The 277,168-nt window shown below is 41.8% G+C and overlaps 1 protein-coding gene and 1 long non-coding RNA gene across 7 annotated transcripts; one reads left to right on the forward strand and one right to left on the reverse strand.

The window, feature by feature from the left end:
- Positions 1-15,881: 15,881 nt before the first annotated feature.
- On the reverse strand, positions 15,882-225,355 carry OLA1 (Obg like ATPase 1). 6 transcript variants are annotated; one of them, XM_043525485.1, is made up of 12 exons: positions 224,998-225,051; positions 224,036-224,173; positions 223,791-223,894; positions 218,593-218,736; positions 192,117-192,244; positions 114,754-114,929; positions 96,706-96,786; positions 96,322-96,419; positions 23,726-23,866; positions 22,938-23,034; positions 20,707-20,829; positions 15,882-16,419 (listed from the first exon to the last, which is right to left on the reverse strand). In XM_043525485.1, the coding sequence occupies exons 2-12, from the start codon at positions 224,048-224,050 to the stop codon at positions 16,318-16,320; spliced, it is 1,209 nt and encodes a 402-aa protein (XP_043381420.1). In that variant the 5' UTR covers positions 224,051-224,173; positions 224,998-225,051; the 3' UTR covers positions 15,882-16,317. The 6 variants fall into 6 exon arrangements, with proteins under 6 accessions (XP_043381420.1, XP_037767814.1, XP_037767812.1 ...); XM_037911886.2 differs by lacking the exon at positions 224,036-224,173 and having other exon boundaries at positions 224,998-225,355; XM_037911884.2 differs by lacking the exons at positions 224,036-224,173; positions 224,998-225,051 and adding an exon at positions 224,656-224,997.
- An 8,513-nt stretch (positions 225,356-233,868) lies between these two features.
- Positions 233,869-259,720, forward strand: LOC122462412. The gene is made up of 2 exons (XR_006284940.1): positions 233,869-233,963; positions 259,307-259,720. It is a non-coding gene; the product is annotated as an uncharacterized LOC122462412 (long non-coding RNA).
- The last annotated feature ends 17,448 nt before the right edge of the window (positions 259,721-277,168 follow it).

Consider the following 277,168-nt stretch of genomic DNA (forward strand, 5'->3'; position numbering starts at 1 on the left):
TATATATGTAATGTGGAGGTTTGTTGAGAAACTACTAGGTAACCAAGATACATAAATTGCCTCTGATTTTTTACCATGAAAAACTCTGCAGTTCCCTATCTGACAGTGATAATCGTATTCTAACTTGACCCAGACTTCATTTATAATGATGTATTTTCATTTAGGCAAAGATATAGGCACATGCTTAACTTTGAGCACATGAGTAGTTTCATTAAATTCACTGGGATTAATCAGATGATTAGAAGGTAAGTACATAGCAAGTTTTTGCAGGATCAACTGAGTTAGTTTTGTTAGACCTGAAGAGTTAATGCCCTTCTGTTGGCATGACAGACTTATGCCACCCTATCATTATATTTCAGTCTCCTTGGTGCTCATCTTTGCAGACTTGCTCATTATTATAAAGAGGCAACTTTGTCAAACCGTAGTTATATTTCTTTGTCTCAGGGGGGACATTTCAAAACAAACGTATTTGATAATATTTTTTTCTTACTAACGATGAATGGATATGGACACTTACACCTCATGACTCGGAATAGCTTTTCAGATGCCACTCTTTATGTTCACAGGGCAGTTAATGGTGCGAGAGAATGCTTTGCTATTAGTATGTCATCTTTATTATATTAACATATTGCAACAAATGGAAATGAAGGACATTTTCCAAATCTGGGTGCTTAAAGTTAGGCACCTGTCAAGGTTCCTTCCCCACTCTGAACTCTAGGGTACAGATGTGGGGACCTGCATGAAAAACCCCCTAAGCTTATTTTTACCAGCTTAGGTTAAAACTTCCCCAAGGTACAAACTATTTTACCTTTTGTCCCTGGACCTTATTGCTGCCACCACCAAGCGTCTAACAAAAATAACAGGGAAAGAACCCACTTGGAAACGTCTTTCTCCCCAAAATCCCCCCAAGCCCTACACCCCTTTTCCTGGGGAAGGCTTGATAAAAATCCTCACCAATTTGCATAGGTGAACACAGAGCCAAACCCTTGGATCTTAAGAACAATGAAAAAGCAATCAGGATCTTAAAAGAAGAATTTTAATGAAAGAAAAAGTAAAAGAATCACCTCTGTAAAATCAGGATGGTAAATACCTTACAGGGTAATCAGATTCAAAACATAGAGAATCCCTCTAAGCAAAACCTTAAGTTACAAAAAGATACAAAAACAGGAATATACATTCCATTCAGCACAACTTATTGTATCAGCCTTTTAAACAAAACAGAATCTAATGCATATCTAACTAGATTGCTTATTAACTCTTTACAGGAGTTCTGACCTGCATTCCTGCTCTGGTCCTGGCAAAAGCAACACACAGATAGAGAGAACCCTTTGTTTTTCCTCCCCTCCAGCTTTGAAAGTATCTTGTGTCCTCATTGGTCATTTTGGTCAGGTGCCAGCAGGGTTACCTTAGCTTCTTAACCCTTTACAGGTGAAAGGGTTTTTCCTCTGGCCAGGAGGGATTTAAAGGTGTTTACCCTTCCCTTTATATTTATGACAGCACCTAAAAAGCAATTTGATTTTCCGCAGTGCTCAACAGTTGCAGCTCTCATCGACTTCCATGAAAGCATTGGTTACTTAGTGCCTCTGAAAAACCAGACCACTTCCTGAGGTGCCTGAATTTAGGTGTAGGTGTGTAACTCTAGGTATCCAGTTTTGAGGATACTGGCTGAAATGGCTCCCCTGTCCCACAGGGATGCTGTGAGGATGAATTCATGATATTTATAAAGTGAGTTTTCAGATTAAGAGGAGCTATAGAAGAATTAGGTACCTCTTTTAAATAAAACATCTGATCTGGATGATAGCTAAAAAGTAAGTAAAAATGCTTTTAAAATGCAGCTAGCCACACAATTAACATGTGACAATTTTACAAAGAGATCATTCTACTCTTTAAAAATAGACCCAACAATTTGGGGGCAAGTGTTTCAAGCTTAAATTGCATAATACACATCCAACCTTTTAAAGTGGTTTTCTATATCGATAAACAATCATTTGCTTAATAAGAATGCCTTACACAGTACACTGAAGCATCATTCGTGCAGGAGGCACGTAAAGCACTTTGCAGAACTACAATAAGCATCACCAAGGAGTGTCATTTTCCTGTAGGAAATATACATGATCCTGTAGTAACATAGTCTGGGACCTGGAGTAACTGTGAGGCAGTATCAGTTAGCTTGTTCAGGATTTACTGCCTTATTACAGACATGCCAGTCAGGTCCTACAGGATACCTTCAGCTCTGCTACATACAGACTGATACAGTAAGTAGCAGTACCACATACAGTTACCTTGGTGACTCATTGTCCCAGAAGTTAGACACCCCTTGTCAAGATACCCATATGCTGCCTCCTAACAGCTGCAGATGAGATTATAGAATTTACTCCTAAGCATTTACCACATCCCCCTTCTAGGAACAAACTGTTTTTGTGTACACAATACTCTAGCCAAATATTGTTATCTAAACAAACATACCCACCCAACTTATATTCACTCTGCTTCTGTAGCTAATACCCATTTTAGCTGTTAAAAGCTAGAGGCCTGATTTTTCATGTGAAGTCCTTATTTCATATCCCACCCTCACTGGTGTAGGATCATGGAGGAAATTAACAGAGAATCAACAGGATTGCTGGCTGCTTTGTTAGATGCCCAGATTCGCTGGTCTGGATAAAACCCTAAGTTTCTGGTTAAACAGCCTTTTGCAAGACATATTTTCTCACAATCTGGTAGTGGTGAACACAGGTTTGAGGAGTGAATTTATATATTTCTTAGGGACCTACTTCTGGGACAGCTAAGCATGGATCAGCAAAGTATTGCAACAATTCTTTAACAATCTGGTCTTTTCTTTCATCTTCCCATTTCTTGTGGGCATTTTTGATGGCTGGTGTGATGCTCAAACCTATTCAGTAGTGAAGATAGGAGAAGAACATGATAGCACATCATCAGTCACAAATAGCTCTGATGGTCCATGACATGCAGAAATAGATTTAAAGATAGCTATACTTCTAAGGGACAAAACAGAGACGAGTGTCACCATTCCAGTGAAGTAGGTGTTATAGTCCATCACAATGAAACCGACTATAATCGGCGACCCTCTGACCCATTTCTGGGTCTCTCATATATGAGGTTGCAGCATCCCATGGCTCTCTCGTTATACTCCACTGAGCTATTAGCTCTTTAGGATGATACAAGGTCTGATTCTCATGAATATTAAGATGTTAGTGGGTTTGTTTCATCCACCAAAGTCAAGATACTGGATCATCTAAGACTTTCAAAATAATCAGTCTTCTGACTTTTGAAAGTTAAAAAGCTCTGGAAGGCACAGGTGACACGTTAGAAGAGGGGACTGGCCGGATACTCAGTTTTTCAGATGGATGTCATCTTTGGAGCTGAGTTTGAGCTGGTGGTAGCAGTTCTTTTTCAAGTGAGTTATGACAAAATGGTCAATGGGATACTGAGATTCTTGGGACCTCTGCTTTAGCAACATAGGCATCCAATTACTTTTCCCCTCATGCCTTGGATGGACATTTTAACTGATCATATGGCCACCCGCGTGGCAGTTTTTTATTCTCACTGAGAATCCAGGGTATTTCATGGAGATGGAACAGAATTTAAGAGTTGCTGCTTTGCAATTTAGGGCTTCTTGATACACAAGTACCCAGGGGCCCTGCATATATGTACTAAGGCTGTTCAAAGAAAGTCTATGCTTGAGTTTAGAACAACACTTAAAATTCTAATGGTAGGTACATTGCACAGTTCAAAATTTTGCAGCAAGTGGTGTGATGGGTTGGACCCCCTGGGATGTCACCTGGTGTGCTGGGACACTGAGTCAGACTATTCTGCCAGCCTGGGTTCCCTTTACCTAGTCTTGCTGGGTTAGGCTCCCCAGTCTTTTCCAGCCAAGCACACAGGCAGGGCTACACCCAGCTGCAGAGAGAGAGAGAGAGAGAGAGATCTGCTCTGGGAAGGCTCAGCTTAAGGGGCTTGCCACAGAACCCAGATGTCCACCCCTGCCCATCTTGGAGTACAAACCCAACATTGTATGAAATTCACCTCTTCCCTCAATATGGAGGAGAGTGTACACAACTTCTTGCCCCCCAGTTAAAAATCACATAAACTGGGTTATACTGTAAACCAGAAATAAATGTATTAACTAACTGGTGTATTTTAAGTAGTTAAGGAGGTAGGAGATAGAAAAAGGCAGATTATTAAGAAAATAAAATGAAGCACGCAAACTAAGCTTAATACACTAAAGAAACAGGTTACATGCAAGTTCTCACCCTAAATATGGTTCTAATAATCTTCTTCACAGGCCAGATACATCTTCCAGCCTGGGTTCAGTTCTTTCCCACAGTTCAGTCTTAGTTGTTTCCAGCAGTCATCTTAGGTGGGGTACCAGCGGAGAACTGACGACCAGGATTGCCTCACTCCCCACCCTTAAATAGGATTTGCATAAGGCAGGAGTCCTTTGTTTCCTAGTTTGACCCCCATTCCCTTCCAGTGGAAAGTTACAAGAAGTCCCAGGTTATGTTTTATCATCAGGTGACAAGATCACTTGACTCTGTAGGGCCCTTCTCGCCATTCTTCACAGGCTGACCCACACGTTCACAGGAAGACTAAGCTCTTTTACAGTCCATTTGGCTCTTGCTGATGGGCCATCAGCACTGTCAGGCTTTTTCAATGTCGTACCTGAAGTGTTAGCAGGGGGCGTCACCCAAAATAACAGTTGGAATATAGATACATAGTCAATATTCCTAATTTCAGAGACAGAAATGATACAGGCATACAAATTGAATAATCACATTCAGTAAATCATAACCTTTCCAATGATATCTCACATGAGCCATCTTGCATAAAGTATATCTCAGTTATGTCATATTCATATCATAAGCGTATTTTTCATAAAGAATAGGGAATTACACATCACAAGTGGCATCAGGAGTATTTTATTCTGGGGGGAAATGTTAGGCCAAGAACATTCCCCAGGCTGAAAATCTGCATCTCCTGCTACACTTTGATCATGACAATTAGGCCATCAAGAAGGGGGACCCAAACGAAGTTATGCAGCCAGCCCTGAGAGATTTCCCGTGTGGACTTTATAAATGCAAAAATTCACCGTTAAGCAGTGGCCTTTCTAGGGTTTCTTTGATTTTTGCCATAAAGATGAAAGGGAGATTTTTCGCAAACATAGAAGAGCAGATCAAGAACAGGCCTGCCAAACATTCAGGGCAATTTTTGTAAGGGAGAGCGGAAGTCCTAGTCCCACTCTAGCTACCTATAAGAACCCTGACTAGTTAGCCTGCATCTGGTTTTGGCTTATTAATATCTAATTCCTATATATTAATTTTTCTTCATTAGATGGGAGAACAGAGTATACTTAACATGCTGTGTGATGGATCTATTTTTATCATCAAGGTCAAATTGAAAAGAAAGAGCTATTACCCTTCCCCACAGTCATAACCAGCCTGTGTTCTCTTTAAACACAAGCTCTTTATTAGTAATGGGCTTTTTTGTTTTGTTGTAATATCTCCATTCTCTGCAGAACGTGTAATGTTTTATGCCACTCTTGTGGTGCGCTGTGGTTCGCCTGAGGGGTATTGTGGCAACACATGACAGACGAGCTTGACAGACTGCATTAGAACCAGGTGATTGAACATTAGCTTGACTATATGTGCAGGCATAAGTAAATCTCATTCTTAATCTAAATTGTTTTTGATAAGAACAAAAGCCATGTGCAAATGAATATTTCCATCTTATTTCAAATTCTAGGTTTCGACTACAGTATTAAAGCTATTCCCCAGTGTAATTTACTTGTAATAATATGTCATTATTGCCATTTTACAGTTTTCTCTTAAAGTAGTATAGAAAATGTTTTAAAAAGCACAAATACCAGCGGCACCAATCTCCATTCAGCCTAAGCATCAGTGCTCTCCTTTCAGACAGGCACATCACTGAAAATAATAACAACCCCAATGTGCTAAATGCTCCAGTCGTTAAAGCATTTTGATGCGGGAATAAAGGAGCATACTTGTAGCTTTTTTGTTTGAGACAATAAATATTTTTCCTCTATTCCCAAAGTGGCATCTGCTGGAGAAGCCATGGCTGACCGCAGCTTGTCAAACGCCTACCTAAAAATCAGTAAGCCATTTTTAGACTTGAACCTGTCCAATACAGAGACTTTGCCTGAAACACAGCCTGTATGAGTCTACGTTTAACAACAGAATTCTCTTTCCCTTGTAATGTCTTTGTACACCAGCCAAAGTGACTGCACTTCTACAGCACTGCTAGTGTTGGCAAGAAAACCCTGGACAAGGGCCTTCAATAGCAAGGAGGTAGGGAAGAGGAGATAGGCATCAGGGTACAACAGTTGTAATTAGATAAAGGTAATTTAAAAACAGAATTTTACCCCCAATGATGTTTCTGCCTCTCAGATACGTCAGGCTGGAATTAATGTTAAATATGTCAGCTCACGCGGTTCAGTGAGGAGGGATAGTCATGTGCTTAAAGCTCTGGCCTGGAACTTAGGAGATCAGAACCCATATCCCAGCTGTATCACCAACTGTCTGGCTGAGCTTAGGCAAATCACTTAATTGATGTTTGTGAGATGCTCAGTATTATGGTGATAGAAGCCATACAAGTAGCTGGGACCCTGGGCACTCCCATGTCCACACCCTACATGCTGCTGCAGTGATATTTGGACAGAATGCGCCTTGGGAGGTATCATCTGAAAACTACCACCGCACAGTCACTAATACCATTGTGAAATGTATGTGACAATGCTGTGTGAGGATTCTGAATACTCACGGATATTATGCTTTCAAGTCTGTGACTAAAAGGTGTTGAAACCAGGCATGTCAGGGGCAGCTGATAAAACAGGTTTTCTCAAAACAAAGGAAAGACACCAACTAGGTGTGACCAAATTCAGTGGGCTATGCATTTGTATTGGAGTTGTAGGAGAAGAACATTTACATTGTACAATTGCATCACATTAGAACACACCAGACACACCTTAATCAAGACGGAGTTGGCCCCCTGGGAGGATACAGAAGACTGAACCCCAGGGGATTAATTTGACCTTTGAAATAAAGGCAGACTTTGAGATATAAGGACACACAGAAAGCCTTTGGCTTACCCTTCGCCACAGGAGAAAAAGGACTACCAGCACCTTGGACTTGGGGGTGGGGTCCTGGCTAAGAGCTAGCCAGCTATTAATGAGACAGGAAGGTTAGTGACGAAAGTACCTTGAACAAAGACTCTAGCTTGTTGAATTAGGTTTTAGCCATTCAAAAGCGTATTTTTACTTTTTTTTGTAACCATTTCTATCATTATTCCTTCTACTTGGTATCACTTAACCCATGTCCTTTATTGTCAATAAACTTGTTTTAGTTTTAGTACAAGCCAACACAGTGCTGTGTTTGAAGGGATGAGGCTGTTTATGGCTTATTAACTGGGGTAATGGACTAACTCTTTAAAAGAGCAGCAAACTTAGTATCTTCTGTGAATGTATAGTCATAGGGGCTGTGCATTGCAGAGAAACATATCTGAGGAGCTCAGGGGTTAGCGATCACTTATTGTAAGCTGCTAGGCAAAGTTTGGGCAGGGAGAGCCTTGAGGAGTTTGCAGGTGAGGAAGACAGACTGATGTGGCAGGGAGTTGACACAGTCTAATCACCAGCAAAGCTCACTCTTGCTGAGGCAGAGTTACAGCAGCTCACTGCTTTGGGTGTCCGCAGCAGGATGTTACAGTAGCTAAACAAGCAGACTGACGTGTGAGTTGCAGGCAGAAGCAATGAAGACAGTAGTAGGGAGATCTGCTGGGATCTCTCTGGCAGTCTCATACAGGGAAATGAGGCAGTGGGAATAGGGTTACCATCTCTGAGGTACAAAAAACTGGGACATGTGGGATGATCCTGAGCTCATAAAACTAGGCAGCTGGCAGCGTGTACTGAGCACTGTGACATTTTTCCCAGGACAGCTACCTCAAAAAAGGGATGATCCTGGGAAAACCTGGGCAGGTGGCAACCCTAAAATGGGAATGAGAAGGAACTTTCCATTTTTTAAAACCACCTCTCTAGCCACAGAAACGCCTGTTCCTACTACTCTAGGATTCTGTCTACACATGGAGCTGGAAGGGTGATTCCCAGCTAGAGGAGACAGGCGTGTGCTATTGTCAGGCTAGTGCATTACAGATAAGAATGTAGCTGGAGTGGGAAGGGCTAGCCCACCCACACTGTATGTCTGTCTAAGACCCCAGGCACACTTAGGGGCAACTAACTCCTTCAGCTGGTTGCGCTGGTAAGGCTACATTCTATTTTTAGTGCACTAGCTCAACACGAGACAGCGACAGTATTGCTCCCAGCTCCAAGTGTAGTCATACCCCCTGGGGGAAAGCCAGGTTTGCTGTGGCATAGGTATCAATCCAGTAAAGACTGAGGCCTTGTGCACATTCCACCAAGGCTTCCCCTCTCTCTTACTATCCAGGAAGCATCTGCAGAATGAACAGAATGGACTTTGGCATTCAGAAGATGTAGGAGACCTCTTCTTCCTGTAGTCACTGAAATGGCACTGCAGTGATCTTGGTTAGCACTGCAGTGGTATTTCTTCCCCCTCCATACAGTTGGAGAGAGGTGGGAAGAAAGTTGATTTTTGGACGCCAGGAAGCAGGTGAGGCCTTGGCAGTGGGGAAGGCATATGTCTTTTCTTTCCTTCCCACGTGCAGGCAGGAGTGGAGGTGAATTATTTTTGGAGGGATAAAGAGTGGGGAATTTTTTTCTCCTCGTTCCCTGCAGTACTGATTGTCTTAACTAGGGATGGGCCAAACCCTAGATACAAAGACCCTGACCTTGAAAGAAATTTGGAGCTGTACCTGATCTTGTGTCTCAGCACTTCCTTGGGGTAAATCAATCTGTAATTTAAACATCTTATTTGTGCATCATCCAACTTGTGATTAAACCTGACCAAAACTGCCAGCTCCTCTTGGGCCTTTGGGAAAGGTATTCAGGCTCTATCTGGTTCGTTAGGAATATTTTTCTAACTCCTTTGGCTGCAGCTCCGTTGCTCAGAGTGACAGCACTGGTTTCAGCCATCTGAATGTCACAGCATGCTTCACTACCAAGTGTCCCTCAAAACTCGAAAGCATCCTTTTAGCCAGCGTATGACACAGTGGACAGTTCACCTTTGCTTTTAATTATCACAGTCAAGTTTTCCTTCCTACAGTGAAAGAATTTCCACCTCCTTTCCAGCCACACAGACATCTAGAAACATGGGGGGAGGGTGGGAAGGAATATTATTCCAGGTCTAACAGGCAGAAACAGCAATCATTGGAACGATTCTAGAATGCACTAGGTTCTCTCTCTAGGTGTGCAGCTTTACACTGGGCAACCACTGTCTGATAATAAATGTGATTTCCATCACTTGTCCAACAGTGGTATTTCATCTCTTAACGTGATCATCTCTGACTCAGTATTGCAGAGTAACCCTTAAACAGGCATGTTGGTCATAATAAATGGCTGGCAGAGCATTAGGAAATACATGGAGATCAAAATGGTGGCTTAAGATGCTTCCTCTTCTTGTAATGGGGGAGAACAGAACATCTTGCATAAACAGAAGATTGTATTAGTGCCCTTTGTCCCTAGGACATCCCTGTTTAGAGAGGCTCCCCAGGGCTTATGAGAAAAGTCATACATGACGATTTAATTGTGCTGGGGAGAGATTGTGCTACGTGTTGAGCTCCCTCTGCCTCCAGCAGCATTTGGGAGAGTTAGGTCTCCACTTTGCTGCTCTTCGACATGAGTTAAAATCCAGTTTCAAAAACTGTACCTCAATTAAACTATTCCCGAGACGACAAATGAGGCTTTTTTATTGTTATTAAGGTTAGACTCCTGTAGCCAGTTATTGCACTTTCCCCTTAATTTTCCAGGCATATGTGCTTATGATTGCAGTTCTTGGAGCTGAAATTGTATAATTACTGAAGAGAAAATTATTTTTGCTTGAGAGTATAAGGACACCTATGGGTCCATGAATGACTCACCCTCAGGCACTCAGGTTTAATTTATGAGCTATTTATCTCCTTGTACACACCCCAGCAGAAACAATTATACTTAGTAATTTGTTGATCTTATCAAGGCTGTTTGATGTTACTATTGCTACCTCCAATAATACTGTGCTTTGAAACAAATAGAATTTATACCCAAAGCCTAATAGTTTGCACATAATTATTATGTTAGGGAAATTTAACTCTTATAGCTAGTAGTTTTCTCCTGCAGTTTTTAAAGGAGAGCAAATGCAGTTTCCTTTACTGCCTGTTTTGGCTGATGGGTCTTTTCAGCAACAGAACACAGAAAACACCAAAGCAGGTTTTAAGCACATTTACAGCGCTCTTATCTCGGTTTCACATGTTGCAAGAGAGAGCTTTTCCTTTTACTGGAATGCAAGAATCTGGCAAGTCCAGGAAGGATTAACAGGAAGGTAAGGAATTGGGTCCAGTATAGAAGGTAGCTTTGGGCTGAAACTGTACCTGTGATTGCCTCTTCACTAGCCCATTAGTGCAGTGGATTCTCCCAGTGCTCTGATGCACTCTTATTACACTACGGCTGTAATCATGCTACCACGTGATTGTCTAGCATGGTGAGGGGCAGCCATGCTCTAACACTTTTTGTGTGTAATGCAGGCAGAACACTGTTCCAAGTACCCTTTTAGGTGCTGATCAGCTGTTTCATCAACCCAACACTTCTAGAGGGCCTCTTTAAATGGATGAAGTCTCTCAGTATGAATGAAAACCAAACTGATTTATACTAAATTAATAACATTAATTGTTAAAAATTTGTGATAAATTAAACCCTGGCTGTTTGAAGAGGCTCCCCATTCACTCTTCTCAGGAACCAGCGTCACGCTGATCTCTGTTTGGAAGGCAACACCAAAGTCCCTGCTATAGGCCCATCATTTCTCTTGGCTTCCTGGGCTGAAGGAGTTTGACCCAGTCTCCCTTCTCAGCTGTCACAGACCCTCTCCCCTAACTCCCCCCAAGTTTCCCCCTAAATGGCCTCACCAACTCCATGAAAGTTAGCTAGTCCCCAGGTTTCTGCCACCTGGGAACTGGCCAGTTACCTAAGGGTTTAGAGGTTAAGTGATTTAACTCACCAGATTGAAGCCTGGGTCAAATTAGACTTGGATCACAACTGACAATTTTTTGGTGGTCTCAGTTGGATGGAGAAATGTTCCAAAGTCACATCAGAATCTGCAATAATTGTCACTCTCTGCTCAGGGCTGGAACAGTGCAGCTGTTGCAAGTCAGGAATGAGCAGCACCCAGGAGCTCCCCATGCTACCCCTGGTCCCAGTTGGCGCGAACATTCCCACTCTTTTAGGAACACTTCATCAAAATGTAGTCAATACAGCATTGTGATTCTTGCATCAGTTCTACTCACCGAAACAACCCACACCATACTGCATACCCCTGATTGCACATATTCAGCTATATACAGCCTTGGCTCTTTAAAATTCCTTTTGTTGTGCAGATGTCCGGCCTTGCAGGTGGAATTCCACTGAATAACAGAGTTCCTGTAATAAAGGTACTTCCTTTCTACAGGATAGCTGGAACGTTAAAGGGCCAGGGAGGACTACATGTGCTTCTATTCATCCATCCTAAATCTTTAGACTCAATTCCATTCTCATGCCGGGAAAAATCTATTTTGTGGCTAATTTGCTACTTCACATGCATTTGCAAAAGCAGTAGCTGATTTTGCTATGTGGTTTATAAAGTGCTTGTGCACTGAGCAGAATCAAATGTTGTGTGTATTGAAAATAAAAGCCTAGGGGATTCTGTCCATGTAGAGAACTATTCGGATCTCTGATGTACAGACATATTGACTCAGCTCTTTTATGAGAGCAATTTTACGAGAGCAATTTTACAAGCTACAATGTGCTGCAATATGTACCTGCTCTCAAAGATCAGAAATGGACCCTACCTGTAGATAGAAGCCAAGTAACAACCGCTTCTAAGAGAGCCTAAAACCAAAGAATTTACATTAAAACTTTAAAAGCTAAAACAACACTGCTATTTCAAACCCTTGCAACACAGTGATGAATGCCACCACTTTTATTTTTTTTCCAAAGCATCCAGTGGTTTTTTCCAAAGCATCCAGCTTAAGTGAAGTGAAATGATAGAATTAGCGTAATCAAACACATGTAATTAGTAGTTTCCAAAGAGTCAAAATGAAAATGGACAATTCAGTTTTAAACAATTACTAATGTTCTGAAAGGTGATCTCACTTAATCTAGTGTGTGTGGGGGAAGGGAAGGCGAGCCCGGGAGGTCATCAGAGGAGGGGAGAAGAGAGAATATGCTTGTTTTTAAATTTTACAAATTGCACTTAGTTATATTCTTATGCTTCTGTTTTACAACAGGATTTTATAGCCTGAGCTTACATGTGGGTTGAGTAATGCTCACTATTTAACCACATCTGATAAAGAGGGCAATATATCACCATGGCTGACTTCTTTTTTACATAAAATTCTGCAGACAACATTTTTAAAAAGCAGGCCTAAGAACGTAACAAAACGTGACATTGGAAAAGCACTGCTACAATCTGATGGCGTAGCTTCCTGTGGCACATGCTACCACACAGCCCACCCATCTGAATTCCAAACTGGAAGCTCTTACTGCCTGAGCCAGCAGGGCTGGAGAGTACTTTACAGGAGGCTCTCAGCAGGTGAGGCTTTTGCCCATAGCAGAAACAGTTGGGCAATCATGACCAGAATTAATATAGTTCTGAAAAGAGCTCAGTTAAGCCATCCCAGCCCCACTATAGTCATTGGGACAAGATTTCTGTGTACCATGAGAGGAGAGGTATGTAAGGAACAAAAAGGCGGCTTTCACCCACCTACTTTTAACCCAGACTCCCTGATATATAAGCTCATTGATTAACTAAATTCTTCTGTCTGGGAAGAGCTCAGACTGTGTACGGGTGGTGAGAGGAGGGAGGCGGATGGGAAGTTGTAGCAAACAGGGCCCCAGTCAAGCTGTACACAATTGAGGAAATGTAATGCTGGAATAGCGAGGGACCATAAAACAGACACACAGCGAAAGAGCAAATAAAGGTGAAACTGAGCAAATAAAGTGAAACGTTTAATAAAATGTGCAAATAAACACAGCAAAGAAAAATATTATGCAACGTTTGGGTGTTTTCAGGGTGACCTTTGAGGAAAGGTGAATTGGGTGGTTGCCTTAGGCAGCAGAATGCAGGGAGACTGAATATACTAAATTTATATTCTACAACTACAAAAGTGCTGAAACCCTGCATTCCAAATAAAATATTCTGGGCCCATATGGATGCTGATCAACTAAACATACATTGCTGAGGGTAATCTGCACTCTAACTGCTGGTCAACTACTTTTCCAAAGCAAACATTTAGGCTTCTCAAGAGGAGCTCAGATGCACCTGAATTTGACTTTTTTACGATCACTACATTTATTAGTTTCATATTTTCCACAATGGTGTTTCATTGGACTAACGTACTCTGGAAACAACCACTTTACGTTTTGCTATACACTCTGGACCAGATCCTGGGCCTCATCTCTGTCCCCTTTGTGCTGCTCTTGGGGACCTGAAAGCTAATCTGAAAGGGCCAGTGGGGATCCCCCAACATTAGGGGAACCCGCAGGTGGCATCAAGCCAGCCTAGCTGACTCTACCACATGCTCCCCCTCACTCTTAGGCATAGACAGCCTGGGAGGAAGGGGCTGTGGCCAGAGCACTGCAATTTGGTGATCCCTGGCTGGTGAAACCTTCCCTGTAGGACTGATTTAAGCCAATCAAACCCAAGATCAAGGGAGCAGAAAGGTGGCTTAAATCATGTTCCCCTGACAATCTAGGTCCTGCATCAAGGTCAATCAGATACTGGGAATTGGCCTTCTATACTTTTAATGAATCCATTGAGTCAGTAGTCTGAAGCCTTAAGTTTTAGTGATGTATTTTATGCTTTATCGAGCTTTGAAACATCACATTTTTGGCGTGCCTCAGAAACAAAGTGTCACGCTGGAGCCTACTGATTGCTCAGAGTTGGTGCTGTCCAGAAAAGGCAATACCAGGCCCCTTTCTGCTCTGCCTACGCTGTTGCCAAACTCCAGGCTCCCTCCCCTATGTTTGGTTACTGGGGGCAGGTAACAATTTTCTTGTTCTGTCAGTGCTTGTGTTGTACTTTATCCATCAAAGGGTGTCACATTTACAGTAACTCAGGTGTTGAAGTAAAGGGAGCACAGTTTCACCTCTTCTGCCAACTGTAAAGGGAGCGCTTCCTTCCTTTCTCCGAGGTGGGGAACAGTGCCCCCACAACAGCTCCTCATCTGGCTGGTGTAGCAAGAGCTTTCCCTCCACTTCATTCTATTCTAACCACTGTAGTGACCAGTTTGTGTGGGTCTCCTGCACTAGTGATGGGGCAAATCTGTATGGACTTTAACGCATTTGTACAGACATGTGTGGGGCATGGCCATATATGGGTCTTGAAGCAATTGAGCAGGTTGGTATGCAGGGGTGGTTGGTTGGTCTTAAGTGAAGTTTCCTACCACGCAGATTGTGTGGGACTGAATCAAATTTGTGCATAAAATTGTAAGTGTTCACAGGCATTACAAGAACAGTTAGATTTTATGAGTTTACATTTTAGAGCCCTGCAGACTCACAGTCCTGCTGGAGAAAATGAGGACTGTCTGTGCCCAGATATTTATTGTGGTAGCTGCCAGGCAGCACTGGAGATTGGAGAGTACTGATCACAGGCAAAGCTGTCAGATTATGCTTTTTTTAGACAACACTTTTAAAAGATCAATTAAAATTATTAGGTGAACCAGACAAATTATTCAGCGAGAGATGACTTACTTTTCAGTCCAGTTAATAAGTCTAGTTCAGGCCAGTTTCTGTGATGAAATTTAAAATTTGGGGAGATACTGGAAATGCTATAATATACAGCTAACAAAATTACTGTCAAGTTATGAAGAAATTAAAATGCAATTAAGAAATCCAGTCAGATGAAGTCTCCAAATTCTGAAGTTCTGGTTTCTAGCATAATTTCTTCATTTATATGAAGTGATTAAAGGACATAAGAACATTATTCACCTTTGGACTCCACTCTAATGATCATTCTCTTCCCTAACACTGCCCATTGGTGCCCCTGCGGCGTGTAAAACCGAACTGAGTTAGGGTTCATTTTAGAAAACAAACAAGATATCTTAAATTAATTGAATGCATTTTAAGAGCTATTCAAAGTATTGAAGTGAGTTAATATTTTTAGTTGTATCCCCATTTTAATTTATCCTTCCACAATATCCAGAGAAATCTGCTCTTGTTCATGGTTGAAGGGGTAAGCCAGTAGCTATAGTCCATATCAGTGGAACTGTCTGACTGACAGAACAGCATGACCTCTTTCTTCAAGACTATTACATACTCCTCCATTGCCCTAAAACCTTGAACAAGAGGACATCTTACATAGGGCACCACTGGGCCAGCCTCTGCAATTTTACAATTTCAAAGCAGGAATTAAATATTCTTTTCAGAATGATTTTAACAAAAATGCTTTAGCTTCAAAGACAATATGATTTTTCTACATATATTTTGCTCTCTCTGGTCAAAATCACTTATGCTATATCCTTTTTATTATCCTTACTATCATCTTTCAGTGAATGTCCATCTACAAATTCATTAACTTTGAGACAAATCATTGGCATCCTAATCTTCTGAGTCCCATGAAAGACTCACTTTTAAGATACAATTGCAGCTGCCCCACGCTGCCGGTTACTGTATCATACACATGTCTTTAAATTCTGTAATCAGCATCCACCAGGTGCCGTATCGCATTCAGCACACCACAGTCAGTCAATACAGACATCCCCAAACACACCAAGGCTGGTTTTGTCAAATGTTTTATTGAGTGTAGACATCTGGAGTACTGTAAAACATGCATTATCTGTAGATTCAAAAAGGAGCAAGCCACATTGTCCTCACTGTCAAACGTGTCAGGCTTGGCATACATGATGGAGATTAATGAAGTATCATGAGAGTAATATGGTTCCTGAAAAGCTTCTACAATTTGGAGTAGGGTCTTAATCATTTGAAATGCAAAGCTGTTCACATTTAGTGAACTTGTGTGTTCACTGGGGGTGCCATATTTTAATTAAGAGCAAACGAGTAATTTCATGGGGCGGGGGGGGGGGGGGGGGGGGGGATTTTCCCCCTAGGTATACATTGTATGCTTTCTGGTTTTAGATATTCTGTCTAAATAAAAATTCATATGCTTTTTGAAGTAGCATAGTTTATTGTGAACAATGAGCAACATCTAATATTCATTTCTTCTTGGATTGCTGAGGTGTATTAAATTTAAAGAAGATAATATCTCCATCCTCAACTATGTAATTTCTGCCTTGTCGTCTGTATTTCCCAGCACTCTGTAAATGGAAAAGACAGGAGAAAAACAGGTTATTACTTTAAAATTAATTTTTTATAAAAAAACCCAGATTTAAAAATATTATATATTTTATTTAAAATAAAACAGTACCATTATCTCAAATTCAGAGTTTGATTCTTGTAATGACTTCTTGATTTGGGCAGAACTGGATTTTACATACATAGATAACCATAATTTCCTCTTCACTAAACTATGGTACATAAATATGATTAGAACAGTATCATGAAGCTTTATTACATGATGTTAATGGTACATTTCTGATGTGTCCGTAAACACCAGCAACTCATTAGAACAAAATGGATAAAACACCATTTTCTTTTAGTTCTTAGGCTTTTTATTCCCATCTCCAAAATGTCCTCAAGTGTAAATACTAATGATAGCAATCTAAGACTTTACTGCTAGAAAGACAATAAAAAATGGTTTGTATCCTAACTACACGGCTCTCATACTAGTCTGTTGACCACTTCTAGGTGATCTACTGAGCTGCTGCTATCAATGAAGAAGCATGCATGGTCAAAACAAAGATCATCACACCATGTAAGAAAGTTAAAATTGGGCATGCAGTACTCTTCAAGCAGAGCTTCCTTCTATGCTTCTGCACAGGACAGGAAGGGCTGAGAAACACAAAATAAAGTCTCAGTCTTTTTGCTACTTATTTGTTTGGAGTAAATTTAACTAATCAAATTTACCGGTGCCACAGAAGTTAGAAGGACAGCAAGCCCACAAAAGGACAGAAGTGACCTTCAAGGTGGGCTGCTGAGTTTTGTACAGGGCTGAAAGAGCAGGCTGGAGGCAATGACAGGATATTTGGAACTCAAATGTAAAATCCTACACTTTGGGAGAAAAAAGAGAGTAGATACAAAATAGATGTGGATGCTACTACACGCTGGTACCTCACTGCACTGAAGTGTGTGATAATTTTCTTCTCTCTTCAATGTTGTCCTAGGTTGGTTGGTTTTTATTAAGACAAGTATTATAAGGGCTACAGGGAAGGTGTGGGATCAACACTGTGAGGCAGGGCGTTAAGGAGGTCTACATGAACATTTACTTTTAAGATGTGATCTATAACATGGAAAAGGTGAGACCCACTCCTGTAGTTCAATACTCTTTGTGTTTTGAAGAGTTCTCCTGCAAGGGAAACAGCTTCCATGCAAGATTTTGCTGTGCCAATATTCTCAATGACCTACCACAGTGGTGGCATGCTAAGATACCACTGTAAAAAAGCTGTTAACTAATTACCTTAGTTACAACAAAACAGGTCAGATTAATGGTACATAATTACTTTAGGTACTTTTCTGCCACAAAACCCTCCCTTGCAAAACACCACATTTCCCATGTTGGTGTGTAGAAATCTAGAAGCTCAATGATCTTGTAGCTGTCATTCCCAATTTAAATGGGAGGACCAGTGACTTTACTCTTCAGTAAATCTCTCAGATGCAAGAGCCTATACAACAAACACTTAATGCTATAGTAATTGACCCTATCCCATACGACATGTCTATTACTACCGAAATAAGAGCTTAAAAACATTGACTTCTTTTTCTGGAAATTTACTTAGAATATACAAGATTCGCTCTCAAGTAATATTAGTAGATCTTCCCTTTGAAGATACTAATAATGCTCTAAGTCAAGAGTAATTAGACTAATTGGCAGCATAAACACTAATAAAACAGTCTGCTGCAAAAAATTATCAGCAAGCATAATCTGCATGCACAGGTATGTAGACTTTTTACAGATAAATACATACACTTTTCCACTGGAGAAAGGAGAGATTCATTAGTCACAAATATTTACAGAATAACCTAGTTTACAAAAAGCAGCACCAGTTCAGGGTTTCTAGGACACCACTACATTCTGTCATAAAGTGGTATAGTCTTCTTTCATTAAATTCATTTTGACATACTAATATACATTTATGTATTTCTGTTGCTAGTTTACAATTAACAGTGACAGTGTTCCTTTAAATTCTCTAGAGTCCATTTAATCCATTTCCATTGCTACCAGAAACACTGGTTGAAAAAATCAATACCCATTTGTGAATCTTGAGTATGTATTAAACAAGACACGTCTAACCAGTTCATTTGCACTTGAAAGCAGCCATCTGTAGAAGCCAGCTTTGCCTAAGCAGATATGATTGCTAATAATGTGATATCCCTGTAGACTACAAAGCCCACACAGAGCTATTCAGTATATAGTTCACAGCACTGGCATTAAATTAGTTATGCTGTACTGGTGTTACACACACACAAAATCAAACTTAAAAATCGATCAACTTGATAACAGACAAAGCAAGCAACTCCAAATACCACTGTTATTTTAACTGAATCCAAAAGCTCCCAAGTTTAATTTTGAAATCTAACAGCAATATAAGTTAATTAATATGGTCTATAGCCTGAGACAGCATTTTTCAAATTATATTTAAAAAGCCTATGTAATATCATACATTTTTCTAAAAGCAAGGATTTCCTTTTACTTGGCTTTTAAAAAGTTTGTATAAGCAAATGTAATTATCTGTGCTCTATAGACATCTTCAAATTTGTTCATAACAAAATCTATTTAATTACGATTTTCAGTTGGAGCACAGAAAAAGTCCTAATTTCTGGATTCATACATTGGGAGAAAACATCTAAATCAAAAAACTTACCAGAAAAATACTTACTGAAGATCACAATATCTACTAAGGTGACATAGCTCTTATGCAGGATACTCATATTTGAATTTCAGCAACTACTGTTGGTATAATTTGAGTCCCAGCTACATAAACAAGTTTTCTGACTAAGGAATATTTGATTTATTTATACTGTGGTTTAGCTGTACTTCCCTTTTCACAAGATAGTTCACATGCCGCAATGAACCAATTATACTGGGATTTCCCCCTCGCCCCCCCACTTCCTGGGGTTCAAACAGACCTATAAAAGCCTTGCTGCTCAGTATCATCTTCCTTAGTGATACTACTGAGAATAAGAGGAATCTGAAACCAATTTTGCATAGTTTTCAAACTATCAAATAGCAAAAATGAGGCAGAGCCTTTTAAATTCTTTAACTCATTATAGTAGGAGCCTTCAAGTACTGTGGTGGGTTAAATCTAACTAACCTTTTTAAAATCTCAATGTTATAAAATACACATCTTCAGTTTAGAAATGCAACACTGACCAAGTCTATGTGAAATAAAGGGAAATTCTACTTCCTTATAATAAAAACAAAAACTGCAAAGACTGAAACAGCATTACAAAGATATACAGCTCTTCTTACTGCATTTATTTGCCATGTATAATTTTACTCTGTGTTTAATAACTGCAAATCAGATTTAATTTATCAGAAGTAATAAGGGCCCAACTATGGGCACCCAATCAGTCTCTGCCCTCTAGTGTTGAGAATGCAGATAAAATGCCTCATTCTTTATGAACGTGTACAGCACAAGAAAAAAAATTACGAAGTGTCACTACAAGAAAAAAGTTTTTCATTTATTAGCTTATAACCTATTCCGTAAATAATAGCCAGGAAACTATCTATTGTACAGTATAGGCTACATACAATTACTCGGGGCACTATAAAATCTTGATGTCTACTGCATCACAGCATTGATTTTATGCATGGCATCTGCAGTTCGTCCTATACTTAAGATGAGGAAGCTTGCACATTTTTTCATAAAATTAACTGCTGAACATGGCAAACGTTAACATTTTAATTGTGCCTACTATGATAGGGTACTACTAACAAAACCATTATTATATTTCAGTCATAAAATATTTCCTTAAATGTTTGCATTAGAAATTTGACACACAGTTGTAATGTAATGCCTTCACTGCTGACTTCAAAACAAACTTACTTCATATTAATAGAAATAGAGTGTGTGTGTGTGTGTGTGTAGGTGTGTGTAGGGGGGTGGGGGAGGAATAGTCAATTTTCTAAAGAGTCAAAATATTTTTAAATGTTACCAAAATATCACAATGGTCTAAAATATTAAGATTAGATGGTTAATATTATAAACCTATGTGAAACTTTATCAGAACTCTTGCTCGTAATGTTGACATTTGGTCTGTTAGCTGTCATATTTCAGTTACTAAAATTGTCACATCTCTGTTAGTTAAACTACTGTATTTTAATTCTTTTCCAAGTATAAAATGACAGTTCATCTGTGGTCTATTATTAGAGGTAACTGTCAGATTCACTTACCACCAGAGATTTCTTCCCAATGAAAGAAAAGTCTTGAAATGCGAAAATGGTGTGTATGGGGGAGGGGCACAGGAAAAGATGGGGAGCTCACCTTGACAGCTGTTTCCGAACCTTCTTCTTTAAAGTCTTCATATTTCATTACTTCAGCCATAATGAATCCCTTTTCAAAATCTGTGTGAATCTTTCCTGCTGCCTGAGGAGCCTTCGTCCCTTTCTGTCAAAGAAAAGACCAGAAGAAAATTAATTGCATTTAAGAAGATTGATTGCAGGAGAGAGGTTTCTCCTTTCTCATATGCTTTCAGGCTCTACTGAAACTTTGTTTCATATCAGTTAAAATGTTAGGCATACAACTTGCAAATTCTCAATGTTAGGACATATAGATAGATGCCCTTAGCACAGATAAACCAACTGATATTAAAGAAGGGCAGCTTTGTTTTTTCCTAATGGGTATCAACAGCAGTATTGATTTTATAAGCTGTGGTTGTGTTTTGTTGTGAGATTCACTTTGATCTACAGTTCTTTCCAGAGAAAGTGAGGAAACTAAAGATTTTAAAGTAACTTCTAAAGCTGAATTATCAAAGACTTCAGTTGAGTCCAAATAAATGTTCACCGTCTTTCAATTAGACTACTTCATCTACTCAAAAAGTATATTAGGAACCATGAATACATTTTTAAAAATCTCAAACCTGAATAATATATTACATCTTATTCCACAATTTTAATAAGTGTAAATATGGAACAAATATTTTTTTAAAAATTGCCATCCAATGACATTCTAATCATAAATACATAATGAAAATATAAAACTACATATATTCATGCAACCTTCATAAAAGAGAATTTAAATTTATGTAGAACAATGCATGCTGCCAGTCTTGAATTACAAGGGCATACATTCTGTGCACACACAACCATGGAAAGAAATTTGAGAAATAATGGTGACCTAAAGGCTGCTTAATAAAGCATGTTAAAGTGCTAAGGAGTCTGACACTGTAAAGCACAGTTTTTACAATAAAAGATGTATTGGGTTAATATGGCTACTCACTGATGCTTACCTGACTAAATATCTTAGCACATTAAATCAAGGATACTTACAATCAGTCTTAAGATAAACCAGCTTTCAAATTTTCTAGGAAAGGGCAAACATCTTTCCTACTGGAAATGCTGGAGTTTTGAAGGTTGTTTTTCAAACAATGGCAAATAATGCAGAGTAGCAATACATCAATGATTTAATGTTATTTTGTGAACCTATATAACGGACCTTGGCTAGGAGTCATCACTTCAAGGGGGATGGAGTGGAGAAAACTTAAAATTAAATTCCCATGAAAAACATATTTAACATCGAAGTTGAAATGCCTAAACATCTTTAGTAATATTAAATCAAAATAAAAATTTAATGGAAAAAATTACAGTGGTTATTGAAAACAGAAATTATTTTCTTTGAAATGAAATCAAAGCAGCACTGAAATTCATTACATAGCACTAAAATAAATGGAAGCAGCAGATTAAAACTCAATGACACATTCACTACCTCCGAAAGTTGATATTTTTATAATCTGTAAAATGAAATTTGTAAGTATATGCATTTCAAAATATTTTTTTAGTACTAATCTCTATATTATATGTATTTACATTCAAAACCAAACCATTACAGCTCAGCTCTTATTGTCCTCAGGGAATAAATTAGTCTATCTCTATGGTTGTAATCAGTCTACATGGATATTTAAACACATATAATATAATTTTTAGACATATGTAACTGGACAGAACATATTAAACTATCAAAATAAACTACTTCTAAATATTCAAATCAGTAAAAGACCTTAATTATTACACTGATTTTAGGTTTTTGAGCCCAACTGTGTATCCATGAGGAATATAATGATGTTATATTGCTTTTATTGCTGAAAATGTAATCCGAGCAAAGCAAAGGAGGAAAGAACCACCCGCAACCCAAACAAACTTCGCGAATACAAAATGAAAAGCAACATCAATTTCACTGCAGACAAACCCGGTCACACAGATTAAGCAAGCACAATACTGGTACGTCTTATCTCTGACCACAGGAGGAGGGTAGACAGATTCTACAGGATGAAGAAATTCAGACTATGTAATAGGCAGAATCAATTGTTACCTGCCTCAATCAATGCAGCTCCACTTTCACTGTTCAGCAGCTCACAAATAATTAAAGTTATCCTGGACAAAAACCTCATCTGTAATGACTAGCTAACCGCCACCATGACAAACTTCAAAGTCAGTGATATCAATCTGAATTCAATAGTGTGGAACTGGATGTAGCTGATGAATAAGTATGAATCTTACCCTGATGGTCCATGCACGCACTTCATCTGGGCCTGCAGTGAAAAAGTATTCTAGTTGGAGTGCTGCATACCCAGCCTTAATGATCTTTGGTAAAGCACTGAAATAAAATCAAACCAATTCATTTAACATATAGGCAAGAAACAGCTAAATGCCTCAAGTAACCAATTTACAAGGAAAAGCAACACACATTTGGAAGACACTGGATCTTTTTTCTTATTACTTTTAAACGTGTTGGTAAGCCGAATAGTTGTTTTTAAAAAAATCCCTGTAGGAGAATTACTTTTTACTACGCCAACAGAGACAGTATTTTGGTTTGTTTGTTCTGCAAAATGCAGAAAGACAGGAGAAATTTAAATCATCCTATCACACAGTACTTTTGGTCTCATGCAAATTATTTCCAGGACCTTAGCTAATGAAAGAACAATTGTCTGACTGAAATTCAATATTCAAACAATTTATTACAGTTATTCAGAAAAATTATGGCAAATTTTTCTCACCATCCTAATTCCCCATAGATGACGAAAGAGTTTTGGTGATCATTCCTTCTCAAAAATATACATAACTAATACCTATGTTATAATTAAAACACTGTAGAGAGATGACAGATGACAGTTAAAAACTTAATTTAAAATAAATCTTTTCACTCTGTCTCATGGTAAAGAAAGGAGAAGATTCCCTCTTTATAATGGTAATTACTCTGTCATTTATTATTCTATCAGCACAAGCAATTAAATTACTGCAAGGAAATAGTTGATAATAAAGTGTAGGGAAAATGAATGCTAATTAACCTTTGTGTCATGTTCTCTTCCAGATACTTCTGTTTCTCCTCAGCACTCATTTCTTGCAACTTGAGTTCCAAGGCCCCACTAAAAGGAATGACCAAGGCACCTGGGTCATGCTTGTCCACCCACTTTATAATTTTTATCAACCTGTAGACAAAAAAGGGCACAACATTATCTTGTAGTGCATGCATGACTGTATCACATTCATTATTATCAAGTAGCACATACATATTCATAAGAATTGCACGGTTTTATGATGCCATCTTTTTGTGTATTGCTTTCCAAGGTCAAGGCATTAACAGGCAGCAATTGCTTCAGGTGTACAACATTAATATTTTACTGTTATCTGGTTTTACTTCAGTATATACTGTATAAGAAACAAGAATAGATTTTAGAAAATAACTAAATCTTTGGCTGTGTAAGTTAAAGCTGCCTGATTCAGTCAAACTTTAAGGTTCCATGGACATATTTTTTTCTTAGACTTCCAAAAGTGATACAGTACTTTCTTCCATATGGTAAGGCAAAAATAGGATCTTCCGTTTTAATTCATCTATCTCCTTTTATGAGCATGTCCTAGAGGCTACAGCAGCTGATATCGGCAGGTGGAAAGAACACAGGGCTCTAGAGGCTCCTATATAGCAAGCAGCACCCCGGTTCTGTTGGCTATTGATTGCGGACTGTATAATAGCTAATGAATACAAGATCACATGTTTCTTCTAGTTCCTCCCACCTTCCATTACTTCTACGGGATAAAGCCTCAGAACAGTAGGAATAGTTTTATTTTTTGAATGAAGAGTCACAAAAATGTGCTACTATTTCTCTTCACTACCAATAACTCTAGCAATACCAGTAATATGTTGCTATTTATAATTCCACCCAATCCAATTTTCAGATAAGCAGAACTGATTACACAGATTTGTAGAACTATCTTATTAAGGGTTTCCCATCCTATCACCAAACAGTTATGTTTTTGTAAAAACTAGTGCATAGGTTCATAAATTACTAGTACATTTAAATCATCATTAAAATAATTTAACAAACTAAAAGATCATTAAAATAATTTAAACTACAAGTGTAAGCATATCTGTGATTACAAATACTATATATTAGCAGATTCAGTGAAGACATTCACAAATTACTTGAAAAGGACTATGTCTTTGTAATGTTATTTACATGGGAATATTTTAGACTAGGCTGTTATTTTTTCCATTAACTCCTGACATGCTCAGAAAGTAAATTTTACAGGTATGGTGTCTAGGAAATATTCTTGAGATCCAAGGTATAGAATTCAATATAGCAGTATGGATGCTATGGATGGCTCATACCTAAAGTACCCACGTAACATATGGTTTTTATGCTTGCCGAGTTCTTACTCTTAGTCCCACTAATCTCTCAGATTTAGACTAAGGTTTTAACAGCTATTATGGTAAAGCGCTTTGAAAGTGTGGCCTGCAATCCTTTAAATAATCAATGCAAATGTCACCTCAGGGAAAAAAAAAAAAAGAACTAAACCACAAGTTCATCAACACACATTTGTCAGAGAAAATAGCAGGGGATCAGAGCTATTATGAGATTAAGTATATGGCCCACTGAGTAGGGTTTTAGATGGGACAAAGAATATAAAAGTTCACTCAACAGTTTTCACATGTTTGTTATATAAGGCTGCTCTTCTATAATTTACTTATGTAAATACCCCACCAGTAGTTTTCAGTGCTCATTATAAAAATCTTTTTTCTTTCAGTTATCGAGTGAAAATAGTGCGGTAGCGAAGACTGATATTGGGACAGTGTTGACTTCCTAAGTATCTAATCCAAAAATAACACCAACTGGTTCACATTTCTGAAACCTCGTGGGACATTTAACCCCAGAATAGCAGCATTTCTCAAACTGACATTTTAGGTAATGCAAATTATTGAACTATTCATATATCAAAAGTTACAATTTACCATTACTGGCCTTTTACTCAAAAGAATACCTAGAAATCCTGCTATTCACAGCTGTACTTCAAAGGGTGTACATTTATTTTGTTTAAAAAGTAAACACTTATTTTTCTGGCTTTTATATTAATTAGATAATGTACTATGTGACCAAGTGAAAGAAAAGCATGAACTATACAAACAAAAGGAAGTGAAATCTGTGTAAAAATAATGTCTAAAATCAGATACAAATTTTGTTTGGTAAATAATGGTCATCATAACTCAAACTAAGAACTGTTGTGGAACAACAAGATAAGAAATAATTACTTTGGATAAAACATCAATTCAGAATAATAATAGTCCTACACTGTCATTTTAACAGCTTTTCTATTGAGTCCTTAGAGGGATTATTTGCATTCCTCAGGTATTCTATTGTACAATTCAGATGAATAAAGACTTACAAATCATTTTTCTACCGCCAGTGAGAGACTTTGATCCAGTGAATACACCATTGTACCTTAACTATAATTGGCAAAAATCCTGACAGTGTAGAGCATCACAAGCTTAATAACAAAGGGGAATATCTCAAAGTGTTGACAGATGATCTTCATAATGCAGAAGCAGAGCTGGTACGTTTTAGCAATAAATGAGCACTGAGGTCTAAAGGTCTCTGAAGTGACTGACATCAGACCTGCCACAGCCTCACTAAAAGAATAAGGTACTGCATCACACTCTGTAGAGGCAGTCAGGTTCTCTGTCTGTGTGTTTCACTTTTGTGACTTTCAATGTCACAGGAAATACAAAAAAAAACCCCAAAAAACCACCACTGAGGAATTTCCCTAACACTGACCAAAACAGACTACCAAAATAAAGAGTACCAGAAGCATAAAGCCTGGTGGAACAAAACTCTGAACTCTTTCAAACCGTATATTGGTGACTGATAACTTAATGAATGCAAGAATCAAAATATTAAACTTGGTTTCCTATGCAAAGTACCAAAGTTGCCAAAAAAGAACAAACTTCCTTTAAAAAACTGTTGTGGTAGTAACAATTAATGCCAACTTCTACATTTCTTTGCGTGCATTATTATTACTGGAACATGCTGGAAATGTCTATAAAAAGATGCGGAGATATTACACTTATTTGGAATTGTGCTAAGGTAAGCAAATCCTAGAGAATTTTTCCAACCAGTTAATGTTATACTTGACAGAAAGGAAGAACAATTTTCTTCATAGTTTGTTTAGTTTACAGAAACACTGTCAACTGAAAAATTGCAATTGTCTGAATTTTTAAAAAACTACTATAACAGCACCTGAAATAACTGTAAGCAAAAGGAACGAGAAGAAAAAACTTATTTCCTCCAACTTTGCTTACTTTGTGCATTTGCCAGCACTTAGACGGGGGGGGGTGGGGGTGTGAGAGGAGGAGGAAGAGACGGAGGGACGAACTAGACTAGACGCGATAAATCAACCCCCGCTGGATCGATCACGGCCCATCGATCCTGCAGATAATGTGGACAAGCCCTTAGTGGAAACTAATTATGCGGTTTCCCCTGAACAGTCAGTCTGTTTCTCTATGGCTGTGTGGATCTCTCAAGTAACTGGGGAGATAAATATATTTTAAAATAGGAAAATATAATGGTAAAACCACCACTGTTAGCAGGAAGATTCAGGGGTAGATGTAGTACCTAAAACTAATTTTAAGTAATTTTTAAAAACGTATTTTCAAGTTGACAATGTCCCTTTAAACACAGTAACTGAAAACTATTTTATACTGAATATAGTATTTAACTATTCCATATATTTTTCACATGTGCCAAATGCTATATTATATACAAAATGAAGCTCTCAAAGGCATCATCTTTGCTGGAATGTGAAAGTGGCATATTTTAAAAACAAGTGAAAATTGTTTATACTGCTAGAAATAATGAGAGGAGTACGGAGGAGCTGAAACTGTGGAAAGACCTAGTGTGTAGAACCTAGTGTAACTAAATACTTTCTGCTCTCCTTTGTACATTATAACCAGAGTAAGAGTGTATGTAATAATATCATGGGACAAAATCTTAATTAAAATATTTTTTCCTCAAAAAAATGGGAAAAAAGGAAATTTTTAGTACTACTTGTACATTGCACTTCTTTTAAGTGTGCCAAAAATAGGAAACCAGGTTGCTCCTTTGCTTAATCAGAGCCTCAGATCCACAAATCAAATGACAGAAGATTTGAGGGCTTTTTTCTCCTCAGACAGCAACTCATCTTCACTAATTTGTTGATAACTTCCTAAGCAGGACCCAAACTCTGAACCATAGTCTCCAGCAAACAGACTGACAGACAGTTCAGCCAATCTGCCTTCAAGTTAAAAGTTCCTGCCTGGTAATTGATCATGCCCCGGAACCAGAAAATAAGGCTAGTCTCATGGTTTTGAGATTGAGAAAGTTGAGGTGTGCCTTCATTTCTGGTCTGGACCCCACCCTCTGGGAATTTCTGGATAGGAGAATTTCACCAGTGACTGTCCATTGCGGCTCTTGAGAGGGCATGCTAGTCAATAATTTTCTGGTAGTTCTAGCTATCAGAGGGATTTGACTGTCTGCCATACTGAAAATACATGGACACTGAAACTAATCTGACTAGTGGTTCCACTGAATCAAGAGGGCTCTTAGTAGAGGACAAGAATACGTCTTGGTCCATGACAGCAGTTCTGCAAAAATGCTCATGATTCCCAGTATCTGAAATATGTGAGGGTTGATGGGGTCTGCATCTCCCTGAACTTCTCTGCACTATGAACTTTTCCACTGTCTCCTGTGAAAAGAAGGCCACCCTCATATTGGTGTCAAAGATGACGCTCAGATGAATATGGACTGAAATAAACTTTCTTGTCTTAGTTGATAAATGGTTAAAGAAAACAAAATAAGAAGAGCAGACATTTCTGAGAAGCTAAAGGATTTCTCTGCATTAGTCTTTAATACAGAGGATGTTGGGGAGATACCTACACTGAATCTGGTTTTTTGGTCATTAAGATGAGTTATTTAGATATTGCTAAAGGTGCTGGAGCAAATACATAACTTAAAAAGCAACAACCCATCAGGCCCATATAGTATACATCCATGAGTTCTGAAGGAGCTTAAGTGGTGGTGCTTAGGGGGCTGAGCTGCTAAAAAAAAATATGAAATCTGTCATTAAAACCAGACACTGTTCCAGATGACTGGAGATGTTTACTGTATATTTTAAAAAAAGCTCTAGGAATGATCTGGGGAATCAGAAATGTGTAAACCTTACACACCTGTACCTAGAAAACTGGCTGAAGTGACAACTAAAAACATAATAAAACACCTACGTGATCATTATCGGACAGGTCTAACCAGTATGGTTTCTGCAAAGAAAAACTCTCTCACTAATCTTAGATTTCTTTCAACATGTCAATAAAGTAGTGGTGCCATACAAGAAGCTAACAAAGCTACATAGTCATGGGGTGAGAAGCAAAGTATTGTATTGTCATGCATCAAAAACTCGCTTAGAGACAGAAAGCAAAGAGCAGGATTAAATGGTCAATTTTCATCATACCAAAGGTATGATCATAATGGTCCCTTCTGACCTAAATATCTAAATATCTATGAATCATACCAAAGGTTAACAGTGGGGTGGCCTCAAGGTTCTGGTCTTGGTTCAATGTAACTTAATATATTTTATATAATATACATTATTTGCAAGGTAGTTGGTCAGTAGTGAGGTAGCAAAATTTGCAGAGGCCACAAAATTATTTAGATTAGTCAGGACCAGACAGGACCATGAGGAAGTTCAGAAAAGCCTAAATACGCTAGGCGAATGGGCAATGTGATGGACACATGAAATATAAAGTCAATAAATGCAAAGAAACGCATAGTGGAGGAAAATAATTAAATTACTCATACACTTTATGGGGTTCTAAATTAACCCTATAAACTCAAGAAAAGGACTCAGGTGTCAGTGTAGACAACTCAATGAAGACCCCTGCTCAATGTGTAGCTACAATAAAAAAAGCAAAGAGTTAGGATGGATAAGAAATGGGATGGTGAATAATACAGAGAATACTATGCCTTTTTATAAATCAGTCAATCATGCAGCCTTGAGTGGAATGCTATGGGAAGTACTGCTCATGTCAAAAAGGATACTGCAGAACTAGAGGGAGTTCAGAGCAGGGTGATGGGAATGATGCATGGCATTGAGAAATCTCATTCTGACATTGGAAGTCTGGGATTCTTTACATTAGAAAGGAAATTAATAAGAAAGGACATGAAAAAAGTTTATAAAATAATGAATGGTCTAGAGAAGGTAGATTGGGAACTTCTGTTCTGCCTGTCTCATAAAACAAGAACAAGTAGCCATTTGATGAAATCAGAAGATGGGGAATCCAAAACCGATAAAAGGAAATACTTTTCCACAAAACATAAAATATGGGAAACTTTACAAGATTCTAAAGGGGACTGGACACTCATATGCATAGCAAGAAGATCCGGAATTGTTATATTAATCATAAAACTGTTGTGGAAGAGACATCAAACCTCATGCTTCCAGGTTTAAGCTAATCTCCAACTATTAGAGATCAGGATGAGATCTAATGTGGCGAATAGATTACCCCACATCTACCTACCTTCCTCTTAATCTGTTGGCCACTGTTGGAGACAGGACACTGGACTAAATGGACCTCAGGTATGATCCAGAATGAGAATTCCTGTGTTCCTATAAGCCTAGAGAGGAGAAAATTGCTCACAAGGCTGACTGGCAATTGGGGGCTTTTATGAGCCAGTCATCTGGGTAAATGAAAATTTGAAATTTTGGTGACTGACAGCTGCAGATACCAAAACCAGGATCTTTGAAGAAAGTTCAAGTGTTGATGCTAGGTCAAAGTGAAGTACTAAAAATGCTGAGGATCAATGGAAAATGGTAAGAAACTGATGAGATGGAGTGGTGGGCACATGAGAGTTTGCATTCTGAAAAATCAACAAACTGAGGAAGTCTCCAGACTAAAGAGCAGCTACACAATTAATGGAATACTTATTATTTTGAAGTGCTTATAGTTAATGGAAGAATTGAGCAACTTGAAATCTAAGAACTACTGTATTCATGCTGACCATTTGGGAGCTGCAAATGACAAGGAGTAAATTCTAAAAAAATCACTGATTCTCTGGAACTGGTTTGCTTGGATCTCTACCACGTGCTCCAGGGTCTGGCCCTGACTTCCCTTTTTCCTTATAGGATGAGATGGGTAAGGACATAAATCCACTTTAAGGTGAAGTAGACCTTTGTGCTGTCTGTCAGGTAGTGATAAAAGGAAGTGGAGCACAGAGCCAGCCTATGACCATTATCCAGGCAGCTTCATTTCCATCCCATCTCAGACAGGGGAGGAAAAAAAGAGACCAGTCACAGTTGTTGGAAGTATACTTCTCTCAGTGGGGAACATGTTAGCCTACATACAAAGTCCTGATTATCCCAAATAAATGGGAAGGAGAAAAGAGAGAGATCCTGTTCTGTGCTGGCCTCTTGGAAGGCCAGCTTTTAAAATCACACAAAAAGTGAACTGGATACGAGTAGATGTTTAAACAGACTTTTTTTTATCAGAAACAAAACATTTAGAAAAAAATCATTTTCAAAAACATCCCAATGTGGGGCACTCTGCAATCTGGAACAGTTTCAAAAAGTTATTGTTTTGATCTTGTCTTACTTTACATCTAACTGACTATTCAGGCCTTCCGTAATGGTCCTACCACTTTCTGAATCCTAAATCAGTTTTATTCAAGACAGTGCTTCTTTGTTAATGAATGACAAGGGGCATTATCTAAGAAGGGCTACCCTTTTCTTTTCTACTGCCCCATCTCTTTTGTTTTCCCTTCCACTTGTCTCTTTCTCCCTAGATATTTCGTATCGTCTCTTCCTTCCTCTATCTAATGTTCTCTCTCTCTCTGTTATTTTCCCTCAATCCACCCATTACTACTCTTCCTCTCTTCTTTTGCCCCTTCCTTAGCACTTCTAAAATTAGACCTTATAATTACTGTCAGCATATTACAACAGGAAAGGCAATAAAAAATGCAGTGTTGTCTAGTGGGTAGGACAATGGACTGGGAGTAAGGAGACCTGGGCAGTCCCAGCTCTGGCACTGCCCTGATATGTCATCTTGATTAAACTGTTTCACCTATTGGTGTCACTGCTTCTCCAGTTTCCCTTTGTCTATCTTGCCCATTTAAACTGTAAGTTCTTCAGGGCATTGATTGTCTCTTGCTCTATATTTGCATAGTGCTTAGCCCAATGGAGACCAATCTTGGTAGGGATTTCTATATTCTATGAGAATACAAAGAAAGAAGAAACACCATCAGCTTCTCATGTCACATGACACTAGGCAGTAATATCTGTGTCTAGCTTACTAATGAATCCCTGACAGGAGAGCGTAACTGTCATTCATAAAATGTTGTTACAAGGAGGAGGGAGAAAAAATGTTCTTAACCTCTGAGGATAGGACAAGAAGCAATGTGCTTAAATTGCAGCAAGGGCGGTTTAGGTTGGACATTAGGAAAAACTTCCTGTCAGAGTGGTTAAGCTCTGGAATAAATTGCCGAGGGAGGTTGTGGAATCTCCATCATCGGCGATTTTTAAGAGCTGGTTGGACAAACACCTGCCAGGGATGGTCTAGATAATACTTAGTCCTGCCTTGAGTGCAGGGGACTGGAGTAGATGACCTCTCGAGATCCGTTCCCATTCTGTGATTTTATAGTTGTTTTTATATATATATATATATATATATATATATATATATATATATATATATATATAAAAACTATATATTTTATAGTTTTATAGACATCTGATTAGGATTGACACAAATATGCAACCTCACAGAATTAGATCTCTTCCAAGTCAGAAGAAAAATATTGGGGCACATGAAAATTAAATTACGATTTCAACTAGAAAGTCAGATGGAAGGACCATACACTGCCAAAACAGAAGAACTTTACTGTTACGACATCCAAGATGATAGAAGATTTTTAGTGGCATATAGCTTTCTGCTTCTGTGGTATGGTCATTTACCTGGGGAAATTTTAGGGAGGGCATACTGGTTACTTGTATGATAAAAGTACCATGTAAACCCTAAAATATATGGAGACCTTACTAAAGATCCAACACTTCCAAGTTTCTACTAACTGCAAATTTATATTGGGAATATTTGTTTTATATTTCATACTAACCAATGGTATAGATTTGACTTTTCAAGCAACATTAAACTTGCTTAGCTGTTGCAGTAGGTAAGAAGTCTGAAAGAAATGCTATAAGACTGCAGGAGGCTAACTGAAAAATTGAAGACAGAAACAATGGTTGATGGACATGACACTTTTCTAACTTAAAATACTGAAGACTGTAAAACAAAGAAATCAAACTGATGACCTGAAAAACAAGCTTAGACCAAGAAACATCAGGATTGTAGGGTTACATAAAAGCATGGAGACTGAAGAATCCAGGATGTTTTTTTCCCCACAGTAGATTGTGAAGCTGCTGATAATGAAGGATTTTGAATTTGCTCTACAATGCCTCTCTCTCTAACCCCTCGAAGGTCCATCAAGGTAACAACATGATTTGTGACCAGTACCAAATTTAAAGGATCCAGAATAAACATGTTAAATTTAGCTTAAAAGAGGCCTGATTTTGATCTGATTTTTAGGAGATCACAAATCTCTTTGTAAGCAGATTATAGTTCTGTTTACAGCAAAAATATCGGTTACTCAAACAATAATGAAAACTGCAGTCTTTTCATTGCAGGTCAAATACATGCTGCCAGGCAGAAGGCCAGCAGTCTCATGCATCCTCTTTTGGATGCCTCTGCAATTCTGAACATAAAACTTTACCTATAGTAAGAAAATTCCACATTGCTGTCAACGGGTATTAGCAACAGGCACAACTGAACTATTGCTGAACACAGTTTAACTGCAAGTGTAATCCAGAGCAAAATCACATTCAACATGTTTCAGAAATCATGGCTGAAATCAGATTGGAGCAGACATGTTGAGGATGGGAAAATATTTTACTGTACATTTATTTTATTTGCTATCAGTTGGTATAGGTTTAAACGGATGAATTTTGCAGGAGTTCAAAAAAGATGATTTAATATTATACTTCATTCTGTTAAGGACAGACATTTTCTGAAAATAATCTGACAAAAACATAGGCATAAAGGATGATACATTAATAAAAAATGTATTTAATTTAAATTAATACAATACAAAAGGCATGATCTTTGAGGTATACTCAATAGGCCAGGAGTATGGATCCATATTCAATGTTCAGGAATACATCATGGTATGACAGTTTTTAAAAAATTATTTTTAGACAGTCTTTGGACATGGGCTTCTCTAGTGCTATTTTGAAAATTTTGCTCCCTAGATTCTGGTAAAAAGAAGGCCTTATATAAAAAAAAGTCAGACTATTTATAAAATCAGTTACTGAAAAATGTCTCAAACTAAACAATCATAACAAGGAACTGAAGATACATATACAGAGAGAATATTTGAGAAGAATATTTAATTTCTTTACCCTGGAAATATTATATGAAATACTTTGTTGTATGCAGTATTGTTGTAGCCGTATCAGTCCCAGGATATTAGAGAAACAGGGTGGGTGAGATAATATCTTTCACTGGACCAACTTGTGTTGGTAAGAGAGAGAAGCTTTCGAGCTTCATCAGAGCACTTTTTTGGGAGGAGGAAGAGAGCTTTGAGTAAGCTCGAAACCTTCTCTCTCTTACCAACACAAGTTGGTCCAATAAAAGATACTATCTCACTGTCTTGTCTCTCCAGCATGAAATACATGACATAGAACATCACCTTATGTTCACACCATCAGATCCAATTCCCTCCACCCTGCGCCCATTACCCACATACAAACCAACCTAGAAATAATGCCATGTTGCCTAATACAAGATCTGGTCTACATAAAACTCCCATGTAATGAAATAAATATATACTGACAACACTAGAAACAAGATACTAGACTTGAAGAGCAATTGGGTATATATTGCTAATTAAAAACCTGCAACGAGTAACACAAATTCAGACTCTAATATGTGTTGTGTTTCGTCTTAGAGTGGCAGATTAATTTAAGAATGGCCATACTGGGTCAGACAAATGGTTCATCTAGCCCAGTATCCCGTCTTCTGACAGTGGCCAATGTTAGATGCTTCAAAAGGAAAGAACAGAACAAGCCAGTTATCGAGTGATCCATCCCCTATTGTCCACTCCCAGCACCTTGCAGTCAGAGACTTAGGGATACAGAGAACATGGGACAGCATCCCTGACCATGATGGCTAATAGCTACTGATGAACCTATCCTCCGTGAACGTACCTAATTCTTTTTTTTAAACTGAGTTATACTTTCGGCCTTCACAACATCCCCTGGCAACAAGTAACACAAGTTGACTGGGGGTTTTGTGAAGAAGTACTTCCTTTTGTTTGTTATAAACCTGTTGCCTATTAATTATATTGAGTGGTTCTTGGTGGTTCTGGTTCTTGTGTTATGTGAAGGGAGTAAATAACACTTCCTTATTCACTTTCTTCACACCACTCATGATTTTATGGACCTCTATTATATTTCCCCTTAGTGTTGTCTTTTCCAATTTGAACAGCCCCAGTCTCTTTAATCTCTCATCATATGGAAGCTGTTCACTACCAAAAATCATTTGTTGCCCTTCTCTGTTGCCCCTCTTTTCCATTTCTAATATATCTTTGTTGAGATGGGGAGACCAGAACTTCATGCAGTATTGAAGGTGTGGATATACCATGGATTTATATAGCGGCATTATACTATTTACTGTTTTATTATCTATCCCTTTCCTAATGGTTCCTAACTGTTAACTTATTTGACTGTTGCTGCACAATGAGCAAATGTTTTCAGAGAACTACCTACCAATGACTCCAAGTTCTCTTTCTTGAATGGTAACAGCTAATTTAGACCCCATCATTTTGTATTTATAGTTGGGATTTTGTTTTCCAATATGCATTACTCTGCATTTATCAGCATTGAACTTCATCTGCCATTTTGTTGCCCAGTCACCCAGTTTTGTGAAATCCAAACAAATGGGCCAGATTTTCCATACTGGACTGGAGTAGAGAATCTATCCTGCTTGCATAGAATAGGGGTAGATGCTCTTGCCACAGCCCCTCCCTGGCCGTATTATCTTAAGTGTGGAGTTCCTCATCACCATGGAACACTGCATAAATCTTCCCCACGGCCATTGATGCCAGTACTGCCAACTTTAACTAATTAATCTTAACTAATTAAAGATTATGAAACAGACCCTCTAAAATCTTAAGATTGGATTGAAAATCATGATATTTTTAAAAATAATAAAATTTGGAATTTTTTATATATACCTCTGGTATTTAAGCTTTTACTTTTCACCTAAATCACATTTTCATGTTTTTGGCCAAAGAAAGGTAGAAGAAAAGAAAGCTGAATAAGTCACATTATCCCAGAAGCTGGGGTTTTAAGAAAAATATCAAATATCATGAGACTTATAATAAAATCGTAGGAGTTGGCCACGCTAAGTGAGTTTTTCTGCAGGAGGAAGTAATCTGGTTCTTAGACAGAAAAACCCTACTTAGTTTAAAAAAAAATAAAAAGAACCCTGAAAGTTTCATGTTAAATACTTGATCTCTGAATAACTGATACATGAACCTATGTGTACCAAAACTAGCTATATGCTTAAAATCGAGGCGACAATAACTCACTACACTTTACCAAAATACTGTATAACTTTATGAAATGTAGCAACATGTATTGTTATGAGAGCTTCATAGAGTTGAAGTAAAATGAATTAGGGATGTATATAGCCTGAATAGTTAGCCACATCTCTGAGTTTCCTTGTTTTTGTAGCGTAAATAAGACTCTTATTAGCATAGTAACTTGTGACTTTTAATTAAAAAAGGTATTAACATTTATGCAAGTCAGTAGAAAATAGCCCAACCCACACATAATGTAATACACATTTAAATACTTTATAAGTGTGTATTATGCCTTCTGTAATACTGAACATATGTTTTATATCAGTGGTTCTCAAACTTTTTTTTTTCCACGGACCACTTGAAAATTGCTGAGGGTCTTGGCGGATCACTTAATGATCTTTCCAAATGTTGTTTGTACCATTAGCCTGCGTGGCTCCACTAATTAGATGGGTGGTCCCTCATTCTCTTGTGTGCAGCTGCCAGACGTGCATCTTAGAGGGAATTATCTGTGGACCACCTGACTAGAGCTCAGGTCCGCGGAGCTCAGGTCCGCGGACCACAGTTTGAGAACTGCTGAAATATATGAAATAGACTTCATTAGTTTGCAAAGGAGACATGAAAATTTATCAGTCTAGTCACAAAAATCTACTTGTCCACCTTTAGCAGGATAAAGATAAAAAAATATTAACAATATTTTAGTTAACTATTTAAAAAAATATTTGTCCCAGGGGAATGGTGAGTAAGATTTTTGCAAGAGTGTGATATAGAAAGGCATTTAGACTATTATTTGAAAGTATATTGTGCACTTCAGGGATAGTAATGCTTCTGCTAAATTTTAAAGAACTTTTTATGGCTAAAAAAACAGTGATGACATAGCCTTTATTACTGTCAAAAGTCAGTACCCCTAAATCTGTGTATGGATGCATACATGTACATAATATTTTAAAATCCATTTTATAAATACAAAACTAAAGCTTGGCTTACCATAAAACCATATATTTTTATCTAAAGTTGAAACTCTTATTGATGGCTGTATTATTAAACATTCTCCTTAACATTATATTAGTGGCAAAGAATATTCAATTAAAAACAAATGCCATCTTCAGGCTGAGTTTCTTTTGATGTCTGTTTTACCATTTAATTTAAGATGCAGCCAAATATAAAAACACATGAATCTAGAATCATTCTAAAATGTAAGATCCTTCAATAAGCTGCATGACATGGCCCCTGAAACCATTTTTTTTTTTTTTTTTTTTTACAGAAAATCAAGAATGTAAGTGTGAAAAAAAATAATTCACATTCAACATCTCTCCTAACAAAGGAAAGGCTCCACATGTGGAGGCATACATGACAGTTGTCAACATAACTGAAAATGTTCATGAATAAAAAAACCCGTCTGTACAAAGAGCTAATTATAATATTGCTATCAATTGCTAGCTTGCACTTACAAATCTTCCATATAATATAAATGCATTGTTTTTGACATTTCTCTGTAGATAAACATCACATCATTTCATTTTCTAAAAGCAGCTCAAATCCGACTATGATACGATATAGTTAACGGATATCAATTATTTTAAAGTTCCAGTGGAACAGAAAGAGTCTCCTACATGACATAGTTTTTAATACAATATGAAAACACAAAGTTAAAAGAACATTATTTAGGTTGCCAAGTTAAGTACTCAAAAGTTGGGAAGTGCCAAATTTATAGCTGCCTCTGCAAACTTAATTCTCCCCTCTTGCACATCCATCCTGTGCACTGAATATGGCGGAGGTCTTGTTGAAAAAAACTGTACTTGATTATGAAATCAAAAGGTTATCAGAATGCATACTCACATGGTGGCAGCAAAGTTAGTTGTGCAGTTTAACGTCCTTCCAGATGTTTGGCTACCATTAAAAATACTGCCAATTTGTTAAACTATACTGCACGAGAAACATATGAATCTCAAAGGCTCACAATAGCCAAATCAAAACCTATTTTCAACAGAACGCTCAAAGGCACTTCTCAGAGAAGACTATTTCCATGCCAAATTTAAACTTTTGCCCCCCCCCTTCCCGGATTTTAGCTTGGGAGCTGTTCAAAAAAAAGACTTCAATAATATTTTGTAATTAATGAGAAAAGTATTATTATTTTTACTCTTACCACTCAAAAACAGCAAAATGCTTGTTCTGCTCAAACTTTAAAAAAATGTCATCCTTGATCAGAGACCCAGGTTTGGAAAATGTCAGCCCAATAGGCTAAAACTTTAGAAAGATATATGTAGCTAAAAAAAGGAGATTATAATGGGAACAAAGCAACAGTTCTAATATACATGAGGGAGAGGAGACCAAATTGTTTGTGGCAGAATAGGTGTTTTATTGGTATATCTCATATCTATATGAGATATGAAGTTATTTACTGTAGTACATGGGGGTTATGTTTACAGATGTGAAGTTTATGAAATAACATTGGAGTGGGACAGGGCTATATTTGTTTACTGGTGGTTTGTTAGAAGATAAATCAGTCATTGATGCTTTATGCTGTTTATAGAAAGATTTCTATGTATTAAAAAATACTAAAATGATAAAGTGTGTACAGCTGCTTATTTATGTTTCTCCTGCCACTCGGAATTTCGACCATTTAAACAGGAGATATGGTCAGTTGGTCTGAGTACAGGACTGGGGGCCACAAATCTTGTCTCTCCCACTGAATTTTTTCCTCTGTGATCCTGTATAATTGTAAGCCTTTCTGGAACAAATTCCCCACCACTAATGCCAGTACAGCTCCAAGGGCAGTAATACCAGAGTAACCAAGGCTCCTGCAGCTGTTTAAACCTGCTCAGAACAGGGTCACTCAATGCAGTGTTAAAAGTGGTGCCATGGAGCCTGGTATATGGTAATGCTTCCACTGTTGCTACCACTGGTGGAGTTGCATCAGTGTTAAACAGCAGCATGAAAGATTCTAGCATAGACACAGCCTGTGGGTTGGGAAAGTCATTTACTTTTTCTGCTTTGGTATCCGACTGTATAGATAGAGCATTTATGTAGCACTTTTCATCTTTAAACACATTAAATATTAAAAAGCAGGTTCGCAAAGTATACAAATGCACTATTTGTGTCAGATAACTACATATAAGCGTCCTAATTAATGAGAATGAATTAAATTACTTATGCTCTCATTTGATGTATGGGAATCTGGATGAAAAACATATTTTTCTGACATCTTTACAAGAGCCTAGAACAAAAAAAAATGAAATGGGTGTGTGACCTCTTCTGCTAAAGACTGCTTTGTTAGCAACAGAGCAGAGCAAGAATGGAAGTCGATGTATGACAATATATTCATAAGGGAAATGCAAATTTTATACTGGTTACGGACTCTACTGAACTGAGATAGCCTTTGGCAGGGCCAGAGAATCCTCCTTACCAAGAGAACATAGTTTGATTAGTCCTGACAAGGACTGTTCACCACCTGTCATATTATAATGGTGGTTCAAATTTGATTTTATCAGTCATTCAAAACAAGAGTGAATTTACATTAACAGCATGATAGCAGCAATTACAGATTATCTGTAACCCACACTATGATGGAATTTTGTTAACTACCATGGTTACCAGAAACTCTCTTGCCAAAAATTCAGCATTTGCAGATTGCTGAACTTCAAATCAAACCACTGGAAATGTAAAACATAGTTGTGTACTGCATAACAACAATCTAAAAATCTTGTCTCTTTTGATAAAAAAAGTTTGATATCTTGTACAACACTGAATTGGAAGCTTGCAGTTGAAAGGAGATAATGGATGATATATTATTCACATATAAAAATATTGGCGTGAAAGTTGGTTCCCTGATGCATACCTAACACAAAACCACAAAAGAAAGGAAGTTAAAAGGTAAGCCACCTAACAATACATATTCTTTACTCCTACACCCACACCCCATATACTACCACATCAGTTATACACCACCAACCATAAAACCTTGACTCTGCCATGTAGTGATGGCATCCTATGACCATCCTTCTTTTTCACTGTTTCAGTTTGAGCTGCTCTGTAAGTCAGAGGTAGAGATCTGTTCCTCCATTTCGACTGATTGTGCGAAATACCACTGAGCTGCACAAGCTTGTAAAATGAAGTGACTTATGCTTTAAATTTTCAAATGCTCACCTGTAATTTTTATGAAACATAAGAATACATCCTACTGACGTCTCTTGTCAACTCAAATCCATCAGGGATCTGTATGTGCTTTCATTAGGAGTTATTCAGAATCAGCATATTACCAAGCTATCCTATGACCAGTTTAGGAATTAGATGCATTAATACAGACCCTTTTACACATATACTCCAAGATGCTGATTCATATTTTTGTCATTTTAAGACTTGACTACACCTTACTTCATCTTGCCTTGACAAATAAAGCTCTCTATGGGCTCTGCTTTTATTTTGGTTTAAGTTGCTATAGTTCCAAATGAAGTTAATGGAGCTATGAAAATTTACATCAGCTGATGATCTGCCCCTATGTGTTATGCCTACTGTAAAAGACATTGGCTCAACAATGACACAGTTAAGGCTGTAGTGCGTGGTGGCAAAGGTAACGTGCATATATGTGAGTGGAGGAGCAGAAGGTACAAATTACTAGGGGTGGTTTAATTTTTCATTTCCTTGCTTTTATAGCAGGTATATTATGTGTGTAGCAATATTAATATTTGTTTCCAGTAGTATCTATCTTCTAGGTGCTCTCCACACGGTTAAGAAGGAATGGTTCCTGACCAGCACAGCCCACAATCTAAGGACACACAGGCAGACAAGTAGACAGAAATTAGAGGAAAATGGGAAACATGCTTTTGTCTTACTTTTTACTTAAAATACACGTCAACAAGATTGACTATAGGCAGCATGACAGAAACGGGAATGGATGAGAGAGGGGTCAGAGTGGAAGTGGAAGGGAGGAGCCATGCCTCCCTCCCTTAAGTCTGCTCTGCCCCTCTCTCTACAGCCACAGAACTTCCCCACATTAGCCTCTAGCATTAGCCCTCCCCTGCCTTCCTTTGGTCCTTCCTCCCCTCTTCAGTATGCTGCCCCATGGCCTCATCCAACACAGCTCGCCTTTCAAGCCTGCCCAGAAGTAGCCTTACTCCCCAGCTCTATCCATATGTTTTGATAATTTGAACTGTGGACAATTGGGGGGGGGGGGGCGGGCAGGAAAGGGGAACATGGGTGAGAACAGGATTACGAGGAAGTGGCACAGGGCTAATCCGTATGGCTACAGAGGGAGCAAAGAGCTTATAAGGGCTATGATGGTGAATGCTCAGGCAGCAGTATACAGAGGCCATGAAGCTTTGCTGTCTCAGCATTGAGACACTCAGCTCAGCTTCCCCTCCAGCCCAGACATCCTGAACAGCCCTATATTCCCCACACCCAATCCCCTCTTCCTGTCCACACAAGCCTCTTAAAGACTCTGTTGGATCCCCATCTCTTTGCTTACTTCCCATGCTTCCACAAAAAGTTGTTCACCCCCCCCCCCCCCCCACAGCCACAGCATACACAGCTGCATACTGCTTGTCCTGTGTTTGTGGTGGCCATATAGGATGACCATCTGTGTGTCGGTACGTGTGGGAGAGCAGTACTCAAGTTTATATTTTAAAAGTTTTCTTCACAACAATGGCTAAAAAGATAGTAATTAAAAGCTTGGACATTCACACAAAAGTTGTATTAATTTCAAGTTAGAATCTAAGTTAGTTAAATTGGTGCTTCAGACAACAGAATGTAGCTCTGGATTGTTTAAAGTTCTCAATCTTATCCCGGGACAAAGATGGTATTAATATGCCTCATGTAAAGAACAGCAGACTACTGAAAGTTGTGAGGAAAGCACAAGAAAGTTATGCTTAAGGGAGGGCGATACAAGCATTCTCTAAGTTGAAAGAATACTTTCTGTGGGATGTGAGAATATATGTGGAATTTGATTTTTGCGTATTTATAAATACTGACAATTTATATTCAGACTGTTGATTGATACATACAACTTGCAGGAACGGTAAATTGTTTGAAATAAAAGATAGAAAAAGACCCACTTCACAATCATTATAATACACAGCCTGAAATGCAATGAGAGAAAAAAATGGTTACAAACATCTCGAAGAACAACAGTTATGAAAAGTGTTGCACCTATCTATTCTACTCTTGGTGTAAGTGTGTCCCGTGCATAGTTGCCAGAAATGTTTCCTTCAGTAGTGCCTGTTGGGGTTGCTCGAGCCTGCTCCGCGGCTGCGTGCTGCTGGCACCAATATAAAACGGCACTGTTGACCCCTAGCCCCCTCACTTCCTTCTTTCCAGAAACTCCAATGTCGAGGGGTAGGAGGGCAGGTTGTGGAATGCAAATGTGCAACACGTTTTGAAGAACAACAGTTATGAAAGGTTAGTAACTTTTTTCTTTGAGTGACTGCACATATGCATTCCACTCTGGATGACTCCCAAGCAGTTAGACAGAGGAATCAGAGTTCATGTACAAACAGACTGTAGTACAACTCAACCAAATTTGGCATCATCTCTTGAGTATTGGTGTAGTGGGAGGAGAAAGTGTGCACAGATGACCAGGCTGCTGCTTCACAAATGTTCAGGGTAAGGATCTGCGCTAGGAATGTCACTGAGGATGCTTGCAATTTTGTGGAGTGAGCAGTCAGCTTATCTGGTAATAAAATGCCTGCCAGATCATAACAAGTAAGAATACAAGAAATAGTCAAAGATGAAATTCTCTTTGATATTAGAACAACTTTCATTCTATCTGCTATAGCCACAACAGTTGGGTGGAACACCAGATTTAGTCCTATCTATATAGAGTGCCAGTGTTTGTCTGATGACCAACTGCATTGCTCATCCCTATCTGCATTTGGTTTGGGGTAAAATACACACATGTAAGTAAACTGATTTGTGTGAAAATATGAAATTACCTAAAAGAGAAAGCTCAGATAAGAGCATACATACACTATCTTTAAAGAAGACTGTGTACAGCGGATTGAATGTGAGGATGTGCAGCCCGGAGACCCTTTTGGCAGAAGTGATAGCAATTAGGAAAACCACCTTCCACGAAATGTGTAGAAGGGAGCATGTTGCTAAAGGCTCAAATGGGGATCCTGTGAGCTTAGACAAAACCAAGTTAAAGTCCCAAGGGTGAACAGGCTCCCTTAACTGAGTGTACAATTCTTTCAGGACTTTAAGGAATCTAATTGTCATGTCACTAGAAAAACAAACAAAAAAAAAACAGGTACCCATTCAAGGGTGGAATGCAGATATTGTTGCCAGGTGAACCTGAATAGAGGGAATTGCTAAGCCTTGCTATTTCAGGCGCAGTAGATAGTTGAGTATTTGTTGGACAGACGAATGCATTGGCAAGACTAAGATTTGACCATCCCAGGCACAGAACTGCTTCCATTTTGACAGGTAAAAAACTCTGGTAGAGTGCTTTCTGCTTCTTAATAACACCTGGAGAACTTACCCCAGGCAAGCCTACTCTCTGGGATTTAACCATGGAGCTCCCAGGCTCTCAAATGAAGGAATTGCAGAATTGGGTGAAGCTGGGTGGTCCTGAGAGATCAAATCCAGGTGTAATGGGAATGAGATTGGAGTTGCATCTCTGAGGTTCAGTAGAGTGGAGAACCACTATTGGTGGGACCACACTGGGGTTATTAGTATTACCCAGGAGTGATCCCGCTTGATCTTTAGCAGCACTCTGTGTAGGAGTGAGACTGGAGAAAAAGCTTAATATTTACTGTCCAGGGTTGTAGGAAGGTATCTGTGATGGAGCCTGGACTGTGATCTTGCGAGGAGCAGACGTGGTGACATTTTCTGTTGTATTTGTTTGAAAATAGGTTTATTTAGGGAATGCCCCACTGTTGGAAAATGCATCTGGCTCCATTCAGGAGAAGAGACCACTTGTGTTGGCTGGAAAAAAAGCCTGCTTGTTCTGCTAGCTCATTCTGCACTCCTGGAAGGTAAGAGGCGTTGGGGTTAACTGAATGGGCTATGCAAAATTCCCACAGATGAATTGCTTCCTGATACAGGAAGGATGAGCAAGCTCCTCCCTACCTGTTGAGGTAAAACATTGCTGTGATGTGGTCTCTAAGAACAAACCGGTTTCTCTCCCAGATGTGAGACTGGAAAGCTTGACAGACAAGCTGAATCACCCTGAGCTCTCTGATGTGATATTAAGAGCAAGCCCCGCTGAGGACCAAAGACTGAGTTTGAAGGGGTCCCAGGTGAGCTCTCCACCCCAGAGCCAACGTGTCTGAGACCAGAGTAACTGATGGCTGAGGGTGAAGGAAGGGAACGCCTGCACAAAATACTGAGAGAATTCAACCACCAATTCAGCAAAATTAGCAACCATGAAGGTACTGAGAGCACAGTATCCCGACGAAGACTGCCTGGTGAATACACTGAGGCCAGCCACATCTGTAGGGATCTGAGGTACATCCTTGTGTGTTGTACTACATATGTGCATTGGGCCATGTGTCCTAGGAGCCTCATACAGCTTCAGGCTGTTGTGATTGGATGATGGAGGTCTGTCAAAAGAGATCAAATAGTCTGAAATCTTGACTCTGGGTATAATGCTCTTGCCTGGGCAGAGTCCAACACTGCCCCTATAATCTATCTTCTGTACCAGGCAAAAGATAAACTAGTCTGCATTGAACAGTAGGCCTAATGCCCTGACGGCAGACTGAATGAGTTGAACGCTGTATATAACCAGAGCTTTGGACCGGGCATTGATTACCCAGTCGTCCAGGTAAAGGGTAGACCTATACTCCTAGTGTCCTGAAGAATGCTGCTACCACAGCCATACATTTTGTGAACAACCAAGGAGCTGCAGACGGGCCGAATGGAAGCACTGTGAACAGGTAAATGCAAGTGTTTCGCAATGAATGTGAGGAACTTTCTGTGCCCTTGGTATATCAATATATGAAAGTAAGTGTCTCTTAAATTGAAGGCAGCGTACCAGTCTCCAGAGAGAGAATAATGGATCCCAGGGTGACCATGCAATACTTTATTTTTTCGAGATAACTATTGAGCTGACACACATCTAAAATAGGTCTGAGACCTCCCTTGATTTTTGGGATTAGGAAATAATGGGAGTATAAACACTTCCTTCTTAAATTCTGCAGAACCTCCTCTATGGCTCCCACCTGAAGCAGAGATTGAACATCCTGGACCAGAAGTTTTGTGTGAGGGGGTCCCTGAAGAAGGATGGGGAGAAGAAATAAATTGGAAATAAACTGAAATAAACTGTATTGCACTTCTATAGTGCTCATCACTCAATGCTCCATGGTGATACAGGACTAAGCACTGCAGAAATGTGAAAGGTGGTTTGCAAACAAAGGAAAAATGGGGTCTGGCATCCTGGGAACTGGTATGGTGTCCCTGAGCATCTAATCAAAACACCTGCTTCAAACCCCCTGGATATCTAGGTGGGGCTGGAATTTATGTAGAGGAAGAAGGATGAGATGGTCAATATCTAAAACCTCTACACTTCTTTCTCTGCAGGTCCTGTCAGATGGCTGGAGCAGATTACCAAAGGGGTTGCTGAGGCTGGAAATGCTGCTTGGAAAGGCAGGGGTGTACAACCCCAAGAGACTTTAGGGTTGCCCTTGAGTCTTAACTAGGGCTGTCAAGCGATTAAAAAAATTAATCATGATTAATCGCACTATTAAACAATAATAGAATACCATTTATTTAAATATTTTGGATGTTTTGTACATTTTCAAATATACTGATTTCAATTACAACACAAAATACAAAATATACAGTGCTCACTTTATTTTTATTTTTGATTACAAGTATTTCCACTGTAAAAAAACCAAAAGAAATAGTATTTTTCAATTCACCTAAAACAAATACTGTAGTGCAATCTCTTTATCATGAAAGTTGAACTTACAAATGTAGAATTATGTACAGAAAATAACTGCATTAAAAAACAAAACAATGTAAAACTTTAGAGCCTGCAAGTCCACTCAGTCTTACTTCTTGTTCAGCCAGTCACTCAGACAAACAAGTTTGTTTACATTTGCAGGAGATAATGCTGCCATCTTCTTGTTTACAACGTCACCTGAAAATGAGAACAGGAGTACTCATGGAACTGTTGTAGCCAATGTCGCAAGACATTTACGTGCCAGATGCGCTGAAGATTCATATGTCCCTTCATGCTTCAACCACCATTCCAGCGGACATACGTCCATGCTGATGACGGGTTCTGATTGATAACAATCCAAAGCAGTGCAGACCAATGCATGGTCATTTTCATTATCTGAGACAGATGCCACCAGCAGAAGGTTTATTTTCTTTTCTGGTGGTTCAGGTTCTGTAATTTCTTCATCGGAGTGTTGCTCTTTTAAGACTTTTGAAAGCATCCTCCAAACCTCGTCCCGCTCAGATTTTGGAAGGCACTTCAGATTCTTAAACCTTGGGTCAAGTGCTGTAGCTATCTTTCGAAATCTCACACTGGTACCTTCTTTGCGTACTGTCAAATCTGCAGTGAAAGTGTTCTTAAAATGAACATGTGCTGGGTCATCATTCAAAACTGCTATAACATGAAATATATGGCAGAATGCAGGTAAAACAGAGCAGGGGACAAAATTGTCCCCCAACGAGAACTCAGTCACAAATTTAATTAACACATTATTCTTTTAACAAGCGTCATCAGCATGGAAGCATGTCCTCTTGAATGGTGGCCGAAACATGAAGGGGCATACAAATATTTAGCATATTTGGCACGTAAATACTTTGCAGTGCCGGCTACAAAAGTGCCATGCAAATACCTGTTCTCACTTTCTGGTGACATTGTAAAGAAGAAGAGGGGAGCAGCATCCTCTGTAAATGTAAACAAACTTGTTTGTCTTAGCAATTGGCTGAACAAGAAGTAGGACTGAGCAGACTTGTAGGCTCTGAAGTTTTACATTGTTTTGTTTTTGAGTGCAATTATGTAGCAAAAAAGTCTACATTTGTAAGTTGCACTTTCACAACACAGATTGCATTGTATGAGGTAAATTAAAAATTTCTTTTATCTTTCACAGTGCAAATATTTGTAATCAAGAATATACACTTTTATTTCAATTACAATACAATATATATCAAAACGTAGAAAAACACCCAAAATATTTAATACATTTTAGTTAGTATTCTATCGTTTAACAGGATGATTAATCACGATTTTTTTTATCACGATTAATTTTTTTGAGTTAATCGCGTGAGTTAACTGCGATTAATCGACAGCCCTACTTTTAACGCATGGAACTTAGCATCAGTCTGCTCTGAAAAGAGTGAGGATCCCTTAAAGGGCAGGTCTTGCACAGGGTAAATGCTGCATCTCCTGTGGGAGCCCCGAGGATAGCAACCAGGAACTCCTATACATGGCCACTGCCAAAGCCAGGGACCTGGCAGGTGAGTCGGCCACATCCAGAGCAGCTTGCAGCGAGTCCTTAGCCACTGATTTTCCCTCATCCACTAGCAAGGAGAACTCCTGCCTAGCATCTTCTGGGAGCATCTCTTTAAATTTTAGCATGAAGTCCCATATGTTAAAGTCATACTTGCACAAAAGTGCATGCTAGTCTGCAGTCCTGAGCTGCAACCCTGAGTCATTCGATTTTAGGGCTGCATCCCTGATGCCCTAGCCTTTCCCTCACTGGCAGCCAATGCTACCAGGGACCCTAGTGGGGATGGAAGTAAAGGAAGTCAACCTTGGGCATGTACACAATACTTGTGCTCGACCCTTTTGGAAGTGGGGAAAGGGATTTGCCACAGTCCCTTAACTAGGTTGACAATGGCCTCATTGAGGCAGTACAACACTGGAAGGCCCATCAGTAGCTAAAATACTGACCAGGCAGTGAAAGGATTCTTTTACTTACTCCACCTGTATGCCCAGACTTACGGAAACCCTAACAATTCTTGGTGGCCTTATAGTCACCTGGGGGAGTAAACAAGCCCCATCCTGAGACAGCCTCCTCAGGGGAGGAAGCCAGCTCTAGCTGTGGATGGTCTTCCTCCACTTCTTGATCTGCAGGGTCCTGTTGAGCTGGCTCTTGATGTCTGGTACCAGGCTGAATACCAGAGTCAGAAACAGGTCAATCCATAAGCACAGGTTTTCTCCTGTCCTCTGCCACTCCAACTTAAATAGTGTTTCAGTTGCTTTAGCATTAATACATGAAGTTTATTGTTTAAGACTTTTTCCTGTTGTATCTTTTCTCCTATTTCTTTTAAGTATATGAATTAACTGGCCCAAGTGAACAACAGTAACGCACAGCACTACTATGTACGAAGTGGGGTTTAAGTCCCATACTTCTGTCTTTTGCTTGAATGGCCAGAAAACTTCCTCCCCCTGGGCAGTGGACAGAGCAGAATTAAAAGGCTCTTAAGAGCTGCATCCAATCATCCTTAACTGGAGAGAGGGTTGACATGGGGACCAAATATGGTGGCAGTAATAAATTAGAGCTCAGTCCAATGAGTTAAGTGGGAATATTCACATGCTTAAAGTTAGGCATGTGCTTAAGGATCTTGATAATTGGTGCCTTAAGGAATAAAATAGCCAAGTCCCATCCCCTGGAAAAACAATGAATACAAAAAATAAATTTAGCAAGAGACTACTCCACTATGAGGTTTTTTCCCCCGTATTTCAAAAACATACACACAAGTCAACAAAATGCTGAAGTTTAAAAAGTTTAAAAATTATGTCATGCAGACATGCAGTATATTTTCTTTATTAATTTTAACCAGGATTTTTACCATGAAGACCACAGGATAATTACGTAATAGTCTGAAATGGCTCAGGAACAAAATACAAACTAAAAAACTCCAACAATCCACTGTATGATTATTTAATTACTTGAGATACCAAAATGGCTGTAGAAAGACATTCCTGCTTATCAAGTACATACAGTAATCAGTTTTAAAACCATTCCATATAATGCAGTGAAGTCTACAAAAGCACAGAGATCACAAAAATACATCTGCTTTACTAGTTCCTTCATTCATTACATTCAACCTGCTTAGAAGAACTTAATTTTAATGTGTTTTATTCAGCTGTAGTTAAACTGAAAGCAGACAGAAAAATTAAAGGTACAGTTGAAACTTTGCCCTTCAATGTGTCTCCTTATCAGTATACTAGATCTTCAATATTTCATATCCTAGCAACACCTGAGTGGAACTGCAGGGAGAGGAGACAACTTAAAGTAATGTCTGGACCTTATCTGAACATTCCTTGCTTTATTAGTTTATTGCAGAATGTTACTGTGACACAGGAAATAGGTTTTTGAATTATATAGCACTTAAACAGGCTTTTTTATTTTATTCATCTGTAAACATGCAACGTTTCTAAATGTTTAATTAAAACAAGTTTAAACTCTGTATTAATGAAAATTTCACTAGCTGCAGTACTTACAAAATACTGTGGAGTAAGCCTTTAGGTAAAGTGTTTATAAAATTTTTACTAAATTTTATTTGTCACTTTCACAAAGCACTACATTACAAATGCTTTTCATCCATTTGAAAGTAAGTCAAATTCAGTACTATAGAAACTGAAGGTATAGTTCAATATAATGATTCATAGTTTCTCTAATAGAAAGATTCAGCAGTTTTCAATCGAGACCTTTATTCCTTCTCTGAATAAATGATGCCTGAAATTTTTATTCTTGTTCTAATGGAATTTCAATGGCCTTCACTGCAAATCTACTGGAAATTTTTGCATATTAAGTGGAAAAAATTAAATGATGTTAACCACATTTTAATGTGATTAAGGCTGACAGGGTCATTATTTCTGCTAATCACTCAGTTTAAAAAGCTCAAACAAAACTTTGTAACAGACAAGGTTTTTTTTTTTTTTTAATTTTCACTATATTGGCGGCTGTTGAGAATTTCAAACCACTACAGAATATAAACTACTATATTCCATGAAAAAATAAAAACAAAAAAAAACCAAGCTATTAACCATTTTCTGCAACTTGCAGGTGAATTTTATTATACTTAACCTGGTGATACAGGAACAAAAATGCAAAACCAAGTCTTATATTATGTATGCTTCTTTGCTCTCCCCCACCAAAGAAACAAGGACAAGAGAGTATCTTTGGAATTTTCAGTTTTGTTACTTTTATTTAAACATGTTGCCACTAAGTGGAAAAAACCTTCCTGCTTCAGATCTATATTAGGAAATCGAAATCAGGAACTAATTCTACGTGATTATGCTTCAAAATCATTTCTTCAGTGTGCAATTGTGCTATATTGATCGTTGTAATATGAGATTATGGTTTTTACCAATTATGTCCACATAAGCTGTAGAAAAGGGCATAAGAAAGGTAGAAATGGGGGACTAGTACATGAGAGTGATAGGGTTTAAAGTGGAAAATAGTATGCAGCTGTATGGCATTCAGTATCTTGTAATTTTCTCTAGTGGTCAATCAATGGCAACGTACAAAATCAAAGCTGCTGTAGGCAGATGTCACTGGTCTGGTTTGATTTGATTCCCACAGCCTTGCAGCCAATCCCCACTCTCTCGTTGAATAAACTGTGACTCTTGATATAGCAGCCTGACAAGCTGCAAAGGCATATAGGAGCCTAGTAGAGGGGAGTGGATTTAATCAGCAGAATAGTTATGTCTTGTTAGCATCAATTTTCTGATAGAATCAATATTTTCTATAAAGCATTCCATTATTGTAATTAAATGCTTGCCACCTGCTTAAACAACAAATGCTATTCAACAATTACTTCTACAGATATTTACTCTTGCAATGTATATGCCTCGAAGCAAGAAAAAACAGCTCGTTGGGGCCACATATCTTCCCGCTCCCCCATCCTCCCACCATAAGAGCCAAATATACTAATTTATAGAAAGGTTTTAGGTTACGTGCTCATCTTACTAGACAAGAAGATGTGGTAACACTTAAATTAGTTTAGAAAAGGATTAAAATCTACATTTCCATTTACAGTAATAGACAAACTTCCAGCTTATTGGGTACAAATGAAAAAGGTAAATAAATATCACTTTCTGTATTTTAGCTGCTCCTTCAACCTGACTGAAACTATAATCTTTTAAATAGTAAAGGAAACCATTAACTTTTTATCTAAGCTACAGGTGCAGGAACTTTATCCAAGGACTATTCTTTTCCCTCAGGTGAATTATTCAATTGCATATAAATAGATTTGTGTGTTTATTCCTGATCACAATAAAGAATGCTAAGACAAGCATAGTATCTGGTCATAATAAACAAGACCTTTCAAATATAATTTACTGTTAAATTTTTGGGAATTACTTTAAAGTATAAATAATGCCTAACAAAACTGCTTTTAGTACAGTACTTCAGTCTGAGCACCTTCTACAACAAGAAAATGTGCACAAACTAAATTAAACCATCTAGAATCAAGAAATTAACCATTTCAATATTAATGTCACATTATAGTCCTTGATGTTCTTAACAACAGACACTGTTAGCATTGTTGGCCTTTCTTGTTCTAGTGTGATGCCATGCACTAGTGCAACAGCTAATAACCTAACAGAATTCTTGTGCTCTTCTAAAAAGGGTCCCTGCTGAATGTCCTAATGCATCTTATTGTAAATCTTCAGCAAATAAAACTTCATGTATGAGCTCATGATGTGCTTTGCTGCTGGAAAGTCACAGACTCTGTGGGAAGCTTTTTATCTTCCCAGCAGTCAGTTCTCTGAGAACATCAGTGCAGCTACTGTCGTTACCTGTAGATTACTTGTATTTTCTCACATCTGTGTCCAGCAATCTAAACCATGATGATAAAGGGTCATTAGGTTTTGAGTGAGGAAGGGGATGGACTAGACAATTTGCTCTGATAAGCCCCTTGTTGTGAGCTCCAGTTTAGAATGTGAAATGCTCAGTATGTGCACTCTCAACTGGAACAAAAAGATTGTTTACCCAGAACACCAATCAAAAATCATGCTGATAATATATTTTAAATTACTCTATAATACATCATATCTTAGTTTTGCAATTAATAATATTAAGGTAAAATAATTCTACCACAGTAAAAAGGACATCAACAGTCTATTAGACACAAGAGAATTCAGGTACAATTACTAAGATAACTGCTGTTTGGAGCACAGCAAAGCAATTTCCCACAGTGGGACTTACAGTTCAATTTACCAGTTGGGCAAATATTTTGTGCTCTGCAGTGGTCTACAGAGTTAACAGTTATAGGTACCATTTGAGCGGTGTTATACTTGGAGAAAAGTTTCTTCAAATAGGTGTTTTAGATTTATCTATTTCCAAGTCTGCACATTTTCGAAGCAAACACATTGCTATGAATTATGTCTCAGCTTTTCATTAACATTAAATGCAAATTGTATGAAAAAGCCAATAGGTCTCTTTTCATTGGAAGTTCTTCTGTACAGTTTTTTGGGTGACATTACCAAAACATGTCTGCCATAAAACAAGGCTAGTCTTCAGTTATGTCAGATGATGCAGCATGCTATTTTTCTCATAGGGTATTCTTAACCGGATAGTAAAATAATTCAGACTAATTACTTCATTTAAGACTTCTTGGTAACAATGGCAGGGCCACAGACCTACAAATGGATGAAAGCTGGTGACCTTAATCCTTGCTATAGCAAAGTCAGGTTATGTCATGGATACAATAAACACTGACAGTGCTACACGGACAAGCTCAAGGATAGGGCTACAATAATTTTTATAAATATTTATAGTACAGCAGTACCTACAGGCCCCAATTAGGATCAAGTCATTACATTTGTACATGCTTATATATCACGTAAGACATGGTCCGTACTCCAAAGAGCCTGTGGGAACCCTTTTTCCATTGGTTGGGTCAGTGGGCTAAGTACATCAAAAGAAATTCAGAGAATCATGGCTACAAAGAATACAACTACATATACTGCCCCCTCAAGATTAAAAATAAAAATAAAGACTTGAGTGATCAAACATTAAGTCATCAATCTAGGTAGTTCAAACATATGTTTTTTCCATTGCAATTTTAGAAATAATAAATCTTGCTTTTAGGTTTTCATGGGTTCTTGATGGAGAGAAATAAAACAATCTGATTTTTTTTACATGTAGGTCCATTTACAAACTAGGTTGATATTAACGCTGCACACTTGTAAGCAGTTTTCCCATAAAATATTAGTTAAAGAAACGTAAGCATTTGAAAGAGCTTCTAATATTATCCACATTTCTTCTGAGTACATGCATCTACTGGTTTCCTCTACTGCAACAGCACCAGACATGTTCATGTTACCACTAGGTATCCCTTCGTTAAAAGCCATGTACAAATAAAATACAACATTTAGGTAACTAACATTAACAGTCTGAATTATCTGAGAAAATGAATCCATAATAATTATTCATTCACCAAGCAACTGTAAACCTAAATCATTTCAAAAGACCTGAATATGTCAAGAACTTTGACAATTATGACTGGAGCCAGGAAACTGTAGCACTGCAGAATTTCTTATGAATTTCTCCAGTTACTTTTTATAAATGCTGTCTTAGATGACAGCTTAATGTGTACCACATGCAATATTTATTCTTCTTCAGTGTCAGATTGTCTAGCCATCCAAGGGAATACAAAGAATGTCACTTATTAGGATAAAAGCACAAGGAAGGTAATCAAGGACATATGTAACATCAGCCAATCATGCCCTATTTCAACGTCCTATTCCATTCATAACAGTTCAACAATTATTTGCTTACTGATAACTTGCTTTCAGGCTGTTTGTGTTCCCCATAATGGTGGTTTGCATTTATTTTGCTCTTTTGAATTGGACACTTGCTGTGCCATGCATGTTTGTCAAAACTTTATATCTTCTGTCAGAAATAGCTTAGCATATCAAATCATTTCTATTTGTCGGAAACCACTAATAGAACAATCCAGTTACCCTCTATGTGAAAAGGGCATTAAAATAACTAGAAATCAGAAACATAAAAGCTACCATATAACGATATTAAATACACTGCTGCAAAACAGGAAACTAAAACCATGCCTCTCGTTCAACATTTTCAGCACTTACAGACTATTGTGATGGCAGCCCTAAAAATACTTGATAAAGTAGACAGACTTTTGATTGGGGTAAAATAATGAAAAATGATTCAGAAAGATATTGTAATACATATTATTTTTACCTTGTTTAGCTTGAATAAATACATTCGCTTTCAGTGTCTTATATGGTTTTCTACAGTACTTTTAAATAAATAAATAAATATACAAACAGAGCAGAAATATGGAATGTCTGCAGAAACTTGATCAATTGATTCCAATGTGTTTGATGAGTGAGAGTTGTGGAAAATCAGCAATTCAAAAAGACAAATAGAGACAGGCTGATAGAGGGAGCCAAAGACAAACATTCACCACCCAGAAAAGATATTTTAAATAAAAAATAATTTAAGAAACCCTAATGGAAGCTGAACAACAGTCCATTAACCTTTGAGTGTCCTGGGATGTTAATATTTTACTAAATAAAAATGCGTATGATCCTATGGACATACGCAGAGAGCCACGGATATTTAACACAAGCTAAAGGAATACAGTCATGTGGTTTAGTCACAAAATGTAGGTTTTTAAAAAAAACCCAACCCAACAGCTAGAAATATAGGTTTTAAAATGAAAACAGTTTGTTTGGGTTTAAATGTACCCTTTTTAACCCCAAAATTGCTACACTTTGTCAGTGGATGAGAACCAGTACGGGAAATTGACTACAAACAAAAGAAGTGCAACTGATTAATCCCTTTTCATTGCCCAAGATGAGTGACAGGCAAAAAATAAACAATGAATAAACATGTGTATACTTGGAAAAAGACACATCTAAATACCTGTTTGGGTTGAAGAAAATATTGTTAAAGCACAAAAAAAATCTCAAACATTAGTGTGTTACTGCTGAAAAGTAAACTAGATGTTTAAACTGCCATTTTTAATAATCTAAGATGTTAATATAGGTAAGAAGATACACACAATTCTTAATCTGACACCAGATGTTTAGAAGTGTACAGTTTTAAGAGCACCTTCTCCAATTTAGATAGCAGGAAATATCTCCTCTTCTCATTTAAATAAAATTTGTATCAATATAAAATTTACACCAGTGGCTCCAAAGTATTTGGGAATTGATGTTTACATGGAAATAGTTTGAAATTATTTACATTGTGCATTATAAACAAAATCAGATGAGAGTATTATGTTCTTTCATAAACAAAGGTAAATTATCCTACTTGGAAAAAAGAGAGTTAAAAGAAAGCATTGATATCTTCTCTGTACAAGAAAAAACTTAACTGTAAATATCTGTAAAATAAAAAGTGGAATTTAATAGAATCGTATCAAATGCACAAGCTTTAAAAACTACTGGCAATGAAAGATGTAGTTGTCAACAGGAAAACTAAGAATTTACTTCAGTGCAAAGATAAACCTGAAAATTTTGTGCCAAGGCCACAGCAGTTTACATTCCCATTTGGAAAAAGGAACTTCCCTGCCCGATAAAACATTCTGGACTGACTAATGTTTCCTTTTGGCTCTGATGGGTAGCAAACAGAACAATAATCCTGAAGCTTTTCTCCATAAGAGTGGAGATGCTGTAATAGGAAACTCTCCAGCTGAGTAGTCCCCAGACCACCATAAAATTTTCAAATATCAATTGTAATGAGTAAAAGTACTGTACATAAAAACTATTTAACTTTAAATAACAGAACTCAATGGGATTAACAGAACAGTTGAATATTTGGTAGCAAGAAATGCATCAACATGTGCTCAAAATGGTCTTCTCTAATTAGCAGAAATTTACAGGTACAGAAATTCAGTTTTCTGCAAAACAGGAATGCCAATGTGGACTCAGTGGTTATAAAGGAAAAGTTACACATTAATCTGAACAATGTTTAGACCATTGACATCACAGCAACAGTGTTAGCAGTGCTAGTACAAGACTCAGTGGAAGCAATGCACATATGCATGTCACAATGGTTAACAATACCAGAGCTTTTTCAGATAAGAGAAACTACCAAACCAGGATTGGTCTTTCTAATTAATTACAGTAGAACCTCAGAGTTCGGAACACCAAAGTTACAAACTGACCAATCAACCACACCTCATTTAGAACAGGAAGCACGCAATCAGGCAGCAGCAGACACACATACAAAAGCAAGTACAGTACAGTGCTGTGTTAAACATAAACTACTAAAAAATAAAGTGAAAGTTATAAAAAAAGATTTGACAAGTTAAGGAAACTGTTTCTGTGCTTGTTTCATTAAAATTAAGATGGCTAAAAGCAGCATTTTTCTTCTGCATAGTAAAGTTTCAAAGCTGTATTAAGTCAGTGTTCAGTTGTAAACTTTTGAAAGAACAACCATAATGTTTTGTTCAGAGTTACAAACGTTTCAGAGTTACAATCAACCTCCATTCTGGAGGTGTTAGTAACTCTGAGGTTCTACGGTAGCAAAGAGTTGTACTGATTACTGATGTGTCTACCCTGGGTCATGAAAATCTCCCCGAGTGACTTGGTGTCTCAAAGTGCAGCAACTACATACTGATAACCTGAGTGTAGGTGCAGTCCTGAATGCTCTAAGGAGATTAAGAAAACTGGACTCCCACAGGGTGATCCCGATTAAAACACAGGCCCTCTTTTTGCCTTTTGGATCCATTTTCTCCTTCATTTACACACACAGTAAATTTCATACACCAAAAATTGAACAGTTAAAGCTGCTGCACATATAACATGACAAAACCAAAAAACCCAAGGAAATGAACAATATGTAAGATCTACTCTTCCAAAGGCATGCAACTTGTCACCACCACAAATACTATACTACCAAAAGCAAGACAGCATAACCCTAACTCTGCCCCCACGAAGATCCTAGCTAACTACACCCTCCCAAAACCATTAATTATGGATGTTTGGTATCGTAAAGAGGAAATGAAGCTCTAGAGCAGCATGAATAAATGTAAAAAATATTCAATGGATGAATGAATTCACTTAATCTGTAATCATGTTCACTTTCCATGACATTTCAATGATGCGGTTTACTGACAAGTTTGTGGAAAGCAAATTTTAACAAAGCATTTTTGCTATAAATGGCTAACTAAGGGCAGCCTGGCTGTAGACCAGTGGGCAACAGTAGAAGGTAGTGGCCATGTTTTCTAAGGACAGCCTGCACTTCCACCTACAGGCTGCCAAGAAGTGGTGCCCACCTTATTTGAGTTGGTAGCTATTTTGAAAAAGGGAAATTCCTCTGAAGAATATTCTTTTCACCAGCCTCTGCTGACAAAAGTTTTGTTATGAAGTAACCAGGTAAATAACGTTTTAGAAAAACAAGTTTAAAATTTGAAAAGTGACCTATACCTAAGAGTGAGTATTAAGTTCAGTGGGGCACTATGGAGTTTTTGTTTTCAAACAGTCCAAACTTTTTTTAAAGTTTTTTTAAAGTGCTTATCAGAATGACACACAAGGGGACTAATTTATTAATGAGTACATTTTAATTAATCTTAATTCAGATTTAACAGGTTAATTTGAATATCATCAGAACATTCAAACTTTATTCACAGATTATGTGGCATAAATTTGGGAAGTTTCACTTCATTCTTTATGAAAGAGACTGAATACTTGAGTTAAGACAATTCAACACAACCTAAATTAGGGAGTTGTGACCAGCACCTCAATAATTACAGAGGCACAGGTACCGTTGTCTATAGTTCAGGCTGCCCAACACGTTCCATTTTATAACCCTGTTTTCAGTTGTTTTTAACCTGTGCTGACAACAAACAAACTGGGGTGTGATTTTCAATACTGGTTGTCTTCCCCAAGTGAATTTTTTCAGCAACTGGGGCTCCTCTCTCCTGTGGCACCAGGCACCTGGATTGAGAGAAGGGTGGCTGTCTCTCCTGTGTGCTCAGTCTTCTCTTTACGACATTTAAGCAGTATGGAGGAGGGGGGAAGCAACCTGACTCAAATTCAGAGGGTGAAAATCGGGGCAGGGAGAAAGAGGGAAAGAGTTGCAGGGCTGGGGTATGAGGGATAAGGAGCCTGTGGGGGGAAGCATGTCATGGTCAGGAACAAAGGGGGTAGAAGACAGGTAAGGGGGGGGTGCGAGATGAGCAAGAGCTGGCAGGAGGTGAGGTGGATAAGAGCAGAAGGGGACAGGGAGAGGCTGGGGGGACAGAATGGTCTGTAATACCTAGATCACACTCCCCTAAAGAACCTGGAATTGACCCCATTATTTCTGAATGTCTTCTTTCCTTTGCTGTCTTACAAAAAGCTGTGAAACCCACTGGCAAAGTATTAGTATCACCTTGGTCTAATGATGTTTCCACATAGAAAACAACATACCTTACCATTCCCAAAGCCTTTATACAACATAGATCATGCACTACAACCTTAACTCTGACCCCTTAACCCTTTCTTTACCTAACTAGCCTAAGCCTATTGGTTGTGGAAGTTTGATGCAGTAGTGCATGGGGGGGTGGTGATGGTAATGGATGGATGGCATTCCACATTGGCGGAGGGGGAACATAGTTAAGGTTGTGGTATGTTGTCCGTAGTGTATGATAACAATAGGATGTGTGTGAATGAAAGAGTAGAGGATATTATTTACGTGTCTTAACTTTAACTAACCTTGCTTTTGTGAGTCATTTACAATTATGTTTGCAGCAATCCTAATTACTTCACAACTATGTTTTTTGTATATTAATTCCCCAGGTATTTTTTAATGATTTAATGTTGGCACTTCGAGATGGGCAGACAGCCCAGTGGGGTGAATGGAAGTGCAGCTGCTAACACAGATACTATGAGCTGCAGCACTTACGTGGCTTATGTGCCAGTAGCTGCAAATAAAAGACTTTTTTGCACATGAACAGCACATAGAGTTTATGAGAATGGACTTCAGTGGTTCCATTCACAACACAGAATATCTCACCAAGAGTAAACTTTTGCCTGTGACGAACTACCAAAAACAACATGAAATACAATTAAAACCATACCGTTGCACCAGATATACTAAGGATATACCTTTCTATCAAATTTTGTGTAGATAAACAATATTTAAGAGAATTATTGTATTGCCAAGCAAAAATATGAACCAGAGCCAGAAATTTCAAACTTTTCCCACTAAAGAGAAACCATACAAAAATTATATAGAAAATTCAAGGGATCTAAAAAAATAACCTGGTGTGACATTTCAACCCAACAAGCCACCTATCTTTTTCAGATGGGGGACAGGGCGAGGAAGGAATTTATGCCCCATTTTAAGCCTGTTCTAAAAACATAACTAATTATGGAATTGCTACCAGATACATGCAGAATAAATTTTAATATTACTTAATTTTGTGCAATAATTTCATTCTTGCAGTGTCGACTGCAGCAAGCACTGTTTAGCATTTTGAGACATCCCCAGAGCTACTCAGCCTTCAAAAGTGGGAATAGTATTTTTAAAGAAGGGAAAATTACTGATCCATAATTTTGCTCCTTTGAAGAGACTGTCACAGAGGATTCTTAGGGCTTGTTCACAAGGAGACTTAGTACATGACAAGCCGGGGTATAAATCTACAGCGCATTACACTGCTATGCACTAATTGGCCATGTGGATCCTGCTACCATGCACTAAAAGGTCCACAGTGGACTTTAACCTATTGCTGTTTTAGAAGAATGGGTGAAGTCTGAAAACCCCTGAAATGGTGTGTGAGAGTGAGAGAGAGAGAGAGAGAAGCTGCGATGTCATGAAATTTAATGGAACTCACCACTAAGCCTGTGATTTTCAAATTGAGCACGTAATCCAGAATGCACATTATACAAAACTTAAGAGGCAGTATAGATCAGTGATTACACTAAGGCCAGAAGTGTTTACCCTTCTGCAGGTAAGTTTTCCTTGCTGTGGGTTTCCTGCTATGAAGCAGTACTGTTTATACCTCTAGAGAACAGTCATGTTCTATACCAGAGAGCCATCTAGTAGCCACAACTTGAGGTGAAGTACTGAGAGGTTTGCGTGGGTGATGGATCCTGACTTCCAGGTGAAGACATTCACTATCAGGGGAAGGTGGAGAGGTGAGAGACATATGAATCTGTTCTGGGAACGACACCTGTCTTGGCCAGGATGGTGCTATGAGGATGGCTACTAATCTTTCTTGTTTCAATCTGGTCAGGACCTTATGCAGTGAGTAAGTCAAGGAATAAATGACAAGAGGCCAATGACTAAGGTATCTCCTGTCAAGCTGCGGTCATGGCTCCAGTAGAATCATCTGCACTTCACATTGAATGGTGTTGCGAAGAGATCTATCTATGGATGACACCAGGTAAGACATCTCCTGCATCTCGTTGTTCAGCTCCAACTTGTGGTCAATGCTGAAATGCCTGCTGAGGGAGTCGGCCACTATGTTCTGTATTCCTGGTGGATACACTGCTGAGATCTGTATGCCATGTAAGATGCACTGGTTCTACAGTTTTACAGATTTGGTGCATAAGAACTGGGACTTTGCTCCTCCTTGAGGACTGATATAATAAAAGTGCTGGCAAGCATATAACAAACCGCTCTGAGTTCTAATATATTGATATGGAAGATCACCTCCTATAAGGTCCACTTCCCTTGAGCTGTGAGGTTTTGGAAGCATGTACCTCAGCCTATCAGGGAGGACTCTATAGTGATGATCCTTGTGGGAAGAGGCTGAAAGAACAGAACTCCCATGCACACCTTTTGTCAATCTTCCACCAATTTAGAGAATCGAGGACAGTCCAAGATACAGATACCCACTTGGATGAACTGTGCTTGATGGGGATGTAGACAATTCTCAGCCAGACTTGAAAATGCCAATACTGCAGTCTTGCTAAGGGTGCGACAAACGTATACAGTTGTCAGATGGCCCCGAAGTTGCAGGCAAGCTTTTGCTGTGGTTTGTGGACTCTGATGTATTTTTGAGTCAAGGCAGGACATAGTGACAAATCTGTCCTGGAGCAAGTATGCTCTGGTGGTGGTGGAGTCCGAGTGGACCTGATGGAAGTCTATTTGTTAAGTGGGTGAGAGAAGACTTTTCTGAGACAGAGACGGAGGCCCAATGAGTGGAACAAGGATAGAGCCAGGCTGCCTGTTGTCTGTGCCTCGAGAAATGAGTGACCTTTGAGGAGCCAATCATCCAGCAAGGAATAAACCATTATTCCCACCTGGCAAAGACGGGCTGCAGCAGCTGAGAGAACTTTGGTGAAGACTCTTGGGGCTCTGGAGAGGCTGAAAGGTAGGATGCGATACTGGTAGTGGTCTCTGCCCATCACAAAATGTAAGAAATGCCTGTGTGAAGCATGCATGGAGCTATGGAAATAAGTGTCACAGATGTCAAGGAAGTCAAACCAATCTCTCAGGCGCAGAGAGGGAATTATAGCTGCTAGGTGAATAGACAAATATGGTCAAAGTCCTGAGGCCCAGAATTGGTCTCCGTCTCCTCTTTTTTCTGGGAAGTACCAGAAATAGAATCCTTTTATGACAAACTCTGGTAGAACAGGTTTGATACCCCCAGTCTTAGGAGGGAGTGTACCTCCTGCCTCAAAAGACTCTCATGAGAAGGGTCCCTGAAGAGGGATGGGGAGGACGAGTAGAGGAGTGGAAAGGTGGTGAAGTGGATGGAGTAACCTATAGAAATCACCTCCAGATCCACCTGTCTAAGGTGATGAGCTCCCAGGAAGGTAGGTAATGGGAGAGACTATCCCCATGAGCGTGACGAAGGACAGGGGAAGATAATGTGTAGGATCTGGAATTGGAAAGTCTGTGACCCTCAACTAATGGGTCAAAATCGTCATTTTGAGTATGTCACCGAGTAGGTGGCCACTGTAGAGGACGGTCCATTCCTAGTAAACCTGGGCTTCTTCCTAGGGGGCTAAGTCTTTCCCACGGGATGATAGTAGACTGGGTGAGACCGTTGAGCCATCTGCAATATACTGTACTTTCTCTTTGCCAGATATGTATAGATACCCAGAGATTGTAGTGTTGCCTGAGAATTTTTGGGGGAATGAAGGGACCCATCCGTGCCATCACTGAACATTGAGCCCAGTACCGTAGCAGAGCCAGAACACACTGGTAATGCCATTCTGACACTTATAGAGAAACAAAAGTGCATCCTCCTTGCATGCACCATAGGTGTGAAGTCACTCCAACAGGGGCAGGGTACCAGTACTTCAAAAAAAATTAGGACTGTACTGCTGCTGGGGCCCCCGGACTGGAAGGTCCTCAACAGTGTTGTGTACTCAGTGCATGACAACTGCCGTAGCCATAGAATGTGCAGCTGTGTTGGTGGCATCCACTGAAGCCCGGAGAAATGCCTTGGTGATTGTCTGGCCTTCTGTTAGGAGAGCTTGAAACAGATCCTTTTGATCCTGTGGCAGGTTTTCAATAAAAGAGGAAAACTTGGAATAGTTTGTAAAATTGTATTTTGCCATGAGGGCTTGGTAATTAGGTACTCTGAATTGCAACAAGGCCAAGGAGTAGCTCTTGTGGCCTAGAAGGTCCAGTCTTTCTCGTTTTCTGTTGGATGGTGCGGAGCAGAAAAACCGGTTACTAACCTTCCATAAATGTTGTTCTTCAAGATGTGTTGCTCATGTCGGTGTGCGCACTCCCCCGTGCACAGCTGCTGGAGATTTTTCCCTTAGTTGTATCTGTAGGTCAGTACTGTAACTGGGTTCCCATGCTGGGTGGGAAAGTGTTGCAGTCTGCCTCTCTGATGCCACCAAATAAGATCGGTGCAACGAGGGTTCCGGTACCGTTGACAACACCCAGGGTTCCAATATTGCCACTGTATAGGCCAGGCCAGTGGCCAAGCTGAGGCTGCGGAGCCAGCTCCGAATTCCAGTGCAGAGGCCGGTACCCAGTGCTTTTTCTGTGGCACTACTGACTCCACCTCTGAGTCCAGTGAAGACTCTTCACCCTGAGACCAAGGCAGGACCAAGCTGTGCCGGCAGCTGGAGACCAATGCCAGACCGGTGACTGTTGTGGTGGGACAATCCAGTGTTTCTCCCTGGAGGATGCTGCTACCGAACTGTCCAATCTGAGCCCCCTATCCCCTGCTGGGATAGGATCATGGACAGCATGTGGCACTGGGAGGGACAATAAGTCCTTCGCTGCCTTGGAGGCCTCCTGTGTCGAAGGGGCCCACAGGGACGAGGGACCGTGACCACTCCCAGGAATTGGAGGTGGGCCCCAAATAAAGTTTGGTGCCCTTGGCGGAGCCGATGGAGCCGACCGCGGCTCTGGGGAGGACAAGTGGCCCAGCATGGGTCTCAACACATCACCTGCTCCCCTTGAGTCTCTTTTCATTGCTGGCGAGACCTCTCTCTGCACACTGTTCCTTGTACTGCCTCCTCGGTGCCAGAGACAGCGAGTGGTGCTGGATGGCACACTTTGCACCAAGGCTGAAGCGACAAATCTGAGGACAGTCCCAGATTGAGGTGTCATTAGAGGAGGTTTTGGAACAGATAAGAAGACAGAAAATATCATATTGCCTCTATATAAATCCATGAAACTCCCACCAGTGTTCCCTCTAATTTTTTCTATCCCTGTGCGAAATAAATTTTGTTATGTGCACCAAAGTATGTGCAGATGTGCGCCACCATTAGAAACAAAAAACCTAGATAGAATATATATTTTTAAAAAGTTACCATAGGAACAGTTACTCCAGCCAGGACAGGTTAGACATTTTAGAACTCACTACTCAAAGAATTAAATTTAAGTATAAGAGAAAAATAAAAATTGTGAAATGCATAGACCAGTCAAAAAACTAAAACACACTTTGAAAGAATAAAATTACAGAGACTATATGTGCATTGCAGGAAGTACTAAGAAGTAACAGCAAGAATAGTACAAGTATGTGTTGGGAGGTGAGTGAGACACAGAGATTGTGTGTGTGCGCGCGTGTGAGAGAGGAAGTGCGCACATGAGTGAGTGCGACACAGAGACTGTGTGTGCGTGTGTTCGGCATAGGGGAAGTCTCAGAGACCCTGCACCGTCTCTTTAAGGCACTCACTCACCGGGAAGGGAAGGCTGGTTCAGACCTCAGAAGCTCTCTCCTGCTCCGAGTCCTAAGCCAGGCTGTCCCCTCTCCCCTGTTCTGTGCAGATGGGGTTCAAGAGTGGGGGAAGGGGGACACTGACATCAGCATCCCCCTTCCCTCCCGCCCCCCACTCTGCACAGCCAGCAAGAGGGTCCCAGGAGCAGCTCTACCAATTTTGCTGTCCCAAGCAGTCGCCGCCGAATCGCTGCTGCCGCAATAGCAGCAGAGCTGCCGCCGAAAGCCGCCGCAGAGGGAAGAGCGGCAGAGCTGCCGCTGAATTGCCGCCCTGGGACACAGACTGCCACCCCATTCTAAATTCCGCCCCAAGTACCTGCTTGGAAAGCTGGTGCCTGGAGCTGGCCCTGCCCAGGAGCAGCGGCAGGTGCAACGCGGCTACAAAGCGGCGGGCTGGAGGGAAGCCCCCCCATGCTGTTGGATATGTGTGGCTTTGCTAATCAAGTGCACGGCACTTGAATCACTCCTGGGTGGCCACCCAATCGCGCAGCTTAGAGGGAACACAGACGCTCACATCTTGAATACTGCATGAAGATATGGTCACCCCAACTCAAAAAAGATATATTGGAATTGGAAAAAGTTCAGAAAAGGGCAACAAAAATGATTGGGGGTATGGAACAGCTTCCACATGAGGAGAGATTAATAAGACTGGCACTTTTCAGCTTGGAAAAGAGATGATGAAGAGGGGATATGATTGCGGTCTATAAAATCATGACTGGTGTGGAGAAAGCAAATAAGGAAGTGTTATTTACTCCTTCTCATAACACAAGAACTAGGGGTCACCACATGAAATTAATAGGTAGCAGGCTTAAAACACAAGAAAGTATTTTTTCACACAATGCACTGTCAACCTCTGGAACTCCTTGCCAGAGGGTGTTGTGAAAGCCAATACTATAACGAGGTTCAAAAGGGAGCTAGACAGATTCATGGAAGATAGGTCCATCCATGGTTATTAGCCAGAATGGGCAGGAATGTTGTCCCTAGCCTCTGTTTGCCAGAAGCTGGGATTGGGTGACAGGGCATGGATCACTGGATGATAACCTGTCTGTTCATTCCCTTTGGGGCACCTGCCATTGGCCACTGTCAGAGGACAGGACACTGGGCTTGATGGACTTTTGCACTAGGTTTGCCAGAAGCTGGGAATTGGCAACAGGGGATGGATCGGTTGCTTATCTGTTCTGTTCATTTCCTCTGAAGCACCTGGCATTGGGCACTGGCAGAAGACAGGTGTGATAAATAAAGGGCGGCTGGGGGGGAAGGGGGGTGGGACTCCCTTTTATGGACACCCAGCTAGCCAGTTTGCTATAAAGTCTCTCTTGGTGGCTGTTCTCTGCTTGCTTTACCTGTAAAGGGATAAAGTCCCCCAGGTAAAGGAAAAACAGTGGGCACCTGACCAAAAGAGCCAATGGGAGGGCTAGAACTTTTTTAAGTTGGGAAAAATCTTCCCTTTGTCTGTGTGTTGTGGTTCTCCAGGAGAGAGCGGAAACACAGAGCAGCAATGTTGTAAGCAGCTTTAAGCCAGGTATGATCATAGACCAAGTCATACATAAAACCTACTTATCTGAAGCCTCAGATATGTAAGTAAATTAGGGAATGTCTAGCAAGACGGGATTAGGGTTATTTCTTTTATTTCTTATTGGCTTGTGGACTCCTCTGTGTTAACCCCAGATGCTTTTGTTTTGTCTGTAACCTTTAAGCTGAAACTCAAGAGAGCTATCTTGATGCTTAATTTTTGTAATTGTTTCTTTTAAGATTTAGCATCCACATGTATTTTGGATCCACATCTAAGATCCACATGTATTTTCTTTCTTTTTGTTTTTAAATAAATTTACCTTTTTTAAGAACAGGATTGGATTTTTTGTCCCTAAGAGGTTTGTGCATATGTTGTTTAATTAGTTGTTTAATTAAAAATGATTTCCATTTTTTTTTCCTCAGCTCTTCCTGGGAAGGGGGCTTGAGGGTACCCCACAGGAAGGAATTCCCAAGTGTTTCTTTCTGGGTTCTCAAAAGGGGAGGGGGGTTCACTTGGGTGGTGGCAGCATCTACTCATCCAAGGTCAGAAAAAAGCTGTGACCTTGGGAGTTTAATACCAGCCTGGAGTGGCCAGTACTAATTTTTAAAATCCTTCCAGGACCCACCTTCTGCATTCCAAGTGCCAGAGTGGGGAATCAGCCTTGACAACAGGATACTGGGTTAGACCGACCTTTGGTCTGACCCAGTATGGCCATTCTTATAGTTAAGTACTTGGCACCGACTTGGAGCGAGATGGCTCTGAAGATTATCTAAGAGCCACCATTAGTAGAGCCTTCAGGAGAATGCCTCTATCTCTCTGAGTTTTTGGCCTGATGCCTCTACAGATCTTGCACTTGTCTTTGACATGAGCGTCCCTGAGGCACTTCAGACAAGCTGAAAGCAGGTTGCTCACTGGTCTGGGTTTGCTGCAGGTGGAGCAAGGCTTGAAACCCAGAGACCCCCGGGGCATGCCCAGTCCCAGGGACGAAGTCCCACACAGACTGGGACAATTATCTACACTGTAACACTAACTACTTTAATTAGCTAACAAGAGAAAACCATATACAATTGAGAAAGTCTGACCCACTAGGGCAAAAAAGCCCTGAAAGAGCAAGAGACCGTTTCAGCAACCATCACAGGAGATAAGAAGGAACTGAGAGGACATAGGACTGGCAGCAATCCTAATACTGGCACAAGAGCATGGGGCTCCAGGTGCACTAGGGCCAGCCCTTCAGATACCACTAAGGGAAAATCTCCAGCAACTGTGCTTGTGGGCATGCATATACCTAGCATGAGCAAGCACTCGAAGAAGAACTGCTGTTGTCTGTTCATTAATGGCCTCTACAACCAGCGAGATGGGTGACGGTGGGAGGAAAAATTACTCTGGGTAGAATGTAGTATTTGTTGTCATCCTGCTTAGACATTGCTGGTACAGCAGCTGGAGTTCGCCACACAGTACATGCTGGGGCCAGCAAAATATCATGGATAGGCAAAGTGACTTTGCCCTTAGATGTAAGAATAAAGTCCAACAGGAAACTTTGGGTTCCTGTATCTCCTCCAATTCATAGATTCCAAGCCCACAAGGGACTTTTCTGACCATGTAGTCTGACTTCCTGTATAACATGCACCATAGAACTCCCTTAAAATAATTCCTAAAGCATATCTTTAGAAAAACATCCATTCTTGAATTAAAAATGGTCACTGATGGAGAATCCACCCCAATCCTTGGTAAACTGTTCCAATGGTTAATTACTCTGTTAAAAATGTACGCCTTCTTTCCAGTCTTAATTTGTCTAACTTCAACTTCTAGCCACTGGACTGTGTTATACCTTTTTCTAGACTGCACGGCCCATCATCAAATATTTGTTCCCCATAGGGGTACTTACACACTAACCTTCTCTTTAAGCTATATAGATTGATATCCTTGAGTCTATCACTATAAGGCATGTTTAACCACTTAATCTTTTTCATGGCTCTTTTCTGAACCCTCTCTAATTTATCAACAGTCTTCTTGAACTGTCGGCACCAGAACAGGACACACAGTTTTCCAGCAGCAGTCACACCAGAGCCAATTACACAGGTAAAATAACCTTTTTACTCCTACTCTAAATTGCTCTGTTTCGGTATCCCAGGATCACATTAGTTCTTTTGGCCACAGCTTCACATTGGAAGCTCATGTTCAGATTATCCACCATGATCCCCAAATCTTTTTCAGAGTCATTGTTTCTCAGGATAGAATTCTCCATTCCATAAGTAAATATGGCATATATTCTTTGTTGCTAGATGCATACATTTACATTTAACCTATTAAAACACAGTTTGCTTGCAGCCCATTTATCAAGCAATCCAGATCACTCTGAATCAGTAACCAGTCCTCTTCATTATTTACCACTTCCTCAATTTTTGCATCATCTGCAAACTTTATCAATGATGATTTTATGTTTTCTTCCAGGTCACTGATAAGAATGTTACATAACATAGAGGCAAAAACCCATCCCTTGGACCAGGACCCTTTGGAAACACACCTCTTGGATCCAGGACCCCTTGGAAACACACCCACTTGATAGCACCCCATTTCCAATTACATTTTGAGACTTATCAGTTAGCCAGTTTTTAATTCATTTAATTTGTGCCACATTAATTTTATATCACTAATTTTTTAATCAAAATGTCATGTGGTACCAAGTCAAATCCCTTACAGGAATCTATGCATATGATGTTAACACTACTACTTTATCAACCAAACTTGTAATCTCATCAAAAAAGATATCAAGTTAGTTTGACAGGATCTATTTTCCATAAACCCTTGTTAATTGGCATTAATAATATTACATTCAAATCTTTATCACTCAAATCCCATAACAGCCACTCCGTTATCTTGCCCAGAATTGATGTCAGGCTGACATATCTATAATTACCCAGGTCATCCCACTTTCCTCTTTTAAAAACTGGCATAACGTCAGTTTTCTTCCAGTCTTCTGGAACTTCACCAGTGCTCCAAGACGTGTTGAAAACCAACATTAATGTTTTACAGCAAGCTCCTAAGCCAGCTCTTTTAAAACTCTTAATTGCAAATTATCTGGAACTACTGATTTTAAAATGTCTAACTTCCTTCAGAGATACTAGTGGAACAGAAAGAATGTTATCACCATCATACAATGAGACTACATCATCTGTTTTTTCCCCAAATACAGAACAAATATTTATTGAACACTTCTGCCTTTTCTGCACTATTATTGATAATTCTCCCATTTCCATTTAGTAATGGGTCAATCCTATTGTCAGGATTCTTTTTCGCAAAGTCTCTGATATATGTTTCATAAAGGCCTTGAAATCGACAGTGTAAAATGGTTCTGAGATACTATGTCCAGGCAAGAAGAGGAAGTTACTCACCTTGTGCAGTAACGATAGTTCTTTGAGATGTGTGTCCCTATGGGTGCTCCACTTTAGGTGTCTGTGTGCCCCTGCACCCCCCCGCCTTCTCTACCACAGAGCCCTGTAGAGAACTCCGAAGTAGAGGGGAGGAGGGCGGGTTGTGAAGCACCCATAGGGACACACATCTCGAAGAACCATCATTACTGCACAAGGTGAGTAACCTCCTCTTCTTCTTCGAGTAGTGTCCCTATGGATTCTCCACTTTAGGTGACTCCGGAGCAGTACCCATCACTGGAGGCTGGGACTTTGGAGCGGAATCTTTTACTACAATGAGTACTGTGAAGTCGAAGATGGTGTCAGCGGCCAAATCTTCAGTGATCGCATAATGTTCTGCGAATGTATGGACAGAGGCCCCAATCATTGCTCAATAGATTGGGGAGATAGGGGTATCCCTATGGAATGTGATTGAGATAGGAACTGATCTCATGGGGTGCGTATGGATGGAAGCAAGTTGCACCCTTGCTAAGTGATTGATGCAACTAGAGACCCAGTTGGATAGTCTTTGAGGAGATATCACAGAGCTTTTGGATCTTTCTGTGGACGAAAGGAAGAGTTTAGGGGATTTCCTGAAGTCCTTAGTCTTGTCCAAGTAGAATGCTAATGTCCTTCTAATATCTAGCATATGCACAATTGTCTCCCATTTGTCACAATGTGGTTTTGGGAAAAAACAGGGAGATGGATCTGTTGGTGCATATGGAAAATGCAGAAAAAGTAGGGAGAAACTTGGGATATGGCCTTAGAGTTGTTTTTTATTTATTTATTTTTAAAGACAAAGGCTGTGAATGATGGGTGTGCCATCAGGGACGCTATTTCTCCTATGTGCCTAGCTAAGGTGATGGCAATTAGAAATGCTGTCGTCATGGACAGGTGTAAGAGAGAACAAGTTGCCCTGGACTCAGAGGGAGGTCTAGTCCAAGCCCTGAGAACTAGATTAAATTCCCAGGCTGAAGCGGGTGGTGTCACATGGGGGAAAAGAGTCCCAATGTCCTTAAAGAGTCTACGCATTAGTGGTTGAGCAAACTCCAAGTGGGAAGCCATTTTCGCCATGAGATGTACCTTAAGGGAGCTAAGTGAGAGTTTAAAATGTAGTGCAAAATCAGAGGGAGGAAAGATGAGGTTGGGTCTGTCCGTTTGGAATGTTACAAACTTGGAGTAGTTTTCATTTTGTAGATAGGTATGTGGAGCAGTCAACTTGTGGTTGTGTTGCAACATGTGTTTCAGCTTGTCAGAGCATTCTGCTTCTAAGCCTTGGAACAAAGAAAGATCCAAGCCTGGAGGCAGAGGACCCATGGGTTGGGGTGAAGGGTCAGCCCAGAGAGAGCAGGTGAGGAATGGGCTGATGTCTGAGGAACAGGAGGGCATATTGCCATCTGCATCAGGTAAGGGAGCCAGACTTGTCATAGTCAAGAGGGGCAATCACAATAACTCTCGCTTTGTTTCGTTGAATTTTCCACAGAATCTTGGATAGGGTAGGAAACTGGGAAAAGACATACAAGTGGACCCTGTCCGCTGGGAAGATGAGGGCAACTGCCAGTGAATGCCTCCCCAAAGGGTGGCTATATCTTGAAGCACCTGTGAATTCAGTATGCACTCATTGTTGTGAGAAAATTCCAACTGAGACTGTTGGTTATCCCGTTCTGTATCCCTTGTAGACAGACAGCTGAGATGAGCACATTGTGATGGGTGCATCAATTCCAAAGTTTGAATGCTGTCTTGCAGAGGAAGGGAGATCTGGCAGCTTCTTGGCAGTTTATGCAAAACATACAGGTCACATTAAGTCCATCATAACCTTTGTGTGTTGTTTTTGATGAAAGGCAGAGTTTGTCCACAGGCACTCCTGACAGGCCCTAACCCCAAAAGAGTGATATGGAAGGTCATTTCTGCAGAAGGCCATTTGTCCTGAACCTTGTTATTGTGTAGGTGAACTCCCCAGCATATTAGGGAGACGTGTCCCAGGGTGGTGAATGTGGGTAGTGAGAGGAGCGCTCTCGCTTGTACTGCATCAGGTTGGTGCTGTTAAAGTCCAGTCACTGTACCGGGGTTAGTATGCCACTACAATGAAGTGAACCTTGGAGACTACCCTGTGTGGAGCAGTCTGTACCTATAATGATCCTGCGCCAAAGGTAAGCAGTAGGAAATCTCCTGTACGCTGGTTGTATTGAGATATGGAAGTAGGCACCCTGTAAGTTCAGGGCTAGAAATCAATCTCTTTGCTTTAGAGCTGGTCCTAACTGCTGTGAAGTAAGGTAAGATGACTTCTGAGTGGCGTGACAGGTGTATAGATGGCAGCTGAAGCTGTAAGGTATCATTGTTCAGGCCCCCGACCAGCTCATCAAAGTGCTTATAAGAATCATAGAATATCAGGGTTGGAAGGGACCTCAGGAGGTCATTTAGTCCAACCCCCTGCTCAAAGCAGGACCAATCCCCAAATAAATCATCCCAGCCAGAGCTTTGTCAAGTCTGACCTTAAAAACTTCTAAGGAAGGAGATTCCACCACCTCCCTAGGTAACGCATTCCAGTGTTTCACCACCCTCCTAGTGAAAAAGTTTTTCCTAATATCCAACCTAAACCTCCCCCACTACAACTTGAGACCATTACTCCTTGTCCTGTCATCTTCTACCACTAAGAATAGTCTAGAACCATCCTCTTTGGAACCACCTCTCAGGTAGTTGAAAGCAGCTATCAAATCCCCCCTCATTCTTCTCTTCCGCAGACTAAACAATCCCAGTTCCCTCAGCCTCTCCTCGTAAGTCATGTGTTCCAGAACCCTAATCATTTTTGTTGCCCTTTGCTGGACTCTCTCCAATTTATCCACATCCTTCTTGTAGTGTGGGGCCCAAAACTGGACACAGTACTCCAGATGAGGCCTCACCAATGTCGAATAGAGGGGAAGGATCACGTCCCTCGATCTGCTGGCTATGCCCCTACTTATACATCCCAAAATGCCATTGGCCTTCTTGGCAACAAGGGCACACTGGTGACTCATATCCAACTTCTCGTCCACTGTCACCCCTAGGTCCTTTTCTGCAGAACTGCTGCCTAGCCATTCGGTCCCTAGTCTGTAGCGGTGCATTGGATTCTTCCATCCTAAGTGCAGGACCCTGCACTTATCCTTGCTGAACCTCATCAGATTTCTTTTGGCCCAATCCTCTAATTTGTCTAGGTCCCTCTGTATCCTATCCCTACCTGCCACCGTATCTACCACTCCTCCTAGTTTAGTATCATCTGCAAATTTGCTGAGAGTGCAATCCACACCATCCTCCAGATCATTTATGAAGATACTGAACAAAACCGGCCCCAGGACCGACCCTTGGGGCACTCCACTTGATACCGGCTGCCAACTAGACATGGAGCCATTGATCACTACCCGTTGAGCCCGACAATCTAGCCACCTTTCTACCCACCTTATAGTGCATTCATCCAGCCCATACTTCTTTAACTTGCTGACAAGAATACTGTGGGAGACCGTGTCAAAAGCTTTGCTAAAGTCAAGAAACAATACATCCACTGCTTTCCCTTCATCCACAGAACCAGTAATCTCATCATAGAAAGCGATTAGATTAGTCAGGCATGACCTTCCCTTGATGAATCCATGCTGACTGTTCCTGATCACTTTCCTCTCGCGCAAGTGCTTCAGGATAGATTCCTTGAGGACCTGCTCCATGATTTTTCTGGGGACTGAGGTGAGGCTGACTGTCCTGTAGTTCCCAGGATCCTCCTTCTTCCCTTTTTTAAAGATTGGCACTACATTAGCCTTTTTCCAGTCATCCGGGACTTCCCCCGTTCGCCACGAGTTTTCAAAGATAATGGCCAATGGCTCTGCAATCACAGCCGCCAATTCCTTTAGCACTCTCGGATGCAACGCATCCGGCTCCATGGACTTGTGCACGTCCAGCTTTTCTAAATAGTCCCTAATCACCTCTTTCTCCGCAGAGGGCTGGCCACCTACTCCCCATGCTGTGTTGCCCAGCGCAGCAGCCTGGGAGCTGACCTTGTTCGTGAAGACAGAGGCAAAAAAAGCATTGAGTACATTAGCTTTTTCAACATCCTCTGTAACTAGGTTGCCTCCCTCATTCAGTAAGGGGCCCACACTTTCCTTGACTTTCTTCTTGTTGCCAACATACCTGAAGAAACCCTTCTTGTTACTCTTAACATCTCTTGCTAGCTGCAGCTCCAGGTGTGATTTGGCCTTCCTGATTTCATTCCTACATGCGCGAGCAATATTTGTATACTCTTCCCTGGTCATCTGTCCAATCTTCCACTTCTTGTAAGCTTCTTTTTTATGTTTAAGATCCGCAAGGATTTCACCGTTAAGCCAAGCTGGTCTCCTGCCATATTTACTATTCTTTCGACACATCGGGATGGTTTGTCCCTGTAACCTCAATAGGGATTCCTTGAAATACAGCCAGCTCTCCTGGACTCCTTTCCCCCTCATGTTATTCCCCCAGGGGATCCTACCCATCAGTTCCCTGAGGGAGTCGAAGTCTGCTTTCCTGAAGTCCAGGGTCCGTATTCTGCTTCTTACCTTTCTTCCCTGTGTCAGGATCCTGAACTCGACCAACTCATGGTCACTGCCTCCCAGATTCCCATCCACTTTTGCTTCCCCTACTAATTCTTCCTGGTTTGTGAGCAGCAGGTCAAGAAAAGCTCCCCCCCTAGTTGGCTCCTCCAGCACTTGCACCAGGAAATTGTCCCCTGTGCTTTCCAAAAACTTCCTGGATTGTCTATGCACCGCTGTATAGCTCTCCCAGCAAATATCAGGATGATTAAAGTCGCCCATGAGAACCAAGGCGTGCGATCTAGTAGCTTCTGCGAGTTGCCGGAAGAAAGCCTCATCCACCTCATCCCCCTGGTCCGGTGGTCTATAGCAGACTCCCACCACGACATCACTCTTGTTGCTCACACTTCTAAACTTAATCCAGAGACACTCAGGTTTGTCTGCAGTTTCATACCGGAACTCTGAGCAGTCATACTGCTCCCTTACATACAGTGCTACTCCCCCACCTTTTCTGCCCTTCCTGAACAGTTTATAACCACCCATGACAGTACTCCAGTCATGTGTGTTATCCCACCAACTCTCCGTTATTCCAATCAAGTCATAATTCCTTGACATCACTAGGACCTCCAGTTCGCCCTGCTTGTTTCCAAGGCTTTGTGCATTTGTATATAGGCACTTGAGATAACCTGCTGATCGCCCCTCATTCTCAGTATGAGGCAGGAGCCCTCCCCTCACAGACGTTCCTGCCTGTGCTTCCTCCAGGTATCCCGCTTGCCCACTTACCTCAGGGCTTTGGTCTCCTTCCCCCAGTGAACCTAGTTTAAAGCCCTCCTCACTAGGTTAGCCAGCCCGCTCGCAAAGATGCTCTTCCCTCTCTTCGTTAGGTGGAGCCCGTCTCTGCCCAGCACTCCTTCATGGAACACCCATGGTCAAAGAATCCAAAGCCTTCTCTCCGACACCACCTGCGTAGCCATTCGTTGACTTCCACGATTCGACGGTCCCTACCCCGGCCTTTTCCTTCCACGGGGAGGATGGACGAGAACACCACTTGCGCCTCAAACTCCTTTATCTTTCTTCCCAGAGCCACATAGTCTGCAGTGATCCGCTCAAGGTCATTCTTGGCAGTATCATTGGTGCCCACGTGGAGAAGCAGGAAGGGGTAGCGATCTGAGGGCTTGATGAGTCTCGGCAGTCTCTCCGTCACATCGCAAATCTTAGCCCCTGGCAAGCAGCAGACTTCTCTGTTTTCCCGGTCAGGGCGGCAGATAGATGACTCAGTCCCCCTGAGGAGAGAGTCCTCGACTACCACCACCCGCTTCCTTCTCTTGGGAGTGGTGGTCGTGGAAAGAGGCAGTTTGAGAGGTCATGGACTGGGGTGCAGACTGTTCTCACTTTTGAGCCCTGGGCCTCTTACACTGTGGCTCATAACAGCACAGAGATAGTGAGTATTGAGAAGATTGTGATCTGTGGTGTGGTTGAGAGGTATATCTTCTCTTCTGTTCTACAGTGTAGATTCCTAAGGCGTGGTAGTGTGGTCCGAGAATCCTTCAGGATGTGGAGAGAAAATCTGTCTTCTCCGCAAAGCGTTTGGCCCTTCAAATTGGAAGTCTGTAGCTCTTTGGGCAATCTAGAGAGGTGTAGCGAACAAAAAAAACCCCCATAACCCACCTCAGTACCACTGTCATGGAGACTGGGCAGGCAGCTGTAACAACTACATCCAGTGGTGTCTCTAGGACCGGTCTGGCTATTAACTGACCTTCTCTAAGAATCGTCTGAATCTGTTCTTTGTGTGTTTCCACTAATGTTTCAGAAACATCCTGGGTTTCCCAAGATTAACAAAATTGTTTTGGCCATGACAGTTTGGTAATTTATGACTCTAAACAGTAATGTTTATTGTAATGTTATTGATGAATAGGCCATCTTGCGAAGCCTGATCATATGGAGTTGACTTGACATTATGTTGTTTGCGGGCGGTTGGCGTGATGGAATTGGGGATGACCCTTGTCATGTGGTGGTGGGCCACCTTGAGGAGACAGGGAATGATCTTCTCCTGGCCAGTGTCCGATTCGTCAGTGAGTAAGGGTGCCGCTGACTGGGGTATTGGCAATATACAGCCCAGTGCTAAGAGTGATTCTGGGTGCCGGGATGTGCTCGATACCGGGGTCCTGGTACCAAGTAATGGGGATTGTGGTTATTCCCCAATCATCAGGTCTCCAGGGTACCAGAGCTCATGCAGTACCATGGGTTCATTTGGTACCAGAGAGGAGGGTCCGTGGTACATTGTCAGTACCGATAGTCAGGCAGAGCACTCCCTAAATGAGAGTTTTGCCCAGTACAAAAAGTTTGTTGGTGCCACTTTTTTTTTTTTTTTTTTTTTAAAAAGAGATGGTATGGTAATGGTCTCTCCCTGGGTACTGAGGCCACAGGTCTCCAGAGTATCAGAGTACCTGTATTACCATGGGCTCATCCGGAACCCCAGAGAATTGTCTTTAGTCAGTATCAATTGTTGGGAAGGTGTAGAACACTTCTTAGATGGGAGTTTTGTTGCATCTGGTACCAAAGGGTTTCTCTATGCCGCTCTTTTAGAGATGGTACAGTAACTGTCCCCTCTCCTTAGGGGATGGTACCCTTGCCTCAGAGCATGATGGTGGAGCCTCTGGTGTCTCGGTGACGAAGGAGAGCTGACAGCAGGACTTCTCTGTGTTGCTCTTTTAGAGATGGTATGGTAACTGTGCCCTCTCAGTGCAGTAGTTGCCCAGAATAGAACTCAGAGCAGCACAGAGCTTACAGAAGCCCCTTGTCCATGCGGAGAGCAGAGCTCAGAGCAGGGCAGAGCTCACAGCACGAAGCCCCTTCTGAGGTTTCAGCTTTCAGAGCTTCGGCGCGGAACCTGAGCAGCAGCTGAGCTCACAGCAGGAGGTTCCTCTGCTGGTACTGTCCTACTGAGATGGCCTCACTGGGGAACACCCTTCTGGCTGGCCACTTGTTCAGGGTACAGTGCCGAGATGGCCGTACTGGAGAACACCCCTCTGGCTAGCCAGTTGCTCGGGGGTCGGTGCCAAGATGGCCGCACTGGGGAACACCCCTCTGGCTAGCCAGTTGCTCGGGGGTCGGTGCCAAGATGGCCGCACTGGGGAACACCCTTCTGGCTGGCCAGTTGCTCAGAGGAGCCTTTCCAGGGGGAGTCTGCTGGTGGCTTCTTCTTTCTCTCTCTCTCTCTCTCTCCTCCTCTTCACCACTTGCCCCCTTTTGAAGTGAAGGCTCCGGGGATAATCCGGGGTCAACACCCACTGGAGTCCCCTGCAGACTGAAGTGTTTTCTCAAGAGGGAGGAATTTTTACTTCAGCTCCCAGCTCCTGTGAGGCTGCAGTTTTAGGTGTGGCAGGTAAAGCACTACTGTGAGAGCCTCCCAGGCACAGTGAATGTCTGGCCATTACAGGAACTGACTCCTGGCAGGAGAGGCACCGCTTGGAGCGGAGAGAGCCAGGCAAGCCCCTGGGCAGGGGGCTGTCATCTTCTAGCAGGGAGGAATATGCAGAAGAACATCATCTTTACTTTTTTTTTTTTTTTTTAAACTGAAAAAGAAATAATTATGAGTCTACTAGATGCCTGGGGAGGGGGAGGGAAATGCCCCCAGACAGGGAAGGAAAGTGAAGTTCTTTTCTTTTTTCTCTTTTCTTTTAAAACAAAAACAAAAAACTAAAACCAAAACAAAAAACAACACCACACACTAGCCTGAGTACTTTTAGGGAGAACAAAACAAAACATTACTTATGCTAATGACACAGATAAGGCAGGGACAACTGCTCATTCTGTCAGAGGCCAAAGGCGGTAGAGAAGGAAGTGAGGGGGGTTCCACTGTGCAGTGCCAAATAGCCTCCAGGCAGACCACGAGGGAGGGAGAGTACACGCGCAGGCTCAACAGGACACTGCTACCAAAAATCTCCGATTACAGGTGCAGGGGAACATAGACACCTAAAATGGAGCACCCATAGGGACATTACTTGAAGAAGGAAGGTGTTTGGGAAGCTGAAGTAAGTGTGACATCAAAAACCGTCTTGGCCAATATGGGACTATTATAACCTTGAGAGCATCAAAGGAAAAATGCATCAGTTAGGAAGCCAGGGCTCATGCCTCCCCTGGAACATAAGGTCTTGTATTTGATGTTCTCTGTCACAGCTAATAAGTCTTTGGTCGGGGATCCCCAATACCTGAATATTGGGTCTCGGATTCCCACAGCAAAGACTTACGGTTGGTCACCACAGGTTTCTGCTGACTCCAGGGAGGCGACAAACTAGAAGAGTCACTGTGTTGCTGGCACCATTCTCAAATTTTGATGGTTTTCATGCACATTGGGGACAACTGAGCTCTGCCTTGTTGGCTAGTACGCTAAATCACCAATTTATTTACCAAATTTACCAATTTACCAAAATAAATCACCATTAGAATCTGGAGAACAGGAAGAAATGCTATACAATTCAACCTGATGACTCTGCTCTAGGGCATTAAAAGTGTAACTTCAGGTCATTAGGGGACCACGAGCCTTGCATCCAAAGATGGTTCAGGTGGGCACCTGAGCGTGTCCCTAATGCATCTGTAATGAGTTTCATTGCTGGGATGGGGATGAGATCACTTCTTTCCTCGCATTTAGGAGGTCTACCCACCAAGTGAGTTCTTATAGAACTTGGGTCAGAACTGTTACTAGTCTGTTCCTTTGGTGCTTAGCTAGGGAGTACAAGTCTGTAGCCAGTGCTGTAGTGGCCGCAGGTGGTCTGGCAAGTGGTATCATGTACGCACATGGACATGTGTCCCAGTAGAACTAGGCACCTGCAAACTATTGTGGTCAGATTTACTCTTATATCATACATGAATGACTTAAGAGACTTTAATCAGTCCTCCAGAACAGAAGGTTTTGATTGATAAAATTCATAGGAGCCTTACTTGAGACAATCTGGAATGGAGAGCAGCAATTTCTCTTAGTTTATCAGGGCCTTAACTGAAAAAAACAGGGAACGAAGAGGTTATTTAGCTTACAGTAACCTGAGTTCTTCAAAATGTTTTGTCCCTTAGGTTCTCCACCATAGGACGTACATGCATCTGTATACTCTTGACTGGAAAATGCAAAGGAGTGTCTGCAGGCCCATGCCAGCACAGAGCAGCTGCTCATACCTCCAAACAAGGACAAATAAGGAAGCATGGACCCACACACACATAGGGACAAAACATCTTGAAAAACTCAAGTTACTGTTGCGTAATCTCTCCACTGTCAAGTGTATGTTTCTATGGGTACTCCATCGTATGAGACTCCGAAGCAGTAACACAATGAGGAGGTGGGTGCTGAGAAGACAAATTCAGGACAGTTTGGAAGACCACGTCACCAAAGGTAGTATTTCTGGATGCAGGTAGGATGGCATAATACTTGGAAAAGGTATGGATGGAAGATCGAGTTGCAGTCCTACAAATTTCTGATAAGAATATGTTCTTGAATAGTGCTACAGATGTGGACTGAGCCCTAGTGGAAAGTGCAGTAACTCTGCGAAGGGGCTGCATGCCTGCAGATTCATAGCAGGTTAATATGTACCTCAAAACACACTTTGATTGTCGAAATAAGTTATCCCTTCATCCTTTGCAAATTACACAAATTGCCTACGAGAGGCCTGGAAGGTCTTTGTTCTGTCAAGGCAGAAGACAAGGACCCTTCAGATATTCAGTGTGCATACACTGGTTTCCTCTGTTGAAGCATGAGATTTTAGATAGAATACTGCAGGCAAATATCCTGATTAACATGGTATTCCACAGAAACCTTAGGGAGAAAGTGAGCATGAGGATGCAACATGGCCTTGTCTTTATAAAAAGGTGGTATATGGTGGGTAAGCCATCAAGGCACCAAGCTTTTCCATTTGTCTAGATGAAGTGATGGCTATGAGGAATCAAGGCTTGAGAGAGAGATGGAACAATGAACAGGTAGCCGCTGATTCAAAGGGCTGTTTCCTGAGGGCACTGAGAACCAAACTGAGGTCTCCTGAAAGGTGATGTTTAAAATGCCCACCAAATGTTAAGACACCTGAAACTCCTTTAATGGATTCTGGAGGGATCCTCATGAGGTCTTGAAAGGCCTACAAGTTGATAGTGTAAGAAGGTGATGGAAGCATTACTGTCTCATCCAGGGATGAAGAGGACTTTAATGATGGTGGCCAAAAGGGACGCAGGTTGCTGGAAGGAGGTCATGCAGTACCAGATGATCCTGTGGTGCCAAAAGTCAGACAGTTGGTGCCTGTGAATAATGTGCCAGCTGATCCAGAGATCTCTTTTTGGATGGGACCCTATAAAAAACTGTTCACCAAGGTGACCCCAGGATGGAGTCCAGTAAGCCCACTGGGGGGGAGGAGGGGGGCAGATAGGGAAAGGGTCTCCATGGATAGCCATAACTCTTGGTTCTAGGGCATCTGGTGGGATCTAAAGGAGCTTATTCAGAATACTGGCTCTGTGAGGTGTGGGTGGGTAAGGTGCCAAAAAGGAGCCCAGTACCAAGATCTCACAGACTGAAGAATCCTTCCCTGGGCTGAAGGGGGGAGCCTCAGAATAGGTGCTGGTACTGAAGGTGGAAGGGGTGACCATGGTTCAATCCATCTGGGCAGTACCGGGTCAGGGGCGCTGGTAGAGGAATATAGTAGGGGAGACTTCAGTTGCTCCAGTACAAACAGTTCACCCAAGGAAAGGAACCTGGAGGGTGCTAGAAGACTATGACATCCAGACAACTGGGTCGGTACTGAGTCTTGGTGGAGCTGAGAGGGCAAGTGCAGTATTGGCGAGGCTCGCAGAGGAGCTTCTCTAACCTTGGAGCCCTAGTGCAAGGGAGACAACAGTACCAAGACGTGCGCAGGAGGCCTATGCAACTCTCGATGCCTCAGTTTCAGTTGGTACCAGCTGCTCCCTGTGTTACCTGCTAGAAGATTCATCTGGTTGCTCCTTCTCATCCTGTACCACTGCCTCGGATGGAACCTCAGTTGTACCCTTCAAGGGACATGAAGTCTCCTTAAAATAGGATTTATGGGGTGAACTGTGCTCTTCCAAAGAACCTAAGAAAAGGAGTAGAGGCTTCTTCTGCCTTCATCTGGAGGTACAAGGGGATGCTTTCTGCAGCTGCAGGCCTGCAGACACGGCTTTGCATTCTCCATGGAGAGCACGCAGGCACGCGTACATCCTACAGTGGAGCACCTCTAGGAACATATACTCAAAGAAGGAAGACTATCTAGGGCTATCTTGGTCACATCCTGTGACTTCATCCCAGGGAGCCAGCCATCCAGGAATGGGTAGGCATGAATTTGGTGTTTCCTTAAATGTGCTGCCACTACAACCAGGCAGTGGGTGATTACAGTCTCAGGGCCATGGAGAATCAGAAGGGCATGACCTTGTATTGGTAGTGGTTGGGTCCTACCATAAATAATAAGGTACTTTCTGTGTGCAAGATGAATGGTAATATGTAAGCATGCATCCTGCACTTTGAGGCCATGAACCAGCCTTGAGCTTGGAACAATGAGGCTAACATTACCATCCTGAATCTGAGGCAATATATGTATTTATTGATTCTTCTCAGTCTAGGATAGGACGAAGGCCCCCTTTCTTTTTCAGAATAAGGAAATACTGAAAGAGGTCTCCTTAAACAGATCCTAGTGCAGCTCTTGACTGTATCATCAAATGTGCTGACATGCTGTTGGAGTGCTGGTGTGGCTGATGTACTCTTTTGACATCCCCCAGGGTACAATCTGGACTGTTGAACTGATGTGTCCCTTTAACTCTCCTGTCCATGGTGCCTTTTACACTCCTTTGGCTAGTGAAAAGCAGCCACTCCAGTCTCTGCTCACACACAACCATTAGCATGTCAAGTCACTCCCAGCAAAGTTATGCAAATGCTCTCCCAGACACTCATGAACTACATACAGGGTGACACTTGAAATTTCTTAGCCCCAGACTTGCACCCCAAAAACCGTGCATCTTGTACTGTCCAGCACATTACTGAACAATGCAAGCGCATTAATAGTCCATCATTTTGTCAATGGAAATTATACCCCAATCTTTACTAACCTGAGTAGAGATTCCCCAAACACTTCAACCAAAACACACTGGTTTAGATAAAACAATAAAACAAATTTATTAAACTAGAGAAAGACAGATGTCACAACTCTACCATACCTCAAATATTTCTTGGAGTGATATTCCTGCTGCCCATGGTAGGAAGGCATCCACGGCCATTTGCTGATTTTGAGGCTGAGGATGATACGTTTTGCAATATGCTGGGGTTCTGCAGATTCCAAGGGAACATAAGGTCACCTTGGAGTCCTTGAGCTGGAGTAGGCCTCTGTGTTTTCTTGCTGAATAGCTCAGTTCCTTTGAATGATACTGTTATAGGGCATACAAACCCCACACTGGTCTAGAAGGACAGCACTGGACCCACGTAGCCCCACCTCTCCAGTCCTGCAAATCATGGTCCAACTGGGTTGAACAGGGAGCAACCATGATCAGAAGAGGGAAGCTGGGGAACACAACAGACCTACTCTTAAGACTTTTGAAAAGGGTGCTGCAGAAGTCTCCCGGAGGGAGTAAGACTATATGCTGAGTCAGGTTGGGGCTGATTGGTTTCCTTTTCTTTTCACCTTATCAGGGACTGAAAGCAAGGACAGAAAAGCAGGGATAGGAAGTGACCCAGGGAGGGTAACTCAGAGGGAACCATGTTGACCTACCTAGGGCCATGGGTCAGAGCCTGGTGCAGTGGGTGGGCCCAGGCTCCCTTACCCACAGGCCCTACTCTAAGAGGGTCTTGAACCACCTGTTCATCTCACTGCACCTCTGATTAAAGGAGGACCTATAAGACCAACCCACTGGGGGTGGAGGGGAGAAACTAGGTGCACTAACCACTACGACACCTAACCTGCCAAGGACACTATTACAGGTACATTTTTTGATTGCAGTCAAACCTCTCAAGGAATGCCACGGGCCAAGACCCCCTTGGCAACTGTGGTGGTCATGGGTCTAGCCATAGTGTCTGAGATGCCCATTGCAACTTGCAGGGCTGTCTTTACCACCAGTTAGTCTGTTTTTTTTTTTTAAATGATCTCATTAATCTCTTCCCTGCTATCATAACAGAGCTTGTGGGTGAACTGTGTCACTCTGTCTTATGTCGGGAAGTCACATGTGGCCAAGAGGGTTTGGCAGTTGCTCACCCTCAGTTGGAGCGAGGCTGAGGAATCTTTCTCCTGAACAGACTGAGCTGAACTGTTTCAGGCCCTTGTCTTTTGGCGTGTTTTTGGTTCAGTGGGATCTCTCTTGAACAGTCAAGACCGCAAAGCATCTGGAAATAGGGTCTGAGTAAAAGTACTTGAACCCAGCAGACGGTACCTGGTATCTAATCAGGAAAAGAAGATACGCGAGGAAGAAAATCCATGGGTTTTATCCGACACTCCTCTTCTTCAGTCAGTTTCAAAGTTGGGGGATGGCTGAATAACCAGAAGAGGGTCTTTCCCTGGCAGACATAGTGCTAGAGATGCTGACTTGCTCTTAAAGCCTGTTGCAAAAGGCAATCTGGAAGCCCTGGGAGCAGTCCACAATGGCCAGGGTGGGTAATCCACTCTTTGAATTAACTATGGCTGGTGGGCACCAAACTGGAACATCCCTGTAATGGTAATGTTCTAGCATCATACCACAGGTGAGTGTGTCTGGAATGTTACCGTGACAAAGTTCCTCCTCTGCCTTTGTGGGTCCTGCACTTATTGGAGGAGTTTCTTGCCTCAGAGGTTCACGGCAGCCCTCAGTTTGGCAACTTCCGTGGCTCAAATCTGCCATTCACTGAGTTAGCCTCAGCACTGGCCAGTACGGGGAAAGGAAGAACAATCCCTGCAGTCTCTGCTGATCCACCTAGTGGATCGGGGAACAGGCCGGAGACCTTCCCCTCTGGTGGAACCCACAGTCCAGTTCAACTCCTCCGGTATCAAGGAGGGAGTTGGGGGGATGGAGGGATGGGGGGGAACCCGGGCCCGCCCTCTACTCTGGGTTCCAGCCCAGGGCCCTTTGGATTGCAGCTGTCTACAGTGGCTCCTGTAATAGTTGTGTGACAGCTACAACTCTCTGGGCTACTTCCCCATGGCCTCCTCCCAACACCTTCTTTATTCTCACCACAGGACCTTCCTCCTGATGTTTGATAATGCTTGTACTTCTCAGTCTTCCAGTAGCATGCCTTCTCACTCTCAGCTTCTTGCACTCTTGCTCCCAGCTCCTGGCACGTATCACAAACTGAAGTGAGCTCCTTTTTAAACCCAGGTGTTCTGATTAGCCTGCCTTAATTGATTCTAGCAGCTTCTTGATTGGCTGCAGATGTTCTAATCAGCCTGTCTGCCTTAATTGTTTCCAGAAAGTTCCTGATTGTTCTGGAACCTTCCCTGTTACCTCACCCAGGAAAAAGGGACCTACTTAACCTGGGGCTAATATATCTGCCTTCTATCACTGTCCTGTAGCCATCTGGCCCGACCCTGCCACAGTTATCTATAAAGAAACCTGGAAAATCTTGTAGAAAAATAAGTCTGTCATGCTCCCAACCTGAAGAGGAGGAGGCGATGCAACACTCTTCAGGGAATGGAGGAGATGCTGCAGTGGGTGTTACTGGAGGCCTCAACCCCAGAGATACATACATTAAAGCTTGTGGGAAGTAGCTGTGGAGAACAAAATGCCAGCTGGTATTCAGACTGTGCCACAATAATGATAAGGAATTGGTGCCAATGGAGCCATGGAAGTACATGGTACTACTGCAGATGAAGCCACTGCTATCAGTCCCAAATAGCATAGTGTGGCAAAGTTCCTCCTCTACCTTGGTGGATCTTACACTTATTGGTGGATTTGCTCGCCTTGGAGCTTCACAATGGCCTTCAGATGGCCGTTTTCATGAACCCACAGTCCAGGTCAACTCCTCCTGTGTCTGACCAGGAGTTGGGAGGTTTGGGGGGAACCTGGGCCGGCCCTCTACTCCGGGTTCCAGCCCAGGGCCCTGTGGAATGCAGCTGTTTAGAGTGCCTCCTGGAACAGCTGTGCAACAGCTACGACTGCCTGGACTACTTCCCCATGGCCTCCTCCCAACACCTTCTTTATCCTCACCATAGGACCTTCCTCCTGGTGTCTGAGAATGCTTGTACTCCTCAGTCCTCCAACCGTATGCGTTCTCACTCTCAGCTCCTAGCGCCTCTTGCTCCCAGCTCCTTACACACGCACCACAAACTGAAGTGACCTCCTTTTTAAACCCAGGTGCCCTGATTCTAGCAGCTTCTTGATTGGCTGCAGGTGTTCTAATCAGCCTGTCTGTCTTAATTGTCTCCAGAAGGTTCCTGATTGTTCTGAACCTTCCCTGTTACTTTACCCAGGGAAAAGGGACCTACTTAACCTGGGGCTAATATATCTGCCTTCTATTACTTTCCTGTAGCCATCTGGCCTGACCCTGTCACAATAGTTATAGATAATCAGGCATAAAAGGCAGAATAGGTCTTTTGCCTCAAAGAATGCATGAGGAGTTGACAGTACCAATATCAGAGGTAAGTGCTCATCATACAGAACAAGTGCTAAGGGACCCAATGGTGCTGGAGGTGTGAAGATCACCACTAGGGAAGATGAAGACACAATGGCTCTGTCTCAGACAGTACTGGTGAATACTGATGTTTATGAACAGACCTTGACTTGGTACTGGAGCACATTTTAAGAGGCTGTCCCCTTTTTTGGGACCAACTATGAGACCTAGACAGTCTGTCAGTCTTCTCCTGCAGCCACCTTGTAAGTTGTCATTTGTTCATTGGTCTGTGCCTTGCACGCCTCATGTTTGCACCAAGGATATAATGGGGGTTTGGACTGTGAACACCAGGAAGGATCTCTCAAGCAGAGGGGAAGGAGGCTGGGTAGTGAAATACAGATAGGGACAACACATCAAAGAACTCTAGTTACAATAAGGTAAGTTCTTTCCTTTCTTCGAGTGCTGGTCGCTATGTATATTCCACTTTGGGTGACTGACAAGCAGGACTCAGAGAGGAGACAGGCAAATGCAAGGATGCAGGCAGTATGGATGTAGGACTGCCACTCCAAAGGATAAATCAGCTGTGGAGGCTTGAACTAAGGCATAAACTTTGTGAAGGTATGAACAGAACTTCACACAGCTGCTCTGCAAACGTCAAGTAGGAGCACTCCTCAACAAAATACTACTGAAGCCACTTGTGCTCTAGTGGAATAAATCCTCACTTCTTGTATGGGATGAATATGTGCAAACTAAAAGTAGAACGCAGCCGGCAATCCATTTACAGTCAAATAAAGCATTCATTCTCCTATAGCCACAATCTAGGTGACTTTTTAATAGATATTGTTCTTTCCAAGTAAAAGCCTAAAGTCCATCTCATGTCGAGGTAATGAAGTCTCTTTCACTATTGACATGGAGCTTTGGGAAAGACAGTAAATGTACTGTCTGGTTTATGTGAAAATCCCAAATCACCTTTACGGTGAATTCAGAGTAAAGTCTTAGCAAGACTCTGTCCTTGTGGAATACTGTATATGGTGAATGGGCCACAGAAGCTCCAAGTTCGCCAACCCTCTCGGTGAAGTGATGGCTACCAGGAAGATCACATAAGTGACAAATGAGACACTGAGCATGTATCCATCAATTTGAATGGTAGTCTAGTTAACATCAAAGAGTAGTAAGTTAAGATCCCATTGTGGAGCTGGTTTTGTTACTGGTGAGACGGTTCTAATCAAACTCTTCAGAAACCAGGCCATCACTGGGTGAGTGAAGACACAGTGATCATCAGTGAGTGGGTGGCATGCACTGATCACCACCAGGTAAACATACAGGGAACTAACAGAGACCCGCAGCCTTAAGATTGAGCAATAATCCAGAACAGAGTGAATGTTAGCTACGTCTTGGGAGAGATGGTGTTGCTGGGCCCAGACAATCGTTTCTACTTGGATAAATAATACTTTCCAGTGGAATCCTTTCCGCTATTAAAAATTTCTTCAACTGCTTCCGACCATGATGGTTCTAGGTCTGATGCCCATCCAAATACCATACCATAAAATGAAGAAATTCTGGATTAGGATGTTGACATTGTCTTGGATCAAGAGTTCCAGGAAGGTTTGGATGGTGATGGGTGGACAGGCTGACATTTTTAGAAGAACAGGAAACCAGAACTACCTGGGTCTCTGGGGGTGATGAGAATGACTAGTGCTCTGCCCTGTCAGATCTTTCAGAGGGCTTGAGGTAACAGTGGGATGGGAAGAAAGGCATTTCTTGAGTGACCTGTCCACAAAAGCAAGAGGACATTGCCTTTGGATCTGTGTCCCTGAGCACCAGTGGAGCAGAATGTGTTGCATTTCCTGTTCTTGTGGGATGCAAAAAGGTCCCATGTAGGGGTTCCCCACTGAGCGAAGCTCTGGTTAGTATGGTATTGTGTAGTTCCCACTCATGGTCAGTGGTGAAATGCCTGTGAGGTCATCCCCCAGTGAATTGTGAACACCTGGAAGGTATACTGCTGACAGGGTAACAATGTTGGATGCATCAATTCCATAAGTTGACTACTTCAACAAAAGGGGGATAGATTTCACTCCTATCTGTTCCTGATATAGAACAGTCATAATGTTCTCTCAAATTAGGAGGATATGTTGGGATCATATGAGTGGGAAGAACACCTTATGTCTTCCCAGGCTGCTCTCTTTAGGAGATTTATATGCATTCTAGTCTGTTGAGGCATCCAGATGCCTTGCACTGTGGGTTCATCCATGTGGGCTTCCCAGCCGAGAAGCAAGGCATCTCTAACTAGGGTTTTCTCAGGTGTGGGAGGGAGGAAGGGAACTCCCACATGTACATTCTCGGAGTCTTTTCACCACATCAGTGAGGCCTTAACCTTGAAGGGAGGGGAGACAGCCACCATAATGTTCATGTTGTGTTAGCAAAGCATATACACTGTTCAAAGCCAACCCTGCAGGCAATGGAGGTGGAGCCTAGCAAATGTCACATAAGGACAACACCATGTGTCCCGAGAATATGAGGTATACCTGTATTGATCTCTGAGGACAGTATTACCTGATTGATTAGGTTGCTCGTGAACTGGAAACTGTCCACAGTGAGGTAAGCTCTTGCCCTGACTGAGTCTAGAGTCACGCCTATGAATTCTATAGTTTACATCGGATTTGGGTTAGATGGTTCTGTTTGCACACATGTTCCCACGGATGTTAGGAGATGGAGCAGCAATGATGTTGATGTCAGAACTTCTAGTCAGCACCTGTGTGACAGCCTGTAACCTTATGTTCACCACTTTTACAAGACTATCACAAATTCTGTACAAAGTATGCCTTGTGAGGTATCAACATAATCAAGTGGACTATTACCAGGTTGAGCAGCCATTCTTTGGCAGGAAGAAGCGTGTGAGCAAGAAATGTACATCTCGGCAGACAGACTTGCTGTTGCCTGAACCCCAGCTGGAGATGCTTCTCAAAGAAGAGAAATGCTATAAGAAGGAAGAACAGAGGACACAAATCCCCTCATCTCTAGTCATGGCATCAACAACTTTGAGAGACAAAGGAAGCATCAGTGAACTGGGAGAGTGATCCTGACTGAAAGAGTTCAGCCAGTAAAAGCATGTGGTGAAAAAAACCTTTGCTTTGAATTCATTTAGGTATTAGTGTTTCACTTTTTATTTCTTTGTAACCAATTCTGACTTTTATGCCCCATTATTTGTAATCACTTAAAATCTATCTTTCTGTAGTTAATAAACTTGTGTTATTGTTTTCTCTCACACAGTGTGTTTGGATTGAAGTATCTGGTACCTCTATTTGAGGTAACATGGTTTATGCATATCATTTTCTATTAATGAAATGCCTACCTTCTATGAACTTGTACTGCACAGAAGGAAAGAGCTAGGCAATACAAGACGCACATTTTTGGGGACAAATCTGGGACTGGAAATTTGCCGGTGTCACTCTGCAATATAATTCAGGAGTGGCTGGCTAGAAGCACTCATATGATTCAGCTGGGAGTCATTTTGCATGCTAGAGGCTGCGTCCAAGTAGACCAGGAGTGGTTATTCTCACAGCTAAGCAATGTAAAAGGCACCCCATTTGGAGAGCTGAGGGGACACAGCTGTCCCAACAGTCCAGCTTGTACCCTGGGGAATGTCGCAACCTGCCTGTCAGGAGCCAGTCTACTAGGTATGAGAAGACAGCCATTATGAGAGGCCTCTGCTGCCTTCACTGTGAAGGCTTTCGTAAATACTTTGAGTGCTGAACAGTATTATTAGTAGTTGGGACCTGCCACGAACTTGAGAAACCTTCTGTGAAAAGGCTGGACATCCACATGGAATTATGCATCTTTCATGTTGAGAGCTGTGCACACACAGTTTCTGTCCAGTGTAACCAAGTGGAATTTCCATTTGTGAATAAATACATTGATCCGGCAGAGGTCAAGAATGAGTTTCCATCCTCCTCTTTCTTGGGAATCAGGAAATATTTTGAATAAAATTATTTCCCATAATATTGTGGTGGTACTTATTCTACTGCACCCAGAAGAAGATATTCTCTTTCTTTCAGGAGGATCTCCTTGTGCAAGCAGTTCCTGAAAAGGGACAGGGAAGGGGTTTTGAAAGGAATGAGGAGATTAACGTGACAGTATAGCTGGAATAGAGGATATCCAGCACCTAGCTGGCCATTGCTGTCACCCTTCACTTGTGGAAAAATTGTGTCAGGCAGACACCAAAATAGGTGGAGGTGGTATCAGTCGTAGTTTTCAGCTCCTCTGGAACAGCGTACATCTCTAAACCTCTTGGGGGATATGGAATTGTGTCTACCTGTACCACCAAAGCAGCTCTGGGGAGGTTCTTTATTATCAGTGTTTCCTTGCAGGACTGAGGCAGTACCAACAATGCATGGGGGTTCCCACCAACTGTCCTTAACCAGAACCAATGGTTCCCAATGCTTTGGGTTATGGTGTTTACTGTGGCAAAGTCAGTGCCACTGACAACATGGAGGCTGGCACCAAGGGAGTCTTAGTATTATGCACCTTCTGGTCAACCGTGAGGCTTAGGGGACTGAGTCCTTGAGACATGGCCAGAACAACATGCTCAACTCTGATGGAGCAGGGAAGGATCCTTCCTCTTAGAGGTGGACATAGAGGGAGATCTGCCTTTATGGTTATGAATGTCTCCTGCTGTCATGGGAAGGTCAAGAAGAGAAGTCCCCAGCCTGTGCTTCTCCATTCCAGAGCCAGAAAATATGGTGCTAAGAGGCATCCTTCCGGATGTTTCTGGACAATGCACAGACACAAGCTTAATTTGGCCTTCTTGTGTGTATACATTTGATAGCCTTTAATTACAAGGTCAAATACTATTTTTTCCATGGGGCCACTGCCTTGTTCAGTACGCAGGATCGACTTGCTCTGGGGATGAATCAGGGCTGTGTAATACAGGAGACTTTGTGTGTGGGACACCTGCCTCATTTCCAGGAGCAGCTGGAAGATATGTAGCAAATGAGACATGGGATTTAAGGAAGGACAGTCCCATAGTTAAGACAGGTGAATGCTGCCCTGGAAAACTGGATTTTATCCCTGCCTCTGCCACAGAGTTCCTAGTTCAAAGGTGGTCACTAAGGGTGTGTCTACACTAGAAACTTAAGACTACCTATATTAGGTTGACTTACGGCCACCGAAGTAATTACTGCAGTGGTGCATGTCCACACCAGCAGCGCTTCCCCCGACCTAAGAAGGGCACTGTGGGGAGCTGAGAGCCCCGTCTCTCAGCTCCGCTGGCAGCTCCCGCTGGGAGCCCTGCTGCCCCACAGGTTCCCAGCGGGCTGTGCCCTCCCCACAGCTCCCTGTTTGCCGCTGGGAGTGGGAGAAGCCACCTGGGGTTTCTCACTTCCTCATTCCCCACCTGTTTATGGCTGCAGCTGTGAAACTGACAAGACAGCCAGTGTTCCCTGGTGGGAGTAGGGTCCAGCCCCCTGGGCTTCTTGCCCTGGCTCCCAGCTGGGAGCAGGGTCCAGCCACCCAGCTCTCCAGGAAAGCTGGAGTGGAGAGGGGGGAGAGCTGGGCTCTAGCTGCCTGGCTTTCTTGTCAGTTTCTCGGCTTCTGAGAAGACAGCCAACAACCGATGTAAGTAATACAGCGTCTACATAGACGCTAAAAAGAACGAGGAGTACCTATGGCACCTTAGAGACTAATAAATTTATTTGAGCATAAGCTTTCATGGGCTAAAACCCACTTCATCAGATGCATGCAGTGGAAAATACAGTAGGAAGATATATATACACAGAGAACATGAAAAAATGGGTGTTGCCATACACACTATAAGGAGAGTGATCAATTAAGGTGAGCTATTATCAGCAGGAGAAAAAAACCTTTTGTATGATAATCAAGATGGCCTATTTCCAACAGTTGACAAGAAGGTGAGAGTAACAGTGGGAGGGCGGGAAATAAGCATGGGGAAATAGTTTTACTTTGACACTGTCGCCCTAACTACACCGACAAAAGCCCTATGCCTCTCATGAAGGTGGAATTATTACGTCGAAGTAGTAGGGCACTTACATCAGTAGGAGCAAAGCTGTAGAGTGCAGACACTGACATAATTAGGTCAACATAAACTGCCTTATAGTGACCCAACTGTGTAGTGTAGACCAGACCTAACTACAGACTCCTCATTTTCTGGGTGCCCAAGTTGAGCCTCTCGAGTCTAATTTATAGAAGTGCTGAACACTCACAACTGCAACTGAAGTCAATGGGAGTTGTGCTTTTAACATATGAAGTGATATGCAAAGCTAAGCACTTTGCAAAATCAGGCCTTTGATGTCTCAAATTGGGCACTCAAAATTACCAGATACTTTCAACCTCAATCTCTCTGTGCCTCAGTCCTCCATTTGTAAAATGAGGGTAATATTACCCTCCTCGTATGTCTACCAATCCCCGCATAGGGACATTGTGAAGATAAATTAACAGACATATGTGAAGCACTCATATACTGTAGCGATAAGCAGTATAGACAAGCCCATTAAAAATGAATAATTCTGACTTTAGAACAGGGTTTAAATGGGGACTAGACTGAGATTCACCAATCCTAAACAATGATCAGATAGTAACAACTTTCTTTTCCTACTGACCTACACTGAATTTGAACCATTGATCTCTAGGTTAAAGACTATTCCCTATTCACTGAATCACCCACTCTCTGCTTCACATTTCTCCCCTGGTACTGTGTAATTATTTGTTTCTATTTTTGAGTCATAACATTTGAGACAACATGGAAAAATGAAATAGACGAAACTATTGAAATTATATGGCCTGATATGCAGAAGGTGAGACTAGATCATCATAATGGTCCCTTTCTGCCCTGAAAAATCTATTAATATGAATATAATTTACATAATATAGTCTATACATAATTTTTATTATTGGGGGCGTACACACCCCCCCCCAATAATAAAAATTATGTATAGACTATATTATATGTAGTTAATTAGTGAAATAGCAAATTACTATTTGCAGTGTGTGTGTGGTTATTTCACCAATTAACTTCTCACAAGCTAGGATTAATCAAATAAGACAATGACAAGACTCCTTGCAATTATCCAACAAAAAGTTTTGACGGTGGTAGGAATGGTGTGTGAGGGGCTTGAAAGCTGACTTGCATGGTATGAAATATTACAACAACGAAGGAAAATTTAGTATAGTGTAACAGAGCGCTTATGACAAGTCTTTTCTATTTTTATGGCCTGGGAATTTCAAAGGAGCCTAAGTGAGTCAGGCACCTAATTCCCATTGACTTTCAATGCCTGTTCAACAGCTCGTGCTCATAGATCACTGAAATTCTTAGCAGTGAATTTTTGAAATATAGTTCTGAAATTATAGTATTGCATATATATTTGGACACACTATAAGTTTTTCAAATCTGAGTTATATCACAAAAGATTAGCACTGACAAATCAATTTTTAGGAATTCTTACAAACTATTTATCCCAAATAAGTAGTGTTACATGAAGTAGGAAAATCAACATAAGAAAATACTCTCAATTTACACTATTAAATGCTTTAAAACATCATTAAAGGATTAGTACAAGAAAATTTTACTTGGTAGAAAATGAAGTTCGGGTCCAAAGTTCGATTTCTACAATTTTGATATATATAAACTTTATCAATGTTAAGTTGGGGGAAAAAAACATTTTAACATATCAAAACCAACAGATATATTGGAGCAACGTACATTCTCATATTACTATGTTCAATATATCTCGTAAATGGATACTATGTTCTGACCCACTTGAATCACCAAATATGCCAAGACCGAAATTTACACCCTTAATTAAGTGATGGTTTGACAATTCTAATGTTCAGTGTTTGCTTCTAGGCAGTTTTAACTGAAAATTAATATGCTGTATTTAGTGTTCTTTGATCTGAGTAAAACAAGATGTTTAGAAAGTGTTAAGTTTATAGGTCCCCATAAAATTATTAGGAATTAAAAGGGGTTTTGGATTACTTTATTCATTTAAAGAATAGCAATATGTAATAAAAATGGTTTCTGTGGATTCCTCTACACAACTTCATCCTTACGGTCATCTGATCATAAAACAAGTTCAACTAACAGAGCTGTCATAGCAGCTTCTCTTCAAGGGCTAGGTCTTAATCATAAATCAACTGAATGACTAATTCAACACTGTTAAAACCAGCGAGTAGCTGCTTGGAGCCATTCCAGTTTTTACATTTTTCAAAAGGTCAATACACGTACTCACACAGACAACAGTCTTATCTTTCACAGTTTTCTTCTTCTCTAAGATTGAAAAATACCATTACCACTTACATTTAAATGTGTTTTAAATTAGCAATTAAAATGATCTTTAATTCTGAAAGGGTGACCCTAAAACAAAGGTAATTTTAGTTTTCCTCTTGCAGCCACAATCAAAATCCTCTCCCATCTCTTTGCTAATGCTTTAAATACTTTTCTAATTGTTGAAAAAACTATGAAAATATTACGGATTTTCTGCATTAACTTTAACTCTTTTACAATAATATTACAAATTATATTCCAAAAACTTTTTTTTGCGCTAGTTGAGCAACTAATCCAAATGTAGCTCAGATTAAGAACATGAACACATACACACACAAAAATCACAAATTAAAAAGCATCTCACAGTAAATATATACTAATCATTTGCATCTGTCTGCACTGCAATGACAAAAGCCTACCGTTAGCATCCTTCACAGTAAAAAATTATTCTGTACTTTAATATAAAAGCTATGTTGCACAAACTGTGGATTTAAAGTTTTAAGAATGCTTCAATGAAGGAAAATGGCAATCTTTCTGGCTCCAGTAGATGCCATTCCCTATCACACAATGTTTCCCACTCATAAATACATGACAAATACTTCCTCAATCATTTTTTACGAGCAGGGATGCACAGGGGGTAGTCAATGGCTAGCTTGAGGGAAAATAGGAACAGCAGGCGGCAGAAACTGTACTGAAAATGGCTATGTGGTAAATTCTCTTCTGGAACATCACTCAGCTACACAGGCTTTGATCTTTCAGCTACAATTACACTAACATTCATGAGAGCTGGAATTTTTTTTTTAAACCTAAATCATTAGTTGTGCATAAAAACGGTTAAATCATTGCATTATATGACTTCCCAATTCAAACGTCTAGATTTTTACAAATTAAAAATTGTAATTTATACAAAGGTTTGCTTTCAATTGGCTATAACCATATCTCTACCCCAACTGGTCTCACAAAAAAACAGGGGATGTCTGGCAACAGCTAAATCACAGACTGGCATCTCACAAGTAGTCTGTTTACCATTAGGGTCTGGGAAATGGTATTTACTGTACAATTAGAGCCATTGAACTCTACCTGTAATCATCCAAATACAGGTGTGAAAATCCCTTTTGGAAAAGGAAACTGACTCATCCAGTTTCAAATAAACTTTGTACTGTCCTAGTGAGCCTCAGAAAACCTCAAACATTTGCACTTAAATTAGGACGGTTAAGATTTACTGCACTGTCAGGGGATAAACTTTTAAAAATTCTATTCCTCACCGAATATGGAGGAATTTAGGACTAGTTATCACAGTTTCTGCCAAGTTTCAATTTTAAGTCTGTATTTTCAAAAATATAAACTTTCAGAAAGGTTAAATTTAGTTCCCTATCATAAATACAAATGTCTTATAGTAGTATCAACAAGACAGTTTTAGTTGCAGTAATTTCAGAAAATTTATTCTAATGATTTATTGGAGTTAACCATATGACATTAATTATTGTTTTGGCTTCCAGTCTATGAACGTTTATTTTTCAGTTTAAAGCCTTTTCGCTCTTTGATATCATATGGAAATGAGAATTTTTAATGGAAATGAGAATTTTTAATGGAAAATTGAAACCATGTGCATCTAAGTACTTAATGAAGTACAGGGAGAAATGGAAGGTGCATTTTAGGAGAATTCAGATTTTTGCTTTAGATACTTTTCATTTGTTTGGATGACTTAATGCAGCTCTCTATTCACAAACATACATTTATATCCCAAAACCTTAAAGATCTCACAATTAAAGTGTTTACAAATCTTTAAACTATATAATTTGTTGTAAATTTTAGAATAAGTATGTTGTCATTAATTCTTCTTTATAGTGTAATATTTAATCTGTCTCTCCTCTCCAATCCAATTGTCTGTCTCAGCTGCTATTTTTTATGACAAGCTAACACACTATGCTTTTCAACAATGGAAACCCAAAGTATTTTCACCATGTTGGAACTGGATCTTCATCCAGTTCATTGCATGTCTGACAGAGAGCCTTATTCTGTAACCATTATCCATCCAAGTCATCTTGACATTAACAAGAATATTTGTTTGAGTAAAAACCATGTATGAAGATAAAAATACTGCTTCTGTAAGTATGAGAGAGTAGGCCTAAATACTACAAGGAAATTGTAAAACGTCTTCCTTTGTGTATTATGCACAACTGTTAACAATGCCAAGCACTGTTGGCACTCAAACGTAAATGGAAGTGTACTGTTGAAATGTTCAATAATAAATTAATGCCACAGTACAAAAAAATTCTGTTGCATTACAAATTAAATAGTTTTACTCTTTCAGCACATAACAAATGAAAAGCAATTATATGAATAATCAGTGTTTAATAATTTTAAAAGCCAGTTTTATTGGAAAGTAATGGTTTCTAACCAGATTGAGTCCGTTTCTGAAATGGATTAGTTTTCTTCACAGTTATTAAGTTTATGTAAAAACTGAAAGAGGGGAAAGGATTTCCTTCTGTTTTGTAAATTGGTGCATTTTTATCACCACTGCACTCAGGCAGAACTTTTAGGGAGATATAATAAGTATGAAAGATATTGATTTATATTAAGTAAAATAATAAGAATAATCCTTACGTCCTTTTAAAAAATAGTGAAGTATGTGCCATTGAGAACTATGAAAGTGTGAATTTCATATATTAAAACTAAGCAAACTCACCATTTGTTTTTACATCGAAGGTAATCCTTTTCCGAGAGGTTAATCAAGTAAATCATTGGTTTTGAAGTCAAAAACAAGTATTTGTTCAACACATCAATCTAAAAATGAGGATATAAAGGCAGAATCTTAAAAACAGAATGCAGTTACTGTAATCAACATTTTCAAACTCAGTTTCTTTTTTATTATTTGTATTTCTGAAAGGGAAAATAACTGCTTCAAGTAATATATATAGTATACTATGATAAACAAAATCTACTGATAAATTTAACATTCAATTCAATACCCTATAACTCTCATGGATTCTTTTGTATTTAAATATTTTTACCAAGTGAAAACAATAATAGGTAGAAATATTAAGAGTCTATGCATGGGATAATAGCCTACCTCTTTGTCATTCCAATCATGATAGAAGCGCACAGGTTTCTTTTCATCTATTACCCAGGTTTTGATTTTACACATTATGTCCTATGCAGGATTAAGAGGAAACAAAGTAATTAAAGTAGATGAAGAACAAACTCAGCGGGATACCAGACAATTATTTTCCATATGCAAAACATTCATATCAAAATACACAATACATACTCAAATTAAAAATTAGTTAACATCCCTTAAAAAAGACCAAAAAATGAATTCAAATTTCATTTCAGAAGCTAAAAATATATTACCATTTTAAACAAGTCACTAAAAAGCAATGCTGAATGTTAATACAACACAACATCTATAATTAGAAAGTTCAGTACACAGAATTTTTAGTAACAACCCTCCCCAAATTAGTAGAGATCATAAACCCTACGTAAAAATCCAAGGGCATTTTAGATTGCTTTTCAAACTCAGTAAGATGTAACATTTCAGCATCCAGTGGGTGAGACCACATACAATATAAACATGCTATTTAGAAAGGGGAATGGGTGGAGGAGGAAAAAACGGAGTGAATATATTTTTTTAAATTGTTAGCAAAAGAAATTGAGCCTATTATTGATGATCCACCCTTCAAGAAATTAATTCAAATATCCAAAACCTTATTTATTCTGCATTAATTTTTTTGCCAACACCTTCTCCCTCCCCTAAAAAATGAAACCTGCCAAAGCCTCCATTACACAATGGCAAGAGCCTTGCACTGGTGACCTCCAACCAGCTGCATTCACTTTCAGAACATCTCTCTCTGCAGGAAATCTAAAGGCCTTTTAGTTAGCAAGCCAGTGTGCATTCAGAAGGAGTAACTACAGGAAGAGCCCAATGTGCTTTGTTTCTCTGGCCTTTCTTCACAGAAAGATTAATCATCTGTGAAATGGAAACGGCAAACAGCAAGTGACACAAACTGAACCCTTCAAGCCTTTCCTCATCAGTTTTGTGGTTCTGAATCTGAAAGCTGCGTGTGGCAAGGTTCTCCTTACAGGCAGGTGTTAATAAAAGGCTCTTGGGTCTGAAAGGTCAAACTTGGCTCTTCTAGGAGTAGTGCATTTTAGAGTCATCTATTTTTTGTTGTAGATAATTTATGGTCATGCTTTAAATAATGCATTTATTGAAAGTTATAACTGGTGTGATATACAATTAGATATTTAACATACACAATTCTGTTGCCAAAATTTTTCTTCAGTGCACAGAATATTTACTCTTACTGATATGTAGGTTAAACAGATTTATAAAACAGCTATAAATAGCCCCACTATTTAGTATACCCTCTTTTCCTAGTTTTGCAGTTGCCTTAGGGAAAAACAAGGAAAAGACTCTTCTAAATGCTTAGATCCTGATTTGAAACCCTCCAGGAATAGGACTCCCCACAGATTTTAACAAGGAAGGGACAAGCAGAAAACTTTTAATGAAATTTAACGTGTTCTGACTAAGAATAATCACTTTTACTCTCCTATAACTGAATTTCACTCATAAATGTTTAAAAGTGGCTAATGTAACACCATTTCCTACAAGGAGAAGATCAAAGTGCTATATTACAAATGCATTATGATTAAAAAAGCACAGTGCCTTGCTATTAACTGTTCTTTAAACCCTAAAAGGCTTCCCATAGATCTCACTTGGCATTGCATATACAACCTTTGACAAGTAATGTAGACCATTTTTATTCATTGCCTACAATTGTAGGCAATTATGTGTGTCACACTGGCCACCTGCAAATTCTGAATGCCTGCTCCAGTTGTCAGTGCAAAAAACTAATGTCGGAGGGGATTAATCTAGGGGGAGAGAGTCCTCTTTAATGGCTCCAGCAGGTGAAATGGCCCAGCTGGTTACTATGATGAGTGGCCAGAACAGCTTATGTAGAGACATGCAACAAGATTACACATAAAGAAGAAAACAGTAGTACCATCTTATCTTATCCTTTAGCCCTATGTGTTTTTCATTTTTTAATTAATCAATAAAAATATATAAGGAAAAACTCTACTTTATGTAAGCTGTAAGACTAAAGTGCTATTTCTCAGCTTTTGCTTCATCAAAAATCATTAGCTCCTCAACTAATTCTGTTAACTAGTGAAAGAACCTTTTGCTTGCATAATTTTTCTGATTTTAAAATTATTTTGGATATACTTATAAATCCCATCACAAAGACGTTTGACATTACAGTTTTCCCCAGTAGCAACATATTATATCACATTAATTAGGGACACTCAAAATTGAGATAAAGAATTGAAAGGAATTAAATTCTAATTAGAGTTCTCTGGAAGTAGTATTTTCCATACAGCCATACTCAAGTCTTTTGAGACCAATTAGCTAAGTTTTTGAACTTGCCTGCACATGCGTGAGGGTGTGTATATATCAAAATTTGTATACTCAGTTTATTTCTGACCTGCCCCAGATTATCCCAGCAAAAGACACAAAGGTCAAGGGCAGGTAAGTGGATTAAAACCTTCAGGAAACTTTAAACACAGGTGAAGCAAGTAGCTTTGCCCTCTCTGAAAGATAAGCATATTCCACAGATCCCTCTCAAATCTAGAAAAAAGTAATAGAGAAAACATACAGAAGAAAGTCACTATATAACTTTTTAAAAAAACTTGGCTGCCTAAATACATGTCTAAATCCATGTTGATTTTTCAGAGGGGCTTAGACTATGTGACTAACTTTATGACTTTATCTGCCTAACTTTATAACAGATTCTGTGTCTAACTTTAAACTCTCTTAACATAAGTTAAAGACTGACAATTCTCAAGAGTTCCCTACAGTACATATAGTGATGTAAATTGGAAAATTTATTTTACACAGAAATTAATGGAGCAACAGAATATAATATAAAAATAAATAAAACAAACAGGACGTTCCTCTATGTCTGATCTCAGAAAATTTTAGAGAAGAAAAAAAGAATAAAGTATCTCTGTCACACCAGGCAAATTTATATTCTCACTGATGCAATTATACTGAATATAAAGTAAAGTGGGTAGTCTGAAAATTTAGAAAAGGCCTAGATAAATTAAGGTTCACTAGCATACATGCCAGATCCCAGGTTAAAGGATATATAATCTTTGAATGACAAAGTGTGGCAAAGTCGTGTGATGAGATATGAACAACTATTTTCACATATTTCTTGTTCACCTGCTGACCCAGTGTTCTAGGGTCAAATAATAATAATTTTTTTAAAAGTTAGTGACAGCTTTTCAGATTATATTTAATCTTCTACATCATTTGTTGTTTAGTTTAATTCATTGCTTTTATTTTGGCCTAAAAATTTTAATCTAGCAATTATCTTAGTTGGTTAAAATTATAACATTCATCTACAAATATTTAATCATCCTCCTAGTTAATTTAGCACTATTCTAAACTGAAATACAGACAGATGACCTTGTTTGTTTCATCAGGTCTGGTCTATCCAGTTCCTACTTTGATGTAACTCTTTCACTGGAGGAATGATCTCTTTCTCCCTGCTCAATGATATGTGTACAGTTATTTCTTATTTGGGCCAGCAATGCTACAGTGAGTACAATAAAACAAGCACACACACTTACTGCCCACAATAGTTAAATTTACAAGAAATACACTTTATCTTTGACAACAGATATTTTTATCATCTCTTTGAAAATATATATAGCCTGCCATATCTGAAATGCCAAATACTATACATTAATTTATCTTCACGTCCTCCAGGATTGAGCTCTGGAGTTCCCTGCCTTGCCTAAGAAAGCAAGGCAACCAATTCGAAGATTTTTAACCATGAGTTGAATGCTGTACCCAATAAATCTCAGCAGTTTATAATATTGTGAATTAATACACCCACACCTACTAGTTCACAGAATGTCTTGATAAACTTCATCAGACCCTGTCACAGTGAGGAAAAAAGCATGTGTGCATGTGCATACATTGCTAAATCCTTTGGGTCGCTGAAAGTAGTAATATCTCTCAGTGCCAAATACTTTGTACAGCATCAAGGACTAAACCCTGGCTTGAAAAATTCACTTGTCTACTTGGCACCAGAGAATGGGAAGCTTTCCTTTGGAAATTGAAAGGGCATGTAATTAATTTCTGCAGAATTTAAGCTATCGTGGGGGTGGGGGGAAGGGAATAAATTGCAGTTGTGAAGATTACAGATCATATTTGAAAGTCTCAGTGAAGCAATGACTTCCTGACTCCACTGACAGACAGCTCTAGTGACTTTGATACTACTGTATCACCAAAAAAAAAAAAAAAAAAAAAAAAAAAAAAGTACACTTCGGTGTAAATATAGTATATTTAAGTAATGCGACATTTTACACAACTGTTTGGAGTACCACATATTTGCACTCCTCTCTCTCTCAGGCTTGGAATTCTGATACAGGTCAGTAACAGCCCATCCTAGTGAGCAGGGTGTGGTCTCATCAAGGTTTCAGCTTCTTGCAAATGCTTTTACAATGAGGGTGTCAGACTCTTACAAAGGTTTTAAAACCTTCATGTATAAATATTACCCTGCTACTCAGATTTCCCCAGGGGTGAAAATAAGCCTAGGGACTTACTGGTATGGGGCTGGGTTGTGGGGGGGGAGATAGCTCAGTGGTTTGAGCATTGGCCTGCTAAACCCAGGGTTGTGAGTTCAATCCTTGAGGGGGCAATTTAGGGATCTGGAGGGGAAATTGGGGTTTGGTCCTGCTTTGAGCAGGTGGCTGGACTAGATGACCTCCTGAGGTCCCTTCCAACCCTGATATTCTATGATGAGAAAGGGGCCAGCTCTGGCCCCTAGAAAGGGGGGGGGCCTTGGGCAGAAGGGGTGGAGGGTCAGAGCAGCCCCGGCCCACCCTGTACCAGCAAGTGCCTCCTTCCCCCTCCCCAGGATAACAGCGGCAGCAGGGGGCTCTGACAGCGGTTTAAAGGGCCCTGGGTGGTAGCAACAGCCGGAGCCCTGGGCCCTTTAAATCGTCCCCGGAGCCTGCCGGAGCCCTGGGGAAGCGGTGGCGGGGCTCCGGGAACAATTTAAAGGGCCCAGGGCTCGGCCGATGCTACCGCCCCGGGCCCTTTAAATCGCCGCCCCAGCCCCACCGCCGCTACCCCTCGGCTCTGGCAGCAATTTAAAGGGCTGAGGGCTCCAGCCACTGCTGGGAGCCACAGGCCCTTTAAATTTCGCCTGGGGAAGCCGATCCACCCCGGTACGGTGCACCGGTTCTTGCCGGTGCACCGGTTCTTGCCGGTGCACCGGTTCTTGCCGGTACGCCGTACTGGGGCGTACCGGCTTACTTTCACCTCTGGATTTCCCAAGCAGCAGCAAAATGAAATTGATGACACCTGCTCAATTTGATTGCTGCTGTTTATGTCTACAGCAGTGAAACTGACAAGAATCACGTCAGCTTCTCTCTGCTTCTACTTGGGCATTTTCATCAATGACCTAGAAGAAAACAGAATAATTACTGATAACTTTGCAGATAACAGAAAGATTGGAGAAACGGTAAATAATGAAGAGGTCAGGTCACTGATACAGAGCAATCTGGATCATTTGGTAATCTGGGCACAAGCAAATTGTGTGCTTTAGACCTAGGAACAAAGCATGTAGGTCATTCACAAGATGGGGGACTCTATCCTGGGAAGCAGTGACTGATTAAGACTTGAGGTCACTGTGACTAATTAGCTGAACATGAGCTCAACTAAAAAGGACTAATGCAGTCCTTGTATGTGTTGTGACAGGGTCAGGCCAGATGGCTATAGGAGAGTAATAAAAGGCAGATATATTAGCCCCAGGCTAAGTAGGTCCCTTTTCCCTGGGTAAGGTAACAGAACAATCAGGAACCTTCTGGAGACAATTAAGACAGGCTGATTAGAACATCTGCAGCCAATCAAGAAGCTGCTAGAATCAATTAAGGCAGACTAATCAGGGTACCTGGGTTTTAAAAAGGAGCTCACTTCAGTTTGTGGTGTGCGTATGAGGAGCTGAGAGCAAGAGGCACTAGGAGCTGAGAGTGAGAATGCGGACTGTTGGAAGACTGAGGTGTACAAGCATTATCAGATACCAGGAGGAAGGTCCTATGCTGAGGATAAAGAAGGTGTTGGGAGGAGGCCATGGGGAAGTAGCCCAGGGAGTTGTAGCTGTCGCACAGCTGTTCCAGGAGGCACTCTAGACAGCTGCATTCCACAGGGCCCTGGGCTGGAACCCGGAGTAGAGGGCGGGCCTGGGTTCCCCCCAAATCCTCCCCAACTCCTGGTCAGACACAGGAGTCGTCGACATGGACTGTAAATTCAGAAAAACGGCCAAGCTGAGAGCTGCCGTGAAGTGCCAAGGCAAGCAAATCCGCCAATAAGCGCAAGACCCACCAAGGTAGAGCAGGAACTTTGTCACAGCGTAAACAGGGGAATATCAAATCCGAGTGCGGGGGTTAAATTACCATTTGGCATTGACGCGACCGCTACTGGAATACCGAGTCCAGTTCGTATCCACAGTTCGAGAAAAATGTTGATAAGTTGGACAGGGTTCAGAAAAAAGCCATAAGAATTATTAAGTCTTTGTAAAACATGCATTAATGTAAAAGACTCAAGGAGCTAAATCTTTTCAAATGCGAAGGGTAAGGGGTGACTTGATAACCATCTACAAGTATCTAAATGGGGGACGGAAATTAGATAATAGAAGACTCTTCAATTTAGCAGGTGTAACAATATCCAGTGATTGGAAATTGAAGTCAGATGAAAATAAGGTGCAAATTTTTACCAATGAGAGTGATTACTAAGGGTTACGATGGATTCTCCATAACTGGAAATCTTTAAAGCAAGATTGGACATTGTTCTAGAAGATATGGTCTAGTTTAACCTCAGATACTGGACTTTAAGCAGGAAGTAATTAATGGAAATCTTATGGCCTATATTATGCACAGACTAGATCATCATAATGGTCCCTTCCGACCTTTAAAATAAATATATAATTCAACCAATTATGAAACCTTTTCAAATTCTGATAGAAGATTGCACTGTTTCAAGCTTAGATGGTTCAGCTAAGTGGTTATTGAACTGTTTACTTCTGAAATGGTTTAACGTGTCCACACTCATCATCCTTGGTTAAGATAAACTAATTTAGTGGGTAAACACATCTTTCCAATCATGGCTGTGTTTATGTTATCATAGAATCATAGAATATCAGGGTTGGCCGGGACCGCAGGAGGTCATCTAGTCCAACCCCTGCTCAAAGCAGGACCAATCCCCAATTGTTGCCCCATATCCCTAAATGGCCCCCTCAAGGATTGAACTCACAAACCTGGGTTTAGCAGGCCAAAGCTGAAACCACTGAGCTATCCCTCCCCCCACAAAAGTAACTTTTCATTCAGTTTCAGGCCCTGTTCCCTCATTTCTTAATTGTGGTTTTTCTATTTTTTTTAGAAGGTGAAGACCCACTGGTTTAAAGAAGTAAAACAAAAGTTAAGTAAAAGTAGAACATTTATTGTTAAAAAACATTATAAGTGTTTGAAAAAAGGCTAATATTAAGAACAACAGTTTGGCAGAACATGCTATGTATTTAATGAGATGTAACTTACTGCCTAAGACTTTGAAACCTGCCTAAGACTTTGTCTAATCTAGGTTTCAGAGTAACAGCCGTGTTAGTCTGTATTCGTAAAAAGAAAAGGAGTACTTGTGGCACCTTAGAGACTAACCAATTTATCTGAGCATGAGCTTTCGTGAGCTACAGCTCACTTTTTTTTTTTTTTTTTTTTTGCTCACGAAAGCTCATGCTCAAATAAATTGGTTAGTCTCTAAGGTGCCACAAGTACTCCTTTTCTTTTTGTCTAATCTAGCACTTTTGTTGGCAAAATTTTTGGTCAGTCAGGGGTGGGGGTGGGGGGGGACCAAAAACCCCGACCAACATAAGTTTCACGGACAAAAGCACCAGTGTGGACAGCACTATGTCAGTGGAGAGTGTCTCCCGCTGACATAGCTACTGCCGCTCGTTGAGAGTGGTTTAATTATTTCTGGTTGGGAGAGCTCTCTCCCATGGCATGGAACGGCTACACAGGAGACCTTACAGCAGCGCAGCTGCAGCGGTACAGCTGTGCTGCTGTAAGGTCTGTAGTGTAGACATAGTCTGTTACTCATAACACCAGAAAAGCTACTGGCAAGAGGTATGTTAGTAAAGTATGTACAAGACTTACTCTTCCCTTTCCCTGTCTCTCCCCCTCTGTGTTGAGTGGGAGAAACAGAGTTCACAAATTGAGACAAAAGCCCTTTATAAAAATTATGATGCAACATTGTATATATCCACAACTGAGAAAGAGACAAAGTTAAATTTCATCAGGTGGGGTGAAAAGGAGTTGAGGTGTGGCAGAAACCATATTCAGCACCATTACTGAAAGGTAAGCAAGAGCATTGGGCGAATGCAACAGGAGGAGTAACCGAACCAGTACAGGTGTATCATCTATTTTTCCCTCCTACCCTAACAAACTGAACTGGAGCAAGAATTGTCTGCTCTAAGACTTGCTCAGAGCTACAGCAGTTGTAACAATACTGAGAATATTTGTGAAACATCACAGGAATTTGTGTGTGCAGATATGAAGCATTTTACAAATATCCCAGGTGAATACTTGTGTTAACAACCCTAAAATTCTCTACTGTAGATCAGCCTTGCGAATCCTGGGGGTTTTCAGTTATAGGAATCATCAGCTATACTTGTAGATTTTCAAAACAAAAGGCAAGCAAATTATATGAATGGGGAAAGCTGTATTTCAAGGATGAATACTTGTAGCAGTCTCATGTTACTTCAACTTTAGATAGCCAAACTTCACTTAAAAGCAACACTGCATTTCTCTTCTGAACAAATCTACTTCTCACTCTTACAGAAATTCCTTGCAAAATCTTAAAAATCCACTGGATATTAGGTCAGATATCATCATCATAAAACAAGTTTACATTGGAAAGACTAGTTTTGTTACAGGGGTTCAGGCACTAACTTCTCTGTGCGTACTGGTAATATCAAAAGAAGTCACAATATGCAAAGCACCCTACGCTCTAACACCACGACATCTGTCAAGAATATTTTTGATGCATTCAAAACACTCCTTATAAAGAATTTTAATTTCCTCTAAAAATACCCCATTAAGCACAGTAAACAGTCCACTAAAGACTTTAGGCATAATTACATACATCAACAATAGAAATATTTCCTTGAAGCCTAGTAACTTATTCCTTAAGTTACTCAAGTATCCTCAATGTTTGTTTTTTTTTAACATTCCAATTAATTTTATTTCTTTATTTTAAAAGTTGCGTTTTGTTTGAAGTATTTATTTTAAAGAAAGATGGCTCGGGAGACTGCATAAATTTAGAGTTGAAACCAAACTAAACTGCTGATCGCGTTCTAATGGACAAGCATATACATCACAAAGCCACTACCGCTAGAAATTTATTTTCCACTTTTATTGGCAGTCTCAACAGAAACACCAAGGACTGAATGAATATAAACACTGGTCCTCTAAGGTGACACTGGCACTACAGTGTGGGTGAAGTTTGCAATACTGCAAACTGTGATGTATCTGTTCTATGAATAAACAGGACCTTTCTGTATCCAGGGCTGACAGTCCAACACATTCACAACCTTTATTTTAAAAAAAGCTAAGTCTTAAAACTGAAGTACAGGAACTTGATAAACTTAGTAAATAGTTTAATTCCAGGTTCTCTCCTCACAGCACAGATGATAGACTATGGGCTTGTCTACATGTCACTGGCAAGACATGCTAGAGGGGTGTGATTTGTAAAGTGCAGTAATGTGTCGCACTTTAACTGCCCCACATACTTCTAAAAGGCAGACTCCAGCAAACTCAGAGAATTGGAAGGTAAGATCCCATGGGAAGCAAGCCTGGGGGAGGGGGGGAAAGAGTTCAGGAGAGCTGGAAGTTTTTTAAAGAGGCATTAAGCAAGAGCAAACTATCCCAATCACCACCCTGCACTTTAAGCGGGGGTCGGGGGGTGTCCCGGCTAGCTGGGAGAAGAGAGCAATGCTTTCTGCCTTGTGGGAGGAGGGGAGACGTAAAACTGTTGGAAAAGCAGTCAGTGTGGTGGATGGTTTGGGACAGGGCAGCAGGGGGGAGCAGGCACTGGTTCCCTGTTCCATAGAACTCCCCACATGGAATCAGTCTGGACTGTGAACAGGAACAGCAAGGGGGGAGAAGCCCCTTCCCCAATTCAGGCCATAGAAACAGGGTGGAGTTGGGATACAGTGGCAAGGGGCAGAAACCCCATGTGAGGCAGCAGGGAGGGGGCAAAAATAGTGCTCAATCCACTCCCCCATAGAGCCAGACAGTGTCAGGTAGGGAAAGGCAGGAACCCTCCTCCCAACTCCCAAATCACTACAGGAGGGAGAAAGAGGGCACTGGAACCAAACACAATTTTGCATACAGCCCATACAGTGGGGGAGGAGGGGGGGAAGAAACCTCCCACTCCCTGGGAAAACAGTGATTGGGCTGGACTGGGGGATAGGAAGTGGATGGGCGCTACAAGCCATTCCCTGTTTTAGTCAAGGAGGCAGAGGGGCAGGAGCTGGTAAGCAGTCTCAGCCTGGCTCCACGGGGACACAAAAAGCGGAAAGGAAGGCACAAAAGGGAAGGCTTCATTCTCCTTTTCCTCTGGCACCAGTGGAACTGGGTAGCAATAGTAGAACAGGTTCACAAAGGGAGGCAGAGCTCATTAGAGGAGGTATAGGTACAAGAAGAAAAAGGAGAAGGGGAGCAGGCCCCTCCCATAGCAGTTACAGTGTACATGAATGTTTAGGGAATCATGATGCAGTCTTCCTCTGCTGTAGCCAGAACATAACAGGATGGGGGGAATTTGCATTACCGCCCCCCCCCCAAGTTAGTTTCGTTACCACAGGAATCCAGAAAGCAATCAAATCACACACAGGGCAAGCCAGAGGCACAGTCCACACAGCAAGGGCAAGTGGCTGGGGGAGCCTGGAGTAGTACACTGGAGTATCAAAGTCAGCTTATCAGGCTTGGGAAAATGGGGGCTCCAGATGCAGCTCTCACTCACCCAGCTGAGCTAGCGGCATCTGATGGGGGACCAGTTAGCATGGAGCTGATACGAGTAATTAAATGTATTGTGTATGAGGTCGTTTCCACAGCACTACAGGCTGTACAAAGCGGAACAGGTCATGCAGATCCAGGACATCCCGCTCAGGTAATTTCAGGAGCAGTGGTAGACACACAGGGCAGGGATCGCCATCCATGAACCCAGACAAATGCTGTTCATAGTAGGGAACCACGGCGTAGCACAGTTGTAAGTGCAGTCCAGAGATCAGTGGCACCATGCATGTGGCACCGCTATGAGAAAAGTTTTAATGCATTCATACAATTTCAGGAGCAGGAAGGGCAGTAGGCAATGTGGCCCATTACAGAGCAACAGGTGCTGCGGTACATGCTGTCACTGGCAACCCGTTAACTGGTGTCCTCCACAATTTCGAATCGCCTTTCGGCCATTACACTTGTCAGTAGGCTAAATGGCTACCCAGATCCTTGTGGGGGTTTCTTAGTTTGAAGGTTTTTGGTGGGATGGTCACATAGCGGTGGACCCATGGAGGATTCCTGTCATCCCATCAGGGTTTCCACGCTCAGGGACCTCCTTCACATCCTCGGTGTGCGCTATTACATATGACACGTGTCCCTATTCAGGGCAGCATTCTTGACAGCATTTTTTGGTGCTTTCAGGATCAGTGAGCTAGTGCCTGGGTCCATCAGGGATTCTACGGGAAAGGCTTTGGAATTTCGTGACATAAGCTGGCACAAGCATGCAGTGATACTACATTTGCAAAGGTCGAAGACTGATCCAGTCGGCTGGGGTGCATTCGTTACCCTATGGGAGGGAGCGAGGCTGGGGTCTGCCCCATTTGGGCATTAAAGGCCTATATGACAATATGGTAGAAGGCCCCCTTTCTGTACACAGAGACGGGAGTCCCCTCATGGCATATCAATTGATTACCATGTTGAGACGGGGGCTAACAAGGTTGGGGCTGCCAGCCCATGAATTTGGTTCCCACTCATTCAGAATAGGGGCAACGAAAGCAGCAGCGCAGATAGGTATGGAAGCAGAGGCTATTCAGGCAATCAGGCGCTGGCAGTCTAATGCATACCGAATATATGCAAGACCACAGGTGGAAAATCAACACTGATTGGTTGTGTTCTCATTTCAGATACGGGACAAGCAGCTATACACAGGAGGGTGTGGATCTGTGGGCACAGTATTATGTTTTGGGTGCATAGGCACGCATCCAGGTTGCCCGAGGGCTCCCAACTGGGATTTGGTGGTGAAGCATTACTCAGCTGGTACGCATGGAGGGGCATGTTATGGGATCAACTGATACTGCTGTTGTATGCTGTGCGGGTGCGTCAGCGGCCACCGGATATATTGGTGATACACTTGGGAGAAAATGATCTGGGAACACTAAAGGGGGCAGAGTTAATCCTTCAAACTAGGAGGGACCGGATGCAGATCCTGGCAATTTTTCCGGGCGTTAACATTGTCTGGACGGATATGCTTCAGCGCAAGGTCTGGCGGAGAGCCATGAACCCTTCCAGGGTGGACAAAACCAGGAAGTATGTGAACATGGAAGTGGCCAAATTCTTGTTGCCCTTGCGGGGACAGTAATTTCACATCCTGGCATACTCTATGGGGCACCGGAGTTATTTCGGGAGGATGGAGTGCACTGGTCAGACTCAGGTGTTGCCATATTTTTGGTTGATATAAAAGAGGGCATTGGGAGATATCTGGGAACCCAGCTGGGTGTGGGGAGGAGGTAGCCAAACTAATGGCTGGTGCCTCCTTGTGGCGGATGTTCAGTGCAGGTACTCCATAAATTAAGGAACAAAAGAATGGATAAATGGCTTGCAAAAAGAATTAAGGAGCAGTGTTTGGTAACTGAGCAAGCTGGGGGCAGTTGGGGACTCCTCTCATTGGTACAGCAGGGAGCCAACCCTCCATCATTATACCTTAACCCCTCCTATGAGCGGGGGTGGTAAGGTCCTGGCAAGGGAATTGCTGGAGGGACCTGGATAAAAAGGTGGGGGGAGTAGGTGGAACCCCACCTCCCCCCACACGGAATTAGTAAGGTCCTTGCCAGGGAACTGCTGGAGGGACAAAACAGAAGGGGGGGGGGGGGGGGGGTTGAGCTAGAAAAAAGCACTCACCCCTTCCCCCCCCAAGTGAATTGTGGGGGTTTTCACGTGCACTGCACATTTTATCTGCCGGGTTAGTCCCAGGCTTCTAACAATAATAAAGCTGCGGCTTGATTAAACCCATATCTAATGTCTCCTGTCATTCTCTCTGCATAGTCAAACAATACATAGGAAATATAGGAAGTATGGTAAAAGACCACTCTGGCTTAACCAGGAGATGTTCAACGACTTGAAACTCCAAAAAAAAAAAAAAAAAAAGTGTCATACATGAAGGATAAATATAAAAACCAACACAGGCATACATGGACAAAATCAGAAAGGCCAAGGCACAAAATGAGATTATACTAGCTAGGGACATAAAGGGTAACAAAAAAACATTTTACAAATACATTAGAAGCAAGAGAAAGACCAAGGACAAAGTAGGTCCATTGCTCAGTGAGGATGAAAAGACAACAGAAAACATGGCAATGGCTGAAATGATAAATACCATTTTTGTTTACATTTTCCACTAAAAAGGTTAGCCGTGATTGGAGAACTAACATAGTGAACACCAGTGTAAACTGAAGTGTGCTATTACGATGGATACTCCGGGGAATTCTGTGCCAAAAATTAAAAATTCTGCAAAATTCTGCATATTTTATTTGTCAAAATAACACTACATAATCACACTAGTGTCAATTACTTTGGTAAGTTATTTCAAAATACCTGTCAGCAACTATGTCTAACAATACATACACAAAAAAAATTCCCCCAGGAGTAGAGTTGAAGAAATCAGTTTCTCTGCCTCCTCCTCCCCCAATCAGAGCCCAGCGGGAGGGGGAGACACCCACACCCCCTACTCCCCAGAGCCCAACTGCAGGGTGCCACCCAACCCATACACTCCCCCGCCCCCCACCGAGACACTCGCATGCACCCCCTCCCCACCAGAGTCCAGCTGCGGGGTCCACCCAGCCCAGACACCTGCACCCCCTGCCCCCCAGAGCCAAGGGATCTACAGGGAGAAACAGCCTGATGCTAGGTCCTGGGCTTGTATGTTGTTTCCTGCACACCACCTCCTTCCTTCAGGGTGTGCTGAGAACTACAGGGGCCAAGAACCCTCCAGCTCCCTCCCACTAGCAGCAGTATTTTCTATTTGTGAGCTGAGCTCTGCCGGGTCCAGCAGCCCCTAGTAGCAGCCAGTAGCGCTGCAGCCCATTTCTGTGGGAGAAAAAGGAAATTCTGCGCACATAACATTAATTTCTGTGCAAATTCTGCATGTGCAATAGCACAGAATTCCCCCAGAAGCAAATGGAGAGGACTTTGGAGAATAGTTTGGGTGCAGACAAGAGGCCAAATGGGAGCACTCTGTACTGATAATAGTCCTGCCAAAGGTAAATCGGAGGAATCTCCCAAAACGGTCGAATTGAGATGTGGAAGTAGGCATCCTGTAGGTTGAGAGCCAAGAATCAATCTCCAATAATGCCTGCTAGTGAGACCATCCTGAACTTCTGAAAACTATAAACTAAACGCTATCAATATAAAGAGAGATAAGGAAACTGGACCGCTACTCACTCCGTTTCCAGGCCAAGGGCGGCTGAGAAGGAACTGAGCGTGGTTCACCCACGCAGTGCTAGATAACGTTGAGGCAGACCACAGGTGCTGGCTGAATGGACACTGCTACCTAAAATCCACCCCGAGTGACAGTTATGCTGACCTCACCCACGGCATAGACAGCGCTATGTTGATAGGAGGGCTTCCTCCCATCAACATAGTTACTGTCTCTGGCAGAGGTGGATTAACTACGCCTGTAGGAGAAGCCTTCCTGCCAGCATACACGCATCTTCATCAATGCAGCATTTTAAGCATAGAACTGTCCTTAGAGAAGTTAGATGTCTTCAGGTTGGTAGGGCCTGATGAAATACATCCTAGAATACTTAAGGAACTGGATATAGAGAGCCAACCCTTTAGCAATTATTTTTCAGAACTCATGGAGGCCGGGAGAGATCCCATGTGCTGCAGGTTGGGTTGGAATTCCAATCAAAAAGCCATCCAGGAAGGGACACAGGTGAATGCCCTGAGATGTGTCTAGCTGTCATCACCCGCATCTTCACCAGCATTGTGGTGAAGAAACTGGTGGGGAGGGACAGAGACTGAATAGAAGTGTTTGGTGCTGACAGTGAGCTGTGCAAATCTTAGCAGCCTGAGGTGGTACAGTCACATGGGACTATAAAGATATGTATCTGCTGGATCCACAGCAGCAAGATAGTCCCCTTGGGATGGGGATGCTACCACTAAAGCTAGGTCTCCATCCAAAATTTCACTTATTTCATTTATTTGTTGAAATGCTTGAGGTCCAGGATGGCTCTGACTCCATTGGTACATTTTTAGACAATGAACAAAACGGAGTACAAACCTAAGAAATTTTCTTCTGAAGGAACTCCTTCTATTGCTCCTATGTCCAGTAGACGCGAGATTTAATTTAACACCAGCTCACATGACAGGGTTGCTCAAGATGGGGGACTGGGTGGAGAAGTTATGGGATGGAGCTCTTAGTTCAAGGGAGTATCTGCAACTCACTATCTCTCTTGCCCATCTCTGTCAGTCTGATCAATACAGACCATTCTTCTGAGAAAATTCTGCCTTCTAGATTCCCAACTGGGAGAAGGCACATTTGTTCATTGTCATAGTGGGCTCTTACAGTCAATGGAACCACCTCTGGATTTTCCACCCATTCCCCAGTTCTGGGGCTTACCCTGATATACGTGTTATCCTTCCGCTAGTATTTCTGTGAGAAAATTGGAAAAAAGGAACATTTCTGTCTATAAGGTTTATAGTCCCTCCTTAGAGCACTGAGTGAGGAGGGAAGAGGAAGGGCTATTTTGGTTTGGTAGAATTTTCTGCAAATCTTTTGTCTAGTTTTTCCCCAAAGAGGAGAGAATCTGTGAATTTAGATGAGGACAGTATTTGTTTGGAGTGAGTATTGACCTCTTCCAGGGGTGAAACTACATGTGGCCCCCAGCTTGCTCAAATGGATATCATGGCCCTGTCCCCCCCCCCCCCCCCCAAAATCACATTGTATGCATTGAAGCATTTGCCAACAAATGTTGTTGTTAAGGAAATTTTCTTAAGTTTAGACTGGAAGTCAGATGTTCATGGCCTTAAGGTCATCCAGCCAGGCACTGTTGTTCTTGTCTTGCGAAGCAGGTATTGCCTTTAGCCTTGTCCTATTTCAAACGTCTCATGGGGAACACTGTTGCATTTTTTACATGTCCTGTTCAGAACATGAACGGTACTAGAGGAAGAGGTGTCTGAGTCAGAAGACTTTTTGGTACCTTTTCAGATTTTTTTTAGTCTTCTTAACCTGCTTTGCAACAGTGCCAACCAGCTGTGGCTAGAGCATGGTCTTTTGTGGTTTGCTTTATGCAATACCTTGAGACCCCTGGAAAGGTATCCCTCAATGTCGCCCCCACTTGGGGTCCCATTCCTCTTATATCAGGGATGGTCACATTGCCGGAATTCCCTGTTTGAGCTGGCAAGAAAGGGAGTTGAGTATGATCCCTGTTGCTTTCCCCAAGACTGGCTGGCTGGCGTCCTCCTCATCCCTACTCTGCAACTCCATATCGGATGTTCTGTGCTGGAGTCTCAGCTTCTTGGGGCACAGAGGAGGGGACCCAACATGCCCATTCTTCTCAAAGCCCTGTGCCCTAGCAGTGCAGGGGTCAGCTAACTGAGAAAAGGCAGGGCACAATTCGCCCTCCAAAGAGCATGTAAAAGCTGCCTCACAAATACAACACTTTTTGGATATACCTTGGTGTCTGAACAACAGCTCTGCCATGTTTGGGGAGTGGTTGGGAGAGGAGAGCAGGGATGCACTATAGTACCAATTCCAGTGGCTATGACCACTGCACTGCTCAATACGGAGGAAGGAAGAATAAAGAAAGGCTGCTTACTACTGCCCCCAAAAATGAATAAAATAGGCTATTACAGAAAAGTCAGGAGCAAAGTGAACTGCCACTTGACTGCAGTCATGGCAGCACAAAATCTGGCAGCAGGCCAGAGAAAGGGGCATGGCTAACACAGGCTGTGCTGCAGCTTTGAACTGCCTCCGGAAACTACAGACAAGAGTGAAATAGTCTATTATTAGAATTGTGGGAGATGCTGGGCTACAAAAGAGGGACTTCTCCTTCCCCAGCATAGGATGGACCTGATGTGGCACCCCCACAATGCTTTGCACATGTTCATGCTAGCATGCTCAACAAGAACGCTCCAACTGTGGGCCCTCTCTCAATGAGATCAAGAGGAGCCAAGCAAACAAATGATCCTAGACACCAATCACTGGGAATAGCACAGCATCAGAATTTGTTCAGATTTTGGGAGCAAATCCCAATTTCAAACTCTGGAGGACTTTTTAGGCCTTTGGTGCTTAGTTGAAGACTACGTGCTCAGCTCTGAAATGATCAAGTCTGACCAGGTTATAGACATCTCTATTACAGATTTATAAATGGAATATCACCCTATTTATAGGTGACAGACTATCTGGATGCAAGTTGAGATTTTGTAGTGTCATGCACACAGAGGCACGAGCTGGGATATCCATCTAGGCGGGTATGAGCTTTCAGATTACACTAAAGGTCAGCATCATCTCCCTCATTTTGAGCAAGACTGGACTGAGTTATGTCAGAGCACTTTAAATGGAGTGCATCTAGCTCCCTCAGCGTAAACCTAGGTTATCAACAGAAAACAAAGCTCATTTTAATGATTTTAACCCAACAGACCTCGCAGCAGTGATAATTTTAAAATAAATACAGAAATAATGGTAATCTTTTACATTATAATGATTTTTAAAAGTGTGAACACAAATGAAAACATACTTGTACAGGAAATAATGATACATTTAACAGCACGACTTTTTACTTACATATTCAGGTTTTAATTTCTTGTCCCCTCCTCTCACAGCTACTTTTTCTAGTTTGTCTATAATTGGAATGATCATTTCCTCATCTTTAAGTCTAAGTTCTTCATGTATTATTTCAATGTCACGAACGGGATCTACACTTCCTTCAACATGAGTGATATCATCATTTTCAAATGATCCTAGAACAAAAGAACACTTAAATTAAGTATTAAACCTAAATAAACAAAACACAACATTAAAGTATAATAATAATAGAAAGTCAGAGATGAAAAAAATAGACCATTCTTCTCCCAGTGCAGAACAGTTGCCTACAATATTCTGCACAATATTTAATATGTTAATTTACAACACTATAGTACTTCAAGTGCTTAGCAATTCATTCTTAACTAATGTAGTTACCCCATTATTTCAAGCTTTACAGGGACATGTACAGAACAGTAGTCATACCAGCCCCAATTCAGAAAAGCACTTAAGCACTTAAGTTTATACACATGCTCAAGTGCTTTCCTGAATGAGGATGGATTTAAGCACTTTCCTGAAAGTCAGGGACATTTTACTTAAAAATGTTTCCACTATCAGCAGTAAAACATGGTACCCCAATTGAAAATACCTTTGTATTGATTAAAATATTTAATGGTGGTTTGAAGAATGAGTCATCGTAACACTATCATTAGCCACAAATTTTGTACATAAAATATACATAGGAAGTTCTAGCCAAAGAATTTTGAAGTTCTGAACCACATTGTCTAGGGTTTCCAAGGGAAACAGGATTTAGAAAAAGGCCTGAAATCATCTGGCAGACCTTTTCCCTGCTTCAATCTACTTTATCACTGTGGTTCTGATGGTGATTGGATAATGAACCACTCAGACACACAATTTACACAGCAGCTAATTTCATCGCCCTGATTTGAGGGTATGGTTTTTCGGAGGCCATCAAAGAAGCGGAGGAAGGTGCATTTGTCATATATGAGTGACAACCATTCACAGCATCTGAACAAAATGGTGCTGGCCCTTATTAGAAACACATCTATTATCACATATTTAAAGTGCAGCTGAAGCCATAATTTCAAATTGCCAACTGGAAACATAAGGGTAAAAAAACCCAGATATTATTGAAGCATGTGTACCGACTTGATGCCCTTTTGAAGACAATGTGGCAACATAATTCAACTGTGATTTACTCTTAAATTATCAGATAAGGAATAGCATCACAAAAAATTAACAAAACCTAAGGAAGTTTTTAAATGGGAGGAGTGGGGGAAGTTTGTGAAGTATTCATGGATTTCATTGTAATGACTCCACTATACAAATTCCTTAGCATAAAAATTTACTTAGAAATTAAAAGACAGCTTGAAAAACAAAACTAATATACTTTTGAATATTACTGAATTTCTGGAATGTAGCTCACCAAATGTGACCATCTTGTGAAGGAATAAATCAATGGACTTCACTCTTACTGCACCAAATTTAGAGCAAGGTATTTTCTACTCTAAATTAAAAACAATAGTTCACAATTGCTAGATTGTACACAAAACTAATGTTCTATCTGTCACATTTCAACAGTTTTCACTTTTAAATTAATTACTGAAGAGAAGAAAAGGAGTACTTGTGGCACCTTAGAGACTAACCAATTTATTTGAGCATAAGCTCTAAGGTGCCACAAGTACTCCTTTTCTTTTTGCGAATACAGACTAACACGGCTGTTACTCTGAAACCTGTCATTACTGAAGAGAGTGGTTTTAGAATAAAAGGATTAAATTTAAACATTTTAAAGAAACGTCATGATAAACATGATAAGAATATCTACGTTATTCAGGTACAACAGCAGGTGTGTAGCTTACAGATGGAATAAATGAAGATGCACAATGTCCAAACCATTTTCACATTGTAGAAAATGCTAACAGCAGCTTGGGAACCCCTTTCTTCTGAAATTCTCTAAAGCATATCAATTAGCTCCCTAAAACTAAAACACTTGCAACCAGAAACCATTTCGAACATACACCAAGCTTAGCAATATAACATCTGGATATGAACAGAAATGTTATTAACAAGGAGTAACTCACCTTGTAATAACTTCTGTTCTTCAAGATGTGTTATGCTTTTGTGTAGTACACTTCAAGTTGTGCATGTGTGCCATATGCCCAGACGAGAGAATTTTCTTTAGCAGTTTCCCTGTGGGTCCATATATGCACCCCTGCTGTCCTCATGCTCTGCATCAAGAGAATAAAGGGGGCTGCTGGACTACTGCCATTTTAGTCCATTCCCTACCGCAAGTTCCCAAAAGCGGAAAGCAGGCAGCAAGGACAGAGAGCTGCAGTGTACTAACATAGGGACAACACATCTTGAAGAACTCAAGTTACTACTAGATGAGTACCCCTCTTTCGAATGAAGTCCCTATGTGTAGTGCAGCTCAGGTAATTCACAAACACCATCTTTATGATGTGTTAGGTGCCTAGAGTCCAGTAATACAACTGATTCCAAAACTGCCCTGCCTACAGAGGCATCAGAAGCAGCTGCTTGTACCAGTGCACAGTGTTTTAGCAAGAGTGTGAACAGAATTCCGAGCTGCTAATCTGCAAATGTCAGTAACAGAAACATCTCTAAAGAAGGTATCAAAGCTGCCTGAATTCTAGTCGAGCGAGTTCTTATGCTGGCCTCAAGGGTGATGTTCACTTCATAGCATTCTGACAGCCTCTGGGACGAGATGGCCTCTTCTTTTTAAAGTTCTGTGAATGAAATGAAGTGTCTCTAGTGGACTTTCAGACAGGTAGAAGCCAAGAACCCTACACACGTTCAGTGACTGCCATGCCATCTCTTCTCTGCCTGAGTAGGGTTTAGGGTAAAACACTGGCAGATGGATATTTTGGTTGATGCGAAAGTCCAACACTGCCTGAGACACAAAATTAGGATGCAGCCTCATAGAAACCTTATCCTTGTATATGTGGATGGGAGGAAGGGGGGAAGAGGCAGGTGGTGAGGGACGGTTATCAGCCATGAGTGTCCCTAGTTCACCAACTCTTCTATCCAGAAATGCTACTTTAATAGAAAGATGCAGAGGAGAGCAGGACACCAGGGACTCAAAAGGAGGCTTAGTGAGGGTTTATCAAGTTTCAAGTCCTAGGGCAGTACCAGTTTCATCACAAGAGGGAAGATGCAAATCACACCCTTCATGAACTGGGGAGGAAAATACAGAGTTGGCGTATATTGGTGCTGATGGCTGCAAGTGTACTCTGATGGAGCTAACAGATAATCCCAAGGATTTTAATGACAAGTTGTAATTCACATGTCTGGGATCTTAACCTGTAAAGAGGCAATTACTCACTGGTTACACAAAACTGAAATATTTTCCACATCATTACTTGTAGGGAATTCTGCACCCAAAAATTAAAAATTCTGCACACAATATTTTAAAATTCTGCATATTTTACATGTCAAAATAACACTACATAATCATGCCAGTTTCAATTATTTTGGTAATGTATTTCAAAATACCTGTCCACAAGTCTGTCTAACAATTGTGATAGACCCAAGCCAGTTGGGTACAACAAAATAGTCGAAGACAGATATACTGGCCACTGGATTAGCAGTTTTCTGTTCCCTGACTGACCAGAGCAGGGGCTGCTCCAGGCTAATGAGAACACCTGACTCCAATTAACTTGCAAAGAGTCAGGTGAGGCCACTGAGGTAATGTGAACACCTGACTCTAGTTAAGGCCCTTCTGGTACTATAAAAGGGCTCAATCCTGTCAGGCTGAGGAGAGCCAGAGGAGAGGAAGTATGGCTGAAGGGCTGGTTAATGAAGACACCCTCAAACCATCGGTAAGGGAGCCCTAAGGTAAGGGTGAAGAAGAGATAAGCGGGAGAGCTGTGGGGAAGTGGCCCAGGGAAATGTAGCAACTCTGGCAGTGAAAGGTCGGCTGCCAACAGCTGCTACCATTAGGGTCCCTGGGCTGGAACCCGGGGTAGAGGTTGGGCCCGGGTTCCCCCCCAACCTGCCACTATAGAAACACCTCCTGGGAGGGGAAGACAGGCCCTGTTCTGAAATAAGCTCCTACGGACAAGAGACTGTGGGAATTCTCTCAACAACCCCCTTGCTGGGTTATGATGAAAAGGGCTCAGCAGACTGTAACCCTGGCCCTAGAGAGAGAAGGGCTATGTGGAGGGTTGCAGTATGCCACTGAGGCTAGCATAAACCGCCTAGAAGCGTGGGACCCATGGGGACAAGGTTGGAGCTCTGCCACACAATACAGACAACAAAAAAGATTAAGGAGAGTATTTTTATTTGACAAATAGATTCCTGACTAGGCATATTCATACAGAACTTTGGGTAATAACTCACTTAAACTGCAATACAGAAATTATTTCCCATACCCTGCAGAAGCAGTACAAAGGCTTGGGAGAACCAGGGGTAACAGAGGAGTTGCAGGAGAGGGAAGTAATTGCCGGGAAGGAGCCTGGGAATGAACCTGGAGGGTTGCTGGGTGTGGGTGGGAGAAGTATGGAATAAGATTTTTTGGGAGGAGGGAATTGTTAGGGAGTTGGGGAACCTCCCCCATGCAGACCTTGGCTGACCTCGGCTGACCTCTAGCCTCTCCCATTCAGTCAGTCAGGCACAACTGCCCCTATTCCCACGTGGCCCTCCACTCCCTATTCCCCCATCCCCATGTGACACTGCACCCCCATTCCGCCCCTGCCCCAGTCTGTCCCCCCTCACTAGCCCTTCTGAATCCCACTCTATGTGACCCCCGCCAGCAGCCCCATGTGCCGCACTGTCTGTCCTCCTTTCCCCCATAGCCCAAGCCTCCTAATCTGGCCCCACGGGCAGGGTGCCGTGAGGAACATGGCCGGCTGATGGCTGCTACTGTCCATGAGCTAGCTGCTTTCTGTTCTGGCACCACAGCAGCCCTTGGGAGGTGAAAGGTAATTGCAGCGCCTCTCCAGGTGAATGTATTTTCTGAGGAGAAAAAAAAAATGTGTGGGAACTCATGAACTCTGTATGTGTGCAGCAGCGCAGAATTCTCCCAGGAGTACCATTTATAAAACATTTTCTGGTGAAGTCCTTCCTACTGCTGTTCTCAGCATTGCCTGGACATGAGACAAACAGGCCCTCTCCAACACTGAAATGCATCCAAATATGATTCGTTCAGGTGAAGCATGGCTGGGTACCAGAACAGTCAGGCCCAATCTAGTGCTAGAAGAATGACTTGTGCCTTGACTGGTCTGGTTTTCCTCAACACAAGGTAAGAGGAGATATCGGGAGTAACACGTACCACAAGAGTCCCAACCACTGTATGAGAAATGCCTCTCTGAGAAAGTCTGGGCCACAACCCTGTCTGGAGTACAATTTCTTGCACTTGCTGTTCACGTGGTACATGAAGAGATTCGTGGATGGGAGACCCCATGCCACCCAATCAGGTCGTGGAGAAGTGTCTGCTCAGAGAATCTGGCACTGCAGTGTTATGAATCCCTGGCAGTTGGGGTAATCTGCATTGGAATGCACCAGTTCCAGAGGGCAATAGCCTCCAAACAGAGCTGTGAAGCACCTGCTCTGCCATACTTGTTGAGATAATAGACCACAATCATATTGTCCCATAATACCTGGATTGACTGACTGCAGATGTCTGGGAAGAATTGTTTGCAGTCTAATCTGACTGCTCTCAGTTCCAACAGATAGATGTGAAGTGTAAAATCATGAGGGGACTATACCTCTGGACAACTTGTCCCTCCATGTAGGAACCCCAACCTAATAGGGATGCATCTGTGGTCAAAGACGTGGTTAGAAGAAGGGAGATGGAATGGTACCCAAACACATACTTTACGTCTGTCCTCCCAGCAAAAGGGAGTGAAGATTCTTTGCAGAATCATGACTAGCAGGCTAACACTGTGCTTACCTGGCACACAGACAATACTTGTAGACATCTGAGGTGAACTCTTACTAATGGGGTCACGTAAGTGTACACAGCCATATGGCTCAACAATACCAGGCAAGATCATCTGGACGATCTGGGCTCAGATTCCCTAAATGAACCCAGTGACGGAGAGGAAGCAGTCCTCCAGTAAGTAGAGGCCTGTGTGGATACAAAATTTATATCCGCATCCACAGATATAACTCTGTATCCATGGAGCTGCGGGGTTCTACTGGGAACCGCAGTGGCAAAAGCAGCAGCATGTTGGGCCGCTGCTCCCTGGAGCCAGCGCCCTGCACCGGCAGCTTCTCCACTGTGGTTATACCAGTCCAGCCTCACCCAAAGGGCGGGCACCAGGCATACCAGCAGCTTTGCCAGGTTGCGCTAGTGTGTGCAAGCAGCTCACGTTAGTGTGTGCAAGCAGCCTGCAAGCTCCTGGACAGGAGATACAGACCGCTGAGTGGAAGGGATTCCTGTCCAGGCATGCGAGCCACTTGCACACATTAGTGTGACCAGGGACAGCTGCTGGTGAGTCTGGTGCCCACCCCAGAGGGCACGGTATGCTGGCTCCTGGGAGCAGCAGCTGGAGATGCTGCTGCTTTTGCCACTGCAGTTCCTACTAGAGTACTGCAGCTCTGTGGATATCTATTTATATCCACGGTGTGATACAGCATGGCCAGAGGGCAGCAGGAGAGTGTTAGAAGGGAGCCTTATTCCCTGTAGAGGGAAGAAAGTTTGCTATAGATTAATTAAAGCACCTGAAGCCAATCACCTGATAAAAAAACCCTGTTTCAATCAGACAAGGGAAGGAGTTGAAGCAGAGTGGATTGGTGTTGGAGCAGAGAGCAGTTTTGAAGAGTTGAAGCAGACTGGATTGACACTGAAGCAAAGAGCAGTTTGGGGGAGTTGAAACAGAGTGGATTGGTTTTGGAGCAGAGATCAGTTTGGAGGGAAGCAGAGGAGAGTTTGGAGAAGTGCTGTGGTGGGCTAAGAAGACCAAGACCCTGGGTAAAGGGACACCTGGTTTGTGCAGGAGGGCAGGAAGTCCCACAAGCTGAAGGGCAGGAGAAGGAAGTAGCCCAGGGGAAGGAACCACTAGTTTAAGTGGTTTACCGCTATCCCTAGGGCCCCTGGGCTGGGACCCGGAGTAGAGGGTGGGCCCGGGTCCCTCCCTCTCCACTCCCCTCCTCTAGGACACTAGTGGGACAGTTAATACCCCAGTTTAGGGGCGAGAAACGGTGCCCTGAACCCTCCCCAAGAAGATAAAGCACGAGACCCATCAAAGTAGTGCCGGCAATTTGCCACAATGGATATAAATTTTGTATCTGCGCAGGGCACTACCAGTAAGCAAGCCCTGGCTGTAACAGCATCCAACCTTGCTCCAGTGAATTATATGGATTGCGAGGGTTCCAGGGTGGACTTCTCCAGGTTCACCTTGATGCCCAAATTCTTGAATAGATGTAGAAGCATACTGGTTACTTCCCATGTTTTCTGGTAAGAAGTCCCTTCAGCAACCAGCTGGTTAACTAAAGGTAAAACATTGCCCCTTTCCAACAAGTGAGCTGCTACCACTGACAGTACCTTCATAAACACTCTAAGTGCCATCAAGAGCTCAAAAGGGAAGAAATTCTGTATCGCAAGTGCTGTTGACTGGCCACAAATCTCAGGAATACACTGTTGAATGTCTATATTAAAGTAGGTATCTTTGAGATAAAGGGTCATGAACTAATAGTCTGGATTTAGTGATGGGATAGAGGCCAACAGGGTCACCATTCTGAACTTTATATGAATTTGTTCGGTTCCCTGAGGTCCAGAATGGGCCTCCATCCACTATCTTCTTGGGGACGACAAGGAACCTCAAATAAACTGCTTTCCCCTTGCTGTCAGAGGTATTCGTTCTATCGTCCCTCCCTCTGTCTTGAGAGATGGGTCCTAAAAGAGGATAGGGAAGAGGAATGGGGGTTGTGTAGGGAAGAGAACTAGATCGTGTACGCCAAGGAAATGACCTCTAGTACTCATCTGTCAATTATGATTTCTGTCCAGGCAGACAGGTAGTGAGAAAGTCAGCCTTCAAAAGGGAAGAGAAAGACCAGAAAGGTTGTGCAGATCCAGAAGGACAGTTGGTGAGCAGCTTTTGAGGGTCCCATCAAAACGCTGGTCTCAAGGCTGATGATGGTTGAGAGGTGAAAGATAGTTGACCTTGGACACCCTTTCTTTGCTTCCTCTGATGCTTACACAGTGGCTCATGCTGCCACTGGTGATAAAAGGTAGGTGTGGCATCATCTACACTGTGGCTCACGGGGTTTTCTTTTGATTGCAGGTCTATAAATACCCAGTGATACCCAGGGACTCCTTCAAGGAGTGGAAACCTCATTCATCATGCTCTGAATAGAGCACTGCACTCATATGGATGGTCCTCCACTCTCGTTTGAACCTCCTTCAGGATTTCTGAGGAGGAGAGCCACAATGAGCATCCCATCATCACAGCCATGGCCGTGAATCTTGCCACTGTGTCTGTTTCTCAAGCAGTCTGAAGCGCCAATTTCATTACCAGTTTTCCTTCATTAATCAGGGCCTGGAACCTGTCTCTAGCATCCTGAGGCATCTTATTGGCAAAGGCAGCCAGCTTATGGTAGATGGTGTAATCATATTTGGCCATCAGAGTTTGGCAGTTTTGAGACTAGAAACTGCAGAGATGCTTTGGAATGCACTTTCCTGACAAAGGGGTAAAGTCTGTTTGCTTTCTTCTCATGAGGCCTAGATCTGGGTTGTCTTTGTTGGCTACAGTTGGTGGCCGCAAATACCACCAAGTTGGGAGGCAGGTGAAAAAATATGTTGTCTGATCCTTTTGCAAATACAAAATACCTCTTCTCAGCCCACTTGGGATACTGGTTGGTGTGTGCCAGAGAACCCTGGCAGGTTTGAGGATGGCCTCATTAACAGGAAGCAACGCTCTGCTCAACCCAAGCTATGCAAGTGTCCAGCAGTTTTTGTGGTGCTTTCTGGCCCTCTTCCAGGGGAATCCCAAGTGATTCTGCCATTCTTACAGGTTTCAGAGTAACAGTGTTAGTCTGTATTCGCAAAAAGAAAAGGAGTACTTGTGGCACCTTAGAGACTAACCAATTTATTTGAGCGTACGCTTTCGTGAGCTACCAGAGGGTGATGCAGTTTTCCCTTTCGAAGTCCTTCCTGGCATTAAATGGTTCTGCTCTGGAACATGAGTCTCCTGATGACTTGGTTTGGCTGCATCCTAATTTTGTGTCTCAGGCAGTGTTGGACTTTCACATCAACCAAAATATCCATCTGCCAGTGTTTGCTCTGGCTCTGTTCTCCAGAGTCTCTTTGAGCCAGAGGGGGGAAATGGATGTTTTAGAGCCACTAGGACCAAAGAAGAGCCATTCCTACCTTCTTCAGATTGATGCATTTAGAGATTGTTCATGGCTTCCTCCATGAGGAACTTACAGAGCCAAAACAGCCCGGACTAATTAATCATACTCAGTAACAAAATGCAGACACTGCACCTGGAATGGACATACTCTTGCCCCAGGCAGTATAGACAGGTGTTGTAGTCCCTGATCAGAAAGGTTCATGGCTAAAGCTGTGAGTTTGTCATGGTGGTCACGGATTCTGTGACTTTCCAGGACCTCCAGGACTCCTGCAGCAGCCAGTGCAGTTGGCACAGGGGCCGCCTGAGCTGCTCAGGCAGCCGCTAGGCCAGCTGCACCAGCCTCTGCTGGGGCAGTCTAAGCAGGAGTTTGGGTTTGAGAGGGGGCTCAGAGCTGAGGCACAGGAGGGTGTGAGGGCTCTGGGTGACACTTACCTTGGGGGGCTCCCCGGAAGTGGCAATATGTCCCTCCCTCAGCTCCTTGGCGGAGGTGTGGCCAGACAGCTCCGCGCACTGCCTCTGCCCGCAGGCACCTGCAGCTCCCATTTTCTGTGGTTCCCGGCCAATGGGAGCTGCGAAGCCGGCGCTCAGGGGTGGGGGACAACCCGCAGAGCTATCTGGCTGCACCTCTGCCTAGGAGCTGAGGGAAGGACATGTCACTGCTTCCAGGGAGCCACACAAAACCAGATAAGGAGCCTGCCAGCCCCACCAACCCCCTACCCCACCCCAGCACTAGCGGCGGTCCAGGACTGCTCCCGCCAGAGCACCCATGGCTACCCTCGGGCTGCCCCCCACAAGATTTAGTCAGGGGTATATAGTACAAATCATGGACACGTCAAAGGATGTGAATTTTTGTTTACTGTCCATGACTTTTACTAAAAATATCTGCGACTAAAAGGTAGCCCTATTCTTGGCACATATCACAGTTTGAAAGCCAATTATCCTTGGCAAACTCCCCACAACCACTCCAAGATTGGGGTGGGGGTGGGGTGGTGGCAACAGATTCCTGGCCCAGAGCGTTGTCCAAGATAAGAATCCAGACTCTGTTAAACTAACTGTACTAAGAACTAAGCAACTATAAAAACTTTTAAAAACTATCAACACCAATGAGTTGAAGTCAGAATGAACACTGAAGCTCTAACCTAGACCACGAGCAGCAAGAGGAACCAAGATGGTTGCAATCCAGCAGCCCCTTTTATTCCGTAGGTGCGGCGCATGAGGAGAGCAGAGAGGCACACGCAGACCACACAGAGAAAATTATTTGGTTCTGGGTGCATGCACAACCAAAAGTGCAATACACATAGGGACAATCACGCAAAGAAATAGGTTTCTGTAGATCAATGATGACATTATAAAAATTAGTTGGACAGAAAACATTTTTCTCCACCTTAGCAAAAATATCATTTCTATCTTAGAAAAATTACTTTGAATGCGCGAAAAGTGATGGACCTTTTCACAACTTTGGTTTTTGCTAGGTTTTTTGCTTAATAAGAACCAGCATCTTTCTAAGTTAACTGGAAAAACAAGAATTTCAGAAGCTTTGACCAATCCCTGAAAATAGTTAATACTGCATTTGTTTTTGAACCTTTCATCTAAAAGAATTAGAAATAATATAGTAATTAGCGTAATATATCAACTTGATGAGGATGTCACATTGTAGTTAATATAGACAGTCAGATTAGGGATTTCTGATCCTGAGAAAAAGAAAAGCTATTCCAAGGACCAGATGTTGTAGGTGAATGGGCCAATAAGTACGGAACACATTTAATGTAGTACATACAAACCAGTGATATGCTGCCAGATTTTAAAAGGGACTCTCATTTAAACTCTATCTCAATAGACAACACACAATAGTCCTTGGATAAAACACTTTTCTGCCCTTCACAAAAATAAATGCCTCCATCAATTCCATATTCTTTCATTCCTTCCCTTCAAAACCCACATCAATTCTATTTTCTTCAAAACCCACATCTCACACACACAAAAAAGAAAAAGTGAATTCTATGCCATTCGTGTACACCCCTATCTCCCCAAAATCTCTGAATTTCACTCTTTGCCCATTCAATCCTTCTAACCCGTGCTTGTCCCCGTACCCCTTCCAGACACACCTCCCTCCCCAGTATTTCATGAAAGTTTCTTCAGTTTTCACCTCCATGCCAGTTCTTCCTCACAGCTGCAGCAATGGCTGTTCTATAGGTCCCACTAGCAGCTCTGGTGACAAGTGAGCTGTCTTGGAGCCTCTGCCTATGGACTGGTTGGTGTCTCAGCTAGGGAGTCTGTCCCTTCTGACAGACTGAGGACTCCCATTCAAAGCAGCAGAAGATTGTCCCTGCCTCTTTCTCATTGCCTGAGGGGATAGAGTTATGGGCGGTGAAGGATATACATGGTGTGCACCTCATGTGCTCCAAGCAGAGAGTGGGATGCAGCTGCTGTGCCGATAATTGGCAAAACCAACGGCTTGTTAGCTGCCTCAGTGAGCAGCAACTGATTCAGTAAATACCTCAAAGAGGACCAAAAAATGTTAACAAGTAGAGGTAGGCCTTCAAACACTCCTCCTTCCCTCACCCTTTGGAGAGGAGGAAAACTAATCTTAAAAGCATAAAGCTAGCTCAAAGATTTTCAGGAGAGAGAGTTAGTCAACTGATTTTTGGGATACATCACAAACTTATCTGACTCATTTTACATTTTTTTAAGAGTCTGTGGAGTAGATGGAGAAGAGGTGGAAAGGGAGACAGGGAATGGAGGACGGAGAAATCCTTCTGGGCCTCCTTCTACAGAAGTAAAAACCAGTTACTTGTTCCTTTAAACCTTTGCATTTGGTTTAAAGCAGTTTACTTTTTTCAAGACTAGCTTCAGAAGGAAAGAGGCTATAATCTTTATTTAAATGAAAAAAGACTATCCATCATGGAACCAAAAGACTACTTTGTTAAAGGACTTGTACAAATCCTCTCCAGCTAATTAGCAAAATAAACCGAAGTGAGGGGAAAAAACTGCAAGAAACACACAGTGTTTACTTTAAATGAATTGGCCATGGCCAAGAAATATTTCTGGGATCATTTTGGAAAAATCCCTATAGTCATTAATCCAGTTTATTACTGCAATAAGACAGGTAAACAAAATACTTCATTGTTAAGAATAAATACAAACAAAGAAATATTTCATACTCAGATATATATATTATTGTCTCAACCACGAGTGTTTGCATTGCACGGCAAGCAATATGATCCATATTTTAATAATCTCTTTGTTAGAACTCATTAAAAGAATTAAAGCTTATTTTTCTTCAGAGAGAATTCTCTGCTTCCCATCTGAAATATTAAAAATTATCCGAGTGTCTAGACAAGTTGAACCAAAACTATTCCCACTGAGATGAACTCAAAGGCCACAATCTAAAAATAAGAAATTAAAAATAATTTAACTGTAAGATTGCCATACACAAAGCCCCAGATTCACTGAACTGGCTGCGTGCTTGGCACAAATTGAGGGAGTGAGGTGGCATGGCATTAAGCCACCTTTGTGACTCCCTGTTCCAGAGGCTGAAAAGCATCAGCCCTAGACCAACACGAAACAGATCAGCCTCAGGGCTGCAAATGGGTCCCAGGCGCTAGTCCAATGGGCAGGCAGATGAAGGGGTGGGGGTACAGGGCCAGAATTGGGACAATAAAGGAGCCACTACTATTCCCCTTGCCTTATCCCACCTGAGTACTCTCTTGTGAGGGGGAATCCTTAAGCAGCTGGTAAAGACAACTTCAGGTCTGCTCTGCACTGGTAAAACTGGTGCAACCAGACTGGTAAATCATTCTGGTAAATCTGGCCTTCAGTACTAAATATGTAATAAATGACCAAGTGATGCCAATGAGGCAAAAACTGTTAGTGACCGTAGGCAACTAGACTATTATTTTTATTTAAAAGAGGGGAAATATCTCTGAAAGCGAGACTGTGAGCAACCATACTGGAGGAGATTTTTTAAAATAACTATTTCCTATACAATCATTTAAAATGTTCTTGTAAAAGGAAAACAATAGTTCATAAGGAAGTTTCATACAAAAAAAACCCCCAAATAAATTAACATTAAGCAAAAAAGAAATTAAAAAACAAAAACAAAGTTAAAGTTGGATGCTTAAGTATGCCGTATTCTCTACAGAGCCAGCATACCACACACAGCACAAAGTAATAGTAAAAAAGCATGCTATCATTTGATGGAATTTAGATTTTAATTACAAACTTCAGTACTACAAAACCCTAGTTACATTAATATATCTTAGTGTAATAACAATATTCTACTTCAAAAATAATAGCTGAATTGTATTTTGTGTTAGTGTCTAAGAGCCCCAGTCATGGACCAGGACGCCATTGTGCTAGGCACTGAACACACACAGAGGTGGTCATTGCCCCAAAAGAGCTTACAATTTAAGTGTAAGACGGGAGATGAGAGGTGGATATACACAGACAGGTGGGAGAGCACATGGAAACAATGAGAATTTTTGTCTGCATGACAGGCAGTGGCATCAACACACCAGCAACTTTGGCTGTTTTAAGCTTCTTGTTGTGGTTGTTGTTAATAGCAGGGCTGAAGAAGAAGAGGGGTGTTTTCTGTTCAAGGAACAAAACAAAAACAAAAAACAGAGGTAATCAACCAGAGCCCACTCACATTGCTATCTTTGTGCCAGCTCCTTTCCTGAAGAGAGTTCAACATCACCTTTGCAATGACTTTGTGCAAAAGAAGCAGGCTGGAAATCAGACTATTTGGTGCCAAATATGGGTTTCTTCAAAGCTGGACATACTATTACATTCTTGAGATTGCCTACTCTAAAGCTATCACAATATCAATTTTCTTCACTAGCCTTCACCAACTGCGTCAGTTTTACAGGTGGCAGATTGGACATCCTTCAGCCATTGTCCCAAACTTTAGTCACTGTAGATGATAGATAAACCAGTCTCTTCGTGCAAAGATCAACCGGCTCTATTCCGGCAAAGTTCCCGAGAATCTCCATGATGACATGTATTTAAGCCAAAAGCTACTAGACATAGTAAAAAGCATGAAAACGTAAATGTTATTGATATTCTTTTCGTAATTTTTTCAATAAAGTTAAAAATCAAAATTCGGAAAATCTGGACCTACCACACAAACAAGTATTCAGCTGAGACTGAGCACAAGGTGTATGCTCCTGGAACTTTTGGCAAGAACTATTTCCTTAAAATGTTCTCTTTGGGAAGAGGTCTACAGTGCCTTTAATAAAATAAAATGACAGCACCACTGTTTTCCCTACTCTCCAATTCTTCTAGCTCTTCGGGGATGGGAGACTTCCTTATGAGTGGAGATTCTTGTAAATGGGTAGTGCCCAATGAAGAGCACTGGAAGAATCCATCTGACATCCATGATTTGTCCCCACTGCTTTGCAAAGTGGTGGATTCTGCATCCTAGGGAAAGCAAGTTTAATGGAAAAGTTAAAAAAAAAAAATCTTTAGTAATGGCTCACTATGTACTGTTGAGTCCATGAAAGCTCAACCCACCGCAAGGATAAAAACTAAATGCACACAGTCAGAGGCTAATCGGGGAGGAAGCTAACCAATCATCCTGGTTTTCTCTGTCTAATTTATGATGATTAATTATGGAATTGGTATGGGCCACTCACATTCAGTTTCTCCACACAAACATTAACTATCTTTTTACCAAAATAAGAAATTAACAAGGATTCCTCAAAAAAAAAAAAAGTGGGGGGCTTTAGGATGGAGTTAACTTCCTTTTTCACCAGTCGTATTATAAATGTCTTAGCCATGTTCTTAATATGGAGGCTCCCACTCCCCCAAACCGCCCTTTCAAACAGTTCTTCTGGAAAACACTAGAGGACATCAATCAAGCTAGGAAGATGTATCCTTATCTTCTTCTGATGTAAGAGAAAGAGGGGATAGAAATGGGAGACAGGAATCTTAGACTTGCTGGAAACAAGTCTGGTGACAAATCCCCACAATCACTTAGTAGTTTGCAGATAAGGCTATCAAAGCAGAAAGTCGAAGACACATTGAGTTTTATGGAACCATCTGACTGAGTCACAAAATTATCACAGGGCAAAATACTACTTACCTAATCTGAAGCTGATGGAAAGGGAGGGGTCTGGAAATTAATCCTTCCTAAATCCAGTTTCTTCTCCTGTTGCCAGTGGGCCTGAATCTCAAGGTTCTATTTCAAGGAAAGATTTGTCTTGGGCTCTCTGCATTTCTTAGACTATGTGGGCTAGCAGGGAAGGATGAGTCTTGAGACTTCATCTGTAGCCAAAAGCAGTGCAGAAGGAACCCCTCCATGCACCTGCAGGTCCTTAGGGAAAGCCACCTTACAACGGTACTCATTTTTCAAGAGTTGAAATATAATTCTGAGAAGAAGAAAAGCTTTAAAAATCTGTACTGTAAAGTCAGTGAGTGATGTCTGGTTCTGTTGCTTTGCTCTTCAAGTGAGGCTGGAGATACTGGGGCAACAAAAGAGGGAAAAAATGGCATGGCTGCTCAGGGGGGTCACAAAATTGAACATTTTCACTGGTTGCTGACCTGCCAGTTAAAGAAGAGAAGGAAGAGCTACCCATATGTCAGTTACTAATAGCACTGAGGGCACAGAAACCTCAACATTTTATTAATGTAAATTTCTTACGTACACAGGCACAAACGTGTAAAGTAACAAAAGATAAATATGTACATAATATGGTAGTAAAAGGAGGCATCTGTTAAATAGCACCCGATCAATGCACACATTTTTCTTCCACTTCTTTCAAGAATCTGCTTCAAAATTCCTTGAGACAAAATTTACCACTAAACCTCCAGAGATTTTTGCAATGCTTATGTTATACCTGTCAAGATTCGACGACGTTATGTTATGTATTCATCTGAACAGAACCACTACACTTAGTTACAGGCTATCATCAACCAATTCATTCTCTTGCTAAAATCAAGTCATCCAATTACTCCTTGACTAATCAAGGCTGTTTTGGCTTTTTCTTTTTTCAAAAGGTACTCAACAGCATAAACAGTTCACTTACAAGAAATGGAAAGAGGCTAATCAGCAGAATTATTGTTTTGCTGCTACAATTTGCAGTATTTAAATGTAGTTGCTGATTGGACTGAAAGTTTTATGATATAGCATACGAAACTAGTTTGATGCAAATACAAAGCTGCCTATAACATAAGCTTTATTGTCTTTATCACAGACCACTTTGCAGCACAGATAGATGTAAAAATATATTTGCAATTATTCATTTTTCAATATTTTGATTCTGAATGCAATTAGGTACAATTAATAAGAGTCTTCAAGATTAATTCACAGGGATCTTTTACACTATCTGCTGCTTCATGTTTTTCTTCTTGTTATTATCCTTGTCTTTAATTAAAAAAAGGCAAATAAGTTACTATTTGACATGAGGTTAAATTTACAATAAAGTTAATACAATGTAAAATATTTTAGTATCGTATTTACTAACTGGATAAGTATTTACACAATGAGTAATGAATAAGAGTATTCCTACTAATCAGAATCTGAAATGTATCACAAATTATCTATATAAATTTAGGGTTTCTAACAGTATTTTTTTAGGGAAAAAGTTAACCCACTTAAGCTTGTAAAGAAATGGTAAGAGAAAGTTTGATACTTCTGACTTTTAAGAACAACAGTAAGGAAATGTAGTTGATACTTGCTCCTCTCCAGCAAATATTCAACACATGTTATTAAACCAGTTCCCATTTAAAAACAGAGTTTTTTGTGTGTTTGTAAAAACATGCACACACCATATACATTGATGTGGACCCAGAATTAATAGTCATTATAATGTCCATTCACCAAATAAAACAGTGCTGTGACTTGTCATTTTTTAAAAAAGTAAAAATTGGATGTTCCAGTGAGCAACAGAAATCCACAAAACAAAACTTCTGATTCATATATATCAATTAAAAATATGTATAAAGGCCACCTATATTAAGACTGAAGATCTTGCATGCCAGTATCTTGAGAATTAGGGGGATCTGTAATGGAAACAGAGACCCTTAACTATCGTGGTAATGTTACACTAAGCATTAGAAGAAGTGCTTAACTCTGAAAATACTGAACTTTACAACATAGACTTTATATACAAAACATACTTTATGAGCAAAAAACCAATGCTACTGGATAAACATACCATAAAATGTCTTAAAATGCTGCATATATGTTAATAAATTCCTACAAATGCAAGGGGCAGATATACTAAACCTTCTTTAAGAGGAAGTTAGTTTATAATAAAAATCCATTAATTGTAAACAGAGATCTAATATTCTTTAAGGAAGAATATTTTTCCAGTTAAAGAAGGCATACCTAATATCTTAAACATAAGTAAAATCAAGTAAAAAAAAAAAAGTCAACAAAAAACACCCTGGTCGATTTGACTTGTGGAGAAAATTTTTCAGATGTCTTTTGCGGCTTTGTTTAATGCCATGGTCCTTTAAGTTTTGTCTTCATAAGGCCCTAACTAGTTGTAATCATATGCAGTCTAATTGTGGACATTTATCTGCTTTTCTTATGCATAGAACATAGCTATTAAAGCTGAATGGTGATGGTGTGAAGTATAGGTTAAATTGGGTGAAATTAAAGCAAATTACTCTGGGATGTGGAACTCTGAAAATAGAAACTGCCAATGATTTGCAACCCTCTTGATGATCAGCTTCACAGAACCCTAAATGACAAGAAAACTTACATATTTTAAAGTTAACTAGATTTTTTTTTAAATAATATGTATAAATTTATTTTAAATGCAAGCACTCAGTGACTGTGGCAATAATTATTTTGTTTTACTCGTACTGTAGTAACATGAGAAGATTTTAATTCCCACTCAAAACACTTGTTTTTGTTAAGTTTAGCCTTGATTTTAAATAACTAAAAAGAAGTTCAGAAACTGAGCTGCATTGTTAGTTACTATGCACCTAATATACTTTGTTCAAGCAATCTGATAAACATACACACAGGGGGCATGTGGAAAGTAGATGCTTCTCTGTTATGAGGCGAGTCATGAACTGAATGTCTAGTAGCACTGAATGTCTAGTAGCAGTTAGGGTAAGGAGAAACTAATTCTAGCACCAAAGAGGAAATTGCACACTTGCACACAAAATCAATCTTTTGACAACTATTTTATAGAAGGGACAAAATATATTTATACATTAACTAATGTACAGGGAGAGCACATGCAAGATAAAAACAAGACAATAGCAGCAGTACCTGATTTAAAAGTATTAATAAAGAATATAGCATCTAGTTCCTGAATGTATGAACCAATCCATATAAAAACACTTTCCATTTACATAAGAGGAACTTTTATCCAACAATCTGAAAGTACTTCACAAAGGTGAGTGCTTATAACTTCCATTTTATAGATGGAGAAACTGAGGCAGAAATGTTCATTTAAGGTCATCTGAGAATTCAGTGGAAGAGAAGACAATTCTGATCCTAATAAATCTATTTTAGCAGAGGGAAAGACTTAACCAAGAAAGCAGTCCAAGGGAACAAAGAACATACCTACAAATACTGCTTCAGGGTATGGACACTTGTATCTGTATGACAAGCACTGGTGATAGATTCCTTTTGCAACGTATGTCTAGAATGTGCTATCGTTCTATCTTGCTACTCCCACAATTGGAAGTAGTCATCCCTCCACTGGCAGAATCTTCTACCTGCTGAGATTGGTTATCAAATTGCTCTTGCCAGTTAGGGGTAATTATCTGAAGACAGAAGAAATGAATCTTAGAGCCCCCTGTGCTTCCAAACCCACAGGCCCATTACAACTCCCCTTGATTGTTTACTGCAGATGCAATCACTGCACTGTCCACCAAATCTTGTTCGGGAGGGACTTCTGGACACTCTTTTTTCTAGGTATTTATGTTAAGATGTGACACTGACCTTATCAAGTGCCACAGAATATTGGTGATGTGGAGGGGCGACCCAGCACAACATATCATGAGTATTGCCCATTCTGAAATAATGTTACTTTTCTGAGAAGACAGAAATCCCACAACCACCACTTCAGAGAAATGCAGAATTCTCTAGGAAAGCACACTATGTCCAAATTCTTTGAAAAAACATCCTTCTCCTCTGGAAAGTAACCAGGCCATTGGCACCATTTCCAAGCAGAAAAAAAAATCAGAAGACCAAGGAGCTCCAGTCTCATTTTCAGAGGTAAGCATTTTTGTCCCTCTCTTGATTTATTTTGCTTACTTCTTCTGCAGACAGAAAGACTTTCCTTTTGTCACTATAGAAATGCATCCCAGGTGATTAATCTCCTGACTGAGTTAAAGAGTTATTGTGTTTGATCAGTCAATAGTCCTAGGTCCTGCAATAAATTTCAGGCAGCTCATACTGCTGTTACTGATGATGAAAGAGATGAATCGCATATTAGCCACACATCCAGATAGCGAATTACTGAAACCGTTTCTCCTGAAGGCTACTACTAATCTAATTTTGGTTAACACCAAACTTAATTTTGGTTAACTTTCTTAGGTATGTGGCAAGATTAAAGGGCACAATACTGAAAACACTGGGATTCTGTTACAAACCTTAAAAAGAAAAGGAGTACTTGTGGCACCTTAGAGACTAACCAATTTATTTGAGCATGAGCTTTCATGAGCTACAGCTCACTTCATCGGATGCATATACTGTGGAAACTGCAGAAGACATTATATACACAGAGACCAGGAAACAATACCTCCTCCCACCATACTCTCCTGCTGGTAATAGCTTATCTAAAGTGATCATCAAGTTGGGCCATTTCCAGCACAAATCCAGGTTTTCTCAACCTCCGCCCCCCCCCCCCCCAAACTCACTCTCCTGCTGGTAATAGCCCATCCAAAGTGACCACTCTCCCTACAACGTGCATGATAATCAAGGTGGGCCATTTCCAGCACAAACACAGGTTTTCTCAAACCCCCCCCCACACACACAAACTCACTCTCCTGCTGGCAATAGCTCATCCAAACTGACCACTCTCCTTACAATGTGCATGATAATCAAGGTGGGCCATTTCCAGCATAAATCCAAGTTTAACCAGAACGTCTTGGGGGGGGGGGGGGGGGGGTGTGTTAGGAAAAAACAAGGGGAAATAGGCTACCTTGCATAATGACTTAGCCACTCCCAGTCTCTATTTAAGCCTAAATTAATAGTATCCAATTTGCAAATGAATTCCAATTCAGCAGTTTCTCGCTGGAGTCTGGATTTGAAGTTTTTTTTGTTGTAAGATAGCGACCTTCATGTCTGTGATTGCGTGACCAGAGAGACTGAAGTGTTCTCCGACTGGTTTATGAATGTTATAATTCTTAACATCTGATTTGTGTCCATTTATTCTTTTACGTAGAGACTGTCCAGTCTGACCAATGTACATGGCAGAGGGGCACTGCTGGCACATGATGGCATATATCACTTTGGTGGATGTGCAGGTGAACGAGCCTCTGATAGCGTGGCTGATGTTATCAGGCCCTGTGATGGTGTCCCCTGAATAGATATGTGGGCACAGTTGGCAACGGGCTTTGTTGCAAGGATAGGTTCCTGGGTTAGTGGTTCTGTTGTGTGGTATGTGGTTGTTGGCGAGTATTTGCTTCAGGTTGGGGGGCTGTCTGTAGGCGAGGACTGGCCTGTCTCCCAAGATTTGTGAGAGTGTTGGGTCATCCTTCAGGATAGGTTGTAGATCCTTAATAATGCGTTGGAGGAGTTTTAGTTGGGGGCTGAAGGTGACGGCTAGTGGCGTTCTGTTATTTTCTTTGTTAGGCCTGTCCTGTAGTAGGTGACTTCTGGGAACTCTTCTGGCTCTATCAATCTGTTTCTTCACTTCCGCAGGTGGGTATTGTAGTTGTAAGAATGCTTGATAGAGATCTTGTAGGTGTTTGTCTTTGTCTGAGGGGTTGGAGCAAATGCGGTTGTATCGCAGAGCTTGGCTGTAGACGATGGATCGTGTGGTGTGGTCAGGGTGAAAGCTGGAGGCATGTACGTAGGAATAGCGGTCAGTAGGTTTCCGGTATAGGGTGGTGTTTATGTGACCATTGTTCAGCCACCAGGTTAGCCGTGACATTATCGGGGATAGTGTTCTTGACGGCTTGTAGTCCATCTTTGTGTGGAATGTTGGTGTAGAGGGCTTCTACATCCATAGTGGCCAAGATGGTGTTATCAGGAAGATCACCGATGGACTGTAGTTTCCTCAGGAAGTCAGTGGTGTCTCGAAGCTGGGAGTGCTGGTAGCGTAGGGCCTGAGGAGGGAGTCTACATAGCCAGACAATCCTGCTGTCAGGGTGCCAATGCCTGAGATGATGGGGCGCTCAGGATTTCCAGGTTTATGTATCTTGGGTAGTAGATAGAATATCCCAGGTCGGGGTTCCAGGGGTGTGTCTGTGCGGATTTGATCTTGTGCTTTTTCAGGAAGTTTCTTGAGCAAATGCTGTAGTTGCTTTTGGTAACTCTCAGTGGGATCATAGGGTAATGGCTTGTAGAAAGTGGTGTTGGAGAGCTGCCGAGCAGCCTCTTGTTCATATTCCGACCTATTCATGATGACAACAGCACCTCCTTTGTCAGCCTTTTTGATTATGATGTCAGAGTTGTTTCTGAGGCTGTGGATGGCATTGTGTTCCGCACGGCTGAGGTTATGGGGCAAGTTTATGGGGCAAGTGATGCTGATTTTCCACAATTTCAGCCCGTGCACGTCAGCGGAAGCACTCTATGTAGAAGTCCAGTCTGCTGTTTCGAACTTCAGGAGGAGTCCACCTAGAATCCTTCTTTTTGTAATGTTGGTAGGGAGGCCTCTGTGGATTAGTATGTTGTTCAGAGGTATTTTGGAAATATTCCTTGAGTCGGAGACGTCGAAAATAGGATTCTAGGTCACCACAGAACTGTATCATGTTCGTGGGGGTGAAGGGGCAGAAGGAGAGGCCCCGAGATAGGACAGCTGCTTCTGCTGGGCTGAGAGTATAGTTGGATAGGTTAACAATATTGCTGGGTGGGTTGAGGGAACCATTGCTGTGGCCCCTTGTAGCATGTAGACAGGTTTCAGAGTAACAGCCGTGTTAGTCTGTATTCACAAAAAGAAAAGGAGTACTTGTGGCACCTTAGAGACTAACCGCCCCCCCCCCCCCAAACTCACTCTCCTGCTGGTAATAGCCTATCCAAAGTGACCACTCTCTTTACAATGTGTATGAAAATCAAGGTGGGCCATTTCCAGCACAAATACAGGTTTTCTCACCCCCCCCCTTCCCAAAAACACACACACACACACACAAACTCACTCTCCTGCTGGTAATAGCTTATCCAAAGTGACCACTCTCCCTACAATGTGCATGATAATCAAGGTGGGCCATTTCCAGCACATGACAGTTTGCAGAAGGAAGCATTTTGATGATCCATCAGTGTACAAAACCCGTTTTAGACACAGCTCATGAATTTTGATCTGTTCTTGTTTACAAACTGGTTCTAAACCATTAATGGTCAAGGCCTCTCCTGACTTCCTCTGGGCAATAAAATAAATTGGATACAATTCTCACGCTCTCTCTGATTTCGAGATTATCAGTCCTATCCACACGAAAAAGAACTATTTGGACTTTTGAGCCTTGTATCTATGTCACAAGAGCAAGATATCATCATTTTCCTAGATATGAAGGAAAGCTGTGTAAACAGTATGCAGTATACCCTCTGAATTATTGCTAGCATCTATCTTCCCATCTTAATTTTCACACAGGGATAGATGTCTCCTCTCTGGGAGGACCTAGAAAGGCTAGTATTGACCAATCTGAAGAATGCTTCCTTAGGAAATCTGCTAGTAGCAGAGACAAAAAGATCTGAGATTCTTCCCTTAGGCCACAGAAAGGAAAAGAAAAAAAAGGGGGGGTGCCCCCCACGGGAAGAGAACTTGTGGTGTTCATTCCATTCTGATAATGCTTTGTCTGTTGTTAGAAACAGAGGCCTTATTTTCAGTCTTTCGGTATCAGATGTATTGTTTTTAGTTATGTATATGGAGTTTAGATACTACAGCAAAGGGCACATAAATATGTAGCCAGATAGGCCATAATTTGCAATCTTGTACGCTTGAAATGAGGCATCTCTTAATTAGGAACATAAATAAGAAGCATGATTTATAGCCTTCTCTGTTCAAAAGTGGTGTACTGTAACTCATTATTATTATTTGTGCTGTGATAGCCTCAACACTGCAGAAACACAACAAAAAGATGGTCTCTGACCCAAAGAGTTTATAAACTAATCTCAATGGATATATGGAGGGCACAAAAATAAGGCATTTCCTGAAGGACCTGTACCATTCGGGTTCTAGAAATGACCACATCTGGGAAGGAACAGGAAGCCAGATCTAGTCCATGGATCTCTTGTATAAAGAGCTGCTGAGGTTAATCCCTCTAATCAGCCAGTCTACCATGCTATGAATCAGCTGAAGTGTCCAAGTGATTTCCAAAGAAAGGTCCAATCTGAAAGTACAAAGACAGACAACAGTGACAAGTCCCAGATCCATGAAACACAGATGTAAGAAGTACTGTGCCAGTGAAGATGTCTGAGATATGCAACTGTGTCATCTACATACCAGTGACAAAGAAACCCAAATATAATTAATTATCCCCAGTAGTCCCATAATAAGCAGCTATAGTGATTTGCATTCATTTGATTAAGAACAAAAACCATGAAGACTTCAAACTGTAAAACTTTGGGTTCTTATTACTTTCACCTTTGTCATCCTCCTCCTCCTCAATCCCTTTATTTTCTACATCCACCTGTTGTCTGTCCCTATTTAGGCTGCAAGCTCTTTTATTTCAGTTTTAGACAGTGCCAAGCCCAATGGGGAAGGATCCTGATTGGGGCCTCTATTGATACTGTAATAAAAATCAATACTAATAAAAATTACATGTTAAACAAGACAGGGACTACAGAACTCTCTCGATTACAAAAAGTGAAACTCCTCAAATTGGATAAATAACTGTCCAACACCCACCCAACTGGATTTCTGTGAGGAAAGGATAAAATCATTGGCTAACAATCCTCGTCCACTCCCTACATTGGGCCAGCATCAAGTCAAAAATAATTTATGGTCAATAGTATTGAAGGCTCCTGACTGATCTGAAAGAAAGCATGTACAACTGACCTTCATCTATTGCTAGATCGTCAATTAGTGACAACAGTGCAGTCTCCATATTACAACTAGGGCAGAAAATATTTAAAGATATTTGACAAAACTCCTTGTTTGCTGAAGTATAGGATGTAAACAATACACATAAGCCAACAAAGAGAAAATTAATTGCAATCTTGAACGCCTAAACTGAGGCAGCCCTCGTTGCAAAATTTAAGAAACTCAGGAGAGAAGTTTTTGGCTTCCAAAAGGTTATTTTAACAACTATTTAAATTTTAAATATTTTGAGAAATATCTTGTTTCTGTTAATGGTAGCATACTATAATAATGATTGAACCAATTTACTCTAATACTTTATACAAATATCAAACATTGGATTGTCCAACCAAGTACACTAAAAAGTACTGCCTAGGCATTGTTTTACAATGAGAAAATTAGCACTGAAATTCTTAAAACAAAAACTGTATTTAAAAGATTTTTTTAATTGGCTTCATTGTTCTGTTATTACTATCAGTATTTTATATATCTGTACAATTTCATGGTTCTCCTTTGAATATCTTCTAATTCTGAGCACTATGGAAGTTAGTGCAGGTAAACATAAAAAACAAAGCGAGACCCGCAGCGTTCAATGCTAAAAAAATGTATGGTTAGTTTGACTGGTGTTACTGCATGCCATTCATGATCCCACACCTTGTTTCTTGGCATTCCAGGCCATCAGACCTTTTGATGGGATATTTAGCAAAGGCTACTCTGCAACATTTTGGTTACAGTAATTAACTATTTATTAATCCTGTTGAGACTTGCGTGTGCGCATGCACACACACACACACACACACACTATTATATATATAATTCACAGTAAAAGTAGTAAGTGTTTTTCAGAATATAACCACTTGTAAATCTCAACAGGATTAATAGTTAATTACTGTAAAAATGTTGCAGAGTAGCATTTGCCAAATATCCCCTCAAAAGGCCTGATGATAATTTGTAAGGTATATTTTACATAGAGTAATTGACATTAAATTACATTACTTGCTGATATCAATACATTTATAAAGAAGGGAGATGAGAGTTAAGTAATTGTTTGCTCCTGCTATTTATTCATCACATATAGTTACTACCATTCAATTAATTGTGATGTCATTTCTGAGACCCTCAGATAAGGAACAAACACCACAAACAGGTGAAATCTTAAGCCATAAGAATTTTGTTTTCAGGCAATGTCCCCAGTAATCAAAATAAAGAGTAAGAACTCCATAAAATAAAAGTTTTAGCAAAAGTTTTTTGGTATTTTCTATTAGACATCTACATGTATTTATGTAACTATGAACCAGATACAATTCAGTGCTTACATGATATTTTGAATGTTAGCTCCTTCCCCTATAAAAAACAGGTTACTCTTTCAAGATTGGTTGACTGCCTAGTACACAGGCAGTAATTACTCCTCCATATTCTTTGAATGAGGTAAAATCTTGATTTCAATTATGCTGATTTTTAAATAGTATTTAACTTGAAGAATAACTATATTCTGAAATGATGTTCAGTTGCATTCTGTAACTATCTGGCACCATCTAGTAGTCACAAGTGTCATCTTTTCCTGATCCTATTAATAGCACCTAGGTCAGCAATACTATTATATACTCCACTACCATATTCAAGAGTTTTTACATATACTACATTAGGTGGTACTTAAACAGTCAGACATCTGAAAATTTTCTGATGTAGGGGTAGCTGCTGACTACACCCAGCAATACCTTGAAAGAGCACAGACTGGTCACACTGGTCAATTAAATAATTGTCAAGTAAATTAAGCAGCACTTTTGGCCAAATTCTTGGCAGTAGTTTATAAAATATATTAATTGTGCACATCTGTGTAAACAATTTCAGTACACTGTTTCATTTTCTCCCAAACACATAATATACCATAAGTTATCAAAGAAAAAACCATCCTTTGATTTTACTTGAGTCTTGGATGTCCAGGACGTTTGTCAGAACTGCCTAAGCACAGCTTCTGGTAGGCCCAAAAATCCTTTGAGGGCCAAAATAAGTAAAATGTATCGCGGCTACTTGCAGTGTTCCTGAGCTCTGATTCAATAGGAATCTTCAACTTCCAACAGTGCTAGTCCTTTAACCTTCACAAACAAGAATACACAACCCCCATCCTCCTACTGCTTGCAAAAATAAAAATGTTAAAAGAATATAATACTTTTGCAGTATCTAACCACAGCTTTTTAAACTGAAACGATTTTTCTCCTTACACTTTAGATGTCAAATCCATCACAAAGCAAAATTTTGTTTTTAAAAGACTTCCTCAACGAAGCAGTTCATTTCTCTACATTTAGTTCACTGTATTTTTACAAGCACCAGACTGAGCAAACTATGATTGAGAGAAGCCATTTTATGCACATTGCTGTTGTCCCACATCATTCAGAACAAACCTTTTTAGATCGTTAACTACCACAGGAGTGCTGATTACACAGGCACCAGCAATTTCCTAACCAATGACCACCTGAACAATGATGTGTTCAGCTTCTCAGACCCTGAAGCCTTTCAAAGGTGAATCATTTCACAGTTTGGAACTAGATCTCCATAGCAACTTCCCTTTGAGGGTTTTAGAATCACCATCCAGTAATTCTATGATCATCAAGCTCAACCATTCCCAATGGTTCTTTTCACAGCAGATGGAAAAGGAAGCCTTGAAATTTTACAGTCTATTTCAAGCAATTCATCTGGCAGCCTATTAGAATTCAAAATATTTCGACCTTCAATCACAAAGCATGTTATCTGAAGCTGTGGTGATCTCAAGTCAAGACAAGCAGACGTTTTAGTCTAATCATCCATGATGAGAAGAGACTGACAAAAACTCTTAATTCAACCACCATCAAAATGCTTATTTTAACTGCATGAAAGTCTTTCAACAGGCAATGAAAACACACCACATGTACCATTTTTTTTTTATCACAACCATCCATTCAAGGGAAATATGAATTCTGAATATTGACATGGATCTTTGCACTCCCACTTTGCTTTTCAACAAATATCTGCTTCTTAAAAATCAGTATAAATCCAGTTTTACTCTGTTATTCTCTGCAATGGCTCAAGAAACTATGGAAGTAAATTGCAATTAACTTCTTCATAAGTCAGTTTTGTAGCACCAAATAAGTGAAACTGGATCTATCAGTCATTTTTCAGGCATGTTCTAATAAATTCAATCAGCAAGAACATAACTGCCAGTTAAATTATAAACTATAGCACTGGCTAAGATCTTGAAGAAAATCTCTATTTGAATGATTCTATGGATTTTGTTGCTGTTGATGATGCAACCCATTTCCCTAACAGTTTCGGAGTTACAGTAAGATTTTTCTTCTCTTAAATGTTGCAGTCAACCATTGAAATAATTATAAGACTATCGTGCAGAAAAGCTTTAACTTGAAAGTCTTTTAGTCTAATATCCCAGTTTGATTAATTCTACATACACATTTAACTGCAAGCTTGATTCAACTTATTTAACAAACTGCCTACTGTTAATAAGAATTTGGCAAAATTCATATTTTAAGACTTTTTCAAACTAATGTAACAAATGTTTGTTTTTTTCCCTAAATACCTGTTAATACTAAGAAAATTTAGGTAAATACTTAATTCTTATTGCTTCCAACCCAGAATACACAGCAGCAAAATGCACTGACTAAAAAACCTTTAACTGAAACTTATCAGCACTCAGATGATTTTAAAGTTCAGAAGACAAGACATTTACAATAATTATAAACACTCATCTCTAGTAATTAACAAGACCAACAGTAACACAACTAAAATGTTTAGTCACTTGAAAATGCCCAGAGGCCTTCATACTAAGTGCAATAAGTTTGATCACTTCATGAAAAAACACAAAGCCCCAAAACATAACACTAATTGGAAATTAATGTAATTTTACCAAATGTAAGGGTTTTTTTCATACTTGCACTAGCAAGAAATATTTTAAGTTATTTTACTGTTTTGGAAGATAGTTTCTTCATAGAGAAAAAGCGTTTGTTCAATGCTTGTAATATGCAGTTCTCAAATCTACTGCATTCATTACCCCAATTTAGACGCTACAACAGAACAGCATTTGAAATACCATTTATTAGGCCAATGAAAACAAACCTAAAATGCCTTTTTTCTTTTTGGAATCTATATTGACTATATTTCTGTTGAGCTTTATCATTTTCCTTTGTTAAAGTGTTTATAAAACATTTTAAAGAGAAGTTTAAAAACAAATCTAAAGACCTTGAATAGCCACGGATTCAATTATTTATTCAACAGTATTATACTGATAGCTAATAATTATAATGACCATATTTTAACATCTGCTTTTAAAACCTTCCTGTAAAAGAAAGAAGGATCAATGTCTTCAAGGAAAAAGCTTTCATAATACAGAAATGTTTGTCTCCATATATTTTCCACTTTTTTCAAAGTCAGTCATGATCAGAGCTATACAGCTTCGTATATTAAACTTGTCTGAGATCTAAGGAGAAAAAGTATGTAAATATGACCACAAAATTTAACTAGGGATCAAGCTAGCAAATGAAAAAGTTATGCATCAACTGAAAATGTAAGCTGTTTGTTTATGGCCACATCTGATTGCTAAAATGAAACCACTAGAATCTCAGAAAAAGACATCAAGGAAAATCTCTTGGGTAGTTAAAGTACCATCTCCTGCAAAGACCAGAGTTGAAGACAATTATATGAAAAGAATATTAAAACTGCTAGTGGTTTCCAATGTTGGTTACCTCAACAGCCAGTATAAAGTTTTTAAAAATATTCTCATAAAAGGAGCCAAAGAAATTATAGATAGTATTTCACATTATAAAAAAAAGTTTGGTTCCAATTTTTTTCATTTCAATTTGAAGGATATTCAAATCCATATATTAACCGCTGTTTTATCTCACGCACATGAAACTTATCTTGAATTTTTAATAATTAAAAGGTCAGGTAGCTACACAAACATTAACCACAACTTTCTGTTTAGCATTGTTAGTCAAAAATTTTATACAAGCTATAAAACAATGAATAGATTAATTTTATCTAAAAAGCTTCTTAAAGTTACAACAATCAATACAACAGTGCTGAATCAGGTATGCAGGCCTGCAGATATACAAATGAATTATCTACCAGTACTGCAGCTATTATTGAATAAAACTGATACAGAATTTTAAAAAAAATCCTTGAGACATTTCTCAATTATATTGTATGATGCAGAACTGAACCGTCAAATGTCTGTATTAGTAAAATTTACACTTAAAATTATTTGAAAGTCACAATTTTCATTAGCTATTATGTGGTTATATGTAAATATGGTTAAAAATATGTGCTCAGTATTTTCTTTTATCATCATCAGTTATAAATGGAAACTTTAAATTGTCTGTAATTCTTAAAGTGTTCATGTATCTCCTCAGACTTCTGCCTTAATTTAACCATTTTCTTTCTTGAGCTTCCCTCTACCATATCCTCAAAAGCCTGATCCTAAACAGTGAGCTAATACATAACTACTCTGTTTAACAATCATGAAATAAACTTAAGTTTATTTCATAACATATAATCAAGCAACATACAGTAATTAAAGCACACTGAAAACAGCAGTTACTAGCTAATTAACATTACAGAAACACTTTTCTTAATGATGCAAAAGACAAAGATGTTATAAAGGAAAGTATTTATTTTGTTTGAAACCCCCCCTTGTTTAGAGTACTAGAAACTTGGCTCGAGAATTTTAGATTACATTACTGCAGACGTCAAAATAATGTTGTAAAATTTTTACACAAAAAAAATAAGCATTTTAGGGGATTATCCTTATCTGATTATTTTTGCACAAAATGTGGGCAACAACCAATACAAAAACACCAACATAAACTGGAGGTGCTCTTCGGTAAGGCTTCACATTTGAAGTCAGGCTCAGTCTTTGCAGAGTCTTTACTTAAGTGTAGTAGCTCCACCATTGCTGCAGTAGCAAGTTACTATGCTGTATCATCACAGCACTTGACCTCTGACTGGGACAGCAAGCAGAGGACGGCTCCAGTAGCAACCGTGCTGACCTACAGATCAGTTAGCAGGGAGAAGTAAGCCCACCAGCACCTTTTTCATTAAAGTGATACTTCAATGAGGCACTAAGCCTACACACTGGCCCGCAGCTTTAGATCACCAACACATTGTCTTTATCAGACAAAAAAAATTTTTAAATTAAACCACCATTTTAAAAAAGACCAAACATACACTGCAGATGAATTAACTTCCATGCTGTTATTACATAATGTGTCCTGTGTCTTATATTTATCATTATTTATATTCTAGTAGCACCCTCACAAGAAGACAGTCCCTGCCCCAAAAAGAAGTCTCCCTTTATGTTGTTAGTTTCATCTGGAAGCAACTTCCGTTTCTTTTTACCATTTGAATCCTGCCATCATCCATTACATATGTTTGTTTTGATTTTAAGTTAACCCTCTTTTCTACTTATCAATCATTATTTCCCATTAATATAAATGTATTCATACTCATAACTGCATCTCCACTATAGAAATGTGTACAAAAACATACAGACGTTTTCTGCAGTTTTTTATTTTATGAAAGACAGACATGACAACAGCCCTCTTTGCATAAATGTCACTATGCACATTCACACATACTAACATGCAGCAAAAGTCTCAAGCAAGGCAACAGGAATTATTTCTTCCCCTCAAATGCTCAGAATTCATGTTCATATTTATTATGAAGAGTGAACAAGAAACATTTTAAGGAAAACAAAAGATTCATGGTGGAGAAAATCTAATAGTGGCATGTTCTTGCCCTTCACATTACAGTAGAATCTCAGACTTAAACACCAGAGTTATGAATGGATCACCTCATTTGGAAAATGCACAATCAGGCAGCAGCAGCAGAGATTAAAAATAAATAAGTAAATAAATAAATAAAACAAATACATTATAGTACTGTGTTAAACGTAAACTACTAAAAAAAGGAAAATCGTTTTTCTTCTGCTTAGTAAAGTTTCAAAACTGTATTGAGTCAATGTTCAGTTGTAAATTTTTGAAAGAACCACCATAACGTTTTCATAGATTCATAGATATTTAGGTCAGAAGGGACCATTATGATCATCTAGTCTGACCTCCCTGCACAACGCAGGCCACAGAATTTCACCCACCACTCCTACCAAAAACAACCTCACACCTATATCTGTGCTATTGAAGTCCTCAAATCGTAGTTTAAAGACTTCAAGGAGCAGAGAATCCTCCAGCAAGTGACCCGTGCCCCATGCTACAGAGGAAGGCGAAAAACCTCCAGGGCCTCTTCCAATCTGCCCTGGAGGAAAATTCCTTCCTGACGCCAAATATGGCGATCAGCTAAACCCTGAGCATATGGGCAAGATTCATCAGCCAGATACTACAGAAAATTCTTTCCTGGGTAACTCGGAACTCACCCCATCTAATAGCCCATCACAGGCCATTGGGCCTATTTACCATGAATATTTAATTACCAAAACCATGTTATCCCATAATACCATCTCCTCCATAAACTTATCGAGTTTAATCTTAAAGCCAGATAGATCTTTTGCCCCCACTGCTTCCCTTGGAAGACTATTCCAAAACTTCACTCCTCTGATGGTTAAAAACCTTCATCTAATTTCTAGTCTAAATTTCCTAGTGGCCAGTTTATATCCATTTGTTCTTGTGTCCACATTGGTACTGAGCTTAAATAATTCCTCTCCCTCTCCGGTATTTATCCCTCTGATATATTTATAGAGAGTTTTGTTCAGAGCTGCAAACATTTCGGAGTTACAAAACAACCTCCATTCCCAAAATTCTACTTTACTGCCTTCTTGTCTACCTTTGTGCATTTGTACAGGATGGGATTTAGTATTTTATTTTAATTAAGGACTGGATATGTATAAGCACTATCACTTAAAAAGTCAGCATTTTCAAGAAGTATCCAGAAAAGATTCTCCCTCCATTCTCATTCTTTCAAATTTCTTTTGCAGTCAGGTCCCCATTTCAGTCACTGGTTCCCATGTGTGGCATTCTTTGCTTCAGTTTGTGTTTTTCCACAGAGTCAATCCATCCATCGGCCATGGTTTGTCCTTCCTCCCTGGAAAAATGGAGGTTCTGTCCCCCCTCAAAATCCAATCGTTCTCCAAGTATGCCAGAGGAACTATGCTATTTAGGGAGCGCTCGCTCTTTCTCTCGGCAATTACTGGGTGAACTTCTGGCTTCACTGAAGTCTATGTAATATTTTCACTGACTTCAGTGGAACCAGAATTTCATCCAACTACTTTCAACCAACCTCCTGGCAATTTTCACTAAAAGCTTTCACATACTGTATGATAATTCTTGATTTGTACCCATACCATTGTAAAGATGCAATAGTTTAATAAAAAATATGTTCCACTATTTAACAATTTGACATCTTGGCCAATTTCATAAACAGAGAAAACAGAATCCATTGTGCTTTCCAACGTATTTTCAAAACTGATAGCATAATAGGTTGGAGAAAGAGGTCAAGTTTTGAGGATGCTCAAAACTTGTGCAACTTGAAAGAATTTACCCAGATGTGTCTAATACTATCCTTCAAAAAGTAGATTCAATAGAAGGTATCTTGGCAGCTCAGAATAAACATGTTAAAGTGAATTTGTTTCTTTAAAAGTTTATTTTTCCACACCAATTTGGCTCACCTCAAATACCACTGTTTATAGTCCAAATATTTCCATTTTGTTAACACTCACTTCCTGTCCACAGCACCATAATTACCTATGACATAAAGAAGTGTTCTATCCTAAATGACCGTGAAACAAAAGGACCATAGAAGTTTAAAGACAGAAACAATTCTGTTCACTTCAGTTTATCTCCCAGCCATTTTGCAGGAAAGCTCCACCGTTCAGCAGTTAGAATAAAAGTACATTTTGATCTACAAGAGATCACCCTTGGTAAAAATCCAAAGGCTAATAGTATAGTTAGTTGTTACAAAGCAATGAAAGTAGGTCAAAGTCTGCGTACCAATACACTGATAAATAAATACCAATAATTTTTGAAAGACTTGTTTTCATGGAATTATTTCCTGCAGACTGAAATGGTGTTATTCTGAAAGGGAAAGTTCTGACACACAATGTTGTTAATTTACATTCTGTCATGCTACTTAATGGTACATATTTTCCTTTCTGAAAACCTATATGCAATAAAGCTAAAAAAATTGCAGGGTGAAGACAAGATGGATTACCTTTGACTAGATTATAGCTCCCAGTGAAAAATCAGAACTCTGATCACAAGATCATTTTGTTTTGTGGTTTGCTGATTACTAACATTCAAAAAATGTTTTTCATGTCATTAAAATCATCTGTTCCCTACAATGTGCTTTTAGTTACCAGTTTCCAACTTTCAACACAATATTGCTGATATTATTACAATATCCCCCACCAGCAGCGGCCTACAGTGCCATTTTGTATTCCCACAAAGTATCCGGTCTCAATTCTGCTGAGAGATGCAACTTTCATCTGGATTCCACCCCCACCGCAACAAATATTTGCAAAGCAAACTTCTTTACTAGAAATATAAAGACTTTAGTAATAATTTTAAGTTGTACCTGTGCTGCTGATTTAATAATTCAAATCCTGCAATCATACAAATCTTCTTCTTCTGCACCCACCCAAAAAATTATAAATGCCTTTTCTTGCTAACATATTGGATTGTTCTTTTGTGTGTTACTGGGTGATTGTTTCTGTTCTATGTTTGCACATACTAAAAGGGCCAGTCCACATAATTATGCTGTTCCAAATCAGAAGAAACAATTATGACTTCTGAAAGCAAAGATTTAAAACTCAACCTCACCACCACTGAGTAGGAAGCTTTCCGGATGAGTTGGGGCTTAATCCATCAATTTAGGCCAAATTTAACATTTCTTTTTAAAAACAGTTTGCGTACAGCCACTACTGGTTGCAAAGATAACCATCAAGATGTGAACTGATGCTATGCAGTCTTCCTGAGTTTGCCGACAGACTGCGGTTTCTCATGATTAGCCACGCAGCAGCAGAGTGAAATTAAGAAAAGGATGGTAAATTACAAAACCCGTTAAGAATCATGTCAGCATTACTCTGCTAATGCAAGCAAAAGCTGCAAGAAGCAACACAAACATGCACCAACAACATTCACAAAGGAACAGCCGAAAAATCCAAGTGTAGGACAAAAAGGATAAAATAGAAACAACGTAACCCTAACTCTACTTATCCAGCAGCTAGGGTTCAGAAAAAAAGAACCCTCTCTTCCAACAGCAAGAGGACTTTCCTGTGATCTGGTACTTACAAGCCTGAGGAGCATGTGAAAAATGTATCCCTACACCAGAGTACATTGACAGCTCCATTGTAGGAACGTAAACACCCTCCCACTTCAGAGAACAGGCCTCTGATTAGTAGCACTGTCTCCATGGATCTCACTTGTCCCCTTACCATACACATGTTTATTAGCCAGTAACTCATGCATTTACTCCTTCAGCTAGACAGTGTCTGGTAAATTTATCAAGCCTTTCCATCTGAATAGCTATGCTGATTAGTGACATCAGAACAGTAAAGCAAATGCTGTCCCTAAACAGGGGCCATGGATTCTGCCTAAAGTGTGGGAGGGCGAGGCCCCACCCCTCCTCTTCCTCTGAGGCTCAGCCCCCAGCCAATCCAGAGCCTGCCCATGTCCCTGCCCCCCAGACCTCCTGCCCAGGGCAGGTGGAGGGTCTGTGGCTCCCCACAGCTGCCCACATGGCTCTTACCCCGACTCAGCTCTGGCTTCCGGCCTGGCTGCAGTCAGGCCATGGTAAGAGCTGCCAGGGTAGCTGTGGGGAGCCACAGATCCTTCATCAGCTCTGGGCATGGAGCCCGGGGAGCAGGGACAGGGGCTGGGGGCTGCTAGTGGTTGCCTCCCATCCCAGGCTGGTGGAGGGTCCGTGTCTCCCCACAGCTGCCCAGGCCACTCTTACCATGGGTCAAGCTCCAATTTCCGGCCAGGTGGGAAAAGAAGGGGCAGGGGGCCAGGCCCAGGTGAAAAATGGACAGGACAGGCCCCTCCACTTTCAAAAAGTGGGAGGGCCCTGGCCCCTTGGCCCTGCCCTGTTCCGGCACCCCTGTGCCTCATGATTCATAACACTTGGCAACTTGCTCAAATAATGCAGTCATAATATCTTAGTACCAAAAGATCACACTAAACATAAAGCAGGGAAGGAAATATGAATACCTAAAGCTTCTTCAGACGTAATATCTTTTATTAGCCCAACTTCTGGTAAAAGAGACAAACTCAGAAGCTACACATATCTTCGGCTCTTCCAAAAAGGTTACATTGGCATTTTTAAAAAAGGAACCTTATTTGTACTTTCTCTTCTACTTTAATCACTGAAACCCTGTTGATTTTCATCAAGCATGGCACTGTGTGAGGGTTGAGTGGCCTATTCAGCTTGAGGGGGTACCTTTACCCTGGCTAAATGTACTCTTACTGTACTTTAGATTTGTAACAATAGCTAAAAGCAAATCTAACAGTGATACTACAAAAGACTCGTATAAAAAAAACCACACGCAATAATTTGCTTTCACAGAGCAATTCCATTCCATTACCACTCAGTCATTTATCGCTAAAAAATAAGTGGAAAAAAAACTTCATTTTAAATAATATCAATATATTAATGCTGTTTACTTGTTTAAATAACATGGGAGAAATTAGCCATCAGAAATTTGAGTTTGATTTATTCTTTATTTTCAGATACATACAAGTTTACCTATGTAGATAATAATTATGCATTTACATATTGGGTTATGAAGGCATTCTTCAAATACAATCAAAAAGACTTTCTTTAAACACTTCATTAAATTTAGGGCTAGACTCAGCCACCTTTATTTCCACTGAGTAGTACCTAACTGCAAATATTTCCACTGAAATAGTTAATACCAGATGAGTAAAAATGGGCAGAATCAGCAGAACGTAAAAGTACATAAAATTTGATTCAAAGTATTTTCTGGATATCTGTTCTTTTATAAATATTTCAGAACAAAAAACTATGTTAAAATGTAGTTAAGGTTGAAAGTATGCCTCAACAATTTACAGGTAAAAAGTTATAGGGATGTTGCAGTTATCCCAAAATCAAGAGTTATAAAAACTGTCTTTTAAAGATATATCAGTTTAATCTACTCTTAGACACAAACACTAAAATATTTTAATAATCATATCATGATTACATAACACTACAGAAGAGAAGTAAGAATGTTTGGGTGCCGTAACTGTGCATTTTCATACTTTAACATCTTTGGATTTCTGTTAAGTGTAACTTTAACTTTGAATTTCCTGAGTTTATACCTTTTGTGAAGTAACTGCAACATCCCCTAAACTACTTTTTACATGTAAATTACTCTCAACCTGAACTCCATGTTAATGTATATTTGTGCCTCTGAATGTCCTTGGAGTGGTTTTTCTCCCCCCGTCCCCATTAAATATGTCTCACAAGAACACACAACAAGAAACCCCAAGAGAAAGATACTATATATAGTCTAATGATTTTAAGATGTGCAATATCAACTTTAATTTTTTTATTTTAATAGTAGATTCATTGGTACACCAGAGCACCACAAAGTGGTCAGATCACACGCTCCAATTAAGCTGGGTTTACATCTGCTTTGCTTCACTAGAGCAGCATAATGCACTAGTTCACTGGTGCATGTGGCCCTTAATTTGCAATCTGCTTATTTGTCTAGAGGGATAGGTTAGTGAGATTGGTGCTGAGAAAGGAAATGAATAGCACCCTATATGTGTCTCAATGTCTCTGCACTTCAAGTGGTCCTGACTAAGTTTCTCCAGCATTAGGAGCAGACAGAGCAGACCCAAGAGCCTTTAAAACACAGATCCCCAATGTAGTATGCAGCCACAGAACCTTTAAAGCTGGGCCAACCAATCTACCAAGGAGAGTTTGATGTGTCTCCAGTCTCCCTAATACCACCGACTTATCAGAATCAATATAATTGTTGCATGCAAGTTAGTTGTTGAAATTTAGGGCTTGTCTCCACTTACCGGGGGATCGACACGCAGCGATCGATCCACCGGAGGTCGATGAAGACCTGCTAAATCGACCACTGATCGCTCTCCCATCGGCTCTGGTACTCCACCAAAACAAGCAGCATAAGGTAAGTCGACGGAAGAGTTTCTCCCGTCGACCCAGCACGGTATAGACGCCGCAATAAGTCGACCTAAGGTACGTCGACTCCAGCTACGTTATTCATGTAGCTGGAGTTGGAGTTGCTTAATTTAGGTTGACTTAGCCCTGTAGTGTAGACCTGCCCTTACCTGAACTGTTGAGCTGGCTTTGTCTGTATCCTATATTACCACAACAATCTGATACAACAATTAGTAATAACTTGCCTTAATTACAACCTAATTTCTTCAAATACAGCCTATGCTTAAGATTGCAACTAATTTTACCTGTATGGGAAATTTGAGGAGTCTGTTAGTCTATTACTAAGATCACATTGGACAAAAAAAGTCTCAGACATATCACATTTCTTAAGTAGTTTAATTAATTTAACTCAAACAAATCAATGGGTTTTCTTGTAAATTCTCTGAAAATTCAAAAAGAGTGAGTGCTGTAATTTTCGGGAGGATACCTTATTATTCATACATATCTATGAAATTCATTATCTCTGCCTTAGCATAAGCAAAACTGAACTCAATTTAACGACAGAATCAGATAGATATCACATATGTACACACAAACTCACTCGCAATCTATTAATTTTAAATGCAAAGACCTGTACACATTGGGATTCGAATAAATGCAGAGATAAGGTAAGATCTCTGGGACAATGATAGTCATTTACTATATGTTTGTACATCTCCTACCACAAAGGGGCCCTGACCTGTTTAGTCTCTGGGTGCTACCACAATATAATGGTTTAACAACAGAGGAGTATATAACTATGCATAGTTCATGTCATAATCTGTTCATATGGAACTGTCTCCTGAGGTCTGGATCTCTTCAGTATAAGATTTTCTCCTCTTGCAAGACAATTATGTGCCTTTAATTCGCTATTTTTAAAAATGTAGGAACTTTTTAACAAGCATAAAAAAGCATCCAATAGTGGCGCAAAAAAAAGAAAAAACCCCATCACACGCACCCTCTTCCCAAGACTACTCAAGGCAAAAGGGATTTGTCACATTAAACAGTAGTCAATAGCTACATACAAAACAGTAAACAAATTCAGCTTTTTTTTGGGGGGGGGGGGGGGAGAACTACATCACCATTTAGTGGTTGCAATTTAGATTATTCTAGCGTGTAATACTTTAATTGTATAAAACAAAGCTGATGTCACAAACACAAAAGAACTTCTTGCAAAGCAAGCACCACAAGTAATTTTTATGCTGCCACTGATGTCTGACAAGTGATGAGCACTTAGTTGAATTTACACACTTATGCATCTAAGGCAACAGGTGGCTTGTAAAAAGAACACACTGAAAAGAGCTTTTTAACTCTTCACGATAACGTTTTTACAACATGCTTTGTCAGAAGAACCAGCTATAGCCTTTCTACAGCTAAAAAAACCTCAACATATTAACTAAAAAGATACACAATACAGTAAAGTAAATTCACTTGTATTGCAGTAGGCACCTAAAGGCCCCAGTCAGGATCAAGGCCTCACCAAGCAAGGAGTTGTACAAACACGTAGGAAGGCAGAACAGTTACCCAAAAAACACTGAAATACAACAGATTAAAACAATTAAGACTACAGTACCACATGTTCTGTATAACTGAACTTCAGTTCCATAATTCATCCTATAATATTAGATCGTTTGTGTTGATTTTTCTTTTTTCTAAAGTTATTTTAAATATGACAACTGAATATTACAGTATATTATGGAGGAAATCCTTAACTGCAGAGTTCTTTATCCAAACCAATTGAGAGAGTTACATATTTGTTTCACTGTTTGATACAAAGATGTCAAAGATACTATAGTCATGTAGAAAAAATACTGCAGTCCAAAAAAGTCTTGTTAGTTTAACCATAACACGTTGTAAGATCACAAATTTTTCGAAGGACAACATTGCACAGGACTTAAAATAATACTTTTCTCAATTTCCTTTCAACTGCAGAACATTCCCAGACAAAAACTAAAGTTAAAATAAAGCTATGACTGATTGACTGTATCTGTAATTTAGGTTATAAAATTATAGGGGTGTTAAAATTATCCCAAAATGTAGCATTATAAATGCATGAAATTCAGAATTGAAGTTAAATTTTAAAGAAATCTAAACATAAAAAAGGTTCAGAAATGCAGTTAGGGTGCCCTAATAACGTTAACTCTGCCCTGTAGTGACACCATGATATAATAATAATTAAGGTATTTTAACGTTTGTGGTCTCAGACTAGATTACACCGTCCAAAGATACTAGATTTTTTTTCTTTCCTCTCCTCTCCACCTGACTGCATCATTTCTAATTGTTTGAAGATATGGAGTATCACCCTTAAATCTCCCTTTTTTTTATTTAACGTTTATGGCCATATTCGCTGGTATGTTTGAACTCAGTGATATTCAGATTGAGGCTCAGGAGCCACAAGTGGCTCTTTAATGTGCCTCCTGGAGCTCTTTGCAGCACGTGATATTAAAAACACTGATTTAATTAATACCAAATCTAAGTTATTAAACAATTGTAGAATACTTGGTGAGTCATTTTGTTGTGAGACCACACACACACACATACAGTGTAAATGAAAAAAAAGTTACCCACTTTTTCATAAAGTGTTTGAGATGTGTTCCATTCCATTCTAGTGCGTGCACGCCCACATGCACGTCAGAGATTTTTCTCTTAGTGGTATCCATAGGGCTGGTCCCTGCCACCCCCTTGAGTGCTGCGCCCATGTGCTGGTATATCAGGCGCTGCTAACCCTACACCCTCTCAGTTCCTTCTTGCTGACAACTTAGAGGGGCAGGAGGGCGGGTAATGGAATGGACATAAGCAACAAATCTCAAAGAACAGGTAGTAATGAAAAGGTGGGTAACCATTTTTTCTTTGAGCGTTTGCTCATGCCTATTCCATTCTAGGTCACTCACAAGCAGTATCAACGGAGGTGGGCTTGGAGTTCAGTCTTGCAGCCCTGCTCTGCCAAAGCCAGCGTTGTCTGTAATACATCACAGCAGTATTGTCCATCAGGACCTGCACCACCTTGCCTTTCAGGTGGGGCAAGAAAGCTCAGCAGGCCAGGCAAACCATACTGAGCTCCCTGATGTTGGTATGGAGAGTGAGATTGTCTCACAGCCAGCAGCCCTGTGTGCTCAGAACCCAGGTGGGCTCCCCAGCTCAGATCCGAAGCGTCAGAGACCAGGGTCAGCGACAGGGAGGGAGCTGAGAAGGGAACTCCCTGCAGCACCAACTTGGGGTCCAACCACCAATGCAGTGACAATAGGATGTGGTTCAGCACCCTGACCACTCGGTGCCTGTGGGGGATATAAACCAAGGCCAACCACGCTTGCAGAGGCTGTAGATGGAGTCGAGTATGAGTGACCACGTACGTGCTCGCAGCCATGTGGCCCATCAGATGTAGGCAGCTATAGGCTGTAGTGAGCGGATGGTTCTTTAAAATGGGAGATCAAGTCCAACATGGCCTGAAAACGCGCTTCTGGAAGGAAGGCCCTGGTTCATGTGAAGTCAAAGATCATCCAGATGAATTCTATGTGCTGGACTGGCGTTAATGTGGACTTTTAAAATGTTTATTAACAGGCCCACACCATAGCAGGTGGAACGCACCAGACTGAGGGTCCTCTGCACCTGCTCCCGAGACCTACCAGTCGTCAAGATATGGGAAAATCTGGACCCCTTGATGTCTCCGGTAAGCCGCCACACATTTCATGAACCCCCTCAGGGCCGAAAACAGGCTAAAAGGGCAGCGCTGTGAATTGAAAATGGTGCCCGCCCACTAGGAAACAGAAGAAACACCTGTGACCCGGGAATATGGAATTAAGAGCGCCATCAAAACAAGCGCTTCTGGCCTCCGGGCTGCTTTGCTTGCCCAAGCTGCGCAGGTGAGCAGGAAGTAGAAGGGTGGCGATGACTAAACCCAGTGCCTCTGTCCCTTGGAACTCTCCATGTGTTCCAATAAGGGCACTGCACAGGCCACTAACCTGGCTGCCACTGCACTGATGCGGTCGCTACGGTCTCGGTTGCCCAGTCGCACCGTTGGGGTCTAGATGACAGGCTAAACTGTCCTTCAGTACCAGAGGACCAGCCCTCTGGAGATCACTGAGGGGCCGTGGATATTTGGATCTGCTTAGAGACTACAGATAATGGTGACTAGTGCCCAGTATAAGGGGACTGGTACTGGTGGAGTGGAGACCGGTGTCAGTGCCAGGGGACTGGAGGTGGGATGGAGAACGCTCCCACAGCGTGGGTGACCTGGATCAGCGTCGACACAGCAGGAAGGCGATCGGTACAGATAGGAAGGGGACCCGCACCTCTCTCTCAATCCATGTCGACACAACGGGGACCCGATCACCGTGCCAGTGACCAATGGCGAGCACCAGATAATCTTGGTGGTGGCTCTGGTGACTGGCAGCATGGAGTTGGAGAGGGTGTCACTGTCTCAGAGATTGGCGGCACTCCACTTCTCCTTGGGGAGATTTATCGGCCCTCTTGGGGAGCCTTTGCCGAAACCTGCGCCCCTGCTGCATCTGTGGCCCTTGCTCTCTCGATGCCGGAGGAGCACATGAGGGCATCGGTCCGATACTACTCACAGGAGTCGGAGGACCACCTTTCATGGGGCTAACGGCCCCAACGGGAGAAGGCCGACTGCTTGGCTCCAGGGTAGACGGATGGCCCAAGGCGGGTCCTTTGCCAGCAGCCAAATGGCTCTTTTCCCTGGTGCTGGGGAGATGTGTTTCTTGACCTTCTTTTTCAATACCGGTGATGGGAAATGGTGCCAAGCAGAGCTCGGTGTCAGGGGTGCACTTCGCACTGATGCCGAGATGCTCGGCAAATCGTGCAAGATGGCTCGGAGGCCGGACGGAGGCCGGACTCTATCAAGAGAGCCCAAAGTCGAATGTCCCACTCTTTCTGCGTGCAGGTCCAAAAGTTTTTGCAGATAAGGCACTTGTCTTTTCTGTGTGCATCTCCCAAGGACGTGAAACAACTTTCATGGGGGTCACTAACAGGCAGAGGCCTGTTACAGTCTGCGTAGGGCTTGAACCCCATACATCAGGGCATGCCCCCGCTGGGACTCTAACTACTAACTAAAGACTTAACAGGTCATTAATAACTATTGAAGCATCTACTATATACAGGGATATAAGGCACGAAGTCCAAAGGGCAGCTAGCCCTTGATAAGCAAGGAAAGGTGCTCTGACTAACCACAGGTGGTAAGAATGAATTGAGAGGGTGTAGGGCCCTGGCGGTGCCTGATATACCCGCGCATGGGTGCGGCACTCAAAGGGGCGCTACGGACACCACTAAGGCAAAAATTTCAGATGACTGCGCATGTGGATGCACACACACCTAGAATGGACTCAACATGAACAAGCACTCGAAGAACAATGAATTCATACTACTGTGGCTCTTTTGGGTAATGTTGATTGCTAATTTGGCTCCTGAACCACTGAGGTCTGAGTATCACTGTTATAACTGCTTTATGTCACGCTGGCGCATAAGCTGCTAGAGAACACTGGCCATAGGTGCCCAAAGCAGCCAGAGTATAATGTCAAGGTTCCTTCCCCACTCTGAACTCTAGGGTACAGATGTGGAGACCTGCATGAAAGACCCCCTAAGCTTATTCTTACCAGCTTAGGTTAAAAACTTCCTCAAGGTACAAACTCTGCCTTGTCCTTGAACCGTATGCTGCCACCACCAAGCCTTTTAAACAAAGAACAGGGAAAGAGCCCACTTGGAGATGTCTTCCCCCAAAACATCCCCCCAAACCCTACACTCCCTTTCCTGGGGGGTAAGAATAAGAATAAGGAGGATAAGAATCCTCACCAATTTGTACATGTGAACACAGACCCAAACCCTTGGATCTTAAGAACAATGAAAAAGCAATCAGGTTCTTAAAAGAAGAATTTTAATTAAAGAAGAGGTAAAAGAATCACCTCTATAAAAACAGGATGGTAAATACCTTACAGGGTAATCAGATTCAAAACAGAGAATCCCTCTAGGCAAAACCTTAACTTACAAAAAGACACAAAAACAGGAATATACATTCCATCCAGCCCAGCTTACTTTACCAGCCATTAATCAAAAGGAAAGCTAACGCATTTTTAGCTAGACTATTTACTAATTTAACAGGAGTTGTAAGGCTGCATTCCTGATCTGCTCCCGGCAAAAGCATCCCACACACACAGACAAACCCTTTGTTCCCCCCCATCCAGATTTCAAAGTATCTTGTCCCCTCATTGGTCATTTTGGGTCAGGTGCCAGGGAGGTTATCTTAGCTTCTTAACCCTTTACAGGTGAAAGGGTTTTGCCTCTGGCCAGGAGGGATTTTATTGCACTGTACACAGAAAGGTGGTTACCTTTCCCTTTATTTTTATGACAGTATATGCAACCAGAATCCCTCAACCTCCTGTCCTTCTAGTTTCCCCTCCTCTTGCACTTACGTTGTCCTGTACACTCCTACCATCTTATTCCCCACTTTCCCCTGTATGCATGCATGCATGCATGCACGCACGCACATTTTCCCCCTCACTCTCCTGTCCCTCACCCACACCCACACTCCTAGTTCCCCCTCCTACTCTCTCTGTTAAAGTTGGCTCTCTGTTAAAGGATAATTTTTTAAAGAATGTTTAGGATTAATGGTAATTACTGTTATTAATTTTCATAACTGAAAGGCTGGTGCATAAAAATCTTCAGAGACACTTATGAAGAGTTATCCCAGGGTTCTCAAACTGGGGGTCAGGACCCCTCAAGGTTATTACATGGGAGGTCACAAGCTGTTAGCCTCCACCCCAAACCCCAGTTTGCTTCCAGCATTTATAATGGTGTTAAATATATAAAAAAGTGTTTTTAATTTATAAGGGGGTTCGCACTCAGGGGCTTGCTATGTGAAAGGGTCACCAGTACAAAAGTTTGAGAACCAATGAGTTATCCTCTATCAAAATGGTTACCACCTGTCATTGTCTGAGAGTGAAGCAAGAACCATCTTTGATAAGAGCAGCGTACAGCTTCAATTCTATTGAACAACAAAGATAGACAGGAGTACTTCTTAAAATGCCCACCTAGCTGAACAAATTATATCCGTTCCACTGATAATGGGAGAGGGCCACTATTTAGAAAAAGGGCAGTTATGCCTGGAAGCCTCTAACAGAACATTCATAAGTGCTTGAAGAAAAAACTTTTAATTATGAAGGAAAATGAAAACAAAACAAACAAACATGAATTCCCTTCTCCTCCCCCCCACAAATTTAGCCTAAGCAACATCAACAACAACAACAAAAAAAAGAATTTTAACCATGATGGAAGTTTGAAGTATGTATGTTAATTTGTTACTAAGATTATCGGGAAAAGAAACTATGACACAGGGTGCTAAAAGAATCTATTTTTAATCATTTGAATTCAAACAAATTTGTGAATTCCCAGAAAATTCATTTGGTACTCTAAAAGTAAGTGCTGAAAATTTGAGTTGAATCCATGCTTTAAGTGCAAATCCACGGTGCTTCCATAACGTACTTTGGGGAAGGGGAAGAGAGTGAGACAACAACAAGAGCGACTGAAAGGTTACTTACTAGTAAGTTTTGTTCACTGAGAGCCAGTTCTGTGCATTGACACTTGTGGGTTGGGACCCCCTTGCATCAACTCCACAGAACCTCTCCCAAAGCCATGTCTACCAGGGCTGCGCTTGCACTTATTGGTATCAGTGGTCCATACTGGAATGTGCGTAAAGAAGTGCAGCCCCAGCCACCTCAGTTCCTTCTCCTGAACCACAGAATCTCCAAAGACGACCTGATGGATAATCAGCTGAACAGGAGTTCTCAGTTCAACACTGGGGCTACAAGGGCTCATGCAATCCTTGGATACATCAACAGGGGAATCTTTATCAGGAGTAGGAGACATGGTTACTGCTGTACCTAGCACTGGTCTGACAGCTGCTGGAATACAGTGTTGAGTTCTGGTGCCCACAATTCAAGAAGGATGTTGATAAATTGGAGAAGGTTCAGAGAAGAGCCATAATAATGATGAAAGGATTAAAATGCATTCTTAATGAGATATGAAGAAAATCGATCTATTAGCTTAACGAAGAGAGGGTTAAGGGAGGTGCCATGATCACTATAGTCTATAAGAAACTACCTGGGGATCAAATATTTGATAATGGTCTCAAACCTAGCAAGGATATTACAATATCGGATGACTAGAAGTTGAAGTTAGACAAATTCAGACAGCAAATATGATACAATCCTTTCAATTAGTGGAACAATTTACCAAGGTTTTGGTAAATTCTCCACCACTTGCAATTTTTAATCAAGACTGTATGCTTTTCTGAAAAGATATACTCTAGTTCAAACTGGAATTATCTCAGGGAAGTTCCATGGTCTGTGTTATAGCAGAGGTCAAACTAGATATGGGATTCTCAAACTGGGGATCACGAGCTGTCAGCCCGGGCTCTGGCCGACATCCCTGAGCCAGGCTGACAGCCTCAAGCCCCTCCAGCCCAGCTCCACTCCCAACCCCACTCCGCCTCCAAAAACAAGGTGCCAAAATAGAAGTTCACCCAGCCTGGGAATGCGATAACATTAGAGGACTTGATTGTTCAGCAGTTGAACAGCTGCATTATATGCGGCCCAATCAAAACACTAAGATTGGCCAAAGAAAAATTTATAATTTAACAGTCAAACACACAGGCAGGCGCGGCACTATGGAGCTTGTTGGGGCTATAGCCACCCCAAACTTTGCCTTAGTTCCCCCCGTAGCCACCCTTCCCAAGGCAAAGGTCAAATGTTACACAGAAGTAAAGGTGGCACTCTCTGGCTGCCCTGCTCTGAAGGCAGTGCCTGCTGCCAGCAGCAGTGCGGAAGTAAGGGTGGCAAGGGGCACTAGTAAGCCTGCTGTGAAAAATATTGACAAAGTTTCTTCGCGCTCCACCCCAGAATTAAACAGTAACTATTTAAAAAAAAAACTTTTGCTTGTAACAATAATTCAATAAAAATGTGTTTTAGACTTAATTTAAAAGCAGAGGAAAAAAGGTAAATTCATTTTAAACAATAGGGTTATACATTTGGCATTTAAAATAGTGTTAAACGTAAAAAATGTGTTTTTGATTTATAAGGGGGGGGTCACAGTCAGAGGGCTTGCTGTGCAAAAGGGGTTGCCAATACAAAAAGTTTGAGAACCACTGAACTAGATGATCCGAGGCCCTCTGGCCTTAGAATCTACAAAAAGTCCAAATCCCACACAGGACCAGGCTCTTCTACAGTCAGAAGAATGTTGACATGGTCTTTCAGAATTCAGGTAACTATGAGGGGGAGGGATAGCTCAGTGGTTTGAGCCTTGGCCTGCTAAACCCAGGGTTGTGAGTTCAATCCTTGAGGGGGCCATTTCGGGATCAGGGGCAAAAACTGGGGATTGGTCCTATGACCTCCTGAGGTCCCTTCCAACCCTGATATTCTATGATTCTATATGGTATAGGAAAACACACTGGATTCATTAATGGATTACTGGTATGCTGCAACTACAGCTAAATGAACTTTTAGGGATGAAATGCACAAGCCTTTGAAGTATAGCGCATGACCTTGGACCACAGAGACAGGGATGGGCTCTGAGAAAGGCCATCTATTCCACAAGCTTCCACTTCTACCTATAACATTTTCTAGTTTCAGGTGTCATGGACTACAAGAGAACCTATTTTACTATTCCAGAGCAAGAAAAGTTAGGGCTCCTTAGAAGTTTATCGTCCAAGCCACAAGGTACACTGAGAGTCGATTTGTGTGGAGCATCTTGACTACTGCCTGGAACAACAGGTCCAATAATAGAAGCAAATGGTACAATGTGGCTTGGTGAGTTGGAATGGATCAACAGTGATGTCTGCTTCTCACTGATGCTATTGGAAAAATCTTGGCCATGCCTATTTGAATCTTGTGTATGGCCCTAGGTAACAGTGATATAGGTGGGAATGCCTACAGAAATGTCTTTCTCCAATGCAATAGGAAGGCACCACATCCAAAACTTTATAGCTTCCTGACACACGCTGTGGAATGAGCCATGACTAAGGCTAAGATTATGTCATGGAGGTTGTGGAAGTCATGGAATCCGACCTCCATGACATTGGGGGGGCCCCACAGCCAGCAGCAGGGGACCCTGAAGCAGCCCAGCCTCTGCGGGCAGCAGGGGACTCTCCCACAGCTTTTAGCAGGGGTCCCCCCTGCAGCAGCTCACCTGCTGCAAGCAGCAGCCTCTCCTCCAAGCAGCTCCCAGCCGCCGCTGGTGGCAGCAGAGGGATCCCGGAGCTGCTCAGCAGCCACAGACAGAAGTCCTCCGCCACCCCCACCCCCCCGCAGCTCCCAGCCACCACCATTGCTGGCAGCAGAGGGACCCTGGAACTGCTCAATGGTTGCAGGCTGGGGGCCCCCCACAGCACCCCAGCTGCCGTGAGCGGCCCCTCCCCCCGCAGCTCCCAGCCCCGCCAGCAGCAGAGGGACCCCAGAGCTGCTCAGTGCTAGTGTCTATCTGTTTCACCACTGAATCCATCATTTACTAAGTAGGTGAAATCTTGAACTCCATCCTCAGTTCTGTACCACCCTTATCCCATCATCTAAAACAAGCTCAAATGACAGTCCTTCAAAATTAGTGACTCAGTGGATACTGGCTACTCCTCCTCTACATTGCCAGTTCCCTTTTGGTGCTCTGTTACTTCAACTCCTTTGGTGCAGGCCTCACATTCCATTAATGAGGACATGTGTGCACCCCTTGCTTTCTCTGCCATGAATCAGGGTACCACCTCTATCAGAGCTTAGCTTTCATGCAGAAAAGCAGACAAGGGGAAGCATAGCTCAGAACTCTGGGGTCCTTGAAACCCTTAGCACCATCTCAGAAGGTAGTCTCAAACTTTCAGACTTCTGCAGCACCCCATAACCTACAGATTTCACCAATCCACACTGCATATAAACCATCAGCTTCACCCAGACAGAGTAACCATCCTTCAGAATTTTGGCTTCCCCACTGCAAGTTTCATCTGAGAAATATTCCCCCGAAACACCAACAGATTATACATTCAGTGATTTTCAGGAATTCCTTCCAGCTGCTTTTGATCCTCCATAAGACCAAACCAATCAACCCGCTTTCACCCTTGCTGCTCCAAGGGATACTCCATTGTCAGTTCTTTTGGAACCAAGGAATGCTCATCACGGTCCTTAAAATTACTGCTGTGGGCCTTGCTGCAAGAAATGCTGAGTGTTAATTGACCTTAATCATTGAGCCTGTAGCCTCTGGCATTGGTCTTAGCTGTTTGGCATCTCTAGCTTCATTACAAGGTCCTCATGGCCTCTTCTTGAAACCGTTTGTGAAATATATGGTGCTGCCCTTTCCATCACAGAGAAGATTAGGGAACTGAGGGTGAGGGAAGACCATCCTGCTCACCCAGATGTTGAGGGTACCAGGAATAAGTCAGGGCTTAGGTAAAACAATATGCATACAGGCCTTTTAGTGTTAAACACTTTTCTCTGATTGCTACATTCCTATGAATAAATAAATAAATATTTTGGAGAAGTTACTTGGTGTCATTCTCCTATTGATCACAGCTCCTGAAACACAATCTATAGCAAGGGCCAAACCCAGTTGGACCTGTTGAGGAAACTGGTTGGTAAACAGGGGTGAGGTAACTGGAGACCCAGTCCAAAGGGGAGGTAAAATGTAGGCTCTGGCTCTATTTCTCAACAGGGGTGTCTACAGGGGCTCCACTGACTGAGGGATCAAAAGTTACCCTCACCCATGACAACATTCATGCACTTTCCACAGACAACCAGAAGGGGAGTAAGAATCCTTCAACCAACTGTCAAGTATACAGCTTTTAAAAATAAATGAAGTATGCAAATTTCCTTTCCCATAATTGAACAAGTCCTTGTTTCAGGACAGATGTAAACACAAATATCAATAAAAATATTCCTTCTAACTCCAATGGTGGACTTACAAATAGCTCAGTAGGGGAAGGTGGCAGAATAATGGATTGTCAGTGGAACTGCATTAGGAGAAAACGTCTCCAGTCACAAATATTTTTACTGAAAATACAGAAATGTCATTTTGATCTTCCATTACAGAAACCATCTTCAGATTGAAGTTATGCATTGGATATGAAAAAAACCCTTCTTACTCCAACTTATATTAGCTATGTATTGGGGGGAAACTACCTCAACATGGAAGGTGAACCAATATAGTGCTTTCTGAGTCTGCAGACTCACTAATCTGGTAGACTTCAGCAACAGGTGCCAAGTGATATTAACAAATCTCTGGTCAGTTACAAGGCTGGTTTTCTGCCCCTGTGGGTAGCAGTGTCAATTTCACTCTGTTTAAGAAAGCTCTTCATACTTTCTCCAGCCTTATGGCGACCAGGGTTTCAAATTTATCAGACACCAACTTATAACGAGCTGCTAAAAAAAAAAAAAAAAAAAAAGTGAAGTATTTCCCTGAAGCTTCCAAACAAATCCAATGCAAAACACAGAAAATTTCTATGTTAAAAAAAAAAAAAAAAATGAAGAAAAGCGATCAATGTGTGAAAAGAAAGAAAGTGGGCAGACACTCAAGATACAGAGAGATCTGTGTCTCATTCACAAAAGTGTACGTTAATATTTTGAACCTTCCCATTTGAGAGAGGGTTTTGTGGGAGAAATGTGTATTTCTATTTTGTACAAACTCAAGTTAGTTACTTTTGCCATATCCATTTAAAGATATGTTTAATCCACCAAACCACTGTCTCTGCTCATAGCACCCGATTTAGACAATTCCCCTAAGGAATCTCAATACTGCCTCCAGGTAGTACACAAGGTGGCATATTAGGTGGCAAGAACAAGCTTCAAATATAACCAATGCCTCCCTCATAATGGATTCAACAATCTAGCCCCCTGGTTTTAACCTTCCACATCACCTTTGAGTGAGGTTTAATCGCCTCAGATGTGCTGCTAATGATGACTGGAGCCTTCATGACTCCCACCTTTGCTGCTGTGGTCGGTAATAAGAGATAGGCCACATATTTGCAGGCTTCACCCATCACCACAGTCTGCTTGATTCCCTCATGGATTTGCATAATGCCATTCCCTCAGCTGTTGAATAGCTAAGACACAGACTAACACACTTGACTTGTTTCAGAGTAGCAGCCGTGTTAGTCTGTATCCGCAAAAAGAACAGGAGTACTTGTGGCACCTTAGAGACTAACAAATTTATTTGAGCATAAGCTTTCGTGAGCTACAGCTCACTTTATCTTCATCACTTGACTTGATTATCTATGTAGATGCAATCACAATATCCATTATACTGTATTGCAACCGTACATATATCAGGCACATCTATATCAGGTACCCACTTAAAGCCAATAAACACGTTTACAAAAATTTAGGGGTCACCTGGCCAGCCCTTATACTCTAGCTATAACATAAGGAACCATAATTCCTAAGAAAATATTATACGGAAAATGCTTCAAATTTGTGTCAGTGTTGCCTATATAGCAACCACACACTGTCATATGAATGAAACAAACAAAACTATAATAAAAAATAGCTGCACATAAGTCAGATGCTGGTGACTCAAAAAAATAACCTGCCTGATCTTTATTCTCGGGGGGAAATGTTACTGGTCAAGTACTTTGTGACTCACAGAACAATATATTAGAAATTTCTCTATAGTCTGTAGAATTGAGAGAGATTGCCCCTGTAGCTCACTCAGTAGGCAGCTCTCGTTTCTGGCCTACAAGGTCATATTTTTAAGTTCCTGCTGAGGAAACGTAAGTTCCATCTATATATAGCATTGCACTAGATGCTGTTACACTGCTAAAGGTGCTGTCCTTTAGATATTAATTTTTTTGTTTAATCTGTCCTGTAAAAAAAAAAAAAAAAAGGAAAGGAAAAAAAAAGGATGTTACTCACAATCTATTAAACTAAAGCAGAATGAGTTTGCTGGCTTCATAAATCTGTAGTGAGTCATGGTTTAGTTACTATGGTAAGACATCCAACAATTTGGCACAGGCCAGAGATAAGAAAAATAAGACTGAAATCCTTCTTTCTGCAACCGCAAGTAACTAATAGGAGTTGTACGCAATGCGTCAAGAAACTATAACCCTAACGCAGTATTTGCAATAATGAACACTGTATTTAAGGTTGAAAAAAACCTTATCACACATGTACAAATAAAATGAAAACATTCAGCATGTGATGTCAAAATTCAATATACATGCATAATGAAAATTCATGTCACTAATCAATAAAGAACATTTAAAGATCCATGACTCTATGCTTCCTAAAGATTTAAAAGATAGAGAGATCGGTCTCTCATTGTGTATGTAAATATTTGGAACCTTCCCATTTGAGTAAGAGTTTTGTGGGGGACATGTGTATTTCTATTTTGTACAAACTCAAGTTAGTTACTTATGCCCCACTGTCAACAGATATAAACCAGTTACAATGCAAAACCCCAATATGCCACAGTGGTTTGTTTCTAAAGTCGTCTTCACTGCAGAGTTTGGGCTCTTATTTCAGTGGAGCTCCTAGCCCCCATCCCATCCACACACAGACCCTCCCACTCAAGTTTGGTGGTGACTTTAAACCCAGGCTGGCTGAGCCAGCTGGGGATAGGGTTAAAGCTGAAATGCCCACTTCACTCTGGCTGATAACTTACCCACTTTGAAATAAGGACACGGGCTACAATCACTCAAGTGCTGATAGTCCTTCAGTGACTTCCCATAATTTGCTCATGCTCAGGACAGACAAATCCTCCCATAACTCACTGCTAAAGCACCTTGTACTACTACAGTATAGAAGAACTAGGACATATATCCCTGGAAATCCTAGCGAAGCACACAGGTGACTGAAGCACCAGCAAGAATATAGTAACCCAGGTCCAGTTTTGCAAATATAGCTGCTCACACCTGGGCTAAACTGATCAAAGGGCCAATCACCTGAGTTAACTCTGCAGTGAAGACATAACCCTAAGTGTTACTGAATACACAATAACTAACTCAAGCCTGCAAGAAGTATTTATATAGATTAAATTAAGACAAGAGGAAGAGACTGCATTTTTGGCGTAAAGCTTTTCCAATACACTACATGAAATGCAGCTCTTTTCAAAGCTTCACAGCACTGTTTGCTAACAGACAACTGTTCATTGCCTTTAGCTGAAGTGCACTGGAAAGGAAAGCAAACCCATTGCAAAGTAACATACATGAAGCTCACTAGTTCACATACTGCAGCAATATTTTATTTCAGATTATCTCAAAATCTTGGACAGCAATGCTTGGAATGATTTTAATAGTCTAGGACCCCTTTGGTGGAAAAGAAGTTACTCATCTTGTGCAGTAACAATGGTTCTTCGAGAGGTGTGCCCTTAGGGATGCTCCACTGTAGGTGTGTGCGCGTCCCTGAGCTGCTGATTGGAGAACTTCGGTAGCAACGTCCGTTGGGCCCACACACGCACTCTCTCTTTCCTTGTGCTGCGCCACAATGCTAGCCAACATGTGGGGGCTAACCATCCTCAGTTCCTTCTCTATCGCAGAGTCATAAATGAAAACTCCAAAGTAGAGGGGAAGGGGGCAGTTTGTGGAGCACCCACAGGGACACACATCTCAAAGAACCATTGTTAATGCACAATATGAGTAAGTTCTTCTCTGAGTAGTGTCCCTACAGGTGCTCCACCGTAGGTGACTCCCAAGTAGAACCCGTTTTGGAGAGCTGGCACTTCGGAATCAGGTCAGTTACAGATGACAGTACTATGGAGCCGAAGATGGCATCGGAGGCAGTCTCCAGTGATCGCATAGAGTTCTGTGAAGGTGTGGATTCACGCCCATGTCACCACCCTGCAGATCTCTGAGATAGGGATATCCTTGAAGGTGACGATAGATGAGGAATCTATCTTGTGGAATGTGTACAAATTGAGTCTGGAGGGGTCACTTTACTAATTTGGTAGCACTGTATGATGCAATTCGAGACCCACTTAAGAGTGTCTTTCGACTGATGTCGTTGAGCCCTTGGATCTTTACACCTCAGAGAGGAAAAGTCTAGGAGACTTCTTGAAGGCCTTTGTCCTATCAAAATAGAATGCTAGGGTTCTTCTAACGTCTAAGATACATAGTACAGCCTCCCTATTGTCTTGGTGAGGCTTGGTAGAAGACTGGAAAGTGAATTGACTGATTCATGTGAAAAGGAGAGGTTACCTTAGCAATGAATTTTGGATGCGGCCTCAATATAACCTTGTCTGGAAAGAATACTTGGGGGTGGAGGGGGAGGGAGGGACAAAAGAGCAGCTTGGATGGCGCATGTATCTCCCCTATTCTTCTAGCCAAGGTAATTGCTATCAGGAAGGCCATTTGCACTGATAGATACATTAGCAAACAGGTGGCCATGGGTTCGGGGGGGGGGGGGGGGGGGGGGAGGGGAGAGATCTTTCAGAACCAGGTTTAGGTCCCATGGGCGGGTAGGGAGTCAAGGTTGAGGGAAGAGGTTTATTATTCCCTTAAGGAACATTTTAGTGGTTGGGTGCGATAGTACTGAGTACCCCTCTACGGACTGGTGAAAAGCTAGGATAGCTGCCAGATGGACACTAAGAGAGTTTAGGGATAACTTCAATTTGTTAAGGGTCAGAGCATATTCCAGAATATGTGGAAGAGTTGCTCACATTGGAGAGATTTGTTGGGACATGCACCAAATCTGAAACCTGGCCCATTACTGCAAATAAGTCAGTCATGTGGAGGACTTTCTACGGTGTAATAGAACCTCTTGTACTTCTTTTGAGCAGGAACTTTCTAGGTGCTGGAACCACGCAGGAGACATGCTTTCAGGTGGTGTAGGGTACACCTTTTATCCTGCAAGAGGAGGAGTGGAATGGTTGGGAAATTGGCAGGCATGTTGCAGCTGTGTCAAGTAAGGGTACCAGGTCTGTGTCAACCAAGTAGGAGCAATCAGGATGACCTGAGTTCCGTCCCTTTTTATTTTTAGCAGGATCTTCAGCAAGAGAAGAAATGGGGAAATGGCATAAACAAAGTCCTTCTCCGAAGGGAGAAGAGCATCACCCAGAGAGTGCTATCCCATCCCCACTCTGGAACCGTAGTGTGGACACTTCTTTTTCTAGTAAGGGGCAAACAGGTCTGTAGACAGTGTTCCCCATCGTGTGAACAAGTCATTGAGTACTGGCAGATGCATCTCCCACTCATGATCATGCAGGAATTTGGGACTGAGGTTGTCTACTATCAAGTTCTGCATGCCCAGGAGGTAAGCCCCGGACTAGGTGACGTTGTGAGAGATGCACCAGTTCCATTGTCTCATGGCTTCCGTGCATCAGGAGGGAAACCTGGCCCCTCCCTGGCAGTTGATGTTGTACATGCAGGCTATGTTATCTGTTAGGATCTTCGTATGTGATCCTGCCATCAGCAGGAGGAAATGGGCGCAGGCATTCCTGACCACTCTCAGTTCACGGAGATTGATGTGTAGTGATATCGCCACAGTTGTCCATCTGCCTTGTGCTCGGAGGCTGTTAAAATGTGCATCCCATCTTATGTGTGATGCAGATGTCTGCGAGAAGGGGATCCCTTTGTGTACATTAGCTGGGTTCCTCCACCAGTCCAAGGAGTTTTTGATCCTGGTAGGCAGTGACGGGTTTGTCCAGACAGTCTCTGTTCAGTCTGTAAACCAAAATGAACCATACCTGGAGGCATCACATCTGGAGTCTGGCGTGCAATATCATAGCTGTGCCTGCCGCCGTATGCCAGCAGTTGGAGTCAGAGTCTGACTGGTACTTGGGGACTGCACTGAGCCATGTCTATGAGTGAGACCAGGGACAGGAACCTGTATCGAGGTAGTAAGACTTTAGCCTGTAGAGCAGGTCAGCCCCTATTAATTCCAGGTGTTGCACTGGCATGATGGTTGACTTCTGGGTGTTGATCTGAAAGCCGAGTTCTGTAAACAAGTTTATCATGGTGTCTATGGCTCCATAAGCTTCCTGGAGCGATCGGGCTCTGAGGAGACAATAATCCAAGTAAGGGTAGATCATTATCCCTGCAAGAGTAAATGAGTGGATACCAAGGAAAACTTTGAAAAATACTCTCAGGGCTGATGAGAGTCCCAAGGGGAGGACGCTCTATTGGTACTGATCATGTCCCAGAGTGAATCTGAGAAATCATCTGTGAGATGGTAGTATTGAAATATGAAAGTAGGTATCCTGTAGGCCGAGGGTCAAAAACCAGTATCTGTTCTGGAGATGGAATGATCGTCAAAGGTGACCATCTTGAACTACGGAGCTTTCACAAACTTGTTCAGAGCTCTGAGGTCAAGTATGGGTCTCCAACCACTCTTCCTTTTAGGTATTAGGAAGTAATGAGAGTAGAACGCCTTGCCTTGTAGATGCTGAGGTGCTGGTTCTATAGTGCCTAACTGGAGGAGTCAATCTCCTGTTGTAGTAGACTATTGTGAGAAGGGTCCCGGAAGAGGGACAGGGAAGGGCATTTTGAAGGAGGTAGAGAGGTGAAGTGGATGGAGTACCCAGATCCTAGAGATTGTCCAATCCATCTGTCCAACATTATGCATTCGCAGGCACTGCGGAACGCTGCCAAGCATGGCCAAATGGGTGCACGGTCATAGACAGTAGTGGAAAGTGGTCTTGCGGCACCTCGACCTGCCCATCAAATTGGTGCTTAGAGGCAGGGGGCTGGGTCAAAAATTGTGGACAGAACAGCTTACGTTTCGGAAATTTTCCCTTTTTTCTTTGTGGCTCATAAATGGTGCTGTGATAGGAATTGAGACAAATAAGCTCTGCGTTTGGATTGGGAACTAAAATGTCGTCTCCTTTGCCGCGGTGTGCAGATTTCCCCCCAGCAACCTGAGGGTGGCGTCGATCTTCTCAGAAAAGAGCTTCATACCCTTGAAGGAGAGGTCCTCCACTGTTGTCTGCACCTCCTTCGGGAACCCCGAAAAGTGGAGCCAGATGCCTGTATCATCACCGCAACCATGGAGATGGATCTGGCTGCCATGTTGGTGGCATCGAGGGCTGACCGCAACAATGTTTTTGCCACCAGTTGTCCCTCCATAATGATGGCCTTGAAGGATTCCCGATGACACTCTGACAGCTTATCAGTAGTCATTCAGTTTATTGTAATTTGTGTAATAGTAGGTTGCCATGAGCACCTGGTAACTGGCAATACGAAATTGTAAGATGGCAGAGGAATATGCCTTCCTGCCAAGGAGATCGAGGCGCTTCCATTCCCTGCTCTAGGGTGTTGCCCTGAAATGATGTTGCCAGCCACGAGAGTTTACAGCATCCACCATGATAGAAGTGAGTGGCAGGTGGGAGAAAAGGAACTCTGATTCCTTTGCAGGCACATAGTATTTCTTGTCCACACACTTGCACGTCGGGGATACCAATGCAGGGTTTTGTCGCACTGTTTTAGCAGGGTCTACAATGGCTTCGTTGATTAGGGCGGCGATCTTCGAGGACAACAGTGAGTGGAGGATATTGATTAGCTGGTGGTGTGTGTTTTTGACCTCCTCCAGTGGTATGTGAAGGGTGTCCGCTACTCTTTTTGCCAGCTCCTAGAAGAGACAGAAGTTGTCGGACATGGACAGTGGTGAAGGCATAACCACTTTGTCCGGGGAACAGGAGGATATGGCTTTAGGTGTTACCTCCTCCTCCATGTGCCCTTCTTGCTCCTCTGTCTCCCAAGGCTCTGAGGCCCTCAGTGCTGTCAGTGTGTGCCCAAGGATCCCAGTATGGCCACTGTAGTGGCATAGGGCCCGGTGGAGGTGCCCATCGGTGGCCATAACAAGATGGTGGTGGTGCCATCTGTGGGTATATTTCTGGAACCTGTTGATAGTGGGTCCCATATGGAGCTTGGGAGAAGTACTGTGAAAGTACTTTTCAGGCTCACTATCCAACCCCTCACTCGACAGGGGGGTAGGCATGATTGCGGGAATATTCAACATGCCTGGCAAAGGCTCAGTGCCGTGACATCGGTATCAAAGGGTGGAGAGCCGGGTACCTCTATCATGCCCAGGTCACCAGCCTGGTGGAATTCTGCTGGTACCGATCATCCCATGGTGGTGCCGAGGGAGATGGAGACCTTGTCTGTACCAGTCTCTCTGTTGCTGGGCAGACTATTGTCAATGGCGGTATTGATGTTGACTCGCGTACCAGAAGCGTCTTTATAGGGTGTTTTCCTTTCTCTCTCTGGACAGAAGATTTGGTTCCTGTGCCCAAAGAGTCCATGGGCCTGTCAGCAGTACCAGATACTGACAGTCATCGTGATGTCAGATTGTGGTCTTGGTGCCGGCAGTGCCGAGAATACCAAGCAAGATGGCGACTGCTTTTGGATATCCCTAGACTTGGTGAGAGGACTTTCCATTCTTTTTTTTTTTTTACTTCAGAGAGGAGTTCCCAGTCTGTTTCTTTGACCCACTATCCTTCAAAGTCTAAGGCTGAGGGGAAGACTCATGCCTGCGAGAAAGCTGGGGTTGGAGAGCTACCTCCATAAAGATAATTTTTTGGCGAAGCTCTTTGTCTTTACAGGATCTTAGCTTGAACTGCTGGCAGAGGGAACGCTTTCATTGGCTGTGGCCTTCACCGAGACAACGGATGCATTGGGAGTGCTTGTCTGCAACCAGGATCACCTTACTACAAGTGCAGCACTTCTTGACACCGAGAGAGCTGGGGCTTACTCTTGTCCAGGGGGTCTGTTTCCCCTGTACCTCTCCAGCGGTTTACAAAGAACAAGTCTTTTTTTCCTTTTCGGCAATGGGAAAACAAACAGTAGAACGAGTTAAACACACAAAAGACGCTTCAAAGGCAGCTAAAAAATAGCAATTGTAAAAGAGTTAATGATACGTGAATGGACAACTAAAGTGCCATCTATCTCTAGCTGGGGTGGTTGAGAAGGAACTGAGGACGGTTAACCCATGTGCACTGGGGCTAGCCTCATGGCGCAGCACGAGGAGACACACCGCATGTGCAGGCCAACAGGACACTGCTACCAAAGTTCTCTGATCGGCAGTGCTGGGATGCAGATACACCTACAGTGGAGCACCCATAGGGACACTACTCGAAGAATCAATTTTTCCTTTAAATTTGTTACTGGGAACTGCATAATCTGAAACAGCCAAAAATTCTTAGCTTCTTATTGACTACAATTATTTATGTTCATCACCAGCATTTTGGCCAATTTTGTATTAACCATCCATATTAGAGTGGTTTATGCTATATTTTGTTGCTCTTTCAACTATTTCTTGAAAAAGTAGGTTATATCATCAGACAAAATTTGTCTGCAGCACCAGCCTTCATCACAGTACTTCTTTCCATAGCACTGTATACCAGAATAGGCATGAGTAAAGGGATAATAATGGTTGTCACACAATGGGATGTCTGGTCTTGCCTCTAATCTACTCCCAATTTCACTTATGTCCACCATCTACTCTGCTACATGCTATGCAAATGCTTACCCCAATCCGGCATGCTTATTTCTCAAGTGGTTTATCTGAACAGATACCTCTATTAATGTTTTTTCTCTCTACCAGAACTTTTTCTACACAAAAAACAGACTACTGTGCTGCTGTCCTTTGTATTTATTGAGAAAAATCCAATGGCACTAGTATTGGCTTTTCTTTTCAAACTGGCTGATGCTAGTACATTATACTCTTGCATATGTGTGTGTCACTCCACATTCTTCCACCATAGCTAGCACTTCTTGCACGTGATTCATAGATATTAAGGTCAGAAGGGACCATTATGATCATCTAGTCTGACCTCCTGCACAATGCAGGCCACAGACTCTCACCCACCCTCTCCTGCAATAAACCTCTCACCTGTGTCTGAGCTATTGAAGTCCTCATATCATGGTTTAAAGACTTCAAGGTGCAGAGAATCCTCCAGCAAGTGACCTGTGCCCCATGCTGCAGAGGAAGGCGAAAAACCCACAGGCCTCTTCCAATCTGCCCTGGAGGAAAATTCCTTCCCGACCTCAAATATGGCGATCAGCTGAACCCTGAGCATGTGGGCAAGACTCACCAGCCAGATACTCAGGAAAGAATTCTCTGTAGTAACTCAGATCCCACCCCATCTAACATTCCATCACAGGCCATTGGGCCTATTTACCATGAATAGTTAAAGACCAATTAATTGCCGAAATCATGTTATCCCATCATATCTTCTCCTCCATAAACTTATAGAGTATAATCTTGAAGCCAGATAGGTCTTTTGCCCTCACTGCTTCTCTTGGAAGGCTCTTCCAGAACTTCACTCCTCTGATGGTTAGAAACCTTCATCTAATTTCAAATCTAAACTTCCCGATGGCCAGTTTATATCCATTTGTTCTTGTGTCCACATTGGTACTGAGCTTAAATAATTATCCTCCCTCTCTGGTATTTATCCCTCTGATATATTTATAGATAGCAATCGTATCTCCTCTCAGCCTTCTTTTGGTTACGCTAAACAAGCCAAGCTCCTTGAGTCTCCTTTCATAAGACAGGTTTTCCATTCCTCGAATCATCCTAGTAGCCCTTCTCTGTACCTGTTCCAGTTTGAATTCATCCTTCTTAAACTTGGGAGACCAGAACTGCACAAAATATTCCAGATGAGGTCTCACCTGTGCCTTGTATAGTGGTACTAACACCTCCTTATCTCTGGAAATACCTCACCTGATGCATCCCAAGACCGCATTAGCTTTTTTCACGGCCATATCACACTGGTGGCTCATAGTCATCCTGTGGTCAACCAATACTCCAAGGTCCTTCTCCTCCTCCATTACTTCTAATTGATGCGTCCCCAGCTTATAACTAAAATTCTTGTTATTAATCCCTAAATGCATGACCTTACGCTTTTCACTATTAAATTTCATCCTATTGCTATTACTCCAGTTTACAAGGTCATTCAGATCCTCCTGTAGGGTATCCCTGTCCTTCTCTGTATTGGCAATACCTCCCAGATTTGCATCATCCGCAAACTTTATTAGCACACTCCCACTTTTTGTGCCGAGGTCATTAATAAAAAGATTAAATAAGATTGGTCCCAAAACCGATCCCTGAGGAGCTCCACTGGTAACCTCCCTCCAGCCTGACAGTTCACCTTTCAATATGACCCGCTGTAGTCTCCCATTTAACCAATTCCTTATCCACCTTTCAATTTTTATATTGATCCCCATTTTTCCAATTTAACTAATTCCCCATGTGGCACCGTATCAAACGCCTTACTAAAATCTAGGTAAATTAGATCCACTGCATTTCCTTTGTCTAAAAAAAAAAATCTGTTATTCTCTCAAAGAAGGAGATCGGGTTAGTTTGGCACGATCTACCTTTTGTAAAACCATGTTGTATTTTGTCCCATTTACCATGGACCTCAATGTCCTTAACTACTTTCTCCTTCAAAATTTTTTTCCAAGACCTTGCGTACTACAGATGTCAAACAGGCCTGTAGTTACCCGGATCACTTTTTTCCCCCCTTTCTTAAAAATAAGAACTATGTTAGCAATTCTCCAGTCATACAGTACAACCTCTGGTTTACAGATTCATTAAAAATTCTGGCTATAGAATGTTTGTGCCTAATCGGGTAAAGAATGTGAGCCTTTAGATCCATAAGTTCTTCACTCCAATCCACTTCCCTAACTAATTTCCTTAATTTTTGAAAGTCAGCCCTTTTGAAATAAAAAACCTTAGTCGCAGATTTATTTTTGTTTATCCTTCCGTTCAGTTTGAACTGAATTAGCTCATGATCACTTGAACCAAGGTTGTGCCCTACAACCATTTCTTCTATGAGGTCCTCACTACTCACCAAAACCAAATCTAAAATGGCATCCCCTATTGTCGGTTCAGCAACTACTTGATGAAGGAATCCATCAGCTATCGCATCTAGGAAAATCTGAACCCTATTATTCCTAGCACTTGTCCTCCAGTCTATATCTGGGAAGTTAAAGTCTCCCATGATCACGCAGTTTCCATTAGTATTTACTTCATTAAAAACATTAAAGAGGGCTCTATCCATATCCAAATTGGATGCCGGCAGTCTATAGCACACCCCAAGCACTATCACGGCGCGGACTCTACTAGTTTTCTTCCCCAATGTGATTTTTGCCCAGACGGACTATGTCTTATCCATTTCATCACTTATTTCTTATTTCTCAGATGAAGTCCATCCCAAGAGACCTGCCCTCTGTCCATGAATGCCTCCCAGTGGCCATATATCCCAAAGCCCTCCTTATAGCACCATTGCCTGAGCCATCTGTTGATAGTCATAATTCTGTCACACCTTTCTTACCCTTCTCTAGGAACAGGCAGAATCCCACTGAAGATCACCTGAGCCTCGATTTCCTTAAGCATCTTCCCCAGCCTGGCATAGTCTCCCTTGATACATTCCAGCGAGAATCTAGCCATATCATTTGTTCCCACATGAAGGACGATCAGTGGATTCTTTCCAGCTCCCTTTAGGATCCTCTTCAACCTCAGGTCCACATCCCGTATCTTAGCACCTGGAAGACAGCACACCCTTCTATTCTCTGGATCAGCTCTGGTTACAAGCCTGTCCATTCCTCTCAGTAAGGAGTTCCCGATCACGTAGATCTGCCTTTTCCTGGTGACGGTGCGTTTCTCCAGTCTATCCCCTGTTCCCTCTGGCTACAAGTTCTTTCCATTCCTATTCTCCCTTGTAATCCTCTTCAACCCATCCTGTATCCTCCTGGGGCTCATATTTGGAGTAGTCTCCTTTGACTCTTCCCCTTTTCCTATAGGACTAGCCACTCTTCTCTTCTTCCTTGCCCTTCCACCTTCAGTGACCAACTGTTGAGCCCCTTCTTCATTTTCCAACTCTGCAAACCTGTTCTTGAGCTCTATTTCTCCTTCACTAGCCCATCTTTTCCTCTGCCTGGTTCTCTTAGTCACATGCTTCCACTGTCCATTTTCTTCACCAAGCACTCTCCCCTCAGAGTTCTTCGGTCCTGCTTCCATCTGCAAGTCTGAGCTTTTCCCTTCAGCCGCCTCATGTCTTTGCTCCATAATCTGCTTGAACCCCCTTCTAAACTCAACCAGACTTTCCACCTGCATCTCCAGTCCTCTGATCTTTTCTTCCATCAGTTTTATCAGGCGGCACTTCATGCAGACAAAACTCTTTCCAGGTACCCCCTCCAGGATCATGTACTTACCGCAGCTTCCACATCCAGTCATCTTCACTGTGTCTTCCACTACTTGGGTCACTCCCACTGCTGCCTCTGTATCTGTCATAGCCTTCCAACCTAAATCCTGTTAATCTGGGAAACACAAACCACACCAAAACACCAGCACCCACAGCAATAAGGGATTATCCTACATTATTTAAAAAGTTAACAGTTGCAATTAATTTTAGTTACATGGAAACAAAAGAGCGTGTAAATGCATCTTAAAAGGGCATCTAAAACTTTTAGCTAAAACTTACAATAAAAATATAGTTTAAAACTTTGTGAGAGACACCGATGCCATTCTTGTTTTGATTCATTTCAGGGTGAGTTTTGACATGTAAGTTACAAATATCAGAAAATAGTGACACAACCAAACTACAGCACAAAAGAAATGATGCCATTATAAAATTGCCAATGCAAAGATTACACATGGGGACAAGATTCTTTATTCACTGAAATGCTGGTGCAATGTAATGTAGCTAAGTGATATATCATCATATATCTCCTCTTTATAGCTGTCAGTTTCCAGCAGCATAAATCGGCAAGGATGATTTCTACTTTGAGATCACAAAAATATTGCATACCCAGAATATACATAGCTACAAAAAAATAAACATTTGATAGATCACATATTTATAGCAAATGTTCTGCCTTGCCCAAAAGTTGTATTTAAAATTTCTAAAAAAGTATATTAAGTCCTGAGGGTAAACGATACAAAATAAGTCATCTTTCTTAGTTATTTATGGAAGTCATTTTGCAATCACCACTGTACTCGTAAAAAAGGATTTCCTCTTTATAAATCAAAGTACACAAATTTAGGGAACTTAAGGTAATACATTCAGTAACCCTACTGAGAGACAGGAGGCACAAAATAAAGCCCAATTAACTCTAGCTTAAATTTAGTGGGGAAAAAAAAAATCACATTGAAACAGTTTTCCAACCCAGTTTTCAGTAGAGTTACACCAATGTAAAACTGGAGTAATGCAGTACTGAGAACATAAGAAAGGCCATACTGGATCAGACCAAAGGTCCATCTAGCCCAGTCATCCTGTCTTCCTATCCTGTCAATGGCCAAATGCTAGGTGCCCCAGAGGGAATGAACAGAACAAGTAATCATCAAGTGATCCATTCCACATTGCTCATTCCCAGCCTCTGGCAAACAGAAGCTAGGGACACCATCCCTGTCCATCCTGGCTAATAGCCATTGATGGACCTATCCTCCATGAATTTATCTAGTTCTTTTTTGAACCCTGCTATAGTCTTGGCCTTCACAGTATCCTCTGGCAAGGAGTTCCACAGGTTGACTGTGCGTTTTGTGAAAAAATATTTCCTTTTGTTTTAAACCTGCTGCCTGTTAATTTTATTTGGTGACCCCTAGTTCTTGTGTTGAGAAGGAATAAATAAAACGTCCTTATTTACTTTTTCCACACCAGTCATGATTTTATAGACCTCAATCATATTCCCCCCCCCCCCTCCGGTCACCTCTTTTCCAAGCTGAAAAGTGCCAGTCTTATTAATCTCTCCTCATACAGAAGCCGTTCCATACCCCTAATAATTTTTGTTGCCCTTTTCTGAACCTTTTCCAATTCCAATATATCTTTTTTGAGATGGAGCAACCACATCTGCACGTAGTATCAAGATGTGAGTGTACCATGGATTTATAGAGGCAATATTTTTTTGTCTTATTATCTATCCTTTTCTTAATGATTCGCAACATTTTGTTCGCTTTTTTGACTGCTGCTGCACATTGAGTGGATGTTTTCAGAAAACTTTCCACAATGACTCCAAGATCTCTTTCTTGAATGGTGACAGCTAATTTAGACCCCTTCATTTTATATGTATAGTTGGGTTTATGTTTCCAATGCGCACTACTTTGCATTTATCAACATTGAATTTAATCTGCCATTTTATTGTCCAGTCACCTGAGATCCTTTGTAGCTCTTTGCAGTCTGCCTGGGACTTAATTATCTTGAGGGTTTTGCATCATCTATAAATTTTGCCACCCCACTCTTTAGCCTTTTTCCAGATCATTCATGAATATACTGAATCAGACTGGGCCCAGTACAGACCCTGCAGGACACCACTATTTACCTCTCTCCATTCTGAAAACTGATCATTTATTCTTACCCTTTGTTTCCTCTCTTTTAGCCAGTTATCAATCCATGAGAGGACCTTCCTTCTTATCCCATGACTGCTCACTTTGCTTAAGAGCCTTTGGTGAGGGACCTCGTCAAAGGCTTCCTGAAAATCTAAGTACACTATATCCACTGGATCCCCCTTGTCCACATGCCTGTTGACCTCTCAAAGAATTCTAGTAGACTGATTTCCCTTGTTGTCAAACCCATGTTGCTTCTTCCACAACAAATTATGTCCATCTATGTATCTGACAATTTTGTTCTTTACTATAGTCTTGACTGAAGTCAGGCTTACAGGCCTGTAATTGCCAGGACCACCTTTGGAGCCCTTTTTAAAAATTGTCACCTTTTTCGCTATCCTCCAGTCATTTGGTACAGAAGCTGATTTAAATGATAGGTTACAGACTACAGTTAGTAGTTCTGCAATTTCACATTTGAGTTCCTTCAGAACTGTTGGGTGAATACCATCTGGTCCTGGTGACTTATTACTGTTTAGTTTATCAATTTGTTCCAAAACCTCCTCTTATGACGCCTCAATCTGGGACAGTTCCTCAGATTTGTCACCTAAAAAGAATGGCTCAGGTTTGGGAATCTCCGTCACATCTTCAGCCATGAGGACAGATGCAAAGAATTAATTTAGTTTCTCTGCAATGCCCTTATCATCCTTGAGCGCTCCTTTAGCATCTTGATCGCCCAGTGCCCCACTGGTTGTTTAGCAGGCTTCCTGCTTCTGATGTACTTAAATTCTTTTCCTATTACTTTGAGTCTTTGGCTAGCTGTTCTTCAAATTCTTTTTTGGCCTTCCTAATTATATTTTTATACTTTATTTGCAGAGTTTATGCTCCTTTCTATTTTCCTGACTAGGATTTAACTTTCTTTTTTTAAAGGATGCCTTTTTGCCTCTCACTGCTTCTTTTTACTTTGTTGTTTAGCCACAGTGGCACTTTTTTGGTTCTCTATTTTTTTTAATTTGGGGTATACATTTAAGTTGAGCCTTTATTATGGAGTCTTTAAAAAGTTTCCATGCAGTTTGCAGGGGTTTCACTTTTTGCACTTTACCCTGTTTCACTAACTTCCTCATTTTTGTGTACCCCCCTTTCTGAAATTAAATGCTACAGTGTGGGGCTGCTATGGTGTTTTTCCCACCACAGGGATGTTAAATTTAATTATATTATGGTCACTATTACCAAGCAGTCCAGCTATATTCACCTGTTAGACCAGATTTTGTGCTCCACTTAGGACTAAATCAAGAACTGCCTCTCCTCTTGTGGGTTCCAGGACTAGCTGAATTAGATCCTTAATATTTTTAAATAGGTCACACGGTCTGAATTCATCGTGTGCAAATTTTAATTCATGCAGAATGGATTTATATGTTTCCAAACCCTGTTCAGCAACTTAAGCTGGAATGTGGTGAACATTAATGGAGTTACATAGTCTTAAACCTGTGTAACAAAGTGATTAATTAAAACTTTTTAGGGAATGATTCTTGTGGAGAAGACTAGTGAAACCAGTCATTTCTCCTCCAATGTGATTTTGCAGTAGGATGGTTATAAGGCATAATTCTGTCCTGTCTGTTCCCAAACAAAAGCCTGACTTATTGCTAAGCGCTCCCATGAATTTCCCAGTGTTATTTACCATGCTGAATTATTATTTGCTATTCACTTAACACAGTGAGATTTCAACAGAACTACCAGACATCTCCTAAACCAAGATTTTTTTTTTTTTTTTAAAAAGAGCATGAAGTAATTTACTAACAAAAATTTCCCTCTGATTTCCTGTAACTTAAAAAAACAAAACAAAGAGAAAATACAAGGTTTGCTTAAAGAAACAAAAAATATGACAGATGGGGGGGGGGGGACATGTTTTCTAGAAAATAGGGTCCCTACTCCAGTGCAGTGAGGCAGATGAAATCTGAATTAAAATGGAAAACAGGCTTTAGAAGCAAGCTTAGAAAAACAACTTCCTCAGTATGGTAAAGGTTTAAAAACAAAGTTGGGTGGGGGTGGAGAAGAAGGGGGAAATCAAGAGGGAACTATTAAATCTACCATTTGCTTCATCCTGATATCAGACATTATTTAAGGGTGGATCTTCAAATTAACACTTATACCAAGGATCCTATTTCAAAACCACCATGCTGAGAAGAAAGCAATTTGATATATGTGCTTGTGACTACCCTGCTGTAAAGTTGAAAGGTAGTTAAAGCTTTGCAACTGAGAGAGAAACATTGCTTCCACCTTAGTAAAACAATCTACATTGTACAACAATGAAAATATTCCTACTCCAATTCACCACCACCCCAAATGTGCCCGAAACACTACAAAGAGCACAGTAATATGAAAATCATTCATAGAATATAGAACAAACATAGAAAAATGGAAGCTGGACAAAGCTTCAGTTACTTAAGTGCTTAAAGAATTTGTGTCATATCACCATAGCATTAACATAGGAGCAAAAGCTACTGCGGATAGAGAACAGTTTCAATTAAAATTTCCCATTTTCACTCACTCCCCAATGATTTCTTTAAAAAATAAATTTAAAAATCTAACCTTGGGAACAAAATGTTCCATACTTGGCCTGTGCCCAAAAATGTAGTTTTCTGGAAATTTTTCTTTTCAGAAGTCAATTTGTCAGAAAACTACATGACTACTTTTTTGGTTAAAGATACCAAACAATTACTTTTCAGTTCATACTCTTTAGGCAAGAACTAATATATATGTAATGTCTATAACAATGTGCCCATGAGAGAGAGAAACAACAATATATTTGAAACAACACTGAAATTTTATTATTCTGCACTGAAAAACAGATTTTATTTATTACCCTGGAGTGCTAAACTAAGAGATAAACTATTCCACATAACTTATATATGGCTTTTTGCATAATTTACTAATTATTCAAAAATCCAATGTTCTTCCCTGTAAGACTTTTGTCATTTTTGTCATTGCTGTAATCTGCAAGTCTTGTCCTACCTCATAGGTGCCAACTTCATGGGTGCTGTGGGGATGGAGAATGGGGAAAAAATGGAGGGTGCTGAGCACCCACTGGCAGCTCCCCATCAGCTCCCCCATGCCCTCCCAGCGCCTCCCAACAGCTGGTGGGCCCCACCGATCAGCACCTCGCTGTGCCTCCTGCCTGCCACAATGAGCTGGGGAGAGGGGAAAAGAGGGGAGGAGCAAAGGCATGGCACACTTGGGGGAGGACACAGAACGGGACAGGAAGAAGAGGGGCAGGGGTGGGGCCTTGGGGCAGAACTAGGGGTCAAGCATCCCCTGGCACACTGAAAAAATCGGCACATGTCCTACCATAGCCTATTCAATTACTGTATGTTATTCTCATTCATGGTGTCACATCTAAATTTACATTTACATTCTTTGGGACAAATGCCAGATCTTCATCTGTTTAGCCAAGGTTGTTATCCAAAATCCACCTAGGCCCGTAAGCATATAATAACCTCTTCAAAAACATTTAAATAGTACATTTGGTAAACACTAATGAATCCTGATATGGCAGCTGACTACAGTTTCTGTTATAATACTACCAGACCTTTCTTTCAAAAGGTCACCCGAATAGCTGAACACATCCTGAATCAATGAAGAAATAGGATTAAAACCTTTATCTATGAACCACAGAGAAATGCTTTTAATGCCTATGCTTTCCACACAGGAGGCTTTTGCAACCTAAGTATATGTAGTTCCTTGAGGTAATCTGCCATGGCACCTGTCCTGCCTTCTTCCCAGCAGAAACCGCATAGGCTCTTGCGTTTGTACCTTCACTGTACCCTTTTATTTTAAATTCCCTCCACCATTTCCACAACAATCCCTGTGCAACAGTCTATTTACATCACTCTGCTTTTTGGCCGTCTCCCTAGGACCTTAAGGAAACAGGTCTTCCTCCTAAGACCTCTAGGTAACTAGGCTCAACTAGTCCATGTCTCCTCTCCCGCCTCACCTTAGCACTTCCTTCTTGCCTCTATTAGCCCTGGGCTGAAGGGCTAACTGGCTCCTCCTCCAGCCTGTCTAATTATCCGCATCAGCTTTCCCAGTGGGAACTAATTAACATCTGAGTGATCAGAGCACAGGCTCACCTGTTCGCCCCCTGCATTCTGGCATACTTGACAAACAGTGTAAGTCAACTCCTCGGTGGTTGATAAGGAGCTTGGTCCAAAAGACCCTGATTCTGCTATTGCAGGGGTGGGCATAACTTTTTGGCTGAGGGCCACATCTCAGTATGGAAATTGTTTGGAGGGCTGGCTGGGGCAGGGGATTGGGACGCACCGGGGGGGTGAGGCTCCAACTGGGGGTGCAGACTCTGGGGTGTGGCTGGGGATGAGGGGTTTGGGGTGCAGGAGGGTGCTCCGGGCTGGGATGGAGCGGTTTGGAGGGTGATCAGGGCTGGGGCAGGGGAACAGGTGGCACTTACCGGAAGTGGCTCCTGGAAACAGCAGTCCATCCCCTCTCCGGAGGCGGGTCACACCGCTCTGCACGCTGCCCCATTGGCAGGCACCACCCCCACAGCTCCCATTGGCCACGGTTTCCAGCCAATGGGAGCTGCAGAGCCAGCACTTGGGGCAGGGTGCAGAGCCCCCTAGCTGCTCCTGCTTCCGGGAGCCGTGCGGAGCGGAGCAATGCAAGACCCTGATCCCACTCCTTGACTGGAGCACCGAAGCAGGGAAAGCTCCCAACCCTGCTCCCGGGCGGGAGTTCAAGGGCTAGATTAAAAGGTCCAACTGGCCGGATGCAGCCTGCGGGCCGTAGTTTGCCCACCCCTGTGCTATTGAGATGGAGCTCAACTGTACTCTGGCACTGTACAGGAGCTTCTACTGCCACATCCAGATGGCTGGAGAACCACCAATAATATGACCATGTCAGGGCAACCAAAATATTTCTCTCTCATATCTTGGTCAAGGCACTAAAGGAATCCGTGAAAATTCACAAACAGAGAAGGTCTTTATCTCATCTGAGTAAGAACACATCTGTCATACAATTTTACGTCTGTGCTTGGGCTGGCATAATAATGGAAATTCTTCATGTTGTATTTTGTACCTAGTAGTCTCATTTCTGGAAGAGAAGGCTTACCAGACCCCTGACATAGTACCCAGAAAGCTCCTTTCTTTGAGGTTTCAAAAAAATGCATTGCAGCAATATTGTCTGTTTACACTTGGGCCAGCTGTAGTTCTTCCCCAAAAACCAAGTTTCTATGAACCTGAAGAGCTGCTTGAAGCTTCAGAACAAGATTCTCTCCCCAAACTTCTCTCTCATAGGAATGAGCATCCACTCCAGACTAGCTGCCTCCTTGCCTACCATTATTCTAGTACAGACTGAGTGTCCCAAATCCCACATATTTCGTTATGCAAAAATATCCACACTCAACTGCAGCAAATTTATCAGCAACAGAAGCACTTGCAACCACTTGGAAAGGCTATCCATATTTGGGGCCAGTGCAGAATTTTGTAGTGCCTTCAGTACAGCTGCACTGATTTGCGCCAGCTGCACATATGATCTTTGGTCTCTAAAGTGTCCTGAACCAGCTCTGAAGAGGTTTCATTCATAATCCGGCATAGGGGATCACATAAGTATGCAAACAGCCACAAGCCCCAGCATCTTCAGTGTCTGTATAACAACCTGAAAGTCTCAAGTAATTGTATCTTTTTGCACCTGAATGTACAGAAGCCCATCTAGAATAAGGTATGTTCTTGCATGAATCTCAAACCGCTCATAAGAAAGTAAACTTTGGAGTTGGAATCAATGCTGACTTCTGGTTTATTCTGAGGTCCAATTACTGGAAGAGAGAGCAAACAGCTTTCAGAAAGGAGATTTCCTTGAGGCACCTGAGCTTTTAATGATAATCATCCAAGCATATCAAGAATACCCAATATCTCAAGTGTGCCACAATTTCTGCCGACATTGTAGGAAAACTAAGGGACCTGCTGAAAACCTACAGAATAAGAGTTGGCATGGAAAATAATTCTCTCCCACCAAAATATATATATTTTTTAAAAGTAGTATTTCCTGTTACGTGACTGGACAGATGTGGAAATAAGCATCCCTCAGGCCTGAACAAATCCTGTGAACATAAAGAAGGAATGATCGCTGCCAACATCTCCACAAGAGGAATAAAACATTTTCCCACAACAAGAAACTATTACTTTTGTTGGTAACTCAAATACAGCAATAATCTCACCCTTCATTACATTCAGATAAAAAGAGATACAGAAGGAATGGAGTAGGAAGTTGGCATACAGAGGACTTTGAAAGAACATTCTCTATTATTTTCAAAACTCATTTGCCCTATGCAGCTAGGAAAAAGGAAAAAAGATTGCCCAAGGAGAAAAGTGAATAATTCTTCCATCAAACCTGGCTACAGGCTCTCTGGGAACACAAACATTCTGTCTTGAGACTATGGGAAGAGGCCACAGAAACTTGTCCAGAAAACTGCTTTTGTTCTGAGTTAAAACAATTGTTGCTGCTTCTCTTGATGTCTAAATGAACCTTTCTAATGGGGACAGTAATGTGAAAGAATGAAGCTAACGTAAGAATAGTTTAAAAAGAAAAAGTAGCTTCACAATCTAGGACTTCAAAATTCTGTAGGACCGAAGAAAGTGCATGTACATGCTGTAATCTGGGAGAAAAATAATGCAGATTAGGGCTGGGTCACAGTTTACAGGCTTCTTTGGGCATCAAGAATTCCACCAATGGATGCTTCTCTAACAACTACTGACAAGGTAATCCAATACTAAGCTATGCGAAACAGAGGATTCTCTGTAGAAAACCTACTTGCCATTATAAAAGCTGTTTGTGATTACATTAAAAAAAAAAAAAAAAATACAACCAACCAACTATAGCGCTTCAGCTGTTCCAGACAGAAACCTGTAATGTGGCATGGAGACACTCCTTGAGTTCAACATATGCACTCTGATATTTTAAAAGACTTTTGATTGGCTTGAGTTATTAGGGGTTTAAAATTATTCTGCATGATCTGACTTTTTTTTAAAGTAAGGGGCATGGGTTTTTTTGTTTTTACAGTAATGATCTCCCCACGTTCAATCTGCACTCCCCTAAATAAATGGAATTAGACTGCACCGTGTAAATAAATGGAGATTGTCTTGTCTAAAAATGACTAGTGTATCAACTAATAATTATGCATTTTTGTTGAGATTAAAAACTGACTCTATTAATTGCATTTTTCAAAGTAGAGTTTGCCAGTGTTTTCACATTCAGACTGTTTTGTGCAACTTATAGATCTTTGCTCACACACACACACACACACACAATCACACAAATGCTTTTTTTTGGTTCATATATCAAAGAGTTTGCACAGTTTCAGGTACTGTGTGTCTAGATTCCTCTTTTAATCCTTAAATACTTATACTCACATTTTCATACTAAGTGGTGAGAACAAAGATTTTGTATTATTGTACCACTGCAGTAAAACAAGAGCTGTGGGACAGATTCCTTCAGCAATAATTAAAACTAATTTTTATTCTTGCTTATATTTACTGAATTAGATTTTAAAAGCAAGCTTCAATGTATGTTTATAAGATGCACTACTGGAACCATTTACTTTCAAACCACAGTTTTAATTTTTTCCCCTACTGTAAATCAAATGGTTGGCATGCTTTTGTTCTAAATGATAGGTTCAGGTAACTAAAAACTGACAGTTTTCATCTAGCCACTGTGATGGTTCAGATGTATTAACACTATTAACTGAAACAAATTTTAAAAAATATGCCATTTTGGAAACGTACAATATTTTGTTGAGATGACCAAAGACATATTTGAGTACAAATACTGTGAGTACCTAGTACTGAAAGCAATTCCACATATATTACCTAGGTATGTATAATATTCTTGTCAATTAACCCCAAATTTGTTGCAACAATAAAATGATAGGAAAAATGCAGAGTCTCCCTCACCACATAATTTTTTCCCTATAGCATTATGGAGAAAGTACCAAAAAAAAAAAAAAAAGAATAGGTAGCTTACATTAGGAAAAAAACTTGACATCTCATATCCAAACTAATTTGCTTCAAATTAGAAATAAATATACCCCTAGATATTACTTAAGTTCTTCATGTCTACAGAGCAATCAGCACACCTTAAAGTCTAACAGACTTCAATTTTGGTTAAAAAAAGAATAATATAACGCAGTTTCATCCATTCTTGTTGCTAGAAGGGCAAGCAAAAGTGAGATAGAGATCATCTAAAAGGCACCAGCATTGCCTTGTTCATTCTTAGGGAGAAAATAAGACCTAAAGCAACAATAATTTCATAACTGCTGCAATATCTCAGAATATCTTGCCAACAAACAAAAGTGCATTAAGGATACCTGTAAAACAAGATTTCAAAAATATTGAGCATGATTACAACTGTAGCTGACTACATGGTTTAAAAAAAAAAAAAAAAAAAAGATTGCCATACTGCTTTATACAAAAACTGACCTTGAAGAAAAGTAGTTTTTCACATATGTATTTTGTTTCCTAATTATAACAAACACATCTCAAGCAATATTCAAGCAGTTTATGACTATTTACATACGTCAATTCACATATCAGTAAGGCCTCCAGATTCTGAGCCAGCACCTCAGCTGGAGTAAGTCAGCTTCAATGAACCCACATCAAATTTACTTGAGCGAGGATCTGGCCCTCTACCTTCCTATAATATGTTCCATCATTAAAAGAACATTAAAAGTTACTTACCCTAAATTAACTGGTTCTTCAAAATGTTTTAGTCAGTGTGGATTCCACTGCAGAGGCACATGCGCCTCTGGCGTGTGAGCTCAGAATCTTTTAAATAGCATTGTCTGTTGGGGCCATGCATATGCTCTGTGCCCTATGCTCCCGTATACAGGCATGAAGGACAGAGCGGGGATGAACAGTGGGAGCCATACTGACTACAACATCTCAAAGGAAGTTACTGTAGGGTAACTAACTATTCTATGAGTAGGTGTAATTGTGGATCACATTATAGGTGACCAGCAAGCAGTATCTTCTTCAAGATAGCAAGAATGAGGAGCATGAGCTGACAGCCTGATCTATGGCTGCATGGACATTTGCAGGTCTGTCAGCCAGAACTGCCTTGCCCAGTAGGGAACTATGAGAATGAGTCTGGCCCAATCTTCTCTGGCTTCAGCAATCAGGCTGGGGATGAACAGAATCAATGGGAAGGAGCAAAAAAAAAAAAAAAAAAAAAGGCACCTGGCAAAGCACCTGGATTCATGCCTCCTCCAAAACAGAAGTTATGGCACTTGGCACTGTCCTTGGTGGCAAACAGGTCTCTCACCAGATTCATCCACCTGTAGAATATTGAACTGCTGATGGATTTCAGCAATGACCACTCATGGTTGGTGAAAGACAGACTTCTATCAGAGTTAAGAGGGCACAGGTTTCATAGCTTGCTTGCTTCCTTGAGAAGGAAGAGTCCTTGTTTACGTACTTCATTGCGGATATATCACCCGGCTCCTTGGGATTTTTATTGTATTCTTGACACCACAAGCTAAGCCTGGTCCAGATGGCGTAGCAGGCCTTTAGTGTGCAAGCTCTCCTGGGGTAGAGGAGAGTTCTGATCGCTTTGGAAGATAGATAAAATGCAGCTAACACTTCCCTCTCAATAGCCAGACTGTCAGACAGTCTGGGTCAGAACAGAGAAAAGGGCCTTGGTAAAGGATGTCTGGTCTCAATGGAAGCTGCAATGGTAATTCTAATTTCAATTCCATCAGATCAGAGAACCATGGTCTCTTTGGCCAATGCAGAGCTAGTACTATCACTTTGCTTCTTCATGCCTTATACTCTGGACCCACCTTTCCTAAAAGTGAAAAGGGAGGGAATGTATATAGCAGGCCTTGTGGCCATCTGTGTGAAAAAGCATAAGTCTCCAGGGCCTTGGGATCTGCATCCCTGCCGCTTTGTGTTCTTGTGACTGGCAAACAGGTCAACTACCAAGAGGCTGAATCCCTGTGAGATCAGAGTGAAGACTTCCTGATTTAGGCACCATTCTGAGTTGTTGCCAGTGCATCTGCTGAGCCAGATGCCTTTTCAATTCTTTTATGCCTATTCCATTACTTCCATTGCTTTTGCACGTAAAGTTACTCTCCCTGTTCCCCCAGTTTGTGCATACAGGCCACAGTGACTGAGTTGTTCAACTGCTCCAGAACATAATCCCCCTCTAGGTAACTGGAACCTTAGTATGAGCTCAGAGCTGTCAGTCTAGACCAGGGGTGGGAATACTTTTTGGCCTGAGGACCACATCTCGGTATGGAAATTGTATGGAGGGCTGACTCGGGCAGGGGATTCGGGAGCACGGGGGGGATGAGGGCTCCGGCTGGGGGTACAGACTCTGGGGTGGGGCTGGGTATGAGAGGTTTGGGGTGCAGAAGAGTGCTCCAGGCTGGGATGGAGGACAGGAGGGTGCTCTCGGCTGGAGCAGCAGACTGGGGTGGGGCTGGGGATGAAGGATTTGGGGTGCAGGAGGGTGCTACGGACTGGGATCAAAGGATTTGGAGGGCGATCAGGGCTGGGGCACAGGGTTGAGGGCACGGTGGGGGGCTCAGGGGTGCAGGATCCAGGCGGCGCTCACCTGAAGCAGCTCCTGGAAACAAACAGTGGCCCACCCCCTTCTGGAGGCGGGGCCATTCTGCTCTGTGCGCTGCCCCATCCGCAGGCACCACCCCCGCAGCTCCCATTGGCCGCGGTATCCGGCCAGTGGGAGCTTCAGAGCTGGCACTTGGGGTGGGGGCAGCGTGTGGAACCCCATGGCTGCTCCTGCTTCCGGGAGCGACGCAGCGCAGAGCAAGGCAAGCTTCCGACCCCACTCCTTGGCTGGAGCACCGGAGTGGGGAAAGCTCCCAATCCCTCTCCCTGGCAGGAGCTTGAGGGACAGATTAAAACATCCGATGGGCCAGATGCAGCCCACGGGCCGTAGTTCGCCCACCCTGGTCTAGACCAACAGGTTGATACTCCGGTTTCTTTCCCTAGAGTTCCAGATACCTTGCATTCTCTTGTGCCCCAGATGTACCCCCCCATCCCATAGACTGGCATCATTTGTGAGTACCCATGGGTCTGGAAGGCATATGGAAAGACCCCTGTGAACGATCTCTGGGATTTTCCACCCATTTTAAAGTCTTCGGCACTGGTATGGAACTAGTACCTGATCTTGCATGCATTGCAGTGAACGTTTCCACCCTTTTAAGAGAAAAAGCTTACAGACACCTGATATGAGGCCTTGCCATGGGATGATTCCTATACATAAAACCAGGAAGCCCAGTGGCTGCAGACACAGAGTGGCCTGGTAAATCTTACCAACCTGGACATCAGGTTCTGGATCTTGTGGAATCTGTCCAGTGACAAGTAGACCTTTGCCACAGAAGTAGCAATTTCCACTCCCAGGTGAATTATCCTTATAGAGGGAATCAAGAAACTTTTATTGGTGTTCATTATGAAGACATGCACTTGAATAGGTTTTGTCTGTATGCTTCTTATCTGTAAATAAACATATTCTAATCTGGAAAATCTGTGTGGTCACTAGTAAAAAACACTATCATTGTCATTATAGAGAAACTAAGGACCCCGGGCTGGACTTTTATCAGACCTGCTTGGGATAATCACAGTGACATGCAGAGGGACTGCAGCATAAAACTCCCAGTCAGAAGGGGTAGGCTGTAGGTCCTTGCCCAGAAAGAGGAGAAAGCTAGAGGCCTGAGAACTGAGCAGGCATTCCTCAAAAGGACCACAGAGGGGAGATTAGAAGTGCAGTTACCCTGAAACTGTAAAAGCGTGGTCTTTTTCAGAGGATATTCTGGTTGGAAACCAGAGTGTTTTCTGTCTTTGAGGTAGCAGATACCTGGAGGGGCTAGGGTATGGAACTGGAGCATAAATTCCCTGAGATCTCAGTGTCATCTTCAAATCCTTAAGGGAATATAGAGTGTCTGATCCATTCAGGCACTTTGCCCTCAAAGGGTAGATCCTCAGTTGTTGCCTGGACCTCTTCTGGATGCCTATAATCAGGAAGCCCAGCACATTGTGATCACTATATCCTTGGATTGTGCAGGTCCAAGATCTGAGGAGATGCACTCAGAGATCAGAAAGAACAGAGATGCAGGTAGTGCTGTAACCAGTTTATAAACCACCACCATGTTCCCCTCACACTGTTCAGCCTTCCATTAACACTTGTCATTCCTCCTTGTTTGTGAAATTAAAGATATCCCTCCATTCTGAGCCTCCCCCGAAAAACAGATAAAGATAAAGTTACTGCAAACCCAAAAAATCAGTTCAAGATTACATTTGCTGGAACACCAAACAATGCCATCAAGAGTAAATAAGTCACTACATATCTGAGAATGGGAGAGTTCTCGAAAACATGTACGAAAAGAATCCCAATAAGCATCAACTGTATAACTGAAGAAATTTTTTCCCATTTAAATAGACATTTTCTACTTAACTGTATAGTTTTTGTTTAACAAAACATTACAATATTATTCTTACGCTAAACAGTTCACATGAATTAACGAATTTACATACGCATCAGATGAAAGATTCCATCACAGGCGCTAATATGAGACAAAAAGGCATTTCCTAGGCCCTGGCCAGCATGGGCTCCCTTCACAAGACCAGCAATATCCACTACGTTCAGAAAGGCTGGAATCTTGCTGAAAGATAAAAGTTAAAGGTTTCATTACCAAACAATATCAACTAAAACTGTCTAGCACATAAAGAAATCCAAAATACTACGAAGTACTTAGGTTAATATGGGCTCTATTTCTGTTTTTAAAATAGATCTGTAAAAGAAACAATTGTCTTTTGTCCCCTTTTGCTTGTTTTTGATGTATAAAGGCTGCCTGATCTATTTAAAAAAAATACAGATCATATAGATATAAAATGAGACAAATTTCTGAATGCATTTTAAATACAGGTCTTGTCTACTATTTTTCCTGGTAGACTTTATAGATAACTCATAGGTTTAACCTCAGAAAAATCTTGGATTTGATTAAGAGAAGCAATTTTTATTCAAACCTTTTAAAATAAATAGTCTGGCTTGTTTTTTAAATGTTAAAACATTCAATTTTTAAATACCTAAGTTTTAAATACCTAAAACTGAAAGGAAAAAAAAAATCTTTTGTTAGGGATTCAGCATTCACACCCTTTCAACTAAGGGTGGAAAGCACTCCTAATTCATATCCGACTCCCCAAAGCCTTCCACAAACCAGGGAAAATAAAACTCTCTCAGAAATATCAGGAATGTAAACACAAGCAAGAGATTTTTGTTTTTAAGCTTTTCAAACCTTTTTATACACAAAGAAGAAAAACGTACAAATCTGTTTTTTCCCCTCTTCTGGTCACCTTTCATGAATATAATGTTCGAAGAATTTGAATCCTTAACTGTCTAAAGAGATACACTCCTGATCTAACGACAGGGAAGGGCATTATATAACCTTCCACATTTTTTTTAAGGAAAAACAGACTCATACAAAACCTTGTTACTCAGACATAATATATATAAAGGTCAGGCATTTAAGACCAGATCCTTTGTCCCACCTAAGTCTGCTTTGTAGGGTTCGAGCAGCTTGAAGATTTAAAACATCTTTAAGCAACCAGATTAGGATTCCCATAAGCAAAGGGAATTCTCTAGTACATTAATAGCATAATCAGACCTAGAGGTCCATATCATGGACCAAAAACAATGTTAAAGGAACCTAAAGTTTCAAAGTCAAACAAAATTTAGAAAATGCTAGAATTAAGGCTGGCTGTGCAATATTAATGCATATGCATTACTAAGCACTCTAATTACATGCTCACATACACTCTTTTTCCTCCAACAGGACCGCATTTTTAGGAAGCAAACTGAAAAAACCTTACATTATAAGTAAGGCTACATTTATGTCATGGAGGTCATGGAAGACACGGAAACTGTGACTTCCAGAGACCAGCGTGACATTCTCTGCTTCAGCCCCACGGGCTGCAGGACTCTGGAGCTGGCAGCCAGTGGGCCCCTGGCAGGGTTCCAGTGACAGGGGGCACCCTGCATGGTTCCCATTGATGGGCGACGGTCTCGCAACAGGGGAATGAGACACCTTGGGCGAGTGGGTGTCCTGTTTTCTCTTTGGGAAATATGGTCACCCTGCAGCTCCCAGCTGCCATAGGCAGAGGAGGCCCTCCCCTGCAGCTTCCAGCTGCCACGGGCAGAGGGGAACCCCACAACTCCCAGCCACCACAGTGGCGGGGGAAACCACAGAGCCGCAGCAGCAAAAGTCACAGACAGGTCACGGACTTCTGTGAATTTTTGTTTATTGCCCTTGACTTTTACTAAAAATAACCATGACAAAATCTTAGCCTAAATTATAAGGAATTATGCTAACATCCATATAGATCACAAGCAGATTCACAGCATAGGCTTCTGCCACTTGACCTAATGAAGTAACTGATAGCAGCAGGCTGTCATCTTCAACTTGATACAACACTGGGATAAGACATACTTTGCCAGTGGGTTTCAAAGATTGTTGAGAATAGACAAATCTTAGGATTCAGAAACACAAAGTTCCACAAAGGAGTGTGTTCTAGTTGTCCCAGATCCTTCTCCTACTCCCCACAAGACCAATCCTTTCTATTTCTGTCCCCTCCAGCCTGTCCCTGCCCCAGTCTTATCTCAATTCTCCCCAACCACTTTGTGGTTCTTCCTCTCAGTCCCACTCTCCTCACATACCTCTAACCAGAGGTGGGCAAACTACGGCCCACGGAGGCAGGGAACAGGGAGGGTTGAATAAGCGTGGGAGTCCTGGGGGGCCTGGCAGGAGGCTGGGGTGTGGATAGGGGGCAGGGCAGTCAGGGGACAGTGAGCAGGGGTGGTGTCCCAGGCAGCGGGGGTCTGGGAGGCAGCGGTCAGGGGATGGGAAGCAGGGGGGGTTGGATAGGGGTTGGGGTCCCAGGAGGGGGCGGTCAGAAGACAAGGAGCAGGTGGGGTTGGATGGGGGGTGGTCTGGGGACAAGGAGCAGGGAGGGTTGGATGGGTCATGGGTTCTGAGGGGGGCAGTAAGTGGGAGGGGGAGGAGGCCAGGCTGTTTGGGGAGGCACAGCCTTTCCTACGTGGATCCTCCATTCAGTTTTGCAACCCCAATGTGGCCCTCGGGGCAAAAAAAGTCAGCCCGCCCCTGCTCTAACCTATTCTTTCATTCCAAGCTCCCTGTACAAGTCCCAGTCTCTCTCACCTCCACTCCAACTTCTTGTCCAATTTCAGTCTTCCCCCAACTGGCTCCCTTTCCCTGTCTCCTTGCCTACCTAGTATCAGGGCACGCCTACACTATGGGCATTACAGGGACACTGCTGCAGCACTGTGTCTATGACGCTGGAATGCCGTAGGGCAGACTGCTTTCTATATTTCAACAGAAGGGTTTTTTTCCATCCATGTCAGTAATCTGCCTCCCTGAGTGGTGGTAGCTAGGTCAACAGAAGAATTCTTAAGTCAAGCTAGCCACTTTTACACCAGCGTTTAGGTCAGCTTAACTACAGCATTCAGGGATATGAAAAATTCCTGAGCCCCGGAGCTAGGGTGATTTCAGTAAGTGTGCGGTGAAGCAGCAATCCCTTGATACAAGGAGGATGTCTGCCAGGGGAAACATCATGGATGATGGTGGAATCGTCGAATCTGTGCTCTACAGTTTCTGACATGGTGATTGCTTAAAGAGAGCACTACTGCTGGCTGGGATACTGTACAATTTCCTTTTTCCTCTGCCATTTCTCAGCCTCACTCTTGAGCAAGGTGATTCTCTTCAAAACAGGCTGAGGCTTGATGTATGATGCAACGCCACAGAAGTCTATTGCCAGCCAGCTCTTCTCCAATTCGTGGGATCAATGGCCCCCTTCTTAAGATATACTTTCAGGGAATCCTTGCAGCATTTCCTCTGTCCCTCACGGGTCCTCTTACCATGATTAAGTTAAGAAAAGAGAATTTGCTTCGGAAGACAAGGACCAGACACCTGCACACAACGACCAGCTCAGCTAAGCTGATGTTTCATAATCTTCGCCCCAACACTGGTGATGTTAGCTGCAGAGAGAAAGCTGGCATTGGTGCAATGGTCTTCCTATCTGATATGGGGAATCTTCCTAAGGCAGCGCTACTATCACTCCAGGCGCTTAAAATCGCTTTGGTATGCCATCCATGTCCCAAACCCATAAAGGAGGGTGGGGATGACTACTGCACTGTAGACCAGGATCTTAGTTTCCATTTGCAAATCTCTAGCAATAAAGATCGGAAAGTTGCGCAGTTCTAAAGACACACTGGCACAACAGATCCTATGTTCAATCTCCGCATCTAGATTGGCTGTCTGGGAGAGGTGGCTACCAAGGTAAGGGAAATGCTCAATGTTTTCCAGGGGCTCACTACCGATGACAATTTGTGGGAGAAGGGGGGCTATTTGTGCTGGGGCAGGCTGATGGAGCATCTTAGTTTTCCCAATGTTGAGGGAAAGTCCCAGGCTATGATAGATGCCTGAGAAAAGATCTAGGGTGGACCGTGTGCGCGCAAGGATAGCAGAGTCGTCAGCATACTGAAGTCAGTAATAACAATCCTGGTGACCTGATTAGATGCAGTGCTGCAGCTGTGCCCCTGTAGTGCGAAAGGGAACCAGCAGGCAGAAGACAGATTGGACAAGGAGTTGGAGTGGGGTTGGGAAAGACTGGGACTTGCACAAGGAACACGGAATTAAAGACTAGGTTGGGGTATTCAAGGAGCGTGGGACTGAGAGGAGAAGCCATGAAGTGCTTGGGGGAGGGTTGAGATACGACACAGGCAAGGACAGTGTAGAGAACACCACCAACCACAGTTTATGGCATTAACTGACCTAAGACTTTTGATTCCATCAATCGTGAAGGGATATAGAAGGTCCTGTCTAAGTTTGGTTGGCCACTGAAGTTCATTTGTATTCTCAGGCTACTTCATGATGGGATGACCGCCACCATCCTCTGTAATGGGGTGGAGACTAACCTGTTCACCATCTGTACTGGTGTCAAGCAGTGCTGTGTTGTTGCTCTAACCCTTTTTTCTATCTGTCTTGCCATGATCTTGGATTCTTATTCGTGAACCGCCTTTCTTCTGGAATTGGGATTATTGCATCACAGGGACAGCCACCTCTTCAACCTCTGGCATCTTCATACTTAGTAAGTATAGAACAGGGCTCAAACTCTCTTTCTGACTGATACATTTCTTTCAGTTCTAGCCATAGCTATTTTAAGGAATAAGACAAAATCCAAATTTCCAGTATTGTTGGAAGGAAATGCCACTCCACCCTGCTAAGGGCCTTATCATCTAGAACTCAGATAGCTGGGTTTTGTTTTTGCTTTTTTACACTGAGTCTTCAATTGTGTTTGCTGCTCTATAAATATTATTCAATATATTCCTTATGGTTGCGTAGTATCTCTAAACAAACTATAAATGTAGTTATTTTATCAAGCCTTGTGAAAGTTTTATAATACCAATTCAATAAAAGGAGAAAAGTTTATCAGATTCATCTTCTGTGGAATCTTTGGTTAAAAATATAGACCAATTACAACTAAACCGAACTCATGAGAAGAAAGTTCTCTTTTTCTCAATTATACAGCTGCAGGATTTTGAAGGAGAGGAATGGTTTTTGGTATGAAATATCCTCTAGTCCTGCGCCGGCTTCCTGAAACTTTGGAAACTTCTGACGTTCTCTTTTTACTCACTCCAATTTCTTTTCAACCGTAAGTTTCTCTCAGCTAAGTAGTCTTCTATATTTGTTATAAACAATGGGATTCATATGTGTATATAGTAAAGTGTTCCAAATCTGATTTACAGATGTTGATCATTTCCCTGATTCATCCAAAACCATTAATTGCATTTTGAGTTTCTCCCTTTTAAAAAGCCAAGTAAGGAGCCTTCCTGTTTTATTTCCTCATACACTTGCTCCTGCTTTAGTAAATTTTAATATTTCTGCCTTATCTAAGGACAAACTACTAGAAAAAATATAAACAAAGTGAAGAAAATTCTCTTTCTGTATTTAAGTTTAATGATTGGCAAATACTGTAATATGTGAGCTTCTACTTTTATTTTTTCTACTTGGCTTTATACAATTATTTGACATTCACTAATGTGAGTACCAATAAGTTAGGGGTCATATTAGCCTCTTCCAAAAACTTAATTTTGCCTTTTATTATTTTAATTGGGTCTTCTGAGAAATATTCATTAAGAGGAGTCCATATTCTCTGAGAGTTCATCCCTTTACCCATTCTCCACTGTGCTGTAACAAACATTAACTGACCGATGAATATCCAAGATGTCACCCATGCATCTTCCAAAGCAATGATTTAGAAAACAAGAACTGAATCAAACCTACAAAAAGATATATGATGAAGGAAATATTTACATAGTACATTTTTTTGGCTCTCTCGCATATATCACACACACCCCTGCTTATGCCTTTTATTTTATGATTTCCTTTGATTTTCTGAATGGCGGGGGCGAAATACATCAAAGTTGCACTTCGAAGTGAATTTAAAAGGGATGTGCTGTCCACCCTTCCTGCAGCCCCCATTGGCCTGGAGCAGCGAACCACGGCCAGTGGGAGCCGCGATCAGCCGAAGGTGTGGACGCGGCAGGTAAACAAACCGGCCCGGCCTGCCAGAGGCTTTCCCTGAACAAGGGACGGACCGGCTTTGAGAACCACTGCTCTATAGAACGTTGTGTCACATACCGGGGGTATATAGGCCGGTGTGACAGACCGCCCACAGCTCAGTTCCTTCTCTATCTAAATATCCAACAAAGAACGATCTGAAAAAGAGGGAAAGGAACGCAGGTAGTAGAGCACCAATGGGGGGTGGGGAAGGGAAGAGGGAGGGAAGACACGCATTTCTAAGAACCACAGTTAGTGCTCGGGTGAGTTACCTCTTCTTCTTTTTCTTCTTCTTCAGGTAGTGTCCCTTTAGATGTTCCACTTCAGATGACTACCGAGCATTATCCCCAGAAGGGAGCTTCTGAATTGAGTCCAAGACAGAAGACAGTACAGCAGTAGCAAGTGCCTCATCAGATCTAATGGAATGGACTAAGGTATAGCATATAGAAACCTATGTAGCAGCTCAAAACAGAACATTCCTGAATAAAGTTATGAAAGTCAACTGTGATCTGGGAGAACGTGCTATTATCCTTGGGAGATGGGGGAAAGCAGAGGGAGGAGAGGGGTAGAGCACCAGTTCCTTCTTAGCAAGCAATGACACACCCAGAGATCCAACACAAAAGTCTGTGTAAAGATTGTGGACCACACTGGATCTCCCTGCGATAGACTGTTTGTCTCTAAGTGATCTTTAAAACTGCTTGGTCCAATCTAAGTAGAAGGCCAATGCCTGTCTAACATCTAAAATATGAAAGGAGGTCTCACATTGAGATTTATGTGATTTAAGGAAAAAACGCTGGTAGATCAATGGCCTAGTTAAGATGAAAATCCAACAGCACTTAGCTGAGAATTTAGAGAGTGTGACCATGAAAAGATCTTGTCCTTGAAAACCACTGTAAATGGGGGGAGGTGTCCGCCCTCAAGGCCCCAATTATCGCAACCTTGTGGGCTGGTGTAATGCCACTAGAAAGGCTGTCTTCACAGATAAGCGAAGCAAGGAGCAGGTTGCCATAGCTTCAAATGGAAGGTCCTATGAGGTATTTAAGTACCAGTTTGAAATCCCATGTAACAGTAGGATCCTTAACTTGGGGAAGATGTTCCCCAAACCCTTAATAAATCCTGACAGCATAAGACGTGCAAATCTGGAAAACCCTTTTAGCAAGGAATGAAATGCTGACATCACAACTAGACGAACCTTAACAGAGCTAACTGACAACACTGATTTCTTCATGTTCAGCAGGTAATCCAAGACCGCTAAAAGTGAAGAGGATTAAAAGCACAAGATGGTGACGGTGACAACAGAAACGGAAAAGATTCAACCACTGAAGGTAATTCCAGTTGATTCCCTTCTACTGTTGAGTAACACCTGTGGTACTCCTGTCAGGCAGGTGGCTTCTAATCCTGAAGCATGGGACTTGCATCCAGGGAGAGAAGATGTAGGATGGTTGGAAGTTTAAATGACCGTTGGAGACACAGGTGAAGCAGGTCAGGACTCCGACTCTGTCTCAGCCTGGTCGGTACTATAAGGATAACCCTAGCCTTGTCTTATCTGATCTTGTTAATCACTCATAGTATTAGCAGGGTTGGAGGAAATGCACAGAAAAGACTTCATTCAGGGAAGGAGAACGGCATCCTCCAAAGATGATCCAAGGACGCTTCTTGTTGCTGAATGTGGTGAATAGGTCCACCACATCTGAAATATCCTGTGAAATAATTTGAGAGTCCAACTCCCATTTATAGCCTGCGAAGAAGCGCCTGCTGAGCATATTCCTATGATATTCTGGGCTTGGCTGTTGTAATAGGCTGTCAAGCCTGTTGGAATTGGGGAAGGCGGTCTTCAAAAGTGGGGAGGTGGATAAAAGGTTGCAGGAAGAGGTGAGGGAGGAACTGAACCCTCAACCTATCAGTCAAACCAGGCATACTCAGCCAGGCAAAATAAGCTCCCTGGAAGATATTTTAAAAAAAATGTAAAAAAGAGGGGTAAAAAAGAAAAGGGGGGGAAACCTTTCTAATTCTGTACTAACAACCACCAACTGGAAACACTAAACCGACTAAAAGAACAATTGCAGAATGCGCAGAGGAAAACGCAAGGTGGACACACTAGTGTTCCATCTCAGGCTAAGGCAGTAGAGAAGGAAATGTAGGCAATTCACACACAAAGTCCCAAATATCCTCAGTGTGCAGTGCAAGGTTGCATAGAGCACATGCATGGGTTGAACAGACACTGCTAAAGGAAAATCTCTGAGCAAAGATGTCCAGAAGCGTGAAGGGAAAAGTGCAGTTTCCAGATAACAGGCCTGGAGGCCGACATTTACTATCTGTCCCACTAAGTCCAAGTGTAATATTATCAGAAACAGGAGGTGCCACTGTGATGCTGGCAAACCAGGTGCCAGCTCTTGCCAAGGCTTTAGGCCTCAGCCAAACACTAACAAATTCATTGATGCAAACCAGCAACATGAATTAGTATGGTTAAGATGAGTACTGAACTTATAACAACGTGTTTAGACTTTATGAAATGCTTTTAAATTGCTGCACGTATTAATTTCACTTAAATATTACCAAACAGCATGTGATACAGATGTAAGTAAGTTTTTGCTTTAACTGTAAAAAAATGTTTGCCCTGAAACTGTCAACCTGTCAGACAGAATCGTCTCTTGCCATCAGGAAGGAGTATCAAAACTAAATGGCCAATTGTGGGACATCACGATACAGAGACTTCGCTAATTGACCCTCCACAGGCTACGCGCATAAGGGCTCATCCCATTAGCTTGAATTCTGGAAGAAGAAAATAAAGACTGAACAAGAAAATTTTTCATCTCTTTTACTGTTTGGAGTCTGACAGGGCTGGAGCTATGAAACAGAAGCAGAGATCCCCAGGGTCAACCTGGGTGCTGACAGATTACTATAACTGTGTCACCTTTTAGAACCATAGACTAACTCATTTGTGTGTATGTGTTTACCTGCTTTAACCTGTAAATAAATCTCATTTCTTTTTCCTAGTTAATAAATCCTTAGTTTACTATAGGAATGGCTACAAGCATTGTCTTTGGTATGACATCTGAGGTACAAATTGACCTAGGATAAGTGATTGGTCTGTTGGGACTGGAAGCAACCTGAATCTTTTGTCATCTTCGGTGTATGGCAACCAACTATCACTAAGTCCAGCTTACCTGGGTGGCACAAGTGCCCAAGGGGCTATGTGACTCCAAAGTAGTGTCATACTGTTTCAGGAGTTCACATTTGTTACTGGGTTAGTGAAATCTAATTACAGAACATACAAATAGTTTGGGGTGTCTATCCTGCTTTTTGACAGTCTTCCTTAAGGTTGGCATTCATGGTCGTGAACCACTCCAGACAGCGTGACAGCCACCTGATTGATAGAGGTGATAGACTCGGGTATATCATTGCAACACTGATATATAACTAAGTCACTATCATTCACAGATTAAATGCAAAATAATATTAATAAGATATTAAGGTTGCAGTTAAGCATGTGAGTCAGGAATGCCAATGTTAATACTGACTATGCAACCTTCCATGTTCCTTTGTTTTTATGGTTATTGAATGATCACATACTGTCTCAAAAAAACACCATGATTTTACATTTCTCTCACAAATTTAACTAACTTAATTTTCGTAATGGCCCAGTATCTCTGAGTCATGAAAAATTGCCTTCTTTATGGTGCATACAGGCATCTCACAGTTTCTTCCATTTTTAATATTAGTATCAGTTAAAATGAGGAAATACCACTGGAAGCATAAAGGAATTACAAATCAGCAAAATCTTTCAAAACTGAAAAAACTAAGGATGGCCCCTATATTTTAAAACTGTCAGCAGTTCACATATTATACATTTAACAGGATGCTTTTGGTTTGCCTTTGGAGAGAGACCTCAGAACAGTAGTTATGCCATCTCAACCTGTAACTGAAAGATCACATTTCTAGACTAGTATTAGCAAATTAACAAAATGTTTGTTTTATTTTCATATCTTAAGTAGCACTGTATACAATTTGTGTTTTTCATAGAACCCCAATCTAAAACTATATTAACAAAATTCATTCTTCCTTTGCGTATCTGTTGTACTGTAATATCAAGCTATTTTATGCACAATTTTGCTTACAGTATTCACATGCATATGCTACTGATCTGAAAGTTAGAAATAACTTGATAAATTGAAGAATGAGCCCTATATGAGTATATAAGCAATATATTATTTTCAGATGCTAAGTCCCAAGTGATAGCATGTTTACAGTATTATACATCATTAAAGCACACTGACACTGAAAGTTTATCTTTGAAAGCATTGAATTGGCATGCTGGCATGTACTGGTACCTCCACCAAGCTGTTTTTTAGTTCTATAGAATTTCAACTTTCATTTTTAAAAAAGGGGTTCTAGTTTGTTATGGTTGTGAGGACAATCTTCAAAGAGCGTACAGAGCGATACAGATACGTCTGCTGAATTTGCAGAGACAAATTATAGCTTAAAGAACTGCCTCATTCACCTCAATGGATCTTAACTCAGATGCTAGTAATGATAATTAACAATATTGACATTTAAAGTATTTCACTGCTCAAAGCATGGAATAAAGAGGAGGAAAGAATACTGTGAAGATCTGCACGAGCTACTGTGAATGAGAGCACATTTTTGCTTCAAGAACAGATGGTCTCGGGAGACTATCACAATTTATTCCCCTTGCCCCCACAAAGCAGACAACCCTGAAGGATGCAGTGGAGCCAAGCAATCACACATGATCATACTCCATCCACACATACAACTCAGAGCAGCATCTCTTTTTAGCATTTCAAGTGTACATATCTAGTCTTGTGAAAAGAGTTTGGACAAGTACTACCTTACACTTCCCTTTCCCCCTGAAAACTCTCAATCTGACCCCTCTTGGAAGAGGAGGAGATTATCTAAAAGTAACTAAATGTCTCTGAAAGCAATGCCTCTATAAATTCACATTTGTGACTTAAATCCCTACATACAGCCACACAATACTTTCATCTGTTTCCATGTTGCTTGAGCATGTTTGACAATGTATTTCTCAAGTTGTTTTCATAGATGGCCTCATACACCGTAGTATGCAGTACTACAAGATGCTACACATTTGTTGCAAAGTCTTCAGAAAAGAGGTTGCATAATATTTTTGTATTCAGTTCATATACAAGACAGAAATTATACTAGCGGGTTTGGTGGGTGCTGCATTTGTTTCCTCTTTTGAAAGAGCTTGCACACACCCCACAATTTGAGACAGAAATTTGCAACCCATGGGTCCCTTAAAAGTGCTTCTGGCTTCTCAGGTTGCCGCAATAGCCAAAAGCATATTTTTACACGTGATGTCAGTTAGGTGATTGCAACCTTTTTTCTTGGAGGTGCACCAGGATGCCCTTTTATCAAATCTACTTAGGATCAGTGCACGCCAATCTACATAAGGCTATCCCCGAAGACCACTTGCAGTTTAGACTATTTGAAGCTTCCAGTAGTCTACCTGCTTGACTTTATAAAGTTGATTAATGTAGATTCCTTAATGCGATGGCTTTGCACTTATCTCCTGTCTGCTTACTAGTGCAATCGAAGGCATTGCTTTTTAGCCTACTAAATGCTATTTGATCCAGGGTCCTACAAACATAAGAGGTTAATTCTCTATATATGAGCCATCTCAGCAGTTGATACCATCCAGTGTATTTGCTGAAAAGTCCTCAGATTTTAATTCTGGAGGAAGTCTCCACTACTGCATCTGTCTGGCAGAGCCCAAATTAGTTATTTATCTCCAGGTCACAGTGCCAGGTTCATCTGTCCATACAAGTTTCTGTTTGAGGTAGATTAGATGAAGGAAGCCCCTCTTTAAATAGTAGATAGCCATGGGTTGCCTACTAACACTCTCATTGGAGGGCAGTAAGTAAAGCAAATATTATAGTTAATAAATGGCATGATTTTCCTTTTACCAATATATAAACACAGTCCCTGTCAGATATTTGAAAGAATGATACTTATCAGACATAGCACTCATTCATCTGGTAGCTGTGCAAGTCTTCTTAAGCAATGATGAACAAACACTTTAAATTTGGATCAGTGTAACAAAGCTGAAGTTAGTCTTTCATCTGTACCTCTTAAAGGCTGCCCTCTTTGAGAGCTTACATGGTTTGTTTTCTTTGTGTTATGGTCAGTCACAGAAGTATTAGCGGTTTCACCATCAGATGATCTGCTCCCATAGCAATTTTGGAGTGCTATAAGCACCTGCCAACAGCTTGAAAATATAATGCAGTCCACTTGGCTTTTTCCTGACTTAGTTTTCAGATACAAGAGTGCCTGCACTCCTGTTCTGATTAAGCCAAGCAAGCTGGCACGAACAGACTTCACTGACTTGACAGCTGCTGCCTCTACATTTTTGACATTTCAACACTTTTCTTTTTAACCAAGCTTAGTTAGTGTTTGAGTGGGAACTTTAAAATAAGGACCACTGAAAAGCTAGAGCAGATTTTGGACACTGCAAGGACCTCAAAAATTTGTAATGTAAATGTATTTGTTGGGCTCAGTTTTGTAAGTGAAGTATACTGTATCCATAGAATGAGCAAATTAAAAGCTCTTCACATCTGGCTGCCTGCATCTGCCTTCTGTGGCTCAAAACGGAAGCTTTAAAAACTAAGCTTCTCCCTATGAGAATTTAGCATCAGCCAAGTGCCCACCACAACTGGGTTTGGCAAAATGATAGAGAACTATAAATAAAGACATTTTGTGCCATTACTGACTCTAAGGCTTAAAAATGAGACCTCGCTAAAAGATTTATTTTAAATAATAGTCACTCTTGAAACTGTAATGCTGTAAACAGATTTCTGAATCATCAGTAAGGACTTTTTCCCAACAAAGAATGTTTCCTACAAAGCATTTTTGGCGTTATGCCATGCTTCCTATCAGCAGTCCACCTGCAGACATGATGAGTAGCAGTCAACAATGGAACAGGTAGCAGCAGCAGCTTGCCATATTTAGCACATAATATAATAACCAGAAGCACTGTACACCCAGACAGCTCCCAAGAATGACTGTGAAGACTGCAGAACTCTACCTAATTGTCTTCCCAGCTATTTTAATGTATTTGGGCTTGCTTCCACACAAAAAAGTTTGCATTTTCCCTCCTCCACCCAGGAACATCCAGACAGCACCCTCTAGGGATTCTCACAAGAAAAATTTTGGTAGCCTCAGTGCACGGCCATCAACTCTTGCTGGTGGCTGCTCTGACAATTTTTCCTAAAATAATTAAGCTATATCTACACTGTGCACTTTACAATGGCGCGGTTGCAGCGGCACAGCCACGCTGTTGTAAAGTGCACAGCATAGCCACTCTTTTTTGCTGGGAGAGCGCTCTCCCAGTTAAAAAAAATAAAACCATCCCCAACAAGGGGGGTTAGCTTAGTCACTGAGAGAGGGTCTCCCAACAATGAAGCACGGTCCACACTGGTGCTTTTCATTGTTAAAACTTTTGTCCTTCTGAGGGGGGGTGGGGTGTTCATGCCTCTGAACAACAAAACTTTTAACAATTAAAGTGCAGTGTAGACGTGGCCTTAATTAACTTTAGGAAAAATAAAAATGCATATTATACACACACACACACACACACACACGTCATTGTAATTTATTTATGTAGGTTTTTATTGCAGACTCAATAATAAAAATGTACAGTTGTCTATTCTTTACTGGACCTAAACAGAACAAAAACAAAATAATGTGTTTTTCATGTTCTTTTCTTTTTGTTGTTGTTGTTGCTGCTCTTGCTTTTTTGGTTGCCTTTTTTAAATTATTATTAAAGACTTGCCAGCTAGTAAATTTGTTTCTGTGAAAAATTATATTTGTATGTTGTTAACACTGTTTTGCCCCCCCCAATCACCGCCCACAAGGCAGTGACCACAAGAAAAAGCCCTCAGGTGGCTGCATTACTAAATGCGGGGTGGGTGGGGAGAGAAGAGAAATAACAACAGAAAATGTGGAAATGGCAGAGGTGCTTAAGGACTTCTTTGTTTCAGTTTGCTCCAAGAAGGTTGGTGGTGATTGGACATCTAATATAGTGAATCCCAGTGAAAATGAGGTAGGATCAGAGGCTAAAATAGGAAAAGAACAAGTTAAAAATTACTTGGACAAATTAGATGTCTTCAAGTCACCTGATGAAATGCATCCCAGAATACTCAAGGAGTTGACTGAGGAGATATCTGAGCCATTAGTGATTACCTCTGAAAAGTCATGGAAGACGGGAGAGAGACTCCAGAAGACTGGAAAAGGGGAAATATAGGGCCCATCTATAAAAAGGGAAATAAGGACAACCTGAGGAATTACAGACCAGTCAGTTTAAACTTCTCTCCCCAGAAAGATAATGGAGCAAATAATTAAGCAATCAATTCGCAAATATCTAAACAATACTAAGGTGATAAGTAACAGTCAGCATGGATTTGTCAAGAAAAAATTGTGTCAAACCAACCTGATAGCTCTCTTTGAGAGGGTAACAGTCTTGTGTATGGGGGGGGGGGGGGGGGGGAGAAGAGGAGGAGGAGGAGATGGAGATGATGTGGTATACTTTAGTAAAGCTTTTGATACAGTCTCGCATGACCTTCTCATAAACTAACTGGGGAAATGCAACCTAGATGAAGCTACTACAACGGGAGTGCAAAAACGGTTGGAAAACCGTTCCCAGAGAGTAGTTAATGGTTCACAGTCATGCTGTAAGGCCATAACAAGTGGGGTCCCGCAGGGATCAGTTCTGACTCCAGTTCTGTTCAATATCTTCATCAATGATGTAAATAATGGCATAGAGAGTACACTTATAAAATTTGTGGACAATACCAAGCTGGGAGGGGTTGCAGGTGCTTTGGAGGAAAACATTAAAATTCAAAAAGTGACCTGGACTGTAAACATGAAAAACTGAGTCAACTTACTGAAAGGGTTTGTCCGATCTAGGTAGAAAGCCAGGGCCCTTCTTACATCCAAAGCATCTCATGGGGCTTAGGATAGAAGACCAGAAGGAAGATGCCCTGGCTCATGGGGAAAGTAGACACCACCTTGGGAAGGAAGGCCGGGTGGGGCCAAAGCTGGACCTTGTCCTTATACAAGACCGTGTACGGCAATTCTGAGGTCAGGGCTCGCAGCTTGGAGACTCGCCTCACTGACATCACCGCCACCAGGAAAGCTACCTTCCACGATAGGTGAGACAGGAAGCACGAGGCCAAGTCTCAAAGGGCGGGCGGGCCTGTGAGCTTGGACAAAACCAAATTGAGATCACACTGAGGGGCTGGGGCCCGAACTTGAGGAAAAAGTCTCTCAAGGCCTCTGAGGAACTTAACTGTCATGTCCTGGGAGAACACAGTCTGCCCCTGGATTGGTGGATGAAAGGCGGAAATGGCCACCAGATGCACCCTGATAGAGGAGCGTGCCAGGCCCTGGTTCCTTAAATGAAGCAGGTAGCCTAAGATTGACTGCATGGAAGAACGCAAAGGGGAGATGCCCCGTTCAGCCACCCAATGGGAGAACCTCATCCACTTTGCTGGATAAGTCTGTCTAGTCGAGGGCTTTCTACTCTCAAGGAGGACCTTCTGGACCCCTTCTGAACAGGCCCGTTCCTCAGGGTTCAGCCACACAATATCCACGCAGTGAGGTGGAGGGGCGCAAGGTTGGAGTTCAAGAGTCAACCGTGATCCTATGACAGCAATTTCAGTTGGTAGGCAGGGGCCACAGAGGGAAAACTAACAAGCTTGATAGCATCCTAAATCAGTGCTGGAGAGGCCATGCTGGGGCAATCCCGATAACCTGAGCCTGGTCTCTCTTCAAGTCTTGCCGGTTCAGGATACGTCACAGACCACCCTTGGGATTAAAAGAGGAGTGGGAATAGAACCACTAATTCCTGGTACTCTAGAAGAACAACCTCCACCACACCTAGCTGCAGTAGCCCCTCTGCCTCCTGCACAAGAAAACTCTTGTGAAAGGGGTCCCTGAAGAGGGACGGGGAGGGGAGTGGGAAGGATGGGTAGAAAGTAACTGAAGAGTGTAACCCTGTGCCACCGTACTGAAGGACCCATCGGTCCGATGTTATAGATGCCCCCACAATGAGGAAAGCTAGCAAATATAGGGGGAGGATAGATCCTGGGAACAGTCAGATAGATCGCCCTCAGGCGTACCCTCAAAATGAGCACTTGCCCGCCTGCTTATTGCGGGTTGAGCTCGACAGAAAGGCCTGTGAAGCCTGTTAGCTAGGATGTCACTTGTAGCCTCTAGATTTCTTATGGGGAGGCTCCTGAGGTTTGAATGCTGTGGTTTGAATGTTGCGGGCAAGGCCGGGAACGCACAGGCCTAGTGTTTTAAGGGTCGTGCGGAAGTCCTTTAGGCCCTGGAGCTTATTGTCAGTCTGTTCCGCAAACAGGGCTTGCCCATCGAAGGGAAGGTCTTGCATCAGCAGCTGAGCCTCCTTGGACAAGCCAGAGAGGAGCAGCCAGGACACCCGGTGCATGGCAACAGCCAAGGCCATGGTTCGGGCAGCGGTGTCTGCCGCTGCTTGGAGTGTCACCCTGGCCGCAGTCATACCCTCCTCCATTATTGCCCGGAACTCCTTCCTAGAAGCTTCAGGAAGAGAGCCCTCGAACTCGGCCATGGCTTGCCACATGTTAAAATCACAGCGTCCCAGGAGGGTTTGATGGTTCATAGAATATCAGGGTTGGAAGGGACCTCAGAAGGTCATCTAGTCCAACCCCCTACTCAAAGCAGGACCAATCCCCAACTAAATCATCCCAGCCAGGGCTTTGTCAAGCCTGACCTTAAAAATATCTAAGGAAGGAGATTCCACCACCTCCCTAGGTAACGCATTCCAGTGTTTCACCACCCTCCTAGTGAAAAAGTTTTTCCTAATATCCAACCTAAATCTCCCCCACTGCAACTTGAGACCATTACTCCTCGTTCTGTCATCAGCTACCACTGAGAACAGTCTAGAGCCATCCTCTTTGGAACCCCCTTTCAGGTAGCTGAAAGCAACTATCAAATCCCCCCCTCAATCTTCTCTTCCGCAGACTAAACAATCCCAGTTCCCTCAGCCTCTCCTCATAAGTCACATGTTCCAGTCCCCTAATAATTTTTGTTGCCCTCCGCTGGACGTTTTCCAATTTTTCCACATCCTTCTTGTAGTGTGGGGCCCAAAACTGGACACAGTACTTCAGATGAGGCCTCACCAGTGTCGAACGATCACCTTCCTCGATCTGCTGGCAATGCCCCTACTTATACATCCCAAAATGCAATTGGCCTTCTTGGCAACAAGGGCGCACTGTTGACTCATATCCAGCTTCTCGTCCACTGTAACCCCAAGGTCCTTTTCTGCAGAACTGCTGCCGAGCCATTCGGTCCCTAGTCTGTAGCAGTGCATGGGATTCTTCTGTCCTAAGTGTAGAGTCCTGCACTTGTCCTTGTTGAGCCTCATCAGATTTCTTTTGGCCCAATCCTCTAATTTGTCTAGGGCCCTCTGTATCCTATCCCGACCCTCCAGCATATCTACCTCTCCTCCCAGTTTAGTGTCATCTGCAAACTTGCTGAGGGTGCAATCCACACCATCCTCCAGATCATTAAAGATATTGAACAAAACCGGCCCGAGGACCGACCCTTGGGGCACTCCACTTGATACCGGCTGCCAGCTTGACATGGAGCCATTGATCACTACCCATTGAGTCCGACAATCTAGCCAACCTCAACTGTAGGCTAGAGAATGAATAAACCTTATGCCCAAACAAGTCTAGTCTCTTGGACCCTTTGTTCTTAGGGGTAGCCCCGGGTTGATCTCATTGCTCCCGGTGGTTAACCGCTTCTAACATAGTTCCTATTTTTAAGAAAGGAAAAAAAAGTGATCCGGGTAACTACAGGCCTGTTAGTTTGACATCTGTAGTATGCAAGGCCTTGGAAAAAATTTTGAAGGAGAAAGTAGTTAAGGATATTGAGGTCAATGGTAACTGGGACAAAATACAACATGGTTTTACAAAAGGTAGATCATGTCAAACCAACCTGATCTCCTTCGATGAGAAGGTAACAGATTTTTTAGACAAAGGAAGTGCAATGGATTTAATTTATCTCTATTTCAGTAAGGCATTTGATAGAGTTTCACATGGGGAATTATTAGCTAAACTGGAAAAGATGGGGATCAATGTGAAAATTGAAAGGTGGATAAGGAACTGGTTAAAGGGGAGACTATAACGGGTCACTCTGAAAGGTGAACTGTCAGGCTGGAAGGAGGTTACTAGTGGAGTTCCTCAGCGATCGGTTTTGGGACCGATCTTTTTATTACTGACCTTGGCACAAAAAGCTGGAATGTACTAATAAAGTCTGCGGATGACACAAAGCTGGGAGGTATTGCCAATACAGAGAAAGACCAGGATATCATACAGGAAGATCTGGATGACCTTGTAAACTGGAGTAATGGTAATAGGATTAAATTTAATAGTGAGAAGTGCAAGGTCATGCATTTTGGGATTAATAAAAAGAATTTTAGTTATAAGCTGGGGACGCATCACTTGGAAGTAACAGAGGAGGAGAAGGACCTCGGAGTATCAGTTGATCACAGGATGACTAAGAGCTGGTAATGTGATATGGCCGTGAAAAAAAGCTAATCTGGTCTTTGGATGCATCAGGGGAGGTATTTCTAGTATTTCCAGAGATAAGGAGGTGTTCGTACCACTATTCAAGACACTGGTGAGACCTCATCTGCAATATTGTGTGCAGTTCTGGTCTCCCATGTTTAAGAAGGATGAATTCAAAACTGGACCAGGTACAGAGAAGGGCTACTAGGATGATCGGAGGAATGGAAAACCGGTCTTATGAAAGGAGACTCAAGGAGCTTGGCTTGTTTAGCCTAACCAAAAGAAGGCTGAGGGGAGATATGATTGCTCTCTATAAATATATCAGAGGGATAAATATCACAGAGGGAGAAGAATTATTTAAGAACAAATGGATATAAACTGACCATCAGGAAGTTTACACTTGAAATTAGACAAAGGTTTCTAACCATCAGAGGAGTGAAGTTCTGGAACAGCCTTCCACGGGAAGCAGTGGGGGCAAAAGACATATCTGGCTTCCAGACTAAGCTTGATAAATTTATGGAAGGGATGATATAATGGAATAGCCTAATTTTGGAAATTAATTCATCCTCAACTATTAGCGGTAGATATGCCCAATGGCCTGTGATGGGATGTTAGACAGGGTGGGATCTGAGTTACTACAGAGAATTCTTTCCTGGGTGTCTGGCTGGTGAGTCTTGCCCACATGCTCAGGGTTTAGCTGATCGCCGTATTTGGGATCGGGAAGGAATTTTTCTCCAGGGCAGATTGGAAGAAGCCCTGGGGTTTTTTTGCCTTCCTCTGCAGTGTGGGGCATGGGTCACTTGCTGGAGGATTCTCTGCACCTTGAAGTCTTTAAACCATGATTTGAGGACTTCAATAGCTCAGACATAGGTTAGAGGTTTGTTACAGGAGTGGGTGGATGAGATTCTGTGGCCTGCGTTGTGCAGGAGGTCAGACTAGACGATCATAATGGTTCCTTCTGACCTTAAAGTCTATAAGTCTATCATTAGGAAGTTGGGAGCAGGGTGGGTGTACAGCTACTCGTGGCCTTTGGATGGCACAAAGTACTTGTGCTCCTCCCTGCCACTCATCTCCAGGAGGGCAGAGGGTGTTTGCCACAAGGCATTAGTGATCTTAGAGATCCCATAATGAAGGGGAAGAGCCACCATGGCCGGGGCTGTGAAGCAGAGGACATCGAAGAGAGAGTCTGAGGGCTCCTCTAGCTCCTCTGCCTGAAGACCCAGGTTGGTAGTGACCCTCTTCAGTAATTCCTAGTGCGCTTCAGCATCATCCGGAGGAACCGGGAGAGGGGACCCCATTATAGCCTCGTCTGGCAACAACTATGAAGATGTCAGTGCTGTAGGGTCCTCAAAAACCATCAGTGGCCCAGTGGCTTGTTCCCCTGCTCCCTCTTGGACCTGCAGGGTCCTTGCGCCCGAGGTTTTCTGCACCGCAGGAGGGCGGGAGAGAGAGACAGCTGGTTTCTCTGATGCTCCAGACACTGAGCGGGTGGTCTGGGAGGGCTGGGTGAACCCCCACGGTTCCATGGGTATCACAGCACCAGCCACCGCGCCCGAGGCCACAGGGCCAGTTTCGATGCCAACATAGCTGGTACTGGAACTTGTCCCACCATCAGGGAACCTCGCTCCAAACCAGGGCTGGATCCTGAGCAGTCACTCCCAGGCAACCAGGACAAAGCAGAACGGTGGCTCTGTCCTGACTGGTGCCGGTCACTCCGCCTAGAGTCCAATCTGGAGCAGGGTCTTATGGACCGGTGGCACTTGATGAATCGGAACCAGCAATCTACATTTCATGCCTGACAAGCAGTACAGGGATGAGGAGTGGGACCAGGAGTCAGAACGGGCCCAGTGCCGGGATGCACCCGCATGTGGAGATGCCCTCCTAGGGGATCAGTGAAAGTCTGAGGAATGGCAACGTCGATCTCTCGACAGGTCCCTGGAGTGATAACATGGTCTCAGAGATATCAGGTATCAGGACCTGGGGGCCACGTGCCTCCAAAGGTCTGCACCCAGTAGCCACCGAGCTGAGCTTCAAGCCTCTCTGCCCATACGCAAGGTCCAGGGAGCAAATGAGACTGCACTGCATCTGCCTTTCGTGGTCAGATGCATGGTGGCTACAGGAGGGCGAGCGCTGGCAGGACGCCCCCCCATGACAGGGAATGGTGACGCTGAGATGGGGACCGAAGCGGTCTGAACATGGGTTTACCTTGTGACCAGGGAACCAAAGGAGCCAGCGTGGGTGGCACATGATCTCCTGCGCTGCCTGCAGGGCCTCTGGCGTGGACAGTACCTGGAGCTGATGGAGGCCTCTGCCACTATCCGGGGTAGCCGGCGAGGAGCGGGTTGGGCTACATCGCTCCACTGGAGCTTGGGCCAGAGATCCTGATGTGGGTGAAGAGCTGCCTGGCATTGGACCTTGATCACACTGTGTCTTATCCTTTCCCTTGTGGGAGGTTGGAGACTGGCCTTGCACTATCTTCTTGGGCTTCTTGGTCAGAGCCATGGATGGGGATCAGTGCCAGCCCGTGGACGATCCCAGTGGGGCGCTGCATACCAAGGTCACGGTGCTCGGCACCGAGTCGGAGAGCTGCTCCGGTGCTGGGGTGAGGGCAGACTCCAGAAGGAGCGCTCTTAAATGAATATCGCGCTCCTTCTTAGTCCTTGGCTTGAAGGACTTGCAAATTTTGTGCTTTTCACTAATGTGCCCTTCGCCCAAGCAACGCAGACAACTGCTGTGTGGATCCCTAACAGGCATGGGCCTCCTGGGGTAATCACAGGGCTTAAAGCCTGGGGACCGGGGCATGCCCCATCCTGAGGCAAAGTCCCATTCAGGACCTACGAAGTCTCTAACTATAGCTAAGGGATTTATAAACACTAACAGAAAACTATGTTCACTATAATACAAGAAATAATTAGTTCATACAAATGAGCAGCAACAGCACTAGTTGAAGCAGCAACAGTTCCAGCACCATCACTGGTGGCAAGAATGAACTGAGGGTAGTGGGAACTGGCGGTGCCCTATATATCGTGGCATGTGCATCCCACTCCGGGGGCACCAAAGCTGGTCCTCTATGGATACTGTTGAGGGAAAAAACTTCTAGCACCGGTGTATGTGGTGAGCATTCAACTTAGGTGTGTGTGGACATGAGCAAGCACTCGAAGAAGTAAAAATGAAAGACTCAAGATTGTCTGCACCATCTTATTAAGACAGACATCTTATTAATAAGAAACTAAGAGATGTAAGGGAATCAGGATGAATCTACTGTAGATGGCTGGTTTTTAGAGATTGAATACAAAGTTACCAAAGCAACAAAATACACTACTGGAACTAAATTTTGCTCTCTCCTGCCAGGCAAAAAAAACAGACAGTCCAAACTGTGGTCTTTAAATTCTCTTTCACTGCTGGCACATTTACTTTTAATGCCAAAATATAAGTGTCACACACAAGCTGACTTAAATTGGCCCACAAACAAGTTGAAGTGCAAGATAAACAGAATGAGGCCAAAGATGATTTTATGTAATCATATGTTTTAGAGAAACTTTGGCCTGTAAATGTATGTGGTTCTGGAAAGACGGATTATCTTATACGGTTGCAGACATGGCAGTGCTTTATCCAGATAAATTGTGTATATTCCTATGTGGAGTTAAATGCTTTGTTTTTATATCAAAAATTGTTGCATATATTAGACCACAGGTACAAGTTTCAAAAGGGCTCAGAGATGGCCCAATTCTGTTCCCATCGAAGTGAATGGTAAAACTCCCATTGTTTATTTTAATATGAGCAGATTTCAGCTAGCACGGAGAACTTTGGGGGGGGGGGGGGGGGGGGGAATCTCATCCCAAATATCTGACAATCCAGTAAATAAAGAGATTCAGGATAGTCTTTTTAATTATAAGGAAAAAAAGCAACTTATTGCTAATTTTTATTCGAAAGCTATTTCAAATTATTGGTTTGCAATACTATTTAAAGTTTCAAGAGAAAAAAAAACCTTAACTTGTATTTCAGTAATATTAAATGCATTTACCATACACAAAACAATAAAAAAGCCACCACTTCATTAATCACTACCCTACAATCTTCTCTCAAATTCACAAAACATACAGACTTAACTCTGAACTTATTGAATAAATGGTTTTGTAATGATTTACAGTGTAATAAGATGCACGGAACTGTTTAGGCGATAGAATAAACAAAGTCTTGAGGTGCTGAACTGAGATTATTGAAGTAACTAAAGTGTACAATGCTAGTGTTGAGACAGAAAATATAAACATTCATTGTGTATCCTTCAAGAGAAACAGCATACAGAACTGCATTTAAATTGCTAAGTTTGGAGAGGATATTATTTATTCAGGCTGTAGGAGAAGAAACAAATGCCTGTTGTAAAGGAATGTGACATTGTTTATGGTTGCAGATTTAAAAGAGTGTAAGTTGCAAAATATGTGGGGCCCTACCAAATTAACTGCCCATTTTGGTCAACTTCACCATCATAGGTTTCAGAGTAACAGCCATGTTAGTCTGAATTCGCAAAAAGAAAAGGAGTGCATCACCCTCTGGTAGCTCACGAAAGCTTATGCTCAAATAAATTGGTTAGTCTCTAAGGTGCCACAAGTACTCCTTTTCTTTTCACCATCATAGGATTTTAAAAATTTTAAATTTCACGATTTCAGATACTTACACTGAAATTTCAGTGTAACCATGGAGATCCCAACCCAAAAAGGGGCCATGGAGGGGTTGCGATATTGCAACCCTTCTGCGCTATTGCTGGCGGCAGTGCTGCCATCAGAGCTGGGCAGCCGGAGAGCAGCGGCTACTAGCCGGGCACACAGCTCTGAACGCAGCACCAGCACAGAAGCGAGGGTGGCATGGTATGGAGCAGGGCCCCCACTTTTGGTGGGGGCAGAACCAGCCCGATGGGTGGGCAATGTGTGCGACTGCCCAGGGCGCTGTGGTTGGAAAGGGGGGCTCTGTGGTCAACCCCAAACACAGCCAGCCCAAGGCCCATTTAACCCCCAAGTGCCAGGGCACTGGGCCTGGAGCCAGGGAAGGCCAGGGCTGGGGGCACTATGGCCGAGGGCTCCTACCATACAAAGGGCTCCTATGGCTTGTCCTAGCCAGGCTGGTGAGGGACAGGACTTCCTTTTCCCCTGCAGGAGCCACTCCCGGGGCTGGGTCAGACCCATCTCCAGGAACCTCCCCCTATTGCAGGAAGCTCTGCGGCTGCTAGCAGGGAGCCAAATTCTGAAGGTAGCACCACTGCCAGCAGCAATGCAGAAATAAGGGTGTCATGGCAGGGTATTTCCATTTTTACTTCTGTGCCGCTGCTGGCTGCCTTCAGAGCTGGGTGGCCAGCCAGCATCTGCTGTTCTCCAGCCACCCAGCTCTGAAGGCACCGCAGAAGTAAAGGTAGCAACACCTACTCCTGGGGGAGTTCTCTGCCAAAAAATTAAAAATTCTGCACACAATATTTTAAAATTCTGCATATTTTATTTGTCAAAAACAACAGTATAATCACTCCAGTTTCAATTATTTTGGTAATTTTTTTCAAAATACCTATCAACAATGCACATAACAACGAAAGACTCCTCCAGGGGTAGAGAGTTACAGAAACTCCTACAACAATCCAGTTGGGGGGTATTGGATGGGGCCCCCAGACACCTGAACTCCCCTCCCCCAGAGCCCAGCTGTGAGGACACTTGCACCCTCCTCCCCCCAGAGCCCAGCTACAGGGCAGCCGCCAGCCCAGACACTTGCACCCCCAGACCCTTTACTCCCCCCAGTTTCTCTACTGTTCCACCAGGGAATATGGTGTGACGTGGCCCTGCCCTGTCTCGCCCTTTGCCAGAGCTGGGTTTTTCAGTCCCTCTCCCATCCCCTGGAGAATGAGGAAAAAGTCCAGCAGCCAGACCATGCAAAGCCTCTACCCCCGCCAAGTGGGGCACTGCAGAGGCCAGTGGCCAGCAGCTCTGCAGCCCCAATTCTGCAGGGGAAACAATCTAATTCCCATATCCTTTGAGTATCTATAAAATCAAGCAAGCTTGTAAAAATGAATCAGAGTGCTGTTCAAACTGTGACTTTCATGTAACTGACTATTTATGCCTAAAGGTTTAGCAAGAGACAATATTCAGTAATATTTAAGAAATGGGAAAAAGAGTACTAACTGGCTACTTTAAAAGTGTCAATACTGCTTCTATAAAAAGAACAGAAATTGAATTAAAACAGAAGTTTTTCCGCTTAAACAGCATTAAGACCAAGGAAAAATTATCCCTTTGATTTTTTCACCCATGTCACCACCTTCACTTTAGAACACAGACCCCAGAAGGATTTCAATCCCCTACCTTCTCCTCCTCAAAACACCCTTCTTCCATAAGGCCCATCAGTGTTAACACACCACTATGTCTTGGAGTAGGATTCAAGAAAACGACAACAACTGAGCCATTATGTCTTGCAACCACTACGTCTGGTGTTTCTACAATAAACTATTTTGTAGTTTTGTTTTTTTAGATTGCAAGCTCACTGGGGCAAGAACTAAAACTTTACTCTACATCCTGCATAGCATCACTTATGCTATCAGTGATCATATTAGAAGAAATCTATAACAAAGATCTCTATACTAATTTGTTTTCCAGTATTAGGTACATATTTCTAATACTTTTCAAATAGTTTTTCTATCAATTACAGTTAGCAACAGGTTTGCAAGTTTTAAGAAATTAATATTTGGCCAACAATTTCATTATCCCTTTTAGTTCTACTGCTGATTTGGTACTAAAATTGAGTTGTAACAAACCATGCAAAATATACAGAAATGCAGAGATAATCAGACAATAAATGTGGTGTATTTCACACTGATTATGATCTGGCTACATCAGCAGCCTCAAAACTAGAATTTCTAAGCGATAAAGAAAGGTGTTTATACAGTTTTCGACTTCCAAAAGCAAATAAAAAGGGGTCATCTTAAAATTAAGATTTTTGACTTTTACGTATGTATACTCCAAGTCTGATGCTGAACATATTAGATATAACTTTAATATGTCTTATAACAGAAAGAAGAGTCGAGACAGGCGATAAAATTGATTGGAAGCTTTTATATGCATGTCTTTCTGTTTCTTTAACTGTTTATAGGAGACAAATGAAAATATCATAGAAGCATATAAAATAATAGTAGAAAGAGGTTAACTAAGAGCAGACTTTTTTCCTCTTATAAAAAAAAGATGACATTTAATGAAACTCAAAAGCAAATTTACAACCACCAAAGTAAATAGTGGACCAGTTAGAAAAAAAATAACCTGTGCAACTCACTAATACATCATCACTGAGGCCCTGAGCTCAGTAAAATTTTAAAAAGGGATTAGAATATTTTTTAGGGACAATTAGAGCGTATACATTTACTTTAAAATAGGATAAAAAATAAGATGTAAACCCATCATGGCATAAACCAGCTCTAACTGATAAAGATCCTCAATGGGCAGCTTAAATCATAATTGTTCACTCTGGGATGAGAGGATACTGGACTACATAGTCTGATCAGGAATGGCAATTCCTATGTTCCTAATTGTTCTATCACAGATGTCAGATGGAAGGCACAAGATTCCAATTACTTGTACATATCAAGTCACATTCTAAGAGGTCTTAATTCTAAACTAAAATCACACACACTGAAGTAGTCTTTAGAAGAAGGTGATTAAAGAAAAAAGCCAGCACTGAACTGACATTCATCTTTTACAATAATTTAGGACAGTTTTTGTTAAAAAGCATTTTAGTTGGAAAAAAAATAAGATTTAGAGTTACCTTGGAGGCTTATGGTACTGGCATAGGAAGTCGAACCTATCATCTGGCACAGGTACCCGACTCTCATTTGGATCAATAGTGCAGAAAGGGAAGTTTTCTGCTGCTGCCTGACTTTTTGTTAACACATTAAAGAATGTGGATTTCCTAAAAACAAAAAGAAGACCCTCTTAATCCAGTTTCATTTAGAGCAGGGGTTAGCAAACTTTTTGGCCCAAGGGCCACATCAGGGTTGCGAAACGGTATGGAGGGCCAGGTAGGGAAGGCTGTCCCTCCCCAAACAGCCTGATCCCAGCCCCCTATCCGCCCCCCTCAAAACCCGTGACCCATCCAACCCCCCCTGCTCCTTGTCCCCTAACCACCCCCTCCTAGGAACCCCAGCCCCTGACTGCCCCCCCAGGACCTCCCCCCGTATCCAACCCCGCCTGCTCCCTGTCCCCTGACTGCCCCGACCCCTATCCAGGCCCCTAGCCCCTGACAGGCCCCCCAACCCATCCAACCCCCCCGCTTGTCCCCTGACCGCCCCCTCCCAGGACCCCCCCATCCCTAACGGCCCCCCCCCGGACCCCATCCAACCCCTCCACTCCCTGTCCTCCCACTCCCAGGACCCCCCGACCCTCCAGTACCCCACCCCCCCATCCAACCCCCCCGTTCCCTGACCACCCCCAAACCTCCACCCCATCCAACCACCCTCTGTCCCCTGACTAATGCCCGGGACCTTCTGCCCCTCATCCAAAGCCCCCCCCCCGACCCTTACCATGCTGCTCAGAGTGGCAGGACAGGCTTATTGGAACGCCTGGGAGGTGAGTGGGCGCAAGCCGTGCTACCTGCGTGGCAGCATAGCCACAGGGGAGGGGGAACAGCAGGGGAGGGGCCGGAGGCTAGCCTCCCCCGCCGAGAGCTCAGGGGCCGGATGTGGCCCGCGGGCTATAGTTTGCCGATTTAGAGGTATTAAAAAGAACAAGATAAAAAATTCTCTCATTCTATTCTGAGATCCAAAATACAAAGACTGGATCCCACAAAACAATTAATATTATGAACAAAGATCATACCACCATGAACTAGTACAGACCAGAAGAGGAGTTAAAAATTCATTAAACATTATCAGCTGTCCCTCTTGTAGTACAAGATGCTTTCAAAGGTACAAAGGGGAAAATGGAAACCCAACCCTCATTTGTGTCTTTAAAATTTTCTCACTAAATGTTATCAAAAACAAAATAGAGGTACAGTAAACCAAAAGCAGATCACAAAAATGTTTTGCTCTCAGGGCAAAAACTACACTTTTTCCTACCATGCAAAACAAGATAAAATGGCCAGGCATGAAACAATTATTTTCTTATCCAACTGAAGTAGTTCCATACTGACAAATGAGAGTTTGAAACTCTTTCCCCGTTTCTACAAACTCTTGTTCTTTAAATACCTTGGGCATTATTTAGATCCATAGCATCTTTATTACTTGTGCTGGGCAGAACATTTAGACTTAAATAGGCAAGAGACAAGAGATGAGAGGAAAATCTAAAGAGGAGAAGTCTGAAAAGGACATCATATTAAACAATTTGAAATATTCTATATGGATACACTATTCCTCTAGTTGAGAGATAGAAGTATCTTAAACTTTCTTTACCATGTGAGCTAGCCACCAATAGTAGAACCACTATCAATATCAAACTATTAAGTAGAGCATTTTCACTCACACCATGTTACAGACTGCTTATATATCACTCAGTCTGCCATTTGTTTTGAACTTTACTTGACTCCTCAGTCCTCTCTGAATGCCTAATACGTTAGTCCATTGAAGAGAACAAAAAGGCTCCCATTACCTTCAATATTCTTTGGATCAGACCATGAGTTATAAGTCTACTATTCTATTTTTTCCTGTGTTGCTATTATTGCCCTTTTAATTTCAGAAAGATTCTTGGTGGCTTAAAGAAAGCTATGAAAAAAATCCCATTATTAAAATCAGAATTTTGAAAGTTGAATGAGTTAAATATACAACACAACCATCAGATAGTTTATTTTGTTATTACATGCATCGTACCTAAAACCATTTGTCTCAAAGAGATGCTATCCACTTAAAAATTACATTTTCATCTGAGAATTATTAGCCTACTAGTTTCAGGGTAGCAGCCGTGTTAGTCTGTATTCACAAAAAGAAAAAGGAGTACTTATAGCACCTGAGAGACTAACAAATTTATCTGAGCATAAGCTTTTGTGAGCTACAGCTCACTTCATCGGATGCAGCCGATGAAGTGAGCTGTAGCTCACGAAAGCTTATGCTCAGATAAATTTGTTAGTCTCTCAGGTACCACAAGTACTCCTTTTCTTTTAGCCTACTAGTGTGACAAAACTCCATTTTGTTTACTTGGTATATCTGACAATATTCTTGTTTCTGGTACATAACTTTCACCAGGCTCTGCAAAAACGTGTGAACAAGCAGGTGTGAGCAGAGAACGCAATGGAAAGAGCAAGGAGGGTATAGGAATGTAGGCCCACATTAGAAGATTTGGGTGAATGATGGCTTTAAATGGAGTTGGATATTAGCATAAGCAATAAGACCAAAAGTACATGATCAAAAAGAGTGAGATCATGAGAAAAGCGTTGTGTTGTTGAAGTGACCCTTCGAAATATCAGTGTTCATATTTAATGTTTGTGCTGAAGTAATAGAAATAAAACAGTTAGATACTAGGAGCAATAAGATTTTTTTATGTATTATTTAAAAAATGGCTTCATCTGGCCTTAGCTAAGTTGTTGGGTTAAAGAGTATTACAAAAGGTAAACTCTTCAAGGGATGGTAACATCTGCCTGACCAATTCGGAGATGACCAATATGGCTCTAAGCATCCCTGGGTTTAACCTGTTTGTAAATATCTTGATCAAATGCTTATAAATGTTTTGTTGCTAGTTGGATATAGTAAATTGCTTATTATTTATGCTTTTTAGGCATGTTTAGATCAATTGTATAAATAGCATCTAGTCTTTAGATTTAATAAAGAAATTTATGGTTAAATTAGTATTGTGGTAATACCCTGTATAAATAATAATTACAAGAGTATTTTTGGTGCTGCTGTCCTAAGATAGTTTTAAAAGGAACTTCTTGGCTAATAGGAAAGCAACATATCCTTTTTCTTTAAAATTATATATAAAAATAAAAAAATAAATAAATACCATTTAAGTTGTGAAGTTATCAGAATTGTTTACGATCAATTCCAAAACAATTAACAGTGTCTAAGTTTATTTTCATATTTGTATAAAGTATTTTATAAGCCAGTGAAAAAGAAAATGCTGCAATCATTTAACAACTAAAAGTTTTATTCCTGTTTGTACTATACAAATTTAATGTGAGGAGGAAGATTTTTTAAAAAGTAAACTACCACCAATCTGATCACCTATTGAGATCTGGGAGCATATCCAGAGGTTCCACCCCCAGCTTAAGGGAGGGAACAACTGAACCCGGGACTAAAATAATTCCAGGGGACAACTAACAGAGGGCAATCGTCAGTAACCGACACTATCTTTGGACACAGCAGCACGTAGGATCCTTCTTTGGACCCAGGCGTGAAGGCTTGCTGCACACTGACCCTGGCCCATTCAAAAACGGTTCAGAAGGTCCATAAGCAGCATGGCAAATAAAAGCTGAGTAAACGCATGGTCAGATCAGTTATAAGACACTGGTTTCTGACGTCCACTGCAGACCATTATTCATGCCACACTGACGTCACAGAGAAATCTGGGCAGGGGAAGTTGCCCATAATAGGTGTCTCGACAAGAAGCACATTTTTGGGTGGTCAAAGAGTTCTGTGTATAGTGGTAAGCTCAGGTCTGCCCTGATCTTGTCAACCATTCTGTCTGTAGCATCCTCATGGCAGATGTGCGGAAGAGTGATGTTTAACTTGGGGAGCCACAGCACTGATGCGGGTCAAATCGTGCTAGTTATGATGCGCATGGTGGAATACAGATGAACATTAACCATCTTGATGTGAGACAAATGGCGTCAGATTGGACCACAACATTCTGCTGCAGAGTAACAGAGGCCTAAACCAAATGATCGGCAAGTTTGAACATTTGTGCCCCATGTTGTTATGCAACCTCATCTTGCGTTAGTTTTCCAAATGTAGCATAATCACCAATGACTATTAATAATCTACCATAAACTTCATGCATTTCCCAGTTATTCCAACATCTTCAATTAAAGAGAAGTCACTTAACCTCTTTGATAGGGGCTTTTGAGCTCTACAGATGAAAAGAGCTATTATCACACTTCCTATCAAATTTCTCTCACACAAACAATGTAGCACTAAATTTTTATATAAACTCATTTCATTCACAGACCTCAGAAAACTTGACCAAGAAGGAAAAATATAAAGTTATTCTTAGTGCTTATGATTGTGGCATCATTAACCTGCCCTGTCTACAGTCTTCCCTCTTAAATTTACCCATTATTGCTACTATTACAACATACAGCCCACAGAAGCATGAAAGTTAGGAATGGTAATAACAGATTACTAATATCATCTCCCTGGCAATAAAGGATTGTTTCTTTCAGTATATTCTCTCTCCACTATAATTTTTTCAGCCCTTTATGTAAGGTTACTGTAGAACAGGATAGTATTTTTCATGTTCTCAACCTAAAAGCAATTCAAACTTAAAAAAAAAAAAATTAGATTTTATCCTTCATTTTAGACATGTTTCCACACAAAACATAACCAGTTTTCAAATGAGTGGCTTTCAGAAATGTTCCGATTTAAGCCAACACCGCAAACATAGTGCATTTTGATCATTAAAAAAAAAAACCACACACACACAAACTACCTATTTGTTTCACAAATGAATTGGAGTCAACTCCTCAAACACTTTATACAGATTCAGTTATTCACTTGCTTTTCATTTCCAGAGGATAGGCTTTAATGTACAAATTTGTGTATATGACTATATTACATTTTAGCCCTCTGACTGTTGTTTCTTCACATTCAAACAAATATAATAAAATTGACAAGCCAGATCATGACTGCGATGCAAACAAATTCAACAACCAATGAAGCCTAATCAGATCACTTCATCTAACTAATAAACACATAAATAAAGCATAAAGTTTTGTTCCATCCTGTACGTTTTCAACACTTGACTGCTAAGATGCATACTAAGCACAACCAGCTACAGTCTGGAGGATGGATAAGCCCAAAGCGTCTCCTCTCAGTTACCTACCCAACATTTGGCAGCCCAACAATGCCGATTTTCAGCGACGTCCCAAATCTTCCAATGATTGGATGTGGCTTAACCCCATCATCACCTCCCTTTTTGGGGGGCATCTGAAATGACAACATAGAAAACGTTTAATATTTGGAGCCCGGTTCCCCACCCCCCAGTTCCTTTCTAGTCCCTCAGAGCCTACAACAGGCAGCGTGCGGACGCCCCACACACGTTTCCCTTCCCAGAGAGATTCCAGGTACCTTTCTGGGAGCCATGACAGCAGGGCACCGCAGGCAGCAGCAGCAGCCGGGCAGAGCAGCGCATGGCCCCCTCACGCAGCACAGAGACCTCGCGTGGCTGAGAAGGTGGATTTGGCTGCTGCAGCTTCTGCAAATCCCCTGCAAAGGCTGAGCTAAAAATAACCGGCTCAGAGACTAAGAGGGGGAGCGAAATTTAACACACACCCCACTCGGCCTGCCCGAGGCAGCTACCGCCTCCTGCTCCGCTTCCAAGCCTGACGCGTGCGGACGTGAGGGGCACGGCGGAGACTGCCGGGCGGGCACTGGGCCAGCTGGGCACCGAGTCGGGCGCCTGGGCACGGCGAGGCCGAAGCGCCCCACGCCAGAGAGCAGGGCAGCGGCCCATCGGGGGAGGCTGCCCCCAGCCGGAGGCCCGCAGCGGCCCAGTGCCCCGGCCCGTGGGAGGCGGCTGAACCCCAGCCCACGCCGGGGCAGCTGCTAGAGGGGCGCAGAGCTGCACGAGGCCTGCTCCGCGGCCCCCCGTTCCCGACGGGCCGGAAAGGAACCGGTGCGGCGGTGACAGCACCCAGCTCCCCCGCGGTAGACGCTGCCCGGGGCGGGACGGAGCGGGGGGGGTTCACCTTGCTGCGATGAGGGGGGTTATATTTACACTGTCCCCGCCGGCCTCAACCACGAGAGCGCGAACACGGCGGCCACGCACGCTGGCGCCCCAGCAGCAGGCGGAACAGGCGGGGCCCGCGGGGACGCCCAGAGAGGAAAGGTCACGCAGAAGGAGGGGGAGCCTCGTGCTCCCGCGGGCGTTGCGGGAGGCTCTGGCGGCGGTTGAAGGCGGGGGGCGTCAGGCGCTGGCTCGCCGGCGCGCACGGTTCGGCTCTCCCCGCCCTGGGCAGCTGGGCCTGCCACAGACCCAGCAGGAGCGGCTCTCCCCCCGCCCAGCTGCTCCGGCCCACCTCTAACGTTACCTGTTACGCGTTCACTGCGGCCCCGTGCGTGGCCAGAGACAGGCGCGGTCCCTGCCCCTCCAGCCGCAGGGCTCTCACGGCAATAAAAGAGCTGCTTCCGTACGGGGGCGGCAGCTGGCCTCCGGGAGCGAGCACCGGGGCAAGGGGAAATTACTCCAAATGTACAGTGGCGCAGAGGTCAGGCTCCTCAGGTTCTTTGTATTCAAAATTAGTGCCTGGTAAACGGGCTGTCACCCCTCACCTGCGGCAACAAACTCTTGCTGCTGCTTTCGTGCCCGGCTGGTCCCGCGGCTCTGGGGTGCGGGGGGGGGGTTGTTTCCAGATAAGATTGTAGAAACCGGGGCCTGGCTAGTCTGCAGATCCCAGGGCATTTTTCGTAAACAAATAGCCGTGAATCCTTGTATAATGTCCCTTTCCTTCCCCAGCCCAGCCCTGTCACCCAACTTTGGCAGAGTGCTGCTTGCCACACTTCTGTGCTCTGCAATTCAATGATATTGTTCTTATGTCATTGGTAAAATGCTTTCGGATCCTTGGGGATGAAAGTCACTATACATATGCTATAAAACACTGGATTATGGGTACTATGTAAATAAATATTTTTACTCTAACTCACTCCTTATTTCTACCTGGGATGGCTGTGGTTCAGTGCACACTTTCACCCACTGGACTTGACTTCCTGTTCAGATGCCCTGGTAGAGTTGTTTTGTACTCTCTTTTCAACTCCTTGGCTCAGCTTCTGTTTAGCCATTTTTTACAGACAATCACCCAAGCAGTGGGCATGATTTAAAAGTTCTACAGAGAGAAGGCTGTATAGTGTGAATGCTGCTCAGAATCCATTTTATAATGCAGGGGTTCTCAAACTTGGGGTCGGGACCCCTCAGGGAGTCACAAGGTTATTATCTGGGGGGTCACGAGCTGTCAGCCTCTACCCAAACCTTGCTTTGAAGCCAGCATTTGTAATGGTGTTAAATAGAAAAAAAGTGTTTTTTGTTTATATGGGGAGTCACACTCAGAGGCTTGCTATGTTAAAGTATAAAAGTTTGAGAACCACTGTTATAATGACAGGTTTCAGAGTAACAGCCGTGTTAGTCTGTATTCGCAAAAAGAAAAGGAGTACTTGTGGCACCTTAGAGACTAACCAATTTATTTGAGCATAAGCTTTCATGAGCTACAGCTCACTTCATCGGATGCATACTGTGGAAAGGTTTCAGAGTAACAGCCGTGTTAGTCTGTATTCGTAAAAAGAAAAGGAGTACTTGTGGCACCTTAGAGACTAACCAGTTTATTTGAGCATGAGCTTTCGTGAGCTACAGCTCACTTCATCGGATGCATAGCAGCATGCATCCGATGAAGTGAGCTGTAGCTCACGAAAGCTCATGCTCAAATAAACTGGTTAGTCTCTAAGGTGCCACAAGTACTCCTTTTCTTTATACTGTGGAAAGTGTAGAAGATCTTATTATATACACACAAAGCATGAAAAAATACCTCCTACTGGTAATAGCTTATCTAAAGTGATCACTCTCCTTATAATGTGTATGATAATCAAGTTGGGCCATTTCCAGCACAAATCCAGGTTTTCTCACCCCCCCCCCACACACAAACTCACTCTCCTGCTGGTAATAGCTTATCCAAAGTGGCCGCTCTCCTTACATTGTGTATGATAATCAAGGTGGGCCATTTCCAGCACAAATCCAGGGTTTAACAAGAACGTCGGGGGAGAGGGGGGGTAGGAAAAAACAAGGGGAAATAGGCTATCTTGCATAATGACTAAGCCACTCCCAGTCTCTATTCAAGCCTAAGTTAATTGTATCCAATTTGCAAATTAATTCCAATTCAGCAGTTTCTCGCTGGAGTCTGGATTTGAAGTTTTTTTGTTGTAAAATAGCGACTTTCATGTCTGTAATCGCGTGACCAGAGAGATTGAAGTGTTTTCCGACTGGTTTATGAATGTTATAATTCTTGACATCTGATTTGTGTCCATTTACTCTTTTACGTAGAGACTGTCCAGTTTGACCAATGTACATGGCAGAGGGGCATTGCTGGCACATGATGGCATATATCACATTGGTGGATGTGCAGGTGAACGAGCCTCTGATAGTGTGGCTGATGTGATTAGGCCCTGTGATGGTGTCCCCTGAATAGATATGTGGGCACAGTTGGCAACGGGCTTTGTTGCAAGGATAGGTTCCTGGGTTAGTGGTTCTGTTGTGTGGTATGTGGTTGCTGGTGAGTATTTGCTTCAGGTTGGGGGGCTGTCTGTAGGCAAGGACTGGCCTGTCTCCCAAGATTTGTGAGAGTGATGGGTCATCCTTCAGGATAGGTTGTAGATCCTTAATAATGCGTTGGAGGGGTTTTAGTTGGGGGCTGAAGGTGACGGCTAGTGGCGTTCTGTTATTTTCTTTGTTAGGCCTGTCCTGTAGTAGGTGACTTCTGGGAACTCTTCATGCTTTGTGTGTACATAATAAGATCTTCTACACTTTCCACAGTATGCATCCGATGAAGTGAACTGTTATAATGCTTGCTGAGTTTCACTCATTAGGAGAAAGACTCACACTTTTACATTACATGTGTTTATCATAGCTCATTTGTGATGAAGGATTTTGCTCTCTGGGTTTTAATGAGATTTAAAATCTCACTTTTAAAAAAATTTCTCCTATACAGACCCCAACTCCTCAAGCACTTTCCACAGAAAATTCCTACTGAAGCCAATTTGTGCTCTCAAATTGTCCCAGCTTCTTGTGATCAGCCTAAACCTTAAGGGTATGTCTACACTGCCATGTAAGATCAGAGTTAGTGGAACTCAAGTCCATGGACCCTAGGTTTGCAAGCCCAAGGCTTAAATGTACACAGTGCACATGCACCCTCAGTTTAGAATTTCAGGACTCAGGCCCAAATCCAGGGCTCCAATGTCTACACTGCAGTATGCAGATTCGAGTCAAACCAGCATAACCCAGGCTTCCTAGTGCTCTCCCCAGCTGTGACCACTCTGGTTTGAGATGGAGTATGGGGAAACTGACTGCCCACCCCATGCATTACAGGAAATTGTCGCAGCTCACCAACACTTCTTGTTGAGACGTCTTTTAGATCTGCATGCTCCCAGAAACAAAAGCCAGCCACATGAAGGAGTCACCATTTCAAGAGCTTCTCTTGCTTGCTTGCTTTCACTCCTGTTTCTGCTAACAGATAGAGCATCCATAAGACGCTGGTGGACATTCTGACAGTGTTTTCTGAGCAAAGGTGCCTGGTGGAAAAAGGGGACAACACAGACATGAAAGAATTGAACTGGCTGATGCTGCTTGTGACTCTTGGTGTAGCTGCTGATGCCCTCAACCAACACTTCTGGAGCAGGGCCACAAGCACAGACTGGCAGGATTCCATCACCAGGGATGACCAGCAATGAGTCCAGCACTTTTACATGAAGAAAGCTACATTTCTGGAGCTTGTGAGCAGCTTGCCCCAAACCTTCAGTGTCAGGACAGACAAATGAGAGCAGCCATACTGGTCCAGAAACAGGTTGCTATAACTATGTGGAAACTGGCTATCCCAAACTGCTACACGTCTATTGCCAACCATTCAATGTTGGAAAGTCAACCATGTGTAAAGGGGTCACAGAGGTTTTTGAGGCAATCAGGCATGTGATTTATCCAAAGGTAGTGGGCATAAACAAGATCTCTGAAGTAATTGCTAGTTTTGAGAGAATGGGATTTCCGAAATGCATAGGGGCCGTATATGCAAATCACGTGGCCATAATTCACCCTCCCCAAAAAATACTAGCACATAAATCACAACGGGTACTACTCTATTATTATGAAGGCCCTTGTACGTGCCAACATGGGCTGCACTGGAAAGGTTTGTGATGCCAGGGTTTTCCACCCATCAGAAATCTATATTAATGGGCAGGCTGGGACACCATACCCACTGAATGGCATTGTCATAAATGGAGTAACTGTCCCCAGTGTTATCCTGGGGGACCCCAAATACCCCCTTTTGCCTTGGCTTATGAAACTATATCCTGATCTCAGACAGCCTGGTAAAAAGGTTTAATTACATCTCAGCGGTGCAGAATGGTGATTGAATGTGCATTTGGCAGACTTTAATCTGGCTGGCGCTATTTATAGAAACATTTGGATTCCAGTGTCATCCAGGCTGTTCACATTATTGTGGCTTGCCGTGCTCTACACAATCTTTGTGAAGCCAAAGGTGAGCCATTTGCTCCTGAATGAAACTGTGACAGTAATGGATTGCTGAATCAATACACTCAATTATAAAGTGCATCTATCACAGCTTGGGCAGGACAGAGCTGTCACATCCATAAAACGGACTGGGGCAACCACCCCAGGCCCTGCGCTTTGGAGGCCCTGCATTTCGGGACTCAGAGTCCAGGGTGGCCTGGGGAGGTTAGCAGGGGGCCTGGCGCTGGCAGCAGTGAGCGACCTAATCCCAGCCCACACTGCCTGCTCCTAGTGTCAGTCAGGGAAGAAAGCTGGAAAGAGGGGGGAAGGGGCTTGGGGGAAGCGGTGGAGTGGGGGTGGGGTTGGAGCAGGGGTGGGAAGAGGCAGGGCAGGGGTTTGGGGGAAGGGGTGGAGTGGGGGCAGGGCCTGCACCCCCCCTAGGGATAGCCATGGGGCAGGATGTACCCAGGCAACACCAAGCAGGGATGCTCTGTTCTGTCACATTACAGACTTGCATGGGCCAATGAAAAAAGGGATAAATAGTACATTTATGAATGTTTGTGCAATGTTTACAGTAAATGAGGTACTGTCTCCCTCCCTCCCCCCCTCCCCATTTCATTATTTATTGTGAAAGGGAGGGTTGATTGTCATGCATTGTTCCTACTGATGACAGGACTGTTTGTGAACTGGGGCTGAGGGGAATTGATTGCCATTCATAAGTACAGTGCATGGCATGACTTCTTATGAAATGGGGAAGGGACATGTGGCAACAATTGAGGATTTATAGTATGGCTTGATGTAGAGAAATGCATTGAGAAATACTGTTTGTATACAGCTTTCCAGTTGTCTTTTATCATGTGTTTACCTTTTATAATGTGTATAGCAAACAGTATGTGATGCAGTGACAGCAATAACATTTCTTAATAAAATAAAAACAAACATTTATTTTTGAACAAGTATTAGAAAACCACAATATTAAATCATTGCCAGGCAGACCAGCTGCCATTACAACACCAGTAAGAAACCAACACCAAAACCTTTAAACAAAAACACAGTGCATGAACAGTGCAAACAGTGAAGCCATTTCCAAAAAATGAATGCCCTACTGTTGCATGTCCCTTGACCCTCCCTCATTCTACTTTCCCTTCCTTTCATGTTTAGCACATACTTGCATCTGTAAATGCTTCCACTCAGCGATGCAAGGGTCTGCACCACAATGGAAGCATGAAGTGGGTGAGGGAAACTGCACAGGGTGGATAACTACATGGTGTAGATTTGCTGTGCCCAGCTGCTAAGTCCCAACTGCACTGTCCACTCAACCATGGAATTGTCCAAACATGGTACCATGGAAGGGACTCAGAACATGATGTGGGTGCAGCAGGAGCCTGTACCCTGGCAGCCATAAGCATAAGCAGCCTATTGAACAGTTCTTTCTTCTGGAATCTGTCTTCTTCCCTCAGCTGATGTTCCTGCTCTAGAAACTGTGCTGCAAGCCTCTTCCCTCATGCTGAAAATCTGTCCTCTTGCTTTGCAGCCTGTCCATGTCTTTCCACCTGTCATGAATTCTTCTCCCTCTGATTATGGACCTGTTTACTGGCCCTCTCTAGAATGTCAGCCATCAGTTCATCACAGAAACACTGCTGTTTGAACCAATCCATGACAGTTCTGCATCCCAGGGACTTGCAGCCATGGGTCTGCACTGCCAGCGTGGAAGGACCAGCAAAGATTGAAGGACCTAAATGCAGGTATCTAACAGTGCATTACTGTTTCAGTGCTTCAAAAATAAATTCGACACATCAGCAGGTAAAAGTGCCTTGTGGAACCTCAAGCCCAAAAAACAATACTGAGAATATACTGAAGCTCATTTTTACAGAGAGAAATGTCTCTGTTCCCAAAAGGCCCTTGGACACAACTGAGTTAATCCTGGTTTAAAAAAAAAAAGTCCAGAAACCGTGGTAAGTTAAAATTTACAATTGCTTTTGGTTTAAAAATTGAAGACCAACTTGGCCTGTTGGGGTTGGGGAGAGCCAGAAATTTACTACGCTGAAGGTCTACTTCTGCCTCTATCCTTGAAACAAAGCCCGTTGCCAACTGTGCCCACATATCTATTCAGGGGACACCATCACAGGGCCTAGTAACATCAGCCACACTATCAAAGGCTCGTTCACGGGCACATCCACCAATGTGATATATGCCATCATGTGCCAGCAACGCCCCTCTGCCATGTACACTGGGCAAACTGGACAGTCTCTACGTAAAAGAATAAATGGACACAAATCAGATGTCAAGAATTATAACATTCATAAACCAGTCGGAGAACACTTCAATCTCTCTGGTCACTCAATTTCTGATCTCAAAGTGACTATCCTTCAACAAAAAAACTTCGAAAACAGACTCCAACGAGAGACTGCTGAATTGGAATTAATTTGCAAATTGGATACAATTAACTTAGACTTGAATAGAGACTGGGAATGGTTGATTCATTATAAAAAGTAACCTATTTCCCCTTGTTTATTATTTTTTTTCCCCCTCCCACTGTTCCTCAGACGTTCTTGTTAAACCCTGGATTTGTGCTGGAAATGGCCCACCTTGATTATCATACACATTGTAAGGAGAGTGATCACTTTAGATAAGCTATTACCAGCAGGAGAGTAGGGTGGGGGGAGAGAAAACCTTTTGTAGTGATAAACACCCATTTTTTCATGGTTTGTGTGTATAAAAACATCTTCTGTATTTTCCACAGTATGCATCCGATGAAGTGAGCTGTAGCTCACGAAAGCTTATGCTCAAATAAATTGGTTAGTCTCTAAGGTGCCACAAGTACTCCTTTTCTTTTTGTGTTTCTATTGTTGATTCCACAGTCGGACACTCTTCCAGGGTCGGGAGGGGGGTATTGCGAAGCTTCTCCAAGTAGGGACCCAGAATGTGCTGCAGCTGCTCCAGTGGGAAATCCTCCTCAGACTGGTTTGAGCACAAGAGTCACTTCAGCAGCAGCATCCACTTCTTGCTGGCTCTCTTCCCGTCCTATATTGGATTCAAGGGTAAGAAGGTCTCCATCCTGGCTGACCAGGCTGTTGTGAAGCACTGGTGGCTCAGTGCAGTAGCCAACACTCAAACTCCTCATAAAAGGTGATGATGGTGAGTTTCCAGAGGTTTGGTTCTCATCCATAGCTTTCAGATTGTCAGTTTTGAGCTACTTAATCTGCTCCCTGCACTGGTCACTAGTCTGGTGAAACAATGCTGACAGCTTGTTTGCTAGTACAGATGGTCTTCCTGGAACTTTGCTAATATCAACCTCACACCAGAGATTAACTAAATGTGTCTGTGCTCCTGTGACCAGCTAATCATGTGCTTGGCAAAGGACTTCTTCATACTGGTGACCATTACAAATACAGGAGAAGGTTCACTCTGCTTGCAGCTCAGTGATCAGAACAAAATGGAAGGGGTTAAACATCAAACAGCTATATTTGAACCAGGGGGAGTTGCTTCCATTTCCTGGAAATCAATTGACCAGTCTTGATATAGAAAAGACAAAGGACACAATCCCACGTGGAATAGTGTGGCAGACTCTAAGGACCCAAGTGTGGGGGCCAGAGCCTGAGATGCATCCATACTGCAAAACAATGGAATTTGGGCCCAAGCCTCCATGGGACTCAGCTCGAACCCACCATCCTGTGAAGCCCGGACACACATCAGACAGAATTATAAGTAGATTGAAGGGAGCGTTGTGCTTGAGCCTGAAACTAAGCTTGGGCTTTCACTGCAGGGTAGATGTACCGTGTGTGTCTTCAAATGACTCCACTTACGTAAGAAGATATAATGAAGCTCACAGATGCATACTCCTCATCCCACACATAAACACAGAGATGAGGTAAAACATGCAGACCTTTGCTCATCTGCACTCTGTAGCAAACTTCTACAAATATCAAAACCCCATAGCTGGTTAGAGGCAACTTGACACACAGCAATGGAGGCTAAAGCTCTTAAGGGTGCTTGTGTCACTTTTGAGGGAGCATCAAGAATTTTAAGTAGTCCAGCAGGAGCAAAAAGAAGAAAGCTTGCTGAATCATATGGGTTGACAAGAACTCCTGGTGGGTCACATCCAGGTCATCTTTCTTTGTCATGACACAATTGATTAATGAATAATCTAATCCAGCACAGAGTATCTATAATGATGGTGATATGAAAGTGAATGACATGAGCAAGTATATTATAATACAGTATAATGGCAATTACTGAATGCAAACATAACAAATTCACCAACTGTAAATCAACAAAGTTGCAACCAGAAAACTACATACAGCAGTTTCAGGATTCCATTAAAAACAATAAGACATACACATGTCTCAGTCACTTAGGGGAAAGAAAAAAAGTTGTATTCCTTAGCTGAAATATTTTTTAAGTTCACTTTGTTATAGAAAAGCCAATGGTTTGCAATATGATGTATACAAATGCTTTCCCTTGCTTCAAATTTAGACATAAAAATCAATGTAGAAAGTTTCTTTTCAGCCTGTGAGTGTGAGAGAGAGAACAGTGGGAGAGTGCTAGAGGGGGAATATATAAACTCAAGGCTAATTAAGGTGTGGTTCCCTGTAGACTAGGAAAGGTGGCTGCAGGTTAATTGGAGCACCTGAAGTCAATCAAGGCCCTGTTAGGAACCTAATAAACCCCCCCCTGCTTCTGGTAGCTAGAGAAGGAGGAAGGACTGGAGCTTGGAGGCGTGTTGAGAAATTTGGAAGACCTGCATTCTGAAGTAAGGGAGACTTCCTTCCCCATAGCATTTAAGGACTGAGGGTAAGAAACCTGCAGGCGTTGAGAGGGGCTGGGACTCAGAGCGAGAAGCAAACCCAGACCCCTCCCCTGCTTCCCTTCTCTACCACCTTCCTGGGCTAATAGTGGGGCCCTTGGCACCCAAGAGCAGGAGCAAAGGGTAGTATCTTAGCTCCCCGCCAAGAAAAGCGCAGGACCCACCAGACTAACATTGGCATCTTGTGTGTGTGTGTGTGTGTGTATACACACACACTTAGTGACTGAAAATAAACTTTCTACATTTTTATATATCACTTTTTGCTCAAGGTAATTTTATATCCATCTCAATACCAGCATGCAAAGACAGGAGTGATAGGAACTGATTTTGATCTGTTATGCCTGTATCAATGCAGAACAATTGACAGATTAGAATGTGGCCCATAGGAAAAGATCATCAACCGCTATTTAAACAGACAGTAAAAGCTACTATTAATCTCAAAAGATTCAATCCAAATAAGACCGTTCCCAGTTCAAGTACATTGGAGTGATTGATCTTATTGACTGCTCCCTGATCAGACAGACTTTGGGTGCTATTTTCTTAACACAGAAGGTTTGGAATGTTGGAATCCAAAAGGCTCCATGGTGGTTGGGCAGAGGAAGAAAGCTCTGAGGAAGGTGCAAGTGACAGCAGCAGGATCCATCCTGAGAAGGTGGGAACAGGCAGTAAGGGAAAGCTAATAGGAAAGCAACAGAGGTGAAATGAAGCAGAGAAATGGGATAGAGGAGGAGAAGCAGCCAGGGCCAGCGGGGCTGAGGAGGATAAACAGAGTGGCAACCCCACCTGAAAAGAGAAGCATCCTCTCAGGGTTCACACTTCCTGTGCTGTGTGAGCAAAGGGCTACAACTGAGGCCTGTTCCCATTTTTTGACTACAGGTAATCAAAGCTGTGAGGTTTTTCTTTTTCACCCATTCTTCTCTCTGCAAGGGCAAATCCTGCTTCCTCCTTGCACAGGTCTCTAGAAGGACATGGGGATAGGCTGCAGAGGGGATACCCCTGGTGACTCAGCAACGTTGAGCTCATGGAGCATTGCTCCATGGTGTTTTTCCACAGCAAATAATAGTTGCTTAGAATCTATACTGCAGCTTTACATCCATAAAACCCAAAGCACTTTACAGAGGCAGAATATGTTTATCCTTACAGTACAAAGGAGGAAATTGAGGCACAGACCAGTGAAATGAGTACAAGAACTTGAGCAGAATAGAATCTTAACTCCCATTGTGGTGCCCTATCTGATGGATTATGCTAAATCAGGCTAGACCAAGGCAGGGGCATGTGTGATACGTCTTCAGAGGTCATAGATCCACCAGGAAAATAACTCCATAGGGGCTTGTAGAGGATTGTGCTATGCACTAAATCACATGGTAGGCAGCTATGGAGTTGCAGCCACAGCTACCAGAATAGGGAATTCTATCATCAATCCCTAGTAACAGTCCTCACTGTATAAGTTTAGCATGTAAATGGACTGAAGAGAGCTAACTAGTAATAAGTGTCACCCAGACTGCCAGCTCTCCTGAACTGTATTAAATAAAAAAATTAGTTCCATATTGAAAAAAGATGTGAAGTAAATATGATGACTGTAAGAAGGACAACCCCTCCCAGAGCACCCTCCACCATCAAACCGTGGCATGACAGGCGCACCTGCCTCAGTTTTCCCCCTTATGTAACCCAATTCCATGCAAGGCTTACCCTCTAGTCCATAAACATGGTTTATTACCAGAGCATAGTTCAAATAATCCTTAACATTCCAAATATATAATTCATTTCTCATCCCCGTGCAAACAGTCCTTAAGATCACCCAACATCTCATCCCACAGTGTACTACCTATCACACGTGGGCATCTTTGACCATGCTTGGACTCTGTCAGTCCTTCTCTGCCCTTGTACCAGGCCACTCCAGCTCTTCCAACTGGAATGTAACCCTATTCTTCCAAGCAGGAACCCTCACAGCCATTCTGCAGGGAGCATCCCTCACTTCCTCTGGCCCTCTCATGGTTCCTCTGGATCCAGCTCTCCAGGCTTGGAGATGTCAGCAGGTAAGCTCTGCTGCTGCTCCTCCTGCCTTCAGCCTCCTATAGCCCTTGGCTCTGGCTCTCCATCTTGGGGACACCAGGCAGCAAACCCATCTTGCTACTCTCCTGCCTTCAGTGTTCTCCCCGGAGCCACCTTCTGCTTCCTTCCAGCGGACTCCTCTAGTCCCCTGGAGTCTGCTCTGACTCACTGAAAGACTTCCTCTTACTGGCTCTCTCCCTGATCCTTTCTAATCTCCAAGTGCTAACCTCCTATCCTTTTTTTTTTTTTTTTTTTTTTTTTTTTTTTAAAAACCTACCTCTCACACACAGTTTGTGTTTGACCTTCAAGGAACCTACAGGGCTACTCTCATTCCAAACCAAAACATCTTCCCCAAAGACATATTACTCAAAACATTCCATAGAACGTTTCACAGTACACATCATATACACATAAGAAGTTCCCCAAGTTTTTCACCAAAAACTTTAGAACAGTCCACAAGGGACCAAGCACCTAATCCATACATAGGCGCCAACTCTGTGCGTGCTCCCACACACACACAAAAATAGTGGCAGCCCCTCACTGGCAGCCCCACCGATCAGCTCCTCCCCTTCTCTCCCCCCACTCCGCCAGCGCAACCCACCTGCCACGATCAGCTATTCAGTGGCATGCAGGAGGTGCTGGGGGGGTGGAAAGGGAAGAGTGGAGGCAGGGTGGGGGCTTGGCAGAAGGGGTGGATTGGGGGTCGAGCACCCCTGGGAACTCTCAAAGCTGGTGCCTGTGAATCCATACCATTCCAGGTCCTCTGTAGTGCAGCAAGCCTCCACTCCCTGGAATCTCTGCTGAGTCACTCCCGTCTTGCCAGGGACTGATTGAAATTCCTGCATTCTCCTGAGACCCTTGGCCTTCTGCAGCCACTCCTATTGCTTGAAGTGGGCTTCTTGCCATCATTGCCAAGACACAAATTGTGCCTCTTGTTGCTTTTGCAAGCTCTCCATCAACTGCTGGAGCATTGCCCAAGTTTTTTGCTGCTGTGCCTGCTGACACTGTAACATAGTCATCTGTGGCTGCTGCGCCATCACCCCTACGTATATCTCCTTCATCTTTCTTAATCACCCAACTAGGTGGGACCAGTCGCTGTCAAGACCTTCAGTTCCCATCTTTCTTTTCCACTTTGCACTAAGGATCTTCCTTACTCTCCCCTTGTATAAGGAGCCGATCAAGGTGTTCAGATTCTCCATCACATGTCATGAAACAGGGCTTCTCGGCAGCTTGTCAGGGACTCACTACCACACCCACAGTCTCTATGAGGCAAGTTTTTATTATCCAAACTTAAACCAACAATCAAAAACAATTTCCCAGCACACCCTTTCCATCTCAGTCTTTTACTACCTCCCCTCCCAGAAAACTCTGGCAGTCTTGCTTCCTGTATCTCCCTAACTTGCTCTCCCTCACCCAAATTTCTTTTCACAGACATCCTTTATAGCTCCAGGTGCAGCCCCACCCCCTTAATTGGCCCACTTGGAAGTACATGGTCTGTCACAGGGGAGCTGGACCTGCTTCAGTTACAGGGGCCAGACAATGACTACTTTTTGACTCCTTGATGTCCCTGAAATCCTTTTTTGTTATAATTGCATATGGCCTTGTATACCATTATCCTCAGAGATACCCAGGAATGTAAATAATGACTGGGTTATCCTAGTTCTATGTATAATTATTTATTGTGTCTTTAAAAATATTTTATTTAATTGAAAATTAGTTCCCTTATTTCTCAGTTCATCTGTTGCCCTTTCCTTCAAACAAATAAATAAATAAAGAGCAAAAAAAAAAAAAGCCTTCAGCAAGAAAACAACAGTTCTTTCAGCCTAAATTGTTCTTGTCAAAATATGTGATGCTATTATTTAGGACACCCTTGTATCTAGGCTCTTTTAGTGAATATGATCTCCAAAAGCTTTCTGAGATGATTATGGCTTATAGGAAGCTGCAAACAAGAACCTGGACTCTTCTCAAAACAATAACTTGAATGAAAAAGAAACATTAGTTTTATAGCCTAGAGAGAAATGCTATTCACTACCAAATAGAGATCTGGGTTCAAATTCTTTAATCTTCTGTTTTCTGACTCAGCAATCCTGAGAATGCTGCGAAGGTAGCACTCCCAGCTCCTATTAAGACAAGCTGAACAGCAACAGTGCTCCTTTGGCTCAGCCAGGAAGTGATCACATTTTGAAAAGAGAAAACCTATTCAGGTTCTTATACCACACTCATCACTGTGGTACATTAGGACTCTCAGAATAAGACAGTTGTGCATATACAAGTCTTTTGCATTTATTTATAAAGGATGTCATGCACCCAACAAGAGGCCATTTACAACACATTTGTACCAACACAAATCTGGCCACATTTACAACAATTAAAAATTCCAATTTAATTATTATAATAAACTATTCATCCTGGCTTAAATATTTAACCTTTAATGATCCAAATGGCAAACCAAATAAATAAAATCATAAAGTTTCCCCATGGTCACCTCCTCACATGCCTGTGGAATATGTTCAAAAGTTAATAAATCTGGGCTCTGGAAGACCAACACGGGGAAGTGAATTCCAGAGCCAAGCTGACTTCATGGACAGCACCCTGCCAGGAGCCCAAAACCGCTTATAGCAAAGGAGCTCCAGCTCAAGTAGCTCCACTGACCTCAACTGTAGCAGAATGGCATGTATACATAGTTGCCAACTTTCTAATCACACAAAACCGAACACCATTGCTCCTTCCCTTTCGTAAGGCTCCGATGCCCCGCCCCTGCTCATTCCATCCCCCATCCTTCAGTCACTCACTCTCCCCCACCATCACTCACTTTAACCAGGCTAAGGCAGGGGTTGGTGTGCGGGAGAGGGTGAGGGCTTTGGCTGGGCATGTGGGCTCTGAGGTGGGGCCAGAAGTGAGGAGTTTAGGGTGTGGGAGGGGGCTACGGGCTGGGGCAGGGGTGCAGGAGAGGGTGTGCGGGGGATTTGGGGGACAGGAGGGGGATCAGGACTAGGGTTGGGGTGCGTGAGGAGGTTTGGGGTGGGGGAGGAGGTTCAGGGTGTGGGCTCCAGCTGGGCGGCACTTACTTCTGGGAGCCACCTGAGGTAACTGGCATGTCCAGCTCCTAGGCGGAGGGGCCAAGGGCCTCTGTGCACTGTCCACACCCACAGGCGCCGCCTCTGCAGCTCCCATTGGCCGTGGTTCCCAGCCAATGGGAGCTGTGGAGCTGGCGCTCAGGGCGGGGGCAGTGCATGGAACCCCCAGTGGCTGCCCCTGCTCCTAGGAGCTGGACATGCCAACCGCTTCCAGGAGCCACGCAGAGCCAGGGCAGGCAGGGAGCCTGTCTTAGCCCCGCTGTGCTGCCGACCGGACTTTTAGCAGTCCAGTCAACAATGCTGACCAGAGCTGCCATGGTTCCTTTTCGACCAGGCGTTCCAGTCGAAAACTGGATGCCTGGCTACCCTACATGCATCCAGGAAGGGGAAGCTATAGAAGGGACAAAACAAGGCTTTCATAAATGTACAGATATGACCCAACCCTTCTTTTGTGCACACTTCTGAATTTCATGACTTAAGCAACTTCTTCCAGCCTCAGAAGGACTCCAGTCTGTGGTAGCATCCTGGGGTTTGGGAATATTGTATCACAAGTTATAATGTCAATTAGTGGCTGAGCTGGATCAGGGAAAATCTTGTACTGGAAAAGGTGACAAAAAACAGGAAATTGTGAATGACGGAGAAACCTGAAAAGTGTGGTTTCAAAATATCTGAAATGTGAAGTTAAGTATTGATATTAGGGTTTGTGTCTGACCTGATGCTCTCAGAGGAGTTCAGAAGAAAAAGCTGAACTTTCACAGTCTATTAAAAACAAATTATAGATAAAGAATATTAGAAATGTCAGACCAAGAATCTAAGATTTTCAAAAGAAACACTCGGTAACTCAGGCTGAGAGTTTTTCTGAACCATTAAAGATAGACTCCATCAAGTGTTGCCTGCTTAGAAAACTGACAGATAGAGAGCAGTAAAAACTGTTCTTACAGCATGTCCTACTTTAAGTCTATAAAATAAAATTCTCAGAGTTTAAGAATCGCTAGAGATGTTCTTTGCTGAGGAGTCAAGGTTAGACTATAACCAGTTTGTACACCAGCTCTATAAAAGGAATATAATCTTGGACATGAAGAAACATGTTTTCATTTTGTGACAGGAAGGCCCAGAGTGTTTAGAGACAGAGGCAGTTTTACATACATCTAGGACCCAAACTATATGTCCATATAACAAGTAATAGCAGAACTTTGAGTTATGCCTGGAAGTAAATATGGAACTTTTTCAGTCCTTAGAGCATGGATGTAATATGCCCCTTTTGACTAAAAGCACTAAGGAAGCAGACTACCATATTGTGCACCAGCTTCCAAGTCATCTTCAGGGTAGCCTCATGTAACTTTCATTTCAATAAATCTACCTGGAGGTCACAAATATAAGGAAAACTGTATTAAGCTCTATATCAATCATGTAGATCAGGGTGGGTTCTCAAATTGGCGGTTGGGACCTCTCAGGGGGTTGCGAGGTTATTACATGGGGGGGGGGGGTTGCAAGCTGTTAGCCTCCACCCCAAACACAGCTTTGCATCCAGCATTTATAATGGTGTTAAATATATAAAAAAGTGTATTTAATTTATAAGGGGGGGGTCACACTCAGAGGCTTTCTATTTGAAAGGGGTCACCAGTACAAAACCACTGACCCCTTTCTTAACAATTTTGAGAACCACTGATGTAGATAATAGGTGCTCAAGAAATTCCAAAGATCACAGAGAAATTATCACAACTGTTGCATTAAACACAAATGAAAAACCCACACTAACTTGGTCTCCACGAATAATCTGAGACCCAGAAGTACCCCTTGTTACGGTTACAGGGCTAGCTGCACCTCTGACCCCGCTCTGGTTTCTCTGAGTGCACCCCCTCAGATGTTAGGCTTTGTGCCTTTATCCCTCCTGCAGTGAAATCCAGTTATTATCCCTTTCAGACTGGGTCTTGGGTTACAGTATCCTTATTCATGCTTACCCAAGCAGGTCCAATCTCCCTTTTTGAGAGCCTCTGACCAGCAGTGAATGCAGGGATTCTCAAACTTCTTTTTCTGGGACCCCATTTGAAAATATTTCAGGCTGTGACAACTCCCCCCTGCAAAAAGTGATGACCCCCCCATACCATACCACCCTTACCTCTGTGCTGCTGCTGGTGGCAGCCCTGCCTTTAGAGCTTGGGGCCCAGCCAGCTGCCATAGCTCTCTGGCCATCCAACTCTGAAAACAGCGCAGAAGTAAGGGTGGTAATATTGTGACACCCCTACAATAGGCTTGCACCCCTTTTAGGTCAGGACCCCCTGTTTGAGAAACACTGGAATAAAGTGACCAGGCAGCCTTCTCAAACTCAAGGATTGTTTAATCTAATCAGTAGGAACAAAGCATAACATAAGAGAAAGGAGATTTAAAAAACAACTAAATGTCTACCCCGCCTGCCTATCTTACCTGGAATTTTAGGCAGGTCTATCTTTCCCCAAATCTTTGACCTCTGGGGTTGTGGGTCTCAGACTGTTCACCTGAACAGCAACTCTCTAGCCTCTACATGGAGAGTCCTTTTCAACTATTTATACTGCTTTTGATCTGTTGGTTCCCAGCACTGGCAAAATAAGCAGTGTAACTTAGCTGGAGCCTACATGTTAAGCTCTTCAGTTAATAGCTCAGGCTTTTCCTCTTTATTCCCCCACCTCCATGTGTTTACCAGGATATGTCTTATCTCAGGTCATTATTTCATTTCCTGCTTGTATTTTCAACAGCCTGCTATTAAATTAACCCAACATATTCATACAGTAAACATTCCAATAACCAGGTCAAGATACAATACTTATTAATTTTATGACAGTACAGCCCCATATCCTTCACCCCCCTAAATTATTAACTTCAACAACAAGGGATGTACACTCCCTTTTAGTCATGCAGGCAGACACTTTCCTTGCTGTACTTTCTAGATGCTACTTCTAATCAACCAGCACCTCTTCCTTTTTATCTTCTGCCTTCTTATTGAGCCTCAGATAGCCTACTAACATCCAATCTGCTACTGTGGCCAGGCATTGAGAAAGCAGCATTCATATCTGGCCAGGAAAGGAAATCTCAGGCCCCATTTTTACACTTGTTAACACTCCTATGGGCACTATAGACTATTATTACCATTTCTGATCTCATGCTATGTGTTATTGTGACAATCCTATCATATGCAACAATTTTGTCTGTATAGTCCCAAAGAGCTTTTATGACTGGAGGTGTTTTTTTCTGTTGGCTAGAATCTATGATCACTCGCTCCCAGTATTGTAGGGTAATTTTTAATTTCTCATTTGAATTTGTCAAATTTTGTTTTGAAAACAGAGTACCTGAGTCATATATACTTCATATGCTCCCAGAAGCACTTTGCTTGTTCTATAGCAGTGTTTCCCAAATGGTGGATTGTCGGGTGGTTCTAGATGGGTTGCAGGCCCACTGTGGAGGGGAGACACTGGATGTCAAAGTCATGGAATTTAAGGCCAGAAGGGCCACCAGATCATCTAGTCTGACCTTCTGTGTGTCACACGCCGCCACCACCACCACCCAGCACCCGCCCGCTAAACCCAACAACTGACATTGACTAGACTGGACAGGAGACTAGGCTGTTATGTGCCACATGCAGAGAATAGGCACGACCAGAATGCACCAGTGCCTGAGGCCCCACAATTGAAGAGAAATGATTAAGGGCGATATACCCAGATAATTCTGCCAAGTGACCTTCATCCTCACGCTGAAAAGGAAGGTGAAAAATCTCAAAGGTCACTGGCAGTCTGACACGGGGGAAAATTCCTTCCCAACCCCACATATGGTGATCAGTTAGCCTCTGAGCATGTGCACAAGAATCAGGCAAACACCTGAGAGAGAGAGCTTGGTGCCACCTCAGAGCCCTGGCCCTCTCCGTCCTATGTCCCATCTCTAGCCGTGGCCATCCCTGATGCTTCCAAGGAAAGAGATTTAAAAAAAAAAAAAAAAAAAAACCCCATAACCACCTCTCAGAAGGAAATCCCTTCCTGACCCCTGCAGGTGGCAGGCTGGGTCACAAAAGAAGATAAAATGCAGTTGTCCGGTCACCTTAGTAAAAAGATTTGGAACCACTGATCGATGGGCATGCTTTCAAGAGAACCTAAAATAAGAAGTTTCTTATTGGGTCTATATTTCTCATTTAATGAGTATTTTTGCAATTTAATTATTATTTTCTTAAATCTAGGAGGTACTTTGCAATGGTTTCTGTAATATAGTTTCCAACGATTAATGGTCTGTTTCTACCTTATAACATTTCTGCCCCAAACATACTAATGAAATCATTTGCAACGAAAAACAATTGAGTTTTTTTTTTTTTTTCAATCTGAACATAGTACTGTTGTGTTTTAATCAGTGCTTTGGGAACATATGTTGTTGGATGATCATCTTGCAGAGACACAACCCCTTAACCCATAAAAGCTTGCCCTGACTGAGCTCTGAAGCTCTTTGTTAATTTCAATATATTTCAGTACCAATGTTTCAATTTTTTAATTCCAGAAAGTTTTTCTCTTGCCAGTCTGCTTAGTGGTATTCTGTACTGTCCTCAAACAACAGTCTGATGGGAATATTTAATTGTGACAAGTTAGGGATGAATTGCTTAGATGTTAACAAGTCCATGAATCTCTCTATAGGAACATCTTTTTTCAGTGCATTTCCATTTGCCTCCACCTTTCTTGGGTTCAGTCAGACTCCTTTGTCACTTGCATTTTAAAGACAAGGCATGACCTTCTGAACTTCTCTCAGGGGATAGCACTTGTGTTTGATAGCCTTATTCAAACCTCTTCAATCTATAAAAATCCTTCACTTGTTTGATTTTACACTGATGACCAGACATCTGGTGCCCTAATTCAGCTCGGTAACATTAAATGTAACCATCTAGTCAAGTTAAACATTTGATTTGGTAGAAGTTCTCATCCTGGAGGTTGCAAACTCCATCTGGGGTCAGGGCCCTCTACAGCCTGGATGAATGGGAGAGGGCTATTGGGATGGTCCTAGTATGGAAAAGGGGGTTGCAGTATGGAAAAGGTTGAAACTCACTCCTTTATGTGGTGCATGTATTTTTCTTAACACAGGGATTTATAGCATTAATACATCCCAGGCTTTTAAACACCTCATCATATTCTTTAAGAATATTTTTTATATACTGTTCAGTGGATAAGTTATATACTTGAAGACTATTCAACACAAGCACACCGTTTCCATTAATTAAAATTGTGCCAAGTGATACACTCCCTGACATCATTTTATGGCCACTATATGAACATGTTTAGTTTTCTGTTTTAACATTGGCTGGTCTTTAAGCTTTTTTGTATGTGCTTGCTGTAGTCACATTGTACTGAGTTATTTTTGTTGATTTATTTTAAAAGCTTCATATTTGTACTTCATCAGTCATGTATATGTGTGAGGGGACCTGAAATTCTCTATTCCAGAGAACTCTTCAATAGCAGGGTTTGTTTTTCCCTTTGCTTTTTAAATTTTTCTTCTTACTTTAAGGAGGGCAGTTTTGAAAGTGCTCACATCTCTCTCCTTTTTCCTCTCTCTTTCTTTGACTTACATTTTCCTATTTCTGGATGCTTCTCTATGCCAAGAGCTGTGTTTTGTAGCAAAGGCAATAAAAAATTAGAATAGTCTATTTATAAACCAAATCCCTCCCACAGGCAGCATTTCATCAGAGAAGAACATTTATAGGGATCCTACAATACATACAACACTAGTCCTGATATCTGGGAGTATAAATGAACAGAGAGCGAGAGAGATCCTTACCACTGCTGCTATTTCAGTGGGGCTACTTATGGTAGAAAAGTTAAACAGTTAAGCGTTTGCAGGGTCGGGGTCTATCATTGCAATATAACATTCACACCAATTATTCTCTTCCTATTTTTAAGGTTAATCTTAAAATATTTCTGTTTTCATGTTATTTTTTTTAAACATTGTGTTGAGTACTTTTCTGTACAGCTCTTTGATATTGATGAAAGCTGCAGTATAAACTGACAAATGTATTTTAAATTAATTCATAGTTATATATAAATAATTTGTTGTAAAAGTGGAGAAAAACAATCTAGATAGAAGTGACCTCAAAGACAACTTCACTCTGCAGCACAGAAGTACTGCAGAAGTATAGCTTATTGTACAACTAAAACACATGCAGAAGTCAAACAGTCTGCCAGAAACTGTACTCGATTAAAAACAATGTTTAAGGCAGCGTAATACTGCAAACACCTTATGGTTTGTGCCACTAACATGCTCTTTGCCTTTTGCTGCCTAGAACATACATGTACTCCAAAATCACCACCAACTGCAAAAATGAGAGGTTTTATAGAATTGAAAGAGTAAATACAAAGATGCTGATCCTTGCAGTGATGAAGCAGTGCAGCCAATTGGGTTGGAGGGGCGATGTTGCCTTTGCATACCCTCTGTCCTGGCTGGTATGGGTGTCTGGCTAACTGAAGGGAATTGGATGGCTCTTTGGAATGAAAACATGGACATTTTAAAAAGTATTATTCAAGGCACAATTCAGTCAGGTGGTGAGCGCCTTCAACATTCATTGACTTCAGCAGAGTTTAAGGGCACTCATCACCTGGCTGATTTGTTCCCCAGAATAGTAATTTTTCTAAGTGACAGTATTTTCTTATTCCCTGGAGTCATCCAGTTCCCTTTCAGGATGAATCCTCAATTAAGTCCTATTTTTTTTAATTACAATTTATCCTTGGTATTTTATATTTATTCCACTCACTCTCAAGGTTCTGTGTTGTGCTCATTGTCCTCCCTACTAAGAAATGCAGAATGTAGGAGCTGCAGTCAGTGCTGCTCCTAAATTAGCCACAGAATGTGTTACAGTTACATAAGGTGTCTTTTCCGTAACTTCTGCAGTGCTCCCAGCCCCTGGAAGACCAGAAGCAAAGGATGGATAGAGAGTATCAGATCTGGATATTTCACATAGTACTGCCTATTGCTAGATTATTGGACTGGCAACTTCAACTGCAATTCGAAATTTAAAACTTTTATTGTGATTTTCATGGTGAGAATAGCAAAGAAGAGACTCTACCAGAGAGATAAAAATTAGCTGAAGGGGAAATATCTGAAAAATAACAAAATTACAGGCCCAGTTTCCAAACTGTTTCATTAGCCCAGTAAGAGAGTTGTGTAAGAGCAAGTACCAACTTACATCAAAAAGAAAATAATGTACATTTTGGGAGGCAGGCAGATATACTAGCTCTTTAAGGCTGCAGAGGGCTCAAGGACCATTCTAACCCATTCCAGGGTTGTTCCTAAAAATGCATCACCAGGCACAAAAGAAACAGTGGTTAGGAGTAACAAAGTGGTCTCAAGGTATCAGCTGGTGGTTAAAAGACAAACTCACTGTCCGTTCTACTTAGTGCTGGGGACTGGAGCCTGGAAGAGAGGGCAGGGCAAGGCTCCCCTCTGTCTCAGTCAGCCAGAACAAATCTTCAGAAAGGGAGCAGGACAAAAGCCACTTTCTCCTCATAGAATGCAGAGACTGTGGAAGAAGTTGGAGCTACTGTCTTATAGAGGCAGGGAAAATGGTGTCTGCACTATATTTCTAGATCTCTGGAGAATTCAGGAATCCCAGCAGGAATGCTGGAAAGGAAGAAACCCCAGGGAGGGGATGGTTTTGGACTTTGTTACAGTACTCTGTTCAACACTTCTGTGCCCACCAGATCTTTGAAGAGAGTCAGCAACCCAGCATGAATACCTGGGAGGAAGAAACCCTGTGGAGGTACAGTTTTTTTTAAAATCAGAGTTTGAACTTTATTACTGCACACTGACTGTAATTGCCAGATCTGGAGAGAGTCTGAAATCCCGATAGAGAGGTCTACGGAGGGGACATCTTGTTTGACCTTTGTTATAAAATTCTTTAATTTATTTGGACTTTGCCACCAAGAAGAGTCAAGGTGGTAGGCAGGAAGAAAACCCACACTGGGAAGATTGGTGCATGATTTGTTTTCAAAACGACTCAATGGGGGTGACCTGCTACGTGGCAATACAAATATCAGTGGCACTGTAATTTGATGGAAGAGCACTACTTTTGTATATTGCCTTCCTATATCAACACAATCAATTCCTATTTCTTCTACAAATCATGATCTATTAACACAGGTCTTGTTTTGATAAATTGCACTCAGAATTGGTTTTAGGGGAAAGCAAGGCTCCCAAACTCAAGTTGGGATGAGACTAATGCACATTCAACTCTTTTCAAGTGGAAAAATGCCTTACTTCAGAGAATGAGTATAGTTATAGTGACATCTTGAAACTCTCCAATTTGTTCTTTTTCTCTTAAAAATATCCTACCTTTTATTTTAAAAAAAAAATTCATTCTTACTACACCCTTTAAAAAAAAAAAAAGCTGAGCATACAAGTGTTTACAGATAGAGTTTGATACTCCACTCTCATGTATCTGGTGTAGTCATTAGCAGCTGTGCAAAGTTATTACAAATGCTACAGATTTGGTTTGTTAGCACTTATCAATCACTATGTACAGGTGTACATGAATACACCAGGTCCAGGCAGTGGAGAGTCACTCCCATAGGATTCAGTATATTTTAGGGAAGAGAAGGACTATGATAGGGTTATCTGATAAATTGCATCAGTGGAGTTGGAAAAGATTCAAACACAGTCCATGAGCGATGAAGTAAAAACTACTCTTTTCTCAAATTACATACAGTGTGTCAAAGATTGTAAAATGAAAAAACAAAACACACTTTGAAGGGCACCATTGAGTAATTTTTCTCCTTAGTATTTTTGATACACTTTAATGTGTTAGGATACCATTGACTATTACATCATTAGTCTGTATTTCTGGGGTGTGGGGAAAAAAAGTTACTCAAGGACAATAGCTGAAAAAGGGACATTGTTCACAAAATACTAAATACAGAAGAGTTCTTTAAGATCTGGAACAGGCTGCAACCTTACCCATGTCAGCTGGAGTTCTTACAAGATTACAACAGCTGTGTCACTTTAAAGATAGCACTTTCTACAATAATGATGGAGACTAAAACTGGCTGGATGCTATCAGAGGTCAGTGTAATGCACTCAAAGGAGCTGTGACATGTTCCTGTAGCCTTACTCATTAGAGAAGCAAAGAGCATCATAGCTATGCAGGTAAGAAAGATGTTAGTGGGGAGATAGTATGCATCTTGGTGGAGAAATTCCACTGCAGAGAAAAGATGTATAAAAGTCTAGGGAGTTTGAGACAGCGATCATCTCCCAGAGGCACTGCCTGATGTACAAGTACATTGTAAGGGTGATCAAGTGGGTGTACAACTCAGTAAGATTCAGGAATACGATATGAGCACTGCAATCCTAGAAGAATGGGCTCTAGGTACCCATTCTACCCTTGGGGTGATAGTGATGTAGGTAGAAAGGCTAATTTGCAGACAAAGATTTGAACACATAAAAGCCTAAAGTTTGTGTAGAACCCAATTGCTCAGGGAATCCTCTAGTTTGATTCCTGTGAAAATATTAATCACAAGACAAGTTTTAGTTCTGTATCATGAAAATTCCAGTTATTCAGCTTACAACTAAACCCTTGGACAACAATATTTTAAATTTCACAGCAGTGTTCTCATTTTTAGGAGAAGATCATGTAACTATTTTGCTGCATCTAATTGTTTAGAAAAGAGCCATCTCTGTTACGTTGTAGCTTACTTCCTAATTCTCCATCTGAGAAAAAGTTAGCAGAGTAAAGCTGCACTCACAACTAGTATTTTCCCAGTAATTTAATATGGAAAAAATATTTTTCACTTTCTATTCTAAGTTCTTGCGCAATATTGCTATGAGATGTAAACAGTTACCATATTCCACTTCCAAAAAATGGTTCCCTTTCTGCGCTGGATGATGTGATTGCTGTGGGTACATCTTCACTGCAGAATTAACCCAGGCTCTTAGTCAGGTTTTAGCTCTAACCATGCTACTATCCACACACAACAACTTTTTACCTGTTTTTGGAGGTGCTTTGAACTTCGGCTAGCTTTAGTTTATAGGTTAGAGCCAGGGATCTGCTTTAACTCAAACTGAAACTCAGCCACTTTGCAGGGTGCACACAGGCTGTAACCACGTTACAGAACTCAGGTGCTGACAGTCCTCCAATCACATCCCACAATTCCCCTGGGGTCATATTTTTCTGCCCTTCTACCTGCTCCCTTCTTCTTCAGACTTACTGGTTTATACACACTGGATCAGCATTTCAACCCACATTCCATGCATCCTACTCCATGTCTACATAGCACTTGAACAGAGATTACCTGCAGGAGATCCTCATCCCAGCATGCTGCTAGCTGTCCAGAGGCTCACATCAAGGTTCTAGCGGGCCTCTGGCGTGAGATTAGTAAATTCTGCAATTTGTGGAGATGTACCCAAAATCAGCACCTCTCAGGAACATCTTCAAATGGCTGGCAGAGGAGGGGATAAGAGACAGTAATTCAATGCAGGAAAGAATCAAAAGTCTGAAGGGCATGCAGAACAAGGTCAAAGACTCCAAGTGCAAGTCTGGCAACTCACTGATAACCTGTCTCTACTGCAAGGAGTTTGACTGGATGCTCAGCCCTGCCCCAGGCATGGAGCTCGCTGTTGTGCTGGATGGGCTTTTGAGAATGGATGAGGTTCTTGCCTGAGCAGAGCAGAGGGACTGGAAGATCCTGAACAAACCGTGCACTGCAGGTCTGGAGGAATTGGGGCAGATATCGACTGCTTCAGAGGACAGCCATTATTCCCTCAATCCGGATTCCCAGGATTTGTTCTGCAGGGGAGACCAAGGAATGGGCCAGAAAGAAAGCAGCATCACAGCTGGCTAGTTAGACGAGGATGCCTGCGATGCTGGCAGACCAGGTGCCAGCTCATGCCAAGACCTGTAGGCCTCACTGAACACTGCCAAGTGCATAGCTGAAAACCAGTCTGACTCACCTGTTATCGGTACACGGAGTCCTGAGTGGTGGCGTGGCCTCAACCGGAAGAGGCGATTTAAAGGCACCAGGGCTCTGGCTGGGAGCCCTGGCCCCTTTAAATCACCCCAGAGCTACCAGGCAGAGCTCCGGGCATTTTAAGTCCCTGCTGGAGCCCGGCTGCTAGAGCCCCGAGGCTCTGGCAGCTGGGCTCAGGCAGGGATTTAAAGGGCCCAGAGCTCTGGCCACTGCGGGGAGCCCCCACCTGAGCCCTGCTGCCAGAGCTCCGGTGGCGCTTTAAAGGGTCCGGGGCTCCCTGCAGCGGCCGGAGCCCTGGGCCCTTTAAATCACCGCTGGGGAAGCCAGTCCGGTCTGGCACGGTGTACTGGCTCTTGCCAGTACGCTGTATCTGATCGGACCGGCTTACTTTCACCTCTGGGTTTGTGCCCTAGTTGTAACAGTCTGCCCTGGGGATAGCACCCACATTTGTGAGCCACTCCAGACAGCTTGACAATTTGGGGGGATATTATAACATTGCTCATAAACTGGCAAAGCTGTCCCACCTATCTCATTATTGTTGTGTGGATATTGTGAGCTGTGGGGTGGGTTTTGCTTCAGTGGAAGGCAGACAAAATGCTATTTCCCTGGCCCTCCTTCCTCTTCTCACTCCTCCCCGCCCCCCCACTGGACTTGTGTGATCCACGATGGATTCCAAGCAGAGGGGAAAAAATTTAAACATGCAACTACTCATGTATTGTAGCATGCACTGCTGCATGCTGGCAAAGTAGAGATTATTATCCTGGCATCACGCAACCTTCCAGGGCCTCCCATGTTAGTGTTCATGAACCTGCCTCTATAGTCAACCAGCTCTTGCATAATGAGTAGTGTCCCTTCCAATTTACATATCTATGTAGAGTGACCAGATAGGAACTGTGGGGAAAAAAAAAAAAAAAAACGGGAGGGGGATCGGGGGTAATAGGCGTCTTTATAAGAAAAAGTCCCAAAAAACAGAACTGTCCCTTTAAAAATAGGACATCTGGTCACCCTATATTTATGTACACCAGGTGTAGGGGCAGACAATGGGCACATGCGCCATCAGTGACCCCTGCACAGTTTGGGAATCACATTCGTTCAAAGCCAGCCATTATTCTGGGGATATTAGCAATCTTCACCACCCATAGGTAAAGCACAGCAATAATTGCCTTGCACACCTCTATCACTACAATACCAACAGTAACTCACCAATACCAAATTCATTACTCACAGACTTGTAATTAGTCTAGGGTAGCCACTTTCCAAATAGCAACCCACTTCTGGCCTGGCCTGGCCTGGCCTATCTCATCTGCATCTCCTCGATGCTGTCCTTCTTCATGTGGAAGTTCTGTACCTATCAGGGTGGATAAAAATCAATTGTGGTTTGTTTTTTTTTAATTTAAATCAGATTTTTTTATAAAATGTTTTTTGAGGAAAAAAGTCTAAAGATAGTTTTAATTATGATATATCTCTGAGATAGAATGTCTCATCATGGAATAGGGATTATAAATTCAAATTCTATAGTATGAGACAATATATTCATGTAATGTTTAAGAAAAGTTTTGTAAATGAGTTCCAATAGTACATGGATTAGGGATCCAATTTTATGTTCCAGGGGCTTCTGTATAGATTATTTAGGTTAGTCTTTCTATCTACTCAATGGGACTCAGTGCTCAGGCTAGAAGATACCATCAGAGATGCTTAGTTTTGCAGTTCTCAAACTGGATTTGTGTCTCCAGAGATAACATGCTTGTTAACAGCAAAAATGTTTTAAAATAAAATAAATAAAGGTGAGAAATAACAGATTTCAACCCTATTGTCCCTCTGCAAATTTGTATAGACAGTCAATCCCTTACCTCTCTCTAAAAGTGCAAAGTTTCAAAAAGTTCAATTAATAGAAGTTTATTGGGGGCGGAATTGATCTGGACAAGGAGAAGAAGTCTGGAGATAAAGGTGAGAAGGGAGGGACAGGCAGTAGAAACAAAAGTGAAACTGTTTGAGCAGCATATTCCAGAAGTCTTGATGTCTTTCTGAGTGTAGCCTGCATTGATTTGAGATCTACTATACCATTCTCTGACTAGAAGGGAAAACCTATAATGGCAGCAGGCTCTAAGAGAGACCCAGTTTGGGAATATTTTAATGAAGTTCCTCTACCTGTGGGTAAGACAGGCATGTGTGCAAAATGCAAACAGTGCAAAAAAGAAATGCAAGGCCTGCTGATGTTCTCCTCCTAATACAGGATGGCAAGAAAATTTTCCAAATATTAATGATTAACCTGTTGAATTGGTGATCACCTCCCAATGACTTCATAAATATCTGCTTCAATTACCTTTGGTAATTGAAATAACCAATCATTCATTTTCTGTAAAACTAATCTGAAAAGTTTTCAAAATAAATTACTTTAAAAATGTATAGTATGTACTTTCTAAAAATGAAACCTACATCTCTGAGTCGTGAAGAATATGGATTAACGTTATAACAACCAACAAGAATGCTCTTTTATATAGAAATACATGATTAAATCAAGACTTCCTGACTCGTGATTTAAATCAAATCCACTCTGGTACCCACTGCTGGTCATCCCAGGTTTGCAGGATGATGTACTAACACCCCTCTGTGCCTGTGGTCCTGTTGCAGAACCACCAGTCAATATAGGGGGAATCCACAGCTATCAAGCCCAGCATCAGTTGTCTCCACTCCACCATGTCTGTATGATCTCCTCATCAAGGCACACTGCTGCCTTATCAAGGTGATAAGCTGCTGCCAAATTGCCCTGTACCATATTTCATGCCCTTCATTCACCTGATATTCCACAAATGAGTATTGCATTATTGTCAACAGCTAGAACAGGTCATCATCCTGAGCTGGATCCATCCCTTGCTACTAACTGAAACATCTCCACAAACAGTTTGATACATGCCAAGTTGGAAATGTTTTAGTTTAATGAGCCTGTGTGCTAAGAACACTTGCTAAGAACACAGGGGCCAGGAAAGGACAGACAAGTTCTCCCACAATACTCTATGAAACAGTTAATAGAGCAGTGCAGCACAAAGAACCATGTGATATCCCCCCAGAAATCTTTATGCCTAACCCAAGTTAGTACAGCACCAGTGTGGACACAACTACAAGGGTAAGACTTGAGAGTGGCTTAGTACTGTGGATGCACATACCCAGACTTGGCTAACCTGGATTTCCAGACCCAGGTGCCTAAATCTGCATAAAGTGAACACTTACCCTAAATTTAAGGTTTAATTATAGCTTCCCCTCTGTGGCCTCTGTAAAGAAATACAAAAACACATGGCTGTCACAAGCACTCTTTTTTCCCCACTCAGGGATACAAACAATCCAGTTACATTCTTGTGTGTAAGGCATTGTCAACCTATCATGCCATTGTTTTAAGTAAAACTTTTGTTTAAAAGTCAGTGGTTATACTACGATTGTTGTGCTGCTTATAACAATGTATTATGCTTAGTCTTTGAATATTCTGTTGTATATGAATGCTGAAAAGGAATAGATAACTGCCTTCTGAAGTTTTTCCTTCCCCCATCTTACCAATAGTAACTTATGATAGGAGGGAACCTTTTTGTGGTCATTGTTGTGTCAGATACATTGCTGTTACATATGTAAAACAGATCAACTGATTGCAGCTCCACACCACCAGAACTAAGTTTATCACAAGGAATTTTCTGATGAGGAGAATTCTCTTTATCAGATAAAGTACGCATTTGGTCCTCTTTCTAGGCAAAGCAATTCTTGGAATGTCTGACATGCTAGTTACAATTCACAGGATTCTTGATATCATCATCTGAGAAATTATGTATTTGTATAGGTCTTTTTCAGAAATCAGGTCCTTAAATGTAGTCCCCCTCATCTCTAACTATATGCTATGTAACTAGAAGAAAATGGGGCAGAAATTTTTAATGTCAAAAATCCCTGAAAGCCCTATAGTCATGGTTGCCTAATGTGAGTGTGGTAGCTTAAATAATATTAGCAGGAAGATTTAGTTTTGTGGCTGCTTAGAGTTCTAACTGCCAACCTGTATAGAATATCTATTTATTCTTTTTCCTTTCAATGTTGGGAACAATAAATAATTTATTTCCTGAAGTATAATGTAACTGTAAAGTGGGATATATTCTTGCAGAGGAATTGTGGCTGACTGTAGAGAATAATGGGTGAGATTTTCAAACTTGCCTAAAGGAGTTTGTTAATAGAAGCTGGATGCCTAACTCTCTTGGGCAGTTTTGAGAATCCTAGCCTGACCTGAAGCTGTGCAAGATTCTTTAAAATTTCAATATATTGTTAGGTGTCAAAATAAATTCTTCTCCTCTCCCCCACCCATCTACAAATTGTTGAAAAAGTGTTGTTGCTTTTTTACCATGATGGTTAATCTTTCTATAGTTTATCTTTAGGATTTATGTTGTAATTGTTTATCACACTGCTAGCCATACAATTATTTTTTTTATGAATTCTGTTCATTTTTCTGATGGCCCTGTGATCCAATCTACAATCTATTTAAAAGAAAATGCTTTGTGTGTCATTTTGTGGTTGTGGTTGTTTCAAGTTCTATTTCAGCTTCATTAATATTGATGTAGCATGTCTCCTGGTTTATTGTCAGTAGATTATTTGAAATTAATCTTCAGCATTTGCTGTGATTTATTTGTGTTTTGTGCTTCATTCCCTAGTCCAGTTCTTCTCTAGTTAATTTTGTTGTCTTTATTTTTGTGCACTTGCTCTGACAGTTCTCCTACTTATACTACTGCGGTGTGTCATGTCCTTTATGGGATCCCTGTTTCGTCTCTGCCTTTCACTGTGATTTTCCATCATTATGGACCTCTTGAATAAAAATGTAGCCCTTGTTTCTGACAAAGTCCATGTTCCTTTTCTTTTCTTTCTATGTGATTTTCCATCATTATGGTTCTTAAATTTCTTGAATAATGATGTATACTATGAACAAATGGATGGAGCCGTAATGGCTTCATCAGTGTTTTCTAAAATGTACCCGCAGCTTTTAGAGCATACAGTGCCACAGCAGAGTCTGTACCATGTTTGTAAAAAAATGCTTTTTTTAAAAAAATATATTTTGTAATCTATTGGCGACTATTCTGTCATGCCTTAATAATTCACACTTTTGCTTACAATATCTACATCTTAGGATACTGGTTCCAAAATGCTATTCAGGTTGAACAATAAGCTCTAGTTCTAAATGCCTTTGAACAAAGAGATGAAAATATATAATCACTTTGTAATGTTTACAAAAATAGCTACTATTTTATGGAAATAGCGTGTTAGGATTTTACATACAGGAAGTATTGACTTCAAAATGCTTATTTAAAAAGTTGAGATCACAACAGAACTGTTCTAATGTGAGGTTCTGAATGCTTAGAATAAAACACACTACATTAAGGTAAAGCTGTAAGTGATAGAAGAATTAATTAAATTAGTTACATCATCAGATGTGATGGAAACCAAATGTAAATTCTAGATTTCTTAAGTGTCTGACCGGACAATAGCCATTCATTGTAGTGAATAATAATTTCAAATACATACTTAAAAAAATTATAATAGACTATATGCTGTATGCAGATAGGGGTCAATATATGGTAAAGTATCAATAATGAGGCAAATTTTCCGCTCATGCTGACTTCAGAGGGTCAAGGTACAATATAGCCCTTTATGTTTTCCATTCCTGGTCTCACTTATGTTAATTGCAAGACTCCAGCTGAATTCAGTGGGACCAGGATTTGACCCTAAATCCTCTATGAAGCATTTAAAAAAAAAAATCCACATGCTGTCCTTTAGTTCTTGATTTTGCATTTGGATGATGCATCTTGTTCAGAGATATGTAAAACTCAATCCCAACTCTGAGGAAACTCAAGAATGAAAATCATTTACAAAACCATTTGTAATGTAGACTAACAAAGGGCTTGAACCGTCTTCCACTGAAACTTCAGTAGAGCAGGATTGGGCCCTAAATGCCCAGTTTTCTCCCTTTGTAGCTACAAGTTACAATGGCTCACTTACTCAAATATTCTCTCCTTTGGAGTAGTAATATACTCCTTCCTAATTCTTGCTGAACATAATCCAATCTCAGATATCATACAAGCCCCAGATCATTCTAGCCAGTTCCTTTCCAACAACAGTCAAAAGAGGAGATCCCCACAGAAGCGGTCAAATGGTTCCAATGGTGCAGCCCTTGTTAAAGGATTATATATTATTTTTGTTGTCATCGTTTCCACACACCCCCCATCTTGTCAGTCTTCATCTCTTCTTTCTTTGTATCACTTGAAGCTTAAATCTCTGACTTTATTTTAGGCTTTCTAGGCTTGGACCTACGTGTCAAGCTGCTTAGCTTAAAACTGGTCCCTTTGAAGTTACTGCTCAAGTTTCTTTCACAGCCATTTTCAATAGCTTGTGATCCTTGGAGTTTACCCTGTTGCCTTGATTTGGCCTGGAGCTTTGAGTTGAGGGCACTGATGCTCTATTCAGTATCCCCTCTGAGGATGCAGTGGCTGTTTAACAGCACTTCCCCCCCCACCTTGTTTCTCTCTGCTAGGTTCTCTGGCAGTGTGAACCTGGCACATCAATGACAGCTGTTTAACTACACCACTGATTGAGCTGGGAACCCTTGCCTGGGCAAAAATCAACTATTTAGAACAGCCTTCTGTTTCATGGAGGTCCCTCTCTGGATTGCTGTCCTCACAGTGCTTCTGCATATGGAGATGTACTCAAGGATGAGAGCTTGTTGCAAGTCCCCTAAAACTCAGAACTCCCAGCCATCAGGTTTATGACATTCCTGCTTGTTCTCTCTCTGCTGGTCAGTAACATGATCAAAGACAGACTGAAGCAGTTGGGAGTAAAACACTATTTGGCTAGATCTTAGATTCTTGGCAAGGAATGTGGCCACTGCCTCAATTGCCCTCACTAGTAAATTTGTTTTGCTGTCCAGCTGAACTGAGAAACTCCAAACTGACAGAAGCAACAACACAAAAATTGCAAATAAAAGCAAATTCCCCAGCCCTCTCGGTTATAATAAAGGCATCCCCCAGTGGTCCCCTATATCTGAAGTAGAGCTGCTGTCCTCCCTCTTACAAGGATTTCAGCCTTGAGCCCTAGATGACAAAATGGGCACTTGATTCAGTTGTGAACTCTTCCTGCCTTTTACTTGGCCCTATTACAGACCCTTAGCTTTCTTTCTTGGGATGTCTCAACAGCTGGTCAAATGACCCTCACATAGAGGCACTTACCTAGCTATCTGGATGTTACTTTAAGCCTCTTCCAAACTCTTTCACACACCCTTCCCCCTAACCCCCCCCCACTCCCTGACTCTTTCACCAGTCCTTTAACTGAAGAGTGCCACCACAGGACTACTCCTTCCGGGTACCTCTTGTTCTGAAGAAAGAGAGCTGCTTATGTTCGGCCTCCATTCCCAGCAGTCCTTGTGAAACCTACAGCTTCCATCTGTCTGGAAACGACAACATCCAGATTTCCATTGAGAATGGGGAAGTGCTAGACCTGTAGCTTGTTTTAATTGGTCAGTGTGCCCTGTTGCACTCTCACACAGGATCTCTAGACAGGGGGTAAAAGAGTAGAAGAGTGGTAGACATCTTCACCACTTACCTGAATGAGAGGTGACCAATTTTTTGCTCATGATACGGAGGATAAGTATGTAGGTCTACACTGCATGGTAAACCTGGGTACAGACAGAGGTTTGAGCTCAAACCCCACTACTTGACCACACACTCAAAAGAATAATCTTCTGACTCACACCAGAAACCTCACAGGACTCAGGTCTGTGGCATAGGTCCAAACCCACTCATTTTGCAGTGTGCATGTAGCTAAAGCCATGCTCCTGCCTGGAGAGTCCACCAATGCTATCCTGGCTCTTCCATCCCCGATCTTCCCACTCAATTCCCAGAAACAGGATACAACCTCCTGATTCAAATACAGCTCTGCTTGATGTTTAATCCTTCATTTCCATACTGACTGTTCAACGGGAAACACAGTTAACATTTCCATGCGTTTGCTAGAGCCAGCGCTAACAAGAAGTCCTACATCAAGGGCCCTACTAGCTGGCCAGAGGAACACAGCTGAATTCTGGTAAAAATGTGGTGAGAGGAAAGCAAAACATTTGACTTCAGCAAGAACACCAGAAATGATCGTGTGTACATAAATATCTTGGCAAGGCTAGTGCCAGAGGATCCACCCAACCACCTATCAGTGCCAGGAGCAAGTCAAGCAACTGAAGACCAACTACCATGAAGCCAACTGCACCTCAGGGAGCTCCCTGTCTATCACCTGCCTCTTCTATGAGGAATCTGATTGAGTATTGGGAACTGTGGCAAGCACAGAACACACAGTGCTGTATAACCATCTGCTGAATGAGGACGGCACACTTATAACCCCTCAGTCAGAGGCACCATTGCAGAAGAAAGACTGCATCTGCTAGATTAAGTAGCGGAAATAACCAGGGTGCTGATGCCAGGTCATGAATCTGGCTATGCTGCCAGAGCAGTTACAGATCACCCTGGATCCACAAGCAGAGTTTGGAGGTGTACTCCTTAATCATTGTTCAGGTATACTCTGATCCTAGCTCTGGACTGAACTGCTTGTGTGTCACCTGCAGGGAAATGGACATTTGCAAGCACGTAAAGAAAAAAAAGTTACTAACCTGTTCTGTAACTTTTGTGCAAAACATCTTGAATAACATGTCCATTACATGACCAACTCTCCTTCTCTATATCGGACTCTGTCCAGTAAAAAGGAACTGAGGAGGGAGCCAGAAGTGTCCCCACCCTTTATACCTTCACACAGCAGCACAACGCAGCAGAGGGCACATGTGCTGCCAGATGAGTACTGCTAAGGGCAGAATCTCTGATGCTAGTGCACTGGACAACACATCTCAAAAAACAAAAAGTCACAGAACAGGTTAGTAACTGTTTTCACACTTCAACTCAGGGAGCTCCAGAACAATGATGTCCTCCAGAATTTGCCCTACCTGAAAGGATTATAAAAATGATAGATAGCAACTGTGTGGGGATTTATACACACTTTTTTTTTATTTTGGTATGTGCCTCTTACTGTGACATGTGTTGGCTTGCTGGAGCTTCTGTACAAGGTAATTAATTTTCTATGAATAAAATAAAAATGATAAAATGCCTCATCCTTTGATCTTGACGGGATGTAGCCCACGCAAGTGGTAAAAGTGTATTTTCCCCCCCTCTTGGGCAGACAATAATGTGCTCTCATTTTCCTTAGCAGGCCCTTCGACCTCTGCTGGACAGAAAAAAGGAACTAACATCCTGGGGGAGCACACTGTCACCAGCGTACAAGGAGGGAGAGAGAGTCAGGAATCAAGTGACGCTGGACATTTTTGGTAAAGCTGATGGAGCAGCTTTCTTATGAAAGGGAGAAGAAAAACAGAGAGCCTGACCAGCCTGAGACAAGTTTGGTAGCCCAGTTACTGGAGCAAGAATAGAGACTGAGGGAAGAAGACAGCATGCAGCAGCAGGAATTGTTTCAGAGGTTGTTCAATCTCATGGCAACCAGGCTGCAGGCTCTATCGTGAGCTGCAGCACCAGCTCTATACTCCAAGTCCGCTCTCCACTATCATGTCCTATAGCCTATGCAGCCTTTTGGCAGTTCTGGAATTGGCTGGTCCATAGCCCAGGCAATGAACATATTAAACAGTCAAACGTACTCTGTATATTCCTCCACTCCTGTTCAACTGCAGTCCATGCATGTGCAACCTACTTGAAGGGCTCAAGAGACCACCACCACAGGGGACACACCAACACTGAAAATAGTCTCGTGACAATGTCTATAGTTTGGCTGTTTTGTCCTTTTTTCATCTGATTTCTTAATATGCAGTTTTTATTTACCTTCTTTTACATCTTGACAGCAGCTAGTCTGCCTAAAAGATTTTTAAATTACGACTTATTTACTTACAAGTTTAAAGTAGAGCATTGAATTTGAAAACAAGGATGAAGAATCAGACTACATTAAAATGAGTACAAAAAACATCACAGTAATCCATAAGCTGTGTTGAAATAAAACAGTTTTTATAAAACATAAAATTCACAAAAACCTGTAACAGTCTATATTATGTCATTCCCATTCATCCATGTCACCCTGCAAACCCATTATGCAGATGCAAAAAGCATCCCTGATTTCCTTTGTGTGTGTGGCTTCTGCCCCAGTAATGATAGGTGCCGTTTCTAGTTGCATGTACCATTGCAGCAGTGCTTGGAGTCCAAGCAGTGCTTGGAGTCCACTCCTGGTGAAATGACTCACCTTTGGCCTTACAGATATTGTGCAGTGCACAGCAAGCAACAATAATGTAGATGGCATCCAAATGGTTCTGGAGGTCCATCCAAGAATCAGGTAGAACTCAATCTAGCAAAGATCTGGTCTCTCTCCAGTGTTTTGGGTCTGTTGATCAATGAGGACAAGTCAGTCTTGTCCCCAGTTCAGAGGATAGAGTTTATAGAGGCGATCTTGGATTCTACAGTCACCAGGGCTTTCCTACCTCAGTCCAGATTCCAGACAACAACAACGATGACGATGACAAGAACATTACCCATTTCCACAGACCTAAAAGCCCATCCAATTACAACTTTAAGTAACTGCCTCAGATTGATGCGGCAAATGGCCTCCTGCATGTATGTGGTTTGGCATGCCGAACTTCATCTCAGAAAACTGCAGGGCTGGTTGAAGTCAGTGTACTCCCCAGCTTGTTTCCAATTGAACATGCTCATTCAGGTGCCCACAGGAGTGCTAGCCTCCTTGAACAGGTGGATGGATCCAACCAACACGTGTTTGGGAGTTCCCTTTGCCCCTCCCCTACCCACACTGACTGGTTACAGACACATCTTCTCTAAGTTGGGGAGCTCACTTAGGGATAAACAATAGACTCATGGTCTATGGTCACAGCAAGATTTAGCTCTCCACATAAACATGTGGGAGTTGAGGGTTCTTCATCTGACCTGTTAGGCTTGTCTCTCTCACATCAAGGGACAGACTCTGCATGTCTCCACAGACAACACTGTTGTGACATTCTACATTGACAGACAGGGAGAGAGCAAATCTGACAGTCTCTGTCAAGAGGCAACACAACTTTGAGAGTTTTTTATCACCAGTGTGATTCACCTAAAAGCATCCCATCTTCCTGGGGTTCATAACAGCTTGGCAGATCACCTGATCAGATCTTTCAGCAGAAATCATGAGTGGTCTCTCAGGCCAGATATTGAGACACTCATTTTTCCTAACCCGAGGATTGGGGGGGGTCCTTCACATAGACTTGTTTGCTACTTGGCACAACAGTAATCACCATATATTCTGTTCAAGGGCAAGTCAGTCAGGGGTCTCCGATGGACACAGTCTGTCCAAAACAGCAGGAGAATCTGATGTGTGCCTATCCTCCCACTTCCATGGTGTTGACCAAGCTCACATAGGAGGAGGCTCACACAATCCATAGAGCACCAGCTTGGCCTTGCACTATTGGTTCTCTCCTCTGCAGAGCGTCTTCATCAGGCCTCCTTTGATATTACCTCCAGAACCTGAGCTTATCTCCCTTGACTACCTCCTGCATCCCAACCCATTTGCTCTCTATCTTACCACGTGGGTGCTCCAGACTTAACACCCCAGGAGGCAGAGTGTTCAGGGAATGTACAAAACATCCTTCTAAATAGAAGAAAGCCTTTTACTAGACCCACTTACCTTTCTGCTTTGACCATAAGGAGAATTATTTCCACTTCAACAAATATTCTCAAATCCAATGTCAATTACGATCTTAAAGGGTCTGGACAAGTTATATCCCCAGGCAGCAGATCCTATCCTCCCAGGGATTTGAATCTGGCATTAACAATGTTGACAGATCCACCTTTTGAACCGATGGCTATCTACTCCTCACTATCTACTCCTCACTTTACTGATCCAATATTTTGGATATTATCCAAAGTAATATTTTTGGTATCTATTACCTCTGCAAGAAATGTGGTGTAATTATGAACACTGGTAGTTGACCCGCCTTACACAGGCTGTTATAAGGACAAAGTTTACTTATAACCACATCCAAAATTTGTGACTAAGTAATACTTCAATTCCACCTTAATCAAGAGATTGACTTAGCAACTTTCTTTCCTAAGCTTCATTCATGTCAGAAGAGCGTTAGCTTTTTATGAAGCCAGAAAACAGATTGTTTAGGTCTTCCCAACTGTTCATAACAGTTGCAGACAAGATGAAGGGCCTCCAGTTTTCCCAGGATTTCCCCCTGCATATATATGTGCTACGTGACATTGCCAGAGTCACCCCATCAAGCAAGGTAGCATGCTTGGCAAGAACTCAAGCAACTGCTGTAGCTTTTTTAGCTCAAGTGCATATGACAGACATTTGAAGGGCTGCAACTTGATCATTGGTACACACATTTCATTCACAACTCATTATGCCATATTTCAGCATTCCAGAGACAATGCCAAGTTTGGTCGAGTAGTCCTTTCAGTTGTTATTCAGAGAGACTATGAACCTCACCTCTGGATTGAGCTGCTTGTGAGTCATCTGAAATGGAAAGGACATATGCAATCACTCAGAAGAAAAAAAAAAAAGTTACTAACCTGTTCCGTAACTGTTGTTCTTCTAGAGGTGTTGCACATGTCCATTCCATGACCCACCCTCTTTCCCCTACTGAGGTCAGCTCTGCTTGAAATACGATTGTGCAGCAGCACAAGGCAGTGGAGGGCACATGCAACTCCGAGGGGTATTGATAAAGGAAAAGTTTCCAACATTGGTGCACTGGGCAAGCACAAACCTGAAGTAGGATGGACATGTGCAACCCTGGACTTCAGAAAAGCAGACTGACTCCCTCAGGGAACTGATGGGCAGGATCCCGTGGGAGAATAACATGAGGGGGAAAGGAGTCCAGGAGAGCTGGTTGTATTTTATTGAGATTGCAGGAACAAACCATCCCGATGTGTAGAAAGAATAGTAAATATGGCAGGCGACCAGTTTGGCTTAACAGTGAAATCCGTGCTAGTCTCAAACACAAAAAAGCATCTTACAAGAACCAGAATCTTGGACAAATGACCAGAGAGGAGTATAAAAATATTGCTCAGGTATGCAGGAGTGAAATCAGGAAGGCCAAATCATACCTGGAGTTGCAACTAGCAAGGGATGTTAAGAGTAACAAGAAGGGTATCTACAGGTATGTTAGCAACAAGGTGGTGGTCAGGGAAAGTGTGGGCCCCTTACTGAATGGGGGAGGTTACCTAGTGTCAGAGGATGTGGAAAAAGCTAATGTACTCAATGCTTTTTTTGCCTCCGTCTTCATGAACAAGGTCAGCTCCCACTGCACTGGGCAGCACAGTATGGGGAGGAGGTGGTGACCAGCCCTCTGTGGAGAAAGAAGTGGTTCAGGACTACTTAGAAAAGCTGGATGAGCACAAGTCCATGGGGCCGGATGCACTGTATCCAAGGGTGTTAAAGGAGTTGGCAGATGTGATTGCAGAGCCACTATCTTTGAAAACTCATGGCAATCGGGGGGAGGTCCCAGATGACTGGAAAAAGGCTAATGTAGTGTCCATCTTTAAAAAAGGGAAGGAGGGGGATCCAGGGAACTACAAGCCAGTCAGCCTCACCTCAGTCCCTGGAAAAAGTCATGGAGCAGATCCTCAAGGAATCAATTTTGAAGCACTTTGAGGAGAGGAAAGTGATGAGGAACAGTCAGCATGGATTCACCAAAGGCAAGTCATGCCTGACTAACCTAATTGCCTTCTATGATGAGATAACTGGTTCTGTGGATGAGGGGAAAGCAGTGGACGTGTTATTCCTTGACTTTAGCAAAGCTTTTGACACAGTCTCCCAGTATTCTTGCCAGCAAGTTAAAGAAGTATGGGCTGGATGAATGGACTATAAGGTGGATAGAAAGCTGGCTAGATCATCGGGATCAACGGGTAGTGATCAATGGCTCCATGTCTAGTTGGCAGCCGGTATCAAGTGGAGTGCCCCAAGGGTTGGTCCTGGGGCCGGTTTTGTTCAGTATCTTCATAAATGATCTGGAGGATGGTGTGGATTGCACCCTCAGCAAGTTTGCAGATGACACTAAACTGGGAGGAGAGGTAGATACGCTGGAGGGTAGGGATAGGATACAGAGGGACCTAGACAAATTGGAGGATTGGGCCAAAAGAAATCTGATGAGGCTCAACAAGGACAAGTGCAGAGTCCTGCACTTAGGACAGAAGAATCCAATGCACTGATACAGACTAGACTGAGTGGCTAGGCAGCAGTTCTGCAGAAAAGGACCTTGGGGTTACATTGGATGAGAATCAACAGTGTGCCCTTGTTGCCAAGAAGGCTGACGGCATTTTGGGTTGTATAAGTAGGAGCATTGCCAGCAGATCGGGGAACGTGATCATTCCCCTCTATTTGACATTGGTGAGGCCTCATCTGGAATAGTGTGTCCAGTTTTGGGCCTCACACTACAAGAAGGATGTGGAAAAATTGGAAAGAGTCCAGCAGAGGGCAACAAAAATGATTAGGGGGCTGGAGCCATGATTTATGAGGAAAGGCTGAGGGAACTGGGATTATTTAGTCTACAGAAGAGAAGAATGAGGGGGGATTTGATAGCTGCTTTCAACTACCTGAAAGGGGGTTCCAAAGAGGATGGATCTAGACTGTTCTCAGTGGTACCAGATGACAGAACAAGGAGTAATGGTCTCAAGTTGCAGTGGGGGGGGGGGGATTAGGTTGGATATTAGGAAAAACTTTTTCACTGGGGGGAAAGGGGGGTTTATACTCCACCAGTATTTTCACTGGGGGGAGGGAGAACTTTTTCACTGGGGGGGAGGGGGTTTATAATTTATACTCCACTAGTATTCCATCCACAACAGTTCAATCATCATGTCAAACCCTGCAAGAGGGTCACCACCTCTCAGAGGACAGCCTTGGGGCCAGGGGTGGCAATGCAGCAGCCCTACCTCAGTTTCCTAAAAATAATCCACAAAGGCTTTCTTATGACTAACACCCCTGTCTGGGGGCTGATTTAATAATATCAACAGTTCAAAACAATCCTCAAAGTCCCCAAAATAAAGCCCATTATCACACAAACATTCATACTCAGCTTTGGCATTTTCTGTCAGTCCTGGGGAAGTTTTTCAGTCTCAGTTTGCTCTTCAGCTAAAAATGGCTGGGAAGGGCTGCTGGATGGAATATATCCCTACTCTTCAAGCAGCTACTCTCAGGCCATCCTACCTAGAGTCCTTCCCTTCAAGAGAGGTTCCAAAACTCTGAGTTGTCTTTTCTGTGTCTCAGAAACACTAGCAAGCAACAGCCCACTCTGTTGTTCTCCTAGCTTTTCTGGATCTCTTACAGGAGCCTCCGAATCCAGGTCTTTGCTACAGTTTCTCTTTGCTTACCCAGGCCTCTCCCTTATTTACCCTAGACTGATTGAATCACATGACCCATCTTCATTTTCCCAGCCTGGAGAGACAAGTTAACAATGTCACAGGTGGGCTAGGTCTCATTTCCCCTTAAAGGGCCAGCTACCCTGTGACAACAAAAAACAAACAAACAAAAACTCAAGAGATTCTCTTACTAATAACCAGACTTTTTAACTTGGGGGGGGGGGAGGAGGGGATTATTTACCCTCCCGTTTTTGAGCCTTCTGGGGAAAGCTGCTAGCCACAAGTGTATGTCATCATTTCAGGTTCAAAATTCAACCTTAAATTTATATGTGAAAATGCAAGCCTCCCCACTGGCTACTCAAAGTGAGAATCCACTTACCCTCACCTACTGCAATTCTACCAATCTCCCTCCAACACCTTGACACTATCCTGTCTCTTCCTTTCCCATCTCCATCCTTGTCTTGCCCATTCTTCTATTCACATTCTCTCTCCATGCACTCCCATAGTCTTCTGTCTCCCAACTGCCCCATACTTCTCTCTCTTTTCCAATATCATACCCCTCACATTTTCCCACTCAGCCACCCCTCAGGGTCCCCTTGCATCTCTGCAGTCTTCCTCCTGCTCTACACATTCCTCCGTTCCTTTCACTCTCACTCCCTGTGCCTCCCATTATCTTGCACCCACTTTTACCTGCCCTTCTGTCATAGAATATCAGGGTTGGAAGGGACCTCAGGAGGTCATCTAGTCCAACCCCCGTCTGTCTCTTGTAATCCCATTCTCCTGGACCTCCTCGGTTACCCTCCCTGTACTCTGATTTCCCTACATACAGATTCCCTTGGAGCCCCCTCAGTCTTTTCCTGCTTCCAGCATTCCTTGCACCCTCTCAATCTCTCTCTCTGAACCTTGAGTCATCTCTCCCCAGCATACCACCTACTTCTGCACCCTCTCAGTCTCCTACTGCCATATTTTCCTACATTGTTATGTCTCCTCCTGCACCTTTTCAACCTCCTTCCTTTTTTATTGTCTCATCATGGTTTCCTGACCAGCGTCATAATATTAAAGCAGCAGCCATCTTTCCTGAAGGCAGCCTGACTTCAGCCTCATTGAAATAAATGAATGTTGGTGGCCATCTGTACTACAGGCAGCCTCACTTCCATGTGCAAAGACTGTAAGGAAATTGTGACTATCTGGAGCAAGGGCAGTGCATAAGCAATAGTTTATATGGGAATTCAGACTGTTTATAAACTTCAAAATTTTATGTTTTGAGTGGGTTTAATTTTGATAGATTTAAACCAACTTTTCTCAGTTGAGATGATGATTCCAGACGATGGGCTGTAAATCAAACAGCTTATTTCCAAAATAAAGAGAATATTGTCAATGATTAGTTTCAGAGAAAAAACTGAAGATGATAAAACTGATCATAACTTTGAACATATTTTTAATTTTGCTGATGGATGAATGTTGAGTAACTAGTTGTTCCTAGGGTTCTTTTTCAGCCAGCTTCTTTTATAGGATTTTTTATATTCAGTTTTCCTTAAACTGGTGACACGTCAGCTCAAGACCTTTTCACCCCAGATAAGACCATGCCCTCTTCCTCAAAAGTTACCCCATGTATCCGGATTTCTGATATTTTTGGAGAGTCACAGATGTCAGTGGTATGTAAACATTAAATATTTTTACATTGCTGATTTCAGCAAGACTTTTCCAAGTTCAAATTCACACAGGATGCCCTAATTAGAACCTGGCTGGATTAAATTCCAAGATGAGCCTCGCACCTGATTTGGCTGAAGAATAAGGTGCTGCAAGGCAGAGTGAGCAAAGTTTGCAAATCATATGAATCAAGAGTAAGACTGAAAAGCCTCGCCTTCCAGATCAGCAAGCCACCCAAAGGAAGACTGAATTTCCAGAATCTCCAGTACTGGCTACCTCGAGGAGAGGAAGTCGCAACATCAACAAAGAGGCCACTACAGCCTTTGCACAGTCTCCCTGCATCCAGAGGAGGCCCACTAGCAAGAAACACTGTGCTAGCAGAATATCACTGTCTGGCTCCTTGACTGAAGTTTCAGTTCCTACTCTAGGACAGTTCCGAAAACTATGGAAGCTGAAAAGTTTGCAAATACCTCCCTCTTTTATCTTATTTTTCCTTTTTCTATTTGAGTCTTCTGTTTTTCTTAACTGGGAGATGTCCCAGCCTATTTAAGGTTAGGGTGTGAAAGTACAAGTTTGTCTGAGTGCACATGTCTGTGAATACCAATAAAACTCTCACAGGGAAGGTGCTGGAAAGAAAAGTTCCTCTAATTTAAACAGCCCTAAATATTGTCTCATGTAGATGGTCACTAAAATGAGTACTGTATTTAAAAGTTCTTGGAGACTTGAGATTGTCATCCATAATTTCTGGTAAATAAAAGAGTTGCCAAACTTCTGCTTATCAAGTGTGCTCTATTAAACTCTGTATCACATGTCTGTTGAGGGGAGAGGAAAGAGTTAGTCATCACATAAGAACTGTAGTCTAACAAGGAAGCTTTATAATTGGCTCTGAGGTTGTGGTTTAGATATTAGACAATAATTTGGCTTCAGTATTAAAATACTTAACCATTCAAGCCCTAAATTGGATAGACTTTGGCAACATTTTCAGTTGGGATATATAGTTGAACTTTTTAGACTTATTCTTATAATTGAAAAGTCTTGATTATTTTTGGTATTCATTTGATTATTTAAATCCAGTCCAATTTTGAGACTAACTTGTTTGATTTTATCTTGATGTGATAGTAGTATTGTTTCCTTTTTAGTTTAGTTTATTATTAATAGCTTTGCTTTGGTGATATGTATATTTTATTTCAGTTTAAGAGTGATATGTATATTTTTTCAGTTTAAGAATTTTAATAAAATGTATAAAAAGATAAACAGTCACATTTCTTTCAATAAACAATGTGTGTCCAGAACCTTTGAAGACCTAGGCAGCTAGTCAGCATAGAAGACGGAGCAGCTCCACCTAATCAGTCTTTGGCTCTCTCTGGCTTCAATCCCATTTAAAGCAATGTGAGATGGAGGCCATTTTTAATACAGGAAAATTTGTGAATTTGATGCCAGCAATTGTGATATCCTGGGAAAATTAAAAAAGAAACAATCCTCCAAAAATCATGAGTCATGAGATGAAATTATGAGTGTTGGTAATACTGCTCCAGAAATAGATGTAAAGCTAAGAAGAATATATATAATTAGTATGTCTTGCTAAGCATGTTTTTTTTTTTTTACTAAACATCCATCCATCTCCCCTTTTGGAGCTTAAGTATGAGCTCCATGTGAATCTGGAATGAAGCATATTGGGGAGGATAATCAAATCTCACAGATCCTCAATTTGGTTCACCTCAAAATGCATGTCTAGATCTGAAGGCAGAATGACCCAAATGTGGATGGATATTTCAGATAGTAGCATACTGTAGAAGGAACTTCTGTATTTTAACCAAGACAATGCCACTTTTTTTAGATCTGTCTTCACCAACGGAGAGGACATGTAGATCTGCAATTCTGTATTTTCTGAAGGATTGTGTAAAATTAGCAGTTCAAAAGTTAAACATGGAAACTGCCACAAATACATGCTGTGAACCACTTAACTATACACGTGTTTGGCAATATACTATTCCCAGTCTACATGCACAACCAAAACTGATGTCAATGAGAATTTCATGCACAGATGGCATAAAGGCAGTATATCATCCTTTGTTTCAAGTCCTTATGCTATATCTGGTTAATAAGAACACTGCAGTTGAACATTATCAGTGACAACATATTGTGAATTCACAATGGCCCATTTTTATCAACTGTAATAATTAGCCTAAATTTTGTTTCTATAATAGAAAATGCTATTTGTAAAATCCAAATTTGATTCCTGAGTTATTCCAACACAGAAATGCAACTTACACTTTCCTCTTTTTTAGAACTTAAAAGTGTTTGAAAAGTGACCAAACAATGGATGTACATGTAATGAGGGACAAAGGTGCAGCACTCCTGAATTCCATACCCTCCTGGGTGGTGATGCATGGGCTTTTCATCCCCTCCATCCACAAATGCAGAGGATATGTTCTGGCCCAATGAGAGGTAATAGTTTAATATACTCTAAAAAAATTATTTTAATGGCTTAATGTAACTATTATTTTCCTCCTGCTCAGATAATGGGAGTGCTCCTGTTCCCATTTTTCCAACCATGTGGAATACATACCCTTTTGGCCACATGTTAAAGTTAAACTTCATATTTTATATTATGTAAATGATATGGCACTGTATGTTATTAATCAAACTTTAAATATTTTTCAGATTGTTTAATAAACAGTTTTCCATCATCAAAAACTTATAAAACCACAACCTGAGACACTCAAATGCCCTAAAGCTCTAGAGAACATTTCAAAGAGCAACCCTTTTGTAGAGAGTTGACAGATGAACATTCAACTCTATTAACATAATGCAGCAGTTTTTATTTAAAAAGTTAGCAAGAAGCATTTTGTGTAATTATTTTAAATCACAAGGCTAATAAAAAGTCATGTTAAAGTAATTAAGATCAACACTGAGAGTTTTCATAACTTCTGAGATGAGTAAGCTGTAAGGAGCGTGTGTATTGATTTCAGAAATAATTTTGGATACCTACAGTAAATTTGATGTATGCAGTGTTGTTGTAGCCATGTTGGTCCAAGGATATTAGAGAGACAAAGAGGGTGAGGTAATATCTTTTATTGGACCAGCTTCTGCTGGAGAGAGAGACAAGCTTTTGAGCTGAAGAAGAGCTGTGTGTAAGCTCAAAAGCTTGTCTCTTGCACCAACAGAAGTTGGTCCAATAAAATATATTACCTCACCCACATTTGATATAATCATTATCAAAGACCACAGTAAATGTTCAGAAATTCAAATAGTGCCATTAGTTCTACATTTGAAAGGTTTCTTATGGATTTTTACACATCCTAGAGCAACTTCTGATGACACAATGAAATAGGACTATATTATTAAAGCATATGAACAAAAGATTTTAAATTGTTAGCTAAATATAATACATCTCACCCGTATGCTCATTCAAAAATATGCAGTATTACAAAGGAACATGTATTACTTGTCACTTTCTTTCAGTACAGCAAACTCATTGCTGGTATTACAGGATCTTGAACTGGGTAACAAAGATGCAGCAAATAAAAACTAGTGAGCCAGGTGTGAAGATAAAGATTCTTAATATTATCAGTCATTCTAAATTGCAGTAGTCTGAGGTGTCACTTCCACTTTTTATTTTAAAGTGACCTGAGTGATCAGAGAGTATTAGATCAGACTCCTCACAGCAGTGTTTCTAAACCAAAAAGAGAAACTACAATTCTGGACCGGCTGTTGCTCCTCTACAGTTCAGCATTCTGAAAAGCTGCAATATATTAATATGTGTGTATATTTTTGTAACACTTTGAAAGGATGGGGTGGGGGGAAACAATTATAGAAAGTTTTATCCCTTCAGTTACACAATAATAAAAACCAACACGCAAAGGAAGAGATTGCTATCCCTCATGAAATTTTAACCTAAATATATCAGTTGTGATTCTTTCTGCCAGACAGCAGAAACTAAAATATAAAATGCTGCTTTAAACACAGACCTTTCACTAAAGTCATTAATGACCACACCAACAAAACACTGGGCTTGATCCTGTGACCTTTACTTATGGGAGCAGTCTAACTGAAATCAATGGGTAGATCTTTATCTCTATTATAATAGTGTAAATCTGTAGTATCACCACTGGAGTTAATAAGCATTACTTACATGAGTAAGGATTGCATGCTCAGCTGCTAAAACTGATGGATAGAAAGTGTTCCATATGTTATGTAGCGATATATTCTTAAGTCAATAAGTGTAGAAGACCTAAAAAATTACCATTTCGCTAAAAAGACACACACACACACACCAAGAAAAATAATCTTTTATTAGTTTTCCATTCACTAAACCTTAAGACTACCACACACAGCTTACACACCCTTATTTTGGAATTTAAGGCAGGGGTTCTTAAACTTGAAGTTATAACCTTAAAAGTCATGCAGCTGTTTTTTTGGATACCATGCCATTTGCAACAAAATTACATTTAAAAAACTTTCTAGTTCAAAGAGGACTGTCTGAATGTAAATAGCTACAATAAGTAGGTTTATTGAATGTATACCTTTAAGAAAAGTGCAGCTTCTGAAATGTGCAATATGAATGAATAAATTGTGTTTGCTACTTTAAAAAGGTGAAATGGTCAAGTTTGTACACATAGAATGTAAATGCGAAATCTAATGTGATATTGATCCTGTTTGTAATCTGGAGTAAGTAATTTACACAGTGCCTCAGTTTCCCCATCTATAAAATGGAGATAACATTTCAAGGAGCTGTTGTGTGACTTTATTAACTGATGTGTATATAATGTGCTTTGAGATTTTTCAGAAGGGAACTGCTCTGGAAGGGCAAGTTAATTATTACAATAAAATTAATTATTAGGAATTTAAACAAAAACTGACGATATTGTCACTCTAGAGTTTGTGGGCCTGTAACAATGCAGTTATTCGCAAAAAGAAAAGGAGTACTTGTGGCACCTTAGAGACTAACCAATTTAAATTAGTCTCTAAGGTGCCACAAGTACTCCTTTTCTTTTTGCGAATACAGACTAACACGGCTGTTACTCTGAAATGCAGTTATTGTGGTGATTATTCCTTATTCAAGTCAATAACTGAACCCTAAAACCCTGTGAAAATTTTCCAGATGTTATCAGGCAGCCTCACTGGACATTATTCTTTATTTCTTTGGGGTTTTTTTTCTGTGACTAAATATACTAGGTGTATTCCATTTTACAACCCTTGGTGTTCAGTTGTACCAAATTGCTCTCTTTTACAGCTACATTTATTTCAAGAGTTTAACAGAAATATATTAAATGGTAAAACCTGAGATCACTAACTACTCCTCTCCGTAAAGGGCTCTCTCTCTCTCTCTTTTTTTTTTTTTGGCACTCCAGTATATAAGACTCTTATGGGAAAGCATGGGTCTGACTGTTGGACCTTTGTTTTGGGATTATTTTATTTTGTTGAAATGACTGGGACCATTAGATTTTTTTAGCTTCCGCCTGCTATCATGGCAGGTATCAAGTGCTTTATCTGCTATCAAATTAGCAGTGTTGAATCCCATCCTTATTGGTATTTGCTCTTTGGAGGTAGAAAAAATACATGTTTTATAAAGCTTAAATTGGCTTTAGCAAACAAAACATCGGCTAGATTTGTGAATGGCTTGTGATAGCAGGAGACATCAGTGCTAGCCTCACTAATAAAAGTCACTGTAGTTAATGGAAGCTATTATGGAAGAATTCTGGCAAGAATTTTTTTTCAAACAGCTAAAAAATTTTTAAAGAAACATATATTCAGTTGCTATGGCAACTGTGGTTTGAAAAATATTGTAAAAAAAGGGGAGTCACATATCTAACTACCAAACTATTAATCTGACTGGATTTTCTTAAAAAGTAACTAAAGGGATTTCCCCCATCCTGATCTAATCATAGTTTTGTTTGTTTGTGTGTGTGTGTGTGTGTGTGTGTGTGTGTGAGAGAGAGAGAGAGAGAGAGAGAGATCAGTTGCAAATAGTTTTCATTTGGAGAGGTTCACTTAGATATCCTTCTCCTACCCCACACAAGTTCCTATACATATTAGCTTGGAATAATATCTAGGTTTATACGATTACTCTCACACCTACATTGGCCCATGGATTCCACTGGACAACGTAAGCACATGTTAAAGTAAATAGGGTGTGTCGTATTCCCACTCTGCACTTTTGGCACACTTAAAACTGAGTATTTTGAAGGTTTTATTACTTCCCACAAGATCCTAGTTTATTTGCAAACGTTTCATCTAGTTAATGAAATGGTTTTACTTTTGTGTAAACTGAAGAACAAACTGTTGTGTGATAAATATGGTTCCCAAACTATCACAATCGAACATTAGTACTAAACAATATGTTAGTGTATACTTTTCCATACCCTATCACAGGATTTAGTAACTGACAACTATTTAAAATCCTCTCGCTCTTTCAAGCATTGCTCATGTCTACTCTTGATCCTCCCCCCATTTTCAAAAGTGTGTTAATCAGCGGATTGTAAATTTTAGTGTAGGCACTAAACAGATATTTGGGCCGAGACACTTAAAAGGTGTGTTGCCATCTAGGGATAGCAGCAAACATTTGTTTCCTCTCTCCACTAGAATTTATAATCGTGTTAGTTAAAACGTTTTAGTCAATCCCATTAAAACAGGACTAAAATTCAAGTATATATTGTGTTGAGCACCCTAAATAGGAATACGCTCTAGGGGGACTGAAAGCAGTGGAAACTAAAGTGTCATTTAAAGACCTAAAGTCATACCGTTCTGCAGAAGGAAACATCAGATGTTTACAGCATCTGTAATGTGATTCTCAACCCCAATTATGTAGCTCGGAGTAAAATTTGGCAATGCTTCTTAGGCTAATTCAGGTGGAGACAGCAAGTTATACATAACCACAAAAAAGGACATTTTGACATGACGTTTCACAAAAATAGTTTCATACAGGAGGAGTACCTGTTTCGTGTTATCCTCTCTGTGAATGTGATCCACCAGCTAACAACAACAAATGGCCAGATCTTGCCATCCTTATCCAAGTAAAACACCCATTGTCTTCAATGGGAATTTTACATGGTAAGGACGACAGGATCTGACTCACAGTAATAAAGTAGGAGCACGATAGACATGACATCCCCTCCTGTCCATTCCATAAGTCTCGTCTGAAAAACCTATTTTACTTCATTTTGCAAAAAGTGAAAACAAGCTAGTTTCCATCTGACTTCCTGACTCATCTCATCTCGCAATTAGGATCTGCTGACACACTCCAGTTTATCGTGCTTCTGAATTTGGAAACTGAGTGCAAAGGGTTGGGTTTCTCAAAAGCACCTAAGAACACATCTCACTAAAAGTCCTTAGGACTCGTGCTCCTAAATCACTTAGAAGTTTGAGAAATCCCACTCAAAGTGATCCTTTAAGGTGGAACTCACTGACCCCATTTGTCTTAAGTTACAGAATGCTCTGTTGATTGTTTAAGTCTGAAATAGCCAGTGGGGAGACATTTATGTAAATGACTGAAAGAAGAATTGCACTGATTGTGAACAGAGAGAAGTTAACTATATTTGCTTTGAAAATATTATAAAGAGTTGTCAATCAGCATTCGTGCCTCAGTGCTGTCCTAAAAAGGACCAGTTCTCCTTCAATACTGTTTCAGCTAGGTTTGCAGGTGTAGTGGGAAATTCTTCAGTTCACCGCTTTCTTAAGCATATCAAACAAAAAAGATGATTTCCTGGATGGTCCCAGACCGAGTTCAGCTGTGTAGAAAACTAAAACTGTTAGCGAATGCCTAAAAGCCCAGACATGTTCAATATCTGGTGTAGCTGTAAATTATCACCTTTTCCAGGTCAGAAAGGCCAAAATAATTTCCAGCTCTATTTTTCTAAAAGCCATTTTCATTTAATCTGTCCTTTACAAATGGTAAATTTAATGTGAATTTCAGGCATAACTCAGACTAAAATGTTTTTTAAAAATCTCAGTGTATATTCAAATGTATTTCTGTAAGCAACAACCTGCCCTATTGAAACAGTTCTTGAGTACTGTTGAAATAATAGGTGTATTCGCAAAGGAAACCTGCTTTCTTTTAAAATGACTGTATGCATTATTTCAGCTTCTTCTGATAATAGCACATTTAATGCCAGGGCAAGATGCAATCAATCTTTTGTGTAGGAAGAAAGTGTTGTATAGCACTCGTACGCTTACACTCACCTAGCTGTTTCGATCTGTTAAGCAACCTGAAAGTTCAGCTGGGCTGCTGCATGGCCTCTGTGGCTTTTTCTCTTTTCCTTTCCTCCCTCCCTACCCCTCCCCTACGCGCCCTTCCCCCGTACAGAGACATTGAATTAGATTGAAGTGAATAGTTGACGTCCTCTGTAATTATACACACATTGAACTCTTTACAGTTGACTTAAGTTACTTTGAGTTGCATTGGTGTGGCCCTCCATATTGATTAAAAGCAGCATCTATTTACCTAAACAATAAATGTGGAGATTAGTAAAAGTTCACTTGATCACAATAAGAAGACTGAGCATTACAGGGCAATGCAACCCAGATGTAATATAAGTGCCTCAAGCAGCACTTTATGAAGGCATAGGCTGTTTTTTCGCAAGCAAGCATTCAAGTCTGGGTTTAGGCTTGAGGAAGGCAGTTTAAGTAGCTGTACTTTTTGCGCAGAGACAAAGTAAGGGAACGCCAGGACCTATCCTGAGAAGTTGGCACAGTAACTCTCCCGGGAGAGGTGTCCAGTACAAAGCTTTGGAGGAAAAGGGAGAGAGAGAGAGAAAAAAAAACATTAAAGCCAAATGACTAAATGGACGGTGCGTGGAAAGCCTTTGAACGGGGCCTCCATGTCCTTTATTCTTCTTTCACGTCTTCTCTAGAAGAAAGGACAACTTTAAGGTAAGCAGGACACGTTGCGGCTTCTGTGTGTTAAGCTCTTGATGGCGTAGGCTCTGTAAGAAAGGGAAGAACCGAGTTTGGTAATGCCAGACTCAGTAGAAACACTCCCTCTCTCATTATAGGCTCTCCTATAGAGAAAGACAGTTCGTGTCGTCCTATTGCCTCTACTGCTCGGTTTACATGGTAGATGATGCATTTTACTAAGCCTTTCTTTAATCAAGAAGAGAAACCAGTTGAGAACTAGATTAGTAAATAAATAGGCTTGAATCTCATAGGAACAAATTGGAAAAACAGATTCTAAACTAATAGTATCCAGTCCCTGTTTTGTTTTGTTTTTTCAAAAAAGGCAGCTCATATCTCTTGATGGGATTTGACACCCTGTTTCTTTGTACCGATGCTGTTGCACTGTGCTTACCTCCTGCTCCTTCTCATCAAATGATGTGATAAAGGGTTATTTTTGACAAGCTCTGAAGGGATTGCTAGCGATTAGAATGTAGAAAACAAAGACCAGACGGTAACTGGCATATGACAAATTAATGCTTAGAATCTCGTGCTAGTTAACATCGTCACTACTGTGACATGTCGGATTAAATGTCCAGCCGAAGGGCACATACATTGCAATTGCAATTCTTGTGCACACTTTAATTAACAAATATTTCCACTAGTTACGTTGTCCCCAGCGGGGATCACTTGGGATATTTTAAAGAAAGGCTTAGTTAGTTTGGGGTTTGGGGGGGTTTCTCCTTCCCAGTGTTTTAAATTCAGAGCATTTCATTCAGAGAACTGTAAAAACAACTCATCCAATCACGGTGTGATTAAAATAGAAACATGCACCCTCGCACTGAGTTCAGAAACTAGTTCGGTTTAGTACCAAAGCAAGGAACGAATAGTGGTGGCCATCCATTACAGTCAAGACTAAACCAGCTTCTGGTCGTTTCGACCTGAATGTAGGCAAAGCCTAACCAGAAGTGTGTTGGCAAGTGTGAAGTGGGTCAGTCCTTTCCCTCAGCCCTATGGTTTGTGGGCTGTCAGAAACTGGAATGAATTTCCTTCTCGTGAGAAGTTCAATGTGTCTTGAAAGGAAAACTGCAAACAGACCCAGGCCTATAGGGGTGGCTGGGCTGGCTTTGATCGCCGCACATATTTAGCCATGTCTAGGTTAGTTGGAATATTTAGCCATTGTACGGAACGCTGTGGCATAGCC

This window comes from Chelonia mydas, chromosome 11 (genome assembly GCF_015237465.2).
Source record: "Chelonia mydas isolate rCheMyd1 chromosome 11, rCheMyd1.pri.v2, whole genome shotgun sequence".
Taxonomy (NCBI): domain Eukaryota; kingdom Metazoa; phylum Chordata; order Testudines; family Cheloniidae; genus Chelonia; species Chelonia mydas.

Bases quoted from the DNA above. Each gene is read 5' to 3' on its own strand.
- OLA1 (XM_043525485.1), bottom strand. The intron at 192,245-218,592 runs GTAACTCTAAAT...TTTATCTTTCAG, and splicing joins CAGTACCATAAGCCTCCAAG to CAAGATTCCAGCCTTTCTGA. The intron at 96,787-114,753 runs GTAAGTAAAAAG...AATCCTGCATAG, and splicing joins AGAAATTAAAACCTGAATAT to GACATAATGTGTAAAATCAA.